Source organism: Schistocerca nitens, chromosome 2 (genome assembly GCF_023898315.1).
Source record: "Schistocerca nitens isolate TAMUIC-IGC-003100 chromosome 2, iqSchNite1.1, whole genome shotgun sequence".
Taxonomy (NCBI): domain Eukaryota; kingdom Metazoa; phylum Arthropoda; class Insecta; order Orthoptera; family Acrididae; genus Schistocerca; species Schistocerca nitens.
In genome coordinates this window covers 147,751,248-148,039,605 of record NC_064615.1, presented here as the reverse complement: position 1 = coordinate 148,039,605, position 288,358 = coordinate 147,751,248, and the positions used below count along the sequence as shown (strand labels likewise).

General features: G+C 42.8%; 1 protein-coding gene and 1 pseudogene across 1 annotated transcript; both read right to left on the bottom strand.

Moving 5' to 3' along the window:
- Positions 1–104,150: 104,150 nt before the first annotated feature.
- On the bottom strand, positions 104,151–271,097 carry LOC126234886 (monocarboxylate transporter 12-like). Its single transcript, XM_049943625.1, has 9 exons — positions 270,812–271,097; positions 225,837–226,232; positions 167,396–167,564; positions 154,475–154,639; positions 140,127–140,451; positions 122,480–122,654; positions 108,873–109,079; positions 104,399–104,509; positions 104,151–104,317 (listed from the first exon to the last, which is right to left on the bottom strand). The coding sequence occupies exons 1-9, from the start codon at positions 271,095–271,097 to the stop codon at positions 104,151–104,153; spliced, it is 2,001 nt and encodes a 666-aa protein (XP_049799582.1).
- Positions 168,059–168,176, bottom strand: LOC126238162 (5S ribosomal RNA; annotated as a pseudogene).
- Positions 271,098–288,358: the final 17,261 nt, after the last annotated feature.

Genomic DNA, 288,358 nt, shown 5'->3' with positions numbered 1-288,358 from the left:
GAAAAGAAATTTGTGGTACAGCTGGACCAAAAGCTCGGATCGGTAGGTAGGACACATTCTGAGGCGTCAAGAGATCACCAGTTTAGTACTGGTGGGAAGTGGGGGTAAAAATCGTAGAGGGAGACCAAGAGATGAATACAGTAAGCAGTTTCCGAGTAGTTATTGAGAGAAGAAACGGCTTGCACAGGAAAGAGTAGCATGGAGAGCTGCATAAAACCAGTCTTTTGACTGAAAACCGCAACAACAACAGTGCAGCAACTCGACGTGGTGTGGACTCAACAAGTCGTTCAGAAATTTTGAGCCATGCTGCCCGTATAGCCGTCTGTAGCTACGTAAAGTGGTGGCAGTGCAGGATTTTGTGCATGAAGTAACCTCTTGATGAGTCCCATGAGAGTTTGATTGGATTCATGTTGGGCAATCTGGGTGCCCAAATCATTCACTCTAAATGTACAGAATTTTCTTCAAACCAACAGCAGCCCAGTGATATGGCGCCCTGTCATTAAAAAAAAATTATATCGTTGTTTGGGAATATGAAGTACATGAATGACTGCCAATGGTCACCAGGTGGCCGAACATAATCATTTCAATGACCAATTTGGTTGGACAAGATGACCAAGTCCGTTCCATATAAACACAGCTGACATGACAAAGGGGCCATCATCAGCTTGTAGAGAACATTGTAGACAAGTTGGGTCCATGGCTTCGTGAGGTCTGTGGGTCAGCTCTTACCAACTGAAATCGGGACTGATCTGACCAGACCACAGTTTTCAAAATGTCTCAAGTCCAACAGATGTGGTGACGAGCCAAGGAGGGGCGCTGCGGGCGATGTGCTGTTAGCAAAGGCACTCGCGACGGTCATCTGCATCAGAAATTTGAGCAGCAAGTGGCACCATTAAGGCACAACAAACTGTTACAAATCATTTACCTCAACGAAAGCTCCAAGCGGGACGTCCTGTAGTGTGCATTCCACTGACCCCAAACCACAGCCGTTAGTGACTTCAATGGTGACAAGCGAGAATTCGTTGGAAGGCAGGATACATGTCTGTTTTGGTATCTGGTGAAAGGTGGTTCCTCCTCGGTGCTAGTGATGGCCCTGTGTTGGTTGGAAGGAGGGCAGTTTAGTGCCTACAGCCAACAACTGGAGCTATGGTCAGGGCTGCGATTTCGTATGACAGAAGGAACACTCTCGTTGTTATCCAACTCATCCAGACTGCAAATTCGTAGATTAATCTGTTGTGCTGCCATTCACAGATAGCATTTCAGGGGACGTTTCCCAACAAGATAACACACCCACACTCTGTTGTTGTAGCCCAGTATGCTCCACACAGTGTCGACATGTTGCTTTTGCCTGCTCGATCACCAGATCTGTCTTCAATCGAGAACATATGGTATATAATCGGAAGACAACTCCAGCGTCATCCACAAACAGCATTAACCAGACCTATACATAGCGACCAGCTGCAACACGCATCCCACAAACTGACATCTGGTATCTGTACAACAGAAAGCATGCTTGCATTCACATTTCTTCAGGTCACATCTGTTATTAATTGCATCTGTTATTAATATACCAGTATTTCACATTTGCAATGGCTTATCTCGCGCTTACATTAACCTGTGAACTGTCAATATTAATCACTTAAAGAGGTTACGTAGACAAATGTATTCGCGAAATATGATTACTCTGCATTAAATGTTTTTTGGTCTTAAGATTTTTTCCCTCAGTGTGTATTAATGCATCTGCATCACACAGGAAGGCATGGAGGGTGGCATCTGTGCGAACGCTGGTGACATACAAGGCCGCTGTGTGACAGCGGCTCGCGCGAGGCGTGCTTGCAGGGGGCGCTGCGCTTTGCAGTTGTTTTTTTGCCGGGGCGCTCCGCAGCGGCGCCAGTTACACTGACGGGCGGCTGCCAACCGCGGCGAAGACCGCTGTCCACGTGCTACCACTGCGGAAGACAGGCAAGGCTAGCGGTGACATCGTGTCAACGTACTGCTGGCGAGAAAAGCTCAAACGGGCACAGACGGGTGACCTCCCAGTTGATGTCTCAGACATGACTGGTAATTGGATTTGGAATTCCAAGAACTAATATCTGTGAGCCACTGAGTTATATAACGCTAAAAGCGTTTGTTAGTAAATTGCAGAGTTTTCGTCTTATAACAATTACCTTCCTCGCTGCAGCATGTAATGCGAGGCCTTTTTGAATGGAGATTAAACTATATAGCCTTTAATAAGAAACGTCATATACCGGATGATCAAAAGTCAGTATAAATTAGGAAACTTAATAATGCACGGAAGAATGTAGATAGAGAGGTAAAAATTGACACATATGCTTGGAATGACATGGGATTTTTATTAGAACAAAAAAACAAAAAAAAAAAACAAAGTTCACAAAATGTCCCACAGATGGCGCTGGACAACAAAACGTCAGTGACTGCTACCGTGACGGGTGAGAGGTACGCCCATATGTTACAGAATCGCATCATCCCCAGCCTAGCTGATAAACACCTGCTGGAACGTACGATGTTTATGCAGGATGGCGCTCCACCCCGTATTGCTAGACGCGTGAAAGATCTCTTGCGCGCGTCGTTTGGTGAGGATCGTGTGCTCAGCCGCCAGTTTCGTTATACTTGGCCTCCCAGATCCCTAGACCTCAGTCAGTGCGATTGTTGGTTTTGGGGTTACCTGAAGTCGCAAGTGTATCGTGATCAACCGACATCTCTAGGGATGCTGAAAGACAACATTCGAAGCCAATGCCTCACCATAACTCTTGACATGCTTTAGAGTGCTGTTCACAACATTATTCCTCGACTACAGCTATTGTTGAGGGATGATGGTGGACATATTGAGCATTTCCTGTAAAGAACATCATCTTTGCTTTGTCTTACTTTGTTATGCTAATTATTGCTATTCTGATCAGATAAAGCGCCATCTGTCGGACATTTATTGAACTTTTTAATTTTTTTGGTTCTAATAAAACCCTATGTCATGAAAAGCATGTCTGTCAATTTGAACCTCTCTATCTACATTATTCCGTGATTTATTCAGTTTTCAAATTTATACGAACTTTGTGATCACCCAGTATATGAGGGACATTCCAAATTTATTTGTACTTAATTTTTTCCCATCATTCATTTGACTCACCATACAGTTAAGAAGCATGCAGTACTGCGGTCTAACTATAGATGGCATGTCAGTCACTAGAAGTGTAGTTCCTGCACAGTACAGCACATTTCCCAACTACTGTCATTTAGTGGGCGGACAATATGGAGTGTGATCATCGGGGACAGCGCTAGTCGACGTTCTTTCTGTGGAAGAAGGATGTGAACATTACTAATATTTGTTGAATCGCAAATAAGAATATTATCTTAGTTTATTGGATTTTGTGCTTTTATCATTTTTCACACCCAAGAAAATGTTCATTTAGTCCTTTTTCCATTTCGAGTCGACAATACAAAGACCCCTGCAAAGGACTGTCCATAAATGTCAATTTCTTATTGATCAAACGTTTCCACATTGTTGACTGGAAAATTATAGTTTCATATACACTGAATCGCCAAAGAAACTGGTATAGGCAAGCGTATTCAAATACAGAGATATGTAAAGAGGCATAATACAGCGATGTGATCGTCAGTGCCTATAGGTGTATAAGAACAACAAGTGTCTGGCGCAGTTGTTAGTTCGGTTACTGCTGATTCTATGGCAGGTTATCATGATTTAAGTGATTTTGAACGAGGTGTTATAGTCGGCGCACGAGTGATAGGACACAACATCTCCGAGGTAGTGATGAAGTGAGGATTTCCCTGTACGGTCGTTTCACGAGTGTACCGTGAATATCAGGAATCCAGTAAAGTATCAAATCTCCGACATCGCTGCGGTCGAAAGAGATCCTGCATGAACGGGACCATTGAATAATGAAGAGAATCGTTCAGCTTGGAAGAAGTGCAGCCCTCCCGCAAATTGCTGCACATTGCAATGCTGGGCCATCGACAAGTGTCAGCATGTGAACCATTCAACGAAACACAATCGATGTGGGATCTGGAGCCGAAGGCTCACTCGTGTACCCTTGATGATTGCACGACACAAAGCCTTACGCCTGCCTGGTTCCGTCAACACTAATATTGGACTGTTGATGACTAGAAACATGTTGCGTGGTCGGACGAGTCTCGTTTCACTTGTATCGAGCGGATGGAGGAGTACGAGTATGGACACACCTGCATGAATCCATGGACCCTGCATGTGAGCAGCAGACTGTTCAAGCTGGTGGATACTCTGTAATGGCGTGGGGCGCGAGCAGTTGGAGTGATATGGGACCCCTGATACGTCTAGATACTACTCTGACAGGTGACACGCACGTAAGCATCTTGTCTGACCACCTGCATCCGTTCATGTCCATTGTGCATTTCGATTGACTTGGGCAATTCCAACAGGACAATACGACAAGCCACACATCCATAATTGCAACAGAGTGGCTCCTTGAACACTCTTCTGAGTTTAAGCACTTCCTCTGGCCACAAAACTCGCCAGACATGAGCATTATTGAGCATATCTGGGATGCCTCGCAACGTGCTGTTCAGAAGAGATCTCCACCCCCTCGTACTCTTACGGCTTTACGGACAGTCCTCCACGATTCATGGTATCAGTTCCCTCCAAGACCAATTCATAAATTAGTCTAGTCCATGTCAAGTCGTCTTGGGGCACTTCTTCATGTTCACGGGGCTCTACACGATATTAGGCAGATGTACCAGTTTCTTTGGCTCTTCAGTGTAGTTCCATACGAGGTTAATATAAGTTGGATAATACAACACCGTTAAGAGAATGATGTCCATTTCACGTAATAGTACGCGTAGTTAAAGTTTAAAGTCTCACGAGAATTACTATTTGGTTGAAGATGTGGCTAGCTTCATAACTGTGTGGTGACGATTATTTTCTTAAATAGCAGATTAAGTATCAGAATATAAGGTATCTTATTTTCATGGTAAATGTGCTTCCTACACGTACGCCTGCTGATGACCTAGAAAACATTTATATATTTACATAGCCCTTCTTCCATTTCCAGGCAATTGGCTGCAGTATACGGAGAGTGTGCACCGTCACAAAAAGTGCTCCTGCAACACGACAACGCTCATCCCCATAAGAGTCGGGAAGTCATGGAAACATTCGATGAAATGGAACTCCAGATACTGGCACACCTACCGTATTCTCATGAATTGGCCCCTTCTGATTACCATCTATTCGAGGCTATGAAGAAACCTCTGCGGACACATCATTTGGCACAAGGTAAGAACGAATAATTACAGGTTAGAGGCTCAATCTGCTTGGAAAGATCGAAATTGTTAAACATTCACACACTAAGAATGATACGTTACTCAACGATCGGTTATCAACGAAGAGTCAGGTTTTCTAAGACTGCATGTTGCGCATTTTTAAACAATTTATTAATTTTTACCTTTTTCTTACAAGGGACTCGGTCGTTTCTCATGTGTATGCAGCTGTATTTTATCTTCTCGGCATTGCGGGCTTTTTTTTCTTAAAAAAAACATGTGATGTGGCCCTCAACTACGTACCCTCAGACTCAGAGTTGAAATATTAAAAGTTTTGGCTGGATTCGCTGTCTAGGGGCTGGGATACGTAGTTGCCGCATTACAAGCCAAATACTGCTGAGTCTGCAGTATACAATATCAATATACATATGAACTGAATGGTCGAAGGTTTTTATCACTCGGCAGTTGCTAATTTTGAACGCAACATAGACATTTATAGAAGAAAGATTGCAATTAAATAAATTCTGCAGGTACTATTTTAACGACTTTAAATGATGAGTACGATAGCAGAAGTACCTTTAAAAATGCCCTTTTTTACTGTAAAACACTTAAGTGGTGTCGATGGCCCAGCAATTAAGTAAAATATAAGTTGAATAACAGGGAAACAATAGATTCCTACTTCACGTAATTAGTTATGAATAACAACATAACTCATGAGATATTCACTTCTAAACGCATACTACGTCTTCACTGCAGAAGGCATGGAAGTCTCACAAGTGCACAAGTCGGCACTACGAAATATTTTTATCTCCCACGACCACGCGCACACAGCTCCACTCTCCAAGTCTTTCCGGCGACTGTACGTCGCTGCTCCACGTCCAGCCTTTCCCGCGATCGTGCGTCCGTCGCGCCCTACTGTCCAGGACCCTCCCGTGTCCTGTCCTGTACTGTCCAGAACTCTCTCGTCCTCCTGAGAAACGATGCTCCTCCCCCATTTCCATACAGTCTCTCCATGTGTCCTTTTTGGAACGATCGCTGTGATTGGCTAGAGCCCTCCCGACCTGTCTCTAATCTGAAGCACATCCACAAACATAATTAAACACGTTCGAAATACTGAATTTACATTTAAATAACATGAAATTAAATAAATATTCCTACGGCTGGACCATAAACACGCTCTAACGCACATTATTAAATGCATAAACTGTTGTAGTTGGCGGAAGTGCCAACACCGTGTTACTAGAGGAGGCCGAAATGCACGCGTTTTAGCTCACGCAGGTTGGCGTGAGGAGGGAAGGACTATACTGACGTGAGGTCTGTAACATGACAAGGAAATTAGAATTTAGAAAGCGGACGTAATGGGATTCATACTTAACTTTAATCCATTAATGATGAACGTCGCTCTTGACGGTACATGAAGTCACAATATTATCTGTTCAGAAGACATAGTAACTGAATATGGCGCTTTGCTAGGTCGTAGCAAATGACGTAGCTGAAGGCTTTGCTAAACTGTCGTCTCTGCAAATGAGAGCGTAAGTAGTCAGTGAACCATCGCTAGCAAAGTCGGCTGCGCAACTGGGGCGAGTGCTCGGTCTGCAATCACTGATAGTGGCGACACACGGGTCCGACGTATACTAACGGACCGCGGCCGATTTAAAGGCTACCACCTAGCGAGTGTGGTGTCTGGCGGTGACACTACATAAACAAATTAAATAAACGTATATCAAAGGAATAGAACAGAAATAAGCCAGTAGCCTAATGTCTCTGTGCTTTCGAAAACGCAGTAAATAATTGATCAATTTATTCATGACTAGTATATATCGGATATAAACAAAGACAGATGAATAAATATATTTATAAGCATGCTGCTACCGTTTTTTCGTGTAACTGTGGAGTGCTTATGGCCTGACGCGATCGATAGTAATCGGCCACTTTGACCTTCAATACCTCATGTAGTATTCAAGTTACATGCCTGTAATTTATACCAATTTAGGTTAACACTAATAGATTTCTAAAGATGTGTCGATCGACAAAATCTGATGAACCGTTTAGGTTTTGGAAATTCGTTACTGGGTGTTACTTGTATAATTTATCATCAGATACTAAACTTTAAACTAATAAAGATACTGAAAATCTGATTACACCATCAGAATCGTCGTGTGAATTGCCTGCCATTAAGGTTTCACAAAGTCTGCCATCTTTGGCACTCCTGGCACGTCTCCTTCATCGACACAGAATCACCGTGGAATCCCCAGCCATGCGGTCAGCCTGGACCCCAGCTAACGTTTGGCACCCCGCGACCGCCAACGTGCTGTGGCCCGCCGAGAGGCCCCAGTGCGGCAACGCCAACTCCGAACTTAGTATATTTTCAGGGCGCCACAACTCGCCCGTTGCCTCACAGCATGGTTACCTTTTAGCCATACATTTTTAGTATAGCAGCTAGGAAACTGTCTGTGCCATGCAGGGGTTACACTTCTAGAGATTGTCCTGCAAACTACGATTAGTCCTCGGTACTGCATATTTTCAACTGTAATAATGAGTCAAATGGCGCACAACGAGTGATGGGAAAAAATAATCTGTAAATCAATATGAACAGTCTCTCGTATATGCAAATAATTGTCGACAGGTTCCAGCACTAACAGTATTTTCTAAATTTTTTGACATACTAATGTATCAGAATTACGTGTCATCTTCGTAAAAGTAATATTCTTATCAAATAACGATTTGATTTCAGGAGAATTGCTCAAACTGGTGTTTAATTTATGCATCTACCCACCATTTTTTTACAAGGAACGAAAAAACGAAACAGCACCACCGGTATTTTCTGTGGCCAGTCCAAAGCATCTGAGTGAAAGCTCAAAGACGTCATTAGCCGTTAAATAACAACTATAATAAAAATACGACCACGGTTTCCCGATTATTTGCGAAGCTGGTTACATCATATACTTAAGGAAGATAGTGAACATGAAGTGGCAAGCAACATAGTCGGTATAAATCAATTAAGCGGATGGCAGGAACATGTAGCGGAATCCGGGTTAGACTGTAGTTGATGAAGCAGTAGAACGCAATATACTTATATGATGTAATTTGCATTCTTGCAGGGGAACTAGCTAGGACAAAACAAGCAGGGATAAGCCAAGAAGGAGAGGGGTGGAATCACACTTTTTAAATTTTGGACCAAATGGTATACTGAAGCAAAGGTAAATAATGCTGACAATGGAGCATAAAGCACTGAGGGACACAGTCCATGGAGCACAACAGAGCAAACATTTACTGGCAAAATACATCTTCAAAAGCGGAATAATGAAAACTGGTTGTACTTTCAATTATTGGAATGGGACGAGAATCGCTGGATGTTTTGTTTATGAACAGACAAAAAAAATACAGTTTCAGAAAAATTGGTTGATTTATTCAAGGCAAAGAGAGTCACAAACTGAGCAAGTCAATAACGCGTTGGTCTGCCTCAGGCCCTTATGCAAGTAGTTATTCGTCCTGGCATTTATTAACAGAGTTATTGTATGTTCTCCTGAGGGATATCGTGCAAAATCATGTCCAACAGGCGCGTTACATCGTCAAAATCTCGAGCTTGTTGGAAGGTCCTGTCAATAATGCTCCAAAACGTGCGTTACGTCGTCGAAACCAGGAGCTTGTTAGAAGGTCCTGTCAATAATGCTCCAAACCTTCTCAGTTTAAGAGAGATCTGGCGACGTTACTGCCCAAGGTAGAGTTTGTCAAGTACGAAGACAAGCACTGAAAACTCTAGCGGTGTGTGGAAGGACGTTATATTACTGAAGTGTAGGCCCAGGATGGCGTGCCTTGGAGGGCAACAGTACGTTGTTGTTGTTGTGGTCTTCAGTCCTGAGACTGGTTTGATGCAGCTCTCCATGCTACTCTATCCTGTGCAAGCTTCTTCATCTCCCAGTACCGACTGCAACCTATATCCTTCTGAATCTGCTTAGTGTATTCATCTCTTGGTCTCCCCCTACGATTTTTACCCTCCACGCTGCCCTCCAATACTAAATTGGTGATCCCTTGATGCCTCAAAACATGTCCTACCAACCGATCCCTTCTTCTGGTCAAGTTGTGCCACAAACTCCTCTTCTCCCCAATCCTATTCAGTGCCTCCTCATTAGTTATGTGATCTACCCATCTAATCTTCAGCATTCTTCTGTAGCACCACATTTCGAAAGCTTCTATTCTCTTCTTGTCCAAACTATTTACCGTCCATGTTTCACTTCCATACATGGCTACACTCCATACAAATACATTCAGAAATGACTTCCTGACACTTAAATCTATACTCGATGTTAACAAATTTCTCTTCTTCAGAAACGCTTTCCTTGCCATTGCCAGTCTACATTTTATATCCTCTCTACTTCGACCATCATCAGTTATTTTGCTCCCCAAATAGCAAAACTCCTTTACTACTTTAAGTGTCTCATTTCCTAATCTAATACCCTCAACATCACCCGACTTAATTCGACTACATTCCATTATCCGCGTTTTGCTTTTGTTGATGTTCATCTTATATCCTCCCTTCAAGACACCATTCATTCCGTTCAACTGCTCTTCCAAGTCCTTTGCTATCTCTGACAGGATTACAATGTCATCGGCGAACCTCGATAGTTTTTATTTCTTCTCCATGGATTTTAATACCTACTCTGAATTTTTCTTTTGTTTCCTTTATTGCTTGCTCAATATACAGATTGAATAACATCGGGGAGAGGCTACAATCCTTACTCCCTTCCCAACCACTGCTTCCCTTTCATGTCCCTCGACTCTTATAACTGCCATCTGCTTTCTGTAGAAATTGTAAATAGCCTTTCGCTCCCTGTATTTTACCCCTGCCACCTTTAGAATTTGAGAGAGAGTATTCCAGTCAACATTGTCAAAAGCTTTCTCTAAGTCTACAAATGCTAGAAACGTAGGTTTGCCTTTCCTTAATCTTTCTTCTAAGATAAGTCGTAAGGTCAGTATTGCCTCACGTGTTCCAGTATTTCTACGGAATCCAAACTGATCTTCCCCGAGGTCGGCTTCTACTAGTTTTTCCATTCGTCTGTAAAGAATTCGTGTTAGTATTTTGCAGCTGTGGCTTATTAAACTGATTGTTCGGTAATTCTCACATCTGTCAACACCTGGTTTCTTTGGGATTGGAATTATTATATTCTTCTTGAAGTCTGAGGGTATTTCGCCTGTTTCATACATCTTGCTCACCAGATGGTAGAGTTTTGTCAGGACTGGCTCTCCCAAAGCCATCAGTAGTTCCAATGGAATGTTGTCTACTCCTGGGGCCTTGTTCCGACTCAGGTCTTTCAGTGATCTGTCAAACTCTTCACGCAGTATCGTATCTCCCATTTCATCTTCATCTACATCCTCTTCCATTTCCATAATATTGTCCTCAAGTACATCGCCCTTGTATAGACCCTCTATATACTCCTTCCACCTTTCTGCTTTCCCTTATTTGCTTAGAACTGGGTTTCCATCTGAGCTCTTAATGTTCATACAAGTGGTTCTCTTATCTCCAAAGGTCTCTTTAATTTTCCTGTAGGCAGTATCTATCTTACCCCTAGTGAGATAAGCCTCTACATCCTTACATTTGTCCTCTAGCTATCCCTGCTTAGCCATTTTGCACTTCCTGTCGATCTCATTTTTGAGACGTTTGTATTCCTTTTTGCCTGCTTCATTTACTGCATTTTTATATTTTCAGCCGTAGAATATCGTCGACGTACCGCTGTATTGTAAAATTGCCGCGGATGACAACCAAAGAGGTCCAGCTATGAAAAGAAATGGCACCCTAGGCCATCACTCCGCTTGTCGGGCCGTATCCCACCGCTGTCCAGGGTGTCTCCTGACATGTCTTCACTAGTAATCGGGGCTCAGTTCGAAGAGGTACTCATTGATTCCACTCCAGACAATATGATTTCGTGCCGAAGACGTGTCTGGAGATGCCTCAGACAGCAGTGGGATACCAACCTTGATGACGCCCGCCATAGCTGCCCGACAACCAGGAGTGATCGGCTGGAGTGCCATTCCTTTTCATAGCAAGATCCCTTTGATTGTCATCTGCAGCACCCTAACAGGACAGCCGTGCTTCGACAATATTCTACGCCCTGCTATGTTGCCCTTAGTGGGCATTTCAGCAAGATAATGCCCCCCTCCCCCCACCCTTGGATCATCATGGGCAGGGCTCTCCAGCCATTTCGGAATTTCGACTATATAACGCTCCAATTGGACAGAATTTCGCCCGATGTCTCTCAGCAAAACGTCTAGCTATAACACTATATCTCGGTGGAACAATAAGTCCTGTCACCGGAAAAGCCAAGTGTAATGCCATTGTATGGGGAATTCTACATGTACACTCATGCTCATAAATTAAGGATAATTCCAGAATGTGGTGCCACACAACTTGGCACTACACAAAACTGGCGCCAATAGCATAGGCACATAGGGAACACACACACGACACAGATCTGTAAGTCCACGGTATTGTTTGGTGATAAGTTGAAATAACCGTCCTGAAACACATGTGCTACAAATCGCCACGTTTTGCTGCGCATCTACCCCAATATCAATATGGGATATGATCACCATGCACACTACACAGGCCGCACAACGGATTGGCATACTCTGGACCAGGTGGTCGAGCAGCAGCTTGGGTATAGCCTCCCATTCTTGCAACAGTGCCTGTCGGAGCACCTGAGGTGTCCTAGGGTTGGAAGACGTGCAGAGATACGTCGACCGAGAGCGGGGTTGGAAGACGTGCAGCGATACGTCAACCGAGAGCATCCCAGACATGCTGGGTGGGGTTTAGGTCTGGAGAACAGGCAGGCCACTCCATTCGCCTGATATCTTCTGTTTCAAGGTACTTCTCCACGATGGCAGCTCTGTGGGGCCGTGCGTTATCACCTATCAGGATGAAGGTGGAACCCACTGCACCCCTGAAAAGGCGAACGTACTGGTGCAAAATGACGTCCCGATACACCTGAGCTGTTACAGTTCCTCTGTCAAAGACATGCAGGAGTGTACGTGCACCAATAATAATCCCACCCCACACCATCAAACCACGACCTCCATACAGGTCCCATTCAACCACATTAAGGGGTTGGTATCTGGTTCCTCGTTCACGCCAGATGAAAACCCGGGGAGAATCACTGTTCAGACTATACCTGGACTCGTCCGTGAACGTAACCTGGGACCAGTGTTCCAATGACCATGTTCTGTGTTCTTGACACCAGGCTTTACGGGCTCTTCTGTGACCAGGGGTCAGTGCAATGCACCTTGCAGGTCTCCGGGCGAATAAGCCATGCCAGTTCAGTCGTCTGTAGACTGTGTGTTTGGAGATAACTGTTCCAGTGGCTGCGGTAAGGTCCCGAGCAAGGCTACCTGCAGTACTCCGTGGCCGTTTGCGGCCACTGATGGTGAGATATCGGTCTTCTTGTGGTGCTGCACACTGTGGACGTGCCGTACTGTAGCGCCTGGACACTTTTCCTGTCTGCTGGAATCGTTGCCATAATCCTGAGGTCACACTTTGTGGCACACGGAGGGCCCGTGCTACGAAATATTGTGTTTGACCAGCCTCCAGTCTCCCTAGTATTCTACCCCTCATAACGTCATCAATATGTGTTCTTTGAACCATTTTCAACTCACAGTCACCTTTAGCACGTCTGAAAACTTCTGCACACTTACTCGCTGTACCGTACTCTGACATGCACCAACACACCTCTGCTTCCAGCGCCACCGTGCGACGACCGCAGGTCAAATGCACGGCATGGTCATACCCCGAGGTGATTTAAACCCGCAAACCGCCCACCAGAGTGTTGTTTCATCATTTATCAGCATTATCCTTAATTTATGAGCATGAGTGTAGTGTGCAGGTCAAAAACGTGCCTACTTTCCATAACTGTCGTATAACGTTATCGCTTTTACAGGGTTTGACCTTGATGTATGTCTAATCGCTACGGAAATCAGATTGTTATTAAATAATAAATCATTTCCTGATGCACACTGGATATTTCATTTCCAGAATTTCGCAAGTGATTAATGCTTTACAGGAGATACTTATATAGACACTCGTGTGTTTGTACTATCGCAAGCCTGGTCGCGGGTTAGCACACCGTGGTGTTACATGCAGTCGCGGTGCGTAACGCCAGTGAAGTATATTTAGAAGCTCTATGTATACGGTGCATGTGACAAAGGTCGGCGGTGAGCGATCTTATGCTCGGAAGAGTTCCGCAAATATAGCTCGTTGCTGAGAGAGCTTGCGTTAACAGGCGTCCTTCGATGTTGTCTTTATGAGGAGAGGTATTCATACTTCCATTTATAAGTAAAGCTTTTGTTCCACCTTCAGACGAAGCTTGTAAAACAGAGATCAGGTTTATTTATGGGAAATCGGTGTTACCCAGCGAAGCTGCATTCGAAGAGATCTTAGTATTCAATTTTCAGTACTATAACGTGTTTTCAAGAAGTTCGTGAGGCGTAATTTTGTTAAGAGAATTCCTTACATGGTGGCCACAAACGTATATGATACACGGAATGTGAGAAGGCTTCTGACTGGATATAACCTTCTATTAACATGATTTAGGTACAGAATCAGTTAAAAGCTTAGAAATGGAAAACCTGTTGTTGAAAGATGTAATAATTTTACTCTAAAAACAAAAGAAATATACTATGGATATATTGATAAGTTTTTCCAGATGAGATATTTTTATATACTTCCATATTAGTGACATCAGAAGAGGTTCGTTGAAACATTTATTTCAGAACTTGGAGCTGGGTATGAAACACGTTCAATTGTCTAGAAAACAATGTCAGTAGATAATTTTTATTTATTATTTAATTGTCTTGATCGCTCAGTTTCTTGAATAGAATTACCAATTTCGGCTATGCAGTAGTCATCTTCAGATTCTCTAATTCTGCTGTAGTCCATCAAATCTTAACACGTAAAAATAACAAATGTCATAACTAAATAAATCGTATTATTTTTACATTTTAAGACTTATTGCACTGCATCAGAATGAGAGGAACTGGATATAACTATTGCTTAACCGAATCGGGTAATTCTACTGAAAAAAACTGTGCGATCATGACAATTTAATAAAACTTATGTACGTCATGATCGATTTCCAGATTGTCATTTTATGCCTAATTTCGTTCAATGACAGTAGATATGAGTAACTTGCAGCCTCACTCTGTACACATCGTGGTTTGACGCTTTTCTTTATGGAGTGGTTTAGTACACACTCTAACGTTACGAAAATGCACTACAAACTCCAGTACCGGACGCTACAATATTATGCATTTTGCATTATAGAGTGGAGATGGGAATTTTTTAAAGAAATGAAAGATCATGGTGGTGGACAATTAGAAAATATCTAAGATGCTGGTGGCAGGAAATTAAAAGACTCAAAGGTGCCCAAAATAGCCAGACTTTTGTAATGCCCGTTCCTCCAATGTTACAATCCACGACGGCATCATGCTCAAATTTTTTTCACCAAATATTGTGCCTAACATCTCACATGTGTGTACACAACAGACATAAGTACCTGACTTGTGTAAAACGGTGCCATGTTCAAAAATAAGTATTGCCAATGCTGCAGTAGACATTCATCATATAAGAAGCGACACTTGATTTCTTGGGACAGTGGTGGCCATTAAAACGAAACAGCCAATCACATCCCAATAATTTATAGACCATTAAAACGAAACATCCAGTCATATTCCAGTCATTTACAGGCCATTAAAACGAAGCAATCAATTACAATGTAACCCCAGAGCATAACCTGTATCTCAATTTTGCAGAAATTGACGTCATGTTCCAAAGTACTCAATTATTTATGAAAACTATGTAAAGATAATGTCATTACTGGTGTAACATGGAAACGATGACCTAATTTATAGGTTAAACAGCACTAGTGGATGACCCTAGTTCGACCTTTATAGCACGCTTAGTGTGAGGCGCAATGGACCCTTAAATTAAATATTTCCACATTTAAATTGTGCTGCAAAACACATGATGCTTGTCAAGTGTCGCAATGTTAATTCAACGTCTAAAATGTCTGAAAAAAACGTAAACCTCATCAATAACCCAATGTTTATATCAACGTTATTCCCAGATCTAAAATATCCATCAAAACTGATGACTAAAATATGAGTGTGAACTTTCAAATTAAGGGTCTCAATGCTGTTTCCATGTCTATATTGTTACAAAATACTTGTGGCTGAAGCAGAAGACACTTTACACTTAAATGATATGATGTGCCAAAACGAACCTGAACATGTCTTTAACTGCACAAAACTGATATTAGTTACAATACTATACTAGGCAGGCAAACACACAAAAAATGGGGCAATCTGAATCACTGTTAGATGCTGAAACAATGCAGTGAAAATGTGATGCCTAAATAATGACTATGAAGTCTAAAATTAGTTAACACAATGCTAATTCCTCATCTGATTCGCTCTTTAACCGTACAAAACACATTAACCGTATCAATCAGGAAAGTGATGTTTCGTCCTAGTTCTAAATGATGGTATGAGCAAAGACAAGTACGAAGAAGCACGATTTTAGGGCAGAAGAAAATACTGCACTATTTTCAACACTAGTACAAATATATTTAATATTGCTGACCTGCTAATACAGCTGTTTTTAATTCCTATTTATCTGAGACCTACATGCATTTTCGTTACGCTCGTGTTATACATATCGACATAACATTTTCCAGCAACTTATCACGACAAACCAAAATAAAAATGACGCATTTTGATGAGGTGTCTAACAGTGGCGTTTAGATAGTAGGATTACTTGAGGCTATGTTACTCATGGTACAAAGAGAAAACTATGAACACGACGTTTCATCACCAAGCACCAATTTAGCGAGATTAACATAATGTATCATGTCCTCAGAGTGTTATTTTCGCAGCACATTCATTCTCAGAATTCGTATGCTGGTGTGTACCATGCTGTTAGCTGTCCTGTAGGTAAGTTTGTCAGGCGTAATTGGTGCGGTTGGACTTCAAAGACGCAGGACCAAGAAGTCAGGTCTAGTATGCATTAGATCCATGTACCGCTGTTACACTACAGCTTCCTAATATAGGCAGTTTACATGCGGTACGTTGTTTCCTAGAGTTTGAAGATCGCTATTTTCTTCCACGGCGTACTGATGTGTGTTATTTTGTTTGACATGAAAAGTTAAGAAGTAAAATTCACGTAAGTACGAAAGGGAATAGCGATTAGGTTGCACTATTACTGTAAGTACAGTATACAACCAGTTGCTACATATCGCAACATTGACACGTTACTACAAAATTGTAACAAATTACTCTCATGTTACAGCAAAATTGTAAAAACGTATCCCATAAATCGTCATGTCACAGCAGAATCGTAAGGAATTGTCCAGTACAACGACATGTTTCAGCAAAATTTTAACGAATTGCTCTGCATGTTGACTTGCTGCAGCAAAAATGTAATACATTACCTCACACAGCGATATGATGACGTAGCCGATACCTATCACAAAAAATGACGACTATTTACGTCATTGTGGCCATGTATATATTGCTACAGCATAGTTTTCGATCATGTGAGTCACAACAAATTTGTGATTCAGATGGGAAATAATCAGGCCACTAGCATTGCGTTGGATCTGCCACCTTGCTGAGTTCCTGACATTTGAGTTCCAGTCATTGGTCCGTGTTTGGCGAGGTGATAACTGCTCGTGCTCATAATGGCAGTTCCTGTTGCATAAGCAAGCAACCTCCGAAATAATGACGTCCGGTCAGTTCTGGTCTGACTCTCCTATGCTGTCTCTTGCACTAGCAGTGACAAGTGTCTTACGTTCACTCTGATACGCCCATTGAATCATTTGTGGTGCAACAAGTAGCTATCAGTTTTGAGATGTCTGAAGATAGCCACAGGAAGGGCATGGTGTGAAGCAAAGGGAGACAACAAAAGGGATACTGGACTGCCAGAGCAGCCAACGACAGCAGCGTACATCAGTGGATATGACCACAAACGTGTTATCTACTCAGGCCCTCTTCTCTGAGACTCCAAATCAGACTAGCAACGCCTAGAGCTACAGTCATTACGTGGGTGTTGGTGTCAAACTCAAAGATGGCTGCCAGTCACTATATTGCATAAAGGAATGGGTGTACCACCATCTTGGAAAATTGCTAATGATAAATCCAAGACATTCTGGAGGATATTTCTCACTGCTCTTCAAATTTTTAGCGATGGTTCAGAGGTCCATTTAAATTCTTTACAATGTGTATTAAGTAACAACCGCTCGAAATGTGTGCGACATTAATTTACTGCTATACGAGAGATTGCTGTCAAGTCTTTGGCTCTTCTAATTGAAACTGATAGTTCAGTACTAAAACTCATCTTTACATTATACGTGATGGTATTCGTGCAGGTTTGAAGTGAACAGGTAGCAATGAAATAGAATTTTTTAATTTTTTTTTATTTTTTTTAAGGAACACAGCCAAACAAATTTATGATGCTATATCTGGTATGCTGGTTCCTAACTGCTCTTCCTACTCCACTCTCTACAATTGGGATGCTCCGTCTTTTGGTATAAAGATGGAATCCTACATCACGAGGTTTTTTTTTTAAGTCTTTTGTCTGGTCTGATGTGGTTCGCCACCAATTACTCTCCCGTGCTAACCTTTTATCTTAGAGTAGCAACTGATACCTACATTTTCAGCTATTTCTTCGAAGTATTTCAATCTCTGCCTTCCTTTACGGTTTCTACCCGCTACAGCTACCTCTAACCCCATACAATGCAATTACAAATCTCTTAATAGCTACCCCGTCATCATGTACCTTCTTCTTGTCAGTGTTTTCTATGCGTTCTGTTCTTGTCGATCCTGCGGGAAACTTCCTCATTCCTTATCTCATCAGTCTGCCTAATGTTCAACACCTTAAAACTTTCGATTCTCTTCTGTTCTGGTTTTCTCACAGTCCATATCTCAATATCATACAATTCTTTCTCAGACAATTTTTGCTCATATTAAGATCTATGTTTCATAGTAGCAGACTTCTCTTGACCAGGAACGTCCTTTTTATGAATGTTAGTGTGCTCTTCATGTCCTCCTTCATGCCATGGGCTATTTTGCTGCCTAGAAGCAAAATTCCCTAACTTCATGTACTTCGTGAACCCCAATACCGATGTTAAATTCCTAGCTGTTGTCGTGTCTGCTATTTTTCATTACATTCGTCTTTCTTCGATTTACACTCCATCCATATACTGTACCTAGTTGACTTTTTGTTCCATTCAGCAGCTCCTGTAAATTTTCTTCACTTTCACTGGGGATAGCAATGTCATCAACGAACCTTATTATTGATATCTTTTCACACTGAATTTGAAAGCCGTTGTTGAAAGTTTGTTTCATTTCACTCATTGGTTCCTCGATGTGTAGAATGAGCAGTCGGGGCGTAAGAATACACCCATGCTTTACAACCTTTTCAATCCGAGAACTTCGTTCTCGGTCTTCCAGTCTTTTTTTGCGTTTTGGCTCTTGTACATATAGTATATTATCCGTATTTTCCTGCAGCTTAACCCTATTTTTATCAGAATTTAGGACATCGTGCAGAATTTGACATTGTAGAACGCTTTTACTAGTTCGACAGAACCTATGAAAGTGTTTTGATTTTCCTTCGACCTTGTTTTCATTATCAACCACAACGTCAGCTGCGTCTCAGGTGCCTTTACCTTTCCTAAAGCCAAACTTATCGTCATCTAAGACATCCTCAATTTTCTTCTCCATTCTCCTGTTTATTATCTTGTCATGAACTTGGGTGCATCCACTTTTCAGCTGATTGCGTGATAATTCTCGCTTTTGTTAGCCTTTGCAATCCTCGGAATTGTGTGGATGATGTGGTATCAACGTGCGATACCACACTTGTTAGGCGTTGCAGTTACTGACCGCGGTCCGTATTAGTAACGTTGGACCCGCGAGTCACGACCAACGCTGCTAGCACCGCTCCACGGCTTGTATCAAGTTTCTATGAGCTCTCGTCCACTCTCGCTCGGGACGTCAAGTAGTAAAGTAGCATAGCCTCCAGCTGATAGGAAGCAACCTCTAACAAGGCGCTTGGTAACGTATGACCTAAGTGAGGCCTCAATAGCTATCTGTTTATCATTATACGTATGCAGCCAAGAAGAATCAAGTACAACCAGTTAAGTACAATATATATTATTTTTCTCCAATTACTTCTAAATATTTTAGTCGTTTCAGATCCAGACCATGCAGCCAGCACCTTATCGACGTTACTGACAAACCTGCTGTGATTTATATGTTTCTATTTAGCATTGTCCACCAGTCAACATTGGCGACGACTCGTTCGTCGTCATCATAACAGATGATGTTTCTCCGAAAGTCTGATCGTATGTTGCCCGTCTCATACATTTTACACACCAATTTATATAGTCGTTTTGTCGCCACTTTCCCTAATGATTTTAGAAATTCAGATGCAATGTTATCTATCGAGTGTGCCTTATTTGATCTTAAGGCATACAAATTTCTGTTAAATTCTGATCCTAATACTGTTCCCCTACCTCTTCTCTGTCGACTCCTCTTCTTCTTCCGTCATGCCATCAGACAAGTTCTCCTTTGTATTTTTTCCACCTATTCACTCTCTCATCTGCGTTTAACAATGTTAGTCCCATTTCACTCATAATGTTACTGTCTTTGCTTTTAAGTTCACCGAGGCTATTTTCACTTTTGTCGATTTTTCCACAATTTTCACGCATCCATTCCGTATTTGTTTCCCTGCATTTTCTACTTATTTTGCTCCTAAATGACTTGTATCTCTGTGTTCCGTACTGTATGGCCGAGTGAATAATATCTCTGTCCTCTCGGACACTAGTCTCTTGGTGGCGTTTCTGTCTTGCCTGACGTTAAGTATGGCCGTCTTGAACTCATGGTTTTCATATTGGAATCATAATAGTTGATTCAAAACAGCGTTAATAACAATATCACCGTACAATAAACTGCAACCTACATTACTCCGCTGCCGAATTCCGACTCATTGTGGTAGACATTTCTTCTTCTTACACGACACATTACACAACCTTCACAGAAACAACCGATATTCGAATGTGATTTGTGATTAAGAAAAGCCTGCGTAATCTATCAGTAATTATAGAATGTACGTAGATGGCGCTATTGATACTTTGTGCATTAAAATGCTAATAATTTGCATATCCAAGCATGTAGTACACGTCATGCTAGTTTGATGTGCCTGCTTCATGGTGTTGCAATTTCAGTGGTCAGAGCTGTACAGCTATCTCTGATTGACCCAATAAATCTGCTCACAGTCGATTAAACGTGAAGGTGAAAAACCTGCATATTGTTTCTTCGTGTGCGTCCGAAGGCTTCATGGAATTTGCCGCCTTAAGTCAGGGTGCTGGATGCAGGTGAAGACAAGGGGATACCCTAATGGTGGCGGTAGTGTCTGGAGTGAAAACCGCGACTTGCGGAGCCGCAGGCCATGAATTTTAAGGCCGCTCCGCAGGCAGTTGGTGCGCCCTGTGCTGCAGCAGCCACCCCTCCCCCCTCAACTTCCTCCCTTGTGCGCCCTCCCTCCATCCGCAACCCGCAGCGCCCACCTGTCTGCTCGGACAGCGGACGAGCGATGTGCAGCACCCGACCCGCTTATTAAAGCCGCAGACACCATCCATCTTTCACACGCCTGATGGGCTGCCAAAGCTGCTACGGACAATGACCCGCTCACGAGGTTACCTGGTTCACTCTTACAATTTTTCTTAACTGCGTAATGCAATTATTCCGAAGACTGTTATATCGTTAAGGAGTAAACGGCACATTTAATTCTATGTTTTCAACATGTCACAAGCTTAGCCAAAACTGGTAGGGGAGAGGGAGAAGGAAGGGGCTGCTGAAGAGTTTTCATCTTTCAAGAACGTTCGTAGCACCAAGTATTTCAGTGCACAGCAAAAATGGCTTGTTTCTGCTAGCCATAAAAAACATAATCAGCAACAAAGATAAATTTCACCGCCCTTATACAGGGTGTTTATAAACTGGTGGCCATAAAACTAGGTGTGTGTTTCTGACACTAAAACATTGTCAGAAGTTCGGATGAACATAAATCCGAAAATCCTTCGTTAGAGAGTTAGATGGACATTGAGCTTTTGTGATACATTTAACAACTTCCATTCACAAAAATTGCTCAGACTTCCTCCTATTTCGGTGCATACCCTGTGCCTACATTTCATGCTTTTTCATATTTTGTTGAACCCCCTGGAGTGCGTTGTATTTGGTGGACTCTACTTTGGATTCGATTCCGCAGAACATCGATACCATTTACAGAAGTTGACTAAAGGATTTTAAATATGCCCAGTGGTAACAATCGACTCAGTTCAAATATGGTGACGGAACAGGCTATGCAATGGAACCCGTTTAAACAAACCTGTGATTACAACACACCGACGAACTATGGAAGTCAGACAGTGAATTGTCATGCAAAAGCCATATTCGTTAGAAGATGTCTAGAGGTACATTATAAAGTAATTAAGCACTCCGTTTCTCAGAAGCATTAGGTACGTTTGCCAAACAAGACGTTGTGGTAAGAAGTAGCGATCAACAAGACTATCGTGAATGATTCCTCCCCAAACACTGATACTGCACCATTGTTGTTTGTCACGTCGTACTTCATTAGCGTTTTCGTATGCCCAGTTATAGCTGTGCTGTACCTGTGGTAGTGAAACATTTATATTTTACTGTGCTGGAAAACCTCTACGTTACTTGATTTCCAAACAGCTGAGCAGAACTGAACGTACTCAGACATTTCGCTCTTTACTTATTCTGACCAACACTAAACTGACACACAATATTTTTAGCGCAACGCAATCTGACTTTCAAAAATCCCTACAAAAGAATGGCCCTGACTAACAATAACCTATACCTTTCGTGAATCACTTACCTCACAAAAATCTTGGTTTCTCGAACTACTGCAATACAGCGAGTGGCAATACTGCCAGCTAAAGAAAAGATTCTAACTACTGATGGCACTAACTACTCATAGGCATAGTTAGCAACTGAAAGATTCTGATAGAGAACAAACAATGTATTTACCTTAATAGTGTTCAATAGTCATAAAATATATAGCAGTTCATGACATCCAGTGTTACAAATTTATTCTTTGTGATGGACACACGTCCAGATCATCCGCTCTCAAAATTCTGCCATCTCTCCCCCCACATTCACCACGGCTGGCGGCTCACCTCCAACTGTGCAACGCTACGCGCTGTTAACAGCCAACTGCTCAACATTACAATAGCAAATTCCAACAATGAAAACCAGCCACAGACTGCTCACAGCACAGTCAGTGATTTTCATACCGAGCGCTACGTGGCATTACCAACATAAAAACATAAACAGCCTACTTTCAGTAGTAGAGATAAAAAGCGAACAGTATTCCTCAATCTGGTTTTATTGGGAAAAAGCAATGAGCAAGAACAATGCTAACGTCGACAAAGTAGTCTAAACGAAACACAATTTTAAGCAAGAAACAAGGTATTGACCCCACTTCGGATCTTATAACAGAAGAACAACAAAATGAAATGTTTTCCTCAGAAGTCTCTCGTTCGAGAAAGACCACCAAAGAAAAGACGGAAACAAAACTACTAGAGAGAGATCGACACAGCATCGCAGCATTACTACAAAGTTGTTCAGGTAGGCCAGACCACTGCTACAAGACGCTCTTAAATCACATTCCGAAGCTACCAATCCTGACGTTCCAGAACTGCAAATGAGTCAAATGGCTTGAGCACTATGGGATTTAACATGTGAGGTCATCAGTCCCATAGAACTTAGAACTACTTAAACTTAACTAACCTAAGGACATGACACACATCCATGCCCGAGGCAGGATTCGAACCTGCGACCGTAGCGGTTCAAGAACTAGCATTGTCCGGGATGACAGGCCCCTACAAATCCAGGTGACTTGTCGCAGTGCACCAGCTTATAAGGCCGTCTGGCGGATGGATCTTCTGGCACTATTTTCGATCACATGAGCGACGTAGGAAAATAGTCTGCTTGTTGATCGCGACCTCTGGCGCTGCTGCCGATCCGGGGTGCTCGGCTAGCAGACCCTGGCGACCGTTGGCAGAGTCACGAAACTGTTGTTTCGTCTCCGGCAGGAGCCTCGGACGTATCGTAAACATCTACCTTGGTTTCACTCGCTGTGATGAAAGCATCCCACATCTCTGTTCTGTCATGTGGGATGTCGATGTCGCAGGCGGACGGGACGGCGCTGCAGGTTGTTGTGATTATTGCAGGTACCATCACGTGCGAAGCCAGCTTTATTAGTGCGTAGATGAACACAGCACACATCGTTTACATACACTGGCAGAAAATGCCTGTCAGGACACCTTCCTGCATAAAGCTGAGGTGCTGCTACCGCGTTCCCATGTGCTAGACCAGTGGTAGTCACACTGCGGCCTCATGCGGCACGGATCAAGTAGTCGTGCTGCACACAATTCTCAGCCGTGTTTTACAATAATATGAATCAAGCTACGAAAAGCCGAATCCAAAAACGTCAACTAAGATATAGAGCTACTTAATACAGTAGTTTTCCCGCTGAGTAACAAACAAAAGTATTTCTAGATGCAGTAATATTTAAAGATGTGCTTAATGTTAATAGACATTGTTGAATTCGGCCGTGAGCTAAGTAAAATTGGTGGCTTAACCCAAGAGGCAGAGGAGTAAGCAGTGCGGTCACTGCGGGGTTAAATGTAGGATGGCGAACGTTTTATTGTGCGCACTATGGACCTTACGATAGAAAGAGGGAATATTTATCTTTGAATAACTTTTCTCATGAGAACTGCTATTCATAATTCCGCCGACAACATTACACATGAACAACCTGGAGAGAATAATGCAGAGCAAGCTGAAATATATGCAGATGTATATGGTTACCATGTTCACGAAGTATGAGCTGATGTTCCAGCCCGTATTAGATACACATACTAACCGTTATAAAAACAATTTAAAAGATCATTAATTTTATAAGGCCTTTAAATGAGCTATATTCTAGAGTAGGTCCATGACATTGCACAGTACTTTAGGATTATGAGACTCTGTATGATGAGAATTCAGTATGTTGTTAAGCTCCCACGCAGTGCTATCAGATCCTCTGAATGTCATGACTAAAGCTAAGACGGTCTACATCGGTACCTGGAGAACAATCTCTCCTCGCCGTCTATATGCCTGTCTGTTAAGTACCATTCTTTGTTGCTGGAGAAGTGACACTGAAAGCATTGACAGATTCGTAGCTTTCCCTTGTTTTGGTGGAGCGATTTGTGGGGTTAATTCCGGTAACTAATGAGTGCCTAACCAGCTATCTACTCGAGCGATACCCTTCGTGATTCAGCACTTACGTTTCTTCTTAGAGGGACTGGATGTTATAAAACCTCAGAAAAATAGGTATGAGCTAAAGGAACAATGAGAACGGAAGGGAAAAAGAGAAGTGCTCACATTAAAAGCAGTGTAACGCAGGGCTGTAGTGATTCTCCCTTACACCTCAGCTTCCTTTAGTAACTTTTATTGTTGCCCTAGCAGTTTTACATGGTTAACTCAACATTAAATAGTATAAAATGAATAATGAAAGAAATAACGTAAAATATACAGATTACTAATTAATAAATAAACCAAGTATTTCGACTTTAATCATCAAAATTTTTCGATTCCCGTATTGACGATTCTTGTCCATTGATGGTATTTGCAGCTGGAGGTTCGTTGCGGCTGTGTGTTCCTGGAAGCTGACTCCTCGCAAAGGGGTGCCTCGTTCGTGTGGTTTCTGCAGCTTTCTGTCCAGTGTTGACGTGTCGTGTCGCTGCGTTTTGATAGAGGTAGGAACCCATCAGTTTGTTGTTAGCTGGCCTGGTTGCTGACAGTCGTATTTGTTTTACGACGGTGGCTAATGCAATGATTAAGAGGTTCATAAGGGACTCTTTATCTTATTCAATTTTATTTAATTTGCGTATTTATTTATTTTTGCATTTTGGTCCCCCATAAATGATAGAAACTTTAACTTCTCGATGTATCCCAGTTGAGGGACAGTATGCGCGGTGTGGACGACTGTCCATGTCATATCATTTGTCTTCAATCGAAAGTAGTCCCACACTCAATGATTTAACGTGGAAGAGCATATGAGGTGGCGGGTAAATAATCAAAACAGTCCCTATTTCCTTTCGTCGCTATGAAGACACTTAAATTGTCTGTGCGTGCTTCACACCTACCTTCGCCTTTGATAAGCGAATAAAAATTGAAGTTAAAATCTTCTGAGTTATTAGGCCACGTCATGTTTCTTCTAAAATGTTCGACGTTTCGACCCCTCTGCTGTGATCTTCCTCAGGGTCTGACATCGATTTTAATAACGTACGTGTACTGGCTAAAGAAACAAACAAAGGCCCGAGAAGCGGTTGAAATTTCTAAGAAAGCGTCTAATTTCTATAGAGAGGACGGCTATAGGCTTCCGGCATCGTCGCTCTCCGCCGTCAAGGAAGTAAAGACGCGGTCGCGGTGTGTGAGCGGCATAAACAACGCGCTGCAAGTCACCTCGGCGGACAATAAGATTTTGGCTAACATTCCTCCTCTATTGCTCTCTCCGTTTCGAATCTAGCCACTGCTGGCGACCAACCAACAGCGGTAGCAGGCATTTCAACCAATAACCCTTCTTCAGCGTAAATGTGGAATAGTGCCTTTCTGTCCAATGACGATAACCGCCAATGGTATCCACAGGAGATGAGCTACCAACGTCCCTTTTTCTCCATTAGCCTATGACTATGGCCCACCAATGGTAGCCATATGAATTTTAACCAATACTATTACTACTCCAGCACGAACGCCAGAAAACTCCCCCTTTATAAGTGGACGCGACACTCGTCTCTGTCAGTGTTCTAGCAGTAGTGGACCCCAAAAGATCCTGAGGAAGATCCCAGCAGAGGGGTCGAAACGTCGAATATTTTAGAAGAAGCATGACGCGGCTTAATAACTCAGAAGATTTTAACTTCAGTGACAACGGCGACGAAAGCCTGCAGACTAAAAATTATTTTTGCGATGATCCAGAAAGTGATGCAGAACATACTGACCATAATTTCCAGTCTGCAAGTCCACATTATGCATTGTGCTCACTGAAAGAAAATGTTCCTACTTGTTGTTTACTCAGCGGGGTCAAGAACAATGATTATAAAGAAAAATTTGGATTTTTAACTGGTTCATGTATTCAGTAAAAGTTCACATACACAAAATACAGTAATATTCCAAATAATAGTAATAATGTCCCTATCGGAAACAGCCTATTAACAGTTCAGAGGCGACCTCTACTGGAAGTTCTAGGTAAAATTGTCTATCGCCCTGACTTCTAATCACCAAAAGTTAATTTCTGGCCTTAAAAGTGGAAAATAATCTCGTAATTTGCCACGCAGTTTTGTCAACATTATGGTGTCACACAAAGAGTTACTTCCGCGAAAGCTCAGAAATTCAGGACGGTGTACAGTCCTCGCGTGTTCACTTGCTGCTTTACTGAAAACGTTTTTGGTAGCTACTTGGCTCTGACGTCAGCCGAGGTACTGCGCACGCAGGCGTTTCACTGACGCGAGACAGATTGATATCTCGTTGCGAAGTGCTTCTTTTCGCCGCCTCTCTGGCAGTGTTTATATAGGGGCGCAGCGGACCACCAAACGTAAAATCGGCTATCAACGTCTAATGTGCAGATAGCAGTTTCTAAATGGACGCTTTCTTGGACCCATATTAATTGATATATCTGTCGTTTAACAATTCACAATTTTCTTAATTTTTATGTAAATAGAGTTAAGTTTGCTTGATTTACTGAAAAAGTTTTAGCTCGATTGCATTTAAACTTTGCCAGCCAGAATTCTTGGAACGGAAACAACAGTAAAATACGAGCTCTGAACTGACTCTTTAAGATCCCTTCTAACGACTGTTATTTACAATACATTTTTGAAACTTGGTACATATGTATAATGTCATGAAAGCAATCGAGTGCTGTAATTACACTCCTGGAAATTGAAATAAGAACACCGTGAATTCATTGTCCCAGGAAGGGGAAACTTTATTGACACATTCCTGGGGTCAGATACATCACATGATCACACTGACAGAACCACAGGCACATAGACACAGGCAACAGAGCATGCACAATGTCGGCACTAGTACAGTGTATATCCACCTTTCGCAGCAATGCAGGCTGCTATTCTCCCATGGAGACGATCGTAGAGATGCTGGATGTAGTCCTGTGGAACGGCTTGCCATGCCATTTCCACCTGGCGCCTCAGTTGGACCAGCGTTCGTGCTGGACGTGCAGACCGCGTGAGACGACGCTTCATCCAGTCCCAAACATGCTCAATGGGGGACAGATCCGGAGATCTTGCTGGCCAGGGTAGTTGACTTACACCTTCTAGAGCACGTTGGGTGGCACGGGATACATGCGGACGTGCATTGTCCTGTTGGAACAGCAAGTTCCCTTGCCGGTCTAGGAATGGTAGAACGATGGGTTCGATGACGGTTTGGATGTACCGTGCACTATTCAGTGTCCCCTCGACGATCACCAGTGGAGTACGGCCAGTGTAGGAGATCGCTCCCCACACCATGATGCCGGGTGTTGGCCCTGTGTGCCTCGGTCGTATGCAGTCCTGATTGTGGCGCTCACCTGCACGGCGCCAAACACGCATACGACCATCATTGGCACCAAGGCAGAAGCGACTCTCATCGCTGAAGACGACACGTCTCCATTCGTCCCTCCATTCACGCCTGTCGCGACACCACTGGAGGCGGGCTGCACGATGTTGGGGCGTGAGCGGAAGACGGCCTAACGGTGTGCGGGACCGTAGCCCAGCTTCATGGAGACGGTTGCGAATGGTCCTCGCCGATACCCCAGGAGCAACAGTGTCCCTAATTTGCTGGGAAGTGGCGGTGCGGTCCCCTACGGCACTGCGTAGGATCCTACGGTCTTGGCGTGCATCCGTGCGTCGCTGCGGTCCGGTTCCAGGTCGACGGGCACGTGCACCTTCCGCCGACCACTGGCGACAACATCGATGTACTGTGGAGACCTCACGCCCCACGTGTTGAGCAATTCGGCGGTACGTCCACCCGGCCTCCCGCATGCCCACTATACGCCCTCGCTCAAAGTCCGTCAACTGCACATACGGTTCACGTCCACGCTGTCGCGGCATGCTACCAGTGTTAAAGACTGCGATGGAGCTCCGTATGCCACGGCAAACTGGCTGACACTGACGGCGGCGGAGCACAAATGCTGCGCAGCTAGCGCCATTCGACGGCCAGCACCGCGGTTCCTGGTGTGTCCGCTGTGCCGTGCGTGTGATCATTGCTTGTACAGCCCTCTCGCAGTGTCCGGAGCAAGTATGGTGGGTCTGACACACCGGTGTCAATGTGTTCTTTTTTCCATTTCCAGGAGTGTAGAAATTTCTATTACAAATACAAGTGATATTTAATCAATTATGAGTAAGGACATTTAGTAAACAAAAACTAACAGACTTTGCTTATTGGTGTCATAGATATCAAGTTTTTAGGTCAAACTGAGGTTACATACGAATTTTTATCTTTGTCAGTCCATTATTTAGCGCCTTCAATGTTTCGTTAGAACGACGATTTTGCTCAAAATATTGCTCTCATCAAGTTGAGACTTTTACTTGTGACATAAACTTTCTCATTTTCAACAATTTTTGGGTTTCCAGCTTCATTATTTAGCGCCACTTATTTTTTCTTAAAATAATATACACTGAAGCGCCAAAGAAACTGATGTAGGGGATGCGCATTCAAATACAGAGTTATATAAACAGGCAGAATACGGCACTGCAGTCGGCAACGGCTATATAAGTGTGTGGTGCAGATGTTATTACGGTTACTGTGGTGTCACCGCCAGACACCACACTTGCTAGGTGGTAGCCTTTAAATCGGCCGCGGTTCGGTAGTATACGTCGGAACAGCGTGTCGCCACTATCAGTGATTACAGACCGAGCGCCACCACACGGCAGGTCTAGAGAGACTTCCTAGCACTCCCCCCAGTTGTACAACCGACTTTGCTAGCGATGGTTCACTGACAAAATACGCTCTCATTTGCCGAGACGATAGTTAGCATAGCCTTCAGCTACGTCATTTGCTACGACCTAGCAAGCCGCCATGTTCAGTTACTATTGATATTGTAAATAATGTACAGACAACACCTACGTTCAACATTAATCGATTAAAGTTAAGTATTCCACCAGCTACATCCTTTTTTCTCTAGTCTAAATTCCTTGTCCTGTTCCAGACCTCACGCCAGCCTGCGTGAACTAAAACGCGTGCCTTTCGGCTTCCTCTAGTATTCCGGGATTTGCTCTCCTGCCAACCCACAACAGTTACTGCTGCTACATTGTAGGTTACCAAGATTTAAGTGAGTTTGAAAGTGTTGTTACAGTCGGCGCAGTAGCGATGGGACACGGCGACTCCAAGGTAGCGATGAAGTGGAGATTTTCCCGTACGACCATTACAAGTGTGTTGCAAATATCAGGAATCCGGTAAAACATCAAAACTATGGCCTGAAAAAGATACTGCAAGAATGGGGTCAACGACGACTGAAGAGAATCGTTCATCGTGCCAGAAACGCAGCCCTTCCTCATATCACTGGATATTTCAGTGCTGGGCCATCAACAAGTGTTAGCTTGCTAACCATTCAACGAAACATCACCGTATGGTCTTTCGGAGCCGAAGGCCCACTCGTGTACCCTTGACGACTGCGCAACACGAAGCTTTACGCCTCACATGGGCCCGTCAACACCGACATCGGACTGTCCGTGACTGTTCGGACGAGTCTCGTTCAAATTGCATCGAGCGGATGAGCGTGCACAGCAAAACTGGTACTCCTGCTTAATATCGTGTAGGGTCCCGTGAGCGCTTAGAAGTGCCACATCACGACGTGGCATGAATCCATGGACCCTGCATGTCAGCAGGGAACTGTTCAAGCTGCTGGAGGCGCATTAGTAATATGGGGAGTATGCAGTTGGAGTGCTATGGGACCCCTCTTAGATACGACTCTGACAGGTGAATCGTTTGAAAGTATCCCGTCTGATCACTTGCATCCATTCATGTCCATTGTGCATTCCGACGGACTTGGGCAGTTACAGCAGGACAATGCGACACTCTGCACGTCCAGAATGGCTACAGAGTGGCTCCAGGAACACTCTTCTCAGTTTAAACTCTTTCGCTGGCCACCGAACTCCCCGGACATGAACATTATTGAGCATATCTGGGATGCCTTGCAACGTGCTGTTCGGAAGAGATCTCCTCCCTCGTACCGTAATGGATTTATGGACAGCCCGGCAGGATCCATAGCGTCATTTCCCTCCAGCACTACTTCAGGCATCAGTAAAATCCATGCCACGTCGTGTTGCGGCATTTCTGCATGCTCGCGTGGGCCCTACACGATATTGGGCAAGTGTACCAGTTTCTTTGGCTCTCCATTGTCTTTAGCGAAACATATTCATTTGACCATTCTGATATACTGAAGCATGTCCGCAGCTCGTGGTCTTGCGGTAGCGTTCTCGCTTACCGCACACGGTCTCCCGTGTTCGATTCCTGGCGAGGTCAGGGATTTTCCCTGCCTCGAGATGACTGGGTGTTGTTGTGTCGTCTTCATCATAATCATTCATCCCAAATACGGTCGGAGGAAGGCAATGGCAAACCACCTCCTCTATGACCTTGCCTAGTCGGCGGTGCGGGTCTACCTCATCTTCCCCTACGCTCCTCGGAGTATGGGACCTCATCATGTTCATACTGAAGCATTCACTAACACAGTTTGAAAAAGAAATTTTAATGTTTTGTTACACTCTTATATTACGGTGAAATCCTTTGTATGCTAAGTACGGGTGCCTTATAATGACGCGGCATTAGTAATAATGAACTGGGGCAAGAGCCGGCACACTCGCTCGCCTCTGTACTTCTTACAATGATACAGCTATTGTTTCGCCTCAAGCAGATGCGGGAATCCTGCATCGCCATTGTAGGACTTATCCTAGTGCAGATAGCTTCCTGTTGCCTTCTCCGGCCTGTTTTGAAGTATCAACTGTGTATCTGTGGTGTTGGTCCCGGCGGAGGTTCGAGTCCTCCCTCGGGCATGGGTGTGTTTGTTTGTCCTTAGGGTAATTTAGGTTAAGTAGTGTGTAAGCTTAGGGACTGATGACCTTAGCAGTTAAGTCCCATAATATTTCACACACATTTGAACATTTGATTCGTATCTGTGGCGTGTGGATGTCTCTGCTGAGTAGTCCCTTACTGTTGCGTCGGGTTTTAGTTGCTATGGATGAAGAGAAGGCATTGGATGAAACCCGATGCCGGCTCATAGCCTGCTCCTCTCGAATCACACCAAGGGCGCCTCCGATAGACGGATCGGCATCAACTGTATCACATGCCCTCACCTCACGAGACACTACAGCAAACTTACAGAATTTAATCCAGGGCTGTGATCAAGAAGTTTGGGTCGTCGCCTCTCCTCCACTTGCTAGCCAAATACTGGTAGTGTAAATTTTCCACTCATAGGATTCGATCCGGCGTACCTCCGAATCTAGGGCCACCGGAAAGACATGCGTTAAAGATCTTGCCTATGGAGGCTGGTCCTGATATCCTGCGTGCAGGGAATGTCTCAATGTCTGGTGCCGTGATTGTTGTTGCGCCAGAATGATGCGGCACGCTTCTCTTCATCAGGCTACTTATTTACTAGTATTTCAAACGACTGCAAACATTCGGCACAAAATTCTGTGCTCGAGGGTATATATGGTAGTACATTGATCGTGACCGGGCCAAATGTCTCACGAAATAAGCGACAAACCAAAAATATACAAAGAACGAAACTTGTCAAGCTTTAAGGGGGAAACCAGATGGCGCTATGAGTGTCCCGCTTGATGGCGCTGCATAGGTCAAACGGATTTCAACTGCGTTTTTTTGAATAGGAACCCCCATTTCTATTACATATTCGTGTAGTACGTAAAGAAATATGGATGTTTTAGTTGGACCACTTTTTTCGCTTTGTGATAGATGGCGCTGTAATAGTCGCAAACTTATGGCTCACAATTTTAGACGAACAGTTATCAACAGGTAGGTTTTTTAAATTAAAAGACAGAACGTAGGTACGTTTGAACATTTTGTTTCGGTTGTTCCAATGTGATACATGTACGTTTGTGAACTTATCATTTCTGAGAACGAATGCTGTTACAGCGTGATTACCTGTAAATACAACATTAATGCAATAAATGCTGAAAATGATGTCCGTCAATCTCATATCATTAGGCAATACGTGTAACGACATTACTGTCAACAGCGAGTAGTTCGCCTTCCGCAATGTTTGCAAATGCATTGACAATGCGCTGACGCATGTCGTCAGGCGTTGTCGGTGGATAACGATAGCAAATATCCTTCAACTTTCCCTACAGAAAGAAATCCGGGGACGACCATTCCACCTGTCACGAAATATCCTATTCAATACCGCTTCAACCGCACGCGAGCTATGTGCCGGACATCCATCATGTTGTAAGTACATCGCCATTCTTTCATGCAGTGAAACATCTTGTAGTAACATCACAATAACATCACGTAGGAAATCAGCATACATTGCACCGTTTAGATTGCCATCGATAAATGGGGCCAATTATCCTTCCTTCCATAATGCCGCACCATACATTAAACCGCCAAGGTCGCTGATGTTACACTTGTCGCAGCCGTCGTGGATTTTCCGTTACCCAATAGTGCATATTATGCCGGTTTACGTTACCGCTGTTGTTGAATGACGCATCGTCGCTAAATAGAACGCGCGCAAAAAACCTGTCATCGCCCCGTAATTTCTCTTGTGCCCATTGGCAGAACTGTACACGACGTTCAATGTCGTCGCCATGTAGTTCCTGGTGCATAGAAATACGGGTGTAATCGATGTTGATGTAGCAATCTCAACACCGACTTTTTTGAGATTCCCGTTTCTCGCGCAGTTTGTGTGCTACTGATGTGCGGATTAGCTGCGACAGCAGCTAAAACACCTACTTTGGGATCATTGTTTGTTGTAGGTCGTGGTTGACGTTTCACATGTGGCTGAACACTTCCTGTTTCCTTAAATAACGTAACTATCCGGCGAACGGTCCGGACACTTGGATGATGTCGTCCAGGATACCGAGCAGCATACATAGCACACGCCCGTTGGGTGTTTTGATCACAATAGCCATACATCAACACGATGTCGACCTTTTCCGCAATTGGTAAAAGGTCCTTTTTAACACGTTTAATGTATCAAAAAGCAAATACCGTCCGCACTGGCGGGATGTTACGTGATACCACGTACTTATACGTTTGTTACTATTACATCGCTATACATCACAAAGCGAAGAAAGTGGTCCAACTAAAACATTCTTATTTCTTTACGTACTACACGAATATGTAATAAAAATGGGGGTTCATATTTTAAAAAACGCAGTTGATATCCGTTTGATCTATGGCAGCGCCATCTAGCGGGCCAACCATAGCGCCATCTGGTTTCCCCCTTCCAACTAGACGAGTTTCGTTCTTTGTAGTTTTTTGTTTGATGGATATTTCGTGAGATATTTGGCCCGGTCACTATTAATGGACCACCCTGCACAATTCACTGCTCGTGTAGCAGGAGCCGCTATAGATCAGGTTTGTAACTGCCGGTTTTCATTGATCAGCATCCTCCTGTTTACAACCTTGTCCCTCATGCTGAGGTCTTCTGGTCGTAAGAAACGCGCCAATTTCCTATACGGTGTTCCACCGATACTGCGAAACTTCGACGCTGTGGGAGTCTAAAGTGAGTTGGCTCCGACAGCGTCGTATGTTTATTTTGCTGTCTGCTATTAATGATTGAGGGCCCTTTCTGTTACGTAGCTCTTCTGTGTGTTGTACTGCCATATGTTTCGAAATGTGGATGGTATCTTCGTGTAGTCCATGAGCGCTGTTGAAGATTCTGCTCTGTATCTATCGATGAAATAGAGCTGATCGAGTAGTTTTCTAGAATTTTGGATGTCCTGTATGTCAGTGGTACAGCGTACTTCGGTGTAAGGACGGTAAGGCACATCGAAAGTAGCTCGCTGTCCTGGCAGTTTTAACGCTTAGTGGAACGCTGGAATGTTGTGATTTACTTTAAAAAAAAGTTGTAATTCAAGTTGGTAGGTGACTCAGAGTCGCAGGAAATATCCCGTTATTCAGCGTCTTATGAAATAAGTACACTCCGTGGAACAGTGTAAACTGGCCTTCTCTGTATTGGAAGAATAATCTAAAAATTTTTATTAACTTTATTTTCTGTTGGGGAATCTTGAACAAATTTAGAACCAGCAAACCAAAATATCGGTAGCACTATTGCATGTATCCATGATGAGGGTGTTGCATTCCTTGATAGAGAACAGTAGCAATAGAGGCCTAAACGAGTGTTCAAATGTGTGTGAATTCTTAAGGGACCAAACTGCTGAGGTCATCGGTCTCAAGACTTACACACAAGTTAAATTACCTTAAACTAACTTATGCTAAGAACAACAGACACACCCATGTCCGAGGGAGGACTCGAACCTCCCGCTTGAGGGGCCGCGCAGTCCGTGACATGGTGCCTCGAACCGCGCGGCCATAACGCGCGGTCCTAAACGATTGTTCATCATCGAGGAAAGCGCCGCGGTCTATAACCCAGTGTTGCTATGTTGCTATGGTTGACATTCACCTCCATCTTCGAGCAGTCCGTGCTTGTGCTCTGTTTATGATTACCTAGAAAAAGTCGGGACTTTAAACTCTACCCTTCATTTCTTTCCGACACGACATAAATTCTTGTATAATTCTATGTTGAATCATTATAACTATAAAATGCTTACCTGTTCGCTCAATTAATTCATTTCTACGATTGTCCAGCTATGGCGTTAAGCCGTTAAGAAGCGAACACTTCGAGTGCTACTGCAGAAGTCATAACGTCTTACACTGTGTGGCAATGAATAACACATCCGAAACTAAAAGTCACGTTTATGTCACAGTCGAACTCTAATGGTCTACTTGATATCGACTGCAGAGGTCATAACGTCTCACAGTGTGGCAATGAATAACATCCGAAACTAAAAGTCACGTTTAAGTCACAGTCGAACTCTAATGGTCTACTTGATATCGACTTAACGCCGAAGTTGGCCAGTCGTGGAAATACGGATATGCCTTCGCGTTTGGCAAATACGTTATCAGTTTAAAAAAATCATTATGACTGCAACACAAGTAATAACCAAATTAAAGTATTATATCAACGCTATCTGTAGGAAACATTAGCAGAGAACGCCGACGGCTCGTAGTTTACGATGCCTGAATGAACATTGTTTCTTTTTGCACTTCAAACTGTCTGAAATACAACATCCTTGTCGAGTTACCATAGTACCTATTGACCGATCCCTTAATGGTTTAACCAGCGCTAAGAAAATTGCTTCCATTATTGGGCTATAGATTTTAAAACGTTATGTTACTTGAGATTTTAAGGTTTTTGCTGCCGTCAGGTGAGACTCAAGTACTACACAAATTTCTTGCAAAATATAATGAGTGGTTCAGTCGTCATTTTTGTGTCGCGATCCAGTACTTTTAATTCTGATGTAAGCGATGCTTTATATATCCGGAAGGCAGTAACTACATTATTATTTCGAAAAGAATTTCTTGGTCGCATTATTCCGTGCGTCCATGTAGCCAAAGAGCTCTATCATATTCTTCGGAGCATCAAGCACATAAGCGGTGGCGTATTCCATTTTCTTTCCACTTACACCCGGAGTCATCGTTAGTGCGCCTGTCCCAAACGGCGTTCATCTACCGCCAGTGCTACTGTTTAACAGTTTCACCATTTCACAGGCCTTCAATGTAAATCATTTCAGTCCTATTATGGTAATAAACTGGCAGAATTTTAATCCTAATTGTCTGATATATATAAATCATTAGTAGCACTTACGAAAATCACTATATGGTGAGTTCCACTTTCAAGGAGTGACTTTCTCAGAAAACAGTGAAAATATTATAAATTGCTTTATTTTATAAGTCTTTCGTGGTAATGCCGGTAGCTGAAGGGCAAGGGGGCGAGAGGGAGGTGGGAGTCATGACCCGTAGAGTACTTTTACCAGTTTGTGAGCTTGTACTGGTTCTTCGCTAGACATCTTGTAGATCATTCACTGAGTCTGAAAGAAACAATACTGTAAGTTAGGGTGGAAACTATTCATCTCTCTAAGATTCTCACTGGACATTACTTACGCCAGGAATTGTTTACATATGTACCTGAAGAATGTGAATGTGAAACACCTAAGTTATTATATAGAAGAATACTTTGTACGGTAGCCAGAGTTTATCACTGTTTCTATAAACGCTCGCAAGGTGGAAGTCATTTAGCTGAATTTTGCATGGACAAGGAAATCTGTTAGTTCTCCGAAATGATGAACTTGTGGTATGAAAACTGTTGCTTTGACTGCAAAAAATGACAACTTGCTTTATAACGATAACGGTGGAAGGGAAGTAAATTATCTGTACTGATTTATTTGTTTCCACCTATACAATGCAGTCAAGATAAATAGTAACTGCATAAGACATTTGTGATCTGTGATAGTTTTTTGTTGATTGTGCTCCACAGCTTCGATAAACGGCAGAATGATGTCATGTAACACCGTATGCTGCTGTTTACTTTAGTCCTTAATGTGCTGGATATTGCTCTTCGACAAAGCCGGCTGCACATTAACGAATAATTTAAGCAGCTTACGGTGTTACTGGACGTAATTTCTGTAATTTATAATAGTCGTCAAATGCAATGCCACGTGCAACATATTTTAGCTGGACTTTTAGAATAATCTTATTTGAGAACGGGGTGTAAAACGGTGATATATTGCCTCTGTACCTATACATATTACAACACGAAGGCGCGTAATAACAGCAACATTTCAATTGGCGTCCGTATTTTCCGACCGTCAAAATGAAAATTATTTTATTGTTAAAAACGCTTGATTTAAAGCAATCATTTAAACGCCGTAGCATCGGACCACCACCACGTTCTACAGTGACGCGCTATCTAATAATTTACAGCCGTCTTTCACCGTCACGCTTTGAGAGAGATTCATAAAAGCCGTGAGAAGAGTTAATGACGTATATAAAGATAAGAGCAATAATATTTCAGCTCTTAAGCCACAATTGCTCGTTGAGGGCAATAAATCCGCCGTTACGATGAATGCCGACTGCCGATACCACGCAATTTTTCAGTGCATCCGCCATTCCAACCGTTTTGTACCTTCAGGATCGTTCACTTCTCCACGGATTTTTTTGGCAGATCGTAGTATAGAGGACAATGGTACTCGTAATGATCTTTTAGTAACATATATATAACAAAGGATAATCGATGAATAGATTAGTTACGTATTATATTTACGACTTTTCTCCTAAATCCCTCTAAGTTGCATATGATGTGTTATTTACAGGAGCACGACCGGTTTCGGATACCAAATCACATCTTCAGGTGTGCATCTACGTAATAGGAACATACCACAAACATTACGATAAAAATGGATACCTATCATAATAATCTAAGTTCTATGACAACCATAATCAAATGCATACACATCAGTAAAGAAGAACGAAGGCAACAAGGAAGGTATCATACATCAATTTGAGCACCTGAACAACTAACATGATAAAAGCACGTTAACCTACAAAGAAAAAGTCCTAGCCGGTAACGCTGAAGGCCCGATGGTTAAGATAACCTGCTTCAAATGAGGAATAGCAGACAGTAGCCTTCCAACCACCTTTTCGTGCAGAGCCAAACTGCTCGTCTTCGTGTTCATGTGTGACACGGAAAGCACTAGCGCCACCACACACATTTTCGCGGGTATACTAATACGAGAATTACTGCGGTTGCGTTAAACAACGCAGTCATTTAAACTATGAAATAGTTAAGCTTGAAAAGAAAGAGATAAGATCGAATAAACCAGACGCAATAGCATGTAGCAACATGCCCAAAATCAATAAACAAGCAGTCGTAAACATATGTCCTTGAAAGTCAGGGTTAGTATATTGTACTGCCTTAACTCCACTTGATTATTAAAGGTGTGTTGGGCATATAGCTTTAAACTCCCCATAATTTCAGCATCTTACGGAATAACTAAGGTCTGACCCTTTACTTCCTTGTGTAAGTTTTTTAAATTACATGCTACACCTGTTATGCAATGGTCAGCATTACGTAAGCGGTTACTTAACATAGTTTTCAAGTTCTTCAGTCTTTAGTGTTCAAATGGTTCAAATGGCTCTGAGCACTATGGGACTCAACTGCTGAGGTCATTAGTCCCCTAGAACTTAGAACTAGTTAAACCTAACTAACCTAAGGACATCACAAACATCCATGCCCGAGGCAGGATTCGAACCTGCGACCGTAGCGGTCTTGCGGTTCCAGACTGCAGCGCCTTTAACCGCACGGCCACTTCGGCCGGCAGTCTTTAGTGTTCTCGTAACCTAATACCCTACACAAGTCTACCCAACATACCTGGCAGGACAACTGTCGCAACTGATGCTGTGTACACCAACAGCGTCGTAGAAGCCAGAAAATATTAAAAGGGAAATGATAAGGCCCAATCTGGACGCAGTGGGATCGTGTGAAGTGGAATGGAAAGAAGAAATGTTTTTTTGGTCGGATGAGTATACAGTGTGTAGCGAATTAATGGCTAAATGCATACAATTGAAAGTACACGATACTACAAGCAAAAAAGTCTGATTAAACATACGGTTGAAAATGCATACCTTAAGAGCCACGAGCAATTTTTCATCTTCGATACTGTGGTACAAATCTCTTCTGCTGCAAGTTCTTTGCTTCCCATATTTTGGTAACTGGTAGTATGGACCAAAACAAGAAAAAAATCCAGTAAAACGATGCTCTAAAATGCATTTCTTAAGAGCTGTGAGCGCTTGTTCGTCTTTGCTACTTTGAAACACTTCTCGTAACTTTTAAGGTATGCGTTTTAGAGCACATGTTTGCTGGACTTTTTTCTTATTTTGGTCCATATCACCACTTCCCAAAGTATGGAAAGTAAAGAAGTTGCAGTAGAGGAGACTTGTTTCACAGTATCAAAGATGAAAAATTGCTCGTAGCTCTTAAGGTATGCATTTTCGACCCTATGTTTACTGAGACTTTTTTGCTTCTAGTATCGTGTACATTCAACTGTATGCTTTTACGCCATTCATTATGATACACCCTGTATAGTAATACCAACAGCAGCAGAATATCTTCTAACGGAAGTAGGATTCGTTATGAATAGGAAGGTGGGACAGAGAGTGAGGTACGAACAGTTCAGTGTTGCGGTTGTTCTCATCAGAATCGACAGCAAACCGACGCCGACAACATTTGTTCAGGTATGAGAAGAAGAGATAGAGAAAGTATATGGGGAGGTTGAACGGGTAATTCAGTACGTAAAAGGAATGAAAATCTAAGACTCGTGGGGTATCGGAATGTGGTTGTAGGGAAAGGAATAGAATAACGGGTTATGGGAGAATATTCGAAGTATTAGGAATGACAATTGGGAAATACTAATTGAGTACTGTAATAAATTTCAGCCAGTAATAGCGAATTCTCTGTTCATTGATCAAAAGAGGGGGAGGAGTACTTGGAAAAGACCAGGAGATACTGGAAGATTTCGTTTAGATTACATCATGGTCGGGCAGAGATTGTGAAATCAGATACTAGATTGTACGGCGTACTCTGGAGCAGATGTTGATTCAGATCTCAATGTTGTGGTTATGAAAAGTAGGTTAAAGTTTAATAGAATAGTCAGAAACAGTCAGTATGCAAAGAAGTACGATACGGAAGTAAGGAATGAAGAAAGAAGCTTCAAGTTCTCTAAGCCTATAGATAATGCAGTAAGAAATAGCTCAGTATGCAGTGCAGTTGAAGAGGAGTGGACACCTCTAAAAATGGCAATCACAGAAGTTGGAAAGGAAAACATAGGCACAAAGATGGTATTGCGATGAAAGCATCGATAGCAGAAGAAATCTTTAGTATATTGATGAAAGAAGGAAGTACACAAATGTTCAAGAAAGTTCACGAGTACATAAATAAAAGTCGCTGAGGAATGAAATAAATAGTAAGTGCAGGGAAGGTAAGACGAAATGGCTGCATGAAAAATTTGAAGAAATGGAAACAGAAGTGATTTTCGGAACGACAGACTCAGCACATGGGAAAGTCAATACGTCCTTCGGCGAAATTAGAAGCAAGGGTGGTACAACGGAATTCCAATGTTAAATGCAGAGGACAGAGCTGATAGGTGGAAAGAGTACACTGAATGCCTCCATGAGAGGGAAGATTTGTCTTCTGTGATTGAAGAAAATGCAGAAGTTTAAAAGAAATGGTCGATCCAGTATTGGAATCAAAATTTAAACAGATCTGGAAGACTTAATATCGAATCAGACTGAAGATATACATAAAATTCTATCAGAATTTCGGAAATCATTGAGGGAAGTGAAAACAATACGACTGTTCACAATGGTGTGTTGAATGTATGAGTATGGCTATATAGCATTTGATTATCGGAAAAATGTCATCCACACAATTCACAGGATTTCAAGCGCTGACAAGTGCAAGAACTATCGCACAATCGGTTTAACACCTCATGCATCCACGTTGGAGAAAGAATAATATATAGAAGAATGGAAGAGAAAACTGAGTATGTGTTAGATGGCGATCAGTTTGGCTTTGGGAAAGATAAAGGCACAAGAGCAGTAATTCTGAAGTTTGATCGATAATGGAAGCAAGACTAAAGAAAACTCGAGTCGCTTTAAGCGTTCTATAATGCAAAATGGGGCAAAATATTTGAAATTCAGAAAATAGGGTAAACTATAGGGAGAGCCTGTTAAGGTACAATATGTACAAGAGCCAAGATGAAATAATAAGACTGGAGGACCAAGAACGACGTGCTCCGGTTAAAACAGTGTACAAGTAGCTAATATACTTAACAATCATATCTTAAGTGTAGGGGAAAAATGGTGAGAACATTTGAATAGAAAAAGCTGGGCCGTACATGGAAGCGTCTGTTTTGAAAAAAATTTGTTGATTAAGTTTCAGCTAACAACCTCTTGTGAAATAAGTAAAATTGTTAAATCTCGGAAAAATATATGTTCTGTTGGAGTAGATGACAGCTCTAATAAGATATTAAAATAATGTGGAGCAATTACAGTTGATGTTCTGAGTCACATATGTAATGCATTACTAACTCAAGGTATTTTCCCAGACAGGTTAAAATATGCCATTGTCAGGCATGCTTACAAAAAGGGGGACACCACAGTAGTCAATAATTATCGGCCAGTATCCTTGCTTACAGCATTCTCAAAAATCGTAGAGAAAATAACGTACTCAAGAGTGGTTAGCCATCTCAATAGTAATGGGATACTTAGTAAATCATAGTTCAAGTTTCAAAAATGCTGCTCCACTGAGACATCAATATACAATTTCACTATCCACATAATAGAGTCTTTAAACAGTAAAATGACACCAATAGTAATTTTCTGTGACTTCTCCTAAGCATTTGATTGTGTGAACCATGACATTATGTTACAGAAATTAAAATTCTATGGTATAAATGGAATAGCATATGAGTGTTTTAAGTCATACCTACAGAACAGGAAGCAAAAAGTTTCCTTATATGGGTCAAGTGATTTAAATAAGTTTGCCACTTCATCTAACTGGGGTGAAATTACATTAGGTGTTCCACAGGGTTGAATCATTGGTCCCCTTCTGTTCTTCATATACGTGAACGACCTCGCTTCATATCTGAAACAGGAAGCTGATGATAGAAGCATCATTATTAATCCAGTAAAAGAAAGTCCAATATAAAATGATAGAAATAAGGTCATTGGAAAAGTCATTAATTGGTTTTCTGCCAATGGGCTTGCTCCAAACTTTGAAAAACCACAGTACATCCAATTTTCTGCTGCAAAAAGTACAGTTTCTTCAATAAATATAACACATCAACAGAAGTCAGTGGACAGGGTAGAGCATACTAAGTTTTTGGATGTACACATAGATGAGAATCTTAATTGGAAAATTCATATTTTGGATCTCCTAAAGAGACTAGGTTCCACAACATTTGCTATCAGAATAATTGCTAATTTTGAGGATATAGAAATTAGTAAGCTTTGCATACTTTCACTCTCTGATGTCATACGGAATAATATTATGGGGTAACTCAACATTTAGACAAAAAGTATCCACTGCTCCAAAGAAAGTGGTTAGAATAATGTGTGGTGTTCATAGTTGTACATCTTGTAGGCATCTTTTTAAAAGATTGGGAATTCTTACAACAGCCTCACAATACATCTATTCACTAATGAAATTTGTTCTCAACAACATGGACCGTTTTAAAAACAACAGTGGTATTCATGATTATAGAACCAGAAAAAAGAATGACTTGCACTACCCTTTGCTCAAACTATCTTTTGCTTGGAAACGGGTAAAATATGCGGCTATAAAAATGTTCGAAATATTACCAGATGAAATAAGGTGTCTGACAGACAGCAGTAATAGCTTCAAAAATAAGTTGAAATCATATCTCCTTGACAACTCTTTCTATAACATAGATGAATTCTTGAATAGGAATAAATTAATCTATAAATATAGTATATGCATTTTGTGCCATTTAAGGGAATGGGGTAAATAATAGAAATATTAATCCTTAACTCTGTATTGTAATATATATGTATTAAAAAATTTTGTTTCATGTGCGCATTTCTTGTGCACTTGACACGTTCCACATCATAACGGCTACCGTTCCGTGCGATTGATCAATGGAACACGCAACTAACTAACTATCTAAAGAGTGTAAGACTGAGATCTAATCTGTTGTCCTTACGGTTCAATCTATGCATTGAAGAAACAATAACAGAAAAAAAGAAAGGTTCATGAGTGAAATTAATATTCAAGGTTTACCGATCTCAGTGATAAGACTTGCTGATGACATCGTTATCGTCAGTGAAAGTGAAGAAGAATTATAGGATCTGCTGAATGGAGTGAAGAGTCTAAAGATTACAGGATATCAGTTGAGAGTAAATCCAAGAAAGATGAAAGAATTGAGAAGTAGCAGAAATGATAACAGGGAGGAACTTAACATCAGGATTGGTGAAGTATATGAATTTAAGGAATTCTGCTACCTAGGCAGCAAAGTGACCCTTTATGGACGGAGCAATGAGGACTTAAAAATCATATTAGCACTGGAATAAAGGGAATTCCCGTCCAATAGAAGTCTACTATTAGCGGGAAAAGTCCTTAACTGAGGAAGAAATTTCTAAGAATGTACGTTTGGAGCACAGCTTTGTATGGTAGTGTGAAACACTGACTTTCGGAAAGCCAGAAGAGAAGAGAATCGAAGCACTTGAGATGTAATGCTACAGAAAACTGTTGAGAATTAGATGGGCTGATAAGGTGAGTAAGGACGAGGTTCTCCAGAGAATAGGAGAGGAAAGAAATGTACAGTATATGGAGAACACTGACAAGAAGAAGGAACAGTATGGTTGGACATCTGTTAAGACATCATGGAATAGCTTCTATGGTATTAGAGGGAGCTGCAGAGAATGAAAACTGTAGAGGAAGACAGAGATTGGAATACATCCAGCAAATAACTGAGGACATAGGTTGCAAGTACTACTATGAGATAAAGAGGTTAGCACAGGAGAGGAATTCGTGGCGGGCCACTTCTAGGACCTAAGAAAAGTCCTACTTTTCACATACTATATTCTCTCCGTGCACAAGCCTTTGACCAAGATTCTGTGGAGTAAAGAAAGCTGGCTTTATCTTCATTGTTCTTACGTTTTTGTAGTGTCAAACTATGATGACATATTGTAACCAATCAATGCACCTTGCTCCTTGTCCAACGTCAGTAGCGTGATTTCATTACCCTTTGCCTACTCCTAGCGAATTCCCTTTTACACAGTATGGAATACTCATTAATTAATTCTGGAAGCGACATAAATTCTAGAGCGTAAAGATAACCTCTCAACACACCTTTAATAATCAGGCGGAGTTAGGACGTTACTAAATACTATGTAACTTTGACTGCCTTTCAGAGACGTAATGTCAAATGTTTGCGACTGCTTGCTTATTGATCCTGGACTTGGGTTGTCATATGCTATTGCTTCTGGTCTACTCGGTTTTATGTCTTTTCTTAAGTTTAAGTATTTTATAGTTTATTTGATTTTGTTGTGTAACGAAGGCCTCAAACATTTCCATGATATTTGTATATTTGCGAAAATGTTTGTAACTCTCCCCGCAATTGGATGAGAAATTTCGCCTTATGCAAGACAGTCTTGAATGTGGAATTCCTCTTCCAATTTCCTTAAAAAGCAAGGAAATAATAACAAGTGCCACACTGCAAGTTGATTATTTCCTCGCTAAGTGTGTGCTGGCACTAATGCCTTCCGAGACACACATGAGCACGTTGGCTAGTAGTGTGGCCCTTCACGGTGAGGCTGTGGGAACGTTATTCTCCGCTATTCCTTAATTGAAGTGCGTTTTCTTAATCAGCGGGACTTCAACGTTACCAGCTGGGATTTGATCCCTTTTTTGTTAATTTGCTCTTCTCATTGTAGGTTTACGCACTTCCAGCATGTCAGTTTTTCAAATGGTCAATTTGATCTCTGACGCCCTGCTTATTGCGGGTAACACTACTTCATTTTGAGAAAGTTGAGTTCCCTTCCTTCCTGTTCATGGGATTAATGTTTAACTAACATCTGAGTATTTGATATTAGTTGTCACAGAGTTTAGATTATTAGGATAGGTATCCTTTCTTTTATGGTAATGTCGATTGTATGTTTCCTGTCGTGCAGATTCGCACCTGATATCACGAAACCGGTCGTGCACCTGTACATAAAAGATTGTGTACAGCTGAAAGCCGTTTATTTCTGAAACATGGACTACTTGAGCTATCGTTTCGCTCAACAATAACCTTTTTTCGTCCTAGATGCATACGTCCAATTTTTTGTAGTGCTCCCACTGCTTTATCGAATGGCCTGAATCTCCTCTTATCTTTTAATAGAATATAGCAAATGACAGTTTACGAATAGATGAGTTATGTATTTTAGTTAGCATTGTAATTAAATATTTCTTCTTTATGCAAACATCTAATCTTTTGTAGCGTTACTACTACTTTGTCGGGTGAACTGAAACTCTCCTCCTTTTCTTATCTGCACTAGCAGTCTGGTACTGTGACATCTGCTGCATTTTTTTACAACATAATTGCATTGACAACTACTTCGTTGGTTCAGAAAGTTCGAGACTGGAACAATAAAATACACTGGAAAGCTAACATGATTGTTTTAATGCTTCAGGTGTTCCACATGGTCTCTGCCCACTTGAGTACAACGCACAGAACGTTCTTACAACAATTTATATTCAATGCATATTTCAACTATGGATGTACGAAGATTCTTACAACAAAGTGAAACTCTCAGTCTTTCTTTGCGATATTATTCAACTCGTGCGTCACTTCGCACTGTCTTCGGTTTTGGCGAAGCATCATAGATTCTGCACTTTGTCGTTTCGTGGTAGGTTCATATTGATAACACAAAGTCTCTTCAACCTCTATGATTTTTTCAAAACAGAAGTTTCTTACATTTCATTCAAGTCACGACAGGCATCCACGCGTGGTTTTTGTTCAGGAGTCAGACATAAACTTTACGCAACACTTTTCTGTTCTTCGAAACATCTAGAGACTGTCTTGAATAGTTGTTTTATCGATGTTGAGTTCTCTGCTCCATTGCGATATGTGACGCAACAGCGTTGACACGGTAGGGCTGCCCGCCCATTACTTCACACTGTTAGCTCGTATCGGACCGATCGAATGCACATCTGTGTTTACTGTTGTTAGTTAAAGCTGCCGCCGTAATTACTGTGCATACGCCATTTATACATCAGAAATAAATCAGTCTCAAAACATTTTAACCAATGGTGAATTCCACAAACCACTGTATATTGTTCGACATTCTAGGCGAATACCCTAGCTGAATAAAACCACGTGCAAGAGGCCTAGAAGTTACCCTCTGGCAACAATGACATTACTGAAGTTTACAGGAAACAGTTAAGTTGTAACGTATCTCGTAGTAAGATACTTGTTTGATCTCGCCTGTTAAGTATCCAGGGAAGATATTATTCACATCCTCCTCATCTTCCACTTATTATTACTGCCATTATTTATCCCACACATCTAAGGCAGACTCTCTCACTCTTTGTAAGAAATCGGTAGCTGGTACCCTTCAACGTCAATGACTGCCTCATCCAAAATGTAATCAGCATTGTTAATTTAATTTTTTGGCATGGTGGCACTTTTACTCTCCGTTAGGTCGCAAGAAGCTGTTGAAACGACGTAGCGCTACTTTACTCACCAATTCTGTGAGGTCCTTCCTAAGATTCCATACCTTTATACTTTCATTTTTGAAACCTTCTTACCACAGATGTTTCTCGTCTAGCATTTTACCTGTTAATCTTTTTTTCGTATTCCATAATGAGTTCAATTATCTCAGTTACGTTACCTTACATAAATAAACTTATGACGCTGACCAGTAGACGGTTATGGAGATCGAAATCCTCGATTCCATTTTCAAGCACAGGTGTTTTTTAAGCGTTCCATTAGTATAGCACGCTAATGACAAATAAATAAAAGTTCAATGATACCTTGTGAATTAAGTCTTACTCTCATATAAAGTGTGGGTAACGTTTTGTTTTCACAGTTGACACGGATGAACATCTACAGTAATAGAAATAAAAACCCTCCTACAAACAAAGGGCCGAAAATGAGCCGCCTAAATGGTTACTGTGAATGTGTGGCTAGGTACCACAGACATCAACACTGAATATTATCCGATTTAATACAAACAGGTAAATAAACTTCTGAATTAAGTCCCTGTCTGAGTTGAAGTTATTTGCTAGTTTCAATGAAATAAGAAAAGACCAGAACGATGAACTAATGGAAGATGGGTTATTGCCATCATATAAGGTGCAGGAAGAACATGAATTTTCAGACCGTCTACAGCACGCGTTTATCCAGCAGTTTTTGCTCTATGGATGAGGATTATCTTCCTATTTAACTGATACATCATCATACGTCCCAAATTACTTTGAGGTAACGAAGTGATGTCAGCACTATGGAGAGAAGCTAGAGAACAAAATATGCAACACGGACAACCAATAAACTCAAATCCTTCAGTCACCGAAATAGTGATTTCTGGAACACCGACTGCTTGAGATGTCGTAAAAGTGTACTTATTCCAGACATGCATCCTGATAACCACACGAGAAGGTACAGATTATGCTATGGATTTGTAAAAGACGTGGAAGAGAACAATTTTTCTGAACGATTAATTTTTTTAGAATGAATCGAGTAGCTTGCCGTAGTGGCCGAGTGGTTCTAGGCGCTTCAGTCCGGAACCTCGCTGCTGCTGCGGTCGCAGGTTCGAATTCTGCCTCGGGCATGGATGTGTGTGATGTCCTTAGGTTAGTTAGGGTAAGTAGTTCTAAGTCTAGGGAACTGCTGACCTCGAAGTTAAGTCCCATACTACTTAGAGCCGTTTGAACCATTTGTATCGAATATTCATATTTCTGCTACACTTTATCGCCATAACGTGAGATCTTGTTGAAGTGAAAATTCTATGGCAGTTATTCAACACGAAAGTGTTCGCTGGCAGTTAACGCATTTTGCGCTGTTCGTATAAACAAGGTTTATGGATCTTTTTACTTCATTAACACTGTAAAAGGAATCTGGCATCCAAACATGCGAGAAATCTGGCTGTTTCCGCAACTGCAAAGTGATTCACATATCCCCTTTTCGTGCAGGATTGCTTCCCGCCTCACTTATCCAACCCCGTCCGACGTTGGCTGAATAACATCATTCCGAGATGTGGGATTTGAAGAAGAGGAGCAAAAACACAGTTCCATCGTCGGTGGCCTCCATAGTCACGCACTCCTTTCATTTCTTATCTGTAGCGATGTCTTTCACCCGTCTGTGGGTGCTATCCTTCAAGATCTGCGACGTGGAACTGGTGAAGGTATTAGTTCGAAATCTAGAGATTAGCTGATTCGTGTTTGGCAAAAACTTTTGCCGTGTAACACACAGCGCTCACACAGAGTGCAAAACCGTTTGAACCATGGACTCTCAACGTTTCTTTGTCCACGAATGTTGGAATAATCTTCTACTTTCTAGTTTCTGAGAAATAAATTCTTCAAATCAGCTCTCTGTTTTTGAATAGCTGTGTATTTTTTGAAGCAAGGTACATGAGTTTGATGGCAGCTTGGATTCAGGAACAACACACAGAAAGAAATAGTACGCCCTGGAAGACAAGAAAAGAAAAACTTCGAGTATGACAAAGATTATATGGAATTATTCACATGGTCCACTGCAGTCTTCGGACGATTTTAAGACGAAAGTAATGACGCTAGATGAGAATATGAGTTGAGAGCTGACGCTGTGTGCACGGCCTGGGATAAAACATGCAGTCACAGGAGGAGAGAAGAAATCTTCATTTCAATTGTTTGAGAAAAGAACAGTAAAGCTGTTACCAGACTGCAAGGACGTGGAAAGTGCGATTAAGTGCGGCGATTCCGGGTAGTTGCCTTGAGATGGAATTTTTCTGGCTTTTTTTTTTAAATTTAATTAATATTATTTGTGTTACACAAAATATGGACATTTTTGTTTATTTGTTATACATTTACATTTTCCGTTGCACGAATGCTTTGTCCACAGACTTTAATATCAGTGTGAAATCAGAGGAACAGACATTTGAAGGGAGGTGGAAAAAGTAATGGCTTGAGTTTTTCGAGACGTCATATGTTGTAAAATAAGGACTTGAAAGGCTCAGGGACTAACAGCCAGTGAAGAAGTTATATAAACGTGGAGAAAAGAACGTGTGATTGCAACTGATTAAATTTGTTGAGAATCTGAAATTGATTTGTGAGCATGGAGGAGGTGATCTGTAATGGCGTTATAATGCAAATTTTTAGTAAAGCTTGAGGAACGATTGGTTACTGAAACACATTTACGTACAGGAATAGCACTTGTAATGACCTTACGTGCCTTATACGTCTATGAAAGGCTTGCGTCCTACAGTTATATATCCAATGTTGCGATCAAATGCTACTGAAAATCGACGATTCTGAATAAATTGAAGATATTAGTCCCAGTTGGATATTCTTTCATGTACTTCCTTGAATTCGTATGTACCTTTGGAAAAGCTGATTGATTCGAGTCAACGTGTCTCCTAAGACTGCATGTTCACATAAAAATCAAGTAAGGCACCAGGCATTCTCAGCAAAAGCAGAGAAGGCAGAGATTGCAGTATCGCTCTCGTCTTCATACGTCACTGTGGCCGGTTCGATGACATTTTGCCAGACAAGCGATATGTAATTTCGTATCTCCCGCCCCCTCTCTCAGACATTAGTTCGTTTCCTTAGGCTCCTGATAAGACCATTAAAATTCTGTAGGTGGCCACCATTGGCTCTCTTCTCTGTCAGGCGCCCCATGTAGACGCTGGTATCGCTTGGTTCTTAAAATGGGGAATGTACGTCGATAGGCTGGAGAGACTTCTTTGCACGTATGTTTGGGAAACGAAAAACAATGAAAGCAAAACTGAACAAAGAAGCAGTGTCACCTATAATTAGTTAGCAGAAACTATCATATCTTGCTTAAGTGCAAGAATCCTGCGTGTGAACGAAATTTTGGCGTCGAGCTAAAGTAGTGGGAGAACATTAGTGAGGACGTAAAATAAACCTATCGTCACCCCCATTTTAAGATGTGTATGAAGTTCCAACCCGAGCGGTTCATAAATAGTAGAGCTGACCAGAGTTACGAAGATATGGTTACAATCCAAGCTAGCTTTGCATAAACCGAGTACTCAATAAATAAAGCTTGCAATGAGTACACAATTATGTTCAACATTTCAGCAAAATGCATTGAGACATGTAAATATCTCTGAGGTGACAATATATGTCCTAGAGCAATGTATTTTGCTGTATAGATTAGGTAACGATTCAATAAACAAACTTCTAACTATACAAGATTAGAAGAACTCTCTATGAGACAAAATGTATTTATTTCAAAACAATTTTATTTCACATTCTTTAATTTTAAATTCCAGTCACTTATATGACACTGATCTACTATTTTATGGTAAAGTTTTGTTTTATAGTTCTATCTGAATGTAACAGTGAAACATAAGACGGCTGTGAACAAATGCTGAGATGCGGAAGTGACACGAATGGATCACTTTTCAAGAAGATTTTGAGGAAGCAGTCGAAGATAACGCATCTGTGTTTTGATTTTCTACGCTTCACGCTTCACTGGACAGAGCTCTCTTTGCATCTTGATGCCATGGCACCGATCACATCATTCAAATTTCCAACCATAAAGCCGATTTGTGATGCAATGTACTCTTCAGAATCCTTTTTTTTTTTTTTTTTCAGGAAGGCCTCCCGTAGGTCCTGTAGGGACTCCGAATAGTGTTGGTGGACCGCTGTTCCCAGCTGGTCCCATACGGGTTCTATAGGATTCAAAACACGGCTTCGAGCAGGCCAAGCCATAGCATCAATCTCCTCTTCATCCAACAGTTCTTGCACAATTCTTGAAACTTGTGGGTGAGCACTGTCGTGCATTAGTGTAAAGTCATTACTAATAAATGGAGCGCAAGGTACAACATAGTCCAAAAGGATATCCCTCACATACCAAAAGTGCTGTAAGGTCCTCAAGGTCCAAGAAGACCCCATCTGTTCTTGCTGTCACACCACTAGAGAACCACCCTGAAAGATGTCCTGGAGGAGAATATGCGTGGGTAAGATCTTTTCCCAGGTTTTCTGCACATACCCTCTCTACCCGACAGGTGATGGCAGAGGGCGAATCACGACTCATAGGTGGACAACTTTTACTCCCATTGTTATACTCTCCAACCGCGATATTCTCTTGCATAACGAAATCGAGGTGTGCGTTGATCTCTGATGAGTTCTGGGCCTATAGCAGGTCTTCTGGACCGAAGATTGCCCTCTACCAGTTTTCTTCTGACGGTTCCCTCATTAACTTTGACCTTTTCGAATTTGGTGGAGTCCATTTCGTCCTTCATCGGAGGTGGGGTGACGACTGAGGAGAACACGGAAGAAATGTTTATCTGTCTCCGATGTTTCTCATCTCTGGCCTAATCCTAGTTTCCGTACATAGCCTCTAGTTTCTGTACCTACTAACCAGTTCAGGAAATTTTGGAAGATGTAGTCCTCACATATCTGCTATGTAATCATGTTGCGGCCATCTTCCACCAGAGGTATAGATTTTGCAGCATCTACAGGGTTTAACAGAATATTTACTTCATAAAACTGATTGTGACAAACACAGAAGAACCCTACAATCACGTGTGACTGAAATAGGATCAATACAAGGTAGAACAATAAGTGCTACAAGAGCGGGAATACATCATTGCCTCACGTTCAGCGCCATGTTTTCTGGTTGCGTAAGGAAAAACGATTAATGCTAATTTAATAAACAGTCAACGATTCATTGTTCGCTCGCGAAGCAGCCTCAATAACGCACTAATGACATATACGAAAAAGTGCTCCAGTTTGATATAACGGATAATTACACATCATTTCTTGCGCGTCGCGTTTTTCGTGACGGTCAGCGTATATTACTCGTAAAAATGACTGGTTGAGAAAGGAGGTGAATAATTGAGCCGAACTGCAGAACACATAAGAGACTAAACAACTCTGACATTTGACCGAATCCGGATGCTGGACCATTATGGAGGAGGTTTACCTGATGCACTGAGGGTAAACAGGCCCCAGCTGGGTACGGAACGAATATCTGATGGTAACCAGCATTACCAATGTTATTCATGCTGTGCTTAGTGCCACTGTGTCCTCCATCCTAACCCTGTGAAAAGATTGTTGACAGGTTGATGAGAAATACTATTATACCTGAAAGCTCAATCGGTAGGTCATCTGTGTGTTGCAAAATTATGATGAAGCATTGTGTATAACGCGACAAATGTAACTTCGCCTCTCCTCAATAGCTAACCCAATGGACGAACCGTTCATTTGGCCATTCGACACTCTTCCAATAAGCTCATTAATATGAAGTAAATTCCTTCATTTGACAACGAATTTTTGGTGTATATTGCTCAGCACTGGATGTACATTTGTGAGCACAGTTAGACAATTAAACAATTACGCCTTGATACTCATTTCTTTCTTTTGTGTGAAATCAGAGTCTATTCTGTGCCCTTTACTTTTTTAAAGTAGTATCGATATGCGACAGCCGTACATCGTATTTCCATCTTGCAATCAACAACCATTTAAGTTTGTTATGGGGTCTCAGCTGTAGTGCATTATCTCAGACATTAAACATATATTTAATTTTGTTACTGTAGCTGACATATTCACCCTGAGGGAATCTGCAACTGTATTGATATTTAAAACAATTCTCATTTATTCTCCAGTGTCAGTTGCACATATTTAATTATATGACATGTTTCGATCACTCTGAATCATCTTCAGATCGAAAGAAAAGTGCAACAAAACATGCACAATCTAATATTTTACAAAAAGTATAAAAGAACTGTTCATAAATGTTTAAGTTACCTAAGAAGCTGCATAAGCAAATCGTTTTGTCTGTTCAGAACCTGATATCAGAGTACTGCGTTTTGCTACTGCAGTCAATATTTTAATTAAGTGCCTGGTGATGGCAGGGGAGGGATGGAGATATTCATTTAAAACACTGGCCACACTTTCAAAACGCAGTTCTCTGTTGTAAGGTTGAGAAGATAGGAGACGGTTTGCTGATGAAACTACTTAGGTAATTTCTACATTTATGTACAGTTCTTTTCTACATTTTGTAAACTATTAGACGGAACATATTTAGTTTTACATTGTTTTAGATCTCAAGGTGATCCAGAGTTATCAAATCATATTGTTTTATTAAAAATATATAACTGACACTAAAGAATAAATGAGAATTGTTTTAAATTTAATTTTATATATGGACAGTAATTTGAAGTCAGATGCCGCAACTTAGCCACTTTAGTGTATACAGGGTGATTGTTATTAACATTTAAAAACTGCCAAAGTGACGCAGATGCCGCTGAGACAAGTAATTTAATATAAAACAGACGGGACCGCAAAAGTCAGGAGACACCCAAAAAGTGGATGAAAAAGTTGACGAATCTGATCATCCCACCTCAAATCAAGTAAGTTTCAAGACGGTGTGACTCGGGGCCTCCGTGGGCACTTCAGCGCGTGAGGCACAGTGTTCGCGTCTTCCGTCTGGCAGCAGTATTTGTTGCATTACGACAGAGAATTATTTTGCAGGAATGTAGTGGCCAATACTCAGTTACTGTTCCGTTGTGCAGTCAGTTAGTTCATTTATCTTGCTCTGCTCCCTACAATTTAGTGTGTCCCATGTGGCTGACTATTACATTTTATATTCTACTACCTGTTGCACACTTTCCTCGAACCAAAACCACAATCGCCTCCCATCAATTATGAACGGGCGCTGGTAACCTCACTGTTGAGCGCCCTATATGGTGGTAACCACAACCATCACCACAACTCAGTGAAGACATTTTCATGAGATATTTAAACATTTGTTTAATGTAAGTGTCTTTTTTTACTGTCGTAGATGCGTAGTAATAAGTGTGTAGCGGGTGGACTATGTGAGGAAGAACTTCCTTACGCAAACTGCACCCTCCATCGTATTATGTTGTGAGACAATGCTAGTATTTGATAAAGAAACATGTGGCAGGAATGTACAGGGTGTTTCAAAAATGACCGGTATATTTGAAACGGCAATAAAAACTAAACGAGCAGCGATAGAAATACACCGTTTGTTGCAATATGCTTGGGACAACAGTACATTTTCAGGCAGACAAATTTTCGAAATTACAGTAGTTACAATTTTCAACAACAGATGGCGCTGCGGTCTGGGAAACTATATAGTACGATATTTTCCACATATCCACCATGCGTAGCAATAATATGGCGTAGTCTCTGAATGAAATTACCCGAAACCTTTGACAACGTGTCTGGCGGAATGGCTTCACATGCAGATGAGATGTACTGCTTCAGCTGTTCAATTGTTTCTGGATTCTGGCGGTACACCTGGTCTTTCAAGTGTCCCCACAGAAAGAAGTCACAGGGGTTCATGTCTGGCGAATAGGGAGGCCAATCCACGCCGCCTCCTGTATGTTTCGGATAGCCCAAAGCAATCACACGATCATCGAAATATTCATTCAGGAAATTAAAGACGTCGGCCGTGCGATGTGGCCGGGCACCATCTTGCATAAACCACGAGGTGTTCGCAGTGTCGTCTAAGGCAGTTTGTACCGCCACAAATTCACGAAGAATGTCCAGATAGTGTGATGCAGTAATCGTTTCGGATCTGAAAAATGGGCCAATGATTCCTTTGGAAGAAATGGCGGCCCAGACCAGTACTTTCTGAGGATGCAGGGACGATGGGACTGCAACATGGGGCTTTTCGGTTCCCCATATGCGCCAGTTCTGTTTATTGACGAAGCCGTCCAGGTAAAAATAAGCTTCGTCAGTAAACCAAATGCTGCCCACATGCATATCGCCGTCATCAATCCTGTGCACTATATCGTTAGCGAATGTATCTCGTGCAGCAATGGTAGCGGCGCTGAGGGGTTGCCGCGTTTGAATTTTGTATGGATAGAGGTGTAAACTCTGGCGCATGAGACGATACGTGGACGTTGGCGTCATTTGGACCGCAGCTGCAACACGGCGAACGGAAACCCGAGGCCGCTGTTGGATCACCTGCTGCACTATCTGCACGTTGCCCTCTGTGGTTGCCGTACGCGGTCGCCCTACCTTTCCAGCACGTTCATCCGTCACGTTCCCAGTCCGTTGAAATTTTTCAAACAGATCCTTTATTGTATCGCTTTTCGGTCCTTTGGTTACATTAAACCTCCGTTGAAAACTTTTATTGCAACAACACTGTGTTCTAGGCGGTGGAATTCCAACACCAGAAAAATCCTCTGTTCTAAGGAATAAACCATGTTGTCTACAGCACACTTGCACGTTGTGAACAGCACACGCTTACAGCAGAAAGAAGACATACAGAATGGCGCACCCACAGACTGCGTTGTCTTCTATATCTTTCACATCACTTGCAGCGCCATCTGTTGTTGAAAATTGTAACTACTGTAATTTCGAAAGTTTGTCTGCCTGAAAATGTACTGTTGTCCCAAGCATATTGCAACAAACGGTGTATTTCTATCGCTGCTCGTTTAGTTTTTATTGCCGTTTCAAATATACCAGTCATTTTTGAAACACCCTGTAGTCGCAAGGAGACCGGGCTCCGAACTGCCACGTGGCACTACCGCGAATAAAGACCATCGTGTTCGGCGTTGGCTCTGGCGCATCGTACTGTGTTTGCAGCAGCAGTATGAAAGCAGTGGGCACCACAGTAACAAAAAGAACTGTAAATAATCGGTTACTTCATGAACATCTCCGAGCCAGACATCCTGTAGCGTGCATTCCACTCAACCCAAACTACCGCCGTTTGCGACTTCAGTGGTGTCAAGCGAGAGCTCATTGGAAGGTGGGATGGAAGTCTTTTGTGTTTTCTGACGCAGGCTGGTTCTGCCTTGGTGCCAGTGATGGCCGTGTGAGGAGTAGATGGCGGTCAGTGAAGTGCCTGCAACCAGCCTGTCTGCTTACTAGACACAAAGGACCTAATGTAAGGTGGCTATAATTTCGCAACTTACAAGCACTCATCTACATATTTTGCCGTGATTTACAACCGGATTTAGGTATCATTTGGTAGGTTGTACATCGTAAACATGAATATTTAAAATACTCACACTGTCACGTACTGCTTGTAAATAGTTGTTAACGCTTGTTGCGTGAAAGGTGATGGAGTGAAAAACAGCGTAATGAATGATTGCTTAGAGGTTGGAACGCCAGTGGAAATGAAATGGCAGGCATAACTGAAGCTGTGGGTGGAAAAGCCCACACAGGTGTGTTGGTCCTCCTTAACACAGGAAGTAGACAAGATGGAGGGCGGTTGGGCACCTGAGCGCTGAAGCACAATACAATGGTGACCGGCTGGTGTGGAGCGTGGCTGGAAAGATAATCTTGGACGCAGCAGAGAGGAGGAAGGAAGCGTTACCTCGGAAAATGCAGGCTGGGTTATTTCTGAGGATTTTTACTCTGAGAAGCGTACCATTGTGTGAGTATAGGTATTTCCTCGCAAACTTTCAGTGCTGGACGACAAAAGACTAAAATATGGTTGGTCGGTGTTCGGAAGAATCTGTAGAGAGGGAGGATATTCCATGGTTTCGAAAATATGATTGGCCGTTGAGTTACGAGGGAGGGGAGCCGAGCTTTGCTGGGAAGCCTGCGGTGGAGAGAGGTGGTCCTCCGTTTTGAGCGCCAGAGTTTAACGGTCGCTCAGTATCAGCTTTTGTTTGTACAGACCGACTTGGGTGCTTTTCTCTCAGGAGATTTTATAGTTAGAACGGTTAGGCACTGCAATGTTGCGAACTTATACAATTCTGGACTTCGCCTCCGGGTAAGGGATCGTCGTTGAGTACGCAGCGTTCAGTGAATGAGAGCACGCCATCTGCCTATACCCACTTTGAGACAACTGAACTCCATCCTTGTGGCTGAGAAGTCGCGTTTCTTGCCTGTCGAGCACAGTCAGAGGACCGACAACCTTCTGCCGTCCTGGTGGTTGAAAGAGTTTTTTTTTATATATATATTTTGTGGCTGGAGTTCTTCCGTTGTCGCAGACGTGTACGAGCACCATTACTTCGACGCACTGGACGCAATACATACGGTGATATTGCTAATTGCTTCGGATTATAAGGGCTATAAAGCAAAACAGCTGTGATCACGTAAGTTTTAGGCCGGCCGAAGTGGCCGTGCGGGTAAAGGCGCTGCAGTCTGGAACCGCGCGACCGCTACGGTCGCAGGTTCGAATCCTGCCTCGGGCATGGATGTTTGTGATGTCCTTAGGTTAGTTAGGTTTAACTAGTTCTAAGTTCTAGGGGACTAATGACCTCAGCAGTTGAGTCCCATAGTGCTCAGAGTCATTTGAACGTAAGTTTTATTTCCACTGAGGTTGAACACCACTGTAGATCATCTTTGAAAGTAGTGTCTTCTAGTGTTTGGTACGTAGATGTTGTCAGTCATCTCGCGTTATTTATATTAGACCGTGTAGCCATAAAAAGAGGCATTGTTTGTAAAACTGTTTACACCTTGAGAATTTAAATAATGACCAAAATTACAAAATCTCTTGGATTTAGTTACACGTCGTTCGTTCATAAAAGTAAGTACAAAACTACACTGAAGAGCCAAAGAAACTGGTACACCTGCCTGATATCGTGTAGGGCCAGCGCGAGCACGCAAAAGTGCCCCAACACGACGTGGCATGGATTCGACTAAAGAAATGCTGGAGCGAACTGACACGATGAATCCTACAGGACTGTCCTTAAATCCGTAAGAACACGAAGGAGTGGAGATCTCTCCTAAACAGCACGTTGGAAGGCATCCCAGATAAGCACAATAGTGTTCATGTCTGGGGAGTTTGGTGTGCAGCGGAAGTGTTCAAACTTAGAAGAGTGTTCCTGGAGCCACTCTGTACAATTATGGACGTGTGGAGTGTTGAATTGTCCTGCTGGAATTGCCCAAGTCCGTCGGAATACACAATGCACATTAATGGATGCTTACGTACGTGTCACCTGTCAGAGTCGTATCTATAGGTATCAGGGGCCCCACATCACTCCATACCACTACAGAGCCTCGACCAGCTTGAACAGTTCCCTGCTGACATGCAGTTTCCGCAGGTAGCATGGATTCATGAGGTTGTCTCCATACCCGTACACGTCCATCTGCTCAGTACAATTTGAAACGAGACTCGTCCGACCAGGAAACATGTTTCCAGTCGTCAACAGTCCAGTGTCGGTGTTGACGGGCCCAGGCGAGGCGTAAAGCTCTGTGTCGTGCAGTCATCGAGGGTACAAGAGTGGGCCCTTGGCTCCGAAAGCTCGTAACGATGACGTTTCGTTGGACGGTTCGCACGCTGACACTTGTTAATGGCCCTGCATTGAAATCAGCAGCAATTTTCGGAAAGGATTGCACTTCTGTCACGTTGAACGATTCTCTTCAGTTGTCGTTGGTCCCGTTCTTGCAGGATCTTTTTCCGGCCGCAGCAATTTGATGTTGTACAGGATACCTGATATTCACGGTACACTCGTGAAATGGTCGTACGGGAAAATCCACACTTCATCAATACCTAGGAGATGTCTACTACCGCTCGTGTGCCGATAACACCACGTTCAGACTCACTTATATCTTGATAACCTGCCATTGTAGCTGCAGTAATCGATCTAACAACTGGGCCAGACACTTGATATCTTATATAGGCGTTGCTGACCGCAGCGCCGTATTCTGCTTGTTTACATATCTCTGTATTTAAATAGGCAACCTTATACCAGTTTCTTTGGCGCTTCAGTGTACATTTCTTACAAGAACTGACTTTGTCGGACGCGGCGCTTGTTTGACTCACATCCTACAATCAAGGAAATGAATTGTTATCTTGTTCCAACAGCACGACCGTTATTTTAATAAAAATTGTTTCTCAACACATATGTTTTTGAAGAGCGAACGGTACTTGCAGTACTCTATTAAACTTACTTCAGATACCAGAGGGTAAGTTTACGTGAAGAAATTCAGATCAGCATTGATGATGCATACCCATGTAATGTTTTATAAAAATCTTGTATTCTCAACTTCGACATAAAAGGGTGTTTAAGGAAGAGCCTAGCGCTCTCTTTATAGGTATTTTCTCTATGAGAAATGCTTAGAGGATCACGAGTTGGCTTCTGTGAAACTGTATTTGTGCACTACTTAGCAATAAACAACATCCGACGCCCAGTTAACTGTTGCACAATGTAAGTTTGTCTCTGTTAGATTGTTCTTGTAGTCTGACTGAATTATAAAAGTATTTTAGAATTCGACGTACTCGGAGAAAAGAGGGCGTTTTCATCCGAGCAAATGTGTGTGGGGATTTCCACGTCCAACCAATACACTACAAAACAATAGACTGCTTGCAAATAAGTGTGTTGTGTGTGAGTCGTGACAACTCAAAATCAGTTCCATCCACAAAATCATTGGTCTCCCACTAATCTGTTAATGTGTTCCGTTCTTCAGCGTTCCCTGATCTATATGCATTTGGGTAGACGGCATGTATTGAGTAGATGACTTCACGTTAAACTGCGTTCGTCCTTTCAAAGAAGGGCGACTGCTTCAACTGCAAGCACACGAAGTTCGTCGAAGTGCAGAAGGGCGAAATAAATGCCTGCACCTGACGCAGACGGCTTTGTACTGCGTGAAACGACGGTAAGGCGAGCAGTTTTTTCTTTTACGTCGCCAGAAATCAGCTTCTAATCGTTCGAAACGTAGGCTGAGAAGCCGGCAAAGTGAGGAACAACCTCTCCCAGTCGTTGTCCGATTTGACAGAGATTATGGTTAACTGTACATATTACTGAAGCAGCACGTTTGAAGTCAGAACTTCTCCGTTAGGCCCACGGCGAATGATCTGATGACTTCGGTACTGTGACTGCAGCTGCCTTTGTACACTTTTTCCGTTCAGTGATGGGAAACTCTTGTACGCCGCATGTCGTGGTCTGCCGCACAAATTCAACCCGAAACTCGGAAGGCTGCACCTTGAGGACCTCGGATATGGGTGTGGCCTTCAGCCTGTTACAAGCCTCCCCCAAGGGACGTCACTAGTGCCCGTTCGCAGGTAACCTTAACTTACCTAACAGCCGCCGCGGAATCTCGCGCATTACGCCCATCGGAGCGATTCCCGTGAAGATGGGGAACTTACGCAATAATAGAGCAGACCAGCAACGCACCAACTATCAGGTTGTTCGCCACGTCGCGTGCCATCACTTAATGTCGCCGCGATGAGTCAGATGCGTTGACGAATGCGCCAGCCGTGCCTGTACGCGCAAAAAAGGTAATGCCATCCCTCAACGCAAGCTGCGACTAAGTACACGTCGCCAGCTGTCGTGGCTGTGTCCGCTTCAAACTTGCCGCGGCAAGAACACATTGTTTAGGTCGTGGTGCTGCAAAATCATCGACCGTTCGCCCAGGAGGGCTTTTTGCTCGGGCTGTCTCCACCCAGGCCACAGAAAACTGCACCGCTGCCGGAAATACAACCGCAGCCACAGAAGAGAAAGGGAAGCAATCTCACCGAAGGGCTGCGGCAGGCGCTCTTAGGCTCTCCATGCCGAGTACTCTGACGGAGGAAGTGGTCCACAGCCAGTGCAAAAATGGCTCTGAGCAGTATGGGACTTAACATCTGAGGTCATCAGTCCCCTAGAACTTAGAACTACTTAAACCTAACTAACCTAAGGACATCACACACATCCATGCCCGAGGCAGGATTCGAACCTGCTACCGTAGCGCCTAGAACCGCTCCGGCAGTCAGTGCACTGAGTTGACCTTACCGCCAAAGCGTTTCCACCTAACAGAAGAAGCCGTCGGGCCTGCGATGCTTAAAATGACAGGTAGCAGTAGAAATCATCTGCAGGCACAACTCCAGCAACATTTCAGTGAGAAAAATATCTATCTGAGACGAATAATCTCCTGGAAGAAAGGATACTGCGGAGACACTGCTTAGCCACAGCCTGGGGGATGTTTCAAGAATGAGATTTTCACTATGCAGCGGAGTGTGTGCCGATATGGAACTTCCTGGCAGATTAAAACTGTGTGTCTTACCGAGTCTCGAACTGGGGACCTTCGCCTTTGGCGGGCAAGTGCTCTACCAAATGAGCTACCCAAGTTCGATTCACGATCCCTCCTCTCACCTTTAATTCTGCCAGTACCATGTCTCTTACCTTCCAAACTTCGCAGAAGAATGTGGCAGACGAGGGTCTGGCAGAATTGAAGCTCTGAGGACGGATCGTGAATTGTGCTTGGGTAGCTCATTTGATAGAGCACTTGCCTGTGAAAGGCCAAGGTCCCGAGTTCGAGTCTCGGTCCGACACACAGTTTTAATATGCCAGGAAGTTTCATGTCGCCGCACACTCCGCTGCAGAGTGAAACTCTCATTCTGGAAACATCCCCCAGGCTGTGGCTAAGCAGTGTCTCCGCAGTACCCTTTCTTCCAGGAGTGCTAGTTCTGCAAGGTTCGCACAAGAGCTTCTGTGAAGTTTGGAAGATAGGAGACGAGATACTGGCAGAACTGAAGCTGTGAGGACGGGTCGTGAGTTGCGGTTGGGGAGGTCAGTTGGTAGAGCACTTGCCCTCGAAAGGCAAAATCCCGAGTTCGAGTCTCGGGCCAGCACACAGTTTTAGTCGGCCAGGAAGTTTCAAGCACCTTATCAATGATCAAGAAATCTACGTCTACGTGATACTACGCAAGCCACCTAATGGCGTGTGGTGGAGGGTACTTTCGGTACCACTATCTGATCCCACCGGCCACGTTCCACTCGCGAATAGTGCGTGGGAAGAAAGACTGTCGGTAAGCCTCTGTATTGGCTCTAATTTCTCGAATTTTCTCCTTGTGGTCAATACGCGAGATGTATGTGGGGGCAAGTAATACACTCCTGGAAATGGAAAAAAGAACACATTGACACCGGTGTGTCAGACTCACCATACTTGCTCCGGACACTGCGAGAGGGCTGTACAAGCAATGATCACACGCACGGCACAGCGGACACACCAGGAACCGCGGTGTTGGCCGTCGAATGGCACTAGCTGCGCAGCATTTGTGCACCGCCGCCGTCAGTGTCAGCCAGTTTGCCGTGGCATACCGAGCTCCATCGCAGTCTTTAACACTGGTAGCATGCAGCGACAGCGTGGACATGAACCGTATGTGCAGTTGACGGACTTTGAGCGACGGCGTATAGTGGGCATGCGGGAGGCCGGGTGGACGTACCGCCGAATTGCTCAACACGTGGGGCGTGAGGTCTCCACAGTACATCGATGTTGTCGCCAGTGGTCGGCGGAAGGTGCACGTGCCCGTCGACCTGGGACCGGACCGCAGCGACGCACGGATGCACGCCAAGACCGTAGGATCCTACGCAGTGCCGTAGGGGACCGCACCGCCACTTCCCAGCAAATTTGGGACACTGTTGCTCCTTGGGTATCGGCGAGGACCATTCGCAACCGTCTCCATGAAGCTGGGCTACGGTCCCGCACACCGTTAGGCCGTCCTCCGCTCACGCCCCAACATCGTGCAGCCCGCCTCCAGTGGTGTCGTGACAGGCGTGAATGGAGGGACGAATGGAGACGTGTCGTCTTCAGCGATGAGAGTCGCTTCTGCCTTGGTGCCAATGATGGTCGTATGCGTGTTTGGCGCCGTGCAGGTGAGCGCCACAATCAGGACTGCATACGACCGAGGCACACAGGGCCAACACCCGGCATCATGGTGTGGGGAGCGATCTCCTACACTGGCCGTACACCACTGGTGATCGTCGAGGGGACACTGAATAGTGCACGGTACATCCAAACCGTCATCGAACCCATCGTTCTACCATTCCTAGACCGGCAAGGGAACTTGCTGTTCCAACAGGACAATGCACGTCCGCATGTATCCCGTGCCACCCAACGTGCTCTAGAAGGTGTAAGTCAACTACCCTGGCCAGCAAGATCTCCGGATCTGTCCCCCATTGAGCATGTTTGGGACTGGATGAAGCGTCGTCTCACGCGGTCTGCACGTCCAGCACGAACGCTGGTCCAACTGAGGCGCCAGGTGGAAATGGCATGGCAAGCCGTTCCACAGGACTACATCCAGCATCTCTACGATCGTCTCCATGGGAGAATAGCAGCCTGCATTGCTGGGAAAGGTGGATATACACTGTACTAGTGCCGACATTGTGCATGCTCTGTTGCCTGTGTCTATGTGCCTGTGGTTCTGTCAGTGTGATCATGTGATGTATCTGACCCCAGGAATGTGTCAATAAAGTTTCCCCTTCCTGGGACAATGAATTCACGGTGTTCTTATTTCAATTTCCAGGAGAGTATATTGTCTGATTCCTCCCAAAAAGTGCTGTCCCGAAATTTCAGTAGTAAATCTCTCCGTGATGCACAACGTCTCTCTTGTAACGTCTTCCAGTCGAGATTAGCATCTCCGTTACACTCTATCACCAGCTGAATGGTCCCGTGACGAAACGCGTCGCTCTTCGTTGGATCTTCTCTGTCTCCTCTATCAGTTCTACCTGATAGGGATCCCAGATAGATGAAAAATATCAAGAATTGGGCGAACAAGTGCCTTACAATCCACTTCTTTCGTGGATAAGTTACATTTCCTTAAGAGTCTTCCGATGACTATTAGTCTTGTGCCTGCTTTCCCCACTATCTGTCATTCCACTTAAGGTTATTCAGGATAGTTACGCCTAGATATTTTACGGCAGACCATGTCCCCAGCAGTTTGTCATCAATAGTGTAGCTGTACAGTAGTGGTTTTCTTTTTCTATTTATGCGCAATAGGTTACATTTATTTACGTTCAGGGTCAACTGCCAGAGCCTGCACCATTCATCAGTTCTCTGCAGGTTGTTCTGTAAATTCTGACTATCTTCTGGCGTTGCTACTTTGGTATAGACAACTACATCATCTGCGAATAGCCTTAAAGACGATCCGACGCTTTCTGCTAGATCATTTATATGTATTGTGAACAGCAACAGTCCTATCACACTTCCCTGTGGCACTCAGGATAGTACCTTTACAACTTTAATTCCGTTAAGAGCGGCGTGTTGTGTTCTACCTGCAAAAAGTTTTGAATACAATCGCAGGTCTGCTCCGATACTCCGTAAGCTCGTATTTTCTTCATTAAACGACAATGCGGGACGGTGGCAAATGCCCTACTGATGTCAACGATCACGGCATCAGCCCGAGCGTCGTTGTCAATTGTACTGTGGATCTCATGGAGGAACACACCGAGTTGAGTTTCGCAGGACCTCTGTTTGAGGAATCCATGTTGATTTTTATAGAGAAGCTGTTCATTTTCCAATAATGTCATAATTCTCTAGTGTAAAACGTGTTCCATAATTCGACAACAGATTGACGTCAATGATATAGGTCTATAATTGTGTGGATCTGTGTTATGGCCTTTCTTAAAAACGGGAATGACCTGCGCTTTTTTCCAGTCGTTAGGTACCTTTCGTTGCTCAAGCGATCGACAGTAAATTACTGCTTGAAGGGGAGCATGTTCTTTCGCGTAATCTTTATAGAATATTATAGGTATCTCAGCTGGTCCTGAAGCCTTTACACTACTAAGCGATTGTAGCTGCTTTTCAGTTCCGCGATCGGTTATCGCAATATCTGCCATTTCGACGTTCGCACGACGATTGAAAAGAGGGACAATGTTACGATCCTCCGCAGTGCAACAACTTCGGAAGACCGAATTCAGTACTTCGGCCGTCTCTCTGTTATCTTCAGTTTCAGTGACGGTGTGGTCGCTGAGAGAGTGAATAGATGGTTCTGACCCACTTACTGATTTTACATACGACCAAAATCTCTTAAGGTTTTTACTCAGGTCGGGGGAGAACGTCTTACTTTCGAAATAATTGAACGCTTCTCTCATTGCTCTCCTTACGCTCATTTTCATTTCGTTCAGCTTTTGTTTGTCAGCCAGGTTTTTACTTCCTTGAATCTGAGATGAAGTGCTCTTTGTTTACGTAGCGCTTTTCTAACAAGGCTATTAAACCGTGGTGGATCTTTCCCAGACGTTAAAACCTTACTCGGAATAAACTGGTCTAGGGAATATTGAACGATGCATTTGAATTTTTTTCCATTTATTCTGCACATCTTCGTCCTCTTCACCGAATATTTGATGCTGACTGCTGAGATATTCTGAGATTTGTATCCTGTCATCCTTGCTGAGCAAATATATCTTTCTACCTGTCTTAACATTCCTTGTAGAACTCGTCGTCGTAGATGCTGTCACAGCCTTATGATTACTGATACCTTCCTCTACTTTAACTGATTCGATAAGTTCAGGTCTGTTTGTTGCCAGGAGGTCTAAGCATTACCCTCACTAGTTTGTTCTCTATCTGCTCAAGGCAATTTTCGGACAAGACATCCAGAACAATGGCACACGATTCCCTGTCTCTGGCACCAGTTTTGATGGCATAACACTCATAATATATACCTGGCAAGCTGAAGTCACCTCCTATTACAACGGCATGCTCAGGAAAATTACTAGTGATATTCTGCAAGTTCTGTCTGAAGCGCTCTACAACTACAGATCCTGACCCAGCTGGTCTGTATAAGCACCCGATCACCATTTTTGACTGTTCTTTGATACTTAGTTACACCCAGATTAATTCACATTCGGAATCCGTGATAACCTCGGTAGATTTTATCGAACTTTTTACTGCTATAAACACACCGCCATCATTGGCGACTAACCTGGCTCTACGATAAACATTCCGTCTGAACTCAGGATTTAGCTGTCATTGCCGTCTGGCTTCAACCAGGTTTCTGTTCCCAATACTATCTGTGCATTATAACTTTCAATAACCTATACTGATTCTGGGACATTTCCTTGGATGCTCCTGCAGTTTTCTAAAATCATATCAATCTTTTCTGTCTCTGATCTGGGAGGACCAAGATTCTCTGAGATCACTGTGGCTGATTTAACAGACAAATCGTGTTTGCTCCCAGGGGAGGGGTCCTCTAACCTAAAAAAGCCCCATCTGCAAGCCACAGGTATTCCGTTACCCTAGTAGCCGCTTCTTGCGTGTAGTGCACCCATGACCTATTAAGGTGAACCCCACAATTACTCACCCGATAGCGGTGGTTGAGAAATTAGCATCCGATACCGTCGCAGAGCCGTCTGAGCCTCTGGTTTAGATCTTCCACTCTGCTCCAAACCAGAGGACCGCGATCAACCCTGGGTACGATGCTACGAATAGACAGCACATCCTGCACCCCGCGTGCGTTGCTATTTGCCTTCACCAAATCAGCCAGCCGCCGAAAGAAGCCGAGGGTGGCCTCAGAAACCAAGCGGCAGGCATCATTCGTGCCCACATGTGCCTCTACATGCAGCCGGTTGCACCCAATGTTCTCGATAGCCGCCGGCAGAGCCTCCTGCACATCATGAATGAGACCTCCAGGCAAAAATAGCGAATGCACACTGGAATTCGTTCTCGCCTTCGTTGTTATCTCCCTGAGGGGCTCCATCACCAGCTTAACGTTGGAGCACCCAATGACTAGCATACCCACCATCCGTATTTTTCCGAACTAGGCAGGAAAATCGACCGGTGGACCAACAGGAGAGGCATCCCGTGCTGGCTCAGTCATCAACAATGGGAAGCCGTCGTACCTGTTGCTAGGACGTAGGGAGCCAGCCGCAGGGCCTGCTCCCTTTCTCGCCTTCCTACTAGTGACACGCGAAGCCACTACTGTCTGCCACCCACTCTGGAGTGAAGGCGGACCGGTTAGACGTTGCGTATCGGAAGCCGCAGTGACGTCCTTGCCACCAGGGGATTCCAGTGACACCAAAGGTGTCGCAGGTCCCGTCACTGGCGATCCGACGTCACCGCAACTTGGAGAATTAGCTAGAACCCTGTCGATGGTAGCCAGCGCAGCTTCCAGCTGTTTACAGACAGCAGTCAACTCTCCTTGTGACCGCTCACAACAAGCACAGTCCCTAGCCTTGTGGTACTGTGTTTAAAATAGATATGAGGCCTCAAATGGCGCTACTGAGTTTGAAAAGACGCTTGTCCCGTCTGTGGAACAACTACCATAGACATTGCTGCAGCAAATCTCAGCAACCTTCAATCACGGAGGTCATCGATGCTACCACCACTTCACATCACAACATCGCCATGGCCCATAGAGACTCCCTACTGTTGGGTGTGGCACCCCATTGGCCTCTATAGACAGAACGAGGAATGACGGAAATTCTTGCACGAAGATGTGAGCGAGACCCACCTGACGCCGTAAGAGGATGTTGGAACTCCAGTCTACATGACCACGTCTCTCACCCACCACCAGACGCTACTACGTCTGCTACTATGGTCGTCATTGACATCTCTCACGGGCTTCCCACGTTCTAAGCAACCTATCTTCCACCAAGAGGCCTAATGGACCCAGCTAATGTGGAATTCTTCTTCTCGCTCCCAGCAAAGTCTTCCTTTGGGGCCGAATTTAATGCTAAACATTAGGCATACAACTCTCATTTCGCTAATGGCAACAAAAAGGCCCCCACCAGCCAACGGCACGTCCAATAGCTGATCGCCAACCAGACAGTCAGACAGCGAAAGGGAAATCTCACCGCTGGATGGCAGCAGGTTCTCTCAGTCGTACACCTGAGATGACTCACCTCCTAAGAACTTTGACGAGGGAAGTGCTCTACAGGCAGTGCACCGAGCTAACATTCCTGCCATCTAAAGGAAGAGGCTTTCGGACCTGCGACGCATATCGGTGGGGCTGCAGAATCATTGCATATTCACCCAGGAGTGCGTTTTGCTCGCGCTGTCTCCGCCTAGGCCACGGAAAACAGCATCACTGCAGTTTTGCCACTGGGGTCACCATAGGTGTACTAAGCGTTATCATCATCAGCCACATGGTATATTATCTGAAGATTGCCTAATACTTGAGTCGGAAACGGTTAATAAAAAGCTATGCAATCGAGACAGTTTCTCAGTAATTTTACTACCAAAAGGATTGCAGCCACCAAACGCAAACTGGGGCAACCTCGTCACAGGGCCACAGCAGGCGATACCACGCGCAGACATGAGATGACTCAACCTCGGAAAAACTGTGGCTCTTATCAAAGGACTACCCAAAATTTTCTTGGCCAGCACGTACCCCTCATTTTCGAACTCGACATCGGTAGGAGACCATCAGAATGCCTGGTTGAACACATCTATTATGCGAATTGTAAGCAATACAGGGTGCAAAACGATGAGATGCTGGTTTCAGCCCATGTATCTGAAGTAGTAGATTCTGACACATCAGTATGCCACCTCACAGAGCAATGTCTAAATTACCACCACAATGACAGGAACTGCTAGACCGTTCTCCGCAATAAGCACCACACGTAACAGTGTCTATAACATAATTGTAGAGGCTCCTCGGACTCGCGGAAAATCCAAACGATCAACCGCTAGCTAGATTGGATCAGCTTCAGATTAAGACCCGCCATCTATCGGAAATGCTGTCTGTACTGGTCGGACTACATGGCGGTGCTACGTGTCAGCCATGAGTCAGCACCGGGGGCCACAAAGACGGGGCCACGTAGACCTTCCTTCACAGATGACTAAGTTCGTACCCCTAAAATTCGGCTACTTGGTTGTTCAGCGGCGCAGAAACGAAAGTGGAATCAGTCTACGCGCGCTAGGGACACATATGCAACGCCTGAACACCACGAGATGGCCCCAACTACTTTGGAGCTGAAGTTTCGATAAGAGTAGTAAGGAGGAAACACAAACAGAAGATTCAACTGAGAAATAACCGGTTGCCAATAATTTTTAATACACTCACTTCGGTTTCGACACTTCATCAATATGAAGTTTTAACAACCGTAAAGTTACGTTGCAAGCAGGCAGTAATCGAAATTACGAGAAGATATGCTCAAGTCAAAGAACAAAAATTGAAAATGTTCCAGCGCTCGGTTCGTACACCTTGTAATGAACAACATCAGACTGACGTGTTACCATTCTAGCTATGAAAGAAATGACATTAGATTGTTTCCTTCGTCCCCTTCTGCCAGTGGCACGATGCAGATGTAAATGCACTCATTGTAACATTTACCAATAGTAACTGGACAAGTATATTTCAAAAATCTGTTTTATTTCGTAGAAATATCAACCTATCAGCTCTCCTGTTTTAGGTGTATAATGCAAGTAATTTCTGGTCATTTAAATTAGGTTGCAAGCGACTCGCTTGGTGACACAGACGGCCGCTGTAGCCGAGCGGTTCTAGGCGCGTCAGTCCGGAATCCTACGATCGCAGGTTAGAATCCTGCCTCAGGCATGGATATGTGTGATGTCCTTAGGTTAATTAGGTTTAAGTAGTTCTAAGTCTAGAGGACTGATGACCTCAGATGTTAAGTCCCATAGTCCAGAATGAGATTTTCACTCTGCAGCGGAGTGTGCGCTGATATGAAACTTCCTGGCAGATTAAAACTGGGTGCCCGACCGAGACTCGAACTCGGGACCTTTGCCTTTCGCGGGCAAGTGCTCTACCAACTGAGCTACCCAAGCACGACTCACGCCCCCTCCTCACAGCTTTACTTCTGCCAGTACCTCGTCTCCTACCTTCCAAACTTTACAGAAGCTCTCCTACGAACCTTACAGAACTAGAACTCCTGAAAGAAAGGAGTGAAAATCTCATTCTGGAAACATCCCCCAGGCTGTGGCTAAGCCGTGTCACCGAAATATCCTTTCTTTCAGGAGTGCTAGTTCTGTAAGGTTCGCAGGAGAGCTTCTGTAAAGTTCGGGTGGTAGGAGACGGGTACTGGCGGAAGTAAGGCTGTGAGGACGGGGCGTGAGTCGTGCTTGGGTAGCTCAGTTGGTAGAGCACTTGCCCGCGAAAGGCAAAGGTTCCGATTTTGAGTCACGGTCCGGCACACAGTTTTAATCTGCCAGGAAGTTTCATATCAGTTCACACTCCGCTCCAGAGTGAAAATCTCATTCTACCACAGCCTTATCTGGACAGTCTGGTAAGGAGTCGCATTCAAAAGTGTCTCCAGTTACAAGGAGGGCCAGCTGATTAATAACAGTGTGTTATAAAAGATGAAAGCTAGCAGATAGTTTATTTTTACAGTGTAATGTTTAGTAAGACTTTTTTTATCAAGTCGGAAAGTGTTTAGCGTCTTTGTTTTTGTTTCCTTATGAACAAAATCAGTTTTGTTTCCTATTATGCCCAGCATTGACAATAAAGCAATAGCCGGCCGGAGTGGCCGTGCGGTTCTAGGCGCTTCAGTTTGGAACCGCGTGACCGCTACGGCCACAGGTTCGAATCCTGCCTCGGGCATGGATGTGTCTGATGTCCTTAGGTTAGTTAGGTTTAAGTAGTTCTAAGTTCTAGGGGACTGATGACCTCAGAAGTTAAGTCCCATAGTGCTCAGAGGCATTTGAACCATTTTTGAGCCAATAAAGCAATATATAATATTTATTTAGACCACTGTATTTTCATTTACGATAAAAAAAAACAGTATTGAAAAACAGGAAGTAAATACGTGTTTTAGTGTGTGACATAGGGTGTTGCAGCGGTTTAGCAGCAGCCGTAAAAAAAGAAAAATATATATATTCAACACGAGATTACGGCAGGCACGGAACGGCAGACTACCTGTTGGCAGGGGAGTGGATGGAGCCTCCGGCGTGTATTCTGCAGGTGATCGGCAATTCGTGAATTGTAAAGGCGGCCTCGGGGGCCGTGGGGTGGGAGCGGCAGCAACAGCCGGCGCGATGCGGCAGTAAATGCAAATCCGTTAGCCGAGACCGTCGCCCGCCCCCGCTCCGGTATCTGGACGAGCAGCGCGCCCACGCCGCCGCCGCTTCCGCCGGCTCTGCGCCGGAAGGCGGGCCCGCGGCGTTATAAATCAATATTGTTTTCAGGCCGGCCAGCTCGCCTGTGTCCGCCGCCGGCTGCCTGCAACCTGGGCACACGGCCAGCCGGTCCATTTCCCAGCCCCAGCCGCCACCCGAGCCGTTTCCACGCTTTACTTGCCTCTGGGCAACAACCCTAGGTAGTGCGATGGGTGGCTGCTTCACTGACGTTTGCACTACAGCACAGACGTTTGAGCGATATTGAATGTTCTGAAGTGTTGTCGTGTGTTCGAGAGGGTGAATTGTCCAAATAATGCGATATTTTGACAATCAGTCTTGTTTTCATCTTCAGACGATCCTGATGAATCGAGTTCGCCTTAACAAAATGCCTGAAGTATCTCGTTGCTATATTCAGACAAATGTGGTTATATATTTTTCACAATTTTACATTTATCACTTTCTTGGCTCTGAGCACTATGCGACTTAACTTCTGAGGTCATCAGTCGCCTAGAACTTAGAACTAATTAAACCTAACTAACCTAAGGACATCACACACATCCATGCCCGAGGCAGGATTCGAACCTGCGACCGTAGCGGTCGCTCGGCTCCAGACTTTAGCGCCTAGAACCGCACTATCACTTTCTTCTGTTAACTATTTTTACGTACATTCAATTCGTTATAGCCAATAATACACTGGTGTGCAAAGCTTAAGACCGAAAATAACTTACACCCGATGTATCATCGCCAAGTAATATAGCTCTATGGACCGTCAGAGCGAAAGAAACTGGTACACCTGCCTAATATCGTGTAGGGCCCTGTGAGCACACAGAAGCGCCACAACTCGACTTGGCATGGACTCGAAAATGTCTCAAGTGGTGCTGGGGAGAATTGACGCCATAAATCCTGCAGGGCTTTCCATAAATCCGTAAGAGTACGGGGGGTGAAAATCTCTTCTGAACAGCACGTAGAGAAGAGCTTGGGAGAGACTCCCTAGCTGGAACAATCACATAACGGTCAAGGAGTAAATAGCCGAACGTTCACACCTATCATACATGACTTGGAAGACTGAACAGACAGCGAGTTGGGGTGTCAAGGTGCAAAGCCAACCTCAGGAAGTGGGGCTTCAGTAATGAGGAAGAAATTAGTCAGTGTGGTGACGTACAGGACGAACAACACCTGCTGGTCTGCAGGAACCTACCGGCTGCATGCACTATCTGTGATCTTGCTGCAGCCAGCGAAACTGCTGTGATAACCGCCGAATACTGGGCCCGTCGCCGCGCGGGTTTAGCCGAGCGGTCAGGGCGCTGCAGTCATGGACTGTGCGGCTGCTCCCGGCGGAGATTCGAGTCTTCCCTGGGGCATCGGTGTGTGTGTTTGTCCTTAGGATAATTTAGGTTAAGTAGTGTGTAAGCTTAGGGACTGATGACCTTAGCAGTTAAGTCCCATAAGATTTGACACATATTTGAACATTTTGAACTGGGCCCGTCAAAAAATATAATCGTCTTGCTGCTTATTTATCTGCTGAATCTGTGTCATAAATACTACTGTACATATTTAATTTTGCAAATGTGTTATATGACTCAATACTTATTAATTTTTGTAAATATGTTATGTCCAGGACTCGAAAAATAGATAAATAAGCACGTTGCATGGAATCTCAGATGTGCTCAATAATGCTCATGTCTCGGGAGTTTGGTGGCCAGCGAAAGTGTTTAATCGTAGAAGTGTGGTCCTGGAGCCGTGCTGAACGTGTGGTGTGCCTTATTGTTCTGCTGGAATTGCCCAAGTCCGTCGGAATGCACAATGGACATTAATGGATGTATTTGATCACACAGGATGCTTATGTACGTGTCACCTGTCAGAGTCGAACCTAAAGGTATCAGGGATCCCATATCACTCCAACTGCACACCCCCACACCATTACAAAGCGTCCACCAGCTTGAACAGGCCTCAGTTGACATTCAGGGTCCGTGTGTTCATGAGGCTGTCTCCTTACCTGTACACGTCCATTTGCTTGATACAATTTGAAACGAGACTCGTCCGACCAGGCAACACGTTTCCAGTCATCAACAGTCTAATGTCGGTGTTGACGAGCGCAGTCGAGGCTAAAGCTTTGTGTCGTGCAATCATCAAGGGCACATGAGGGGGCCTTCGGCTCCGAAAGCCCATATCGATGATGTTCCGTTGAATGGTCAGCACGCTGTCACTTGCTCATGGCCCAGCAGTGATATCTGCAGCAATTTCGGAAGGGTTTCACTTTTATCACGTTGAACGATTCTCTTCAGTCATCGTTGGTCGCGTACTTGCAGCATCTTTTCCCAGCTGCAGCGATGTCGGAGATTCGATGTCTTGCCGGATTCCTGATATTCAGGGGACACTCGTGAAATGGTCGTCCAGAAAAATCTCCACTTCATCGCTACCTAGGAGATGCTGCGTCCCGTTGCTCTTACGCCGACTATAAAACTGCGTTCGATCGCACTTAAATCTTGATAACCTGGCATTGCAGCAGCAGTAACCGATCTAACAACTTCGCCAGACACTTGTCTTAAATAGGCGTTCCTGACAGCAGCGCCGTATTCTGCCTGTTTACATATCTCTGAATTTGAATACGCATGTCTATACCAGTTTCTTTGGCGCTTCTGCGTAGAAAGAACTGCTGACATAATTGTAAAAAATAACTGAAAGTTATAGGGAATGAAAAGAATACAGATTACACTTTTATTCAAAGACAGTACTTACACTGATGTCACCTCGATTTATGATGGCTCTCTTAATATTACAAAAGGCGACACATGGTTCGTAATAGAGTGTGTGATAACCACGGACGGCAGTGCATGTTCTCCAAAGTCCTCTCATGCTGGCCACAACATTGGTTGAAATTTCTTCAGCGTGGTTGACATCTGCTGAATGGTCAGTAGTGCATGCCAAATACTACAATACGTCCTCCGAAGGCATTCCACATATGCTCGCTGGGATCTGACTTTGAGGGAAGGACAGACCAGTCCACTCACCGAACATCCCCTCGTTCCAGGATCTCATCCACCTGTGCAGTTCGGTGCGGTTACGCATTGTCACCAGTGAAAATGAAGTCAGGGCCGAATACATCCCTGAAAAGACGCACATGATGAAGGAGTACAGTGCCACAGTAATGTTGACTGGTGACTGTACCGTGTTCAAAGATTAGACCTCAGTTCGCTCATGCAACACTATGCAACACTGTTTCCTCCTACACCGAGAGGTGCGAACACGTAATGCACTCAGGAACATTTTGGCAGACTACTGTCTACATCTACATCTACATTTATACTCCGCAAGCCACCCAACGGTGTGTGGCGGAGGGCACTTTACGTGCCACTGTCATTACCTCCCTTTCCTGTTCCAGTCGCGTATGGTTCGCGGGAAGAACGACTGTCTGAAAGCCTCCGTGCGTGCTCGAATCTCTCTAATTTTACATTCGTGATCTCCTCGGGAGGTATAAGTAGGGGGAAGCAATATATTCGATACTTCATGCAGAAACGCACCCTCTCGAAACCTGGCGAGCAAGCTACACCGCGATGCAGAGCGCCTCTCTTGCAGAGTCTGCCACTTGAGTTTATTAAACATCTCCGTAACGCTATCACGGTTACCAAATAACCCTGTGACGAAACGCGCCGCTCTTCTTTGGATCTTCTCTATCTCCTCCGTCAACCCGATCTGGTACGGATTCCACACTGATGAGCAATACTCAAGTATAGGTCGAACAAGTGTTTTGTAAGCTACCTCCTTTGTTGATGGACTACATTTTCTAAGCACTCTCCCAATGAATCTCAACCTGGTACCCGCCTTACCAACAATTAACTTTATATGATCATTCCACTTCAAATCGTTCCGCACGCATACTCCAAGATATTTTACAGAAGTAACTGCTACCAGTGTTTGTTCCGCTATCATATAATCATACAATAACGGATCCTTCTTTCTATGTATTCGCAATACATTACATTTGTCTATGTTAAGGGACAGTTGCCACTCCCTGCACCAAGTGCCTATCCGCTGCAGATCTTCCTGCATTTCGCTACAATTTTCTAATGCTGCAACTTCTCTGTATACTACAGCATCATCCGCGAAAAGCCGCATGGAACTTCCGACAGTATCTACTAGGTCATTTTTATATATTGTGAAAAGCAATGGTCCCATAACACTCCCCTGTGGCACGCCAGAGATTACTTTAACGTCTGTAGACGTCTCTCCATTGATAACAACATGCTGTGTTCTGTTTGCTAAAAGCTCTTCAATCCAGCCACACAGCTGGTCTGATATTCCGTAGGCTCTTACTTTGTTTATCAGGCGACAGTGCGGAACTGTATCGAACGCCTTCCGGAAGTCAAGAAAAATAGCATCTACCTGGGAGCCTGTATCTAATATTTTCTGGGTCTCATGAACAAATAAAGCGAGTTGGGTCTCACACGATCGCTGTTTCCGGAATCCATGTTGATTCCTACAGAGTAGACTCTGGGTTTCCACAAACGACATGATACTCGAGCAAAAAACATGTTCTAAAATTCTACAACAGATCGACGTCAGAGATATAGGTCTATAGTTTTGCGCATCTGCTCGACGACCCTTCTTGAAGACTGGGACTACCTGTGCTCTTTTCCAATCATTTGGAACCCTCCGTTCCTCTAGAGACTTGCGGTACACAGCTGTTAGAAGGGGGGCAAGTTCTTTCGCGTACTCTGTGTAGAATCGAATTGGTATCCCGTCAGGTCCAGTGGACTTTCCTCTGTTGAGTGATTCCAGTTGCTTTTCTATTCCTTGGACTACTGTCTTCTTGGTCAGATGTTATCTTGCGGGGAGGTGTAAGGCTGCCTGGGAGTACTGGCCTCTGAACTACGCGGTCAGCATCATTTTGACCCTGTACTTCTTCATCAGTGCGTTTTCTCGTGAGTGAAATCGGCCATGACTGCACAGGTGGGCCGGCCGCTGTGGCAGAGCGGTTCTAGGCTCTTCAGTCTGGACCGGCGCGGCCGCTACGGTCGCAGTTTCGAATACTGCCTCGCGCACAGATGTGTGTGATGTCCTTAGGTTAGTTAGGTTTAAGTAGTTCTAAGTTCTAGGGGACTGATGAAATCAGATGTTAAGTCCCATAGTGCTCAGAGCCATTTGAACCATTCTTTCTGCACAGGTCGAGGAGCTCGTGGGTCGAGAGAATATTCGGCGAATATACAGGTCTGTCCGCTGCCCCCACACAAATCCCATCGACAATGTTTGGGATGCGTTTGGCAGACATATTGCTGCACTTCCTCATGCACCAACGACCTCTGAGTGGTTGTCAACAGCGCTGGTGAAGGAATGCAATGTCCTACCACAAGAACTCTTTAGTGTGGGAATACACTGTACAGCATGCATTGCCGTCACTGGTGATCACACGCCCTGTCAAGAGCCACTCCCAGCTTATAATGTGGGCAGGGGACCATCATAAATCTCTGCGACATTAAATTCTTGCCTTGCAATAAAAGTGTCATATTTGTTTGTCTCATTGCGTATTTCTTTCAGTTAATTTCTCCACTATACTGTAGCAGTTCTTTCTACCTGTGGTCCAAATTTCTTCGCGCTATGTTACTTGCAGCTGATGTTACTTGCATGTTACACACCATGCGTAAGTTACTTTCGTCCTTAACTTTTGCACACCAGTGTATATTAACGGTGGCTGCTTTAGTGGCCGTTTTGTGTGAATTAATTTCTTCTGATTTATGCAGAGGCTGCTTGCTAAATTTTCGAAGCTAATTTCTGTTTCTGTTTAGCTGTAGCTGTGTCTCCTTTGCCTGAATTTTGCAGTTGCTGGTTGCTGCACTTTATACGTCTGTGTCACCCTGTAGTTCGTTCATTGTGTTAGATACTTATATTTATATTATGCTTAGTAAAGTCTTTCGTCCACGAGATGTGGTAGTTCCTTGTTCTGAGTGAGTGGTGCCATTATTAGGGCGAAATCTTAGAATATTATGGAAGTGTTTTCAGCCATGGGTCTGTTGGATAAGATGAACTTTTCTTTAGATTTTCTTGAGATCTTCAGTTTGGCCATTGCTCAGTACACTACGCCAGGTCTATTTTTCACGATATGTCGCTCACATCTCACTCTTAAGTTGTTTAAGCCGTGTCTGCAAGCTTGCTGCCTTTGCAGTTTTGAACACTTCCTCGCTTGAGGTCTTGTTCCGAAGGCTCATGAAGCCCCGTAGTAGTCTTGTTTTTGTGGCGTATAGTCTTTGATTTGTGTTCCGCTTTGAGCTGTCTCATATGCCACCTCGTCCCTCTGACGATCTCGTGCTCTGGTACACTCGACGAGCAAGGTGGAAGAGGGAGTGCGCTGCTGGGACACGAGTCACTGTCGCCTCCAACGGTCGGGTCGCCAATGGTGTGGAGAAGGCGTGTCCAGTTGGTGTGATGTAACCTACTCACACGACTTGACATAAATTTACATCATGCAAGGACTTTTGTTGAAAGGTGGGCCCCAGGTCTTGCTTAGCTGCAAGCCATTGGTTTCATTTATCAGCTCATCTTAATTCACTGAAGATGCCTTAAGACACATTTTTCCCCAGTCTTCTGACTAGATTGATGCAGCTCGCCGCGAATTCCTCTCTTGTGCCAACCTCTTCATCCCAGAGTTGCACTTGCAACCTACATCCTCAGTTATTTACTGGATGTATTCTAATCTCCGTCTTCCTCTTAATCTTGTACCCCCTACAGCCCCCTCTAGTATAATGGAAGTTACTCCCTTATGTGTTAACTGATGTCGTACCATCCAGTCCCTTTTCCTTGACGGTCTTTTCCATTTAATCCTTTCCTCACAGATTCTGCGGAGAATCTGCTCATTCCTTACCTTACCACATTTCAACATTCTTCTGTAGCTCTACATCTCATTTAGGTCGCTCCTTTTCTGTTCCAGTTTTCACACAGTCCTTGGTTCACTACCATAATATGCTGTACTACAAAAGTATTCTCAGAAATTTCTTCCTGAAGGTGTATGTTTGGTAAAGTACGGCGTTTGTTTTATACTAGTAGATTTCTCTTGGCCAAGAATATCCTTTTTTGCCTGTGGTGATCTGCTTTTTATGCCCTCCGTTCGTCTAATGCTTTCTCCAGGGGAACAAATCCTATGAATCGTCTTGACTTTTCTTTAATCTTGCTTAACCCCAACGTCAGAAGTGCCTCCCTGGTGCCTTTACTTTTCGTAAAGCCATACCCGTCGTCGTCTCACACGTCGTCAATTTTCTTTTCCATCCTTCTGTACATTATTCGTATCAGTGACTTGGATACATGACCTGTTAAACTGACTGCGATAATTCTCGCACTTGTTAGCATTTGTGGATGATGCTATTCCGAAAATGAGATGGTATATCACCAGACTCATACGTTCTACATACCAGCGTGAACAGTCGTTTTGTTGCCACTTCCCCCCAATGATTTTAGAAATTTCGATTGAATGTTATCTATCCCAGCTGCTTTATTTGATTTTAGGTCTTGAAAAAGGATTTCAAAATCTAGTTCTAATACTGGATCCAATATCTCTTCTTTATCGACTTTTTTTATCACTTCATCAGACAAGTATACAGCTTCATAGAGGCCTTAATGTACTTTTTACACCTATCTCCCCTCCCCGCTCCATTTGAATGTGTCATTCCCTTTGCACTCTTAATGTTAACCACCTTGGCTTTTAATTTCACAGAAGGTTGTCCTGTATGCTGAATCAGCCCATCAGACAACTATTTCTTCTTGGATCTCTTAACGTTTTTCATCCAGCCATTTCGCCTTAGGTTCCCTGCACTTCCTTTTTAATTCATTGCTAAGTGACTTGCCTTTCTGTATTACTGAATTACACTGAACAGTTTTATATTACCTTCTTTCATCTCCTGCCTACAGAGCTATTCATTATTACTTCTACCATATCTCTTCATTCCTTAGTACTTCCGCATTCAACTTCTTTGCACAGTGGTTCTTCTTGGCTAGTCACTTGATCTTCAGCCTACTCTTAATCACTACTAAATTGTGATCTTATATTGTACCTGCTTCTGGGTACACCTTACAATCCAATATCTGATTTCGTGATGTCTGCCTTACCATGATGGAATCTAACTGAAATATTCCTGTGCCTCCCGGTATTTTCCAAATATACCTCCTCCTCTTGTGAGTCTTGAACATGGTATTCGCTATTACGAACTGAAATTCATTGCAGAGCTCAATTAGTCCCTCACTTCTCCCATTCTTAGCACCAAGTCCCTATTCTCCATCAACTCTTTATTCTACTCTTTCTCATACAACTATATTCCAATAACCCGTGATATTTTTTCATCTGCCTTCATTAATAAATTACCTGTTCAATATCTTCATTGATTTTCTGTATCTCTTCAACTTCGGATTGCGATGTCGGCATTAATACCTGAACTATCGTTGTCATTGTTGGTTTGCTGTCGATCATAATCAGAATAACCCTATCACTGAACTATTCACAGTAAGACACTCTCTGCCATACCTTCCTACTCATACGTATCCTGTTCCTATTATACCACTTTCTGCTGCTGTTGATATTACACTTTGCTCATCTGAAGAGAAATCCTTCTTTTCTTCACTTCACTGACCCCCACTGCACCTAGACTGTACCTCAGCATTTCACTTGTGAGGGGTCCACTTGTACGTGGAGCCCGATTTTGTAATATATTACATGAAAAATGACATGAAATGGTTCTCACATGAAGAAGAGATTGTATCTTTGACACCACTGAACCAAAGATGTTGCCTGAGTGGCAGAATCGATTGTAAGCAGGAGCGCGCAGACCGCAGTAGCAACTGCCGTTGCACTCTGTTAAAGATAGGTTGTGAGACTTTAAGCTAGTGGCTTGCTGTGATAATTTAGCTGTTGGACTATGGATGCAGCGTAATACAGTTTTGTAAGGTAACGAAATGTTGTATATTTAGTTTTAAGTATGTAGCAACGCAATACGGATTTGCTAATTCTAACAGTACCGTTTCTTGAATGAAGGAACCAAGTATCTTCCATCAGATTTAATGTATACGTTGATTAGGCATGCCCGATTTGTAATTTTGTAAACCTGATACCAAGAAGTTAAGTTTTGGAACTTGTTTTGTCAAACAATGTCAGACCTTTTGTCATGTAACAATCTAAGTATTGTTAACTACGTCAGTAAGTGACGATTGTAGAACATCCCATGTAGGCTTTCACGGCCGGCGTCTCTATCAGTAAACACTTCCGGGGTAAGTTGCCGTGGTCGACCTGTAGAACTTCTTCTCCCTGACGTTTCATTCTCAACTACGGAGAACATCTTCCGAGGTGAGTCGACGACTGGCTGCTAGGAGCTGGGGCCGCCGCTTATATGGAGATCGTAGAGGGCGCCACCGCACGTCACGTGGCGTCGATGTGTAGCTATCTCTGGCTATCGTCTGTTCTCTCTATTGCAGGCAATCGATTGTCACGTGATTGTTGCAACGTCGATCGCCATATCTTGTCCAATTTTAATCCTTCTTCTTTACGATTAAAATTGTATTGATGTTTGTGGATTTCAATTAGCTCTCTATACATACATGTATAATAATGCGACGTCCTCGCTAGCACGCTTGTCTCACCAAATTTTATTTCGTGATCTCCATCCTTAAAAACATGTTCCGCTACTGCCGATTTGTCGATATGTCCCAAGCGACAGTTTCTTTTGTGCTCCGTCAACCGTGTATTGATGCTTCTTTTTGTAGTTCCTATGTAAACCCTGCTACAACTACACGGAATTTTATATACCCTTGGATGGCTAGGGGGTGACGAGCATCTTATGTTGATCTTAGGCATTCACTAATTTTCTTAGTAGGTCTGAAAATAGTCTCCAACTGAAACTTGGCTAGTACTTTCCCATTGCGATCCGTGATGTTATGGATGAACGGAAGAAATACTTTTCCAGCTGATGGTTGTTGCTGTCTCCTATTTTTAGGCATTTTTTTTTACTTGGCGAAGTTCTCGGTTAATCTCGTTTTTCGTATAACCATTATTCGCAAAAGCCATTCGTAAATGATTTAGTTCTTCTTGTAAGTAGCCTGGTTAACAAATATTATTGGCCCTATCCACTAGTGTTTTTATGACCCCCTCTTTTGCCTAGGGCGGTGGTTTGAGTTCTTATGGAGGTAGCGATCAGTATGTGTCCCTTTCCTGTAGACCTTATGGCCTAAGGTCCCATCCGCCCGTTTGACAACTGATACATCCAAAAAGTTAAGTTGTCCATTCTTCTCTTTCTCCATAGTACATTTGATCTTTGGGTTGATGCTATTTAAGTGTACCAGGAAATCATTCAAGTCTTCTTCCTCATGATTACATATTACAAAGGTATCATCCACATACCGATACCCCTTCGAGGGGCTCTCTTTGGCCGACTGCAGTGCTTGATGTTCAAAGTATTCCGTGAATAAATTCGCAATTGCGAGGCTTAGGGGCTTCACATGGCTACCCCATCAATCTGTTCATAACATTCACCATTGTACTGAAAATAGGTTGAGGATAGACAGTGTTGGAACAAGGCCACTATGTCAGTAGGGAACATATCGGCTATATGAGAGAGAGCTTCATCAACTGGAACGATAGTGAACAAAGACACTATATCAAAACTGACAAGGATGTCATTAGGACCGACAGTAATTTCCCTCAATTTCTCAATGAAGTGTAGAGAGTTTTTAATATGACTCTCAGTTTTGCCTATGTGAGGTTGTAACAAAGAGGCAAGGTGTCTGGCTAGTTCTTGGGTAGCAGCTCCAATTGCGCAACATCAAGCACTGCAGTCGGCCAAAGAAAGCCCCTCGAAGGGGTATCGGTATGTGGATGATACCTTTGTAATATGTAATCATGAGGAAGAAGACTTGAATGATTTCCTGGTACACTTAAATAGCATCAACCCAAAGATCAAATGTACTATATGCCAGTCATATAAGCAAATAAAAATGAAAGAATTTAAAATTATAAAATTATGAGCCAGTGTCAAAAATAAAACGATGTGAATTAGCAATATGCAGTCTAAAAGCATAAAAGCAAAATTCTAAAACAGATAGTCAATTATAAAATAATGTTTGCTTTAACGCTTTTAGACGCCATATTGCTAGTTCACATCGTTTTATTTTTGACACTGGCTCATAATTTTATAATTTTAAATTCTTTCATTTTTATTTGCTTATATGACTGGCATATAACTTGAGGAATAGCAATGCCTTAAAAAAAAGCACATGTAATCTACATATCAACTTCATAGATAATATTTCATATATACGGACAACTACTTCGTATCGTATTTGGGCAGCATGTAGTATACATGTCAGCTACAGATTATTGTAGCTTACTCTTTTCGTTTCAATAAAGACAAGTTGCTGCTCAATAATACATCGTCTGACGCCACAGTCTTTGCCATTCTACTTCGCAACAACTTCGTTGGAAAGAAGCCTGCTGCCACATCTTTGCACTGGCGTTTGTCCTCACCAGGGCAACCACTAGTTCGACTATCGACTTTACAACAACTTCAGTGAAAAAAGCCTGCTGCTTCATCTTTGCAACGGCATCTAACTTCACCATAGCAACCAATGGTTCCAAATGGTTCACTGACAGGCCTTGAGAGGGCAACTCAAGTACTGCCAAACCGAAATTCAGTTTCCTACATATTTAAATATTTTTAACGCTTCTTAATTGACAATAGCTGTTTAATAAGCTAAGTTTAGTGTGTATTTATTTCTAATTCTTGACAATGTTCTTTTAACTAAGAAATTTTAAATTGTAATTCGACTTATAACTCATTGGTTAATAATGACATCATGCAGTCAGAAGTGGGTGGAGCCTCCATTATATATAGTAAGACGTGCACTGGTTTCTCCAGTAGTGATTCTCCAACAGAAAGAGGTTCCTACTCAATGGTAATTCAACGTTTTATAGCTTTATAACTTTATGTATTTTGTTTAATGTATGTAGCCCTCTAATTAGAGCTTTGTATACAACTTATAGGTCTGAAGATGACCACAGTAGTGGTCGAAACCGGTCACCTTGTTCAATAAATCGTGATCAAGTCTGTTTTTAATTGTAATTATCACACTATTTGTAATGGTACTTTTCCAATCCGATGACTTTACTAACTGAATATGGTAGGCCCTATTTGCCTTTTACCTTTACACCCTGTTCATGGATACTGAAATTTTTATTTATGTGTATTCATACTACTAACAGAGCAACATGACTAGCGTATGGACAAGGGAGGAAATGTGCGTTTTATTTCAGCTATCGTAGGTATTTTACGTCCTTTCCTTTTATAAACAATGTGACTTCCGAACCAGTTGCAGCCGACAACTGCCACCCGGACGCGCTGCCATCGAGTATACAACGTGGAGACTCACGTACCGTGTACACAAGTCGCATCTTTCCGGAGCGTTCAGCAGCACGTCGAGTTCGGCACGCTCAAAGTTGAAGTTCGAAAGCACAGCCCGATCCTGCTCCATTTCTAACCCGAATGTGCTGGCAGACGATCCTCCTCCTCAAAAAGAACAAGCAAGTGTTCAAATGCGATTTCTAAAGGAGACACCCTCTGCTTCATATTTTTTGTATAAAGAATGTAATGGTGATTAATCTTACATACTTCCTGTAATTATGCTTAAGTGCTAATCATCTGCGTATCAAAACATTAAATTGGTGCATACGCATCCGTCTCAGGGTGTTGCAATGTTAAAGGGAAGCATTGCACGTTCTACTCTGAAACCTACTGTCTTTTCAACAGGATAGCCTTAATCATCTTGTGGTGCAGTTCTTCTTGTTGTCTCCGTGCTTGCTAAGAAAATGGGATGAGATGTTCGGCCTTATGCAAGACACCTTTTCTTCTTTTGTTTCACCCATACATGTGCTATCGTCAGTGGGTTCTATTTTTTATTGTTAACTGTAAATTTGTTGTTAACACATTAACATTTGTGTTGTTTACAACATTATGTGAAAGTTGCATTTATAACATACCTTACATGATGTTATTGTCCACTTATTTTGGTAGCTGTTCTGCTACACAATACACAACTTGTCATCTGCAAACAGCAATACGTAATTTATTTTCTGTTTGTTATGCATTTACGACCGGAAATAAGACTGTATCACGTTTTCTTTCTGTAACTTACAGTTTTGAAGTTGTGCTGCGTTCTCCTTTGTTGTTGGCGAAGTAAATAGGCTTGCTTCTTTGCCTGTGTTCGCGTGGCAATGCACTATTTCCGATTACTCAAAACATAGGCGGAGGTTTTAGCTGCCATTACATGTTGTTGTGGCTGTGTGGCGTTCATTTGCTTCGAGCGTGTTCTGCTGGGTGAGGCGCGCGAGTTTTTGGCGTTCGTGGCGTGCGGTTTGTGTGGGTTTGCGTGTGTGTGATGTGTGTGTTGAGTATTGGGGCAGAGAGAGAGAGAAAGAGAGGGACAGAAAGAAAGAAAGAAAGAAAGAAAGAAAGAAAGAAAGAGAGAGAGAGAGAGAGAGAGAGTTTTTTTATTTTTTATCTTTTTTTTGTATTTTTGGTGTGTGGAAGAGGGTTTTCTTGCACAGTGATGTGTATTCATTGAGTACTTTCTTTCCTTGGGCTATTGATTTTTGAATGTGGTAGTTTTCTTCTATAGTTAATTATTGGTATAGGCTACTGCTAGTTTTTAGAATGTGAAGGTCAGTTTCAATGTTTGTTGGGTGGTGGTTGTGTGCTACCAGGTGGTCTGCAAATGTTGAGTGTATGCTGTCGCTTTTCAGTGCTCTGAGGTGTTCATTATATCTGGTTCTGAAGCCTTAAACGTCCGTCTTGCATCCGATATGTACATCTACATACATACTCCGCAAGCCAACGTACGCTGCGTGGGGTGGGCGGGGGGTACGGCGTATCACTACTGGTCATTTCCTTTCCTGTTCCACTCGCATATAGAGCGAGGGGAAAACGACTACCTACATTCCTCCGTACGAGCGCAAATTTCTCTTATTTTCGTGGTTCTTACGAGAAATGCACGTTACCGTCAATAGAGCCGTCTCGTAATCAGCTTAAGGATCCGCCCCCGGCAGCTGAGTGGTCAGCGCGACTGAATGTCAATCCTAAGGGCCCGGGTTCGATTCCCGGCGGGGTCGGACATTTTCTCCGCTCAGGGACTGGGTGTTGTGTTGTCCTCATCATCATTTCATATCCATCGACGCGCAAGTCGCTGAAGTGGCGTCAAATCGAAAGACTTGCATCCGGTGAACAGTCTACCCGACGGGAGGCACTAGCCACACGACACCGACCGACATCAGATTCAAGTGCCGGTTTTCTTAATTTTGAGTTCCCCAAAGCATCTCCGTGATACTTGAATGTTGTTCGAACCTACCGGTAACAAATATAGCATCTCGCCTCTCGCTTGCTTTGATGTTTCCCTTCACCTGCACTGGTGCGGATCCCAAACATTCTAACACTAGTGCCCTATTTCCGATCTCTTTTACACATGAACCACACTTTCCTTAATTTCTCCTAATAAACCGACGTCAACAATTCGCCTTCTTTACTACAGTCCTTACAAGTGAGATAACTCCTTACGGTCATTTTGATATTCACGTACCAGCAACATATTCGTTTCCTTGGAATATTCCGTCCAGATGATTCGTGCTGCAATCTTGGCTAATTAATATGTTCGCTCGGACTAGGAGCTGCCTACAAAGTCATTTTTCTCTCTGAACGTTCGATTGCAGCCACTCCGTGCTCCAGTCGTTACTCATTAGTGGCTCCACGACGTCAGGATTTTATCCGCCGATGGTTAGTACTCGTTCTGAAAGTAATAATGAAACGGACCGAACTGGCAAGTGCCCAGTTGTTCTGCGCAAACAGTGTCATCTTTTTAACGCGGATGCCGGGACACGCTTACAGTAGTAATTGTGTTATGCGTTCTTCACAGCAGTCCTGTTGAAACCTCCCCTTAGAAAAATTAATGCATTACTGCGCTGATAAACATCTTACGTTATTTGATTTACTAACAGCTGAGCAAAACTGAATGTACACAGACATTTCTCTCTTTACTAAACTGACACACAATATTTTTAGCGACAATCTGTCTTTCAATTATCTCTAAAAAAGAATGACCCTGACTAACAATAACCTATACCTTTCATGAATCAGGTACCTCACAAAAATCTTCGTTACTCGAACTACTGCAATACAGCGAGCGCCAATACTGTTAGCTAAATAAAAGATTCTAACAACTGAAGGCACTAACTACTGACCGGCATAGTTAGCAAATGAAAGGTTTTAATAGAGAATAAACAATGTATTTACCTTAATAATGTTCAAAAATCATATATATATATATATATATATATATATATATATATATATATATATTCCTGGAAATATGGAAATTGAAATAAGAACACCGTGAATTCATTGTCCCAGGAACGGGAAACTTTATTGACACATTCCTGGGGTCAGATACATCACATGATCACACTGACAGAACCACAGGCACATAGACACAGGCAACAGAGCATGCACAATGTCGACACTAGTACAGTGTATATCCACCTTTCGCAGCAATGCAGGCTGCTATTCTCCCATGGAGACGATCGTAGAGATGCTGGATGTAGTCCTGTGGAACGGCTTGCCATGCCATTTCCACCTGGCGCCTCAGTTGGGCCAGCGTTCGTGCTGGACGTGCAGACCGCGTGAGACGACGCTTCATCCAGTCCCAAACATGCTCAATGGGGGACAGATCCGGAGATCTTGCTGGCCAGGGTAGTTGACTTACACCTTCTAGAGCACGTTGGGTGGCACGGGATACATGCGGACGTGCATTGTCCTGTTGGAACAGCAAGTTCCCTTGCCGGTCTAGGAATGGTAGAACGATGGGTTCGATGACGGTTTGGATGTACCGTGCACTATTCAGTGTCCCCTCGACGATCACCAGTGGTGTACGGCCAGTGTAGGAGATCGCTCCCCACACCATGATGCCGGGTGTTGGCCCTGTGTGCCTCGGTCGTATGCAGTCCTGATTGTGGCGCTCACCTGCACGGCGCCAAACACGCATACGACCATCATTGGCACCAAGGCAGAAGCGACTCTCATCGCTGAAGACGACACGTCTCCATTCGTCCCTCCATTCACGCCTGTCGCGACACCACTGGAGGCGGGCTGCACGAGTTCGGGCGTGAGCGGAAGACGGCCTAACGGTGTGCGGGACCGTAGCCCAGCTTCATGGAGACGGTTGCGTATGGTCCTCGCCGATACCCCAGGAGCAACAGTGTCCCTAATTTGCTGGGAAGTGGCGGTGCGGTCCCCTATGGCACTGCGTAGGATCCTACGGTCTTGGCGTGCATCCGTGCGTCGCTGCGGTCCGGTCCCAGGTCGACGGGCACGTGCACCTTCCGCCGACCACTGGCGACATCATCGATGTACTGTGGAGACCTCACGCCCCACGTGTTGAGCAATTCGGCGGTACGTCCACCTGGCCTCCCGCATGCCCACTATACGCCCTCGCTCAAAGTCCGTCAACTGCACATACGGTTCACGTCCACGCTGTCGCGGCATGCTACCAGTGTTAAAGACTGCGATGGAGCTCCGTATGCCACGGCAAACTGGCTGACACTGACGGCGGCGGTGCACAAATGCTGGGCAGCTAGCGCCATTCGACGGCCAACACCGCGGTTCCTGGTGTGTCCGCTGTGCCGTGCGTGTGATCATTGCTTGTACAGCCCTCTCGCAGTGTCCGGAGCAAGTATGGTGGGTCTGACACATCGGTGTCAATGTGTTCTTTTTTCCATTTCCAGGAGTATATATATATATATATATATATATATATATATATATATATATATATATATATATATATCACTTCATGACATCCGGTCTTACAGATTTCGTTTTTCTGACGGACACACGCCCAGAACGTCCGCTCTCAAAACTCCGCCATCTCTCTCCCCACATCCACCACTGCTGGCGGCTCACCTCCAACTGCGCAACGCTACGCGCTGTTAACATCCAACTGCCCAACACTACATTAGCGAATATTCCAACAATGCCAACTAGCCACAGACTGCACACAGCACTGCTAGTGATTTTCATACAGAGCGCTACGTGGCGTTACCAACATAAGAACCTAAAAAGCCTACTTACACTGTACTTGGGAGTTACGCAAATGGACATACCATTGGAAAGTGAAGCATAAACACTGATAACTCGAAACATTATGACCACTACGCACGGTGGCGTTGGATGTCGCCTGAAGGCGCTGTGCACACATAATGCGATAGCAGAAGTATGTAAGCGGAGCCGACACGAACGAAGAATCACCCTGGTGAAGATATGCCCTGCAAATGGGGAAATCCATTGAGTTAAGTGACCTAGACAAAGGACAGATCATCAGTCGAAGCTGGTCGAATATTCCCTGCAACTGTCGTGAGCGTCTGCGGAAAGAGTTTGGACAGTGAAACTACCGCTGGGCACTGAATGGATGGACGTCCACTATTCGTCACAGAACTTGGGGTTCGGAGGCTTGTGTGTTTTGTAAAGTAAGATAGATGGTGACCTCTGGCATCCTGCCGAAAGAGTACATTGCTGTTGCACGCACAGGTGTTTCGGTCCACACCATTCATCGTAGGTTGTTGAACAAGGAGAACCGCAGCAGACCATCCCTAAGCGTTCTCATGTTGACCCAACGACATTGTCAATTACGGCTGCAGTGGGCAGGGGCCTTCGGTATTCGACCGTCGCAACATATCGACTCTTGGGGTGACAGTTTCGCTGCACTAGGTCGCTGGTAGTCTCCACAAACGCCGTCATCGAGGTGCTCGAAACGTGCAGCGCGCCACAGACGCAGATTGGTGGGAGCAGTATTATGCTAAGGGGCTAAGTCTCCTGCGCTTGCAGGACTGAAGGCACGCTGACAGTTGCGAACCACCTGCATCTCTTCACACTTGATGACATCCCCAACGGCAATGTCATCATTCAGTAGTACGGGGTGTTCAAAAAGTCTCTCCGCAGTGCCGTATGATTGTTAGCCGCGCATGCCATATGCCGCAGTGAATATACCGAAATGAAACTCAGTGAAATACAGGTTATTAATTTATTAATTTTTACTTACAAATTTTCACATTAAATATTGAAAGGGTACCCCCTGTTGTTGCATGCACAATTCAATTCGTCTAATCATGTTTCAGAACACAAGCTGTAACATTTCTTCTGTAACAGAAGCATTGAAAGTGAATATTGCAGTTTTCAATTCATCGATGAACTTTGGACGGTTTTTATAGATAGTTGCTTTCGCTGTACTCTAGAAGAAAAAGTCAGGTGGTGTTTGGTCAGGCGATCGTGGAGCCCAAAGTCCCTGTGAAATTATGCCATCACCAAAAACATCAACCCGGCTGGGTCGGAGATTTTCTCCGCTCAGGGACTGGGTGTTGTGTTGCCCTAATCATCATCATTTCATCCCCATCGACGCGCAAGGCGCCGAAGCGGCGTCAAATCGAAAGACTTACACCAGGCGAGCGGTCTACCCGACGGGAGGCCCTCGTCACACGGCATTATTATTATTTCACTTAAGGGGCTCCGGAAAGGCTCAAAATCATGAAAAGTTCAATTTTTACTTTTTTGCGTTTTCTGAATCTGCAGACTATTACCTTTTAATAGATATATAATTTATTCAATTCCGAAGACTACAACTATATTAAATTTTTTTTAAAAATGTGTTCTACATGGGCGTGACCCACTGTGGCGCTGTTAAACTGCTGTCAAATGGTGTTATTATTAACGTCCGTGTTCATCAGGTACATTTTAGTGATATGAGATAAAGTATGTGTTGTGGCTAACCTGTAATGGTTCAATATATATCGCTGGTGTGATTGTCGATTGTTTCATGTTTATTTACTCTGTCGTTATCTCGAAAATATTCGTAATTAATTCTGTTTCTTGAGTCTCTGTTTTGTTGAAGTACAATAATGAGTAAAAGTAAAGTTATTAGAAATCCTCTGAAGGCTTTTAAGAAAAGGAGAAATGTTGGAAAGCCAAAGATATGTGTTATTACTGTAAACAATAAAGACGATGAAAATCCCCAACATAGCTTGTGTCCCAAAGAAGAAGACAGTTGGTGTAAATATAACAAAGGATTGCTAACTGGTGAAGTGTACACTCATAAGCATAGTCTGCCTCATGCAATAATGGAGGTGATAAAACCTATTTTCAGAGACTTAGCAGCACCTGAACTGTTGAAAAAGTGTATTCACGGAAAAACTCAAAACCCCAATGAAAGTGTAAATAGTGTTATATGGTCGAGAATCCACAAGACTGTATTTGTTGGAATAGAAACACTTCACTTTGGTGTGTATGATGCTGTTGCGACTTTCAATGATGGCAACATTGTAAGGTGCAAGGCATTTAGAAGTATGGGAATGAAGATAGGTTCTAACATGGTACGAGCGATGCTTGCTTTAGACAAGGAACGCCTTCGGGCTGCAGACAGGGCTGTAAAGAGTCTAGAAATACAAGCAAGAGTAAACAGGAGGAGGAACAAGAGGAAGCTGGAGGAGGAGTTTGCAGAGGATGAAGATAATCCATCCTATGGACCTGGAATGCACTAAAAAGTTAATCCAATCTTTGTCGCTCGATTCCCAATATTTTTATTTTCTCATACTAATTATATGTTTTCTAAGGATCTTCCAAACATATTTGTTTCAAACTTTCAGTAAATGTTACACAGTACCTTCTGCATAATTTAACACAGCCTTTTTCCAAAAAAATGTATATTTTTTAATATATAAATAAAAAATTGCAAAAAAATGTTGTGAATTTTCATTACAATTAAAAAAAACACCTTTAATAACTGAACTAAAACTTTGTAAAATCCTTGTGTTAAGTTGTAGCCCCTATTCCAATAAATAATCTGTAAAAATTTCAACTTCCTACCTCAAATACCTTGTGAGGAAAGATGTAATTTATAAGCGTTATTTTAACATTGCAAGTATAGGGCGTTCCGGAGCCCCTTAACACAAGTTCTCCTATGAATGGCTACAGAATATCACTGCAGTGTCGTTGTGCGTTTATTGTTTGGTTAAAAAATATGGGACCCCCAATCTGACGTCGAGAAATTGCAATCCAAACTCCTATTTCCACAGAATGAAGTGGTTCCTCATGAATTCACGATGGATATGCAGTACTCCACGTACGAGAATTTCGCGAGTTCACCTACCCGGATAAATGAAACTACGCCTCATCAGTGAAAAACGTGTCATTGAGAATATCCCTTCCATTTTGCTGAACGAAATTTTTGAACCATTGACAATAATGCAGTGTCTTGCCATGATCAGTATTTTTCGGTTCTTGCGCGACTGTCACTTTGTATGGGAAAAGTTCTAATTTTTTCTTTTCAGCTGTGTGGGCCTTTCCGACACTAACATCGATTTCCTGGGCGAGTTCGGACTCATGGACATTTTATCGGAAATATCGAGTAGTTTATCCTCAGACAAAACGCTAGGACGACCACTTCTCGGTGCATCTGTCACTGAACAAAATGGCTCTGAGCACTATGGGACTCAACTGCTGAGGTCATTAGTCCCCTAGAACTTAGAACTAGTTAAACCTAACTAACCTAAGGACATCACAAACATCCATGCCCGAGGCAGGATTCGAACCTGCGACCGTAGCGGTCTTGCGGTTCCAGACTGCAGCGCCTTTAACCGCACGGCTACTTCGGCCGGCGCCACTGAACACGTACTTCGAAATTTGTTAATCAAATCTCGCACAGTATCGCGATGTGGGAGTGTTGTCTCCGGGAAAACTGAATTAAATGTTTGATGAACTGAAACGGTGTATCTACCACCAGCTTTGAACACTTTCTCGACTTAAAACACACGTTCTTCAATGGTTAGCATTTTAAAAGTGACAAGAACGAAACAAACGAACGAAGGAACTAAACATAAACGTTCACGCCAACACGTAACGACACACACCAACGTTACTACTGACGCTGGCTGAGATAAACGAAACAGTGGAATGTTGGGAGAGTCCACTTGAAGGGAAGTAACCCAGGCAGGCGAACAATCATACGGCACGAGCGGCTAACAATCATACGCCACTGCGGAGAGGCTTTTTGAACACCCCGTATAGTTGTCTGTATCTCGGAGCCAGATCCGTGCTACAATGGTTTGAGGAGTATTATAGTAAACTCACGTTGATCTCTCGGCGCCCAAAATCACCTATGTAAATCCTACGGAACCCATCTGGGCCGCTATCAGGTGCCATCACCGCGTACGCAAATCAGCGGCCCGTCATTTAAGCGAATTACATGACCAGTGCGTAGATATCTAACACCACATACCTCCACAAACCTATGTGTATTTCGTTCCAAGGACGGACAAAAAAGCCATTATGAAGGTGGTCGTAATGTTTTGGCTCATCAGCGTGAAGTTACATTTGGTTACGTGTGTAGCTGTTTATGGTTGCCAACCACGAATAAAAATCCACTTATTTGTGGGAGTAGTTTTCTGTAAGAGACGGCAATAGCCAGATTACGAATTAGAATATCTGAAGTCAAATGTAGTGGACTGACAAGGCAGCCAGTCCACAGTGACGGGTAGCCGAGGGGGCACACGTACACACACGCCGACTGGCGCGAAGTCTGGAACAGGATTCGTAATGAATGTGATAAAGAAAAGAACGTAGCTACTAGAACACTTAACTTTTATATCGTCCTTTGGTATACAGCATTCTTGATGATACAAGTGAGACTATCTTGAGATACATGCAATGGTACAAATGGCGCCTTGCTAGGTCGTAGCCATTAACTTAGCTGAAGGCTATTCTAACTGTCTCTCGGCAAATGAGAGAAAGGCTTCGTCAGTGTAGTCGCTAGCAACGTCGTCGTACAACTGGGGCAATTGCTAGTACGTCTCTCGAGACCTGCCTTGTGGTGGCGCTCGGTCTGCGATCCTGACAGTGGCGACACGCGGGTCCGAGATGTACTAATGGACCGCGGCCGATTTAAGCTACCACCTAGCAAGTGTGGTGTCTGGCGGTGACACCACATCAAATATGTTTCAAAACGACTGTGACTAACCTGAGTCGGCCGCGGTGGTCTCGCGGTTCTAGGCGCGCAGTCCGGAACCGTGCGACTGCTACGGTCGCGGGTTCGAATCCTGCCTCGGGCATGGATGTTTGTGATGTCCTTAGGTTAGTTAGGTTTAAGTAGTTCTAGTTCTAGGGGACTAATGACCACAGCAGTTGAGTCCCATAGTGCTCAGAGCCATTTGAACCATTTTTTTGACTAACCTGAAAAACGTTTGGTGCGAGAGCACAACAAATCGCAAATGCGTAAAAAATGTTCTCTTTTGACATGTGGTTTGCTACGTGTTGAAGGAAACATGGGAATCATGGGTGCATTAACTAGATTCATAAATCGTAAGCAAATCAAACAAAAAATTATTTCTATAGTCACATAAAACATTTGTACAGTAAGAATACAAATTTTCTGGTTTGTGTACTTCATGGACTATGTGGAATTTATCAGTTAATTAGTAGTTTCTGTTACCAATTAACTTGCTGGAACTGGGAAATTGTAACCTATTTCTCGTCGGTAGTAGATTAGCAGAACCGTAGCAATCACTATGTTGCACAAACTACTATGCACAATTCACTTCGTCCAGTTAAGTCATCTCTGTTTACTACTGGTACCACAGCTATGTAACTTTTATTATTGTCACAGTGTTTAAATTCTGGACAGACCTTTAGCTTTCATTCATTTAGTTTTTGTTTCCATTCTGTAAGAAGGATAGTGTCAGTTGCTTGGGGGAACTCAACCGTTAAACAAACGACACTCTAGCTCCACACGAAGGTGTTCTATGATATTTTGTGTAGGATACTCCATACGGCAAGTTAATATTTAAAAACTGTCGTACTGATCAAATCAGCATACTAGTGAACAAATTCTATTGTGCACTTTGTAAAAACGGTACCTTACAATGTTGATAAGTTTGAGTACTGATTGGTTTGTCACATACGTAGAGAGCACTGTTCTTTCTCTGTACTACCTTGATACTATCTTTGTTGAATATGTTTCAGTGTCCTATTTACTATACATCTGAACGCCCATAAAGCATACCTAACGTTTTGCTCCCGGCCATCTAATCGATAACAACATGTACTGCTGAGCCAATTCCACTGTGTTTGCACTGCCTCACCATTCTACAGAGTAACACAAATATGTTTACACGTCCACATATTCAAGGTCACACGCGCTAACAAGGCAAACAGAACATAAGTAAATGTTACAGAACGTAAAGTAAGTAAGTTAGTAATGAATTGCAGCAATAATGATTGACTAAGTGATTGGTGGAGCGTATGTTAAATTAAACTAGTATTTAGGTTATCTGAGACTTGTGTGTTTCTGATCTTAGGTTCGATTTTATTCTGTGGTTAATTTTAAATGAATCTGTCGTACTTCTATCGTGATTGCGAGAGTAGCAAACTTTAATGACTGCTGTCTGAAAAATATACTAAGTGTAAGAATGTGACTCAAGGTTCATTGAATAATATTTATCAATTACATGTACTTGGACTTAACACTTTTATGCTGAAACGATGTAAATCTGTGATCTAAATTGCGCTTTGTCTATACTACAACACTCGAACACAGCTATAACTGCTAGAGTGTTCTATACCTAACAATTTAATTAATAATTTATTTTACATAGGTACTCGATGCGAATACTGCAGCGATTTGTAGCAAACAAACGATCTTATTGTCCTTCGATTGCCCTTGAACATGTAGGCCTATATTTAAGATTCGCCAACATCTGGCTGTAGACTGGTAGTTGTCTCCGTTTTCTGTGCGAAACTCGCTGTACCGCACTGCTGTCGCTGACCTGAGATGGTTACAACAATTGTGGTGTGTCTAGTTCCAATTTAATAAAATTATGTGAAATCTAAATACCGAAGATTCAACTCCAAACAACAGTTCGATGTACAATATACTCACACGTCTCGTAGAATGCTTGGCACGATCCAGGATTGGTTTCAATGAGGTTTTTCGTAAAATAACAATGTTAGTAGCAAAAATGAACATCCGGTATATTATCGTATTTGACTGGAGTGCACGTTTATTCAGATACATCGCTTTCCTTAAATCATACGCTCTCGCAAATAAACAGTTCAAAATATCCCGTTGCTTACGTAATTGAAGGCAACACTGACTGATCCAATTCTTTTGTTTACTGTAGTTCACAAATGTCTCTCTCTTCATCCACTTATAACTTCACTAGCCATTGCTATCTTTCACTCGTTCTGTCCATACTTCTTCAATTTGAAAACAGACTTAATAACCTCCTTCAATTAGACGTAGTTAACATTCGCCACTAAACAACTCTCGATATCTTCTGTTCTCTTATTTCTCGAAATCTTCTACATCAAATAAATTCAGCTTCTTCTCCGTCAGTCGATCCTCCTCTCACAGTTCTGGAGCTGTCTCCACAGTTTCTGAAAAATTCACATTCGTAATGTCCAACTAGAAGATAGTCAACACGTCCATCTGCAATCACATGACTCAGTCTGTGATAACCTTTCACGTTTCACGGACAAATTCTCCAAAATAGCAGAACTTTAACTCCTTCTTTTTGTAGTACTTCTTTCTACACTCATCTCCACACATCGCTCAAAACATTTCTTCCTTCCTCACTATATGAACCGTTCTTCAACTAACGTATTGCCATCATCTCACTCCATTTGTACACTAGCAACTGTCTTTCTCTTCATTTTCAGAAGACACACAGTAATTATGACCAAACGGCCATAGCACTGGCCTACATACATTCAGTACATTAATATTAAACAAAAGTAAAGTAAAAGGCGTACATTTAAAAAGTAAGCTTCATACTTTCGAATACATTAAATTACATTTTACGTTTTTACTAACAAAAACTCAGTAAATACATATACAATAAATTTATATTGGAACCAAAGACGATCCAGAAAACAGAGACTATTGTAAAATGAACACGTAGCAATTACATAAAACGAAAATCTCCGTCAGAGCGTGAATGAAATATTCATTCCGGATCCTACTTACAACCTGTTTTTGTTAATGCGGCGCCTCCGATGCCTGTCGACGTCTACAAAAATACTTCCTCGAATCTTACATGAATATAAACAATAAGAGGGAGATATAATGAAGGGAGAATCGAAAGAATTCAAGTAAGTAACGTTCATGTGCGACCACGTGGTACAAAATACACAAATATCTTGAAAGAGGGTAGTTTGTTAAACAACAGGTGAAATTACGCAACTGAATATTAATTAATACCTGAACCCTTCAGAGCCACAGCTTATCCCTAAAAACCTGCAGCACCTTAAGTATGAGGAATGACATTGTTAATAAAAATGAGTTGTGAAACGATCGTTAAAACCACCTGACATTTCTTATTTCTTGCTTTTTGGGTCATCATCTGACTGCTTTGATACAACCCCACATGACTTACTCTCCTATGCCGGTTTATTCGTCTCGGAGTGGCACATACAATCTACGTCCTCAATTATTTGTAGGATATACTGCCATTGCTGTCTTCTTCTAAAGTTCTTACCCTCTGCTGCTCTCTCCCTGATGTCTTACCAAGTGTCATCTCGTCCTGTCGGTTCTTTTTCTCAATGATTTCCATACGTTTGTACTCTCGCCGATCCTCCAGAGAAACTATTCATTTCTTATCTTACCAGGCCACCTAACATTCAACATCTTTTTATAGCCGTACGTCTTAAACCACTCGTTTCCCATACTCTCTGGTTGCCCCACAGTCCGGGATTCACCACCAGACAATTAAGTGCTCCAAACATATCATTCTCACAAAATGCTTCTCAAATTGAGGCCAATGTTTGATGCTAGCAGACTTCGTTTGGTGAGGAATTCTCTCTTCGCTTGTTCTAGTTTCCTTTTTTGTCCTCCTTGATACGTCCACCATGGGTTATTTTCTTCCCATCTAGCAGAATTTCTTCATTTGGTCTACTCTGTGATCACGAAATATGATCTTAAGTTTATCTTTTCGTTTGTCCTACACCCTATTACTTTCGCCTTTCTTCGGTTTAATCTTAATCCATATCCCGCGCTCAATAGATTGTTCATTGGATGCAGCACGTCCTGTAATTCTTCTTGACTCTGATTGAGGATTTTACTATTGATATTCTTTCACTCCGAATTTTAGTCCCAGTCTTGAACCTATCTGTCACATTCATCACTGTTTCTTCTATATACAAACTGAAAAGTGGGGAAGAAAGGCTTTTTAATCCGAGCACTTCCTTCTTGGTCTTCAATTTTTATTGATTCTTCTTGGTTCTTACACATATAGTATATTGCTCGTCTTTCCCAAAAGTATACACCTACTTTCCCTTAGAATTTGGAGCAGCTTCCACTGTTTTATACTGCCGAATGCTTTGTCTAGGTCGACAAATCCTATAAAAGTGTTTTTATTTTATTAAGTCTTTTTCCCATTATAGCGCAATGTCAGAGCTGCTTCTCTAATGCTCTTTCAATTCTCATGGCCAAACTAAAGATCATCTAACATACAGGTTTTTCCGTTCTTTTGTATATTATTCTTTTCAGTAACTTGGATGTATGAGTTGTGAAGCTGATTATGTGATAGTTTCGCAAGCATATGCTTATACTATCTTCGGAAAACTGTAGATGATATTTTCCCGAAAGTCTGATGATATGTTTCCAATCTCATAGCTTCTAAGCGCCAGCCTGAACGCTTCATTCTCTAATGATTTTAAAAATTCCGAAGGAATGTTATTTATGACTTCTAACTTATTTAACTGCTAATTTCCCAAAGTCTGTCAAATTCTGACTGTAATACTTACTCCAACACATCTTCCAAATGGAATTCCATTTCTTCTTGTATCATTTTAGTAGACTCCTATACCTTACACATAAAGCCAATAATAGCCTTTGGAGACATGACTAAATACTGTTATTGTTACCTGCATATAAATGTGTTTGCGTTCTTTAGGAGTGGCTGAAATTACTGCAAAATGTAACGACGATGCTCCACGTGTTGGTGGTACCACGTATAGCCCGACAATTGAACGCTGGAAGTGGAGGGTGGCCTTCAAATTGATCCAAAGGAACACAGATACATCAGTGCAGCCCTTGTATTCGATGTAATAGTAGCTTTGGAGGCAGAATAGGGCTTGAGATGTCGGCTACGAATACATCTGAATGAAGTCACAAAATATCTCAGCTTAGGCCTCTAAAAATATCGTTTGTCCATTAGTTTCATCAAACACCCCGTCATCATTTCAGTGAGAAAATAGGCACTGCACGAGTAATTATCCCAGCTAAAAGACTTGCAGATTACTGCAGTGAGTACTACACGTATAGCCTCACAATTTATAAGCTCATCACATCGAGGGATTAGCCTTATACTGGATATTAAGGTAGATCCCTAAAACTGACAACTAATGCCAGTATGGAATAAGCTTGTATTGGAAGTAAGAGGAAGAAAACAGACAATATTTTTCCTAGTGCGATGAATCGCACTGTTACATACTTGGGAATGACGATAAAATCCATGTACACCAGCAGTTTATCGTTGAGTGTCATTGAATCTGACTACAATAGGTACTGCATGTTTGAAACACTTATATGTGTCCACGCTGACAGGTTTCGAGGGGTTCCTTCTAACTGGTCGCTTAATTTGTGTTCGACGAGATTTCTGGATTGCAAACGGTCGTCATAAGCTTCGCTCCACAATATTTCGGCAGGGCACCTGTCAGTCATTGTGGAGCGTGACTCACCTGAAGGTGATTGGTAGGTGTCCAGTCGAAATACCGTAGAGTGAAGTTTACGACGACCGGCTGAAAAGTCGAAATCTCTTCGAACATTCAATTTACCAGGAAAATTTTTAATTTCACATCAGACTCTTAATTTGTATTCACTGATGCCCACGAATTCAGTATACTTCGAAGTGACTTTCTAATTGGAAGTTTTTTTTCTCTTAGAATCCCTAAGATCGTTCTATTACAATAGTTTATATAGGCCTTGCACTGGAATACAGTTGAACATCGAGAGCTGCAAACGATCTCGTGGGAATTTTTTTTAATTGTAAAATTTAACAATAACTATATATCACATGGAACTGCACTGAAATGTCGGTTTCTTTACGTCTAGTGTTATAAAAGTGTGCCCCAGGTGACATTCCACATTCGTCCTTTGCTGGCCTATAAAGCATCACAACGAATTATGAATTAATCAGGACACATTGACATAAAAAAATGTTTCGAAGTTTTAATGAGAGATGAAGGGTTAATACGAAATAAAACAAGGATAAACAGTTTTCAGATTTATTTTTTGTTTCAAAAAGATCGTAACAACTAGAGGAAAATATCAGGCACAGCAACTACACACACAAGGATAAAGTAACATTTAACTGAAGGCAATGTCTACCACATAATGCGTATCTGCACGCTTTAAAGGACTTCAGCTATAAGTTCCTGAATGCGGAACAGTTGCATCATGATATATATAATAAACTGGTTAAAAAAACAATACCAAACATAATAGTAGGGATATGTATTTCAAGATAGTTTACAACATTTCATACATTTGCTCGTGGAAGAAACGTAAATGACAAATGTGTGAACTTTCGTTAACAGATACAGTTAGTGAGAATATCTACTATGAGACACATACACACAGTGTTGTAACTAAGATCTACAGACATCGCACACGAATAAACAATACGACGGATAGAAATTTAAACATTATCGTTACAAACAAACATTGACTCAATTGTAAGGAAGGAAAACGATTATGAGAAAAGAAATGTTTTGAGCACATATTATATTGACATTTCATTGACAATAGGAACGCTTCGGCATTCGACCTTATTTCTTTCGAACTGTACGTCAATTACTATTGTTAGGCCATGAGAGCAGTTTAAAGAAACAACGTCGAGATTTTTTAAAACATTGTTAGGTACAGCTTTATGGTTAGTTTCTGGTGAGAAGGATGTCATTTACACTAAATGTTGGGGCATTGTTACAAACTGGATAAGCGACAGATTAGCTACAGAATAATAAATGCCCACGTGCAGGCAGCTTTAAGTCGTATTCGCTCCCAATTTTATGTCTCATCCAAGACTGTAAGTCGATTGGTTACTAGAAACTTTAAAATTATATTATCAGGATCCAATCTGAATGAATTCTGACGTTTCTGTATAAACTCCATATAAAATTTATACAATATTTAAATGTTATATAATCATTATTTTAACAACTTTAATTAAATATTATCATGTCAAATATTTAAAAATTATGTCTTAAGTTCCTTTTTAATTTAACTTCAAATTCCTTAACAGTTATGTCACTAAATCACCAAATGTTCTTTTATCCATTGTTTTTCATCCTTTTCAAAATATAAAATACAGGTGAGTTCATTTTTCTTGCAAAGGAGATAAAACATGATTATTATATTTATAGAATCACGCATAACGTTATTTTAATATAAGATCAATCCCTTTTGATTGTGCGATTTATTTCTTAATCACTTATTAGTGTCTCTAGATATGAGTTCGTACCCCACAGTTAATACAACATTTTTATAATGGGTACATATTTATGTCTGTGATTACGTTTTAATACTATATTCGTGAGAATGTCTAAAAGCTTTAGGTGGGAAGAGTCAATAGAATCCCAGATAATTCTTGGTGATATAGAGTACTGTATGCGAATCGTAACTGAAGCAGACCACAGTTGCTCGCAGCACTAATGAATTGAACCAAAAGTAAACTAACATCAGATGATGTATGTGAAGTAGGATTTGAAGCTACGTAGAATAACTTACTTACGAAACAAAGATAATGGATAATGTGTAACTACTCTGCTATTCACATAAGCGCCAAAAAAATTATTTGCTGTCGAGAATATGCCGCACCTCAGTCTCCACCTCGGTTGAGCAGATTCATCAGTCAACAGAATTATTCTGCACGTATCTTTCCTGCTAGTAATGTGCGCCATTTGTGTGGTCTTCTGAAGTGTCAATGTCTCTCTAGTGGCGATTCCATTTATTTGCTACCCTCAGTAAAGGCACGTAAATCTGAGTTTAGAATGAATCCGAAGAAAGGTGTTTGTTACTTGACTCAGCTGTGACAGTATGTAAGAGTGTGGAATTCAGACTCTATTACGAACACAAGTATGGTAATTAACGTCTTACAATATATAAGTTTATTACTGCTTGCTACTCAGATGTATACTTTTACGGTCACCAAAACTGTTTAAAAATACAGTTCTTTACGAGAGTTATCTGTGGCTGCAATATTATACAAGTGAAGGACATCATTCAAGTTTTCAACTCATTTTATTGATGCCACTGAATAGGGATAATACGTGGATTTATTTGAAGATTTTCTACAATTTCCGCAAGAACACGTAATAAAAACGTGCAAATTTGTAGTTTACCTGCTTTCAAATGAGAAGAACTGCTGTGGTATTCTATGTTTAATAGAAACGTTCAAAAAGAGAAATTGGTTTTGTAAATCGAGACAACCTGATTGTAAAGAATACTTGGCCCACAGAGGAATATGTTTCTAAAGTCACAGTCCAACAACAGATGCAACAAAATGACAAGATGATGACGCAGCAGATTTTAATTATATCTTCCCTCAATTTACTCAGCCTCTGGTGTTGCTTTCTTGTAGCTCATATTATTTCACTGAAATTTTCTCGACGATTAAAACTGTGAGATTAACCAGAACTTCCCAGCAACGTCTCGCAACCCGCCTCACAGCTTCAATTGTCAGTTGCCTATGTACGACATCTGCATTGTCTGACTGTGATGCATAACGAGTTTGCGAGACGCGGTAATCTAAAGAGTTCTTAACAACAATGTGTGGTACTATGTTTTTAGGATGTAGCCTGTAGCTCATTTTCCAACCTTTCACTCTTGTATTACTTTTAGGTTAAGTAGTTTTCGGGGAATAACTTATTCAATCCTTCCAAATGTTATTCTGATACTGATAAGTATGACAGCTGTGTGGAGAAAATGTAAGCATAGCGACACAGTTTTTTTATACTGAACCTTTGATGTGCATTTGCACACTTGCTGGGGAGTTTCAGAATGGTTTGATCTGGATGCATACACTGAAACAAGATCCGTTTGCAGAAAATAAATCACTGACAAGAGTCGTATTACTTGTAATACATTGATCCAAATAAGTAATTACAATTTTCTCGTTCTCTCCCGGGACGGAACACCCATGTACACTTCCGTCTACCCTGCACTTAACCGGGCCGTGCAGGAAGATGACGCACAGTGCGTCATTGATACTGTCTGTGCTCTGGGCACGAAATGTGCCTGTAGAATGCTGTACTAGACCTGGCACCATAGTGCAACCCCCATCCTTTGTTTTAGGAACAAAAGCATAGCGAACATTACGTTGCCTATTCGGTGGTGGTGAAGACTGAATATACAAGCAACTCTGATAGGGAAGGTGTGCTGACACGGAAGAGCTGTGAGCGGTACTGGTTCGTAACAACATAGTCTGAGTCGCTGATGCTTATGGGAAGTCTGCAGTTCGGAATTACTATGGCTCTTTTGACATTAGTAAGCAAATTTTGTAATAGGGAAAGTCACACATTTATGCAGAATCAGAATGAAAGCTGAAGTAATATTTTATGATTTACTAAGTGAAATGTTTCAATAAAAGTGAGTTAAAGTGCTTCAGGAGATATTGATTTGTTACCTTTCACCTTCCTGATACATACGTGTAGATGGAAGCGTATTTGTTTCTCTGATTGCATTTCTAGATACCATATTGCCCTTCGGAACATCATTGATGATACGATGAATCAATAAAATACAATTCTGACCAAACACTCACGACTGAAGTTCGACAACTACAATGAGAGGCCCTCGTTGTAATGATGTACGATCTGTGGCAGACGTAGTAAGAGATAAACTTTGTTTCCTCTGTGGCATTCACCCACAATAGTGGAAGAAACTTAAACATATTTTACGACATGGTGCAGTCGTATGCCTAACTTCCTTTTGTTGAAACTGACTGCCGTCACCGAATCATGCGTACGGAAATAAAATACTAAAATGATATGGGCATGGAGGATTGAGAGTAAAGCCATAAATTTAAGAATGAAATAGCTTTTTCGCGACGTAACAAACAGATTAACGTATTATTCCCACAACTGCGCTCGTGTTTCTGCTAAAAAGGTACTAAAAATTCATCAAGTCACCTTTTCAGCGAGATCAGCAACTGTTGGAAACATCGGACATTCTCAGAAAGCATATTTTACGCATTAGCCTTAATTCTTCCAAGCTGTTTTCTTTGTCATACATTCTCATTTTGCAGGTAAAGAGAACATAATAACGACACCTTTAAAGACCACCCCACTTCTGGAAGCCGCACTCAAACGAGGTAGTGGCGCCACCCCAAGATAAAGAGATACCTGTATAAAAAACCGTTTTAGCGTTGAACTTACTGGCACAGAACATGAGGACATTCTGAGGCTTTTATTGGTGCACGAAGGCTTTACACATTTTTGAGGTGGGCATTTTCTAGGAACTGCATTTCACTGTCCAGCACGATGTTGCAGGTGCCTAGCTAAGAAGCGAAGAACATTCGATTTTGGGACAGATTTCGAACAAGAAGGATATCAAAATGCTAATGTGAACAGTCTGTCCTGTCTGGAACAGATTCGCCTCGTACTCATACAAAACACGTGCCTAGTCCAGGAGTAGAAGAAACTTTTCCAGAAAATTAAAATATTATATTGTTCCATGTATTATAAGAAAACTGATGTCACTGTGCATGGGAGCACAGGAAGAAGCACAGGTTTTTTTTTTCCATTCCACGCCCAGCAGACGCACTGTACCATCGTAGCAAGAGCACAGCGTAATCGCTTCTTTACAGTTATGTATGCGCCCACTGCTCAGACCTGTGGTGCCTTTAACGAGAAGTCATTAGGAGCATGGTGCATACGATGGTGATCTTCTGGACAACTATTGTGGTCGTATAGATACACAGAATCTGAAGACTAACCGGTTGGTGTCCCATGTAGACAAGTGTAACTCCCTTAGAAATACAGCAGTCGGGCGTCAGTCACGTGTGGTACATCACACGGGCGTGGTGATACACTGCAATGGGTCTGTGGCCATCGAATGTTGAGGACCAACTTCTTTGGTACATATACCGTAACTCTATGGCCAAAAGAGAGAAACTTTTATCAGCCACGTGATGATCTGCTCGACACGTGTGATGGGCTGGTGACGACCCAGCAAGTTAGGGACCAGCTGTTTGGGATCTGCGCCCCTGAGAAAGACACTGGTATCAGCAGCGGGCGAAACGTCACACGGAGGTGGTGATCTGCTCGACGACTGTGATTGGCTGGTGGCGCCCCAACCCCTCGGGGACGCTCCGGCACGGCCGCACGGGCCGCCAGTACTCGTCGGTCATGGGCAGGTCGAGCGGCGTCGCGAAGGAGATGCTCTTGTGCAGACGAGGTCGACCGCAGACTGTGGCGGGGGCGGAGACGGGAGGCGGCAGGGGCAGCGGGGGCGGGCCGTCCTCCCAGTCGCTGCAGGCGCCCGCGCCGCCGTTGCCGCCTCCAGAGCCGCCGCCCACCAGGAAGAGCAGAACCGCCCCCAGCAACGTCGCCAGCAGCGAGAAGTAGTAGCCCGCCTTGGGGTGGCTCTGGTTGATGTAACCTGCGGCGTTGTCACATCTGTCAGTCTGTCACACAGTTAAAGGCATTCACGGCCGATTCACTTAATGAACCGAACAGAGGAAATCATGAGTAATGAGTACGATCAGATATGTGGCGCAACAAGTATAGCTGGCACCGTCTGCCTTCATCTTCTCATTTTTTGATGTATCCTTGTCAGTATCTAGCCTGATTATCGGTTTATTGAGATCAAATGAGTTCACAATGAAATAAAAGGTACACGCTACAGTAATTCTGTTTCGCTTGATAGCGTTCAAAACGTGGGATAACATACAGCCCAAAGTAGCATGCTTGCAACAATAAAACAAAGCAAAGTAAACAATGCAAAATGAGAAACAGGAAAGCAAAATATACACTTCATAATTTCATTGAGCTGGCTTACTTGTCATACAGATAGTGGCTCCATACGGCAGCCGAAAATCAGGAACAAGCTCCCCTGTACTCATGAAAGACACATCTTATGGAACTGTTGCTCAGCATAGTCGACTCCGAATATCCTTAAGTTTGCCTTCCATATATCACCTCCGGCTTCCCATCGTAAGCCCTGCAGTCATTTCCCTCCTACTGCTTCTTCTTCTTCTTCTTCCCCTGACTACTTTGCTCCCTCCTCCTCTTTTCTCTTTCTCATTCCTCATTTTTTGCGCTTATCGCAAAGCTGCGACTTGAAGGGAATGGTGCCTAGGGCACTCGCCCGGGCTGCCGTACTGCAGTCACGGCACCCGATCATATTAGTAGATCATTAACAATCCTAATAGTAAGTGCCGGAGCAGACATAGCCAACTTTGAGCTTGACAACATGTGAAGTGTCCTGCAATATATGTTAAAGGCTTAAAATCAAATTCTTGAAAATGGCATAAAAGACCGAAACCTGGGTTGTACTTAAAAAAAAACAATAAAACAGTCAAATGATGGTGTGTTCCTTTTTTTAAATAAAAATAAAAAGCCTGAATATTCTTTGGGTTATGACCATCTTCTGTGTATGGATCTCATATGGCAGATAATGTGTACTGGGTAAGTAGTCATGTATCAAGACTGACAGGCGTTCAGTGTGCGCTTGGTTAGCTGCTGTCGGTGATTAAGGATGATTAACTCTCTCTGTAAAACGTATACCGAAAAAAAGGAAAGTTGCTGTAAACAAAGCAGTCATTAGAGGGAACGAGTGGACAAGGCTGGAGAAGGAAGTCTGTCATGGCCTTCACAAAGTGATTCAGGAAAACAGCAAAGAACGTGTATGCGCTTGATCCCAGAAGTCCAGGTAAGTTGCTGCAATGGTTAAAGCACTGGTACTTTGGTATACATGGTGAAATTCATGTCTGACCATCTATTTTAGGTTTTTCCATTGTTTCCTAGGCAAATAAAGGCGGACGACGGCACAGTTTACTTTAAAAGGACACAATAGATTTTCTTCCATTTCTTCGTTCTATATCAAGATATAGATGTGATGTCAGACAAGGCGTGCTCTGGGAATCGTTTCCTTGAGGGTGCAATTTTGTGACAGATGGAAGAAAATGAGATATGGCGAAAGAAGTTGGGAAGAGGGGCAGCGAGGCACGAGGAGGGAAAAAAAGTTCTAGGAGAACAAGGAAAATAAAAAGGATTGAAGCGCATCATAATGGGAAGCTTGTGGAGGTGAAAGAAAATGCTGAGGAGACTTTATTTTAGTATTTGACTGTGTTGAGTATAGTGTCATAAGACGTATTACTCTACCAGGCGAACTGTAGAACCGATTGTAGCGGGAAATAAGTTGGAGAGTGGCTTGCGTTTCTGCATCGCAGTACAAGCTTAGAAAATGACCGCAGAAATTGCTTTCAGGGGCAGCAGCTTCCCTTTAATGTCATCACATTTACTGAGGCTGAGAAGCAGAACAAAATGACGATTCAGATGGATAAGGTGACGTAACGTGCAACAGAAACGTTTAAGTTGAGTAAATCTTTGCTGCTTTCGTTGAAGAGTCTATCTCAAAGAATAAGCACCAAAACGCACATGGATTAATGTGGCAGTAGGCAGTATTTTCTGCGATAATATTAACCGTAGAAGGAAATAACAGCGATTGCCGAACAAAACTATACTTCTGGGCTGGCCAGGAAACTCTGACAAAAGATGCTCCTTCCGTGAGATTTGCTTTTAAAAGATGCCAGAATAAACGAGCTACCATAAGCAAACGAGAAGTCATAGTTTCAAAAGAGACAACTACATTCGATATTGCGATAAAATTAAGCATCAAAATTAAGGTGGTCAGTGATACTCACTATCTGAACAAATGTGTCAGGATACATATATGTAATGCGGAATTGACCACCAGATGTCACCAGACGTGGACCAGCCAGTATAAAAGAAGGCCCGGAGTACTGTGTTGTCAGCAGACAAACAGTAACGGCAGAACACGGCGGTCGGGAGAGCTAAGTGGCCTAGTGACTGGATGTGACCTGATAAAGAAATCCATCAAAGACATTTGAACCCTTCTGAAGGTGCCCGAGACAACTGGTGGTCGCGAAGAAACAAACACATTTCAAGCGAGACCAGGCAGACTTCATATTTTTGTATTAAGTGCCAGGCGGAAACGTGTGGTTTGGAATGATGAATCACGGATATCCGTGGAAATCAGATACAAGGGTGTGGGTTTGTCGATTGCCTGGAAAATGGTACTTGCCATCAACTGTGAAGTACGGAAGTGGTCGTGTTATGGCATGAGGGTGTTTTTCTTTTTTAAAGTGTGCTCTCTTTATTGCCATTAAGAAAACAGTAAAGGGTATGAACGCAAGTTACTGCACTTTATACTGCATACAGGTGAGGAACAGCTGAGACGATGGTTATATCAGCATGGCAACACACCCTTTCATAAAGCAACAATTGTGAAGTAATGGTTTGCTGACAACAACAACCCGGAGATGGACTGGCCTGCTCAGAGTCTGGATGTGGAACACCTTTCGGATGAGCCAGAACGTCGACTTTGCTCCAGATCCCAGTTCCCAACGTAATTATCTTTTTTGCGTCCCCCTCTTGAGAAAGAATGGACTGCCATTCCTCTAGATCAGTGGTTCCCAACAGGTGGTCCGCGGACCCCCAGGGGTCCGCGAGGTTTGCCAGAGGGGTCCGCAAGATGCTATTAGAATTAAAAAATATATTAAATATATTTCGTATGATAACAGATTTTTTGTTTTGGCCGCTTCCTGCATGAGCAGAGCTTTAGCGAACTCTAACTTCTGCGTCTAGCGTCTTTCTAGAGCCAATTGACAGTATCACACCTTGTATGAAATTAGTGTTTTCTTATTTTTCACACATGTCTACTCAATGCAATCTCAAGTGTAGTACACTTGGAAGACCAATACACTCAGTTTTAATTTTCTCCTGTCATTTTCAGTTCATACTCAATTTTTATTTTTTTAAGGAGTTTGTTATACTAAACACCCAGATTTGAAGACAAAGATTTTGTGCAATAAAGAAAAATTTTAACAATAACAACGATGGCTAAATTGAAAAGGTTTTAAGCTTAATATTTTTTCCACTGAAAATGTATCCCAGTACAAAATTTAACTACATTACATTATATTAAAGAAAGTCATGTTCATTTTTTTCTGTAGGACTAACAGTTAGCATGTAGCGAACGAGCGAATACGAAAATCTCACCAGCAGTTTTTGGAAGGCATTCTGGGTTGCATAAAACCTGCTGGTAGGAGCAGCTGAAGACTCTTAATTTGGCTTTTTTAGGTACTTGATACTGTGATATGACATGGTACAAATCATGCTCGATGATGGGGTCCCCGAGAAAATTTTGTTGGGAAAAAAAATGGCTCTGAGCACTATGGGACTCAACTGCTGAGGTCATTAGTCCCCTAGAACTTAGAACTAGTTAAACCTAACTAACCTAAGGACATCACAAACATCCATGCCCGAGGCAGGATTCGAACCTGCGACCGTAGCGTTTTGTTGGGAACCCCCGCTCTATGACATCCGGACGTCTCTTTGAAAGTATTCCCAGCAGAGTCCAGTCCGTCAAAAAAACAAAGGGCAGACACACCAGGTATTACTGTCCGCTAATACATTTGACTAGATAATGTACACTTTCATACCAGCCTTCATGAACATGTATTTCAGGCATTGCTCCACAATGCTCGATGTGATATCCAAAAGCTGGTTGGTTGCATGATACAAGTAATACAGCAGTGTGTTTGTGTCAGTGGGGTTCACAACTCGTACTGATACTGTCTTATATCCTGAACGGAATGAAAGTTGAATCACTTAATATGCTTTACACGATGAAAACCTCCACAAAGTTTAATAATTATCGTAGTGCAGCTTCCTTGTGCGACAGTTTCCCTGGATCCCTATTGTACGTTAGGACCTACCTGTTATTGGCACACCGAGCAGCAGGGGCAGCGCCTCGGCGCCCTGCACGAAGCCCCAGGCCCGCGCAAAGTAGCGCGAGCGCACGCTCTGCATGGTGAACACCTTGAGCGAGTAGAAGAAGCCGCCGAGGCAGACACCGTACAGCCACACCACCAACACGTAGCCGTGGTAGCCCTGCACCGTGCTCAGCGCCAGCAGCGACAGGCCTGCGAACACATATATCACGCGGTTCCTCACACAAACGAGGAAGAAAGAAACAGATCGTAATCCCAAAATATTTCCTCAGTCAATTGGAAAAAGATTAAAGTACTGCAAACAAATGGATCAAGCCAAGAGAACTGCTGGAACGTAATAAACCATAACAATGAAGATATGTGGCACAGTGCAACTATTACTGTGACGGTAAAGCCTGTGTGTTTCCTTGTGGCATTGCCAGAAGTCAGCAGCTATCTGCTACGGGTTAGCACTGAAAGCTTAGGTGATACTGTTCCTGACGGTAGGGTTACATGTATTGGCCTCTGCTATGTGAGGAAATTTTGAAAAGAAACTCCTAAGAATTAGGTAGTGAAGTGAAAAGAAAGGAAATGATCGTCAGAAGGACAGATTCAATATACAGGCTGCCTCACCTGTCCCTACAGTTGTGATTTATGCAACCTGTTGTGTCTTCAAATACTACACACAAGGTTTTTATATTGTCTGAATCACTACACGCACAATGTTAGTCCTTCACAAAAAAATGAACAGCACATTTTTGTAGAAAATTGAATGTAGGTGAACTTTTTACAGGGTATGTTTTGGCTAGAGGCCATAGATTCCGAATTATTTGAGAAAAAAGTAAAAAATCGACGTCTAAATACGCTTTTCTTCAATACGAGTCACACGAAAACCGTGGCTTCCACTGAAAATGTATCCCAGTACAAAATTTAACTACATTACATTCTATTAAAGAAAGTCATGTTCATTTTTTTCTGTAGGACTAACAGTTAGCATGTAGCGAACGAGCGAATACGAAAATCTCACCAGTAGTTTTTGGAAGGCATTCTGGGTTGCATAAAACCCGCCGGTAGGAGCAGCTGAATCACCCTCTATAAAAAAGGCAGCTACTATCATACGCGTCCGCTATGAGTGGCAAAGGAGGTACTTCCGTCCCTCCCCTCCCATCTCCTGTTGAAATCTAGAGTACAGAGTTTTTATTCAGTACAGAATTATCATGCATATCTAAAAGTGAGTGAACTGCCATATATTCTCGGTAATGCAAGCTTTATATGTCTCTTATAAAATTTACTCCTTTACATGTAAGTAAGAAAAAACAATTTTAGAGTCTTCAGTGAACAAGACCTGTGATACGGTACCAGAAACTCTCCAGTAACGTGTCGTCAATATTATGAACGAATTGCTAAGGCCGAATGTGATCTCTGAGAAATATTGCACTGATTTCCAATATAACGAGAGCTACAGTTTAATGCTCCATCATTAGGACGAAGTGATGCAGCATTAAGATGTGGAAGAACATGACAATGAACTAGTGGTAACCTGATAATGGAACTATCATATTACCTCTATTCATTTAGGGGAATGCAAGAAGAAGTCCAAATTACGATCACAGGTAGAATTTTTAACCTTCATAACACGACTTCAGTCCCTTACTAATATTTCTCTGTCAGCGATGACAGATAGTTTCAATAGAAATTTGTAAATACAAGGTGGCTGCACAGGTTTCAAGACCACTGCTAAGAGGGAGAAGGGCGTTTTCTTTCAGGCCTCAGGATCTATTGATTAGTTTGATGCAGTTTTCGTTTCACGTATATCCGAGTGCACAGCAGAGCTCTACGAAGTTCACAAATGGGCAGCTCAAAGTCAGCCTTACGCACATACCTTGGCAAAACGGGACATACTGCCACAAACGTGGACTGCAATTTGTTATACACCATCAGGAGAAAGATCTGACCCTCAGTAACACTCCCATGACACACTTTAAATAACCAGATGGAAATGAGATGCTGCCGTTTTTCAAGTAATTCTCATTGTTTAAAAAGTGGAATGTAATACCTCGAATCCCGTGAGACTTTTTTATTCACTTTTGGTACCTTATTCCCTCACTATGTATCTTTTTAACATTCCGGCTTATACTGTGAGCTTGGGTTTACTGTGTTCCCAGTTATAGTGTTCTACTGTTAAGGCACTCCCCACCCTTCGGATTTGATAATCCCGCCGCGCCTATCAAGTGCTGTGGTCTTCCATCGTTCACTAGCGTCTCCGGTCGCATGGAGATCCACGCAAGTTTAGTAACCAGCGGACCACCTCCATTACTTTACTCTTGCATAACGCACTACAGAGGATTATTTGAATTTCGTGAATTGGTATATTTAGACCTTCAAGTTATGCTAGGTGGTTCATTAATCTGTTCTTCTGGTTCCTAAGCTTACCTTTACAAATGGGCTACTCTATTATCTGATATTTATTCTCGGTTCTTACTAGTTCTTGGTAAACATCTTAAATAAAATTTCTAACATGTGTGAGACTGGTTCTGATCTATCTTCCTACCACAGTTGCGAAAGGACAATCTGTGAGTGTTTTAGAAATTTGGTGTTGAACCTACTGCCTGCAAGGTAGGAAAATACCATCTCACGCACGCAGAGTTCATAAGAGTGCAGCAGTACGATCAGTGATGTACTCGTAATCAGGCAATGATATCAATGTCAAATCCACTGAAATCCTCGTACAGGAAACGTAATCGCTAACAGAAATTAGTGTATGGGTTCAGGCATAACTATGTATTAGCGAAAATGATGTTTTTACTCTAAGTATGACTTCATGACATATTATATTAGGTCTACAACTTTGCTTCCGCCGTTTTGCAATAGACGGCAGTAGCGGCAATGGGGTTCGGGCGGTTGGTCATAGGTGTAATACAATAAGCATCTGTAAGCATAATGCCATAAAAATATTAGTCGATTTGTGATTGCATCATAATGTTATTCCCGATTAAGTACGTCAACTTACGTACCCATTTCTCGCCATTTGCGGGAAGTTTTAATTTTCAGCTATAAAATGAATAAATCTGAGGCTGTGTCTCTTAAAATGCTGGGTAAGACCAATGGTGAGGGAACTATTAGTAGAAGAACGTGCAGAGAATGTTTTCAACGCCTTAAGAAGAATGATTCTGATGTCGAAGACCGGCATGGCGGTGGAAGAGAGAACGTTTTCGTACCTACTGAAACAGACGAAGACAGTCACAGGACATCATTATCGAAAGCAATTGATGCTTTCGAGCCCAGCACTGAAACGCAAACGGCCACAATACGGCGATAGACACGTAAAGGTAATTTTGCAGCAGGTCAGTGCTCGATCCCATGTCGCAAAACCCGTCAAAATATGCCTCCCGCCGTATTCTCCATACGTTGTTCTCTATGACTACCAACGTTTTGGATCAGTGACATACAGTCTGGCTGACCAGCACTTCCGATCATATGAACAACTGCAAAATTGAATCGATTCATGGATCCCCACAAAAGACGCCCAGGTCTTCAACCATGGGATTCGTATACTATCCGAAAGATGGAACAATGTAGTGGTCAGCGATGGTCAATACTATGTATCATATTTTTTTGTACGTTTTTCACAATAAAGCCCCGAACTTCGAGAAGAAACCGCAGTAGCAAAGTTGTAGACCTAGTAATAAGTACAGGATGGTAAAATATTGATGTGGGGTGTTCACAACTGTGAAACGAAATCCTAACTACTCTAAGGTTCTTTAATAATAAGATGGTTGAAGACCATGGTTGTGGATCGATAAAATACAAAAAAGTTAAACACAGTTGGGCCAGAGATATCAGTTAAGCTAAACCCACAGAATTAAAATGACCTTTGAATTGATTATTGTCGGTAAAGAGGAATCAGAAAGAAGCACACAGTTAAAACAGTTCAATAACTTTAGGTTCAAATGGCTCTGAGCACTATGGGACTCAACTGCTGAGGTCATTAGTCTCCTAGAACTTAGAACTACTTAAACCTAACTAACCTAAGGACATCACAAACATCCATGCCCGAGGCAGGATTCGAACCTGCGACCGTAGCGGTCTTGCGATTCCAGGCTGCAGCGCCTTTAACCGCACGGCCACTTCGGCCGGCAATAACTTTAGGGTATAAAGCACTGTATAGCGGCTGATCGATCATTTTCATTAAATCGGATATCTCGCGTTTCTGCTTCACTTAAGCCTGATATGTTTAACTACACATCATGGTTGAATCTACAATAAAAAAAAAAGGAGGAGAGACGGAGACGACCGCAACTCTGAGTGTCAACTGAATACCACTCTCTGGCATTGGGCGAGCGCACGTGTTTAGCTATCATCAGCGGCAGCAGTGGCGGCTGTTGGCGCGAGCTGTAAACCTAAGAATCTATTCTAAATCTCTCTTGGCTATTAAACTCTACTCACATTTTCTACACCTGCGGTGAAGCCAGACCCCTAATTGTTCCGCAACTAATTGGCTGGAATAGCGCATATGCCATTGCCCTTAAATCGCTCACAATCGTTAACTGTTTGTCCTCGGTGTGATTCTCTATACTAAGGACTTTGTAGTTTAACTCCTTACAAGTTAAGACGAGCCTGTCAAGAAGTCTTCACATAGTGACTCTCGTAATCGTCTCCACGTGGAGCGAGTCGCCTTGCTCAAACACTCGACGATTTGCTGCAAGAGAATGAGCGAATTTTTCTCTCAGTAATTTGCCTATATCAAAGCGGGTGGCCATCTGTTTTCTTTCTGGCCAATTACAGCTCCACCAAGTAGAGTTTTTGTAGCCTATGACAGACGTCATTTCTTTCGTAGGGCAGAGGCTAACTTCTGCTGTGTAATACTGAGATAAACAGCGTTTTGCCGGCCGATGTGTCCGAGCGGTTCTAGGCGCTTCAGTCTGGAACCGCGCGACCGCTGCGGTCGCAGGTTCGAATCCTGCCTCGGGCATGGATGTGTTTGATGTCCTTAGGTTAGTTAGCTTTAAGTAGTTCTAAGTTCTAGGGGACTGATGACCTCAGATGTTAAGTCCCATAGTGCTCAGGGCCGTTTCAACCATTTGATATACAGCGTTTTCCTTCATGCGAGTTTTAACACAGGTAGTTACAGTGAGTCATCAGTGTTTTGAGTTGGGTTTCTCCAGACATTTATCATCTCCAGCCATGTGCCTGTAGAAAGGCTTTCCAAAGGGTTGTCATTAAAAGCAGGGACAAGAGCGGTTTTTCCCGCCGGCAGTCTACGCAGTGGCTCTGGCGTCTCATTCTGTCCGCTAGATTTCCCGCTATGAAGTTTTTGGCCTACATGGGATGGGCGTTGCCATCGTAATATTCTATTTCCCTCAGAACTGCATCTTGTAGTGCTGGTCTGGGAAATTATTTGCATGAAATTACTAGTGTGAGTGTTAGTAGTTAATATTCACGATCTGCTGGATTGTTTATTAGATCTGCATATCAATAAAATTCGTACAATTTCACATAACTATGTCATGTGACACATCGACTTAACAGGAATTGTTTCAGGATTTCAGTGTAAGATGTGTTATTTGTTTGACACCCTAGAAATTCATAAACTTATAAAGTTTTAAATATGGCTAGTCCTTCATCTACATTCAATTTACACATGGATGCACATGCAGGTCCAAGAGCTTAATTAATGTCTTGCTTCTTGATTTTTAATTTTGCATAACTTTATCCCTTTGGGGATTTTTATTTTTATCTTTCTAGTAACCAAGGTGGTTAATGGGTTACGGTTCTCACAGGCAGACGCTCCAGTGATGTATCTTATCTATGCTTCTTGCATTACACTTTAATCATATTTGTTACATTAAATATGGTTCTTTCTGCCATAGTGCCTCATCGCCTTTACAATTCGCCTCAATGCTCTGCTGCTTATTATTTGTTGATGACTTCCCCTCTTCATGGGGTTGGATTACGTCATAACGGACGTTGTGGGTGTCTCCGTGTCCTTATGTAAGGTATACTACTGCAAGTAGTTTTGTTTAGGTTACTTTTATAACGCATCCGTAATTTTTAATATATCGATTACAAGATTGCTTTCTTTACTATGTAGAACAACCTGTAGATGCTATTTAATGCAGTAAAACATGTCATTAATGAATCATTACTTAACAGCTGTTTGCTATTTAGTGAAGTTCATTTTACTGTCTAATAAGTTTGCTTGCCTTTCTGGTGTCCCCACGAGGAGGGTCCTTTGCGTTTGCTGGTGGAAATATAAATGATCGGTTTTCCACCCGAACAGCGAATGGTGGGGGCAGGGATCACTGTTATTATTTATTCTTCGATGGATTGGTAACACTGACTTGTATGCTGCTGCCCAGCGTTCCCAAGATAAACTGACAGCTAGGCTTTGAATTAATATGAGTGAAAACTAACTCCTCTATGATCACAGCAGTGCTGATCCAACAATGTGGAACTTCGACATGACAAACGGAGGCCCTTCATGTAGGAAGGCAGTTGCTTTCTGCACCACCAATCAGGCTTCTAGGTGATCGATCTGCCGTGAGACCCTCAGCGAGACCGTCTATTTATTTTTGCCTATCCATATCAGCTAGTGCTTTTGGCTACGCCTTCCAGTTACTCCCATGTTAACACTGTGGAAACGGGATCAGTGTCAACTGGCGTGCCTTAAAACGATCACTCCACTAGCTCGCTGTTCTGACCGTTGTCTTAAACATCAGCTTCTTTTTATACTGCAGGCTTAAGTCTCCCTAGCCTCATGTTTGTCAAGCTTGATTAAAATCAAGGTCACGAGGGACTATCATGATTGTTCGTAAATAAGAGTCAACTAAGGACTCAAACAGCTGCATTGTTTGATAGAGACCCATAAATACACTTAGTAGGTTTACACGTTAAACAAAGCAAAAAGTACTGCACTGAGTGGGAAAGGTGCTATTACTACGGATAATTATCGGCTAAGCGACCGGCAGACAGCGCCAGGCCAATAAGGAAAAATTACACAAACGCAGTCATGGATCATATACGAACATTCAAACACAAAATGAAAAACATGAGGGCGAGCAATATATTCTGTCTATTGATGGTACACGGACGTAAAGCTTGAAAGATTATGTGGCCCGTCTCGGTAGTAGCTGCTAGTTATCATCGTAATTTCGATGTATCTTATTGTCACGATTGGTAAGCAACGAGACTGCAGATTCTTCTTATCGACAAATGTGTCAGCCCTCCCTGGTCTCCTGCTACTTTAGCCCCTCAGGTAAACTACAATAACATGGCACCCGGGCTCTAAGCCCATGTAGTGTGAAGGGTAACAATAGTAACTGCAGAACACACAAGTTTCCTGTAAAAGATTAAACCAGGAAAATTAGTCCGACTGCAAGCTTGTGTGTTGTCTGAAACCCCTTCACATAAACAAACCAGTCGACTGCCCAGTATGCGGCTACTTCATATAGCGAAATGTAACACAGTTTATTCTAACAGAGCCAGGAATGCAGCTTGTATTTGTTAGTTCGCCAGATACTGGCGTCTTCTCGCAGCTGAAGGCGTCTCTCTGATGTATCCTTCCGCGATGTTCCCATAGACTTGTACTTAATGAATAACGCTATCACGGCGAAAATTACTAACGCCCTAATTAAATGGAATCCGCAAAAATTGTGAAAAACAGCTCTATGCATATGCATCATTACTGTCTATTTGGTATCTTCCATATGCCTTCACCTTACAGATAAAAATAAATAACAAACACTATGTTTAGTATTTTATCCATCCTCAGCCATTTTAGTAGTATATACCGTAATAAAAACAACCATTGACATGAAAGAAATTTAATTTCTTTACCGACTTCGGGTACTGGTAAAGAAATTCAATTTCTTTTAATGCAACTGGTTGCATATTATTTCGTTACAATCAAGAATTATGCTTTCATTAATTAAGTCAAATTTCTGTGTTATTTCTGACCTCAAAGGCTTCTTAAGCTTTAATTACGCTAAATGTCTTTTATTGATTAAATTCTGCCCTCCCTGGAAGTGTAGCATGACAGGTTGTTGTAAGCGAAGACATTATTTCCTTCTGCGTTGGTGCAAACTAATGAGAGAATTTCGTGTGTATATGCAAATATTAAAATGGCTACAGTAATTCAGATTTCCGATTATAATAATTACTAGCCATGAAATGCATTTGGTCGATCTCAGTCAAATTTTATTTTGTGTCAGACTATCGAATCAACTCACCGCACGGTGTAAACAGACTGTGAAAAAACTGAAACAAGTGGAAAATCAGTTGTGGCTTGTAACAAATATTTAGTGCGTCTTCTGTCTTATAGGCATTAGGTAGAAGGATTTAGTGACCTGTAGACACATACGATAATGCGTGCCATTAGTACGTACAAATACATTAACTTTGTTGTGTATTCAGAGAACCCATTTTCCTTTCGAGAACGTAGTTTGAAACTAATATTTTTGCTTGAGATAACGGAAAGAAACTGTGTGGAAATTACATTTTAGATTTCGCATAAAATAGTTTTGCATCTGCCTGTGGAGATGCCGTAGTAGAGGAGAGGACAATGGTTGTGGTGGGGTTGCATCGGTAGCGTCAGCTGCCAGCGCACTATAAGAGAGGTGCAGTTCAACAGCTGAAGCTGACTCACAAGTAGAGAAATCAGCTACATCCGGCGAGTCGCATGAACAGATGGTGTCAGTACCAGCAATAATTCGACAAGTATGTGCTCTCTGACTAGAGTATGCACCGAATAATAGGTTAGCGCACAAATAACAAAGTCGGCAGTTTCTGACGGTCGATGGGCACAGCTCTGGAGGTGGCAGCAAACTAACATGCCCCCCTCCACCCTACCGACTGCTGAGATCGTGGATGTACTTTTTTGCAGGGGTCAGGTTATTTTGCGTGAGCTCCATCACTGCCTTTTTCTCTCATTTTGTTATTCTTTGTTTCGTGCTTGATTCTTTGATAGCGAGATTGAAGGATTTGGCAGTTAATCATTTTTCATGTTCCTTCAAAGTACACACTAAGTAAGGTAAAATGTATAACCCTGGGTTCAGTGTGCGGCGGCGGTGGGGTGAGTGGACTGCTGTAGCCTGTTTTGGGGTTGTGAACCACTGAGTACTACGGCGGGGACAGAGCCTCTCCGTCTTTTCTAGGTCCCCAGTTCCATACAATACAAGGTAAAATGTAAAATAATTGGATGTACCATCTTCGTCATCACAAGTGTAGCTTGTCCACAGTAATCTTAATTTGTACTTGTTGAATATTGTGAAGCCTACAAATTGACTACTGTCATTGATTTTTTAAACTAAGAGATGTTCAGTACGTTGTTTACTTCAAACTGTAGTCTTCCAGCTACTGATAAATCTCCAGGGTAATATAACTGTGCACTTTAACTGTTGGATTACATTTAGTAACTTTGATTTGTGCTTTACAAGTACGAAGTATTACATATATATGTTTAGTATGGTGGGGGGGGGCAGTACAGTTGTAGTGTCATGTTTCTTTTTTATTCTCATGACCAGAGAAGAGGGTGAGAAACAATACTAACATAATTTTCTCTCCAATAATACTGCTATGGATGCCAAGAGTAACATACCAATTTCGCAGATGGACCGGCATCAACAATGGTCCCTGTCCTTTCCTTCTGATCTACTGTCGAGTTACGTTTATCCTGGGACAATTGTACACCTCAGAATGATATCGATCACCGAGCGAGGTGGCGCAGTGGCTGCACACTGGACTCATATTTGGAGGTTGATGGTTCAATCCCGCGTCCGGCCATCCTAATTTAGATTTTCCCTGATATCCCTAAATCACTCCAGGAAAATGCCGGGATGGTTCCTTTGAAAGGGCTCGGCTGATTTCCTTCCCTGTCCTTCACTAATCCGATGAGACCGATGACCTCGTTGTTTGGTCTCCTCCCCCAAACAACCCAATGATATCGAACTGCACGCCATCACCTCAGCTCTACTCGCAGGGGAAATTCTTGTGATTGAAACATACATTTTAAGATGTTTTTCTCATCACGATTGGAAAAGTCGCTACCTACGGATCGAGTGCCAACGAGCTACTATGCATTAAAGATACACAGTAAATGAAAAACTGAAAGTCATTTGCTTCTATTTACGGGGATCTACTGAAGAATTTTGAAGTTAGGTGAACCATTAAGGTAAGGAATGAGTAGATTCTCCTCATAACGGATGAAAAAAGGAGCATATTAACACTGTCAATATGAATGGGCAGGATGCTAGGACATGTGTGAAGACATCAGAGAGTAACTTCCATAGTACTAGAGTGAGGTGTATAGGGCAAAAACTGTAGAGGAAGTAAGAGAGGACAAGTTCCTCTCTCACCTATTTTTTGCATATGGAAAATTATTAAAGATTTTATTGCAACCTGACACACCTTGAGCGAGACCCTAGAAAGTTAACAGCCTGAGCAGATGTTGATGGTGCCTTCTAAGGTGGTGAAAGCATGAGATATTTTTATGACCCTTAGCTCGTAGAAATGGCTTTTTGAGAGTTGAAAGCAATTGGCGGGAAGCCCATCCATTAGTAAATCTGGTTGGACAGGCCCACAGTTGTACAGGGCAGATAGGGCAGCCCCTCATCAAGATGGGACTCCAGCAGAACAATGCCACACTACCTGTCATGGCGCCAGTGGAAGCCTGGGCTGGGGCGACAGTCCAAAGGAACGAGTCTACACAGTGTAGTACCAAACTGGTCATTGAGTGCAGAGTCACATGTAATAAAAATTCAGAAGTTTTCGTGTTCGCTGATAGTGCAAATAGGCCAGTGGACCACTTCCCCCCACTGCCTCGGTTGTATTAAGAAAAATCTGGCGTCTGAGAAATTTTGGAGACAGAATTTTTATTACACCTCATAGCTAGGACCAACAAGCTCAAAGGCACAGGCGATTTAGATAAAGATCTTTGAGATTGTATCTGTTTGCTTGTTGCTGTGGGAAGAGACATGACTTCAGAAAAAAATCATCCCTTCCCCCTCTGTGAAAATTAAAAAAGGTAGTAATTGGCGGTTTCTTTTCTTTCAGAGACGCAGGTTTCATAACTCTCACCCTGGTGCGACCTGAGTTTGTGATGTCGTGTGGGAGAGGAGATTTAGCGCCTCTGAAGCCTTGTGATTGGCTCAAGACAGGGTGAAGGTGATGTTGTCGTTCCCGTTCTCTTTGCAGGAAAACGAAATTATTTCTGTGGAATGGTGTGAAGCACTTGGGTGTGGGAATTTGGTCTGGTAAGCACTTCATATCGACGCTCTGGCATGTGTGGTTGGTACTTGAGACTTGTCCTGACACTGACTTCACTTTCGAGTAGTTTAGACTGGGCAGCTTATGGTGACGTTCTTACTGTATGGACAGTGTGACTTTAAACGTCTCAAACTACTCGTTTGCCGAGGGCACACTTATTCGTTTTCGGTTTACCAGTCTTGACGTTTGGTGTCCTCGTGTGCTCTGTCGTATAAGTGAGCCAAATTGGTCCTTGGTATGACCAGCGAACGGGTGTGTCACACACTGAAATCTACGGTGATTTCGCGGCTCTGGAAGAGAGTAAATTGCGATCTGTCTGCCTGATCTCTAGACCATGAGATGTTGGCATTTCTTTCGTGGCCACGATCAATTCACAGGTGCAGCCTCCAGGTCTCATCTCCGCCGCACATCGCCGCACGAAGTAAACAAGGTAACATGCTGCTGCTCCGGCATTGACAGGGCGTCAGATCTCAATCTCCACTTGCTCTCAGCTGCACCTATGTAGAGAAACTTCGGTAGATTTCATCTATCATAGTCTGCTCAGCGTCAGATCAATTCAGAATGCGTTATCCACATTTTTAGGGCCAGATTTCTTGATCTCACTCCACTAGTTAAACTGTATCTGCTACTCAGGATCGTTGTGCAGCGTAGTCTTAAGTCACCTGTCAGATGTTTACGGTATTCAATCATTAACTTGTTTAGCATAATTTATGTCTGTTTTGGGAAAATATTGTTAGTACACTAAATTTTGCCTACATTCTCAATCATTTACACTACTGCCCATTAAAATTGCTACACCACGAAGATGACGTGCTACACACGCGAAATTTAATCGACAGGAGGAAGATGCTGTGATATGCAAATGATTAGCTTTTCAGAGCATTCACACAAGGTTGGCGCCGGTGGCGATACCTACAACGTGCTGACATGAGGAAAGTTTCCAACCGATTTCTCATACACAAACAGCAGCTGACCGGCGTTGCCTGGTGAAACGTTGTTGTGATGCGGAGAAATGCGTACCATCACGTTTCCGACTTTGATAAAGGTCGGATTGCGGTTTATCCTATCGCGACAATGCTGCTTGAGTTGGTCGAGATCCAATGACTGTTAGCAGAATATGGAATCGGTGGGTTCAGGAGGGTAATACGCAACGCCGTGCTGGATCCCAACGGCCTCGTGTCACTAGAAGTCGAGATGACAGGCATCTTACCCGCATGGCTATAATGGATCGTGCAGCCACGTCTCGATCCCTGAGTCAACAGATGGGGACGTTTGCAGGACAACAACCATCTGCACGAACAGTTCGACGACGTTTGCGGCAGCATGGACTATCAGCTCGGAGACCATGGCTGTGGTTACCCTTTACGCTGCATCACAGACAGGAGTGCCTGCGATGGTGTACTCAACAACGAGGTTCTGTTTACAGCATCATGATGGTCGCATCCGTGTTGGGCGACATTGCGGTGAACACACATTGGAAGCATGTATTCGTCATCGCCATACTACCGAATCACCCGGCGTGATGGTATGGGGTGGCATTGGTTACACGTCTCGGTCACCTCTCGTTCGCATTGACGGCACTTTGAACAGTGGACGTTACATTTCAGATGTGTTACGACCCGTGGCTCTACCCATCATTTGATCGCTGCGAAACCCTACTTTTGAGCAGGATAATGCACGACCGCATGTTGCAGTTCCTGTACAGGCCTTAATGGATACAGAAAATGTTCGACTGCTGCCCTGGCCAGCATATTCTCCAGATCTCTCACCAATTGAAAATGTGTGGTCAATGGTGGTCGAGCTACTAGCTCGTCGCCATAGGCCAGTCACTGCTCTTGATGAACTTGGTATCGTGTGGAAGCTGCATGGGCAGCTGTACCTGTACACGCCATCCAAGCTCTGTTGGACTCAATGCCCTGGCGTGTCAAGGCCGTTATTATGGCCAGAGGTGGTTGTTCTGGGTACTGACTTCTCAGGATCTATGCACCCAAACTGAGTGAGAATGTAATCACATGTCATTTCTAGTATAATATATTTGCCCAATGAATACCCGTTTATCATCTGCATTTCTTCTTGGTGTAGCACTTTTAATGGCCAGTAGTGCAGATTGTCCCATCAGGGTTACCCTTCAGAAGACAGAGATAGGAAAACATCCAACAAATATCGCATGTGCTACTGTGAGACGAAGAGTTAGGCACAGGAGAGGAATTCGTGGGGGGCCGCTTCATCCCAGTGAGAAGACGTACGACTAGAAAAGAAAGTGATACATTCCTGTCAATCTTTTACCCTTTTCACGTCTGTCGTCCTAACTCATAGAAGTGTTACCTGAAGCAGTACCGATGTTGACTTACCGATGCCCGCCATGGCGGCCTGGCAGAGGTACTGCCTGGAGACGAGGCACTGGTCGCTGGCGCGCACCACCATCAGCCCGAAGCCCACGCAGCCCAGAGCCGTGGCGAAGCCCAGGAACGTCTGCAGAAGCACCAGTGCGCTGTCGTCGAGGCCTTCTTGGTACCCTTGTAGTGCCTGAAAACATACACACGCATTGAAAGTGAAACTTGGAAGAGCAGTTGAGCCAAGTGTGTAATGTCTTGAGAAAATGATGTTACGTGAACATCGACAAATGATAAAGAAAAAAAGAAAAAAACGGGTAGTAGGACATAGTCGAATTAAATCAGATGATGCTAAGGGAATTAAATTATGAATTGAGGCACTGAAAGTAACAAATTAGGTTTGATACCTAACAGCAAATTGACAATGCGTGTGGAGCAGAGGATTTAGATGTAGACTGAAAATAACAAGAAAAACGTTCCCAAGAATGACAAATAGGTTAATACTGAATACAGATTAAAGTGTTAGGACATCTTTGTGAAGGTATTTGTATTAAGTATACCGTTGTATATAACTGAAGCCTGAGCGATAAACAGTTGAGATCTTTTGAAATGGGGTTTACAGAAGAATACTGATGATACATGAGTGGAGCGAATAACTAGTGAAAAATTTGTAATACAGGTTCGCTAAAAGAAAGGAGCGCGTGACAGAACAGACCGTGCAGCGTCAAGAAATCGTAAGTTAGTAATGGAAGGAAGTATGGGATAAAGACTGTAGAAGGAGGGCAAGGTAGAGTATAGTAAGGAAGTTCCAATGGGGGGTAAGTTGGAATAGTTGTAGGGATGTGCAGAGATTTGCAGAGTATAGTGTGGGGGGCTGCATCAGACAGGTCATCGGACTGAAGAGCACAAAAACACATGTCAAAACAACATTGCAAACAGTAAAGGTAATGCTTTGAAACAATAGTGAAGATTCATGACTGAATCGTATTATTCATTCTGGAGCAATTAGACTGTAAGAGAATCCACACAGCAATGGAAGCGAAATTGTAAATACATTTGTGTATGGAATGTGTATCGATCGGCACTACAGTTAGTAGATGATAATTCTGGTGTCGCAGACTGTGTGAAAACCTGTTACTTCTTGCCACGCCCGTAGACGCGTCTTCTTTACTACTGTGGACACCAGAACTGGTACAAGAGACCTTATCTAGCCTACAGATGATGGACTAGTCAGTATATGTGTTGTCGGGTGCTAGGATGATAACTTAAGTACGAGTGAGTTCCCCATCAAGGCACAAGGACTAATAAGTTTCCCATCAAGGGACGTATTTTCTGGTACCTGTTGTAAATAAACTTCTGAAAGAAGTGGAACGCAGCAACACATGATATAGGAGTGCTATTGGCGAAAGAAGATATGAAGAGGTGAGTCTGCATTCTCAGCTGTGTGACTTCGAAACGAACGCCCACTACCCCAGTCCCTGCCCCGACCGTGCCTAACGCATCGAATTCATCTTCTACTGCAATCTTGATTCGACCTCGACTGCAGTACACTAGGGGCGATGACAAATTAAGGATGTGGCAGGATAACACAAATATACTTGAATAAGAGTCCACTACAGACTCAGTTCAGTAGGTTTAGTCTGATGAATCAACAAAATTACATTAATAATGAAACTCAAATGCTTGAACGTTTTAAATAGGCACGAAAATTGGTGACAAAAAATCCTAGGATATTACTTGTCAGGGAGACTATGTTCGGTCAATCAAGTAAAACAACATAAATAATCGGAGGAGACAAACAAATTTCAGAAATAAAACTTGCAACTGAAGGTGAGCGAGAGATACTGTCCACTGAAGGGATGTGGTCGCATAATATGACAGATTGCTGATTATCTTACTGGGGGGAGGGGAGGGGGAGGAGCTCATGTAGGCGTCAGCGGTCTGAATGCGATCGTAATTACAATTTGTCATCACAATTGTGGATGAATTGATTTTTCGCAGCTAGCCATCAATAAGATCGGTGATTGCTTCTCCGACTAACGGCACTCTATTATCGACCGTTTGGTGCCTTAGCGCTTAGTTAAACCGTACCAACATGGTATCTAAATGGTAGGACCATGTGTCTGGACACTTACTATACCAGCCACCGCAACCACGTCTTGACTTTAAGAGAAGTACCAGTGAGGCAGAGCTCTTGCTGTGGCGTCTGTTTAAAAGCTCATGTAACGACAGGTAGCGCACAGGGCAAACGAGAGCAAACGAAAACTCATTCCCATGTTTGGTTGTAAAATTCGGCTTATTCATTTTCCACATCTAAAGGCGAGAGTCCAGAATTTTCATAGCCAACTGAAAAGTGCATATCTAGATAGCATTGGACACACTGCTTAGTTCAGTTGCAAGAAAGTCACATCTTCTCACAGCCAGAACCAATTCTCTAGAATTTGTCTGCTGTATTCATACGCAAAGTGTCGTTCAGACTTAGCACAAAGAGTTTCTCTACAACGGTAAATTCCATATTAGTGAAAATGAGCACTTTCTGAACTAATTGCAATTTTGGGGAGAATCATTACTGTCTATTTGGCATCTCGTACGTGTTCGCGGCCCATACAAAATCAATAACCAAATTAAAGTCAAAATTAATTATTTCATAAAGGACTGTCACTGATAGCCTGAAAGGCTTGTAATTTCTAATTAACCGCATTATGATATGGCGATAATAGTGTGCCATTAGTGAATATTGTGCCATCACACGGAAAATCGCCAATAAACGTGCCTGCATTTTGCTCATGCGGTTCACTGGCTGCAAGGCCTAAATATTAAAGCGTTGTCATCATGATGCTTGTAACTAGCGAAACAGAGCAGCCGGCGAGTAGTGGTTGTTCCCGACAGAGCGTACTGGCGCAATGGTCAGCACACTGGACTCGCATTCAGGAGGACGACTGTTCAAACCCGCGTCCAGCCAACCTGGTTTAGGTTTCCCGCGATTTCCCTAAGATAAATGCCGGAATGGTTCTTTAGAAAGGGCACGGCCGCTTTTCTTCTCACTCCTCCCGTAATCCGAGCTTGTGCTCCGTCTCTAATGATCTCGTTGTCGACGGGACGTTAAACACTAACCTGGTCCTCCTCTGGTTGTACGCGTATGTGGCAAATAAAATTACTTCTGGAATAGACGGTGATTAAAGCGTTTAATATTTCTGAAGATGAGAGTTAGTGATCCGTCGTGATCACCCGAGTTGTTTGTATTATACAGAACTACCGTAACAAAGGAAAGTGCGTGTTTGTATGTGGTTGTATAGTACTGTTTACTGACTTTCGAGTTTTATAGGCGAGTATGGCAAATAAGTGAGCCTATGGCTGTGCAGTTGGACGGAGCCTCATATCAGATTGTGTAAGCATTAGTTACTTAATGAAGTGATGTTAAGCATTACAGCTGTTAAACATCACATTTGCATCCACAGCTAATTGGAGTCCGGTTTTTATATATTTCCTGGTTCACAAGAAACTGTTATCCTCCTCATTCTTTGTGGAGGTCTTAGGTATATGTTGTTGGAAAACAACTGGAGGCAGTGTACCGAGTGTGGGCGGTGTACATTGCAGGTTACTGTGAACATGTACCGGAATCTTAATTTCAGCATTCTCGGTGACCAAGAGTTACCCTGAATAAAACGTTCTCGGGCTTCTAACCGCGTCAATTGCTTACAACTACACGAGCTTTCGGCCAAGCACTCCTTGGCCATTGTCAAGTGGTATGACTGCCAGTGTGCTGTTGGTGCGCCCTTATATTCGCTAGTTGCCGGCTGCGACGTCACTGGTGCCCTTGAAATTGCCATATATGGCTATGTTTTGAGTCGGCGTTCGGTGTGCCCTCCTCAACCGCGCGATCGCTGGATCTCACGCAACGCTGAGCTGCAAGCCAGCGTCTCTATTCAGGGTGTTTGCGGTACTTTTTATTTCAATAGCTTCCTTTATTAAACTGTCCCAGAAGCCGTTAGTGCGAGCCACGACAGAGATACCGTCAAATTTTATGTGGTGACCGTTTTCTAACGCATGCTCAGCTCATGCAGATTTCTCTGGATAGCGTAGGCGATAATACCTCTCATGTTCTTTCCTGCGTTGTTCCACAGTGCGCACTGTTTGTCCGATGTACTTCTGGCAACACTCACAAGGTATTTCGTAGACTCCAGGTGTTCTGAGACATTCTGCGTCTTTAACTGGTCTCAGTAATTGACGGATTTTCGTTGGAGGCCTGAAGATTGATTTGATCTTGTGTCTTTTCAACAGGCGGCTTATCTTGCCCGACACACAGTCACAGAATGGCACCAAAGAAAGTTCCTTTTCCTCCTTTTCGTCGGTGGTCTTATTCTGATATCTCCCAGAAATCACTTCTTTCACTTGATGGGCGCTGTAGCCGTTATTCATGAAAACCTTGCGTTCATGGAGCAGGTTATCGTCATCCGATATTAGTCTTGCACGATGCACCAATGTTTGTAATACTGTGCGCTTCTGTGCTGGATGATGATGGCTGGTGGCGTACGGGTACAGGTCTGTGTGGGTGGGTTTTCTGTAGGTGCTGTGGCCAAGGCACCCTTTTCGTTTACGGTGGACAAGGGCGTCGAGGAAGTTCAATGCATTATATTTTTCCACCTCCGTGGTGAACTGGATGTTACTGCTGATACCATTGAGGGTGTCCCAAAAACTCGTCTAATTTCTCGCGTCCGTATGGCCAAATGACGAACGTCTCGTCAACGTATCGAAAGAAACACATCGGCTTCAGTGGCGCTGTATCTATGGCAATATCCTCAAAAAATAATAAAGGAAGCTATTGAAATAAAAATTACCGCAAACATCCTGAATAGAGACGGTGGCTTGCAGCTCAGCGCTGCGTGGGATCCAGCGATCGCGCGGTTGAACAGGGCAGATCGAACGCCGACTCAAAACATGCCCATATATGGCACTGTCACGGACACCAGTGACGTCACAGCCGGCAGCTACCGTATATAAGGGCGCACCAACAGCCCACTGGCAGTCATACCACTTGACAATGGCCAAGGAGTGCTTGGCCGAAAGCGCGTGTAGTTTTAAGCAATTGACGCGGTTGGAAACCGGAGAACATTTTATTCAATGTTATCGCCGCGAGACTCTGCATTCATACAAGAGTTGCCCTTTCCCATACGTCTTCAAAATGAGTATGTTGTGGACTCTACCGTCTTCCAAGAGCATAACAGCCGTCTTCATAGCCACGTAAGTAAACGTTCCTGGTTCGACGACCATTCACGTAACCTGTCACACCTCGAAAGCCCCACTACAGCACACGAATCAGAGGGTGAAACGTAACAACCCACATCTCCGCAATTTGGCCGTTATACAGGATTTAATCCTCAGTGTGAGGCTTCACTTGGTGTGCCACACCTGAATAAACTTCAATTCGCCGAATAGAGGCAATTTCCAGGGATATATACTGTCTTACTCGATGTTAATGTGACGTCTCTATGGGGTGACTACTTTTCCGTCTGCTGCATTCGCAGTTGCTACTTGGCCAACACCTGGCTCATCAGTGTTTTTTATATCATCTGCTACAGAACCAGATGATTGAGTTTGGTGACTACAATATAAATTGGATCTGAATGAATTAACGGAAAGAGCAGTGCTGGTAACGCGAAATATATCTTGTGTATAAAGAGAAGTGAATTTCCTTTATTTAATCTTCAGTGATTCTTACTGATAATATATATTCAACCAGAGTAGTAACTAGCTGTTGTTGTTTCTGTGTGCTGTATGCAGATACCTTAAACCATACACCAGCCTATAGTGAGCACTAGTGTTTCAACTCTGCTATCGTGGCAACAACTGAAATGCTTCAAATTCCAAATGGTTCAGTTACGTTCCTTCCAATCTTCACTGAGGGTCGACTTCAATGGTGCGGGTCTTACATTTACGGAAGATGGAATGCATGACAGAGATTCACTTCAGTACACCTCCATAGGTATGACCAACTGAAGTTGAAGTTCGGCTATCCAGATTTTGCGTTTCAGTAATTTCTGTAAGTCGCTTAAGGCGAATGCCGTGATGACTTCCTTGAAAGGACACAGTCGAAGTTCTTCCTCAATCCGAGCTTGTGCTCCACCTCGGACTTCGTCGTCGAGAGGAGATTAAGCCCTGATCTTACACTTTAGTCGCAGTTCTGTTGATCGCATTGGGAGGAATCCAATACCAACGGTTTATCGGTTTCGACTCGTATGAGTCATCATCAGAACCTGTGTCTTGTTACAAAAGTAACATGCCGAAGAGTCATCTAACGTCCAATCTAGTCACTTTACATCAATTCGGGTGTTTTCGCACTTGGAGCAGCACATCGTGCCGTTGACATGAGAGATTCGGTCTCAGGACCTGGAAAAGTTTCAGTGTGTCACAGGCCTTAGAACTATGTTTTCGAAGGGATCGTTGAGTACTGCACTTCGAAACTTTCGTGTGTGTCGTATTTAGGGCATCGTGCGTGATTTCCATACGTTGCACTCTCTAATCCCGTGTGGGGTTTTGTTTTCTCAACCGGTGATTTGGAATTAGTCACATTATCAGCCACTAAAGATGAACTAAACTTTTGCTATATAATAAGGTCTTGTCAGTAACTAATAGAGTTTTATGAAATCAAGGCTAATTAGCTATTTTAGAATCACTTTGCGCTATCGTAAAATTATATAATCTGTACAAACTGTTACTGGAGGACTTTCAACTGCGTGTAATTATGTATAATAAATGAATAAATTACATTCAAAGTGTAACTTCCTGGCAGATTAAAACTGTGTGCCGGACCAAGGCCCCATCTCGGTCCCGAGTTCGAGTGTTGGTCCGGCACACAGTTTTAATCTGCCAGGAAGTTTCATATCAGCGTACACTCCACTGCAGAGTGAAGATCTCATTCTGGATGGATTCAAAGTATTTGTACTGTGTTGCCTGTGCTTACAAGTCTTACGATGTTGCTTTTACGGTACATCTCATGAAGATTTTCCAGCTACATGCATCTGCTAATGAAAAGAGGTATAAGTGTGTCTTTAGTCTAAGCCTAGCCCGCCCGGTTAGCAGTTCGATCTAACGCAGTCCTTTCCGTGCTGGAAGGCGTGCCGGCCCCGGCACGAATCCGCCCGGCGGATTAGTGTCGAGCTCCGGTGTGCCAGCCAGTGTGTGGATGGTTTTTAAGGCGGTTGTCCATCTGCCACGGCGAATGCAGGCTGGTTCCCCTTATTCCGCCTCAGTTACACTATGTCGGCGATTGCTGTGCAAACTGTTTCTCCACGTACGCGTACACCATAATTATTCTAAGTAATGGTTCAAATGTCTCTGAGCACTATGGGACTTAACATCTATGGTCATCAGTTCCCTAGAACTTAGAACTACTTAAACCTAACTAACCTAAGGACATCACACACATCCACGCCTGAGGCAGGATTCGAACCTGCGACCGTAGCAGTCGCGCGGCTCCGGACTGAGCGCCTAGAACCGCTAGACCACCGCGGCCGGCTAATTATTCTACCATCCAAACACTGGGGTTGCACTCGTCTGAGGGGTGAGGGGAAGGGCGGGGGGGCGGCACTGTGGGCCGAACCGCACAATAACCCTGGGTTAGGTGTGGGGCGGTGGTGGGGTGAGTGGACTGCTGTAGTCTGTTGTGGGGTTGTGAACCACTGAGGGCTACGGCGGGGACGAATCCTCTCCGTCGTTTATAGGCCCCCAGTTCCATACAATACAATACGACTAGCCCTACAATTTCTGTAACTATTCCTATAAAGTTAAGGATCACACATGTTAACCCAGCAAAATCCAGTATGAGAACAAGGTCCGTCAATAATATCTCCCTTTTTCAAAAATAATTGCATACAGACACACAGAAAAAATTAATTTAATTGGGCGCAACAAATACTATTCCATTTTACACTAGCTGGGTTTAAAATTTTTTTTTTTCGTCGTCGACACATTGACGAATCCTCTCCCGGACGTTGTCCATCGATGGTTGTACATCTGAGCCTTAAAGTGTCCTCAAAGACAAACATTACAAGGGGATAAATAGGATGACTCTCGTGGCAAGGTGATACCTCCTCACGAAGAGACGTCTACGAAAGATCTCTCTCAAAATTTCGAGGGGTGCACGTGAAGATAAGTGTGCGGGATTCTTCTTACACTCCTATGAGACAGTCCCAGGGCAGGTGCATCTCTTAAGTGCTGAAGCTTTGAAGATTGCTGAACGGACGCTCTCATACGTTCCACATTTTCCGGCATTGCTACTGTCTGAAGTGGGCCAGCAGATTTTTTTTTCTGTGCAGAACCTGATGCTCTAAAACCTGATACCCCATATCGAATGGATTTTTCGTCAGGAACAGAATCATGTCGCTCAAGTCCGAACCAAATGTGAAATGTTAGCTGACTAGTAATCACAGAACCACCATTACGAAGACTATGTTCGTTCACAAAAGAAGCACGATGCTCAGCTGGTCTGGGCACTGGACGTATCGAAAATCGCAGGTACACCACTACCGATTGTTACTCCCTCGACACCAGTATCCGTACTATAGCTCACTCACCAGTCTCTCCAAATATGCGAGGTCTTTTTGCCAGACCCAGTACAAGATGGGCTGATTTCAAGTGGCCCAAGATGAGCATTCAATGAGTTACGTTTGGACAAGACACTGATTATAAAGAAGTTATCACTGAAAATAGTAAGCTGTTAAAAGTGATGTCCTAGGAATGCAGTCATGACAGTTACGAATATAACAGTACATAGCGCTGAAGAATGAAAGTCCTCTGACCACATGCCCGGTGTTCTTTGCCTGCTGGAGGCTGTGTGATGGACGCAATGTACTGCAAGCAGCAGAGTGGTCGGTAATCATGTCGCGAACAACCCGAGATGGTTTTTATGTGCGACCAAGCAGACGGCAATTGTCGAGATGCAGCACAGCTATACTAAAACAAATACCCTCACAGATACTGACCACGTCATCCAACATTTCATGTCCTTTTTGGGATTGTGTGTGATCATGGTTCCTTTCAGACAGACGAATGTCGGCCGCGGTGGCCGAGCGGTTCCAGGCGCTTCAGACCGGAACCGCGCGACTGCTACGGTCGCAGGTTCGATTCCTGTCTAGGGCATTGACGTGTGTGATGTCCTTAGGTTAGTTAGGTTTAAGTAGTTCTAAGTTCTAGGGGACTCATGACCTCAGATGTTAAGTCCCATAGTGTTCAGAGCCATTTAAACCAGACAGACGATTGCGCAGGAGGGCGGTGGACTCTACGAACATAAGAGCTGGGGGACCGGGTTCTACACGATATTGTGACGAACCCTAGTACAAGGTAAAGTGACCAGCCAACATGCTGTAAGTCAAAGTACGATTATGTGTATCCTGCACGACAACCGTTACTATCCCTACCACCTGCAACGAGCTCAAGGACTATCAGCAACGGTTTCCCTCTACGAAACGCATTTTGTATATGATTTTTGCACTGTTACGTACGAAATAATACAGCATCCCATAATGCGACGAGTGAATGCGTGCACTACATTCCATGGATACCACTTTGAACATCTTTTGCGACGCCGATGCGATGCAGGTCTGTACTGCGCTCCAGAATTATTTGTTCTCGTTACACGCACACCGTCCATTCACGGACACATGGTCATACGACATTTTCTCTTTACAATTTTTAGTCAAGAATCCGATTCTGCAGTTTGTCGATTTTATGAAGGTTCACCCTGTAGATCGAGTGCTCAAGTTTAACACTGTCGAATTTTTCCAGAATGAGATTTTCACACTGCAGCTGAGTGTGCGCTGATATAAAACTTCCTGGCAGGAGAGCTTCTGTGAAGTTTCGAAGGTAGGAGACGAGGTACTGGCAAAACTGAAGCTGCGAGGACGAGTCGTGAGGACGAGTGCTTGGGTAGTTCAGTCGGCTGCCGGCACGGTAGCTCAGCACGTTCGGTCAGAGAGCTGGCTGGCCTCTGTAATAAAAAACTGAGTGAAACAAAGGATCAACAACGAAATTCAATGGGTCTCATGTGACGTCCGCTACGACCAAATACAATGAACAATAAAGAACAAAAATACAAAAAGAAAAAAAAAAGTCGGTAGAGCCATTGACTGCGAATGGCAAAGGTCCCGAGTTCGAGTCTCGGGCCAGCACACAGTTTTAATGTACCAGAAAGTTTCAGTGTCGAATTTCATCAAAATTGATGATAGTTCGCTGTTCTGGCGCAGGTGGCGCTCCGGTGGTGATTTGCTATTACGTCGCTGGCGTGTGTTTGCAGTGGCCGGCGGAACGCGAGAGGGTAGTCGGTTTCCGGGTATTGCACGGAACGTGGAGTTCGCTCTGCCTGACCTGCTGGTGACTAGCGCTAAGGTTGTTGTGCCTCGCAATATGAGCAGAGTGGTCTGGGGCGGAGGCGACTCGCCACTGTGCTGGCCATGCGGTGGTGATTAATTGGAGTCGGCGTACTTGTTCTGCCTGCCTGCCTGATGTGGAGGTCCGGTGGGGTCCTGTGATACTCTGTTCCAGAGACAACTAGTTGCTGAATATTGGAGTCGTCTGCCAGATTAGGGTGTAGGCTCGGTTGGCTCGTCAGATTTTCCGCTGGAAGGTCCAGCAGCGGTTTCTGAACTTCATTCTGATATGGGACAACTTTGTTGGAAGTTTTGCTGTGTGTGTGTGTGGCACGTTACGATGTTTGTTGGTACTAATTTATTTGCTCAACTGGAGTATCTTTTGGTCATCCCGCTGAGTGGGTCGTTGCCCACCTAGTCTGCTCAGCGTTACCTTTGGTGGTGCCTGTTCGTTCCTCTTTGAAGGAATTCACATAGGTGATTCCTGTTACCTGCCCGGAGTTGCGTTCACGTATGGTATATTCGGCATTTGATGTGTTAGGTAAAGTCTGCCGAAGAAAGGCGGTTTTGGACAGTATATGCATAGTGAATTACTCATGCTTGGTATATGTGGTCTTATGGCACCTGAACAACACGATCTCGTCAATTTGGTTTGTGTAACAGCATTTAGTGGTATGTTCTGTATTTTTATCTCACTGTGTTATTATTAACTTGGTGGAATAGTAGCGTTTGGTGTCGTTAAGGCACTCCTAAGACTGTGGTTTGACTATTCACGTGCGCTTGGCTTTTATTGTTTTGTTTTAAGAAGCGAGAATTGTGTATTAAGATTTGTCTGTGTTGGCTTCCGGCACTTGTTAAGAGCGCCCGAGTTAACGGCGCCGTGGTTATCATGTGCTGCCGTGATGTTATATTGTTATTTGATTTTTGAATTTTATCTTGAATTGATATTATCTGTCGTGTGTTACAGAACATAACCATGGTGCGTAAGTGATGGGCAGTTGTGGGAGGCATGTCGGGGAGCTCTCAGTGGTTTATTTCGGGGACCGTTTCTAGTGGGAAGAAGTGTTGAGAGTTCGCTCATCCGTGATTGCGTTGGGAGTTGTCCTTGACCTTCGGCTGTATCAAATTATTATTTTGTTATTATATTTATTGGTTGTGTGTTGCGCTTCTTTGATTTTATGGTGCCAAGTGCCATTATATTTCTCAAAATTTTTTTATACAAATGATTTTAAATTATAATGCCAAGTTAACTTAGTATTGGGTCTTGGTCTGTGGAGTAAAATCTTTGTAATTTGTTCTTGCAGAAGAAATTTCTCTTATTTTATGGTGCCAAGTTGCCATTATTGTTATTTTTTTAAGTTCATTACTGCTCTTAATGTTTTCCGATTTTTTGGTGCCAAGTGTCATTACCATTCTTAAAGGTTTTTGTAAATGATCTTAAGTTGTATTGCCAAGTTAACTTATTATTGGATTTTGTTTCTTGGGTAAACTATTAAAACACTATTGTAAAAGATTCTTTGATTTTATGGTGGCAAGCCGCCGTTATTGTTTTTAAAGCTCATTCATTTTACCATTTGTTAAGTTCTGTAAGTTATATGAATTTGTAGTTACTTAAAAGAGTTTAGTGTTGGCAATTTAATAAATTGTGTACAGAGTCTGCTGTTTGGATATTGTTGGGTGGAAATCCGTGGATAGTTGTCCTATAAGAACATACATTCCAAAAATCTTTCTAAATTATTGGCTGAGACTTTGAGTTTGTGTCAAAGGCGTACTTGGGTGACTTATTTCGAAAATTACTCCCTGCAAACGACAGCTGTTCCCTCTGATTGAAACTTTGAATTTGGTAAGGCAGGTAAATTATATGGATGCGTGGTGTCTGTTACGGACACAAGCACGTCCGACCTCCTGCGGGAATCTCAAAGTAGCGAACATGGAGGAAATGGACAGGGTCTGCGAATAGGTGCCGCTCTGTGGGAGAGTGTGGGTTGGCGGTGAGGCGTGCCGAGATTGTCCGTGCAGTTACGATATCACTGGGTCTCGGACGGCTCAGTGATTAAAGTACCTGCCTAGTAAGTAATAGATCCCGGGTTCGAATCCCAATCCGGTACTCATTTTCCCTCGTCGCTGCTGACTACACGTCATGTCCCGATGCAGCTGACATCAGTAATCCCTACCCTTTCCTTTCCTTTCTTCATTCCTCCACCAACTTCAATTTATATGTAATGAAGAAAAACTCCGAGTAACCAGGGTGTTCCAAATCCGCCCCACAACGCACGGGCGCTTACGGGTGCGGCCAGGCACAGATTATATAGGATATCGATCATAAGGTCCTATTACAAGAGCATGTGTGAGCCTGCCCTCGGTCGGTCGCTCGGTCAGTTTAGTACAATCGGTAGGTTACGGCCGAGCTGCAGGCGTGTCCACATGGCTGTTTGGCCACCCCGCACATCATATCCCGCGGGCAGCCGTCTGCGGGCCAGCGGGCGGTCACACGAACGGAAACTGCCTGGCGTACGCTGTAGACATTCGCCGTAGACTTACATCTACATCTGCATCTACATATATACTCCGCTAGCCACCAAGCGGTGTGTGGCAGAGGGCACAATTCGCGCCAGAGTCATATTTTCCCCCTTCTGTTCCACTCGCGGATCGCGCGAGGGTAAATCGACTGTCTGAACGCCTCAGTACGAGCTCTTATTTCCCTTATCTTTGGGGAGCGAAAGGCTGTTTACAATTTGTACAGAAACCAGATGGCAGTTATAAGAGCCGAGGGATATGAAAGGGAAGCAGTGGTTGGGAAGGGAGTGAGACAGGGTTGTAGCCTCTCCCTGATGTTATTCAATCTGGATATTGAGGAAGCAGCAAAGGAAACAAAAGAAAAATTCGGAGTAGGTATTAAGATCCGTGGAGAAGAAATAAAAACTTTTAGGTTCGCCGATGAAATTGTAATTCTGTCAGAGACAGCAAAGGACTTGCAAGAGCAGTTGAACGGAATGGACAGTGTCTTGAAAGGAGGATATAAGAAGAACATCAACAAAAGCAAGACGAGGATCATGGAATGTAGTCGAAATAAGTCGGGTGATGCTGAGGGAATTAGATTAGGAAATGAGACGCTTAAAGTAGTAAATGAGTTTTGCTATTTGGGGAGCAAAATAACTGATGATGGTCGAAGTAGAGAGGATATAAAATGTAGACTGCCAATGGCAAGGAAAGCGTATCTGAAGAAGAGGAATTTGTTAACATCGAGTATAGATTTAAGTTTCAGGAAGTCGTTTCTGAAAGCATTTGTATGGAGTGTAGCCATGTATGGAAGTGAAACATGGGCGATAAATAGTTTGGACAGGAAGAGAATAGAAGCTTTCGAACTGTGGTGCTACAGAAGAACGCTGAAGATTATATGGGTAGATCACGTAACTAATGAGGAGGTATTGAATAGAATTCAGAAGGATGTAGGTTGCAGTAAGTACTGGGAGATATAAAGCTTGCACAGGATAAAGTAGCATGGAGAGCTGCATCAAATCAGTCTCAGGACTGAAGACCACAACAACAACATTGAATGATGATCATTAGGCGATTTGAAAGTTGGTGGTAATAATATAAGCTCTACATCCTCGGCGCCCGCATCTCGTGGTCGTGCGGTAGCGTTCTCGCTTCCCACGCCCGGGTTCCCGGGTTCGATTCCCGGCGGGGTCAGGGATTTTCTCTGCCTCGTGATGGCTGGGTGTTGTGTGCTGTCCTTAGGTTAGTTAGGTTTAAGTAGTTCTAAGTTCTAGGGGACTGATGACCATAGATGTTACGTCCCATAGTGCTCAGAGCCATTTGAACCATCTACATCCTCGGCGAAGATTGGATTTCGGAATTCAGTGAGCAGCCCATTCTGTTTAGCGCGTCGTCTATCTGCAAGTGCGTCCCACTTCAAACTTTCTACGAGATGTGTAACGCGATGGCTAAATGTACCAGTCACGAAACTTGCCGCTCTTCTTTATACCATCTCAATCTCTTGAATCAGACCCAACTGCTAAGGGTCCCATACAGACGAACAGTAATCTAAGACTGGACGAACTAACGTGTTGTAAGCCATTTACTTCGTTGAAGGACTACATCGCTTCAGGATTCTGCCAATAAACCGCAATCTCGAGTTCGCCTTACCCGTTACTTGTGTAATCTAATCATTCCATTTGAGATCATTTCGAATAGTCACTCCCAGATACTTGACTGATGTTACCCTTCCAAAGACTGATCATTTATTTTGTACTCGTACATTAATGAGGAATTTCGCCTTGTTATACGCAGTAGGTTACACTTACTAATATTGAGAGATAACTGCTAGTCATTACACCACGCATTTATTTTCTGCAAATCCTCATTGATTTGTTCACAACTTTCGTGTGATACTAATTTCCTGTAGACTACAGCATCATCGGCAAACAGTCTAAGGTGGCTGTCAATACCATCAACCAGATCGTTTAAGTAAATCGTAAAAAGCAGAGGACCTATTACGCTGCCCTGGGGCACACCTGAAGTTACTCTTGTTTCTGTTGAAGTTACCCCGTCAGGACGACATACTGCTCTCTGTCTGTCAGAAAACATTCTACCCAAACGCATATGTCATCGGATAGACCGTAGCGCGCACTTTATGTAGCAAGCGACAGTGCGGAACTGAGTCGAACGCCTTTCGAAAGCCGAGAAATATGGCATCAGCCTGGGAGCCGGTATCTAGAGCCTGTTGTATATCATGCACAAAGAGGGGCAGCTGTGTTTTCCATGACCGCTGTTTCCTAAAACCGTGCTGGTTTCTGCACATGAGCTTCTCAGAATCTGTTGTTGTTGTGGTCTTCAGCCCTGAGACTGGTTTGATGCAGCTCTCCATGCTACTCTGTCCTGTGCAAGCTTCTTCATCTCCTAGTACCCACTGCAGCCTACATCCTTCTGAATCTGTTTGGTGTATTCATCTCTTGGTCTCCCTCTACGATTTTTACCCTTCACGCTGCCCTCCAGTACTAAATTGGTGATCCCTTGATGCCTCAGAACATGTCCTGCCAACCGGTCCCTTCTTCTTGTCAAGTTGTGCACACACTCCTCTTCTCCCCAATTCTATTCAATACCTCCTTGTTAGTTACGTGATATACCCATCTAATCTTCACCATTCTTCTGTAGCACCACATTTCGAAAGCTTCTATTCTCTTCTTGTCCAAAGTATTTATCATCCATGTTTAACTTCCATACATGGCTACACTCTATACAAACACTTTCAGAAACGACTTCCTGACACTTATATCTCTAATCGATGTTAACAAATTTCTCTTCTTCCGAGACGCTTTCCTTTCCATTGCCAGTCTACATTTTATATCCTCTCTACTTCGAGCATCATCAGTTATTTTGCTCCCCAAATAGCAAAACTCCTTTACTACTGTAAGTGTCTCATTTCCTAATCGAATTCCGTCAGCATCATCCGACGTAATTCGACTACATTCCGTTATCCTCGTTTTGCTTTTGTTGATGTTCATCTTGTACCCTCCTTTCAAGACACTGTCCATTCCGTTCAACTGCTCTTGCAAGTCCTTTTCTGTCTCTGATAGAATTACAATGTCATCGGCAAACCTCAAACTTTTCATTTCTTCTCTATGGATTTTAATGCCTACTCCGAACTTTCCTTTCTTTCCTTTAGTGCTTGCTCAATATACAGATTGAATAGCATCGGGGAGAGACTAAAACCCTCTCTCACTCCCTTCCCAACCACTGCTGGTTTCTGTACAAATTGTAAATATCCTTTCGCTCCCTGTATTTTACCCCTGCCACCTTCAGAATTTGAAAGAGAGTACTCCAGTCAACATTGTCAAAAGCTTTCTATAAGTCTACAAATGCTAGAAATGTAGGTTTCCCTTTCATCAATCTTTCTTACAAGATAGGTCGTAGGGTCAGTATTGCCTCACGTGTTCCAACATTTCTACGGAATCCAAACTGATCTTCCCCGAGGTTGGCTTCTACCAGTTTCTTTCCATTCGTCTGTAAAGAAATCGTGTTAGTATTTTGCAGCTCTGACTTATTAACCCGTTAGCGCCGGAATTGAATTTTTGTGATTTTTTTAAAAAAATTGCGTTTTTATGTCTGTAAAAGGCATAAATTACACAACAGAGTTGTTTCGACGAAAGTCATTACTCCCATTAGCGAGATATTTGATGTTGCCATATGGCTACGCTAGGCGCTTTTACTACCTAAATTTATATGGATTACAACTTCAACTAAAATAAGTAGGTTATTGAAATTTCTTATTACATAGACAAGTTTTGTGCAAGTTTATTATTCAGTCTTCATCATACAATTGATACTTTATAACACAGTACAATTAATAATCAATCTGAGAAATAGTTTGGTTTCTTGCTTTATTATACAAAATCCAACTGTTTTGTATGACGACATCTAACACCCATGTAAGGAGACACCAGTACCATTTCTTGCTTCTTATTGCAATGCGATAGCACGCTGGATTCTGATCCATCTGATCAGTACCTCCCATATATGTATTATATTTGGCTACCAGTTTTGGTCTGGGAATCATTATATTTCGCTTTTTTAGTAGCGAAAATCTCTTGACTTGGCCAACTTCTTGTGCACCAGATGAAGGAGAGATCATTGCGACAAGTGAGTTGTCCAGCCACCGTACGTACAATATTCCATTATTCTTCTCTATTCGGATCTGGGGGCTCAAGACACACATCACCTTCAATATCGTCATTATAAAGAATGTCCAGCGCCTCAGCAAGCGAGAAACCTCTTCTAAAACAAAAAAGAGAAAATTCGCCCTTTTACTGAGTACAAGCGCCTAGTGTTGCCACATGACAACACCGACGTTCACACGGCTTAAACGAACGTAATTTATCTCTCAGCAAGCAGTAACCTCCAAAGAATATATATTTGAGTATTTAAAGCACAACCATACTAAAAAACCAAATCCAAATTATATATCGTAAGTTACTGTGTAAAACATACTTACTCGAACTTATACTCCATTTTTCTTCGTCATTCAGAAAATGACACTGCTTATGCCGCAGAATTTAAATGAATTGTTAAAACTGTTGCATTGTAGTGATATTTACATTTACATTAGCGCCCACCAGGGCGCTAATGGGTTACTGATAGTTCGGTAATTTTCACATCTCTCAGAGTGTAGAAAGGTCATTATGTCTGAACACAAAATATGTTCCATGATTAAGTGAAATTGGCCGGTAATTATGTGCATCCGATTTTCTACCCTTTTTGTAGGTTGCTAAGACCTGGGCCTTCTTCCAGTCCCGACTTACCAGGTAGAAGACGGGCGTGTAGACTCCGAGCGCGCTGACGGCGGATGAGAGCATGAGCACCTGCACGGCGCGGATGCGCAGCGGCGTGACGTCGAAGAAGGGCGGCCGCGGCTGCTGCTGCTGCTGCTGGAGGCGGCGCTGCTGCGGCGACGGAGGCGGCGGGGGCGGCTTCTTGTGGCGCGCCTTCTTGCGCTGGCTCTTGAGCAGCAGGATGGCGCGCCGCTGCGGGTGGTACATGGACGCCGAGCGGTACAGCGCCCCGAGGAAGAAGGCGGCGCACAGCAGCACCGTGACGGCCTGCAGGCCGAGGCGCCAGCCCCACTGCCTGCCGCAAGCACGGCGCGCTCACCACCTGTGGCCGCGCTCCGCCGGAATACCTAACGCAAAGTGCCCGGCGCCCCCCGCCCAGCTAAGCAGCGGCCCGCGGCCGACATCAAAGGGACGGCTGCCTGCGGTACCCCGCACCGGCTGGCAGTTAACCGGCTTTGTGCGCACGACAGCGCATTACCTGCCCGTGTCAGCTATGGCGGCCGTACCTCAGTGACGGAGTATATCGAGTTCCGACCACACTTTGTCCGTCCACTCGACTGTCTTTAGAGAGTTCATTAAGTCTCTTCGGGTTTCAAAAGCGACACAGGTGCTTTCTCTTTGTGAATAATGAGCTTAGGTTCCCAAGGGGAATGAATCCGTAACGCTGGAGAGTGCAATTATCCTCTTTCAGAAGCTTTCCAGAATATCTTTCACATATCAGTTAGCTGTACACAAACGGGGTGACGTAAGGTACGAGGAGGAGGGAACGTCCGATAAATAACGCAACACTTTTTTTTATCGGCCAGTTTCGGCTGAAAAAATGCGGAATTTACTTTGAGCCATCGAGGAATTTTCCCGTTTCAGCCCTGTAGTTACATGAAGTTCCGATAGGTGGCGGCGCTATACGTGGCCTTCGACATGGCGTCTGTAACGGAGGTGCATTCAACAGGGAGCTGACATTGAATTTCTTTTGACAGAATACCAGAGCATCGCAGATATTCATAGGGAGTTTCAGAATGCCTACGGAGACCTGGTGGTGAACAGAAGCACGGTGAGTCGTTGAACGATAAGTCTGTCAGTGCATCAAGGCTACGCAAACCTGTCCAACCTACGGCATGCCGGCGGTAGGGAAGGGAAAATCCGACCAATTAAAACCGATACCGATATTTTTGTTCTGAATAACCTAATTTTTCAGTATTTGTTTGGTCTCGGTTATAAAACGTGTTTTCTTTATTCTTTTAATAACATCAGAATAGTAAGACCGAAACATCAATCAACCACAACAGCAGTACTAAAATATTTCGTTTTTAAATAAACCTTTTTTAAAGCAAGTGTGATTTTCATTCGTAAAATTTGCGTTGATTTGAAATACTGCGTAATTATGAAAAATGGAAAAAGTGATCAGTGCTGTTTTAATAACAATACCGACAGGAACGAGCAACAAATGCGTGGCATAGGAACAGCATTGATGGGGCAATAACGGCCCTTTTCCCGTATGAAGCGACTTGAGATACGCAATTACATGCACTAAGGGTAGTTTCTCGCTGTAGTCGCTGGACATCCTTTGTATTGCACAATGGCACCAACTCTGTTCTGGGAATATTTTTAACGACGTGTCGTAGCAACGAAATACAATGCTTCATTTGATTTGAGGGATTAAAGATTAGCCTTCCATTTGTATGAAATAATAAAAGAGGAAGAAAATTATGTTAACAATAATAAATTACAAACTTAACAACAGTTCATTCATAGTGTACAATAACAACAGAAGATAGCTGATCTGCCACCTGTGTGTACATAATATGCTTTTGAAAATGGAAAAATTAACACAAAAAAAAAGAGTTCTTCACTCTCAGTTTTCACACTTCAGTACTGACTGTTAGCAGTGGCCAATTTGTAGTATGGTCCACAATTACAACATGATTTTTGAGCCGAGTTTCAAAAAATTAGAATTATTAGGAGAATGCTACTCATTCTTTTGTAGTGTTCAACCACTTTTTTAGAAATGCACGGAACGTTTGACAGATTAAGATACCTTTTATTTGGCTATTAAATTTGAAATTATCTTGAAACCGAGAGCGTGAAAATTTTTTTCAGTCTTTGTCAGAATTCGACATTTATTACGGGGAACGATAGACATAAAAAACCGAAAATCGATTATTTCAGAAACCGGATATTTTGAGCGGTGTTAACACTCAGTTTAAACTGGCGCGAAAGAAAACGATATGACCGGAAACCAAATGATTCAGCGATAAGCGCCACCCCCAGCCGGCAGTCGCAGACAGCTGTGCTGGACTCAGGAAACAGGAGAAACGACTTCAGCAAGTCCGCCACCACAAAACTGTAAGCTAACTTCTCTTTCTCTATCACAATGCAAGGCCTCACAAAAGTCTGCACACCCGAGTGGAGCTCACAAAACGTCATTGGACTCTTATTCCTAACCCACCATACAGCCCTGATCTCACACCTTCCGATTTGCACCTACTTGGCCCAATGAAGAATGCATTCCAAGTGAAGCAGTACGTGTATGATGAGGAGGTTATTGATCCACCAAGATGTCGGCTCCGACGCCGGCTAGTAGAGTAGTACCATGCGGGAAAGCACACCCTCTGAACAAATTGGTGTTGAACGGGATTGTGTTGAAAAATTCTGTAGCCAAAATACTGGGGAATAATATGGTGTATTGGAATCCTGAATAAAAGAAATCTGCTTTCAAGAAAAAAAAAATAGATGTGTTGCATTACTTACTGAACGCCCCTCACAAATGTGTCGAGAAGAGTTTAGGTTTCTTTTGCGTGGACCCTTGTAAATCTGAAGAACAAAAGATGAAATATTTAGTATGGGATGCTATCAAGGAATTTTACAATTGTGATGGGCAGATAAAATACTCGTGCAAAATGAAGAGGTATAACACAGTAGGTGAGGGAAGAGGTCTTTGGAAGCCACTTCACCAAAGAAAAACAGGTGATCTGCCCGACTGTAACGACATCCCAAAACAGTTAACTTGCCACACCGTGTGGAGGAGTGGAAACGAAAACTGGGGACAGGCAAATACTAGAATAGACAAAAGAAGAACATAGAGGACGTCGTGGGCGGTACGTAGAAATAAAACAATATTAGCACAGCTTAACCAAAGACAGAGTACTGTATAGATGAAGACGAAATGCTGATGGTTTTAAAAATGGCCAAATTTTAATTACCGTGAATGGATAGAATCATCCTCAGATCCAGTGTACCACAACATTTTCTGAACACTGTAAGTTCAATGTGGGGAAATTATCGCTCTTGAAATGCAGAGAAACTGTTCTTGAAAGGGTCACAAGTTTGCAACAATCAGCTACTTTCCATAACTTTAGTTTAGCTTGTTTCGGTCTTTTCTTCATTCATCTGCCCTAATTGACTTACATGCTTATCGCTTTTTTGCGGACTGCATTTTGAAATGTGAAACTACATTCCGCGCTTCTTCCCCTATTGGAGACATATTACATTCAATGGGTTACATAGATGAGAGGTGAAATATAACAACAATTTTTAACCAGAGTTTGTATGACATTCACTGGACATAGTTTTTATAGTTTTAGTCAGTATTATCACATCTCAAATAATGGAATACTTTCATTGACACCTTGTGTAAGCAAAAGTTGTTCAATAAATAATTCGCAAATCCTTTTTTTACAGCCGTTAATGTATAATGGAAAACGCCCTGCTTCAAATTTGATCTTACGTGTGGTAAGTTCTGAACAATTCTGGCAGATGACTGAGATGTGGTGGACCATCAAAATGGCGTCTTTGCAGGACACTTGTTAAAAGAAACATATTGTAATCGATTGTTGCTTGCGCAAAATGGTTCAAATGGCTTGACGCACTATGGGACTTAACATCTGTCATCAGTTCCCCAGCCTTAGAACTACTTAAACGTAACTAACGTAAGGACATCACACACATCCATGCCCGAGGCAGGATTCGAACCTGTGACCATAGCAGCAGCGCGGTTCCGGAATGAAGAGCCTATAACTGCTCGGCCACAGCGGCCGGCTGCTTGCGGAAAAAGAAACCGTAGTAAACACTAATAAGAGTTAGTGCGCAGAGAGTGGTGATGATGCAGATGATAGCTGTTGTGCGATGGGTAAAGAGATTTAAAGCATTAGGAAATAAAGGAACATTTCAGCCACGTTAGAGGCATCCTGTCACAGCCATGGAACCGACATGGTGAATCGTGCGGATGCCATTATTCGTGTAGAACTGAACAGTTGGATCTACAGCTATCGGTGAGCATTGTAAGTTGGTGCACAATTAGTGTTCTTGCCATGGGGCATTCCACTGTTAAATGCGGAGACGGGAGCGGATAGGTGGAAACAATACACTGAAGACCTCTATGACGGGCAGGACTTGGATGACAGCGTGAGGGAAGAAGAGACTGGAGTCGATATACGGAAGATATGGGATCTCGTATCAGAATCGGAAGTTAAAGGGCATTCGAAGACTTAAAATCGAATAAGGTAGCAGATATAGATGGCATTCCATTAGCATTTCTAAAAGCATTGGGAGAAGTGGAAACACGACTATTCACGTTGTGCGTAGAATGTATGAGCTTGACGATCAACATCCACACAATGCCGAAGATTGCAAGAAAAAACAAGTGGAAAAATTATCACACAAACAGCTTAACTGCTAAAGCATCCAAGTTCCTGACAAGAACGTAAAAGAAAATTGAGAATGTGTTAGGTGACGATCAGTTTGGCTTTAGGAAGGTAAAGGCACTAGAGACGCAGTTCTGACGTTGCGATTGATAATGGGAGCAAAATTAAAGAAGAACAAGACACGTTCATAGGATCTGTCGAACTGGAGAAAGCGTTCGACAATGTCATATAGTGCAAGATGTTAGCAATACTGAGAAACATAGAGGTGAGCTACAGGGAAAGACGCATATTATACAATGTGTAAAAGAGCCAACATGGAACAATAGGAGTCGAAGACCAAGAACAAAGTGTTCGAATTAAAAAGGAAGTAAGACTACTTTTCAATCTATACATGGAAGAAGCAATGACGGAAATAAAAGAAATGTTCAAGAAAGGAATTAAAAACCAAGATGAAAGACAATCAGTGAGAACATTCCCTGACGACACTGTTATTCTCAGTGAAAGTGAACAAGAAAATGGAATGAACAGTTTAATGAGTACAGAATATGGACTGAGAGTAAATCGAAGAACCACGTAAGTAATGAGAAGTAGCAGAAATGAAAACAGCGAGAAAGTTAATATCGGTATTGGTGATCACGCAGTACATACTTAAGGAATTCTGCTATCTAGGCAGCAAAATAATCCATGACAGAAAGAGAAAGGAGGACATTAAAACCAAACCAGCACTGGCAGAAAGGGCATTCCTGGCTGACAGAACTTTATTAGTATCAAGAAGAAATTTCTGAGAATGTACACTTGGAACACAGCAATTGTATGGTACTGATACTTGGATTGTGGGAAAACTAGAAGAGATGAAAATCCTAGCATTTGAGATGTGGTGCTACAGAAGAAGTTTGAAAATTGGATGGACTGCTAAAGTCAGGAATGAAGAGATTGTCCAGAGAATTGGCGAGAAAGTATATATGGAAAACACTAACAAGAAGAAGGGACAGGATGGTAGGACATCTTTTAAAACTTCAGAGAATAATTTCTATGGTATTACAGGGAACTTAGTGGGTAAAAGCTCTAGAGGAAGATAGAGACTGGACTTTATCCAGCCAATAGTAGAGGACGTAGGTTGTAAGCGCTTCTGTGAGATGAAGAGTTTGACACAGGGAAGAAATTCGTGGCGGGCCGCATCAAATCAGTCAGAAGTTTGATGACTAAAAAACAAAAAAACACAAAACCATTGTTTCAACGAATGCTAACAGAGTACTGCAAGATCCAAAGAAAATCCATTTCATTTGCAATGTTGAAGCAATGGAGAGGCGATTCGGTCACGGATCGTTGCATTTAACGAAATCTGACCACATCAGTTTGAGCTGGAAACGAACCTGGAGTAGCGCCTCCCGCAATCATAAAAAAAGAACAAAATCAATCTAGTGTCCTCCGGTCGTGAAGTCATGTTGACACTCTTATGGGATAGTGAGGTTGTCATCCATGGATGTGTTAGCAAAGAGAGTCAACCATTAATTTAGAGGCATATGTGAAGACTGGGAACAAACTCATGAACCGTTTCCGAGTTGTTCGATCTCACAAAAATAAAAAAAAAAAGAAATCTTGCACCAGTAGCACAGCGCACCCCTCAAATAAGTCTGAGAACCCAAGAACACATCGTCATTATCTAATCCAGTCTATATCCCATATCTGGCACCCTCGGGCCGGCCGGTGTGGTCGAGCGGTTCTAGGCGCTTCAGTTCGGAACCGCGCTACCGCTACGGTCGCAGGTTCGAATCCTGCCTCGGGCATGGATGTGTGTGTTGTCCTTAGGTTAGTTAGGTTTAAGTAGTTCTAAGTTCTAGGGGGCTAATGACCTCAGATGTTAAGTCCCATACTGCTCAGAGCCATTTGAACCATTTGGCACCCTCGGACTTCTACAAGTTTGGGCTACATAAGGATTATACACATGAGACTTACTTTGAAAATCATGAGAGCGTAATTCATGCAGTCGAATCATGGCTTCGAACACAGGACAAGAACTTTTACCAACTCAGAATGCATGCTCTTACAGAACGCTAGCGTAACACCACAGAATGGGATGGGATGGCGGCTGTGTAGAATAATAGCACACAGAGAAGATATGTTGATTGATAGTGTCACCAAATAATAGCTCTTAATAATAAACATATTCTGAGAAAAAAATGTGTGGAATTACTTTTTAAACTACTCTCACATACACTGATAAGCCAAAACATTATGACCACTGCCCACGACGACATTATTTACCACCTGGTGGCGTTTTCGATTACATGACGCGGTAATGAAACAATGTAAGATGAGCAGACACGGACAGGGGACCACCCTAGCGAAGATATGGGCTGCAAATGGGGAAATCCATTGAGATAAGTGACATTAACAAAGTGAAGATTAATATTACACAGAGCCTGTAAACGAGTGTCTCGGAAACGGCGAACCTGGTCGAATGTTCACGTGCTACTGTCGTGAGCATCTACGGAAGGAGGAAGGACACTGAAACTACCACTAGGCGCTAAATGTCAATAAAGTAGGACTGATGATGATCTGTGTTACCTCTGCCGAAAAAGCACAATGCTGGTGCACGCAAAAGTGTTTCGGAGCACAGCGTTCATCGTACCTTGTTCAACATGGAGCTCCGCAGCGGACCACCCCTACGAGTTCACATGTTGACGCTACAACATCCTCAGTTACGACTGCAGTGGGCATGGGACCATCGGGTTTCATCCGTCGATCAATGGAAGCGTGTCGGCTCTTCGGTGAATGACATGTTTACTACACTAGGTCGATCGTCATCTCCACATACGCCATCATCGAGGTGAATGGCGGCTCGAAGAGTGCAGCGCACCATGGACTCAGGCTGGTGGGAGCAGAATTATGCTGTGGGAGACGTTCTCCGGCGCTTGCATGGGACTTGGGGTGGTAGTGGAAGAGAAGCTGAAAGCTGCAGACCGCCAGCAACCCTTCTTATCTGATGTCATCCCTGACCGCGACCTCATCTTTCAGCAGTGTAGCTGTCCGTATCTCGGAGCCAGATCCGTGCTACAGTGGCTTGAGGAGCATTGTGGTGAACTGAAGTTGCTGCTTCGGCGACCAAATTAGAGTTATGTAAATCTCGGCACATCAGCGGTCCGTTTTTACGCGAATTACATGACCTGTGCGTACATGTCTAACGCCACATACCTCCACAACCCCACCAACAAACTGTCGGATCCCTGCAGTCGGACAAACAAGCTATTAAGCAAGTGGTCAAAAGGTTTTGAGTCAGCAGTGTATGGTACGATCAAACGACTTGCCTGTCGTGCTGGAGGAGGTACCATTCCATTCGTAACGGAACACCAACCTGTTTCCTGCAAAACGTCCGTGGACACCCTAACACATATTTAATGGGCAACGGATTGGTCGGTGAGCTCCAGTAAGTTGGACAGCTCCTTCCTGCGATGTTAATCCTATGGATTTTTGATTGTGGGGCACTTGAAATGTTTGGTGCAAGCAAGCACTAGAGACTCGCATCATCGATGACTGTCACCGCGTCCGTGACTGACCTGGAGATTTTCAGAAAGTGCATGATTCCCTAAGGCGTCGGCCAGAAGCACACCTTACTATTGGCACCATACTGAACACCTTTCATCAATGTTCTACAGGTGCAAGTTGCATGTAACATGTAGCCAATTATATTAGAAGCTCTACCGTTTCACAGCAACAGACAAATATATTCCCGTTTATTTACTTATTTGTTTACTGCTTTCTGAAGGTCGTTCGTTATACGAAACAATTTGCAGTTGATGAGATATTTTTAAAGTAGCTAAGGTCAATAAGTGTTCATAGCTGTTAAGGTATGCATTTCAGTACCACATTTACCGGACATTTTTCCATGATTTAGCCCACACTACCACCTCTCAAAATATGGAGTACTTTTTTTCAACGTCCTGTGTACATACGGATGTCCCATTTACGACGGTGAGTCATATGAAAATCTTAAATAGTTTTCCAAATATTATTTATTGTGCAGAAGTGGTACAAAGCTGTATCACTTTCCAACAAAATCTCCCCCACGTTCAATGCAAGCCCTCCAGCGCTTACAAAGTGCACAAATTCCTTTAGAAAAAAATTATTTTGGTAGTCCGCGCAACCACTCATGCACCGCTTGGGGTACCTCTTCATCAGAACGGAACTTCTTTCCTCCCATTGCGTCTTTGAGTGGTCCAAATATACGGAAATCACTTGGGGCAAGGTCTGGTGAGCATGGTGGATGAGGAAGACACTCAAAATGCAGGTCTGTGATTGTCGCAACTGTTGCACGGGCAGTGTGGGGCCTTGCATTGTCATGTTGCAAAAGAACACCTGCTGACAGCAATCCACGTCGCTTTGATTTGATAGCAGGCCGCAGATGATTTTTTAGGAGATCTGTGTATGATGCACTGGTGACAGTGGTCCCTCTAGGCATGTAATGCTCCAAAATGACGCCTTTTTCGTCCCAAAAGAGAGTCAGTATAACCTTCCCTGCTGATTGTTCTGTTCGAAACTTCTTAGGTTTTGGTGATGAGGAATGGTGCCATTCCTTGCTCGCTCTCTTCGTTTCCGGTTGGTGGAGGTGAACCCAAGTTTCGTCCCCAGTAACGATTCTTGCAAGGAAGCCATCACCTTCTCGTTCAAAGCGCCGAAGAAGTTCTTCACAAGCATCAACACGTCGTTCTCTCATTTCAGGAGTCAGCTGCCGTGGCACCCATCTTGCAGACACTTTGTGAAACTGGAGCACATCATGCACAATGTGGTGTGCTGACCCATGACTAATCTGTAAACATGTTGCAATGTCATTCAGTGTCACTCGGCGGTTTTCGTTCACTATGGCTTCAGCTGCTGCAATGTTCTGTTGAGTCACAACTCGTTGTGCCTGACCTGGACGAGGAGCATCTTCCACTGAAGTCACACCATTTGCGAACTTCCTACTCCATTCGTAGACTTGCTGCTGTGACAAACATGCATCACCGTGTTGAACCTTTATTCGTCGATGAATTTCAATAGGTTTCACACCTTCACCACGCAAAAACCGAATAACAAAACGCTGTTCTTCCCTCGTGCAAGTCGCAAGTGGGTTCAAATGGTCAAATGGCTCTGAGCACTATGGGACTTAACTGCTGTGGTCATCAGTCCCCTAGAACTACTTAAACGTAACTAACCTAAGGACATCACACACATCCATGCCCGAAGCAGGATTCGAACCTGCGACCGTAGCGGTCGCGCGGTTCCAGACTGAGCACCTAGAACCGCTCGGCCACTTCGGCCGGCTCGCAAGTGAGGCAGCCGTCTTTATACTGATACTGCGACGGTGTGTGTGCATCTGCACTATGCTGCCACCTACAGGCCATTCTGCACGCTGTTTGCAGCACGATTACAAACTTACAGGATAACGGCGCGAAATTTCGATTTGTAATTATTAATTTAAGGTTTTCATTTGACTCACCCTCGTACGTTGACTAGCCCAAACAACTTTAGCAGAATCAATAGAAAGAATATGAAACCAAATGTCGTTTAGCTACAGGGGAAGCATTAACCAGAATGACTGCCTTTCTTTAGTCGTTAATCCTTACGAAGATGCGAATGCAAATACGTCTTTAGTTCTGCTCAAACACGTATCACGGAATACCATTAACCTAAATGTTAGTTTATTAAATAGGTAAAACAAAACTGACTTTCACCTCCCTGTACTAGCACGGAGTGCATGCATCTTAGATAACGTAAGTAGGTAGAGATATCACTTAACCACGGAGAAAGTAGTTTACAAGAACAGTAATTGCAAGTGTTTACAATACGGGCACATATAGTACAGTACTGAAGCTATTTTAAATGTATGCCTTCCCTTTGGTGTGAATTCTCCATGTTTTTCCGATTGTTTACCGTCGACTATGGCTCCTATTCTTTATTTACATGGTAGTGCTACTACTTTAATGAGTGGGAAAAAGCAAAGAGGCATCTGTGATCTGAAGCGAACGAGATTCAGAAGGGAGAAATACGGACATACAGCAGTATCGAGAAGAAGATCAAAGTAAACTGAAATAAGGAAAAGCAATAATTTTAAATTATCAACTACAATGAGGCGAAAAAAGTCACGGGATAGCGATCTGCCCATGTACAGACGGTGGTAGTATTGCGTACACATGGTACAAAAGGGCAGTGCATTGGTGGAGCAGCTATTTGTATTCAGGTGATTCACGTGGAAGGGTTTCCGACTTGATTATGGCCGCACGACGGTATTAACTGAACGCGGAATGTTAGTTGGAGCTAGAGGCATGGGGCAATCAGTTTCGGAAATCGTTAGGGAATTCAGTATTACGAGTTTCACAGTGCCAAGAGAATTTAGAGAATATCAAGTTCCAGGCATTACCTCTCATTAATGACAACGCGGTGACCGATGGCATTCGGTTAACGACCGAGAACAGCGGCGTTCGCGTAGAGTTGTCAGTACCATTAAACTAGCAAAACTACGTCAAATAACCGCAGAATTCAATTTAGGACGTACGACGAAGGTATCCAAGACAGGTTTGCGAAATCTGGAGCTAATGGGCTATGGCAGCCGACCACAGGCGCGAGAGTCTTTGTTAATTGTACGGCATGGCCTGTGACGTCTTTCCTACCTTCGTGACCATATCGGTCGGATCCTACACGGGATGAGTCCCGATTTCTACATCTACACCTACATCTACATCTACATGGATACTCTGCAAATCACATTTCAGTGACTGGCAGAGGGTTCATCGAACCACCTCCACAATTCTCTATTATTCTAATCTCGTATAGCGCGCGGAAAAAATGAACACCTATATCTTTCCGTACGAGTTCTGATTTCCCTATTTTATCGTGGTGATAGTTCCTCCATATCTAGGTCGGTGTCAACAAAATATTTTCGCATTCGGAGGAGAAAGCTGGTTACTGGAATTTCGTGAGAAGATTCCGTCGCAACGAAAAATGCCTTTCTTGTAATGATTTCCAGCCCAAATCCTGTATCATTTCTGTGACACTCTCTCCCATATTTCGCGATAATACGAAACGTGCTGCCTTTCTTTGAACTTTTTCGATGTACTCCGTCAGTCCTATCTGGTAAGGATCCCACACCGCATAGCAGTATTCTAAAAGAGGACTGAGAAGCGTAGTTTAGGCAGTCTCCTTAGTAGGTCTGTTACATTTTCTAAGTGTCCTGCCAATAAAACGCAGTCTTTGGTTAGCCTTACCCACAACATTTTCGATGTGTTCCTTCCAATTTCAGTTGTTCATAACTGTAATACCTACGAATTTACAGATTTTAGATTAGACTGATTTATCGTGTAACCGAAATTTAACGAGTTCTTTTAACACTCATGTGGATGACCTCATACTCTTAGTTATTTATGGTCAACTGCCACTTTTCGCACCACTCCGATATTTCTTCTAAATCGTTTTGCAGTTTGTTTTGATCTTCTGATGACTTTATTAGTCGATAAACGACAGCGCCATCTACAAACAACCGTAGACGGCTGCTCAGATTGTCTCCCAAATCGTTTATATAAATAAGGAACAGCAAACAGCCTATAGCACTACCTTGGGGAACGCCAGACATTACTTCTGTTTTACTCTATGACTTTGCGTCAATTACTACAAACTGTGACCTCTCTGACAGGAAATCACAGATCCAGTCACATAAATGAGACGATATTTCGTAAGCACGCAATTTCACTACGAGCCGCTTGTGTGGTACAGAGTCAAAAGCCTTTTTTCAGTTGGTAAGAGGTGATGGTAGGGTTCGAGTGCAGCGCAGACCCCACGAAGCCACGGACGTAAGTTGTCAACAAGGCATTGTGTAAGCTGGTGGTGGCTCGTTAATGTTGTGCGCTCTGTTTACATGGAATGGGCAGGGTGCTACGGTCCGACTGAACCGATCATTGGCTGAGTATGGTTATGTTCGGCTACTTGGAGACCATTTTCAGCAATTCATTGCCCTCTTGTTCCCAAACAACGATGGAATTTTTATGGATGACAATGTGCCATGCCACCGGGCGACAATTGTTCGCGGTTCGTTCGAAGAATATTCTAGATGGTTCGAGCGAATGGTTTGGCTGCCCAGATCGCTCCACACAGCCGGCCACTGTGGCCGAGCCGTTCTTGGCGCTTCAGTCCGGAACCGCGCTGCTGCTACAGTCGCAGGTTCGAATCCTGCCTCGGGCATTGAAGTGTGTGTAATGTCCGTAGGTTAGTTAGGGTTAAGTGGTTCTAAGTCTAGGGGACTGATGACCTCAGATGTCCCATAGTGCTTAGAGCCATTTGAACCATTCTTTTCTTTTTCGCTCCCCACGAATCCCATTGAACATTTATGGTACCTAATCGACATGTCCGTTCGTGGACAAAATACTGCACCGGCAACACTTTCGCAGTAGTGACGGCTATAGAGGCAACATGGCTCAATATTTATGTAGGGCACTTCCGACAACTTGTTGAGTCCATGCCAGGCGAGGTTCTACGGTGCGCCGGCAAAAAGGGTGTCCGACACGATATTAGGAGTTATCCAATGAGTTTTGCCACCTCAGTGTATAGATTTAGGAGGAAAAATAGTTACATTAATGGTAATAATTGAAAATCTATAACAAAATTGAGCAAGCAGTAAAGGAAACAAAAGAAAAATTCGGAGTAGGTATTAAAATCCACGGAGAAGAATAAAAATTTTGAGGTTCACCGATGACATTGTAATTCTGTCAGAGACAGCAAAGGACTTGGAACAGCAGTTGAACGGAACTGACAGTGTCTTGAAAGGAGGATATAAGATGAATATCAACAAAACCAAAACGAGGATAATGGAATGTAGTCGAATTAAATCGGGTGATGCTGAGGGAATTAGATTAGGAAATGAGACACTTAAAGTAGTAAAGGAGTTTTGCTATTTGGGGAGCAAAATAACTGATGATGGTCGAAGTAGAGAGGATATAAAATGTAGACTGGCAATGGAAAGGAAAGCGTCTCTGAAGAAGAGAAATTAGTTTACATCGATTAGATATTTAAGTGTCAGGAAATCGTTTCTGAAAGTGTTTGTGTAGAGTGTAGCCATGTATGGAAGTGAAACATGGATGAGAAATAGTTTGGACAAGAAGAGAATAGAAGCTTTAGAAATGTGGTGCTACAGAAGATTGGTGAAGATTAGATGGGTAGATCACATAACTAACGAGGAGGTATTGAATAGAATTGGGGAGAAGAGGAGTTTGTGGCACAACTTGACAAGAAGAAGGGACCGGTTGGTAGGACATGTTCTGAGGCATCAAGGGATCACCAATTTAGCACTGGAGGGCAGCGTGAAGGGTAAAAGTCGTAGAGGGAGACCAAGAGATGAATACACTAAGCAGATTCAGAAGGATGTAGGTTGCAGTAAGTACTGGGAGATGAAGAAGCGTGCACAGGATAGAGTAGCATGGACAGCTGCATCAAACCAGTCTCAGGACTGAAGACCACAACAACAACAACAACAACAACAACAACATAACAAAATAGTGAGATTCATACTGTGAAGTTTGTTGACCACTGATATGGTGTAGACGAGAGAAAAACAAACAAAATTAGTGCAGGTCACAAAACTTGTCCATGAAGTTACTACACGGGCAGTTAGGAGAGGCTTAGACGCGACACGTTGCGCACAGAGCGACTCACCCGACGGCCTCCCTGTAGAGCACGGAGAAGAGCGCGATGCCGACGCCGGCGCCCGCCTGCACCACCATTTCGACGAACTCGCGGCGCCGCCGGAAGTAATGGCCCAGCGTCAGCGACGCCGTCTCCCGCACCAGACCGCTAGACATGCCCAGCAGAACGCCGTAGCTGCAACACAACAACGTGACGACACCAGGTACTTCACTAGATATTCTGAAGAACAGTGTGCTCCATAATGTAAGACAAGTCCTCGACATCAGACTGGTCGACGAATACACTACTGGCCATTAAAATCGCTACACCACGAAGATGACGTGCTACAGACACGAAATTTAACGGACAGGAAGAAGGTGCTGTGGTATGCAAATGATTAGCTTTTCAGAGCATTCACACAACATTGGCGCCGGTGGAGACACCTACAACATGCTGACATGAGGAAAGTTTCCAACCGATTTCTCGTACACAAACAGCAGTTGACCAGCATTGCCTGGTGAAACGTTGTTGTGATGCCTCGTGTAAGGAGGAGAAATGCGTACCATCACGTTTCCGACTTTGATTAAGGTCGGATTGTAGCCTATCGCGATTGCGGTTTATCGTATCGCGACATTGCTGCTCGCGTTGGTCGAGATCCAATGACTGTTAGCAGAATATGGAATCGGTGGGTTCAGGAGGGTAATACGGAACGCCGTGCTGGATCCCAACGGCCTCGTATCACTAACAGTCGAGATGACAGGCATCTTAGCCGCATGGTTGTAACGGATCGTGCAACCACGCCTCGATCCCTGAGTCAACAGATGGGGACGTTTGCAAGAGAACAACCATCTGCACCAACAGTTCAATGACGTTTGCAGCAGCATGGAGTATCAGCTCGGAGACCGTGGCTGCGGCTACCCTTGACGCCGCTTCACAGACATGAGCGCTTGCGATGGCGTACTCAACGACAAACCTGGGTGCACGAATGGCAAAACGTCATTTTTTCGGATGAATACAGGTTCTGTTTACAGCATCATGATGGTCGCATCCGTGTTTGGCGACATCGCGGTGAACGCACATTGGAAGCGCGTATTCGTCATCGCCATACTGGCGTATCACACGGCGTGTTGGTGTACGGTGCCATTAGTTAACACGTCTCGGTCACCTCTTGTTCGCACTGACGGCACTTTGAACGGTGGACGTTACATTTCAGCTGTGTTACGACCCGTGGCTCTACCCTTCATTCGATCCCTTCGATCCCTTCGAAACCCTACATTTCAGCAGGATAATGCACAACCGCATGTTGCAGGTCCTGTACGGGCATTCCTGGATAAAGAAAATGTTCGACTGCTACCCTGGCCAGCACATTCTCCGGATCTCTCACCAATTGAAAACGTCTGGTCAATGGTGTCCGAGCAACTGGCTCGTCACAATACGCCAGTCACTACTCTTGATGAACTGGGGTATCGTGTTGAAGCTGCATGGGCAGCTGTACCTGTACACGTCATCCAAGCTCTGACTCAATGCCCAGGCGTATCAAGGCTGTTATTACGGCCAGAGGTGGTTGTTCTGGGTACTGATTTCTCAAGATCTATGCACCAAAATTGCGTGATAATGCAATCACAGGTCAGTTCTAGTATAATATATTTGTCCAATGAATATCCGTTTATCATCTTCATTTATGCTTGGTGTAGCAGTTTTAACGGCCAGTAGTGTATTAATACAATTACCTTGTATCATCCTTGCACCCAGGAAAAAAAATTAAAATTCGCAAGGAAAAAAAAAAAAAAAGAAAACGACTTAAACGGAACTGACAGTTGAATGCCCGGAAGTCCAGTGTCCATCACAAGATGCAATATGTGACACCAGATAAAAACATGTGACAGTTTTATTACCATTCCAGATAACATAGGCCACAGTACCATAGGTATAAAGACGAATCGTTTAACGGCGCACTTCCGCTTTCTTTTCTGGCGGAGTCGCAGCCTCTTTCGTATCTCTCCCTCTTCCTCCTTTCTATCACACCCTCAATTAATATGGCACAAACGCCAACGATTTTAATAATAACAACAATAAAAAAGGCGGAAGGAATCGATAACATTCCATTAGAATTTCTATAATCATTAGGGGAAGTGGTAACAAAAGACTATTCACGCTGGTGTGTAGAATGTATGGGTCTGGCATCCAAGCTGCCGACAAGAATAATGTACAGAAGAATGCAAAAGAAAATTGAGGATATGTTATATGACAATCAGTTCTTTAGGAAAGGTAAGGACACTATAGAAGCAATTCTGATCGTGCGTTTGGTAATGGAAGCAAGACTATAGAAAAATCAAGATACGTTCATAGGATTTGTGTACATAGAAAAAGCATTCGACAATGTAAAATGGTGCAAGATGTTCGAAATTCTGAGAAAAATAGCGGTAATCTACAGGGAGTGGTGGGTAATATGCAATATGTACAGGAGCCAAGAAGAAATAATAAGAGTGGACGACAAAGAACTAAATGCTCGGAACAGAAAGGGTGTAAGACAAGGATGCAGTGTTTCACCCCTACTGTTCAATCTATACATAGAAGAAGCAATGATGGAAATATAAGAAAGGTTCAGGAGTGGAATTAAAATTCAAGGTGAAAGCATATCAATGCTACGGTTCGCTGAAGACATTTCTATCGTGACTGAAAGTGAAGAAGATTTGCTGCATGGAATGAACAGTCTAATGAGTACAGAGTATGGATTAAGAGTAAATCGAAGAAAGACAGACGTAATGAGAAGTAGCAGATATGAAAACAGCGAGAAAAGTAACTTCAGGACTGATGGTCGCTAAGTAGATGAAGTTAAGGAATTGTACTACCTAGGCAGCAAAATAACCAATGACGGACGGAGCAAGGAGAACATCAAAAGCAGACTAGCACTGGCAAAAAGGGCATTCCTGGCCAAGAGAAATCTACTAGTGTCAAACATAGGCCTTAATTTGAGAAGAGGATAGGTCAGGACACAGCATTGAATCATAATGAAACATGGACTGCGAGAAAACCGGAACAGAAGAAAATCAAAGCATTTGATATGTGGTCCTACAGACATATATTGAAAATTAGGTGGACTGATAAGGCAAGAAATGAGGAGGTTCTGAGCAGAATCGGAGAGGAAAGGAGCATGTGGAAAACACTGATAAGGAGAAGGGACAGCATGATAGGACATATGTTAAAATATCAGGTTGGTTAGTTGTTGTGGAGGAGGAGACCGACTGGGAGGTCATCGGTCTCATCGGATTAGGGAATGATGGGGAAGGAAGTCGGCCGTGCCCTTTCAAAGGAACCATTCCGGCATTTGCCTGGAGCGATGTAGGGAAATCAGGGAAAACCTAAATCAGGATGGCCGGACGCGGGATTGAACCGTCGTCCTCCCGAATGCGAGTCCAGTAAAAGATCAGGGACTGACTTCCATGGTACTAGACGGAGCTGTAGATGGCAAAAACTGTGGAGGAAGACAAGGATAGTAGTACCATGAGGAGATAACTGAGGACATGGGTTGCAAGTGTTACTCTGAGATGAATAGGTTGGCACAGGAGAGGAATGTTTTAATATTGCATTCTGTAATAATAATACACTGGTGGAAAAAATCGCCACATCAAGAAATAGTTGTGCAACGTAAACGAAAGTTGTCAGGAGTGTTACTACATGTGGAAGATGATGTCTATTCAGATTTCGCATCAGTAGCGTTAGAGTGGCGGTAGCTGCACCAACGTGAGGACGCAAATCAGATTTACCTTAAACACATGCTGTATCGGTCGTGCGCGTTAGTTACGTTTGAGACTTGATGTGATGAGTCGATGTTTGTCAAGAACGCCTGTAAGGCACCTTATCTGCACGTCACTGAGTTTGAACGAGGTCGTACAATGGGACTACAAGAAACTGGATCTTCCTTCTGCGATATTGCAGAAAGAAGTGACAGCAATGTAGCTACTGTATATGACTGCTGGCGGTGGTCGCAAGAATACCGGGCTCCGGACCGCAACATGGAACTACTGGGAGGGAAACTATCATGGTCAGTGTATGGCTCTGGCGCATCATGCTGCTTTCACTTTCCCCAAAACACGCTATTTGCGACTTCAGTGGCGTCAAGCGAGAGCTCATTGCAGGCCAGGGTGGAGGTCTGCTGTGTTTTCTGACGAAAGCTGCTTCTGCCTCGGTCCTGGTGACGGCTGTGTGTTGGTTACTAGGAGACCAGTTGAGTGCCTGCAACCTACCTGTCTGCTTGTTGGACACAATGGACCAGCACCTGGAGCTATGGTCTGGGGTACGATTTTGTATGAGAGCAGGAGCACTCTCGTGGTTATCTGGAGCACCCTGCCTGCAAGTTTCTACGTCAGTCTGGTGATCCGACCCGTTGTGCTTCCATTCATAAAAAGGACATGGCTTCCCCACACACGCCGCTGTCACAACCTAACGTGCTCTACAGAGTGTCGAGGTGTTGCCTTGGCTTCTCGATCGCCTGACCACGTGCAACAAGCTTGGAACTCGATTTCACAAACTGACAACCAGCACCTTTACAACAAAATAAACCAACGTTGGCATGGTTGCATTCAACAATCCGGTGCTTACACCGGTTATTAATGCACCAGCATTTTACATTAATCTGTTAGCTTGCAATGTTAATGACTTAAATACTTTACCCAGACAAATGTATTCTTAAAATTTCATTACTCTACATTAATTACTTTTTGTGTTGCATTTTTTTCGTCACTGTAAAACTGTAAAACTGTCGTGTCTGTCTGATTGAACACTCTAATCTCCAAAATTACGGACCAGTTTTTATGGGGTTTTCACCGGTAATTTGAGCGAAGGCTTTTGCAACGTATAGGGATTATTTCATCAAAATCCAAACATAGATTAGATTACATTAGATTAGATTAGACTTACTTTCATTCCAATTGATCAGTAGTGAGGAGGTCCTCCAGGATGTGGAACATGTCAAAAAACAACTATACATGACAGATATTTACAACTAAAACAAATAAGCTAATGTACCATTCCACAGGTCCCAAGTGGAATGATCGTCATTTATTAATGAACACTATATGAAACTCATTTTGCAAATACTAATGCACTGAATTTAAAATAAAAAAGTTTTTTATTTATTTATAAGGTAATAAACATGTAATAGAACTACTATAATACTTATTTACAATGAACACATTACTGCACTGAAATGGTGCAGAAGTTATATATATATATATATATATATATATATATATATATATATATATATATATATATATATATATATATATATATATAAATCAGTTGGTTTTACTGAGAAATTCATCAATGGAGTAGAAGGAGTTGGCCACCAATAAATCCTTTAGGCTTCTCTTAAACTGAATTTCATTGGTTGTTAAGCTTTTTATGGGTGATGGCAAGTTATTGAAAATGTGTGTTCCTGAATAACGCACACCCTTTTGTACAGGACTAAGTGACTTTAAATCCTTGTGAAGATTATTCTTATTTCTAGTATTGATTCCGTGAATTGAGCTGTTGGTTTGAAAAAGTGATATATTTTTAATGACAAATTTCATTACAGAATAAATATATTGGGAAGCAGTAGTTAGTATCCCTAGTTCCCTAAGCAGGCTTCTGCAGGATGTTCTTGAGTTCACACCACATATAACTCTTACTGCACGTTTTTGTGCCCGGAAAACTTTAGCTTGGCTTGATGAATTACCCCAAAAATAATCCCATGTGACACTATGGAATGAAAGTATGCATAGTATGCCAGCTTTTTCATTTTTATATCCGCTATGTCTGACAAAATTCGCATTGCAAACAGAGATTTGTTAAGATGCTTCAGCAGTTCTGTGGTGTGCTCCTCCCAGTTGAATTTATTATCAAGCTGTAATCCCAAGAATTTAACACTGTCCACTTCTTCTATCTTCTTGTCATCGTATGTTAGACATATACTCGTGGGACACCCCTTACAAGTTCTGAACTGCATGTAGTGTGTTTTTTCAAAGTTTAGTGACAAAGAATTGGCTAGGAACCAGTGATTAATGTCCAGAAATGTTTTATTAGCTGATCTTTCTAAGACTACACTTGATTTGTTATTTATTGCAATGTTTGTATCATCGGCAAACAAAACGAACTTGGCATCTCATAATGTTACTGATGAAAGGTCATTGATATACACAGGAAAAAGTAAGGGCCCCAAAATGGAACCTTGTGGTACCCCACATGTAATTAGTTCCCGGTTGGATGATGCCTGATAGCTTGACACATGTCTCTTTCCTAATAACACCCTTTGTTTCCTGCCAGTGATATAAGATTTGAACCATATTTCAGCATTTTCTGTTACACTATAATACTCTGATTTACTTAAAAGGATATTGCGATTTACACAGTCAAATTCCTTCGACAGATCACAAAATATACCAGTTGCCCGCAATTTTTTGTCTAATGAATTAAGCACATTTTCACTGTAAGTGTAGATAGCCTTCTCAATATCAGAACCTTTTAGAAATCCAAACTGTGACTTTGATAGTATGTTATTTGAGATAAGATGGTTATAAAGTCGACTGTACGTTACTTTTTTGAAAATTTTTGAGAATGCTGGCAACAGTGAAATTGGACGGAAATTTGATGCAATTTCTTTATCTCCCTTCTTAAACAGTGGCTTAACTTCAGCATATTTCAGCCATTCAGGAAATATTCCACTGATAAATGACTGGTTACACAGATAGCTTAATATGTCACTTAGCTCAGAATCACATTCTTTAATTAACTTTGTTGATATTTCATCATACCCACTAGATGTTTTTGATTTTAAAGATTTTATGATGGACATTATTTCTGTTGGGGTAGTGAGGGTCAAATTCATATTATGGAAGTTGCTTGAAATTTCTGGTCTGAGGTATTCCATAGCAGCATCTACAGAACCTGACAACCCCATCTTTTTGGTAACAGTTATAAAATGTTTATTAAAAAATTTTGCAACACTATACACGTCTGTCACCAATGTATCATTTACTCTTAATGCTATTTGTTCCTCTTCATGTCTGGTTCTACCAGTCTCCTCCTTCACTATATCCCATATTGTCTTTATTTTGTTATATGATATGACTATCTTTTCCTTGTAATATATTTGCTTTGGCATCCGTATTACAGTCTTTAATATTTTGCAGTATTTCTTGTAATGTGCTATAGCATCAACATCGGAACTGTTTCGGATTGACAGATACAGTTTTCTTTTTGTTTTACAAGATATCCCTATTCCTCGAGTAATCCATGGCTTTTTTGTAGACTTTGCTCTAACCTTGGTACGATTTGGGGGAAAACAGTGTTCGAATAAGGTAAGCACTTTATTAGCATACAAAAACATATAGTGATTTAGAGTTTTATCTAAATGTTTCTGCTCAGCCTAGTAGTTGGGATGTTTAATCATCACAGCATAGTACGCCAAAGGACCAAAAAATAGCACAATTAGTTTCCTAGTAAACCAAACAACCAGAAAGAGTGTGCTGTTAGTTTCTTTAACTCAGTGATAAATGTCACAGAATGAAGCAACACAGTCTTATCTATACGAGTACAAAGTAACAGTGATTTTGCTCGGCTAGGATATGCAGATTTATTGATTTCGCTTTGTGTATTGCAAATTTAACGACATTGCTTTGTTTCTTTCGGTAGGTCTTATTTGTATTCTTCGCTATGGAAAACGAATTTATTAAGTTTGCTTTGCGATTTAAGTGCCTACTCATTACATACTGATTTCGTTTTGCTTTCCGAGTATACCAGATTGGCTCAAAGACTGAGGACTATGTGGTCTCAAGAATCCAAAGAAGATTGTAAAGCGAGACTTTCTATGGCTGAAGAACACCAGGCTTTAACTAGCCCTTTGGAAACTCCTTCCCAAAGCGGGTGCAACGTAACTCTGATGGAGAACACCATACATTATATTGTTCCTCAGAGTCCTTCTATCACAGAGCCTTAAAGAACTCTTCTGCAGCTAACTTCATAGAAGTGGAAATTTTGAAGGCAAGTGGCCTAGATGAGCGAGTCTTTATATCCCAATCCCACTTGTTCCTAACAATTTACCATTTCGATTTAAATGTGTACAGTTCCTAGGGTGAGCTTACCTTCAAGAAAGCCCATAAACAAAGCACAAGGTCAGACGCTATGTATTCCGCATACGGGCATTTTTGTTAGTTCCTTTGGCTCTCTTCCATTTTAGTGAAACAGAGAATTCGCTCATATCCCCAGTTACACTACTTCAAACACTGGATACGAAGAAGCTTTATAAGTAAAAAATAAATCCCTCATATTCAAAGCGTCAGGCGCAACTACAAATAATCACCCGAGCGAGGAATTACCAAACAGCGAGTGTTCACTACAAAACCCCTTATACTCTATATGCAGACATAATATAAAGTTGATTATAGTCGACAAATACGAGGGCGATTCAAATGAAATCCTTAAAAATTCCATAACGTTTCGGAAAGCTTTGTGATAGATTTGGTACGGGGCAATAATCGTCCTTGAGCTTCAGAAAGTGACCGACAGGTGACAAAATCATGCTTCAGCGCAGGAGAAGGCAGCAGCGTCCACAACAAGATGGCCACCCCGCTGTCAACATGCACCGCGATTTAGCAACGAACTGTGATGCGTTTGCAGTGTAGTGAAATTGTTAAACCAATCGAAATTCATCGCAGAATGACAGCGCAGTACCGCGATTAGTGCTTGTCGTTGCAGCAAGAGTAGCATAGGAAGTAAAATCAATGTAACGTCTGTGGAGGATGCCCCAAGTTTGAACATTAGTATTGGTTCAGCGCAGAATATTATTCATAGTGTACTATACTTCAGTAAAGCATCTGCAAGATGGGTGCCACATCAGGTGACTGCTGAATTGAAGCGTCGATGTCGGTGAAGAACTTTTGCATCATTTCCATGTCGAAGATGACACACTTTGGGAAAAATTGTTACAAGCCGTGAAACTTGTGCCCACCATCACCAACCAGAAACAAAAAAGGTCACGCAAGGAAGCAGCTCATGGTCGAAACCAAAACTATTCGGCCCTCAACTGTCTGCTGGAAAAATCGTACTCATTCTCTTATGGGATGCAAATGGAGTAATTTTGGAGCATTACATAGATGGGAGAGTTATGGTAACCGGCATTTCTTATTCAGACATGCCGAAAAGTCAGCTTCGCCCTGAAATGAGGAGTAAAGTACGAGGACTTCTGACTTCAGATGTATTGCTGCAGCGTGACAATGCGTGAGTGCATACAGTCCCGAAGATGCTTGAGAAGATTCAGAAAATTTCAAAGTCTGGTACATCCTCCTTACTCACCAAGCATCGATCCTAATAATTTCCATCTGTTCTGAGCACTGAAAGAAGCATTGGGAGGCAGGCATTTCAGAAGTGACGGAGACGTGAAAACCGCCGTGCAGAAGTGGTTACACAAAGAATGCTTTCATCATGGTATCTGTGCACTTCTGAAGCGGTGAAATACGTACATTCAGCTTCAGGGAGACTACGTCGAAAAATGATTAATAAGTATTTTGGGCATTGTTAAAGTCAAAAACATTATAGCACTTTTAAGGTTTTCATCGTCCTCGTATATTTAAAAGTACATTACAAACTTCAAAGTCCGATATTAGTGGCTAGAATCCAAAGGAACTGCCCTCTGTGTGCATTGGAATCAACTATCACATCGTGTCTCCTTGTAAGGCAAGTTCACATCTGTTGACTGACACCTTGTGACACATAAAGCAGCTCTGTGTACCTTCTTCATATGTCGCCAAGCCTATATAGATATTTTATCTTTTATGTTGCTGTATGTTAATTTGCTTGTTGATTTGCATATTATACTTGCAGCATTTTGTTAATGAGATTTAGTTGTCTGGAGATGATCCTATTTGACTGAAACCGTTAACGAAACTGTGTATTAGTTGTGAGCTACACTGTTTCTGTTATACTGCTTGGTAAGATCGCTGTCATTCCAGTATGACTTAAAAAATGGTTAAGAAAGCGTAATTTTTTTAAGGAGAGTGGAGGAGAGAGTAATGGCCCCAACGACGACTCCCTCCTCCTAATACTTGTATCTACACCTGAATTTTTCCGTTACTTGTAAAGCTGTTGAAAGTGCTGACATTTTGTAAGTCCCACGATAGCACAGCAGTGCGAGGCGAGTCCATCTGAGCGGTGTTATTCCATACCCAGAGCAGTGAGGGGGTGTGTGAAGACGGGGGCTTAGCGTAACTGGCGATGAAATGCTTGAGGTAGACGCCCAAAGTAAACTCTCTTCCACCTACTCAGCAACCAGTTGCATTGCTGTCTTTGTGGGTGTCCAGGTACGCAATTTGCGTGCAATTACAAACTGCGTATTATTTCTTACCTCTGGATAAGGATTTTTATCTCTCAACTAGCGTATGATATGCATAAATGTGCGTGAAAGGCTTTCCAGAAAGCGCACATGGGCTGTCGGGTGAGCCATGGCAAAATTTCGTCAGTTCTCTACATATTTTATCCGAGAAGCTAGATGAATACTATCGCGAAGAGTATTTCTTTGTGAGAAGTAGAGAAATGTGATCTATTCAGTCCTCTGGCGACAACTTGAAGTAATTAAAACAGAATGAACAACTGTCCGCCCCCATTAGCTCAGTGGTCAGCGCGACAGACTGTCAATCGTCAGCGCCCAGGTTCGATTCCCAGCTGGATCAGAGATTTTCTCTGCTCAGGGACTGGGTGTTGTGTTGTCCTAATCATCATCATTTCATCCCCATCGATGCGCAAGTCACCGAAGTGGCGTCAAACCGAAAGACTTGCACCCGGCGAACGGTCTACCCGACGGGAGGCGCTGGTCTTGAAAACTTATTAAACCACGGAATAATGTAGATAGAGAGGTAAAAATTGACAAACATGCTTGGAATGAAATGGAGTTTTATTAGAACCGAAAAAAAACATAAATTTCACAAAATGTCCGACAGATGGCGCTGGACACCAGAACGTCAGTGACTGCATATGCCAATCGTGTGTAAAAGGATCTGTAATGAGAGAGAGAATCAGATGCGCCAGCAGTCGCAGCATGTTGACGTTACCTGAAAAGGCGCTTTTAGTGAAGTTGTATTATCAGAATGGGGAATGTGCTAGTTCAGCGTTACGATCCTATCGCCATAGGAAGCGGATTCGAACGGGTAGAGATCCGTTGACAAATGCAGCTGTGGCTAGAATGATTTCGAAGTTCGAAGCCACAGGTTGTTTAGACGATAGACCCCGTAGTGGCCCACCGAACACAAGGCGTAATGCTGCTGAGACACTTCAGGAAGAAATGAAGATTGTAGCGGGTTCGTCTATGCACGGGGAAGTCAGGAGGAGGAGGATATTAGTGTTTAACGTCCCGTCGACAACGAGGTCATTAGAGACGGAGCGCAAGCTCGGGTGAGGGAAGGATGGGGAAGGAAATCGGCCGTGCCCTTTCAAAGGAACCATCCCGGCATTTGCCTGAAGCGATTTAGGGAAATCACGGAAAACCTAAATCAGGATGGCCGGAGACGGGATTGAACCGTCGTCCTTCCGAATGCGAGTCCAGTGTGCTAACCACTGCGCCACCTCGCTCGGTGGGGAAGTCAGCGCTCGTGCAGTCGCACGTCGCACCGGCATTCCATACACTACTGTTTGGTTGGCACCGAGGCGTACCCTCCGATGCTATTCGTACAAAATCCATCAGCATCATGAACTGTTACCCGGCCATTTAGTGAAGCGGAGGGCATTAGCCGTTGTGGGCTTTTCAAAATATGGCGGAAGAAGACGATTGGTTGAGTAACGTGTTGTGGACCTACGAAGCTCATTTCACGCTCCTAGGGTCCGTCAACGCCCACAAATGCAGAATTTGGGCTACCGAAAATCCTAGAACTGTCGTGGAAACTCCATTCCACGACGAGAAAGTCACGGTATGGGTTGGATTTACCACATCTACCGTTATCGGGCCTTTCTTCTTCGAAGAAATGCGTGATTCTGGTTTTGTAACTGCTACCGTGACGGGTGAGAGGTACGCCGATATGTTACAGAATCGCATCCTCCGCAGCCTGGCTGATAATCACCTGCTGGAACGTACGATGTTTATGCAGGATGGCGCTCCACCCCATATTCCTAGATGAGTGAAAGATCTCTTGCGCGCGTCATTTGGTGATGATCGTGTGCTCAGCCGCCACTTTCGTCATGCTTGACCTCCCAGGTCCCCAGACCTCAGTCCGTTCGATTATTGGCTTTGGGGTTACCTGAAGTCGCAAGTGTATCGTGATCGACCGACATCTCTAGGGATGCTGAAAGACAACATCCGACGCCAATGCCTCACCATAACTGCGGACATACTTTACTGTGCTGTTCACAACATTATTCCTCGACTACAGCTATTGTTGAGGAATGATGGTGGACATATTGAGCATTTCCTGTAAAGAACATCATCTTTGCTTTGTCTTACTTTGTTATGCTAATTATTGCTGTTCTGATCAGATGAAGCGCCATCTGTCGGACTATTTCGAACTTTTGTATTTTTTTTTTGTTCTAATAAAACCCCATGTCATTCCAAGCATGTGTGTCAATTTGTACCTCTCTATCTACATTACTCAGTGATTTATTCAGTTTTCAAATTTATACTGACTTTTTGATCACCCAGTATATAATGAACAAGTGTAATTTAAAAGTGAGACATTGGTGGCTAGAGGAGCTTTGTACTCTTGAAATGTCATGGCACCCCACACATAGGCTACCTGGTGGATAATTAGTCCTGGTGACCCATCGCTGCATTGCCATCCAATAACTCCCTAGGCGGAGGTGAAATCATGCCTGATTTGGTCAGAGTTAGAGATTACACAGAGTAACATTTAAGTATGCCTATGCCATGGGAGCAGAGAAATAGTCCTCTTTACAAATTGAATGAAGTGCTAGGAGGTGGGAACCTACCTGAGCAGCAGCTGGTGCAGCTGCGTGGCGAAGGACGCGAAGAGGCAGGCCAGCGCCATGACGAGCCCGGCCAACATGGCGGTCAGCCGCGTCCACTTGCGCCTGCACAGAGACACCGCCAGGGGCGCTGCCAGCAGCCACGAGGAAGTGCTCAGCGCTCCCAGCCACGCTGAAACAACGACCCACTCCACAGCTCAACAAGTGATTGGGCATAGGTGGGGAGGCTAGAGAACTCTAACGTTTAAGTCTGACCTTCTAGCGTCTGCCAGAAGCCAATATCTGTTCAAGTGAATATCAAATCCTGGACGTGGTTCATAAAAAAATAAAAAAAACCTTGTATTTTAATCGTAATGAACTAAAACCGGTGCGCTATATGCGATTTCTTTTTTGTGCGTGCCCACTAATGTGTCGGTCTGGTATGTACATACTGCTGAATGAAACCGTTTCAGTTTTTCTACCTTCACGGTAAAAAGCACTCCGTCGTCACGCCACAAGTGGCCTACAGGGACCATTCGACCGCCCTGTCATCCTCAGTGGAGGATATGGGTAGGAGGGGCGTGGGGTCAGCACACCATTCTCCCGGTCATTATGATGGTATTCTTGACCGACGCTGCTACTATTAAGTAGAGTAGCTCCTCAATTGTCTGAGTGCACCCCCAACAAAGGCAACAGCGCATGACGGCCTGGATGGTCACCCATCCAAGTACCGACCACGCCCGACAGCGCTTAACTTCAGTGATCTCACGGAAACCAGTGTATCCACTGCGGCAAGGCCGTTGCCTTTCATTGTAAAATACATTACAGATAAGGTGTCTTCCTCTGTAACTTAGGTGTAAAGAGTATTTAATTAGGCACGCAAATGTAAGAAAGTTACTGTTTCTTCAGAGTTTTGAACATAGTATATTTACATATTTTCCAGAGAGTTGTAGCGACTTCGCACAATTTTTTAAACACAACGTAATTTTTCTGTATCTTGTTGCCAGTGCTATATTAAAAAATAGTGGACAGACTCACATAAAGATCCTATAAGCTGAAATATCGCTCAGACTACTGCGCATGTAGATTTTCCTTCTTGCAATGGCTGTCCTACATCTACATCTACATCTACATTTACATTCCGCAAACGTTGAAAACTGACAGTCTGTAGCTGAAATATTGCTCTATTTAGCTCTGCTGTTGAGACTTATGTGTCTCCTGTGGTTTGTATGAACAGCAATAGGAGTTATTACTTTTGGAGCGACCCTCATGCTTCATATAACAGTACTTTTTTCTTCCGAGAACATTTCAAAGTTGAGTGTTAGTAAAACTATTTCACTATCATAAGAAGTACGTAGATTGCACATTCGTTATCATCTCTAATGTAGTTTAGGGGCCTCGTATTTGTTCTTAAAACACATGAATTACTATTACTATTCTATTCTACGTTGTCGAGAACGGTTTGAGCAGAGCAGCTATTGTAACAATGTTCTTAAAAATGGTTCAAATATCTCTGAGCACTGTGGGACTTAACATCTAAGGTCATCAGTCCCCTAGAACTTAGAACTACTTAAACCTAACTAACCTAAGGACATCACACACACCCATGCCCGAGGCAGGATTCGAACCTGCGACCGTAGCGGTCGCGCGGTTCCAGACTGATGCACCTAGAACCGCATGGCCACACCGGCCGGCTAACAATGTTCTTACATATGTTCTGAAATATAATTAACATATTAATTTCAGGGGTGTCATTACTTTGTTGCTTGTACCCTGTAGCCACTTGTGTCAGTAACACTACATACTTTCATTGGATTCGACACTACAATTTAGTTAGGAATCTGTTTGGTGGTTGCGTATAAATCATCACAGATAATTCGCCACAAAGGCACAAATTTAAAACTGTTAAAATAACCCACTTCCTCTTACTTAAGTGTATTCTGAAATATAAAACTCGATTACTATTCTGTGAGCTCGAGTTCTCATTTGTGACAATTTTGTGTTCCTTACATAACGCACATCAAGCTGGCTCAGCGAATGGCTATACTTCAAGGCGCCTATGGACAATATTTCGGAGGTAACCTCAACTTATTTTAGTTCAGACAGTACATAAAATTATCAGATTACTTTCTCCTTAATGTGCACTGCTTGGTGTGGTGCGAACTGAATTTTCCTTGCCTCTGTTCTTTTTTTCCGTGTCAGTAAAATAGTACCACAATTGACATAAACATTAAAGATGGAGGATGGCAAACACAAAGACAATCCCGCAATGTGGTCATAACTAAATTCATTGTGCTGAAATATTTTCCACAGTCCGACGTGATCACAGAGAGTCTACCAACGCAAACAAAAATTTGTTTCAGTTTTCCAGGAATGTTCTCTCCACTGCCTACCAAATAGTCTCCGAAATCTTCTCTTACATTTGGAAAAGGAAGTAGAAGACGATCTTAGTTTTCTCTTAGATTTTCTTCCCATTCTAGACGTATGCTCGCAATGTAATGGGGCCATTTTTACGGTACGAAATATCAGTTTCTTTCACGAAGGATTTGGATTCTTCATTGTAATTCGAAATTAGCCTTTGCTGCAAACTGTTTCTAATGCTCTGACAAAACTGTTTTTTATTGATTTGGGTAGTCATTCTGTTTGACTTTCTTCTGGGAGCCAGTGAAACGTCGTTTAAGGACCCTTCTGAATCGGATTTACCTGCTTCCTCCGTGCAAGCACCAGTCATTTCCTTTACTAGTTAAATGGGCACCTACTGATCTCGTAATTGTCTCATATGATGAGGGAATGTTAGCGCTGTCCTTTCGAAGGTATGTGACGGTATACTAATCTCTTCAGGAACAACAGAAAGCAGTGCAATGTAGGTCATGAATTCAGACATGACTGTGATTCTTACAATTCCTTAGACTCTGTTCTTACATTTGATTTTCTAGTCGTTTAATTCGAATGTCTATTAAAATGAGCATTCAAAGTCTGGAAGGACTGCCATATTGGTACGACTGCGCTGAAGTTTGAAGCCAGCAAACCCAGTGAGAATAGTTTAGATATCTTCTTAAATTCTGCACCTAACTCTCCTGCAATATCTGACACTGCATGTCGATTCTTTGACGATTGATGGTGCAATGCATACAGTTTGTTAAATGAAATGATAATATGATTAACACTAGAGACCTCTTCAACTGCATCAGCAACCCTTGATTCAATTCGGTGGCACAAACAGTGCTATTTGAATAGTTCGTTGTACTTGTTTTTAAGTCGTTTTACCTAACATTGCACAAGAACCATCGCCGCATGCTTCAATCAGACCGTCAGAAATAACTTGAACAAAAACCGCGTTTCGTCAGACATTTTAGAAGTTTATTTTCAAGTGTTTCTACTTCTTTTTTGAGTTCAATAATATCCAAGAACAAAATATTTACGTTAGCATCACTAATTTCAGAGCTTAAAAACACTATTAAATCTCGTTGTGTATCCACAGGTATAGACTCAACAATGAATACAAAACTCTTCGATATTATGGACGAATAGAGCTTTTTCCTTGTAGCCCGCAATGCAGTCTACGATGTTGCCTTAACTGAGTTACTGTGCACTGTTTTGCCCACATGGACACCATTTTCAATTTGTAAATTCACAATCTTGTGAAAGTCTAAATATGATTTGTTATTTTTTCCTATAAAATATGCTGTGCGAAACACGTTCCTTATGCATTCAAAAATATCTTTCTGCTGTTCAACAACAAGGTTTTCTAGAACATTATCTTTTTCTCTGATCTGCATGCAGTTAAATGGGCTTCGGAATTGCTATGTTAATCAATCTGTTTTCTCGTTGATCTTGACTGAGCTTGTTTACTTCCAAAAACTGTACCAACCGAAAAACTAATCCATTCTTTAGAAAAATACTCCCTATGATTTACTAACTCTTATATTGTGCACGTCTTTACACCCAGATCACCCGGACTTGCCTTCCCTATACACCAAACATTTGTATTTTGTCTTAAATTCTCTCCATGTATTGTCACTGCGACTAACAGGATAAATACTCCAAACAACAAGGAATTACTTCAAATGGTTTGCTTTTATCTTCAATGGTAACTGTTCCAGTGCTACAATTCGTATATATCGTAGACGGGCCTTTCATCGTTTCACGTTCCTTCGAACTGCTCGGACCACTTCTACAGTTGAAACCCTGGAATTAGATCAATGGAAGTTACCTACAATGCTGCATTTCGTATTGAAAAATGACAAATTCCAACTACTAGCACAATTTATACACTTAGGGCCTATCACCTAAAAATGTATTACGCCAGGCTTTAAAACAGCAAAGTAATGCGTAGAAACGTGGAAGTTAACGGAACTGTTGGCTACAATGCCTAGAACTTCAATGAGAAAAAACTGAACCGCAATATCCGAGGTGGCCGTTCTGCGACTAACGATGAAAGCTGTTAACAATCGGACTGTAAAAGGACAAACGAAAGGTCTGACAGTGACTGGAAACAATAAATACGTTTACTGTTGGCTGCACAGTAATAAAATCGTAGCCGAGGGGCAAATCAAGAGGCAATATTCGAATTATTGTTGCATCATCGATGAATGCAGTATCATCATAAGGAAGCCGGAAACGTTATTATTTTACTCATATCTTATCTTACAAAGTAGGTCTCAGACAGAAGCCAAGTATGGTTGCATCGCTGAAGATTACATTAGCTGCTTAAGAAGGAAGGGAGTTAAATGAAGCCAGACATTGCTTCTGCGAAGCGCGTTACACGATGTGAAAATCTAAAGTGAAAATGTACACTGCTATGTCCGTCCCCACACGCCTAATGTCCATTGTCCTTTTCTTATTACGATGTTTGTCTCAGCCATTTACCAATGCTCAGTTGATTTCACGGCTAATATGTTCTATGACTTGTAACTCAGCAGTGAGAATAATTTAATGAAGAGAGACGACGAAAGCGAATTACTGTAGTAAGAAAATTTAAACCAAAGCTGAAGAAAGAGTAATGTTTCTTACGTTTATCCTTAACTAAATGCTCCTTTTGCTTATTATTTTCCTTCCAAAATAAGTATTCCTTTCATTTATTATTTTGTAAGTTACACAGAAAAACAAGTTATCTGAAAGACTCTATATATCACTTATCGGTGACTGACATTGTTGAACTGCTGTCGATGGAGCGTGCAAATAGTATTGAACTGAAACTGATTCCTCCATTAAATCTAATGTATGAACATTTTAATAATGCATAGATGGCCCCTTTATTACAAAATAAAGTAAGAATTTATCTGGCCGCATGTTATCAATATAGCTTAAAAAAGTATCCGAAAGCTGGGTATTAAAGACGATCTCCATCCAACAAAACATTATTAAGACCTCTGTACAACTGTAAACCAAGACACATAGGCAGACAGTTGTGTACTTTGTACAATAATGGTCTCTTCTGTTGGTGTTCTCTTGTGTTTGTTCCAGTTATCTATGAACTCACAATGTGCCTCTGAAGCGAAGCTGCCAAACAGTAGAATTGTGAAGATTAGTGAGTGATTTGTTGTTGCATCCACATGTGGCTTTACTGTTTTCTTTGCTTTGGATACTTCTGTGATGACTTGTACTGATTTTGTGTATGGATACAAGCTATTTCACAACCTGGTAATCAGTTTCTAAATGTATAAGGATATGTTTGCTTTGTTTTCAGTACCATCTGAAAATGATCTAAGGTCGACATTGCAGTAACGGATATTGTAAATAAATAGTATAGTCAATGGAGAGTCTCAAATCATTTAAAAATTCCTGAAGGCAGTTGACCCCTAACAAATAAAATTGTATATAATTGTGCACATATAATTTTATTCTTATTTTATTGTGAAATACATAGTTGCTAAGTGTATATGACTCTGTAATGATATGTATTGTATCTTCATTGCTTTCTATAGTCAATCTGAGGATGGCTATCCGAGAGCCAAACTGAATTACACTTCTTCAGGATATTTGAGTTCTGTCGTTGCAACTACATAAAATGAGGGTTTTTATATTTTTTTCAAGTAATTTCATCATATATGAACAACTACATGAAAAAGGAAAGAGCCTTTTCCATTCTTCACCCTCTCCACTCTCCCAACCAACCCCCCACCCTCCAGTCCCAATTTCATTTCACTTCTTGCTCCTTATCTTATCCTCCAACGCACATTCAATTGCACTAGTATGCACGTATGTCCGCTCATCATCGCTTCACCCTCCAACGACAAAAAAAACCTACATCATTATTCGTCAATACTCTTACGTAGTATGTAAATACACAGCAATATAATTAAATAGAATTACACACATACAATAAACTAGAAGAAAGAGTATAGGTCAAAGGCAAACTAGTAATAAGATTATGTTGGCAACACTGCAAAATACAATACTTACTTGATGTATAAAAACGAACAGAAAATAGTGGCGTGTGAAAAAGTGTTCTGTGAAAAACATAAAAAATGCGTAGTGCTACAGAGCAACTAAACATTAGACCACAACTATCAGTGTCTACAGAGGAAATACATCAACGATGTGCCAGCAGACTGCATTTCCGGATGTAGGCGAGAAATCAAGTGGAAATCACCGTAAGCAAAAGTCAACATACTGTTAACAAACAATTTTTCGATATTACAACAAATGAAAATGCAAATAACTTGATTACAGACCAGTGATGATGCTTCACCTCAATAAAGCGAAACGCATCTGGTTGAAAACAAAAGAGAAACAAAAAACACGCACTATTTTGTAGTTGCAACGATAGAACGAAAATACCCTCAAGAATCGTAAAGCAAATACGGACAATATGGCCACACAAATGAAGAATTTAATGACTATTTACTTTGCATCGGAGTGTGCACTGATCTGAAATTTCCAAGCAGATCGTAACTGTGTGCTGGACCAAGACTCGAACTAAGGTGTTTTTACCTTTCAGAGACAAATGAGTCGCAGGACTAGCAGTCCTGGAAGAAAGGATAGACTTTCTTCCAGGAGTGCTAGCCCAGCAAGGTGCGCTGGAGAACTTTCGTGAGTTTTAGACGAACGGAGAAAGGTAATGCCGGAATTATAACTGTGAAGGCACGTCTAACAGTGCGGCAAAATCCCCAAAACGTGATCGAAACACCAAGAAGACGTTTAATTCCGACCAAACGCACCACACGTTGGTTTTTGTGATCGCTGGTAACGAATTTGAAGTTACGAAATGGTGGATCCAATACAGCAACGAGACTCATGAAAACCCGTCAAAATGTATTAATAATAGCCTATTTAGAGCCAGGCCGATGTGGCCGAGCGGTTCTAGGCGCCTCAGTCTGGAACCTCGCGACCGCTACGGTCTCAGGTTCGAATCCTGCCTCGGGCATGGATTTGTGTGATGTCCTTAGGCTACTTAGGTTTAAGTAGTTCTAAGTTCTGGGACTGATGACCTCAGATGTTAAGTCCCATAGTGCTCAGAGTCATTTGAACCATTTGAGCCTATATAGAGGATTTGGAGCTCAATAATTACAGCAGTTTAACAGTGACAGCGTGATTTGTTTATCAAACCAAAAGAACAGAATATTCGTCGTAAATATATTGGAAAATAACACAAAATTGCCATACATTACTATAATGGAATAAATTTTAAAGTCGGTTATTAAATGCAACTAATAAACGTAACAGTATAATCAACGACAGAAGTAATTGTTATGATGAAATAATACTTATAATAATAATAAGAGCAGCTACTGAAGAAAACTGGTCTTAAAATTAAAACAAAACCTGATTGATGTTGATGATGTTCTGCTGCATACAAAATGATGTGATTGGTTACACATCTATTAATTCGAATTACTATCGCTCTCGAATCCCTCAAAGTCAGAATATCCATCGGAATCTTCTATGGTCGGTCGTGGTGTGATTGTAATTGTAGGGGACAGAATTACCTCTTTCGACAAAAGTTTCATGTGTTTTTGTGACAGGTTACTAGTACTGGAAATATATGGATTTGGAAGTTAGCAGAAGCCTTTTGGAAATGTCTTCCATTGTTTTTTCTCCGAACACCTTTTGGAAAAGTCTTCACTTTAATATCCTCGTTCCTCTCTTCTTGTGCTTCTGCGGTTAACTGACTGATTGGTACCAAAGCGTGGGCTATTTTTTGTGAACTGCGAATCAACGGCTTATGAACTGTAGTGAACATAATACAATGGATACAGTTCAACGAATTTTCTCGCAGTTGCCAGCGTACATTTGTGGTACTTACTAGTGTTGATTTCATATCAACCTGAAACGAACTGTATGATAACGTAAAGCTATTTTAATACATCTATGTCCGATGATGTAACGCTAGATGTATTTCCATCATTAGTATTCCGTAGACAGGTTTCGGTCAATATATAGTAAGTCCGAATTTTGAGCTGAACCTCTTCTGAATGATCTTCTTTCAGCTATTTCTTTTTCTTCGGCACTGCGAGCTCGCCATTTTTAAACCTCAAACTAGCGTGACTAATGCAATCAGCAGCCGAAAAACCTGATCAAAGCGCGTAATGGGGATAGTACAAACCTTAGATTCTGTTCGTTGACTTCTTTTTGTAGAAGATCATCGATGTTACTGAAATCTTTACTAATACTTGTACATAAATAGCATCGACGCAAAGAGTTTGTGGATACGAGTGCGTTGTATACTTTGCCACCGCCATGTTGTACGAAACCGTGGTTTCTTTTCCACGCATTATATTTTCTAAGGGAACGAATGACTTTATCTACAAAAACGAAACTAAACTCCATCCGAACAGGCCATCAAGGCACAACGATACCGACCGGCCGCTGTTTATCCTCAGCCCACAGGAGCCTTTGGATGCGAATATGGAGGAGCATGTGGCCAGTACACCGCTGTCCTGGCAGTACGTCACTTTACGAGACCGAAATGACTTTGTCTGCTTTTCAATACATACCCACTGACCGTAGTTTCTGTACTTTCATGAAAAAATTGAAGTCTCGATGGTCTACAAAATCGAGGAGACAAAGGTCTATAATTCTTCTAAGCCACGACTGCTGCCTCTGATTGTGGATCCGCAGAAATAAGTGATAAGCGTACCATTGATGTAAAAAATACATTCGCATCTGATAAGCCCTCATCCTAAAATGTTTGTTTATATTCTCCTTGTCCAGAACTTCCGTCAAAACCCGGTTGCAAATGAATTGCATGTGGCTACCATTCGTTTGATCCACATTACGAATGATATCCTCTCGGCATAACAAAATACGGCCGATTGTATTATCAAGTAAAGCCTGACCTGGGCTTCAGCCATGTTTTCTGTGATGGTGATAGCAGCATTAGGTGTGTGGTATCGATAGCTACGATGCCACAGTGTATAGTACAAGTTCTTAGGTTGGCACTACGACACCGACAGTGCCCTCTAGCCGGCGCTGTGCAGCTCTACGAGCGCCGCTCCAGATTCTGCCAATTTGATTCCGAGCAGACGACCAACCTACATTGTTTCATCTTCATAGTGGGCGAGCCACTACAGATTTTGTCTGTGTTAGCTTTGATACGTCCGGCTTCGCACCTACGTGCTCCTCAGTACAAAGTTATATATTCTCATATTTTATCGTGTTGAGATATAGTAAAACCACTTTTACTTTAACAGCAGTACCGAGATATTTACCTCACCTGCTCCTACTCGCTTCCTAAATTCGGCCTACCTTTCAGTTTACAGGAGCAGACCAACGCTCCGCCTTCCACGCGAATACAAAAAGGTGCATTGCAACGTTTTTATGCTTCCGTCAGTTTCTTGTAGGAAGGATAAAGGTTACAGTTATTCTTCTTACTTGTCCTTCTGAATCCGTGATATTGACTCTTTGTAGATTTGTATTCAAGTACAGTGAAAGTGCGGCTTCGGCAGACAAAGTTTTCTCACTTTTCGTGGTCGACTCAAAGGCCTGTCGATACTTAAGTGTTCTCAATGCACTTGTCATTGTCTCATTGTCAGTTTTTGCAGCATCCAATTGATCTGCTGAGCGCAGGCTCATTTGAGTAGCGTAATAAGAGCGGGCGATCAAGAACGAAGTGCTCGTATTAAGATGGGTGTAAGACAAGGCTGTAGCCTTTCGCCCCTACTCTTAGATCTGTACATCGAGGAAGCAATGATGGAAATAAAAGAAAGGTTCAGGAGTGAAATTAAAATACAAGGTGAAAGGATATCAATAATACGATTCGCTGATGACATTGCTATCCTGAGTGAAACTGAAGAAGAATTAAATGATCTGCTGAACGGAATGAACAGTCTAATGAGTACACAGTATGGTTTGAGAGTCAATCGGAGAAAAACAAAGGGAATGAGAAGTAGTAGAAATGAGAACAGCGAGAAACTTAACATCAGGATTGATGGTCATGAAGTCAATGAAGTTAAGGAATTCTGCTACCTAGGCAGTAAAATAACCAATGACGGACGGAGCAAGGAGGACATCAAAAGCAGACTCGCTATGGCAAAAAAGGCATTTCTGGCCAAGAGAAGTCTACTAATATCAAATACCGGCCTTAATTTGAGGAAGAAATTTCTGAGGATGTACGTCTGGAGTACGGCATTGTATGGTAGTGAAACATGGACTGTGAGAAAACCGGAACAGAAGAGAATCGAAGCATTTGAGATGTGGTGCTATAGACGAATGTTGAAAATTAGGTGGACTGATAAGGTAAGGAATGAGGAGGTTCTACGCAGAATCGGAGAGGAAAATAATATATGGAAAACACTGATAAGGACAAGGGACAGGATGAAAGGACATCTGCTAAGACATGAGGGAATGACTTCCATGGTACTAGAGGGAGCTATAGAGGGCAAAAACTGTATAGGAAGACAGAGATTGGAATACGTCAAGCAAATAATTGAGGACGTAGGTTGCAAGCGCTACTCTGAGATGAAGAGGTTAGCACAGGAAAGGAATTCGTGGCGGGCCAAACCAGTCAGTAGACTGATGACAAAAAAAAAAAAAAGCTAACTCTTGTGGTGTCAAATTTTCACGAACTGACTGGGATCTTCTGCGTTTCGACCTCTTCCTCAATGACACAAACTCCCCAGAAATACGGGCACTGCGTTTACTTGTCAATGGCGGATGAAAATCATTCTGCTACTTGCCATTAACAATAGGCGCCTGTGTGTATTAACCCATTCATTGTTTTGTTGCAGGAAGGGGCCCTCTGTCCTGTTAGCCTTTTGTTCTTAATTTAGCAAACAATGGGAAGAGAGAGAGAGAGAGACTTTCATATCAGCCGGTACTTGCAACGGTCTACCAGTTTTCTCGGAAAGTTGTTCCTCCAGGTAAGGATTTAATGCAGGCAGTCCGTGATTCAACGGGTGTTTAACGATGCTGAATATTTGCTGCCGAGCGAATTTCACGTATGCTTCATAAACTTCATCCGAATCTGTGTGCAAAATATTACATTACCATTAACAATAAATTAAGTACAGACAAACAGTCAAACATCATAAGCATGTTGCACGGGAAACATAGTTCTGAAGCCTGCCGCACCGTGGCGCTATGTTGTGATGCGATGCGTGGGACGAAAGGGCTCGAGGAAACAATCATTATACAAGAGAACAGGCAGATTTAGGCAGCTGATTCTTGTCAGTTCCATCAGATAATTGATCAGTCTGTAGTCTGGGAGTTGTAAATCCTCGGTATATTCACCATATGCTACTTATGTACCCGTTAAAAATGCTAGTTTGGCAAATCATTGTCGTTTTGTACAAGCATGAAAAAAGATATAATATAAATAGAATAACCATGAGAGTTAGACTACATTAGTATATGAATATGTTCTACATACCTGTATCAATCGTTTTCCTTTTGTAGAATTGAATTTCTTCACATCAAAAATGGCTCTGAGCACTATGGGACTAAACATCTGTGGTCATCAGTCCCCTAGAACTTAGAACTACTTAAACCTAACTAACCTAAGGACATCACACACATCCATGCCCGAGGCAGGATTCGAACCTGCAACCGTAGCAGTCGCGCGGTTCCGGACTGAGCGCCTAGAACCGCTAGACCACCGCGGCCGGCTATCTTCACATCACTTAGTAAATATCCGTTCAATAACTGAGCTTGGCACTCGACATAGGTCGCCTGTGAACAGACGTAATTCGACAGGTATCGAAGATAAAGACCTGTCCTTTTGGGGGGATATGCACCAATCCTTCCCCTACCCAAACCACCACTCCAAATTCCCAAAATCGAAAAATCATTTTTCGGGATTGTGGCCATGTTTTGGGGATTCGGCTCCATTATGCGTCGTAAATTGTACCTGATCAGTTCAATCCATAGAGCATTTGTCCTGAAAGTTGAAGGTTCTGCTTTTGAACCCCTCGCAGACATATAGGTTTAATTTGTCAAGAAGTTTAGGCTTCTGAAATGCATTTGTGATAGCTGTCGCAAGGAAAAACGGTAGTTCTGTACGTTTTGCGTCGGTACACATCGTAGAACAGTGAAAATTACGACAAACAAGACATCTCATTCAGTAATTAGCGAAATGAATTTAATGTCGGTACAAGTAGCTACAAAGATGTTCGATTAAGATCCGATATTATTTTATCTAGTGAAATATACGACACATTTTTCCAACAACCTTAAGGAAACAGCAATCAAAGCGATGTGTTGAACATTGTCCACTCAGAAAAGCCGTTGGTCGCTGTAAATAGAGTAACGATGTCGTTTTGTTTGTTCAGTACTTCAACTTCTACATCCTCATTAACCATGTATGGCACAATTAAGAGAGTGGACTGTAATTTAGGGAATGGGGTGTAATTAACGCGATGGATCACAATTAAGGCAATAGACGGGAGCAAGGAAAGTAATCAGCCAACTGGCTGTCAAGTGATATATCGTCATTGTGTGGCTGAGCTACACAAGCAATTCGAGAAAATTTCAAGCTCAAGACAAAATATCACCGATTAGGAAACTGCAGCGTATAATAAGACCAGGCAAATTAAAGGACAATCAACATGCACTGAATGGATCATGATTATACATTAAATTAGGGAAAGTGTTCGGCTGGTTTCCCATCGTATCGTAAAAACAGCTTTCGAAATAGATACTCATGGGCTTGCAGTCAGAGAGCAGCTAGAAGAATAAACTGTACAGCAACTAGTTCCGATTTTTTGCCATTATTTGTAACCGCGTACGCAAATCAGCGGCCTGTTATTTACGCGACTTACACGACTTGTGCATAGACATCGTATGCCGCATACTTCCACAACACATACCAGGAAACTGTCGCTTCCCTGATACGCAGCATAACTGATGTATTTCGTTCCAAAGACGGACAAACAAGCTATTAATCTGGCGGTCATAATGTATTGGCTCAATGCAGGGTTAGTATAACTTAACCATCAGGTGAATTTAATTGTGAAATATAAAGAGAAAATGGAACAAAAAGAAGACGAACAGCGTCATCTAATGTACTAAATAGTGTGTCTGTGTGGCAGTCTCGCCACAAAAGATGTACCGGAAATTAAACTGTATCACACAGTTACACAGTCTTGCCTCCTTTTCGCGACATGATAGCACAACGAGGAAAAGAGTTCTGGGTGGCACAAACACACATAACAGAAATCCTCAAGACAAACGCTAATAAGAACGTTCGATCTGTTTCCCTTCATGGTGGAGGAAGATTATCACACTTCCAACAGGGACTACTTGAAGTTCTCTGCAACTCATGGACTAACGTGAAAGATTTAGCCTTCGTTGCTGCTCCATTCTTTTGTATCTGTCCCGTTTACCACTCTCTTAAAATAATGTCACACCTTTCATCAGCGGACGTAGAATCTAGAAACACCAGTTAATAGGTGTCATTCCTAGGAGCCCACACACGCGCTTTTTCTGTTGCTTCAGAAGGTATTGACAACTTCATTTTTTCATTGCGTAGCTGGAGTCTGCCCAAACAATTACAGTTCCCACATCTGACATGTGACGACCCGAGACGATAAAATGCCTCGGTTAGTTTTCCACTATAAACAAAACTATTTTTAAATCAGAATCTTCCGTGCCCATTAGACAGAGCGCTTAGAAACTAATCCATTCCGATGTTATTTTTATCGATGTGCATTAACATGGACGGCAAAACACGAAGGGTAACACCGATCTAGCAGTGATTCTGTAGCGCTGGATTCTGGCGGTACTATTTAGCGCGGCCCATGACAGTACTGTCACTGCTGGAGACGTGGCTATTCTTGGAATTTTACTGTCCCTGTTAATACGCATCGATTAAACGAATATCGGACTGGACTAATGTGGGCTCGCTCTGTCGAATAGCTACGAAAAATTCCGCTTTAAAACTCATTTTGTTAGTAGCGGAAAAGAAACAGACGCTTTCCGTCGACACTGCGTGTCATTTGAAAGACATGATGAGTACTGTCTGAGCCTACTCTAGTTACACAACACAAAAGGAAACAGTAGATATCTGATATCTGGTGAAACGCCACATAAAATGCGTCTGAAGCCCCTTAGGAGAGATACCCTCTATATAACGGATGGTTAATTAAAGTGGGGCTGTGTAACTTACACATGTTGCACATATTGTTGGGGCGATCTCTGTTTTTTGCACTATATATATAGTGAGAGACAGTCAAGAGCGCTTGATTTTTATTCCAATTACTAGTTTCGACAAAATCGTGTAGTTATCTTCAGATTGGCATTACACGTTGTTCAAATACATGTCATCGACATTTTGAGAACACAGCGTAATACATTAAAAAATCTCCACATGGTTTGTCATTAATAAAACAGAAAGCCCCAGATGGGTTATCAAATGAATAAAAGGTAAAAATTAACATCCAAATTCATTTGAAAACGCATCTGTGAACAATCCGTTTTATGAGTAACAAACCAGCGGTGATTTTTAATGTATTTACACTTTGTTCTCAAAATATCGACGACACATGTATTTGAACACATACGCAAAGTGCAATACCAATCTGAAGATGACAGCACGCTTCTGTCGAAACTAGTAACTGGAATAAAGGTCGTAAAATATCTTGGCTTTCACACACACACACACACATTATCGCACGGCAACGAAGCTAGCACGCTTGGTAGATGTTCTAATGCATTAATGCAAAACCGATTACGATGGAAGACGTTAAGTTTCAGTCTTGGCCATCAGGTGCCAATCTGGAGCTGTGAATGCAAGAAATACGCATATAAATGTTTCAGCATGTACTGAATTAGGCACGGGATGTGGGCAGAAAAGGTGCTACTAGTCAGAAAGGACCAATGTTGATTCTATTATTAACCACCTCTTACAAAATTTGTTCAATATGAGCACCATAAGCATTATGTGATCAAAAGTATCCGGACATCTCGCTGAAAATGATTTACAAGTTGGTGGCGCCCTCCATCGAAAAATGGTTCAAATGGCTCTGAGCACTATGGGACTCAACATCTTAGGTCATAAGTCCCCTAGAACTTAGAACTACTTAAACCTAACTAACCTAAGGACATCACACACACCCATGCCCGAGGCAGGATTCGAACCTGCGACCGTAGCAGTCCCGCGGTTCCGGAGTGCAGCGCCAGAACCGCACGGCCACCGCGGCCGGCGCCCTCCATCGGTAATGCTGGAATTTTGTATGGTGTTGGCCCACCCTTAGCCTTAATGACAGCTTGCACTCTCGCACACACGTTCAAGGAAGTCTTCTTGAGGAATGTCAGTCAATTCTTCACGGAGTGCTGCACTTGGAGAGGTGTCGATGTCGGTCGGTCAGGCCTGGCACGAAGCCGACGTTCCAAAACACCCCAAAGGTGTTCTATGGGATTCAAGTCAGGACTCTGAGCAGACCAATCCATTACAGGGATGTTATCGTCTTGTAACCACTCCTCCACAGGCCGTGCATTATGAATAGGTTCTCGATCTTGTTGAAAGATGCAATCGCCATCCCCAAATTGCTCTTCAACAGTGGGAAGCAAGAAGGTGTTTAAACATCAATGTAGGCCTGTGCTGTGATAGTGCCACGCAAACCAACAACTGGTGCAAACACGACCACACTATAACACCACCGCATCTGAATTTTACTGCTGGCATACACCCGCTGGCAGATGACGTTCTTTGGGCATTCGCCATACACACACCCAGCCATCGGATCGCGACATTGTGTACCGTAATTCGTCACTCCAAACTTTTTCCACTGTTCAATCGTCCAATATTTACGCTCATTACACCAAGCAAGGCGTCATTTGGCTTTTACCGGCGTGATGTGTGGCTTATGAGCAGCCGTTCGACCGTGATTCTAGGTTTTCTCACCTCCCGCCTAACTCTCATAGTACTTGCAGTGGATCCTGATACAGTTTGAGATTCCTGTGCGATGGTCTGGATAGATGTCTGCCTACTACACATTACTAACCTCTTCAACTGTAGGCGGTCTCTGTCAGTCAACAGACGAGGTCGGCCTGTAAGTTTTTGTGCTGTACGTGTCCCTTCACGTTTCCACTTCACTATCAAATCGGAAACAGTGGACCTAGGGATGTTTAGGAGTGTGGAAATCTCGCGTACAGACATATGACACAAGTGACACCCACATGACCACTTTCGAAGTCCGTGAGTTCCGCGGAGCGCCCTACTTTGCTCCCTCATGCTGCCTATTGACTACTGAGGTAGCTGATATGGAGTACATGGAAGTAGGTGGCAGGTGGCAGCACAATACACCTAATATGAAAAACGTATGTTTTTGGGGCTCTCCGGATACTTTTGATCCCATAGCGTATATCAACAAGATGTTCCGGTAGAATCTGAGCAACGCATATACTGACATTCAGATCAGGTAGAGACGGCACATGTCCCTGATAAACTCATTCTTTTACATGTCCCTAGAGAAAAAAGTAACATCGAATGACATCAGGCGATCTTGCAGGCGTCACATCTAGAAACTATCTGGAAATAACACGTTCGTGGAAGGTTGCATTAAACAGACCATTCACTAGACGAGTGATATGAGGTGTTGCCCCATCTTGCATGAAAACAGTGGTTTCCACAAAGTTGCGCTCTTCCAAAGCTGGAATCACACGTTGTACCAGGCGGTCTCGATAACGTGGCGACGTCACGGTACACCTCTCAAAGAAGAACGCATCGGGCACGAAGGTGCTCATTAATCTACGCCACACAGTCACATACGGTAAGTTCAATGCCACATGATATCGACTTTGATCCTTGCCAGGAACTGAAGAAAAAATTCAGGACGTTGCTACGGATCATGAGGTTTAGCTGCTGCAGCGTCTGGATCCTGCAATGGTACCAGTGACGACACTCGGATCGAATGGAATCGACAATTCTCGTGCCACTACAGTAGCACTAACGGTACACGCGGCACGTGCTGTATGGTCGCTTAAAGCATCGGCAATTTCATCAATACCTTCCACCTTTCTTTTTCTTCCAGGTGCCACGCCAGACAAAACGGTGTTTTCTAATTTCATTATTTACATCTACGTCTACATAGACACACCTCAAGCCACCGTACGGCGCGTGGTGGAGGGTACCTTTAACGTCTACTAGTCGTTTCCTTTTCCTTTCCTATTCCACTCAAAAAATACAGCCAAGGGAAAAACGACTATCCATGTGCCTCCGTATGAGCTCTAATTTTTTGTATCTTCTCTTCGTGGTCCTTATATGCACTGCATGTTGGCGGCAGAAGGTCGTTCGGCGGTCAGCTTCAGATGGCGGTTCTCCTAATTTTCTCAATATTGTTTCTCGAAAAGCACGTCATCTTCCCTCCAGGGATCCCCATTTGAGTTCCCGAAGCATCTCCATAACACTTATGTGTCGTCCGAACTTACAGCTAAGAAATCTAGCAGTCCGCCTCTGAATCGCTTCCCAAACTCTCCATCAGTACTCAAGAACAGGCTGCACCAACGTCTTACATGAGGTCTCCTTTACAGGTGAACAACACTTTCCTAAAATTCTCCCAACAAACAGAAGTTTAACATTCGCCTTCCCTACCGCAGTCTTCATATTCTTGTTCTATTTCATATCGCTTTGCAACTTTATGCCCAAACGTCGTGACCGTACCAAGCAGGACACTATTAATGCTCTATGCGAACATTACGCGTTTGTTTATCGTACTTATCCGCAGTAACGTAATTTTTTCTACGTATAGAGCTAATTACCATCCATCACACCAATCAGAAATTTCTTCTAAGTCATCTTGTCTCGTTTACCCTTTATCCTGTGTATTCTTTAAATCATTTAATAATATCAGACCTATCCTCAAACCATTCAGTCGGCAATATTCTCGCAATTCAGCAGTGTAATTACGGCCGCTCACGTAAAACAGTTTAACTAACAGCGCACGGCCTCTTCTCTTGTTAGCCATACTATTCACTCACGTTACGGCTTGTCAAATAGCAGCGTGGATGTCGTACCGTCATAAAATAGTGTACAGCAGCAGAGTTGCACCTGGTAGCCACAATTGGAACTTTTTTCCAGCTTAAATAGGTTCCGCATTAACGCATTAGCGTATCTACCAAATTTCGATGCCATACGTTTTAATTACAACCCACACTGGACCTCCATGAATAGCTGCACTTCAATATGTGGGTGTGTATGTAGTATTCTTGTGTGTGTGTGTGTGTGTGTGTGTGTGTGTGTGTGTGTGTGTGTGTGTATGTGTGTGTGTGAGTAAGTGTGTGTGTGCAAGTGTGCGTGAGTGCAGCGACGCCAGATACAGTGAATCTATAGTGTTAACCAGAATATATTCACACAATTGAGTGAAACACGTAAATTTCGACTTGAAGATGTTAATAACACGCGAAAGGACAGAAAGAGAGTAGTACAGTCGTCAACTGGCAAATATTAATGACTGATTCTTAATAAAGACGAAACGCATTTGGGTGATTAAACACACTCTACGAACAAAAATGTCGCACCACGAAGGAATTATCCGAATGGGATGGAAATATGTAGAAGTGTTGTACTTCTAAAAACAAAGAAATGATTACAATTTCAGAAAAATTTGGTGGTTTATTCAACAGAATTAGATTCACAGACTGAGAAAGTCAGCAACGCGTTGGTCCACCACTGGCAGTGGTGGAAGGAGTTATCCGCCTCGGCAAAGATTGACAGGATCCTGATGGATACTGTGCCAATTCTGCCCAACTCGCGCATTAGATCGTCAAAATCGCGAGCTGGTTTAAGGGCTCTGTCCATAATAGTATAAGCATTCTCAATTACATAGAGATCCGGCGACGTGGCCGGCCAAAGTAGGTTTTAGTGAACACGAAGACAAGCAGTAGACACTCTCGGCGAGTGTGCACTGGCATCTGAAAAGTAAACCCAAAATGGCTTCCCACGAAGGTCAACACAACGAGGCGTGCTCTGTTGTGAGGATACCGCGGTTAGCAACCAAAGGGGTCCTCCTATGAGAAGAAATCGCACTCCCGGCTTTCGGGCCTTATGGCGGCCGATAGGTTGGTACCCTACCGCTGTCCGGGGCGTCTCCAGCCACGCCTCCATCCTGGACGCTCGACTGGGGCAGAATTCTGTTCAGTGATGAGCTCGGCTTCAAAACTGAGCACCGATGCCCAGCGAAGACTTCTCTCGAGACGCTCTAGACTGCGGTAGGATGTTGTTGTTGTTTTGGTCTTCAGTCATTAGACTGGTTTGATGCAGCTCTCCATACTACTCTATCCTGTGCAAGATTCTTCATCTCCCAGTACCTATTGCAACCTACATCCTTCTGAATCTGCTTAGTGTATTCATCTCTTGGTCTCCCTCTACGATTTTTACCCTCCACGCTGCCATCCAATATTAAATTGGTGGTCCCTTGATGCCTCAGAACATGTCCTGCCAACCGATCCCTTCTTCTAGTCAAGTTGTGCCACAAATTTCTCTTCTCCCCAATCCTATTCAATAACTCCTACCCATCTAATCTTCAGCATTCTTCTGTAGCACCACATTTTGAAAGCTTCTATTTTCTTCTTGTCCAAACTAGTTACCGTCTATGTTTCACTTCCATACATGGCTACACTCCATACAAATACTTTCAGAAACGACTTCCTGACACTTACATCTATATTCGATGTTAACAAATTCCTCTTCTTCAGAAACGCTTTCCTTCCCATTGCCAGTCTACATTTTATATCCTCTCTACTTCGACCATCATCAGTTATTTTGCTCCACAAATAGCAAAACTCCTTTACTACTTTAAGTGCCTCATTTCCTAATTTAACTCCCACAGCATCACCCGACTTAATTCGACTACATTCCATTATCCTCCCTTCAAGACACTGTCCATTCCATTCAACTGCTCTTCCAAGTCCTTTCTGTCTCTGACAGAATTACAATATCATCGGCGAACCTCAACGTTTTTATTTCTTCTCCATGGATTTTAATACCTACTCCGAATTTTTCTTTTGTTTCCTTTACTGCTTGCTCAATATACCGATTGAATAACATCGGGGAGAGGCTACAACCCCGTCTCACTTGCTTCCCAACCACTGCTTCCCTTTCATGCCCCTCGACTCTTATAACTGCCATCTGGTTTCTGTACAAATTGTAAATAGCCTTTCGCTCCCTGTATTTTACCCCTGCCACCTTCAGAATTTGAAAGAGAGTATTCCAGTTAACATTGTGAAAAAGTTTCTCTAAGTCTACAAATGCTAGAAATGTGGGTTTGCGTTTCCTCAGTCTTCCTTCCAAGATAAGTTGTGAGGTCAGTATTGCCTCACGTGTTCCAACATTTCTACGGAATCCAAACTGATCTTCCCCGAGGTCGGCTTCTACCAGTTTTTCCATTCGTCTGTAAAGCATTCGCGTTAGTATTTTGCAGCCGTGGCTTATTAAATTGATAGTTCGGTTATTGTTGCATCTGTCAACACCTGCTTTCTTTGGGATTGGAATTATTATATTCTTCTTGAAGTCTGAGGGTATTTCGCCTGTCTCATACATCTTGCTCACCAGATGGTAAAGTTTTGTCAGGACTCGCTCTCCCAAGGCTGTCTGTAGTTCTAATGGAATGTTGTCTACTCCCGGGGCCTTGTTTCGACTCAGGTCTTTCAGTGCTCTGTCAAACTCTTCACGCAGTATCATACCTCCTATTTCAGCTTCATCTACATCCTCTTCCATTTACATAATATTGTTCTCAAGTACATCGCCCTTGTATAGATCCTCTGTATACTCCTTCCATCTTTCTGCTTTCCCTTCTTTGCTTAGAACTGCTTTTCCATTTGAGCTCTTGATATTCATACAAGTGGTTCTCTTTTCTCCAAAGGTCTCTTTAATTTTGCTGTAGCCAGTATCTATCTTACCCCTGGTGAGACAAGCCTCTACATCCTTACATTTGTCCTCTAGCCATTCCTGCTTAGCCATTTTGCACTTCCTGTCGATCTCATTTTTGAGACATTTGTATTCCTTTTTGCCTGCTTCATCTACTGCATTTTTATATTTTCTCCTTTCATCAATTAAGTTCAATATTTCTTCTGTTACCCAAGGATTTCTAGCAGCCCTCGTCTTTTTACCTACTTTATTTATCCTCTGATGCCTTTACTACTTCATCGCTCAAAGCTACCCATTCTTCTTCTACTGTATTCTTTTCCCCGATTCCTGTCAATTGTTTCCTTATGCTCCTTATGCTTTCCTTGAAACTCTGTACAACCCCTGGTTCTTTCAGTTTACCCAGGTCCCATGTCCTTTAATTCCCACCTTTTTGCAGTTTCTTTAGTTTTAATCTACAGTTCATAACCAATAGATTGTGGCCAGATTCCACATCTGCCCCTGGAAATGTCTTACAATTTAAAACCTGGTTCTTAAATCTCTGTCTTACCATTATATAATCTATCTGAAACCTGTCAGTATCTCCAGGCTTCTTCCATGAATACAACCTTCTTTAATGATTCTTGAACCAAGTGTTAGCTATGATTAAGTTGTGCTCTGTGCAAAATTCTATCAGGTGGCTTCCTATTTCATTTCTTCTCCCCAATCCATATTCACCTACTATGTTTCCTTCTCTCCCTTTTCCTACTACCGAATTACAGTCACTCATGCGGTAGGATACGAACATGAATATCGCTCGCCATACAGCCCTACAACCAGGAGTGATGCTCTGGAGTGCTATCTCTTCTCATAAGAGGACCTCTTTGGTTGTCAGCCGCGGCACTCTTATAGCATAGAGTTACGTCGACGATATTCTATATCCCGCTTTACTTACCTTCATGGCAAGCCATCCTGGGCGTACATTCCAGGAAGTTAATGGCTGTCCAAACAAAAACCGAGAGTTTCTCTTGCTTGTCTTCGTGCTTGCCAAACCCTACCTTGGCAAGCAATATCGATCTCTCTTGAGAATGTTCAGAGCATTATGAGCAGGTCCCTCCAACCAGCTTGGTATTTTGGCGATCCAACTCGCCAATTGGGCATAATTTGGCACGACACACCTAGGATGGCGTCTAAAAACTCTATCAATCAATGGCAGGTCTAATAAATGATTGCATCGAGGCTAGAGGTGGACAAATGAGTTATTGACTTGTTCAATTTGTGAAGCTATTTCTCTCGAATAAATCATCCAATGTTTCTGAAATTGTTGTCATTTGTTTGTTTTTACATGTACATTACATTTACCGAATTCCGCCTCGTATGGGTGCGCAATTTTCTTGTCTTAAAGTGTACTTTTATTTTCAGAGTGGAAATGGTATTTTAGTTATATTTACTTTGGTTATGTAGGTGCTGCAAAAAATGGCCAGTGCCAGAAACTATTAATATATGAATACTGAGCTGTGCTGCGGTTCGCGTTGGTGCTGTAGTAGGTTTCTGGCTGAGGGCAGACTGTATCGTTTAGTTGACATGGTTGCGGTTGTTTGTATTCGTTTTGTGTTGACTGGCGCCACTTGGTTTCGCAAGCGTTGCCTGTCCGCTAGTGGCAGCAGCGGCGTTATCGATAGGTAGTAACTTTGGGGTGACGTCGTGGTTCTTCCGGGCCATGTGAGTGAGCAGTTTGGTTCGAGACTCCAGAGGAGCCAAAGGGGCAGTCGAAAACACGCCGGGACCGCTGGCGGCACGCATGCATTGCCGGATGGAGGGGCTGTGCTCGCGAGGGTACACGACCTAGTCTTCAACCAGATCCAACAAACTTTAAGTTTAGTGGATTTTAATCCTAGCAGTGAAACCTCCACCATTGTGAGATCTTGCAATTCTCCAGTGACTTGGGTTCGTGTTGCTGCTCGCAGTGTAGCCGAGACGAAGAGCAGCGAGTAGAGTGCTTGGGAAAGGCGGATCTAATTACCTTTCCTCCACTGCTTATTACTAGTTGCTGCATTCTATGTGTTACTATTTGTTAAGTTCAACCAGCGGCATTTTTCCTACCTGGTGGCCGCTAACGCCCATGTGACCTGCCCTGGAGGTTAGTGTATGCAACGGCAGTGTACTTTTCCTCGTCTTACCGCTGGTGTCCGGTAAGGCGTGCAGTTTTGACAGATTCCATGATTTGTAGGTCGTTTGGTGTTTCTTCTACTCTGGTAGTAGTGGTTCGTTTCTCCTTTCGGAAGCCCTAAACACAGCATTCTGAGGACGTAGTGCTGACCGCTGGTTCTGGCTTTGGCGTGGTGTTCCATCGTTGCGTTGGTTATCCGACGTTAGGTAGGTTCAGCAGATTACCATTAGTCATTCGTTAGACTGCCACTAGTCTGAGTTACCACATTGTGAAGTGAATGCAACTCTTGGCTGCTTTTCGCATTGTTCGCGAAAGTGGTTTTGGCCTGACCTACTTAGAGGTCGATTCCTGAAGCACCGTCTGTGACTAGCCCTTGTGTTTTATTATTATGTTATTATTTTATTATTGTATTACCAAGTTACCATCATTTGTCTCACCTGTTTGGTGACCAGTTGCTTGTCCTTTTGAATTAACCTTGTTATTACATTTGCTGTTTTATTGTTTGTTTCTAAATTTTTTATATGCAATTGCCATTCTTGGCGTTACAGCAAGTTTAAACGGTTGTACTACCTGGTTTACGTCTTTTTATCTCACCTGTTTGGTGATCAGTTGCCTGTCTTTTAACTTTTGCTGTTGCCTTGCTGTCTGACAGTATGTTTGTTACTTTTTTTAAATAATTGCCATTCTTGGCATTAAAGGCCTACAGCCGTGACTGTCGCTACTTGTCTTAAACTTCTAATGCGACAATTGTATTTTAGCAGTTAACCTTTAAGGCCTTGGTGATTTGTTTTCAAAACTTTAATAACTGTAGTTTGTAAGTTGCGACAAGTCAAACAATTCTTATTTTATTGCAATTAAGGCCTTCAGCCGTGAAACAATTCTTAAATTATTGCCATTAAGGCCTTCAGCCGTGAGAGTTGTTACTTGTCTTGAAATTTTAATTTGGCAATTGTATTTTTGCAGCGAGTTTTAAGACCTTGGTCACTTGCCTTTAATATTTTAATAACTGTAATTATAAGTTGCAGCAAGTTGAATCAATTCTTAATTTATTGGCATCAAGGCCTTCAGCCGTGAAACAATTCTTAAATTATTGACATTATTTTAATTTTTTGATGATTTTAATTACATTGTGTATGATTAAAAGAAAAGCCAACCAATAGTGTTCCAAAAACTGGAAAGGTGGAGAAGAAAATACGCCCTGTTATAACAAGAGCAAGTGATGAGAGAGAAATGAAACTAATACTTTATCATCAGTAGCACACAATACAAATGTCACTAAGATACACCTCGGAAGTACGTGAAGGATCAATCAAACGAGTCTTCTGCGAACACTAAATTTCATTGCACTTCATTCTCTTCACATTTCGCTGCATCATGGCAGGGACTTCCAAAATTAATAACAGTTTTCCGAATGTTATCTACGAAAAGTGCAATGCGCTATGCCATATTTATGCAAAATTTTGATTCAGTAAGAAGCGTCGTTTACAGACCGTGGGCAAGTTATCTTTGCAATATGCACTAATTGGCACTTGAAAATCCACGCTGACTCAAAGAAGTAGATAAACCAACGCTTTCGACGTCTGGTGCGAGTTTTTCAGGACCCGCATCAGCGGTCTCTGTTTTATTGATGGGAATCTAAAAATTCTCAAGTATCTTGAGTTCTTAAGATATGTCACTGTTACAGTTATTTGAAGACATCCCGCAATACACAAGTCAATCAGTGTGGTAGCAACATGACGGATGTCTCTGCCACTCCGCACGTGTAATAACACACCCTCTTACTAAGAAAACTTTTGGTGAGCATTGGAACAGCCGTTTAGGAAGAGAAAAATGGCATGCACACCCACCACACGTAACACTGATGTAATTTTACCTGTGAGAAAAATTAAAACAAGATGTTATTAGGGGGCACCTTCTGCCATTAACTCCAGGTACGAGGGTCATTTCAAAAGTCCTGCACACTACGCATGCGCGACTGTTACAGTGGCGTGATCAAAGTGAAACTCATTTCAGTTGTGAGCGAGATTTTAGGCGTCACAGTCGTATATGTGTTTGCTGGTTAGCGTAACTGTGGAGTGAGGAATTCAGTTTTAAATGGAAACCGAAACGGACTCACGTCGGATTACACGTAGTGACCAGTGTTCTTAAACCAAAATCGAATCCCTACGTGGAAAGAACGGAAATTTACAAGGCTTTGAGAGAGATGTGTGGGGGTAGTGTAATGGTAACGCAATATCACTATTATCTGCTCGTTTCCGTGAAGGTAGGGTAAGTACTGACGAGAACCCAAGGAATGGAAGGGCAACAACTACAACACACTACAGCTCTCAGGTTATTGGTAATGACTTTTTGAGAGAAAACATGTGAGGAAATTGCATAAGAGGCCAGAATGTCTGTCATTTCAGTTTACAGTATCATGATTGAAAAGTTAAAGATGAGAGAGGTTAATGCCAGATGGGTTCCACATGATCTAAATGGAGAGCAGACAGCAGGTCGCAAAATAATCGTAGCAGAATTGTTTCAAAGTTATCCAACAGAAGGAGAACGATTTCTGAGAAGGACTGTTGCACTTTCTGAAACCTGGATGCGAGATTTTGACCCAGGATTGTAGTCTCAGTCGTTACGATGGAAAGGTTCCCACTGCACGCCAGAAAAAATTCCACCACCAAAAATAAAAGATGAAACTGATGATGATCTTTGAGTGTGACATGAATGAAGTCATAGCTACAATTAGAGTGCGCCAAAGTATGTAACTGGCACTTGTTATAAGCTGTCTATGCAAAATATTTTGAGCCATAAAATTCGTCAAAGGAGGTATGACATGCATGGAGCTGGTGCCCTCATTTTGTACTGTAATGCAAGAGCGCATATTACTGCATTAGTGAGAGAAACGCTCCCCAAATACGGATGGGAAATCCCTACCCACCCATCATACAGTCCTCATATGAGCCTACCAGACTTTGATTTGTTTTCCAAACTCCGTGGGAAACGTTTTGATGCAATTGATGAATCTTCCAGTGAGGTTACCAGAGTGATCAGACAGCTCAATAATGATAGTGCCCTATCTGGAATATAGAAGTTTCCAAAATGTTGAGAAGCATTCATGAGCATGCCTGTAAAGATGTTTTGTAAAATAAGTTATTTTCTTGAACTCTATCGTACAGTGTGCAGAACTTTTTAAATGGCCCCCGCTAAATTCAACGTGCAGAATCGCTTTATAGTGTGCAGCAAGGCTCTAGATCAACATTTGAGCACTTGGTATGGCAGCAACGAAAATAAACACAAGAGTCGTGACTGAGTTACGTGTTAGCCTACAGTTGCTGTAGCAGAGCGACGTTTGTGGAACCTGTTCTCCTGACGGTGAGACAGTATATTGCGGCGCTGTTCTCTTGACACCATCTGATCAATTCTCATACATCTACATCTACACCATACTCCACGCGTCATCTAATGGTGTATGGTGCAGGGTACTTACGGTACCACTATCTGATGGCTACACCCTGTTCCACTCGCGAATAGAGCGCGGGTGCAAAAATGGTGCAAATGGCTCTGAGCACTATGGGACTTAACATCTGAGGTCATCAGTCCCCTAGAACTTAGAACTACTTAAACCTAACTAACCTAAGGACATCACACACATCCATGCCCGAGCAGGATTCGAACCTGCGACCGTTGCGGTAGCGCAGTTCCAGACTGAAGCGCCTAGAACCGATCGGCCACACCGGCCGGCCTAGAGCGCGGGAAGAATGATTGTCGGTAAGCCTCTGTTTTGGCGCTAATTCCTCGTGGTCAGTACGCGAGGTGTATGTGCGGGGAAGTAATACATTGTCCGGCTCCTCCTGAAAAGTGCTGTCCAGAAATTTCAATAGTACATCTATCCGTGATGCACAACGCCTCTCTTGCAACGTCTGCCAGTGGAGTTTGTTTAGCATCTCCATAACGCTCTCTCGGCAGCTAAACGATCCCGTGACGAAACGCGCCGCTCATCGTTGGATATTCTCTATCTCCTCTATCACTCCTGCCTGATAAGGACCCCAGATAGATGAACAATACTCAAGAATCTGGCGAACAAGCGCCTTATAAGCCACCTATTTCGTGGATGAGTTACATTTCCTTAAGATTCTTCCAATGAATCTGAGCCTAGTATTTGCTTTTCCCACTATCTGTTTTATGTGGTCTTTACACTCATTCTGGATAGTTACGCCTAGATATTTTACGGCAGACGCTGTCTCCAACTGTCTGTCATCAACAGTGTAGCTGTACAGTGGTGTATTTCTTTTTCTATATACGCGCAATATTTGACATTTATGTACGTTCAGGGTCAACTGACGGAGCCTGCATCACTCATCAATTCTCTGCAGGTCTTTCTGAAAATTCTTACTATCTTCTGGCTTTGCTACTCTGGCATAGACAACTGCATCATCTCTCAATAGCCTTAAAGAGCATCCGACGCTTTCTGCTGGATCATTTATATATACTGTAAACAGCAGCGGTCCTATCACACTTCCCTATGGTAATCCGGATGTTACCTCTTCATCTGTCGATTTTGTTCCGTTAAGAGCGACATGTTGAGCTCTATTTGCAAGAAAGTCTTGAATCCAATACCAAGCTGTTTCGATACTCCGTAAGCTCGTATTTTTTTCATTAAACGGCAGTGCGGGACGGTGACAAATACCTTACTGAAATCAAGGAACACGGCCTCAACCAGAGCGCCGTTGTCCACTGTGCTGTGGATCTCATAGAGGAACAGACAGAGCTGAGTTTCGCAGGATCTCTGTTTGTGGAATCCATGTTGATTTTTATAGAGGAGATGTTCATTTTACAAAAACGTCATAATTCTTGAGCATAAAACTTGTTCCATAATTCTACAACAGATCGACGTCAACGATGTAGGTCTATAATTGTGTGGATCTGTGTTACGGCCTTTCTTCAAAACGGGAATGACCAGCCTTTTCTCCAGTCGATATGTACCTTTCGTTGCTCAAAAGATCTACAATAAATTACTACTGGAAGTTCTTTTGCATAATCTTTATAGAATCTTACAGGTATCTCGTCTGGTCCTGACGCCTTCCCATTACTAAGCGATTGCAGCTGCTTTTCAATTCTGCGATCGGTTATCTCAATATCTGCCATTTCGACGTTCGTACGACGATTGAAAGGAGGGACAGTGTTACGATCTTCCAAGGTGAAACAACTTTGGAAGACCGAATTCTGTATTTCGGCCTTCTCTCTTTTATCTTCCGTTTCGGCGACGTTGTGGTCGTTGAGAGAATGAATAGATAATTTTGACCCACTTACTAATTTTACATACGACCAAAATCTCTTAGCGTTTTTACTCAGGTCGTTGACAACGTCTTACTTTCAAAATCATTGAACGCTTCTCTCATTGCTCTCCTTACGCTCATTTTGCTTCGTACAGCTTTTGTTTGTCAGCTAGGATTTTACTTCTCTTGAATGTGAGATAAAGTGCTCTTTGTATACGTAGCGCTTTTCTAATACGGCTATTAAACCATGGTGGTTCTTTCCCATCCATTAAAACCTTAGTCGGAACATACTTGTCTATGGCATATTGAACGATGCCTTTGACTTTTTTCCATTTGTTCTCCATACCTTCGTCCTCGTCACCGAATATTTGATGCTGACTGTTGAGAGATTCTGAAATTTGTATTCTGTCACTCTTGCTGAGCAAATATATCTTTCTACCTTTCTTAACATTCCTTGTAGGACCCGTCGTCATAGATTCTGTCACAACCTTATGATCACTGATACCTTCCTCTACGTTAACTGATTCGGTAAGTTCAGTTCTGTTTGATGCCATGAGGTCTAAGACGTTCCCTCACAAGTTGGTTCTCTAACTATCTGCTCACGGTAATTTTCGGACAAGACATCTAGAACAATGCCATACGAATCCCTGTCTGTGATACCAGTTTTGAATGCATAACACTCCCAATCTATATATGTCAAGTTGAAGTCACCTCCATATTACAGCGGCATGATCAGGAAAATTATTAATGATATTCTGCAAGTTCTCTCTGAAGTGCTCTTCAACTACAGATCCTGACCCAGGTGGTCTATAAAAGCATCCGGTCACCATTTTTGACCGTTATTTGATACTCAATTTCACCCTGATTAATTCACATTCGGAACCCGTGATAACCTCGCTAGAGTTTTTTCGAATCTTTTACTGCAGTAAACACTCCGCCACCATTGGCGACTAACTTATCCTTACGAAAACCTTCCGATCTGAAATTAGGATTTCGTTGTCATTGACGTCTGGTTTCAACTAGCATTATGTCCCCAATACTATCTGTGCGTTATAACCTTCTGTAAGCGATACTAATTCTGGGACGTTTCCTTGGATGCTCCTGCTGTTTACTAAAACCATATTAAACTTTTCTCTCTCTGACCTGCGAGGACCAAGATTGTCTGAGGTCACTGAGGCTGATTTAACAGGCAAGTCGTTTTTGATCCCAAGGGAGGGGTTCTCTAACCTAAAAAAGCCCCATGTGCACGCCACACGTACTCCGCTTCCCTAGTAGCCGCTTCCTGCGTGTGGTGCACGCCTAACCTATTAAGAGGAACCCTACAATTCAGCACCGGATAGCGGAGGTCGAGAAATTCGCATCCGATACTTTCGCAGAGTCTTCTGAGCCTCTGGTTTAGACCTTCCACTCTGTTCCAAACCAGAAGACCGCGATCAACCCTGGGTACGATGCTACAAATAGACAGCTTAGCCTGCACCCTTCACAAAATCAACGATCCGCCGAAAGGAGCCGAGGATGGCCTCAGAACCCAAGCGTCAGGCGTCATTCGTACCGACACGTGCCACTACATACAGCCGGGTTGTACCCAGTGCGCTTATAGCCGCCGGCAGGGCCTCCTCTGCATCACGGGTGAGACCTCCCGCCAAACATACCGAATGCACACTTCCCGTCATGCTTGCTAAACTCCGTGAGGGGTTCCATCACCCGCCTAATATTGGAGCTCCCAATGACAAACATACCCACCCCCTGCGCTTGTCCGTACTGCGCAGGAAAATCGACCGCTGTCCCAACAGGAAAGGTAACCCGTGCTGACTTAATTATCAACACTGAGTAGCATCTCGTACCTGTTACTAACAAGGGAACCTCCCCATCGCACCCCCCTCAGATTTAGTTATATGTTGGCACAGTGGATAGGCCTTGAAAAACTAAACACAGATCAATCGAGAAAACAGGAAGAAGTTGTGTGGAACTATGAAAAAATAAGCAAAATATACAAACTGAGTAGTGCATGTACAAGATATGCAATATCAAGGAGAGTGTGAGCTCAGGAGCGCCGTGGTCTCGTGGTTAGCGTGAGCAGCTGCGGAATGAGAGGTCCTTGGTTCAAGTCTACCCTCGGGAGAAAAGTTTACTTCCTTTATTTTCGCAAAGTTATAATCTGTCCGTTCGTTCATTGAGGTCTCTTTTCACTGTAATAAGTTTAGTGTCTGTGTTTTGCGACCGCACCGCAAAACCGTGCGATTAGTAGACGAAAGGACGTGCCTCTCCAATGGGAACCGAAAACATTTGATCGCAAGGTCATAGGTCAACCGATTCCTCCACAGGAAAACACGTCTGATATATTCTATACGACACTGGTGACGGCATGTGCATCACATGACAGGAATATGTTGTCGACCCACCTAACTTGTACCCTTGGCGAACGGGTAAAAAGATTCTTCTACCTTGCCCGATTTAGGTTTTCTTGTGGATGTGACAATCACTCCCAAAAAGTGATGAAAACATAAGCGCTTGTCACATAACCTGAAAATAAAAAGTTAAACTTTTCACTCGAGGGAAGGATTGAACCAAGGACCTCTCCTTCCGCAGTTCCTCACGCTAACCACAGGACCACGGCACTCCTATGCTTGCTCTTTCCTTGTTCTTGCCTATCTTGCAAAAGGACTACTCAGTTTGTATATTTTGCTTATTTTTTCATAGTTCCACACAACTTCTTCCTGTTTTCTCGATTGATCTGTGTTCAGTTTTTCAAGGCCTATCCACTGTGCCAACTTATAACTAAATCTGAGGGGGGTGCGATGGGGAGGTTCCCTTGTAAGACCTAGGGAGCCAGCCGCACGGCCTGCACCCCGACATGTTATATCGTTCAAGTTATTCTAGAAGCTTCAGTTAGATGCTACAGAAAAAAATACATATAGTTCCATAGAAAAAAAAATTCGGTGTCGTAATTCGGCGACTATAAAAGAAAAAAATTAATGCGAAAGTCAGGAAATTCACCATATTGTCCGCTATAAATTAGCGAAAATCGCTTCTCGATATATTTATCCATTCTGGATATATTTAGGATGACCTGTCTTAGCTGCTGCACCACGTGTGTAAGGTGCAAGATGCCGCTCTATTGGGCATATCATGCCTGCTTACGGGAACAGTCGAGTCATTTGGCATGAGCTATGTATTTTTTTGTTGTTGCGTAAACGACTTCTCATACAGATCTGGAATGATCTACGTCAATAACATGAGCCCATAGCTCTTGAATATCTGGGTTGTAGAGTGATATTCAGTTAATTATATACATTATCTGAGCTTTCCACTTAATAGTTCGATTCTCCTCTGTCATCAGTGTTATATTTGAAAGACGAGCGTTCCGAAAAGGCTGCCGCATTATATATGGAAACTTCCTCTACCAAACGTAGCGCGTCTTCATTCCTCGGATTACCTGGTTCACACCCCGCTCTGTTGGCACGTTGACTGAAGCGTTTGGTCTCGGCTTCATTCAGCAGTACCAAGCGTACTGGTGTTTGGGAACTCACACTTAGGTATCCCTCTTTGCAAACACGAAGCACGCGTTTTAGTATTCATCACGAGCAGAACGCACACTAGATGATGTACACGTACTTTGCATTTGAGAACACCAGCATAGTTCATCTAGGCTAGGTATTCTAGAAAACAGTGTATTGTTACACTGTTTCACGCGAGAGTGATATGGGTGGTGTGCTTTAGCAAGGTGGGTATGTTAACGTTCGCTCGACATCAACCATCAAACAACGTTGGCGGTTGTGCTTTCTAGAAAATCCGCTGTTTCCAAAATTCCCTTTATTGAATATTTAATATATTGCCACACTGTGCTTCCTCTTTAACAATATAACATCACAAACATTTTGTGACAAAGTATTATTATTTTCCAGAATTGGCGCTGATTGTTCGTATAAGAATTTTTAATGCATTTTGTACAATCTAATTTAAAATTGATCGTATTGGCACCGCAATTTTGGCAAGTTCCGAATTCGCGGTTAAAATTCCTTCTAAAGAAATTGTCGGTAAATTTCGTAGCCCCATGATAGAAGACAGTGGAATTAATTAAACTGTTGAGATGATAAGTATCTCATGTTAATGGGTACCCATTAGGCTGTGTGAAGTTTTTCGAATGAAGAAGTTGTGTGCGGAGTGACTGCTGTGTATTTTTAGTCGTGACCAAACACGATAATGAATAAATATTTCTCAGTAGTGTTTAGATTGGTGAAATATAATATGAAAGATTTATAGTGTGTTTATTGACGTGCTTTTGCCCTGATAAAAACGAAATTTTCCACTACAATGGAAACAGTTGGATAATATTCCACTAGTAGATAGCCTAGCGGTTTTACCAGTATGCGAAGCAGCAGTGATATCACGGGTGCTGGCGGCAGGAAACACTAAATCTCGCGTCTGGTCGTTTACTCCTTTTTGCAGGTATCCATTTGTTTCGGAACTATATAAAAGACCGGACACGATGAAAGGATTAACTGATCAAATATTTACCATAGCTCTAACAGACAGAGATCTGCTATCTCGCTGCGGTGTGGTAACTAAACGTCAGCCATCTCTTTACCAACACGAATCTGAAAGTGCCCTCTGATAAGAAAATTAATTGGTACAGTGAGCTAAGAATATGGAGAATATGTATGTCAATGTAACAAATGTTACAACACAGAATTGAAAATAGCATTCAGTTAGTGATACAATAAAAAATTATTATTTTCCCGCTAACTTGAAATTACATGCTGAAAGGTCGCGGAGATACAAATGTAGTCGTCAAATACACCTTCTACTTAGGTGATCTGTGCAAAAATTATGACACGGCACCTTTATGCAATTTTCTTCACATCAGGATTCTAGCGCTAGTGAAAGAATGAAACATGAACGATGCATTTTTTCCAGTGTACAATGACGAGACTCGAGCTATCGTCACAATTTGCCCAGAATTTCATAACGTAACTAGTAATTTAAATTACAATAAATATCGTTGCAATACTGTTACTTTAAAATATATGTTACGTCATCAAACTCTGGATTTTCTTAACTCTAGCGACCTCAAGCGACCTTGTCCGGCAGTTAAGAACAAGTTGGCTCAATAATATAGGGTTTATTCGCTAAATGGATGGGATACACAGACAAGAATTACGTCCATTTCAATTTGCGCATTCGAGCGTTACTTAGATGTCTCACAGAGGTATTCGACCAGTGACTGAACTCTTAATACGATTCTATGAGACTAAAGTTCTACTCGTGCTCTGACGTTAAAAGTTCCGCCTGCCAAAGTGGTTAGAGTTTTCCCCAGTACTGCCTAAATAAATTAAGGCGATATGATGGTCCTCTAAACAAATTAATGCTGATTATTTTCCAATTGAATGATTCATATCTATTGTTTCCATCGTAATGGGACATTAAACTCTAGCAGTCACCCCTTTTTTACATCGCATTTGAATGCATTCTCTGCTCTTTTCAGGCTAACCTATTTTTTCCTACTAACTAAGACAGATTTGGAAAAAAACTTTTAGTATAACACTCTGTGTCTATCACAATGAAAATAGCTTAACAGAAACAAACAGTCGTTAAGACCAATATTGTTTCGTTGTGCTTTTTTAAGATATGAATACATTATGTTCTTAGATACCTTGGAATGATATTTGTAACGATAAAAGGTGGACTTTCATACGCAAATCACACGTAGCATTACTGTGTCTAAACGAGCAGATATTGTAGCAGACGATATTCTCAACATTCGATCCCATGTCTGCTGCGGCAGAGTTACAGGTGGCCGGATGCCCTGCCAGTCTCCACCCCATTACTCCCCCAGGACGGAATATGTTTACTCCAACAGCCTGCGTGTAGTGTTACTCACGTGAAAATGAGCGAAAAGTTTTTCTAAATGCATGCAATATCGCGTAAGTTATTCGGTACTTGGGTCCCAGCCCGATATTTACCTAGTGGTGTGCGGGAAACCGCCTAAAAACCACATCCAACCTGGCAGAAACACCGATTCTCATCGTTAAACCACCGGGTTGCCTTGGCGGGTAACCAATAACCACAGTATATTACAGATCTCACAATTATGCAAGTTTCTTGGTGAAGATAAGTACAAGGGAGTAGGAATCAATCTCAAATGGTCCAGGAGTATCATAATCACACAGACGTCACAATAAACTGGGGTAAAACAGAGCACTCACATAGGCGAAAATATTGGGTTTTTATCCTAATCAGTGTAAAAAGATAGACATATCTGGCAGTACTAGATTCGATATTTCAGAAGAAGAGTTTTAGAAATGGAGCCAGAATGTATGTGACAGGAACTACGGCATATTTTTTGCAGTATGACACAAACATTGTCTTCGAGATAAACAGGAATAAAATGAAAGTTTGTTATAACTGTAATTCTTTACAGTCACAGCAGCGAGGAGATTTGGTTTCTCGCAGCATTGACTCAATCAGTTAGTTTTAAATGTAATCAATTAATGTTAAAAATTATAATGGGGCCCCTGACACACTAATAGATGACTGTGACATAATTCACAGGTTTTTTTTTTATTTTTTTTATTTATTTATTTATTTATTTATTTATTTTTTTTTTTGCAGTCTGACAAAATAAACGAATGATTGACCATTGACACAGGAGACTCCCAATCGGAATGGTCATGTGTAGATGTGTATTTAGAGGTACTGAAAGTTAAGCACAGTAAGAAGAGGAACGCTATTGCTCTGTTTCAGAACGGAATGCTCTTTTACGCTCTTAGAATGCAGGATTATAGTCTAGCGAAACAAATAACGACGGTTATAGTTTACCAGCTTCGCGGATGCACAGTATGAAGAGCACATCGAATCCTCTTGAATGCACTGTTGTACCCATTCCTCAAACATTTTTCTTGCCTTCTTTGCGTAGGCACGCAGTATTCCGTGTTGCTCTGATGTCTCGTTTTTACAAGCATTGAAGGCGACGTTATTTTCCGCACAGCGTCCAAAGCATCAACCGTTCGACTCACTTAGTGATGAGGCGCTACTGCACTATGTGATTAAAAGTATTCGGAAACCCCCAAAAACATAGGTTTTTCATATTAGGTGCATTTTGCTGCCACCTACTGCCAGGTATTCCATATCAGCGACCTCAGTAGTCATTAGACATGATTCAAATGGCTCTGAGGACTATGGGACTCAACTTCTGAGGTCATTAGTCCCTTAGAACTTAGAACTAGTTAAACCTAACTAACCTAAGGACATCACACACATCCATGCCCGAGGCAGGATTCGAACCTGCGAGCATAGCAGTCGCGCGGTTCCGGACTGAGCGCCTAGAACCGCTAGACCACCGCGGCCGGCTTTAGACATCCTGAGAGAGCAAAATGGGGCACTCCGCAGACCCACGAACTTCACACGTGGGCAGGTAATTGGGTGTCACTTGTGTCATACGCCTGTACGCGAGATTTTGACACTTCTGAACATCTCTAGGTCCACAGTTTCCGATGTGATATTGAAGTGGGAATGTGAGGGGACAGGTACTGACGGAGACAGCCGACAGTTGAAGAGGGTCGTTATGTGTAATGGTCTGACATCTATCCAGACCATCACACAGGAATTCCAAACTGCATCAGGATCCACTGCAAGTACTATGACAGCTAGGCGGGAGGTGAGAAAACTTGGATTTCATGGTCGAGCGGCGGCTCATAAGCCACACATCACGCCGGTAAATGCTAAACGACGCATCGCCTGGTGTAAGGAGCGTAAACACGGGACGATTGGACAATGGATAGACGAATCACGGTACACAGTGTGACGATCCGATGCCAGGGTGTGGGTATGGCGAATGCCTGGTGAACGTCATCTGGCAGCTTGTGTAGGGCCAACAGTAAGACTCGGAGGTTCAAATGGCTCTGAGCACTATGGGACTCAACTGCTGAGGTCATTAGTCCCCTAGAACTTAGAACTAGTTAAACCTAAGTAACCTAAGGACATCACAAACATCCATGCCCGAGGCAGGATTCGAACCTGCGACCGAAGCGGTCTTGCGGTTCCAGACTGCAGCGCCTTTAACCGCACGGCCACTTCGGCCGGCAAGACTCGGAGGCAGCGGTGTTAAGATGTGGTCGTGTTTTTCATGGAGGGGGCTTGCACCTCTTATTGTTTTGCACGGCACTATCACAGCACTGGCCAACATCGATGTTTTAAGCACCTTCTTGCTTCCCACTGTTGAAGAACAATTCGGGGATGGCGATTGCATCTTATAACACGATCAAGCACTTGTTCATAATGCACGGCCTATGGGATAGTGGTTACACGAAATAACACCTCTGTAATGGACAGTCCTGCACAGAGTCCTGACCTGCATCCTATAGAAAAGCTTTGGGATGTTTTGGTACGCCAACTTCGTGCCGGGCCTCACCGACCGATATCGATACTTCTCCTCAGTGTAGCACTCCGTGAAGAATGGGCTGCCATTCGCCAAGAAACCTTTCAGCACCTGACTGAAAGTATGCCTGCGAGAGTGGAAGCTGTCATCAAGGCTAAGGGTGAGTCAACACCATATTCCAACATTAGCGATGGAGGGCGCCACGAACTTGTAAGTCATATTCAGCCAGGTGTCCGGATACTTTTGATCACATAGTGTATATTATTACCACAACTCCCAGGGCCGCTCCGACTATTTTTCTTCATAAATATTGTATTGTTGTGCAGGCAAAGGTCCAGTGGTATTCGTAGAGCTGTAGATCTCGCATTAAATTTTAATTGCAACCAAGCGCAATGTATATAGTTCCTCATAGGGAATTCTTGTTAGAGCGCAAGTTCACTGTGGGAAGATGGTCAACCTGTCTGGTCAACCTGTCAGCGAAACTCATCATTTTAAATTCTTAGACACGGGAGTAGGTCAAAAGCTTTTTTTGGAGAATAACATTTCGGATAATATTCAGCAATGTCTCTAACACAGAAACCAAATTGCCGGTGTTCCTTGATTACTTTCTCTCTATTATCTCATGTGACATCTCCTTCTTTGCAACTTCTGCTGTCGCCAGGGACATTGGTAGAAGGGCAAAGAGCGGTCAGACTTATCTGCGGTATCAGTTATGAAACTTCGTGCGCGAAATTGATCAGGTGTCTGAGAAATGTATCTCACCCATTCCTGAAGATATTTTCCATCATAGGATTTGTTGTTGACAGTACTTACTCATACAATTGAATATGGAGCATTAATTCAGTGAATTGTAGACAGTACAACGATTTTGTTTTGGATAATATTTCCATAATGCATGGACGCGTCATACAACGGGAAGGTCGTCACTCTTTCTTTTCATTTCGCCCATTCCTTTGACTCCTCTGCGATGGAGATCAGAAACGCGACGCCTAGCGTTGAGATCACGCGATTTCTTATGGGTGGCCGAGGAAAAAGTTTCAGATACACCGCCCCACAGAATAAACAAAAATGGTTCAAATGGCTCTGAGCACTATGGGACTTAACTTCTGAGGTCATCAGTCCCCTAGAACTTAAAACTTCTGAAACCTAACTAACCTAAGGACATCACACACATTCATGCCTGAGGCAGGATTCGAACTTGAAACCGTTGCGGTATCGTGGTTCCAGACTGAAGCGCCTAGAACCGCTTGGCCACACCGGCCGTCACAGAATCGACACAAAAAGGACTTAGGCGATGATCTAAATGACTTTAATGGAGCCACACATTCTTGGGGAGCTGATTCCCATAAATTTCGAGGTCGAAAACGACAGTTCGCATTGCGATAAGCACCAGGATGACGTCCTCGACAACCTTGGTCACTACTAATAGTCCTGGACGTTTCAACCCTTCTGTAAGGTCATTGGGAGGTTGCATTCCAACTGAATGTCGTTGTACACCTTTGGAGTGGAGAAGGATCGCAATATTTGCTCTCCTGTACTGGTTGGACCACTAGCGACCCTTCAAAACGATTCGACGAAATCTGATCGTAATACGCAGCAGCGAAGGGTGCTTATGAACTTTAAGCTATCCTGCTTCGCCCCGTCCGGTGGTGTGATCAAGGGGAAGTGCGACATTGACACACGCGTGAGTAAATCGGCAAACGGCAAGGAGAATTTTAACAGTGTTTCCTGTACAGAGACAACCTCCGAAGTAGTCGTAGACGCGTACATGTTGGCAACCACGTGACGCACCTCCGATTCGAGGTCTTTCTTGCAGGAGCCTAGGACTACTTCGTAGGTTGTCTCTGTATGGATATATTTTTAAACTCTCTTTACCGTTCCACGCGTGTGAATGTCGCATCTTCCTGTGATCACACCACATGACGGCGTGAAATAGGAGAGCTGAAAATCTATGAGCACCCTTCTGCTGCTGTGGTCCGCTTTCAAATTTCGTCCAGTGATTCTGAACGGTCCATAGTCGTTCCAAACTGTACACGAGAGCATAAATTGCGGTCGAGCTGCACTTCAATGGGAAGTGATTACATTCAGTGGAAATGTAGCTGCCGGCCATTGTGGCCGAGCGGTTCTACGCGCTTCAGTCTGGAACCGCTCGGCCGCTACCGTCTCAGGTTCGAATCCTGTCTCGGGCATGGATGTGTGTAATGACCTTAGGTTAGTAAGGTTTAAGTAGTTCTAAGTTCTAGGGGACTGATGACCTCAGATGTTAAGTCCCATGGTGTTCACAGCCATTTGAACCATTAGAAATGTAGCTCCACAATGTCCTTTGAGAAATTATATTAGAACAAATAAGCTCTCGGTCACAAATATTAAGTAAAAGTTGACCAGACTTGACGCTTCTATGAGCGTCGTATTCAGAATTAAACTAACTGTTCAAAAACATAATAGGTGTATAAGACATTAAAAAACTAAAGTGTGTACTGGCTGGAAAGAGATGCAGTACTTACAAGTCACATTCTAAAATCTCTGCTCGTACCTGAGTGAACACGGTTTGCAACAAAACTGAGGTGCCCACGTTAGAAAGTGTGGGAAAGTAAACATGGTGTTGCTACGAGCGCCATCTAGTAGCCGCAGAAACAAGTAGGCTACTGTACATTCAAAATTAGACACATGAAATTGTAATGAAGCTGGTTCGGGCATAACGTAAGCACTAATAATAATAAGGTGAAGTTACATATTTATCTACTTTAAACAGAGATACATTTTGTAACGTAGAAATACGTCAGTTATGACATAAAAGAAAACAGCAAAGACGTAACAGGAAAATAACATTTCGGCAAACTGCATGGGGAAATCTGAATCAAAGATTAAGCAACGGCTTTATACAGTCGAAAAAGGTTTTATTTCCCAGCTGCAGCTGTTCGTTGGGAATGAGGCCATCATGACGAGATAGATATTTGAAAAATCTCCAATTCCTCTAAAACATCTAACCTAGGCCACTTCTTTTCAGTATGCAGAATATTGCTATCGCCAATGGCTTTAGGCACGTGTCCCGTAATTAAGAGATGAATTTAGGAGACTGGGGCCATTTCTTTCTCAAAAGATATTCTTTACATCTGATGGTGAAAGCACGTCCAGTTTGCCCTATATAATAGGAGGATCTTTGAGAAAGTTTGAAACGTCCGGGGGTGTCAGTAGTGTCAAAGGCAGTCAAGAACGTCGTCCTCTTGCTCATCGCACTGAGAACTGTCGTCTTCGACGGTGAAATGTTGTGAATCGAAGCCCCAAGGAAAGGGGTGGCCTCATTGACGCCCTTTGTCCCACCCCCTAAGGTCTTTTCGTGTTGATTCTGGGCAGCGGTGTGTCTGGAAAGTTTTTCTCGTCCACCCGTGAAGAAACAGCGTGATTTTAAAACTGGGTGTCGCGGTTCAGCCCTCCATCGAACTGTCGTCGAAAAAAAGGGTGATATGTGGGTTAGAGTTAGGGGACGATCCCCCATCGCGTGACACGTCCGCAGTGGCATTGAGCACTGCCGTGGTCCCACCTTACACATCACAAGAACTTAAGAGATGTGACCTTTTTTTCGCATGTGTCGGCACCTTGCTGTTTGGAGCGTCATCGAGCCCAAGGGTGGTGTCGAAGGGCGCTACACATTTGCACCACTGTAGAGGAATGTTGTAGCCACATTTGCACCACTGTAGAGGAATGTTGTAGCCACATTCGGGCCAAATTTAAAACTTTTGCGTCGCAGTGGGAGACAAATACGAGGTTTCGTAACGCTGATCCTTTAATTGTGTTGCACAACGTACATAAATGACCTAGTGGATAACGTCGGAAACTCCATAAGGAGTTTTGCAGACTATGCTTGAAATTCCTGGGCTAGCAGGACAGAGCGGATTAGGTTGTGGAAAGTAGCCAAAATAAGTTGCTGTCAGTTGCACTCAACATACAAACTTAATTTATCAACACACAATATTACAACAAGGATGCAAAACACTCGAAACTTTAATCGACGTCCTTTCATTAACTTTAGATCGGCTGAAGGCCACACTCAAAATCCAAGACACAAAGTCTAAGCAAGAAATTGAAATGCAAGGTTGTTCTGCAGGTTTCACCCAAAAATATTTTCTAAATATTCAGTCTAATCACGCTGAAGGCCTCAGCAATTTAATTTTAATGGAACCTGGCTAGAGGCCGCATATTAAGCAATAAGAAGAGTTACAGTCAACAGGCAGAAGCCGTATGTTGCATTTCAAGCAAAATTCTTGCCTTAAGGGCAAGACAAGAGCATTAATTTAAGAACTTTGAATGAAGGCCGCACATCTGCAAATAATTTACAGCTTATGCCCTAGAAAGTAGAGTTTCAATTTTAAAAGGCAGAAGGCCGTATCTTAAAACATTTCATACACAATTCGGCTGAAGGCCCCTATAAAGAATAAAAATCTCATGCCTTAAGGTAAAGACAAGATCATTAATTTAAGAGATATTGATACTCGGCTGAAGGCCACACATCAACCAAATGACTGAAACCCAAACAGGGAAATTACTATGTAACAGACAAGGAACGGCGCTAAGAAGTTTCCAAGAGTCGGCCTGGGATTGTAACACTAACGTTAGGTGAGACAGGCAGCCTGTCCAACGACTTCTTAATCTGAAGGTAACCCTACCGACAGTCAGCCGACCGACCAATTAACAAAATCAGTTCCACTCTACGCAATCAGCATAACGACCACAAGATTTCAGTACAACGACACAAAGAATATTGGCGCCCACAACGACCAACAACACCTCAGCTGTCGTACTACAGGCCGCACTGGACATCAACAACACGACGAGGAAAATACACTGCGGAAATTTACGTCAACGACCAGGGCAGATAACCGGAACGTCAACGGCCACAAGGCAGAAGATACTGCTGGTCAACTTCAATAACAGGGAATAAATTAAGTTAATCTCCACAGGAAGACGGCTGGAATCTTAGCCGACTTGAATACACACACTTTGTTGCTCGTGGGGTTGTCCCAAAAGCGACAACCAGGATCAAACGAAGAAATGTAAACAGTTGAGGCGCGATAGTGGGTTAAGTGAGGACTGAACTTTCATGTCCAAGATCGGTGGGCGACGATCTTCGTAGCACTCGCAAGCAGCACCTCACACTCCAACCGCGTGTGCAGACCGGCAGCGGCCCCGGGGAGATGAAACGCGACGGAGACTTCCTTGCTGCTCCACGCCAACCGACCGACTCGTCACACACCGCCCAGCCGGAAACTATATCCGCCACACCAAAGATAGTACAGCAGTACTAGTATCGATACACGCTGCTGCTATCACTCACGGAGAGGACACCAACATTATCACAATAACTGCAGGAGAAAAAAAAACCACAGGACTGCAACTAAGGCTTAACCAAGACAAGCATGACTCGGCTCAATGCTGTTGTCTGTAGGCAGGACGTAACGTGAGTGGTCTGCAGCTAAATGCTGGAAGATATTCAGAGGACTGATGCAGGGACTGGTAGTTACCCTGAAACTAAATCAACACAACGTACTGCGTGTAAACAGGCAGCGAGAACCATTACACTTCGATCACGTTACTGATGCAAGGCAATTATTAGAAGCAGTAACAGACGTAAAATGTGACGAAGTACTCATCAGTAGCGCCATAAAGTGAAGTGACCACATGAAACAAAGCACATAAAAATTGGCTCTAAGGGATGAGATCCAGTGGAACAATTTTCAGAAAATGTGATTCATCCACGACAGAAGTGGCCTACCGACCGATTCTTGAGTACTGTTCATAAGCCTGGGCCCGTTACCAAGGCAATTTAACAGAAGAGATGTAGAATGTCCAGCGAATAGATGCGCGTCTCGGTGCGGGAGCGTGTAGTCGGCTTGAGAGCGATGCTTACAGTGCCAGTCGTTGCAAGAGAGACGTTGTATATTAAGGAGAGGGTAACAGTTGAAATTTCGAGGGCGTACGTTCGAAGAAGAATGGGACAACATATAATTTACACCCACGTTCGTCTCACGAAATAATCACGATCAAAACATCGTTGAAATTATAACTCACACAGAAACTTGTACTCAAGCGTTCTTTCCAGGCTTCCTTTTGCACAAATGAAACAAATGGGAGATTATAGGGTTTCTAGAGGTATCCTCCGACACACACCTCAAAGTGGCGTGCTGTGTGTAGGCGGATATGTAGGTTTCATTTCTTACAGGCTTCCAGCAAAATTGAAAAATAGCAATGGTTAACCACACATCTTCAACACAAAGTTGGAAGGTATTGCTGTGGCACATTCCCTCTATTCTGTACGAGAGTTCCTTACAGTAGTTGAGACATTGCTCAGTAATATGTTGTTCATTCTTAGAATCATTCAAAATATATTTTCCTATTTTTATTAATACTTCAGTTTTTTTCTTGTTTATAAATTTTGCAATAAATATGCATACGCAAGTAGCTTTGACTCCTAGGGTCCCACAGAACCCGATAAAAAAATAAGAAAAGGAAGTAGTGTGTTAAATCTGTTATATGACAAACAGTTTCACTTTAGAAAGGATAAAGGCACCTGAGAGACGGCCGTGACAACGGGTTTAATAATGGAAGCAAGACTTAAAATCAAGACATGTTCATAGCTTTTGTCGAACTAGGATACACGTTCGGCAGCTTGAAAAGGTGCGAGATGTTAGAAAATATGAGAAAAAAAATTAAGCTTGAGCTGTAGGTAAAGATGGGTAATATGCAATATACGTATGAATACCAAGACGGCCCTGCTCCCATAGCGTAAAGTGCAGAGGGACATAGATAGCATACTTATCGAATCCACAACGGATTAACAATTTCGTGTTGGTATACCTACCAGTTGACGAGGTTAGAAATATTTGCAAAACACTAGGAAGAAGGAGGTACAATACGACAGGACATGTATTAAGACGTCAGGGAATAACTTGGACGGTACTAGAGGGTACTGTAGAGGATAGAAACTGGAAGGGTGGAGATAGGTGGAATTTTTTCAGCAAATACTTGAGAACGTTGAGTGTATGTGCTACTCCAACATGAGTAGGTTAGTACTGACCATCTAAATTAGGACTGACGACAAATTAGTGGAAGCATTAGCTGGTATACTGAATTTTCTCTTCCTTTCCTTTAAACACATTTCCTGTCGTCATAAATGACGGCGAGGTGACATTTTATGCTACACGGAATGACAATTATGCAGCAACTGTACATAACTGTGAAAGATGGAACTCTTCTTTTTTTACGTGTTACGTTGGCTGCAGTGCTCAAAATTTCCTTCGAAAGTTATAGTGGGGTAATATTCTTTCTAGAAAAGAAACGGGAGACCTCTCGCAGTCGTAAGGGAAGACTCCTCGCTCGTAGCATCGAGATCCTACTGGGTCTCGATCGTCGGAAAGTTGGTCCCAACGCGCCATCGGCGGCCCTCGCTGGGGACCCTCGTGGAATCGTGAAGTAGGCCGACGGGAGTCCTCGGCCACCACCAGGAGGTGGGGAGGCTCTCGGGGCGGCCAGAAGTTCTTCGGCAAACGGCAGTCGCGACCACTTCTGACGCAGGCAGCTGCTGCACCGGGTCACGTACGCTCCAAGTCCGGACGGCTTTACCTAAGCTACTGCGGGGGACTTCCCTGGAGTATCTGGCAACAGTCTTTGGAAATCGAGTACCCGGTGGTGTGCATGTAAGTTTACAGAGGGCATGTATAATAAATAGAAGATGAACCTCAACTTATGTGTCACTGAACAAATGATTAGCGTCGGCGGGGAGTTTGAGGTGCGAGGCTGCAACTTGAGCGAAGAATACTGACGCTATCTGTTATCAATTGCGCGTAACTAATAGGCTCGTCTATCTGACACCAGATGGCACAGCCTGTCTTTCATTTAATGAAGCGAGCGTTAATGATTTCATAGGTTGTTGTGGTATCTTAGAACGTCTACTTTATACAGGTAGATACAATGGTGGCGCAGGGAAACGGAAAATTTCGAAATAACGTCATTTCCATGAATAAATTCATAAAACTAGTAATTTATTAAAGAAAGTGAATGTATTCAGTATGCCATTATTCAGTATGTCTTTACAATCAAAATGTCCAAAAGTGTCTGTTTACTTTTTAAAGATGACATCGGAAAGATGTGCTCCCATTCGGCGTTCCCACTCTAACAGCCTGTTATGAAAACTCTGGAATGCGCGGTGTAGCAAATCTTGGGGAATGGCAGTGATTTCGTTTTTAATGTTCTCCTTCAGTTCATGGATTGTTGCAAGACGTGTACGGTGCACCTTGCCTTTAAGATATCCCCACAGGAAGAAGTCGCACACACTAAGATCAGGGGATCTCGCAGGCCATGCAATGTCACCGTTACGTGAAATAATGCGTCTTTCAAACAATTGACGAACTGCTGCCATCGATTGTCGAGCAGTGTGTGACGTGGCTCAGTCCTGCTGAAACCACATGTTTTCGACGTTAAGATTAAGCTCGTACAGTTTCGGTGTAAAGAATGCTTGAAGCATTTCAATGTATCGAGCGGATGTTACTGTCACTGCACTACCATCCTCACGTTCAAAAAAATAAAAGCCGATACCACCATAACATGATACAGCACACCATATTGTGACCTTGGCGGTACGTAGTGGTCGCTGGTGAAACTCACAAGGATTGTCCTGTGCCCAATAAAGAAAATTCTGTTTGTTCACGAATCCGTTCAGGTGGAAATGGGCTTCGTCTGATATCCATAAGTTACCAAGGAAATTCGCATCCTCGTTGATTTTAGCCAATATCTGGCTACTAAACTCCATACGTGACGCTGGGTCTCGTTCATGTAAGCTGTCGAACGGAGCGGCAAGGACTTCTCTCGATTGCAGCTCTAGCAGCTGCAATGTTCTCTGGGGTACGTACCGTTGGAATGACACCTGGAGGTTTCCTTTTCAAGGCAGATCCTGTTTCTTCAAAATCACGCACCCTCGTTGTAATCGCATGCGCAGATGGGACACGTCCATGGCGTCCAAGCTGGTAATGCTGTCGAAATGTTCTCTGCGCGGCAGTCGCACTATCACTATTTTTGTAAAACGCTCTCACAGCTACCGCACGTTCCGCACCAGTCCAATTGTCCATGATTACTAAATGGCAATGCGTTCACATCAATTGTGCAAAGTTTCGAACATCTGCCGGCGCTACAGTGCTGCCAACTGTAACGTTCAAAATTTCCCGTTCCCCTGCGCCACCCTGTAGTTTACAGTTACGGATGTGACTTGAAAATAATATTGACAACTCTATTTCATATTTGAAAACTTTTTAGTTTCTATAGCATTGTCAAAGATTTGTTTTAAATAACACCAGAAGAAAATTTGTGGAGGCCTATACATGATGTTGGTATATAGCTACAGCACAACTAATACTTTTAAGTGCGAAGGAATATACACGCGGGAGTTCCAAACGAAAACTGCGACAACTTGATTTGTTAGGGGTATGAAGAAGAGAAGAAGGTGCCGTGAGCTCGAAAAGTTAGAAGTGGTCTGCTGTAATATGGAGTAGTTCCTGAAGAACACGTTGAACATAAACATGATCATTCTATTAGAGCAGGGGTCTCCAAGTATTTTATCTTAAGGGCTAGACCTCCACTAGGTTCCAAGGCCAAGACCTAGCTATACAGTCTTACTAGTTTTCTTGAGGTCTGATAGTCTAATAGTGCGTGGAGCTCCTCGGTACAATTCAGACGTTTTCCTGACACACACCACTGCTGCCAGTGTTTACGAATTGGCACTAAATGGCACTACAGTAGTCATTACGCTGTGAACAGTTTATTCTTTGACCTTAAACTGTGAGCTTAATTTCATTTCATATACATTGCTACAAATATATATCACTCGAGATGGTTGTTGTAACGCCTACGCGGTGCCAATTGCGGTAACCTCTTTGTTCCCTGTGGTCACCTCTGACATGGCCCAAAAAAAGTTGGACAGACTGCTGTTCGTCATACCAACATACTGTCCTGTTAAACTGTACGCAAATATTCGTTTCACAGGGAGACGGTGATTGAGATATTTGTAACATAGGGAGCAGGGATGGATTCCACACCGCAGTTTCTGTTGGCACTTACCCACAAGTCCCCAGGTTATTTTATTGCCGCGGTGATAGCCGATGCGTGTGCTGCGCTTTATATATTGTTACGACTACTTCGACAATGTTAAATATATGACAGCGACGTCTTCCGGAGGGTAAAGAAGTTAACTGCAATAGTACAGCACCATCTTGTGGGAAGTGAAAACATGTACAAACTGAAACGCTAAATGTAGTGTGGGTCTAGTGTGTTTTAGACTACAATTACTTAGTGGAGATACACAGTGTTTAATAGTGAGTGTTTAATTTGATTAAAATTGTCTTAAAGATAAATCCAGTGCATTTGTTTACTCAGAACCCTTGTGGTTAATACTATTAACTGGCATCACTTTGATTTTCAGTTACATACATCGTGTGTTGGATTGTGTAAATATGGAGAAGAAACCATAGATATTGAGCGCAGAAATTTTAAAGTGATTGACTCAGGTATTACGGTCATGGGTATAATTAACAATGAAACACTATTAACTCTTAAAGAATAAGATATAAAACGTCATTATAAGGCCGAACATTCTTAGAGATTTTCAGTATTTACTGGATGCCAAAGGGTAGAAATGTATATATCTTAGAAATGCGGTTTGAAATCTCAGCAAATGTTCTTTAAGATAGTAAATACTTAACAAGAAGCAGCAAATCGTCCTGGTTTCCACGCGGCTCGCTCAGTAGGAACACATGGAAAACCATTTACTGACGGCGAATTAATAAAGTATTGCACGATTGCAGCAGTTAAAGAAACGTGTACGGGAAAAGCTATTAAAAAACATCAGTCCGTCAGCATTGGCCGTGGCTTAAAAAGTAAATGATGTTACCAACAATATATGCCGATCTCCATTGGTCTCAATGAGTCAACAGGTGTTTCAGATACTGCAAAGGTGTTAATTTTTATTCGAGCGATAAACAAAAATTATGGTGTGGAAAGAGCTTCTTGACGTTAACAGCATCCACGGCACAGCCACGGGAGATGAAATTTTTAAAGAAGTAGCAAATGCGGTTCAGAAAACAATGTTCAGTGGGAAAAATGAGGTACATCACAATCGATGATAGCAACAGTGTGTGGAAAACGCGTCGTTACTTTCGTATCATAGGTGGTAGAAGATAAGGGTGGGTGAAATTCAATTAATCGTACATTGCATCACACATCAACAGTCTTTGTGCCGTAAATGATCGGATACTTCAGAAGTTTCAAACCCAGTCATATCTGCTTTTAATTATATATTACCTCATGCTCTCAATAATCTCAATTCCCGAGTGTATTAAATAGATTGAAGATAATGCCTTATCACATTATACTGCAGTACAGTGGCTTAGAAATGAAAAGCTCTGACGCGATTTTTTTGAGCTCCAAACAACATCTGGAAAGGAGAAAATCGTCTGCTGCCTGATTTGTACTCTCATATTAAATTGTTTCGAATAAAAAAATTGTTTTGTTTCAGTCTCCACTGAATAAACAGTGTTTCACGCATTTTAATAAACGCCACACATTCATTCAGCCACACATTCATTTAGCAATCAGAGACTCCATTCACACGAAAATGGTTGATTTGAAATTTAGCCATTAAAAGGTAAAGATGAATGAAAGATTAAAAATAAATATTTAAATTCATCATTGCTGAAATTTCGTAAGAGACTTGCACTCATTCAGTTTGATCAGTTACAAAAGTTTGCTCGTGAATTTTTTTCCGCTTTCGGCACTACTTATCGCTATGGAAACAAGTCTCCAAAACGTAATATACAAAAAAATATTTGCAGATCTAAACTAACTGATGAGCATTTGAAATCGCTGGTGATAATTTCCACTAGTAAGCTTGATCCATAACTGCAAACAGTTGTAAGTAGGATGTTACAGCTACATAAATCTCGATCAGAATTACAATGATTAATTTCAATGTGTGAATTATCTTTGTGTGTCACTTAGGTATGATAAATTTTTAGGAAATCTCACATAATTAGTGAAAGATAAAATGTTCAACTACATTATACACGCATGTCAATTAATCTGTATCTTATTTGGTCATAAAACAAAACCTGATTATTGTACGTATTTTGTATCATTTATTTGCGTTGTAAATTTTACACTGTACATTGTTACTTCTCTTAATGAGCATGATTCGTTCCTGACTATTATTCGTAATTAACACTCGTTAAGTGAAACACTGTTTTCCGTAGGAGTCCTTGTAGAGTAGGTCATTACTTTCCATTCCGTAAGAATAGGTACTCAAAGAGATTTATAATATAGTTTTGTAATTTTTTATTTACAGTATATTACATCATATTTCAGAATAAAGTTATCTAAATATATGTTTATGCTTATGCTTCAAAACTTGTCGAAAAAGATACATTGAATTATCGTCAACTAAAGTCGTAGTGTTTGTAACTCCTGCATTACGGGCATCTTCAATGAATTCATGTTAGTTAACTACGACCAATCGGAGCTCGAATTCATAAACACATACTGAAAGGGAAAGGGTTACCATGCGTCGGTGAAGAAAGGATCATGGTACATCATTGCAGAGAATTTGCATCATCGGTGGGAGGCGTATTGCGATCAGTACTACTCTTTAAGAGAAACATCGTTCGTTAGGAGAGTCAGTTTCTTACATTTCCTTCTACTCTTTGTGCGAATCACTCGTTATGAGAGGAGCTTGATAAGCAATGTTCGACTGTAATAACAGATGAAAAAATACTAAGGACCGGATTCCATGCATGTCTAACACTTCACAGCAGGCTGCATTGACGGTGTTTGCGGGCCGGTGTTGGCCCGCCGGCCTTTGTTTTGAGACCCCCGTATTAGAGTTATAGAAGGGCACTTTGAGCAGTCTATGGAGGCGAACGCAAAAATCGACGTGTTCACAGTAGTAGAGACAGAATAGGTAGTTGAAAGGTTTCTGTTTTCTCAGCACTTTGCCTTTCTGTGAATCGCGATACTTATACACTACTGGCCATTAAAATTGCTACACCACGAAGATGACGTGCTACAGATACGAAATTTAACCGACAGGAAGAAGATGCTGTGATATGGAAATGATTAGCTTTTGAGAGCTTTCAACAAGGTTGGCGCCGGTGGCGTCACCTACAACGAGCTGACATGAGAAAAGTTTCCAACCGATTTCTCATACACAAACAGCAATTGACCGAGGTAGCATGGTGAAACGTTGCTGTGATGCATCGCGTAAGGAGCAGAAATGCGTACCATCACGTTTCCGACTTTGATCAAGGTCGAATTGTAGCCTATCGCGATTGCGGTTTATCGTATCGCGACAATACTGCTCGCGTTGGTCGAGATCCAATGACTGTTAGCAGAATATGGAATCGGTGGGATCGGGAGGGTAATACGGAACGCCGTGCTCGTTTCCAACCAGCTCGTATCACTAGCAGTCGATATGACAGGCATCTTACCCGCATGGCTGTAACGGATCGTGCAGCCACGTCTCGATCCCTGAGTCAACAGATGGGGACGTTTGCAAGACAACAACCATCTGCACCAACAGTTCGACGACGTTTGCAGCAGCATGGACTATCAGCTCGGAGACCATGGCTGCGGTTACCCTTGACGCTGCATCACAGACAGGAGCGCCTGCGATGGTGTACTCAACGACGAACCTGGGTGCACGAATGGCAAAACGTCATTTTTTCGGATGAATCAAGGTTCTGTTTACAGCATCATGATGGTCGCATCCGTGTTTGGCGACATCGCGGTGAACGCACATTGGAAGCGTGTATTCGTCATCGCCATACTGGCGTAATACCCGGCGTGATGGTATGGGGTGCCATGTGTTACACATCTCGGTCACCTCTTGTTCGCATTGACGGCACTTTGAACAGTGGACGTTACATGTCAGACGTGTTACGACCTGTCGCACTACCCTTCATTCGATACCTGCGAAACCCTACATTTCAGCAGGATACTGCACTTCCACGTGTTGCAGGTCCTGTACGGGCCTTTCTGGATACAGAAAATGTTCGACGGCTGCCCTGGCCAGCACATTCTCCAGATCTCTCACCAATTGAAAACGTCTGGTCAATGGTGGCCGAGCAACTGGCTCGTCACAGGACGCCAGTCACTACTCTTGATGAACTGTGGTATCGTGTTGAAGCTGCATGGGCAGCGGTACCAGTACACGCCATCCAAGCTCTGACTCAATGCCCAGGCATATCAAGGCCGTTATTACGGACTGAGGTGTTTGTTCTGGTTAGTGATTCCTCAGGATCTAAGCACACAAACTGCATGAAAATGTAATGTCAGTTCTAGTATAATATATTTGACCAATGAATACCTGTTTACCATCTGCATTTCTTCTCTTGCTCTAATCAGTTTCAATACAGCTTTAAAAGCTGTTCAACAACGTCTTTTAATCATCACCGTCCCAGACATACGACTTCGGTGAGTCGCTTTGCTATCGACCAGTAGTATTCGTTTGCGGGTGTTAGGACATGTGGTCCTCCTCGTTTGAAAGTAGTTCGCAGCTACTGTCGGTCCGTTGTCCCAACTTGCTATGGGAATGTCGAAGGGGCACTTGGTGCTGTGTTACGATGTTGAACATAGCTGTCTCGGTATGGTGGAAATCCACGTAGGAAGCATTACGATGCAAATGGAATCGGTTGAGAACAGTTCAATTTATTTAGTGTGACGAAAGTTAGTTTTGCGTGGAGAGGTTAGCTTGGTAACGTTTATTTGTATTACCACGACGTAGTAAAGTTTTCCGTTGAGTTCATTGATAAATTATTTCTCGTTAACCTCACTTCTGACGACTTCTTTCAGTAGAGAGCCAGTTTACTCCATGCCTTTAATATACCTGAAAGTTCCACGTTCGCTGGTCGCCATCTTGTTGTCTTACGTACACTGATCCGAGTCAAAGACTTTTTGACAAATAAACATTCGGCAACTGAAAAGCAACTGAGAAATAATAGTGGTGAATATAAATTCTCTGTATGTTAATTAGGTTTCTAGTGCTGTTAAAAGGTAAGTCGTCGGGTGCTTGATTGCTGACTGCTACTAATTGTAGGAGAAGCTGTGGTGCGTCGCGTCACTTATTCAGTGGCATGTTACATACGAAGGGAATGATCTATCTACTAACTAATTGTGTTCTACATTCTGAATTTACGAGTTGGAAAGCGAGGCGACTGCCTTATTGCAAAGATGAACGCTAGAAGCGGAAGGCTAACACAGGTTTAAAGTGACCTGTTGCATTCACGAACCAGTACCCTTATTTTCGGCCTACAAATATTAATTATGCAGGCTCCGATATCGTTCCGTTGGACGGAATTTATGAAAATGTATGCTATGTGAATATTTTTCATTTTATTCACCGGTTAGTTCGTATTGCTAAGTTGCTTTCTCGGGCATTAGAAATATGACTTCTATATATCATCAAACTATCACTGCTCATTTCACTCTACCTATGAGAGTAGTCTGTGATTCTTCGGACTTATACATACGCACACGCACACCTACCTTTCATTTTGGTATGGAGATCTGTCATTACGTCATGAACTGAAATTCTATCTCAAGAAACTAATGTACTTTCTCCCTCTAAAGCAAGTTTAATATGACTGTAATATATATGTATCAGCTGTGGATGAGACTCTGGTCCGTTATTTAGCTGAAACTACTAAAGAGACATTTCATACTCATTTTGATTGGAACCTGTGATTGTGTGAAACTTCCAGAGGTGAGAATATATGTGGCGTATTCACGGAGTGTTCCGAAAGGAAATAGTGTGTCACGAACGATTTATATATTCGTTTTATCGGTTTGGCCAGAGATGTAAATGCAGAGGTAGTAAAATTCTGCGAAGTCAATAATGCTTTGGACTGAGGAACAGTTTATTTTAAAACTTTAAACGTCACCAAGTATTTTGAAAATCATCTGCACACGATGATATAAACAAAGTGTCGACGCTTAAAACGAGTTCTTGTGTCTGTAGATTCCACTCTGATTTTCTTTTTCTTCACTTTTTTGATTGCAGTTTATACATTCTATACCCGCTTTTCAATATTTATTTGGTACAATAGAGTCCTGGAATATTGAAACAATGGATTCAAGGGTTAAAAACAGAGATATACCTACGCACATCAGGTAAGTATGTGTTTCTAACTTCAGTATGCTTAAAAGGATCATCGAAGGGTAATCGTGCCAGGGAGTTGGTATTTACCTGGATCTTACTACCGTTGGTGGAAACGTGACAATTCGATCATGTAACGTGCCGCTGTTCCGTCAGATAGCGACATTCCTTGCAATAGTCACGACGTGACGTACAGTGTTAGTGGGTAAACGCGATAATGCAGCGAGTATACGATTTCAAACCACCAGGCTGATGAGCGGTAGAAGGGTGTTTCAGTTTTGATAATCATATAATGCTGTTAGTAGACTAATTAGTATTGATTCAAGCATTGTTCAGTACAAAAAAGGCAATAGGCTTTAAACTCTGCGTGAGCTAATTTCTCTTTTATAATGCATTCATAATTACTTAATTTTCAGCCATTTCTGAACGAGGCAGACGATAAATAGATTTTTTGTTATGAGTAGGTTTAGGACTGATTATCTCTGTTTGAGACATTTTGTAATTCATTTAGTACATGAAAAAACCATTAAAATGCAGTTGTTTGTTTTCAGCACTAATTTACATTCCTCGCACAGCTACGATTGAGGAATTCAGAGAGTGCTCAACATTTGTCAACTTCACGTTTTCAACTTTTCGTCACTTATTTCATTGCAATGGAACATTAGCTACTATATGTAATCAACGGAGGAACATATGCAATAGTTTTTAAATAAAATGCTCGATTAATAATTTGTTTTGCATAGGCACATGTGGGTTAGAGAGAATTTCGCTCTCATTTAAGTATATGACTGAAAGAGTCACCCTCGAGGAATTGTGAAAGGAACCCTGTCGTCCAGGACCATGTGACAAAAAGAGCGCAGAAGGAAATTGTATTGGTTTTATGTAAAAGAATTTAACGTTTATTATGTAATGGATATTATTGTTACTTTATTTAGAACGTGAAAGTGGTCAAGCTTTGATTATTTAAATATGTTAAAATGTAAAATAATGTAAAATAAGCTGTAGCCAATCAGATCGACGGCTTCAGGAAAGGGAACTGCACTAGTCAGTTGAGCGACGATGCTCGGCGCGCGTAGGACGCGGCTGGAGACGGGCAGAGAGAGTCTGGACACCAAAGAGGACAGTACAGTGCTGGTGGAGACGCAAAAACGGACAGTTCTGGTCTAGACAAAAAAGGGTACAGTTCGGATTGAGACGCGAAATCGGACAGTCAGTCTTTAAGTAGCTACGGAGCGAAACAACTTAGAAAATCTCGTGTTGTGTGGTACGGCGGGACTTAGTCACTTAGCGGTGAGCAACCGCGCGCCTTGTGTCAACTCTAACTTTTTGTGTAGATAACGAGGTGGATTATTTGACTTGTATTTCGCGATGAGATTGTGAGAACTGTGTCAAATGGAAATGCGCTCGAGTGTAACAGTAACTCTAAATACGACCACTTTCGCCGCTCCGATTTAGGCATCTGTCGTAGCGATGCATCAATTTTTCAGTACCCTCGTCATAGGAGGACGCCGCCTGTTCTTTCTGCCTATTCTCTGCGCTGGTCTACATCTCGTTTTCTGTGCCAGAACGTTGTCTTCACTGCTAGCGGCTCATGTGAGCAGAGATAAAACTCAGGGAGACTCAATTACGGGCTCTATTGTGGGTGATCAAACACTTCCCATCGAAAACGCTGCAGGGGCTTCATTGCCCCTTCAGAGTGCGGCCGAGAATTGTCGTGCAGAAGGAACGTATGACGTCAGCCGAAATCTCAGTCCAGGCCCTCATACTTGGCGGGAGGCACTATTGTTTCAAGCATCTTTACGTGCTCAGAACTGAAAAGAGCGACGTGACACGATCGATGGGCATACTAGAGACACTGCCCAAGACGACTGTGCAAAGCTTCCTCGTATTTCTGTGTGGTTTCCATTTAGCACCATATCGGACATTACTTTGCAAATGGCCCTTGTATTTCCTTCTTCATGACAATGCTCGGCCGCGCACTGCAGCTGGAACCAAGGCACTCCTGCAGCGTTTTGAATGGGAAGTGTTTGATCACCCACGCTTACAGGCTGTACTTGCCTCCCTCTGATTTTCACCTCTTCGCTCAACTGAGCCGCTGACTAGTTTTGTCACAGACAACGAATTGCAGACCAGCGTACAGAATTGGAGGAAATCATAGGCGGCTGCCTTCTATGAGGAATATATATAAGTTGGTAAAACACGATGACGTCTAAGTTGGAGCAGCCACTATGTAGGCAAGTAACTGAAAAGTGTGGCTATATGTTAGAAGGAAAACATATTTTATTTTCACTCTGGTTTCTATTTTCATTCTGGTATACATTTCACGACGAACAGACGTTGGAAAAAAAATTTCCTCGCTCTTAACAGATGTTGACAGTTGCTTTACTGAATTGTTTAATCCTCTTGTTAGTATCTAGGATGAGGAAACAAAACTCGTGGAATAAATGTGTCAGAGCTTCTTTTGCCCGGCATGGTGCAGCATCTCGACATGGCATGGACTCAGTAAGTTGTTGGAAGTCCTCTGCAGCAATCATTGAGTCATGCTGTCTCCATAGCCGTTCCTAATTTCGAAAGTGTTGACAGTGCAGGATTTTGTACATAAACTGCCCCGTGAATGTTCTGTGGGATTCATGCCGATTTGTGTGGCCAAATCATTCGCTCGAATTGCCCAGAATGTTCTTGAAACTAGTAGATAAGCCGGTGACATGGCGCATTATCATGCCTGAAAATTCCATCGTTGTTTGGGAACATGAAGACCATGAATGGCTGCAAATGGTATGTAATTATGAAACTTCCTGACAGATTAAAACTGTGTGCCGGACCGATACTCGAACTCGGGACCTTTGCCTTTCGCGGGCAAGTGCTCTACCATCTGTGCTACCCAAGCAAGACTCACGACCCGTCTTCACAGCTTCAATTCTGTCAGTACCTCGTCTCCTACCTTCCAAACTTCACAGAAGTTCTTCGTTCACAGCTTCAGTTCTGCCAGTACCTCGTCTCCTACTTTCCAAACTTCACAGAAGTGAAGACGGGTCATGCGTCTTGCTTCGGTAGCTCAGATAGTAGAGCGCTTTCTCGCGAAAGGCAAAGGTTTAGAGTGCGAGTCTCGGCCCGGCACACAGTCCTAATCTGTCAGGAAGTTTCATATCAGCGCACACTCCGCTGCAGAGTGAAAATCTCATTCTGGTCTGTAAGTAGCCGAACAGAACTATTTCTATTCAACGGTCGCTTCAGTTGGACGAAAGAACCCATGGAAACACAGTCCACACCATTACGGAGTCACCACTAGCTTCCACGATGCCTTCTTGACAACTTGGGTTCATAGCTTCGTGGGGTCGTGTCAGACTAACTCTACCACTACCTCTTATCAATAGAAACTGGGACTCACGTGACCAGGCCATAGTTTTCTAGTCATTATGGTCCAACCGATATGGCTACAGGTAATATAATGTTGGTTGTGTGCTGCCATAGCTCATTAACGCCAAATTTCGCCGCACTCTCATAATGGATACGTTCGTGGTGCGTCCCACATAGATTTCTGCGGTTACTTCACTCGTCTGTTAGCACTGACAACTCTACGGAAACGCCGCTGCTCTCAGTCATTAAGTGAAAGTCTTGTCCGTGGAGAGCGGTAATGCCTAGAATTTGGTGTTCCCGACACACGCACTCTTGACACTATGGATCTCGGAATATGGATTCTCAACGATTTCCGAAATTTAATGTCACTTGGTTCGAGCTCCAACTACCACTCCGCGTTAAAGGTCTGATAATTCTCGTCGTGCGGCCGTAATCTCGTTGGAAACCTTTTCAGGAGATTCACCTGAGTGTACATGACAGCTCCGTCAATTTGATGCCACTTCATACCTTGGGTAAGCGATAATGCTGCCATCAGCATGTGTTTATCGCTGTCTGACGACTTTTGTAACGTCAGTGTATGATTCAACTCGTATCGTTTACACCTGTTAATGCTATGCTTGTTGTTGATTCAAATGGCTCTGAGCACTATGGGACTCAACATCTGTGGTCATAAGTCCCCTAGAACGTAGAACTACTTAAACCTAACTAACCTAAGGACATCACACACATCCACGCCCGAGGCAGGATTCGAACCTGCGACCGTAGCAGTCGCGCGGTTCCTGACTGTATGCTTGTTCTTGTTGTGGTCTTCAGTCCTGAGACTAGTTTGATGCAGCTCTCTATGATACTCTATCCTGTGCAAGCTTCTTCATCTTCCAGTACTTACTGCAACCTACATCCGTCTGAATCTGCTTAGTGTATTCATCTCTTGGTCTCCCTCTACGATTTTTACCCTCCACGCTGCCCTCCAATACTAAATTAGTGATCCCTTGATGCCTCAGAACATGTCCTACCAACCGATCCCTTCTTCTTGTCAAGTTGTGCCACAAACTCCTCCCCAATTCAATTCAATACCTCCTCATTAGTTATCTGATGTACCCATCTAATCTTCAGCATTCTTCTGTAGCACCACATTTCGAAAGCTTCTAGTCTCTTCTTGTCCAAACTATTTATCGTCCATGTTTCACTTCCATACATGGCTACACTCTATACAAATACTTTCAGAAACGACATTCTGACGCTTAAATCTATCCTCGATTTAACAAATTTCTCTTCTTCAGAAACGGTTTCCTTGCCATTGCCAGTCTACATTTTATATCCTCCCTACTTCGAACATCATCAGTTATTTTGCTCCCCAAATAGCAAAATTCCTTTACTACTTTAAGTGTCTCATTTCCTAATCTAATTCCCTCAGCATCACCCGAGTTAACTCGACTACATTCAATTATCCTCGTTTTCCTTTTGTTGATGTTCATCTTATATCCTCCTTTCAAGGCACTGCCCATTCAGTTCAGCTGCTCTTCCAGGTCCTTTGCTGTCTTTGACAGAATTACAATGTCATTGGCAAACCTCAAAGTTTTTATTTCTTCTCAATGGATTTTAGTACCTACCCCGAACTTTTATTTTGTTTCCTTTATTGCTTGCTCAATATACAGACTGAATAACATCGGAGAGAGGCTACAACCCAGTCTCACTCCCTTCCCAACCACTGCTTCCCTTTCGTGCTCCTCGACTCTTATAACTGCCATCTGGTTTCTGTACTCCCTGTATTTTACCCCTGCCAACTTTAGAATTTGTAAGAGAGTATGTGTGAGAGTATGCTACGATACACCCACGAAAAGTAAGGACGCAGGCTGAAGAGACGACGACAGGTAGCGGCGGCGCGACTCACCAGAGTCGATGACGGCGTTGTCTCCGAGGTGCCTCACGGTGTAGAGCAGCAGCAGGCCGAAGGCGAGCTGCAGGCCGCAGGAGAGCAGGTGCGCCAGGAAGCCGGCGGCGCACACGATCCAGCCCCAGCCGCCCTCGGGGTAGTAGTGCTGCCGGGGCGGCACGCCCGCTGACCCGCACGCCTGGCCCGAGCTGCTGCGCCGCGCCAGCTGCTGCTGCTGCTGCTGCTGCTGCTGGGCCAGGTGGTGGTGGCTGCCGCCGCACGCGTCTCGCTCGCACGCCGCGACCCCTCCGAACCACGAGTCCTCGTCGTCGTACACAGCTACGCCGCCGCCGCCGCCGGCTCCGAGCACGCCCGTGCTGCCGCCCAGGAACCGCTGCTGGCTACCGCAGCTCTCTGTCGACAGCAAAACCACAGTGCCGAGGTGAGCCTCCAAACACTGACGCGATTCGTTCCGTCAGGTATGTCGTTAGCTTTCGAGATGTAGTAATAACATTTTCATCAATACTGCGAAAAAATAAATTTACGTAATTTGGTTCAAATGGTACAAACGGCTCTGAGCACTATGGGACTTAACATCTGAGGTCATCAGTCCCCTGGAACTTAGAACTACTTAAACCTAACTAACTTAAGGACGACACACACATCCATGCCCGAGGCAGGATTCGAACCTGCGAAGATTCGAACCTGCGAACGTAGCTGTCTCGCGGTTCCAGACTGCAGCGCCTAGAATCGCTCGGCCACTCCGGCTGGCCTTAATTTGAAAAATTTGGAAATTAGTGGTAAGGGCTTATGGGACCAAACTGCTGAGGTCATCGGTCCCCAACCTTACGCACAACGAATCTAACTTAAATTTACACACACACACACCCATGGCCGATGGAAGACTCGAACCTCCGATGGAGTGAGCCGCCCGGACCGTGACAAGACGCCCCAGACAGCGCGGCATTGCTTAGTTATCCTTATGTTTAAGAGAAAAGAAAATGCCTAAATAATGATACTACTGTATTCGCCACAGCCCCATCTTCCAAAAATATCTCGCTAGAACCCATAAACTGTTCGTAAGTGCGTCTGATGATGAAGGTAGAAGCTTCGAAATAGATCATGGCGTAACTAAATGAAAACCATATAGTTAAAGTCTAAGGCAATTTCTTTTCTCGCACCAGAGCTTGGGATTGTGACTGTGTACAGACTAAGCGCCTGCAACTCTCGCTTCCCGCGAAGCAGACCGGTACAGCGCGCCCCGGACAGTGTAGGGGTCAGCCTGGCCGGTCGTCCCGGAAAGACAGACGCTTCCCAGAGACCACCACGAGGCGTCCACGGCACCGCAGGAGGTCGCTACAGCCGCGGACCTCTTTCCTTCCGCTCGACACGTGACTGCAAATAGAGCCAGCCATATCCATGCGCCAAGCAGTATTTAGGCTGGCGCAGGAGCCTGGAGAGCTTCCGCCATTTTACACTTTAACTCACCGTTTTATCGCTTGTTTTTCTTGTTTCTTTTCTTCTTCCGTTTTTAAAAAAAGTCTGTAGGCTGTAGAGCAGCGTACTAAGCTGCTGCCAGCCCGCCCCCTTCGAGGGGAATTGAAAATCAATAAAGGAAAAAAAAAAACCTGGAGAGGCAGTTCCCGCCGAGTGAGCCGACTGGTGTCATTGTAGCCGCCGCGTCATCGTCCACCGCCTCCAGCTTACTGGGCCATCCTGGCAGGGTCTCTACTCGTCCTCGGACTCAGGTGACGGCAACGTGGACTCCGCGCCGCTCTTCACGAGGCGCCCGGGGCTTGGTATGGTGATCTTGTATGGTTACTACAGACAGTTAATGTCTGGAAGAATCTGTAATTCAGTTATTGTAGGCTTGGAGGATCAGTCCTACCTCACGAATATTGTTTTGTAAATTTTGAAGAAAGACTTTAGTTTAAATAAAAACGGTATAACTCACCCTCTGAGATTTTCCTATCCGCGGACGGCGGATATATTAATTGTACTTCCAGCACCCTCTTAACGAAAGAAAGCTTTAAAATAAGATTATGGTCCAATAAAGTCTTCTTGGTTTACAAGCACTTCATTTCAATAAAACACTCCCTATTTGCCACCAGGTGTAGAAACCACTGGCGTGGGCGCTAAAGCATTCCATTTATACATGGTATTCCGAAACTATCGTTCAAATTAACACAGGAGGTGGAGAGCATCAAAACAAATATATTTAGTTATTGAGTCCAGTGCCAAACCTATAGTCGCCAGGAGAATCGGGCGGAATGCGGTGGTGAAGACGAGTGCACCAAGAAAACACCATTGACATTTATTAGACAGTAATGTAGCTGAAGAGGAATGGACGTCTCACAGAAGTTGGAAGCAAAAACGTATGTACAAAGAAGGTAGCTGCGAAGCAACCATGGATAATATAAGAAATGCTTCATTTGATCGATGAAAGGAGGAAGTACAAAAATGAGGAATACAGAAATACAAGTCACTGAAGAATGAAGTAAATAGGAAATGCAGTGAAGCTAAGATGAAATGGTTGCATGAAAAATGTGAAGGAATCGGAAAAGAAATGATTGTCGGAAAGACAGACTCAGCATACAGGAAAGTCAAAACAACATTCTGTGACATTAAAAGCACGTATGGTAACATTGAAAGCGCAACGGGAATTCCACTGCTAAATACAGACGAGAGAGCGGATAGGTGGAAAGAATACGTTGAAAGCCGCTATGAGGGGGAAGATATGTATGATGTGATAGAAGAGGAAACAGTAGGTTTAGAAGAGATGGGGGCCCATTATTAGAATTTAAAAGAGCTTTGGAAGACTTAAGATCAAATAAGGCAGTAGGGATAGATAACATTCCATCAGAATTTCTAAAATCATTGGGGTAGTGGCAACAAAACGACTATTCACGTTATCTGTAAAATGTTTGAGTCTGGCGTCATATTTTCTGACTTTCGGAAAAATATCATCCACACAATTCTAAAGACTGCAACAGCTGACAAGTGCGAGAATTATCCCTCAATCAGCTTAACAGCTCAGTAGCTCGGTACGGGCTTTTGTTAAAGTTTAGAGAACATACCTTCACCGAAGAGTCGAGCAGTATATTGCTCCCTCCTACGTATATCTCGCGTAGAGAGATTAGAGCCCACACAGAAGCATACAGACAATCCTTCTTTCCACGAACAATACGAGACTGGAATGGAAGGGAGAACCGATAGAGGTACTTAGGGTACCCTCCGCCACACACCGTCAGGTGGCTTGCGGAGTATGGATGTAGATGTAGATGTAGATGTAGACTAAAGATTCTGCGTCTGCTACTAAAACACTGATCAGCCATAACAAAATGACCAGGGCCCACGGGAGCTTGAATGCTCCCTGGTGGTGCTGCGGACACGTGTCTCAAGGAAAATATACTGTGTAACAGAGAGGAGATCAGGGTCTGATTCCAGGGACGATACGTCCCCAAATGGGAAATACATTATCATAAGCGAAATAACCTCACACCAGTCATCTAGGAGTAGCATCTTTGTAGAAATCCAAACGTCCTCGGTCCTGGGTTCGAAACACGCCACCGTTTGAAATTTGATTAATAATCAACATTGACGGCCGAAGACTTCCTGTATAAGAAGTCAGCCTCATTCTGCCAACGACCTTGCCAAAGAGGGCGGGGCAGCGGGCAGAGGTTCAGGGCACTCTGTTGTCCTTGACGTGGGAAAATGCCCCTAAAGGCGGAAGAATCAGCAGTGGTCAACGGCATGAGGATGCAGAAGGCAGTAGAAACCACTGCATTGAAGACACATCGTGTAACTACACGACATGTGATCTGTAATTGAAAAACTGTCGTGATGATCTCTCCATTGAAAAAAAGATTCCGATATAGTCCCAAATTCAGATCTCCAAGCAGGGGGGTGCCAAGGTGGAGGTGACTGTAAGAAAAAAAAGAATAACCAACAAAAAGATAACATTCTACGGACTAGGGCGTAGAGTTTCAGAATCTCGAACGTAGTAGGGAGCTAGAGCATGTAAAAAGGGAAATACAAGCGTTAAATTTACGTACAGCAGGGGTCAGTGAAGTGAAATTAGAAGATGACAAGGATTGCAGGTCAGATGGGGACAGCAGCTTAAAATGGTAGAAAGGGAGTATGATTCGTTATGAACAGAGGGTAGGGCAGAAAGTGTGCGACTGTGAACAGTTCAGTGACAGGGTTGCTCTTATCGGAAGCGGCAGCAACCCAACATGAATACCACAGTGCAGATATACATGCCGACGTCGCAAGCCGGAGACGAAGAGATATAGTATATGAAGATACTGAAAGGGTAATACAGTGCGTAAAGGGAGATGAGAATCTAATTTCATGGGGGACTGGAGTGCAGTTGTAGGGAAAGGAGTAGAAGAAAAGGTTACAGGAGAATATGGGCTTGGGACAAGCGGTGGTAGCTGAGAAAGACTAATTGAGTTCTGTAACAAGTTTCAGCTAGTAACAGCGAATACTTTGTGGATGAATTAGAATAGGAAGAGGCCTCGTGATACGAGAAGATTTTAGTTAGATTTCGTTGTGGTCAGACAGAGATTCCGAAATCAGATATTACATTGTAAGGCTTACCCAGGAGCATACACAGACTCAGATCACAATGTAGTAGTGAGGAAGAGTAGGATGAAGCTTAAGACATTAGTCTGGAAGAATCAATACGCAAAGAAGTGGGATTCGGAAGTACTAAGGAATGGCAAAATACGCTTGAAGTTCTCTTAGACTATAGATACAGCAATAAATAATAGCTCAGTATACAATACAGTTAAAAGGAATGGACGTCTCTAAAAAGAGCAATCACAGAAGTGAATAAAGGTACAAAGAAGGTAAATGCGAAGAAACCATGAGTAACAGAAGAAATACCTCAGTTGATAGATAAAAGAAGGAAGTACAAAAATGTTCAGAGAAATTTAGGAATACAGAAATGCAACTCAATGAGGAATGGAATAAACAGGAAATGCAGGTAAGCTAAGACGAAATGACTGCATGAAGAATGTGAAGAAATCGAAAAAGAAATGATTGTCGTAAGAACTGACTCACAATATAAGAAAGTCAACACAACATTCCGTGTAATTAAAGGAAATGGTATTTACACTAAGAGTGCAAAGGGAATTCCGATGTTAAATGCAGAGGAGAGAGCGGATCGGTAGATCCCCCTCTACGAGGGGGAAGTTTTGTCTGATATGGTAACAGAGATAGGGAACCCAGTATTATAATCGGAAATTAAGATAGCTTTGGAAGACTTAAGATAAAATAAATTCAAAGGGATAGATAATATTCGATCAGAATTTGTAAACTGATTGGCGGAAGTGGCAGCAAAACGACTACTCACTTTGTCATGTAAAATGTAAGAGTCTGGCTGCATACCAACTGACTTCCGGAAAAATACCAGCCACACAGTTCCGAAGACTGCAACTGCTGACAAGAGAGAGAATTATCGGACAATCTGCTTAACAGCTCATGCGTCAAAGTTCCTTACAAGATTGATCTACACAAGAATGTAAAAGAAAATTGAGGATGTGTTATATGACGACCAGTTTGATTTTAGGAAAGGTAAAAGCACCAGAGAGGGAATTCTGAAGCAGCGATTGTTAATGGAAGCAAGACTAAAGAAAAGTGAGGCACAATCATAGGATTTGTCCACCTGAAAAAAGCGTTTGACGCTGTAAAATGGTGCAAGATGTCCGAATTCGGAGAAAAATAGAGGTAAGCTACAGGGAGAGAGAAGGGTAGTATACAACATGTACAAGACCCAAGACGGAATAATAAAGAATAAGAAAGAAGTCGTCGGATTGAAAAGGGTGTAAGTAGGGTATGAAGTCTTTCGCCCCTGTTCTTCAATCTGTACACCGAAGAAGCAACGATGGAAATAAAAGATGGGCTCATGAGTCGAATTGAAACTGAAGGTGAAATTATTCAGTGGTACGATTTGATGATGACATTGCTATCCTGAATGAAAGTGAAGAAGAATTTCATAATCTCCTGAATGGAATGAACAGTCTAATGAGTACAGCAAATGGATTGAGAGTAAATCGAAGAAGGCGGAAGTAATGAGAAGAAGCAGAAATGGGAACAGCGAGAAACCTAACACCAATATTAATTGTCACGAAGTACATGATGTTAAAGAGTTCTACTGCCTAGCCAGCCAAATAATAAATGACGGACGGAGCAAGGAGGACATCAAAGCAGAGTAGCAGTTGCAAGGGGCCTATTCCTGGCCAAGAGAAATCTACTAGTATCTAAGATAGGCCTTAATTTGAGGAAGAAATTTCTGAGAATGTACGTTCGGAGCACAGCATCATATGGCAGTGATACTTGTACTGTGGGAAAACCGGTATACAGAAGCGAATCGAAGCATTTGAGATGTGATGCTACAGATGAATGTTGAAAATTAGGTTGAATCATAAGTTAAGGAAAAAGGGTGTTGTGCGCAGAATCGGAGAGGAAAGGAATGTGTGGAAAATACTGACAAGGATATCGGACAGGATGATAGGACATCTGTTGAGACATCAAGGAATGACTTCCATGGTACTAGGGGGAGGTGTATGGGGAAAATAATGTAGAGGAAGATAGAGAATTGAAATACATCCAGCAAACAATTGAGGACCTAAGTTACAAGTGCTTCTGTGAGATGAAGAAGTTGTCACAGGAGAGGAATTCATGGCGGGCCGCGTCAAACTAGTCAGAAAACAGATGTCTGAGAAAGAGAATAGAGGCGTTGACAGAGGGGCGAATGTTGTGACAGGCGCCTGACAAGCTGCCGAAACGGTGGAGATATTCGACTGCTTGAGTTCTGTTGTCGTGAGTGTCTAAGGAAATTTCCTGAGGAATGATGACGTCACAGGTTGGCATGAAGGTTTTGGACATCGATGCTTCATCACAGAACATATAGGTTGGAACGGTACAAGTATCATTATTACGACTGTAAACAGTAAACTTCAATCTATATAAATCTTTTCCGTAATAACATTGCAGTGTAACAGTTGGCGCTCTTAACAACTTATCTGCTCTCATGAGTAAGGAAGTGCGGCTTAGAGTGCCTAACTATACACATATCCCTTCTAGCTGGTGTAACGAAATTAATATACTGAAATGATGTTAACATAGAAAGTCATCGTAACGTGCTGCCGCCTCATGGCCAAAGTTGCAACTAATGATGCTGTGGACGTTCATATTTGCGAAATATGCAAATGTATGTCGTTTTACTTATTTTATGAAAAGGATTATGCTATTAAGAATATTATAGAGTTCGGTATTTCTCATTGTAAGGAGACGTGGCTTTCGTCCTAACGAATATTCTGTAGGGAAATCGAGGCAAATATACCGCCGGCTATATAGAGTAAATGTCGTTCCATAACAGTACAGTATACAGAGTCCTAGATCACACCTACTGACATGAAGATGTACTGTGTCTGTGTCGTATTAACTGAGCTAATAATCAACGAGAGCCTTGAAAGACAATGGCAGAATTCTAGTTCTGTGCAAGAAGAGAAGGAGCTGAAATGTGTGGCTAACATGTTGCAGAGTCGTGTACTCTGCAGAACTTCAGGATTACATGGTACCGACTATTAGTACAGAGGAGGAAGCAGTATTATTCAGAGCCACAAAAGTATAAGCTGCGAAGCGAATTTTGTAGTAGCTTTATCGACGGAGGGTTGGACATAGCTCACGGCACAAGTGGAAGGTATTAAGTTTATTTATATATGTGCTTTTGTTTAATTCGGATTTCATACAAGGAGACCATATTTGAATTGTGAAAGTCGTGTTCTGTCCCGTTTTTCAAGTTACGTAATAATTAGTTGAGTTGTTCTAAAAGCAAGCGCTTTTACACTGTTATTATTTGTATGAACAGGGAATAATCCGTTTTTCTTTTGAGAGTGTGTTTTCAACTGATTACGTATTACAGTGATAAAAACTGGTAGGAATCTGATTATAAAGAATACATGTCAGTTACTTAGACGAAGCTAATACGTAAATTACGAACCAGCTAAATCATCTTATATATGTTACGGGTTGCTGATGCTGAACTTTAGAAGATTGCAACACAAGGCAGATAGTAACTTTTATTGTTCTTGTTAAAAGCTCCTTGGTGGATTATACATTACAAAAATTATCAATTAGTGCGAATGTGACGAAATAATAATCTGCATATTCACAGTTAGGCTCAAGCGATATCTCAAACGGGAATTGTAATTTCTTGTCAGAAGTTGGCAAGTGATCTAAATAATTTCAGCTTCGCATGAAACAAATGTTCATAACAGAACATTTAAAAAATCTGTGACCACGTTAAGCAAAGCACCTTCTATGCTTTGCGGGCCAGTTAATACAATATTTCTTTGATCAGTGTCTATAGAGTGTCTTACATTCAAAGTAGTTACTTGCTTATGAGTGTACGTAGAAATGCTCGTTAGACACCGATTTACATGAAATCATCATGTTAGTTAATCATTACTTTCCTCTACTTTCATTTTGCAAAATGGTTCAAATGGCTCTGAGCAATATGGGACTTAACTGCTGAGGTCATCAGTCCTCTAGAACTTAGAACTACTTAAACCTAACTAACCTAAGAACATCACACACATCCATGCCCGAAGCTTGATTTGAACCTGCGACCGCAGCGGTCGCGCGGTTCCAGACTGTAGCGCCTAGATCCGCTCGGCCACCCCGGCCGGCTTCATTTTGCAACAACTGTTTATGTATAATGATGTGGTAGTGTGCAAATTCTGTCTAATATACAGAGCTATCAGTAGTTTTAATGCTGAGCAGCTACTGCACGCGATCGTTTCCCGTTCTTTCGAGTCCGACTGCCAGACATGGCGATTAGAGGAATTAATATTCCTAATTAGGATGTAACTTAAACGAACGGGGATATCTCAAGGCAGGGGGCAAGCTTGCTGAATAAAGCAGGATCGGTTGTGATCGGCCGCACGTGTGATGACAGGCATCAGTGCTGGTGCAGGCACCAATCTTTCTCAGCTCAACATTCAACGCACACTGCTAAACAAATGGCTCCGCAGCAATCGCCCCCTATTTGTTCCTGTGCTCACCTAAAGACATCGTCAACTACGACTGCTGGGAGCAGAGGGTCACCGAGAGTCGATTCTTTGTACGAAGCAACCAATTATATAAAAACTCGTAACTCTGTAGATGAAATAGACATAAAAGAATTAAAAGCAACCCCACACATATCAAAAACTAGAAATGCTACTGGCTGAATCACAATTAATACTGAATGAATCAAATATTGAGGAATCTCTTTCTCATTTTGGTTTCTATATTTTTGAAATTTTTATTGGAAGAACTTCCACACTTGAAGAATGGAACACAGTTTATTCCTATATTTAAAAAAGACAATGGAAAAGAGGCAGGAAATTATAGAAAAATAAGTTCACTAAATGCAGGACATAAAGTTTACAGAAAATTCTTAGTCAAAGATTGCAAACGATTGTTGACGCAATAATTTAAGAACAACAATCAGGCTTCAGGAAGGAAAGTTCGTCATGATAATATATTTATAATAAGACAAATAATTTTAAACCTATGGAAATTTGGTTTACAAATGAATTTAGCATTTATTGATCACAAGAAAGTGTTTGATAATGGAAAAAATTGTTTTTTGCGGAAATAAAATAAAAAAAATTCCTTAAACACTTTATTACCACCGTAAAAAGTCTGCATGTGAACAGTAAAACAGTTAGAAGGTCAGGTTCGAAAATGTCGGATTAATCTCATAAGAGTTGAAAGGGTGACAGAGACCGAAAAAGCTGACTGTAACACCTTATCGTGGGAAGGAGATGATGATGATATGATGATGACATGATGATCGTACTAGCGCGTCTAGAGAATGCAAATAACAGAGCAGTGAATTTGAACTGAGAGTGGCAAATTGGAGCCCAAGTTGTTTAAATACACACATGTTAATAACCATAACTAAAAACGTTGATAATCTATTGTGAACCTATAGAACAGCAGATAATTGATCAAAAATTGGTTTTTAATGAAAATAACTAGCGAACCCGGCAGAAATTTGCAAAAAAACTAAGTATGTATTATTTTGTAGCCGGCCGTCGTGGCCGTGCGGTTCTAGGCGCTACAGTCTGGAACCGAGCGATCGCTACGGTCGCAGGTTCGAATCCTGCCTCGGGCATGGATGTGTGTTAGTTAGGTTTAATTAGTTCTAAGTTCTAGGCGACTGATGACCTCAGAAGTTCAGTCGCATAGTGCTCAGAGCCATTTTTTCTTATTTTGTATTTCGACGTAAACGTCATCAAGGAGTGTGACTCAATGAAATTTAAAATGTTTATTTGACACCACAAATGGTCGTGAAGCCACATCACTAAAACAATGAAATTTTTAAAAAGTTACTTAACTGGTTTGTGATTACAAGCCTAGAAAATAATAATAATTGCAACCACACTTCTTTCAAATATTACGAAAAATACACTAAAACCACTAAACTGAAAGAAAGGCAGCAGAAGCGGGTCACAAGACAATTGTTGGTTGTTCAGTCATTTCACACTTTAATGCAGAGCAGATGAAAACTGCGTCGGGATGAAATGTATATAGGTACATATAGGTACATAATATTTTTCATCCCGATGCAGTTTTCTTCATCTACATAAGCTACGCACATATTCGAATGCAAGACTGTGTCAAAATTTCAAAGCGACTGTTGAAGAAGTTTCGGAGACTTAAGATTTTGACCAAAAAAGACACATAAATTTTTATTTTCACATATTAATAACAATCATACGACATATTGAGACCTAATACTGGCATATACTATTATTATAAATGAATGGTCAGAGCACCTAATTTGTCTAGAAAGATAAGCTTGCTTAATATCTCTGACTATCTGACATATGATTGGTCAATAAACACGAACTCCGATGGCTTATGCTCAGCAGTTTTCACGATTTTGTTTTGAATTGTCATTATGTTGGTAACACTGTGTCTCCTTATATGCTAAGATGTGTAACAGACACTAAAGCAGTAACGTTCATCACAATGAAAAGGCGAGGGGGCTCGCGAATACTATGACCGTCTGCACGTGAAAAGATATAGATGTGCTATGTTGTTCCATACGCCGGCCAGTGGACAATAAGTAAATCAGTGCACCGATGGGCAGTATTTCAAGGAATGTTAGTAGCGTCTGTTCCGTCTTCCTACTAGAAATTAAAGATATTGCATCAAGTAGACAGGGACAGAACAGTTATAACAACGCCTTTGGCAGTGTTGTTTTCTGGCGAGATGGTTTCGGCTGCCTTGTACAGACACACTACTTGATGAATTTTAGATGAAAAAGTAAAATTACTTTTTCTGATAATTTGCAACACGAACGTGTTTATCTGTCTTTCTCAAGAATGCCTCGTGATATTGGACTTGATGTTCTGGCTTAGGGATGGAGCAAGATTTTTCTCGTTATTACCCCAAGAAACGGAAATACAATATACCAGAAACTCTTAAAAGAAGTTTCAGCTTCGAACGAACAATTCCACATGTAGGGGAACTGTTCCTACATATAGAATCTCAAATGAAGAAATATTCTACACTATACAATTACGTATTTTGACCTTTACACAAACCTCGCTAAAGCGCCCACATTTGAGTGCAACGCTCCATCCTGCACCGGAATTATTCAGTACAAAGGCTGCTGCAGAGCTTGAAATCTGTCCAGACCGGTAGCTGTCAGCCACCAGCAATTAACGCCTCATCACACTTTAATGATCCTATATTGGTCTGGACAGATTGCAGAATTTTCCCGTGCTCCTCCGTCAGAAATTCGCGAACGGACTATGGAGGCTGTACCAATAAAGTGAGGACTACTTCCCAAATTATTTTTACTTGTTAACAGCAATTTATTATGTGTAAATGTATTACCACGAGATAATGAACATAATTTCGTATCATTTAAATTCATCTTAGTGAGATAGAAAGATAAGAAATAATGTAGATCTGTTCGACTTTAAAAATTACGGTAGAACGCTAGCCCCTCAAAACCGTTACAACAAACCTAGCAGCGTTTCGTTTTTTACAATGTAAATATAGTTTTTACAAACTGTAGTAAATTCCAAAACTTCGTTTAGTACGTGTCTGCATTTGATGCATACAAATGTCATGGGAAGCCAAACACTGCAATCTCGAAAGCTTTCGTTTCACAAGTGCAAAGACAAGAACGTTCAAATCTACTCACTCACAATACTTATCTGAATTTGTTCATAAATTTTTACTTCTCCAGTCACTTCTTCCATTGCTGAAAGTGGCTGTTCGAACTCTGCTCTGGGAAGTCCATCTTCGTGGCTCAGCAAACAATTTCAACCAAATGTTTTTCGTGTAATTCAGTTGCAAACATTGTTAGTTTCCATTTTGCACATAGTACTAATTATGCTGAATCAGTTTTTGACTTGACTCACAGGGTTTGTATAATATTTTCAGACCTATTCAATTAGCAACAAAAACACATAATTAGTCACAGTTGCAGAGAGAACTTAGTATTATCGGTTTGTGTTTGTCTTTAAAGCTACTCAGCATTTTAACTTATCGCGCGCGAGATACTTCAGCGCTCTACCGCAGTAGTCCTAAAGTTTTATTTTCGTTACACTTCATTTTGGGCGAAGATGAACTAAATGCCAAAGATCCTACACTTGCGCCGGCCGCAGTGGCACTTCAGTTCGGAACCTCGCCACTGTTACGGTCGCAAGCTCGAATCCTGCCTCGGGCATGGATGTGTGTGATGTCCTTAGGTTAGTTAGGTTTAAGTATTTCTAAGTTCTAGGGGACTGATGACCTCAGATGTTAAGTCCCATAGTGCTCAAAGCCATCCTACACTTGCGTTTTTAAGTAAAATGTGATTTTGCTTTCAAAACAAATGTAGGATCGTTGTTGGGTAAACTGTCGTTAACTTGCTTTACAACAATACGCGTCCAGACCTTCGTTACTGACAACAGCTTAAACGCGGTTTACGGCAAATAAACATTGTGACCACCTCAAAAATGTTCAAATGTGTGTGAAATCTTATGGGAGTTAACTGTTAAGGTCATCAGTCCCTATGCTTACACACTACTTAACCTAAATCATCCTAAGGACAAACACACACACTCAAGCCCGAGAGAGGACTCGAATCTCCGCCGGGATCAGCTGTACAGATTTTGACCAGTCATTTACTGTAATGACACTTTTATTTCAATAACAAAAATATAGAAAACGGTGTCCACTTCATGGCGTGTTGGTGCATCAGCCAGTATGAAGAATGTGGTGAAAACAACAGCCTTCATTACAGAATTAATTTTGTTCCTTTATTTATCGTGACGCACGTTTCACCTAGTTCGAGCCGTCTACACATTGATCTATATTAATTATGACTGTACTAGAGAGGCTTGATCGTAGTTTGCAACTGGAAACTTTAATTTTTTTTTTAGTTATCAACATATTGTTGGTAGCTGGGTTTTTGGTGACGTGATTAGGGCATCTAAAGTAAAATTAATCGAAACCAGTATGTGCTCACGAAACGTGTTAAAAGCGTAACAGCCGATGACATACGGATGAATGAAATAAATTAAAATATGGAAGAAATTATAGGGCTTGGCTCTGCGAGGGCTGTGGTCCGTATGGGTAAGATAACGGAAGAAGATGTAACTTAATCACCTTTCACGTCTGTGTAGTATGGACCAGTGGGTACAAGGCTGGATCAGGCCTGTACGTCGTCTATCACGTGGTAAATACGGTGGAGGCAACGTTCTTCGTTCTCCGGTCGGATACACTATCCTGAATGCCGCGGCACATCGTGCCTACCGAAAGAGCCTTTTAAAAGATCAGCTAGTTAGTAAAAATCAAATAAATTATGATGCCGTGAACTTCTTGCTCAGAGCTGACATCGCACCGGCAGATAAGTGTTGCTCACCCAAATGTTATACAGTAATTTGGATACACTCTAAGCTTGTCTCACTTCATTGTTGGTTTCACAGAAATAATTACTTCATTTATCTGAATGGAGTTTTTATCTAAATTTCCTGATTCACAGCGAAATACACACTATTCTTATGAACAATTCTCTTTTCAACACAGCGCTTTTTCACACAGTAGTCATTCCTACGATTACCGTATGATGAGAGTCTGGCGTGTCTTGTACCGTCAAATCATCGTCCAGCTCCACATCTTTTAACTCTTTAAACTACTGTATCGTTTGTTTCCATAAGGTGAGGTTCAACAGCCGTAAAGTATCTTATAAAACGCATTTTAACCATCAGCTGTTTACTTGTCCCATTAGTCGTCTAACGGTTTCGGTAGATGACTGATGGATGTCTTGTTTTACCTGTTATGTCTGTCTGTTTGACATAAGATACGAATTTCTGCATTCTGGGACAAATTATGTCAGGTGTTCGTGACATTTCACAGGATAATTTCCACATTGTTCAGTTTCAAAGAACTATGGGATGCTTTTAATTAATCTGTTGTACTGTGAATCCTGGATGAAGGTTAATATCCGAAACCAGTAGATGACTAATGGAACAAATAAACAGCTGATCGTTAAAAAGCATTTTATAAAATACTGTACAGTATTTGGGTAAGCAATGTTGAAGTGCCGGTGCAACGCCAGCTCTTTTATGAAATTTGGTATACATTTCTGACCAAGGAACCCTCGATATCACAACATACTTTATTTTTACTTACTAGCTGATCGTTTAAAAGGCGACGAAATCAGACGTGCTAGCACATATGAAATTATATGGGCTGTGAAGCACACCATGGCTAGGAAAGCTTCGAGTCCTGATCGCATTCAGAAACGTGCCCTCCGGGAGTTAACGGACAAAGCAACAGAATGCCTGACATAAATCACGAATTCCATGTTAGACATCTTCACTTGGCTGTCTTTTGGGAGGTGGTCAAAATGCTGATGTTGGGGAAGCCAGGAAAAGATCACTCCATCCCACAAAATTACGGACCCATCAACTTACGGTGCTTGTACAGCAAGATTGACGAGAAGCTAATCCGGGCACTGCATCACCAACATCTTGAGACCGGAGCAGTTTGGCTTGAGGAATCACCAGTCCGGTCTCAACAGCAATAGCAACAAATCAATAGAAGCTGTATTCGTAAACACTGAAAAAGCTTTCGATCGTCTCTGGAACAACGGCCTTGCTCGCAAAATCAGCGACGGTGATTTCCCCAACTGACTCGTACGTCTCATACACTCACACCACACTGACGTTGAGAGCAAGCAGTTAAAAATACGACACGATATACAAGCTGGAGTATCCCAAGGGAGCAGCCAGCGGCCTTTCTTTAAATTCTACATTAATGGTATCATAACTATACAAAAAAAGTATGGCACCTACGCGGATGACATCGCCATCCTGGCGCAATATTATATGCGTTCGAACATCAACACGTGTTTACAGATAGTACTACAGAGTCATGGTTGGAACGATCACATTTTAAGGTAAACTTCGACAAGTGCAAAGCAGTTATTTTCACTCGCAGACCGAAACAACTCCACAAACGCCAATACTGCTGACAAATAACACTATACTCACGCCCAATACGTTTCCGCGAGAAAGTAAAATATGTCGGTGTCTGGCTGGACCGGAAAGTAATCGGGAGAACCACATCCAATTACGTTCCCAACCGAGTACACGCGAGCCTCAGCCAACTTTATCCAGTGCTTAACAGGTGACGTACACTGAAGGAGGAGGAGCAGGTTAGTGTTTAACGTCCCGCCGACAACGAGGTCATTAGAGACGGAGCACAAGCTCGGGTTAGCGAAGGATCGGGACGGAAATCGGCAGCGCCCTTCCAGAGGAATCATCCTTTCATTTGCCTGAAGTGGTTTAGGGAAATTACGGAAAACCTAAATCTGAATGGCCGGACGCGGGTTTGAATACGAGTCTACTATGCTAACCACGGCGCCACATTGCTCGGTACGTACACTGAATAGGAGGGGTCGAGGTCCATATACTCGACACTGATTAGATCTCTAATGAAGTGCGCAGCTCCAGTCTGGTGCTATCCAGCTCCAGCATGCCTGCGCCGCCTGCAGGTCACACAGAACAGGTGCTACGGGTCATAAGCAATGCTCCACGATTAGGACTGTTGATAAAATATTGATATATTGATATTTCTTTCAAAAAGTATTCTTTCCAAAAGATATCGATGGATGGCGATATCAAAAAATGGTTCAAATGGCTCTGAGCACTATGGGACTTAACATCTGAGGTCATCAGTCCCATAGAACTTAGAACTACTTAAACCTAACTAACCTAAGGACATCACTCACATCCATGCCCGAGGCAGGATTCGAACCTGCGACCGTAGCGGTCGCGCGGTTCCAGACTGAAGCGCCTAGAACCGCTCGGCCACTCTGGCCGGCGATGGCGATATCATTTCCATCGATATATCGAGATCAAAGTGGCAATATCGATTGACGATACTTTTATTTTATAGTATTTTTTTTTTAAATTTTCAGTAAATATTTGAAGTTGTTCTTTTAAAATTATAATAGAACATAATTTTACTTCCAGTCTGTGAAGGAGTCTTACTACTTTTTGAGTTTCCTTCACGCCTACATTTCTCTTTCACTGCGTGAAGTAAGTATGTGTGGTGCAAAAGAAGAAGTCTGATTTCAGTGGGAAGGGGGGAAGGGGGGGGGCGTAGAGGAATAATATGATTTTAAATGTGAGCCCGCATCTCGTGGTCGTGCGGTAGCGTTCTCGCTTACCACGCCCGGGTTCCCGGGTTCGATTCCGGGCGGGGTCAGGGATTTTCTCTGCCTCGTGATGGCTGGGTGTTGTGTGCTGTCCTTAGGTTAGTTAGATTTAAGTAGTTCTAAGTTCTAGGGGACTTATGACCACAGCAGTTGAGTCCCATAGTGCTCAGAGCCATTTGAACCATTTTTTTTTAAATGTGAACAAAGAGCAAACGAGCTGCGTTACAAAAAACACCGAAATTCTTCAACAACAGTTGCTGAAAATTGTGAACAAAAATCTAAATCAAATTACCTTCCATTAGGAATATGGGTGCACTCAACGTCTGTGATACGACTTTCTGATGACAGAGCATAGCAATCAGTCGTACTTTTCTTTCAGGTTTTATTAGGAAAATCTAGATTTCGGTTAGTGCCCAGCCAATATAAATGCACTATTTCATGATGTCAATGCATGTCCTAATACGTCAGTCCCCTGCTGTTGAGGCTTCTGTCACAGTTCGTTCAAGACTACTAGTAGCCGAAATCTAGATTTGTCTAATAAAACCTCAAAGAAAAGGACGACTGATTGCTGTCATTTTAAAAGCTCTAAATGACAAAACTGGTCTTTGCGGTGGGGAAATGCTGAAGTAAGCGGCTCTCGGCGCTACCAATACAAACTTCAACGTTTAGCTTCACCACTGCTATGTCATTGATGTTGGCAGAAGTGAAAAAACAGGGCAATCGATATGTGAGGAAAGCGAAAGACGGACCCCTCGGACACCTTTTTATTATATGACTTACATGCAGTTACTATTGTTAGCAAAGTGGTTACTGCCAAGCGTAAACATTCACCGTTTTCCTTTCAATTCCCGGAGCCGTCGGACACCTTTTATTATATCACTTACATGCAGTTACCATTTTTAGCAAAGTGGTTACCACCAAGCGTGAACGTGTACCCGGGATTAGCCGAGCGGTCTTAGGCGCTGTAGTCATGGACTGTGCGGCTGATCCCGGCGGAGGTTCGAGTCCTCCCTCGGGCGTGGTGTATGTATTTGTCCTTAGGATAATTTAGGTTAACCAGTGTGTAAGTTTAGGGACTGAAGACCTTAGCAATTAAGTCCCATAAGATTTCACACACATTTGAACATTTTTGAACGTGCACCGTTTTCCTTTCAATTACTGCTCTAAGGAGATAGGCATGCAGCTAGCTTGAGACAGACTATCTAATACCAAATCAATACTTAAATATATAGCTGTAAAGCCGGCAGTATACTTACCATATTCAGCTGATATTTCTATAGGTTGTTACGTCGATATCTTTTTTCGATATATCGAAAGTCAATAATAATATTTTTTTAAATATCGATATATCCGACTCCCGACAGTTTTAAAATTACCATCAGTCCTATCCACGAGACACATGAACAGCAGATGTTCACAATAAATAACGCCTGGACACTCTCTCGGAGACATTCAAAAACTCGCCGCACGACTGTATAGGAACACAAGACGCTAAATAACCCCTTCATCCTAAATCGAACTGCGTCACAACCATTGGTGCATACATAATCGCCCAAGAACACTATTTACTAGGGACGCTTAACCACATACGGTAAGTTGAACGTACGTGAACAACACAAATATCGGTGAAGCCCTGCGTTTCAGCAAAGCTGACTGGCACTACCCTTGCATTACCTGCCGCAACAACTAAGAAACCCCGCTGCTGCTCTTACTACCCGTCCACACTGTCGCAGAGGTTTCTGTCCCTTGGAGCTTGTCTCAGAACTTTTTCCCACTGCATTTAAATCTGCTACTCTTCAACCGCTTTCGTCCACTTTCTATCACCTCGATACGCCCATGTTAACGGCTAGTCCTATCCATACACATACGCAGCATAACATATTCACATCCTGTGAACTCCTCGATTAAAACCAACAAACGCAGAGGTGACAGGGGAACTTTTGTATGCTCACGATGACGGTGCGGGCATGGAGAGGTTCCATCCTTTATAAAATAATAAAGGAAAAATATCCAGCTGTCATTTCACGTGCCCCTGTGCCGGTCCCGCAGTTTAGCCTATGATTCAATATTGCAGTCTACATGCTCATCCAATTTGAGCAGGTGTCACCAAAAACTAATGATATAAAAATGCTTTTTTACTCGCACTGGCGCTGCCAATGTAATTGCAGGCTATTTCCACGCCGTACTGCCTTCCGAACATAATAGTAATTACATTGCCCATATTTTGTTAGTAGACAGCACAAAAGTAATGGAAAGGGATATATTATCTCTACTCTGTGTTGCGTACCTTAGCCAACTCATCACAACATTATTTACTTTTAGTACAATCCATATTATACCTTACGTTCCCTGTTTTCAGCACTACCAGCTAGCTTATGAACTAAGTATTTAGAAGTACGTAACTACACAGATTCCGTACATAAGTTGAAAAAAAAAATTCTCAGTGGATTATGGTTGAACATAGGTTCACTAAATATATTCTAATGCGCTTCAGTTTTAACGTAATTTACTCCGCGTCCGGCCGTCCTGATTTAGGTTTTCCGTGATTTCCCTAAATTGCTCCAGGCAAATGCCGAGATGGTTCCTTTGAAAGGGCGCTGTCGACTTCCTTCCCCGTCCTTCACTAATCCGATGAGACCCATGACCTCGCTGTCTGGTCTCCTCCCCCAGACAACCCAACCCAACCGTAATTTACTGAAGGCATTTTTACTCCAAAATAGCATAAGTTATCTGTACTAATGCCTACACACAAAATTTAACGTTATCCAAGCTTCAAAGAAACAATCATAAAAACAGGCAACTTAACTAGTGCACCTACCGTGGAAGACGGAATTGTTGTAGGTTCGATGTGCCGCAGCGCTCGGTATACTGTAGTGTATCAGACCGAAGAACGAAGAACGCTGCCTCCAGAGTATTTACCAAGTGGCGGACAATGTACAGGCCTGATTCTGCCTTGTATCCGCTGGTCTATGCTACACAGACTTCCAAGGCAATTAATTTACTTGTCTTCCGTTATCTTTTCCGTATGGACTACAACCATCATAAAGCCAACCACTTTAAACTTTTCCGTATTTTAATTCATTTTATTCATCAGTATGTTTTCGGCTTTTAGGCTTTTAACATATGACGTAAGAATGTACGGACGTCGATTTGGTTTACTATATACATCGAGGGCAGTCTATTTTTGGTGATTCCCCGATCATGGCATCCAAAACCTGCATTCGAACACTAGCTATACTCATCAGTTAAAAGAGAGAGAGAGAAAGAGAAAGACGTAGGATTCCAGTCGCAGGCTAGGATCAAGCATTTCTAATACAGTTGTAAATAATGTACACTACTGCCCATTAAAATTGCTACACCAAGACGAAATACAGATGATAAACGGGTAATCATTGGACAGATATACTAGAACTGACATGTGATTACATTTTCACGCAATTTGGGTGCATAGATCCTGAGAAATCAGTACCCAGAACAACCACCTCTGGCCGTAATAACAGCCTTGATAAGCCTGGGCATTGAATGAAACAGAGCTTGGATGGGATGTATAGGTACAGCTGCCCATGCAGCTTCAACACGATACCACAGTTCATCAAGAGTACTGACTGGCGTATTATGACGAGCCATTTGCTCGGCCACTATTGACCAGACGTTTTCAGTTGGTGATAGATCTGGAGAATGTGCTGGCCAGGGCAGACGTCAAACATTTTCTGTACCCAGAAAGGCCCGTACAGGACCTGCAACATGCGGTCGTGCATTATCCTGCTGAAATGTAGGGTTTCGCAGAGATCGAATGAAGGGTAGAGCCACGGGTCGTAACACATCTGAAATGTAGCGTCCGCTGTTCAGAGTGCCGTCAGTGCGAACACGAGGTGACTGATACGTGTAACCAATGGCACCCCATAACATCACGCCGGGTGATACGCCAGTATGGCGATGACGAATACACGCTTCCAATGTGCGTTCACCGCGATGTCGGCAAACACGGCTGCGACCATTATGATGTTGTAAACAGAACCTGAATTCATCCGAAAAAATGACGTTTTGCCATTCGTGCACCCAGGTTCGTCGTTGACTACAGCATCGCAGGCGCTCCTGTCTGTGATGCAGCGTCAGGGGAAACCGCAGCCATGGTCTCCGAGCTGATAGTCCATGCTGCTGCAAACGTCGTCTAAATGTTCGTGCAGATGGTTGTTGTCTTGCAAACGTCCCCATCTGTTGACTCAGGGATCGAGACGTGGCTGCACGATCTGTTACAGCCATGCGGATAAGATGCCTGTCATTTTAACTGCTAGTGATACGAGGCCGTTGGGATCCAGCACGGCGTTCCGTACTAACCTCCTGAACCCACCGATTCCATATTCTGCTAACAGTCAATGGATCTCGATCAACGCGAGCAGCAATGTCGCGATACGATAAACCGCAATCGCGATAGGCTACGATCCGACCTTTATCAAAGTTGTGATGGTACGCATTTCTCCTCCTTACACGAGGCATCACAACTACGTTTCATCAGGCAACGCCGGTCAACTGGTGTTTGTGTATGAGAAATCGGTTGGAAACTTTCCTCATGTCAGCAAGTTGTAGGTGTCACCACCGGCGCCAACCTTGTATGAATACTTTGAAAAGCTAATCATTTGCATATCACAGCATCTCCTTCCCGTCTGTTAAATTTCGCATCTGTCGCACGTCATCTTCGAGGTGTAGCAATATACTTTACAGTATCGTAATTGTTAATGTAGCCGACACTCTCCACGGATATTCCAGTGCGATGGGCGATAAACTTTTGAGTGACTCACCTGTCATATTGTTTACGAGTTTACAATGTTTATCACCTGTGGCGGTCATCGGACATCCGATGCGTGTTTCATCAACAATTCAATTTTCTACGCTGGCAACAACGAAATTTTACTAGCCATCGATTTACTGTAGACCTATGAACAGTATCGTCACCATAAATAACATTTAAACGACGACGAATCCCCGTACGAGTCACTTTTCCAGCAATCAAATAATTTGATAACAGCATGGTGTTCAATAAGCGTTGACATAGCATTAGAAAATGTCTCCATGCTTCCGCTACTGAAAATACATTGGATGAAGGTAACGCAAACAAACTGTGCAAGCACATAGAGGGAGGCGTAACCTTCCATATGCCATCTGTAGCGTTTCTCAAGGTCATTTACGTCACGTTCTACAAGCACGTATTCATTACTTTTAAGCTTACCCTCCCATTTTGGTTTTCTTGCATGTATCTCAATCACCCATTATGCTCGTTGTGCTTGAACGATAACTATCGATAATTTCTTCTACACTCCTGGAAATGGAAAAAAGAACACATTGACACCGGTGTGTCAGACTCACCATACTTGCTCCGGACACTGCGAGAGGGCTGTACAAGCAATGATCACACGCACGGCACAGCGGACACACCAGGAACCGCGGTGTTGGCCGTCGAATGGCGCTAGCTGCGCAGCATTTGTGCACCGCCGCCGTCAGTGTCAGCCAGTTTGCCGTGGCATACGGAGCTCCATCGCAGTCTTTAACACTGGTAGCATGCCGCGACAGCGTGGACGTGAACCGTATGTGCAGTTGACGGACTTTGAGCGAGGGCGTATAGTGGGCATGCGGGAGGACGGGTGGACGTACCGCCGAATTGCTCAACACGTGGGGCGTGAGGTCTCCACAGTACATCGTTGTTGTCGCCAGTGGTCGGCGGAAGGTGCACGTGCCCGTCGACATGGGACCGGACCGCAGCGACGCACGGATGCACGCCAAGACCGTAGGATCCTACGCAGTGCCGTAGGGGACCGCACCGCCACTTCCCAGCAAATTAGGGACACTGTTGCTCCTGGGGTATCGGCGAGGACCATTCGCAACCGTCTCCATGAAGCTGGGCTACGGTCCCGCACACCGTTAGGCCGTCTTCCGCTCACGCCCCAACATCGTGCAGCCCGCCTCCAGTGGTGTCGCGACAGGCGTGAATGGAGGGACGAATGGAGACGTGTCGTCTTCAACGATGAGAGTCGCTTCTGCCTTGGTGCCAATGATGGTCGTATGCGTGTTTGGCGCCGTGCAGGTGAGCGCCAGAATCAGGACTGCATACGACCGAGGCACACAGGGCCAACACCCGGCATCATGGTGTGGGGAGCGATCTCCTACACTGGCCGTACACCACTGGTGATCGTCGAGGGGACACTGAATAGTGCACGGTACATCCAAACCGTCATCGAACCCATCGTTCTACCATTCCTAGACCGGCAAGGGAACTTGCTGTTCCAACAGGACAATGCACGTCCGCATGTATCCCGTGCCACCCAACGTGCTCTAGAAGGTGTAAGTCAACTACCCTGGCCAGCAAGATCTCCGGATCTGTCCCCCATTGAGCATGTTTGGGACTGGATGAAGCGTCGTCTCACGCGGTCTGCACGTCCAGCACGAACGCTGGTCCAACTGAGGCGCCAGGTGGAAATGGCATGGCAAGCCGTTCCACAGGACTACATCCAGCATCTCTACGATCGTCTCCATGGGAGAATAGCAGCCTGCATTGCTGCGAAAGGTGGATATACACTGTACTAGTGCCGACATTGTGCATGCTCTGTTGCCTGTGTCTATGTGCCTGTGGTTCTGTCAGTGTGATCATGTGATGTATCTGACCCCAGGAAAGTGTCAATAAAGTTTCCCCTTCCTGGGACAATGAATTCACGGTGTTCTTATTTCAATTTCCAGGAGTGTATATTTCTCGCAACAGTTATAATGATGACTTCCAGTCTTTAATTCCTTTTCTTTTGATGAATGTAAAGACAAACTAAGCTAAATACCCTCCTTGTCACGTATGAATAAACTTTCTAACATTCATAAATGTCACTGTTATTTCGCTTTTGGTGTTGTATCTTCAGTGCTTTACAGATTTAATTTGTCTGTTGACATTTACAATGAGTGGTAAAGTCATGGGATAGCCATATATACAAGGCACAAAAGGGCAGTGCGTTGACGGAGCTGTCATTTGTACTCCCACAAGGCGGGAAGTAACAGACTTTGAACGCGGAGTCGTAGTTGAAGCAAGACGCATGGCACATTCCATTTCGGAAATCGTTAGTAAATTCAATACCCCGAGATTCACAGTGTGAAAAGGTTGCCGAGAATATCAAGTTAAAGGCACCACGTCTCACCGGGGACAACGCAGTGGCCCGAGTGTGTTCACTTAAAGACCGAGAACAGCGGCGTTTGCGTAGAGCGGTCAGTGCTAACAGACAAGCAACACTGCGTGACATATCCACAGAAATCAATGTGGCACATTCTCCAACATATCCGTTAGGAGAGTGCGCAGAAATTTTGCATTTAGGGGCTGTGGCAGCTGAAGACCGATGCGAGTGTTTTTCTAACAGACGAAATCGCCTGCAGCGCCTCTCCTTCGCTCGTGAACCCTAGGCAACTGCAAAACCGTGGCCTGTTCAGATGAGCCCGGATTTCAGATGGAAATAACTGATGGTAGGGTTGGGGTGTGGTTCAGACCGCACTAGTCTTTGCGCAAGCTGCTGGTGACTCAATAATGGTTCTGGCGCTGCAGTCCGGAACCGCGGGACTGCTACGGTCGCAGGTTCGAATCCTGCCTCGGGCATGGGCGTGTGTGATGTCCTTAGGTTAGTTAGGTTTAAGTAGTTCTAAGTTCTAGGGGACTTATGACCTAAGATGTTGAGTCCCATAGTGCTCAGAGCCAGAGCCACTCAATAATGGTGTGGACTGTGTTTACATGGAGTGGACTGGGACCTCTGGTCTTTTTGAACCGATGATTGAGTGTAAATGGTTATGTTCGGCTACTTGGAGATCATTTACAGTTATTCAGGGACTTCATGTTCCCAAACAATGGTGCCATGTCACCGGGCCACAGTGGCATTCTGGACAATTCGAGGGAATGGTTTGGCCATCCAGATCGCCCGACATGAATCTCATCCAACATTTGTGGGACGTAGTCGAGAGGTCAGTTGGCGCACAACACTGTGCACGGGCAACACGTTCGTAATTACGGACGGCTGTACAGGCAGCGTTGCTCAATATTTCCGCAGGGGACTTCTGGCGTCTTGTTGACTCGCTGCTACGTCACGTTGCTGCACTTCACCTGGCAAAAGGAGATCCGAAACGATATTATGAGGTATCCAGCAACTTGTCACCTCAGTTTACTACGAGGTACGCTACCTAGCAGACAGTGCTTGATCCGCATTTAAAAAAAAAATGAGAAACATAACTTCGTTTTCACGTTTGAGTTGTCTTTTAAAGATAAAAGGCTTCAAAGTAAGTAAAGAGAATGTGATTAATCTACAGTTAGCTATTTAAAATATTTTTTTACTTGTGAGTTTTTGATGGTTTTTATCATGATTTATTGCAGAAAAGGAAAAAAAGATAGCAAGGATATGATAAGTTTTCGTTGAAGGCGCCGTATTATGAAGAACACTGATCAGGCTACGAAACATTCAGCAGACTTGAAGAGGAATATACGAGGGAAGAAGATGTTTAACGGCAAATGTATCACGGGGAGTTAGTGGGGAAACGAAAGTGCTATGTAGCGGAACTATGAGACAAAAAGCGGCTTTGGATCCTCATCAAGCAGTTCATAAGCCAAGCTTTCTTTCTCCTTAATACATGCTACACAAATGCCAGGATATTCCATTAATAAGGACACGGTGTTTTTGTTGTACTGTCGTTGTTCATTCTGAGTCTGGTCTCTACCTCTAACTACACACTGTCTTTACGACAATTTTTAAAATCCATACCAGACCTTTCTTCCGATGTTACCTTGTAAAGTATATGAAAGGGGTTTCGTTTGCGGTGTCTTCTGTTAATCCTGCAATTGTTGTTTAGTACAACATCAATCTTTTCCTCACGGACTGAGCTAGCCCAGACGAGGCAAACATCCGTGAGGTACCAGTTTGTAAAGTAGGCTGTTTCTCGTCTGGAACTTACGCTTCAATTTCTGACATTGCTTCTTGAAAGCGCGTATCCTATAATAGGCTGGTGAATAGCTTTTCAGCAGTGTGGATCGGTTTAAGGCGATGCTTACTTCCAAGTTCTTTATTTTATAGATATTATGTATTCTTTCGTTTTTGATGGACTGAAGGGGTCAGTTGTTTCTCTTTTTAGTAGTCTTGGTGAAATCAGATAGTAGCCTCTAGACTCCTCTCCGAATACCATGGCGACAGAGATCAATAGCTTAGAGAAAGTGCTTGGCATTTCGAGGACGAAGAGAGAATACCCATCCCTGAGATAAAAATGTTCCCGTGATCACTCCTTTTCATGTACTTGTTCTGAAAGTCAACATACAGTTTCCTATTTCATAGTAATATCACATCAGGTTGAAAGACTAGCATTCTTCCTTAATTTGAGAAGTTTACAGAGTAGGATTCCATATAATACTGTACCATCTGCGTGTGTTACATCAATGAGTGTTGCATCTTCTACTTTCTTAATTTTTTACGTCAGGGTCTCTGAAACTGAAGGCTGCAACCCCTACGGGGTTCTCTCTGGAAGAAACTAGTTTTCGAAGTTTTTAATGTCTTCGGATTTTAAATCTGCTCATACAGCGTACGCGCAGCGTGTTAGCTTGAGATTCATGGAGGCAAGCCACGCCCGGATCGATTCCACATGGTGGACTAATGAGCGTAGGCTGGTAAACGGAATAGCCTGAGCGTGGTTCCTAAGCGACTTCCCACTTTCTTTTAGGCAAATGCTGGGCCAGTCCCCAAATTCCACCCCAGAGAATAAGATACATAACAACAGCACACAGAACGAACTATGCACGATTAACAGACGGAAGTCGCGCATGACTTCCTTCCATCACATTAGCTTGTTGACTCTGACGACAGGCGAACATTTTAAATACGAAACAAAATTTGCCAAATTCCGAAAAAGTCCATCCCGTACTAGACAGGATGAAAGCTATGGAAAACAAGAGGTAGTATTCCGTTTCGACAAAGACATTAATATTATTCCTTGTGCAATAAAAGATGAATAATTGGAACCGGTCGCTGCCTAGTGTTATTGGTTACGTTTCTTCTATTTTACTAAAAAATCACTACTACCAACAATGTAAACATTCACATTTGTTCTCAGCGACGTTCAGCCACTCTGTTGCCTCTAGTTTATCCGACGTCTATGTGTGTATGTGTGCATGTGTTGAGTGTGTGTGTGTGTGTGTGTGTGTACGGGGGGGATGGGGGATGCATAGGGGATAGGACACAGCGTCTTCTTGATACAGAGATCCGTGTGGGTGTATTTCCTGCTTACTCAATGTAGCAGGTGAATCCAGAAACGGAAGGACGCTGTTCTCTTCAGCGTCCATGGAGAGTATCACTAAGCAATTTACATTGGTTCGACAGTCGCAAAATTCGACCAGAGCTCCAGCCCTCTTACCCCACCACCAACATATCGTCAAGGTACGTATCAAAGACCTTCGGTGGGCATACCTGAGAAAAAGGGATTCCGATGGACCACCATTAACTTTGTAGAAACTTCAAAACAAGATATTCAGAACATCTCAGACCTTTAAAAAGCAACAGCTCCCATAGCACATTTGCTGACCACCTTGTAGCCAACAATCACCACCCAACCACAATAGAAACAGACTTAAGATTACTAAAACCCAGCCACAGCCTGTACAGCAAACTGACCATTGAGGAAAACTTACATATATAGAAGGCAGTAGCAGAAGGAAAACAGGCCTTAAAAGAATACACTACACTTTGCAAGGACGCACTATTTAACACATTAAGGGAACTTTAAAGTAAAAACAGCACAAATAGATAGTCTATACACACGCACACGCACACACACACACACACACACACACACACACACACACGAAAAATAGATACATTAAATCTGTAAACACGCACCATTTTCACACAAAAGGAATACCATATAAAAGACACACACAGCTAAGAAGCACACAGAAAACACACAGACCCACCCACCCATCCACACACATACACACACATACACACACACACACACACATACATACAAAGATAAAATGCGAACAAAATTCAAATTCGGCGCCGAACTCTCTGGTGAACAAATGAACACTGACTGGGCTAGAACACATAACAAACCACAATCACACTGTGTTCTGGTGTAGTGAAAAAGTGTTTTACTATGTTATTTGTGGAAAATACTTGTAATTGTATGCATCACAACATCTCAGCATGATGCGGAGAATGAAAGTGCTTGCCACACGAAAACGTAAGTAAATACGAAAAAAGGCGCGAAAACATCGCGAAAAACTACATTACATTCTAGAAGATGGGCTAACTCCCAGCAATAAACTTTCTCATCAACATCGTTTGGTTGCAGATGACAAGCTACCTATGGTAATTAACTCAAAAGTGATCCAGAAAATTCATGCACACCAAATGTAAAGGTATTTACAAAAAGAAATGATCTGTTGTTTGAACTAAAACTGCACATAACTTTATAATCATTTAACAAAAATGTTCACATTGCAGAATAAATATAAACGAAAACCCACTGATGACGGCACAGTGGTGCCGAAACATGTTTGGGTACTGAGGAAAATGGTGTTTTGCATAACTGACGGACCTCACATCCAAAATATTAACTTTTTTGTTACAGTCCCCCTCATCCCAATATTATGTCCTCCTGAAGAGAAGTAGTTTGTACAGAATGCAGCTGTGGCGCAAGCACTGTTATCTAGCTGGCCTCTTAACCTGCAGCCACGCAGGACCATTATACTGGTGACATGACATGATGCAGCCAACCAGCCTGGTGCAGTGGAGTACCGGGCTAAAACATGAAACTTGCCACCTGTGCTCATATATGACTGAAAGCGACTACTTGTCAAAATACGACCTGATAAATTAAGGCCGCTCCGGGTGTGCGGGATCAGTCGTCGTCCATTGCCTATACCGGGATAGAAGCCACGCGAGCTGTCGCCGCGGAATAAGTCATCCAGTCTAAACTACGTCTAGTCACTGCCTGCACTAGCCTGGTCCATAGGCCCGCCTGGTCTGTGGGCCGCACCTAGCCTTGCTACCGCCGGGAGTTGAAGTTGTGCCTTCCTGCGGCTGGTTGACATCAACCGACCTGGAGGTCCTCGGTTTGTAGCTGATACTCAGGTCCTCCCGCACGTGGCTTATCACGCTACTTGTCCTGACTGCACGCACTCTGCTACCACAGACTTGTCCCTCAGAAGGTTACTATACGAATGTTTCTTACCAAGTTATGGGATATAAGGGCGTTATATTGAGAGGTGGCATGCCTTTAGGTGCACACAGTGACTTGCCCCCTCTCATATTTATATCTTACTCTGAGTAATTCGATTTCGGGAAGTATGGCCGAGTATTGTCATTACAAGGCTAGTGTTGAGAACTCAGAGGATATGAATATTTCCTCTCTAATTGCATGTGGTGAAAAGTTGCTATTGCTTCACATGCGGACTTCTCAGGCAGCGTCTCTCGTCACCCAGGTGGTCTGGTGACAGGTGGGTACTGCTGATCTTGAAAGGGTTATGCCGACAGGTGTGAGGGAGTTGAGTGGATGCTTTCCAGACGCCGACATTGTCATAAGAGCGTGGGCAACAAGCCCACAGGGGCCTGAAGGAGCTTCTGGGGCTAGAGATTCTGTTACTTCGCAAAACTTAAAGAAAACAGTTTCTGACGGGCTTCCAGTGAGGCGTGGGAATGACTTGTGTTCCCAGGCAGTCTTGGTGGGCAAATTCATGCGTTTCCTGCAAAATCATAACTGTGATTTGCTTGCTCAGTAGATAGCTCCGTGACGTAGTAAAACCGACGCAGAAATTGGCGCCAAGTTATCTTCATTGGTGGAACAGTAGTGCTTCGGCAATAGAGTGGAATTTTCCGCCAGTTTTCGAGTTGATGATTGGCACGTATTAACCATGGCCACTGTCGTGGGGGGCGCGTTCTGTGTTCGGCTTGTATGGATGCTCTTGAGAGGGTCGGCTCTCGCCTTTCGGTCGGAGTAGGTTACAAGACAGCTCTCGCTGCTCTGGACAGCCTGCCTTCCGTTGGCTGTCTAATACACTTTCATTTTATTGTAACTGTTTGACGAAGTTGCTGAAGTTTCGACTTCAACACAACTTTCGGAGTACAGTTGGCAATTGAGCGTTCTGCGTACAAGCGGCCTATGTTGTCTGTCTTGAGCAGTTTTGGCTAAAGTTGGCTGTATCAGAGTTACTGTGTGACTACGCTTGTTAAAATCAATCACTGTACCGTCAGTGATTGTGTGGCGAGCCTTCTTCGCCCCCCCAGAGGCGCATTTGTGTTGCTAGGAAGTCTTTAGTCTGGAACAACCAGACCAGGATAATTTGTTTCGGGCTATACTCGCGACATTATCATCACCACGATGGGACGTCGAAGCAACCATCCATCGCCTCCGGTATGCCAGATCGTGTCCTTGCTGTTAAGAAGACAGCTTGGTAATGTAGGTCCGCAGCACCGGCAGTTAGGGAATTTTGCTATGTTACAATCAGAGCTCAGCAGAGCGCGCCTGTTCCCGTCTTTTCTATCGTGGTTCTGTCTTGGGTGTTCATGGTCTGAGATCTCACTACTGTAGCACCAATTAATGTTGGGTTGGCTGGGTGTTTCTCTTAAGATTTGAGTTGCATGGAATTGGCTCCACATACCACTTGGTCATAAATGTCACAATCTAGTTTATGGACAGCTTCACCTTCACAGCATTTATTTGAGTATCCAATTTGACGTATTGTAAATGTTTCACGTGTTTTGTTTATTATTTTGAGTTTAGTCATAATAAATCAAATTGTTATTTTGGACAGAACTTTCATTCTGTTGATCGGCAGAGCAACCCTTTCATTTCTCACTATGTTAGTGAAACTTTCCTTTATCAAATTAATTTCTATCAAATTAAATTATTGCAGGTGCCAAACTCTTTTCTACTCCACTTACAGGGTCGATTACAGTCAGTTCGCATTTCTTCTTAATCCATGTGCAACAGCAAAAGTCGGAGTTAGAAAAAGGGGTTGCTTAGAGCATAATTTCCATATGAAGATTCTAGAAGAATTTAGTGTTAAATACACTGCTAGCCCCGGCACATCGCAATATTAATAGTAAAGTTACATCTGGCTTTCACAATGTCATACATTTACTATATTATACAGAGTGATTCAAAAGTTACTGTATATACTTCGTGGATATAATTTATGCATCAAAATATGAGTAAAAAGTTAAATTTAGTATTGTATGAAATTGCTGTATTTCAAAGTCGTGCAGCAAATTAAGGATCACAAGTGCAACACAAACAACACGGAATTGAGGCAACAACATGATGGGACCCGAAATTTAACACAACTACGTTTTGTACATTTACCCCAGAACACATTCAAAATGATGTCTTACCGCTCCCAGAATGTTCCAACCTCCCTTCATCTCGTTCTGCATAGTTGCGTAACCGTTTTCTGTGGGCTGCTACAATCTCATTTGCAACACCATAAACGTGTTCCTTGAGGAGACCCGTAAAGTAGAAGTCCAGGAAGTTAAGATCTTGGGATCTGGTGGGCCAAGCAACTGCTCCTGCATGACCTATCCACTTATCGGGATAAGCAACACTGAGATGCTCCCTTGCCTCCCGACTAAAGGGCACTGTCGCGCATAAACCATAAGTTGGTTCGTGCAACGAGTGGCACATCGTGAAGCAAACCGTCCAATTGATGTTCCGAAAACTGTCGATACATTTTTACCGTTAGGCATTGTGGAATAACATACGGTCCGAGTAGCGGACAAGGCAGGGCACGTCAAGACACGACTCGACACGCTAAAGCCTGTTTGGCCCATGACGTAATGCCTACCACAAAGGACGTTATGCATCATAACTCGGAAATAAAGCAGCTTCAGACAAAATTTTACTCAACATTTTACTATTATTTAGCTGCGTACATTACACCCACGAAGTCTGTCCTATAAGATTTGAATCACGCTGCAAATGTGTATATGGTATTTTCAAGGGGTACAACGTTTTTAAAGTTTCATATCTTTATCTTTCATTCTTATATTATTTTTTATGTTTCATTCTTATGTTTATTCCTCAGGAATAAAGATTGGAAAATTGCTCAAGTCACACCAATACCCAAACATGTAAGTAGGAGTAATCCTTGAATTTCAGGCCCATATCACTAACTTCGATTTGCAGTAGTGTTTTGGAAAATATACTGTGTTCGAAAATAATGAATTACCTCGAAGAAAACTATTTATTGACACATATTCAGCACGGATTCAGAAAATATCGTTCTTGTGAAATACGACTAGCTCTTCATACTCATGAAGTAATGGGTGCTATAGATAGGGGATGGAAAATTGATTCCATATTTGTAGATTTCCAGAAGGCTTTGAGGACACCGTTCCTCAGAAGCGTCTTCTAACCAAACTGCGTGCCTATGGAATATCGCCTCAATTGTGCAACTGGATTGGTGATTTACTGTCAGAAAGATCACAGTTCGTAGTATTAGATGGAAAGTCATCGAGTGAAACAGAAGTAATATCCGGCGTACCCCAAGGAAGTGAATAGGCCCTCTATTGTTCGTGATCTATATTAACGACGTCAGAGACAATCTGAGTAGCCCTCTTAGATGATGCTGTCATTTACCGTCTTGTAAAGTCATCAGCTGGCCAAAACGAATTGCAAAATGATTTAGATAATATTTGTGTATGGTACAAAGAGTGGCAGTTGATCCTGAATAAAGAAAACTGTGAAGCTATTCACATCAGTAGTAAACGAAATCCGCTAAATTTCGATTACGCGATAAGTCCCACAAATCCGAGGGCTATCAACTCAACTAAATGCTTACGGATTACAGTTACAAATAACCTAAATTGGAACTATCACATAGATAATGTTGTGGGTAGAGCAAACCGAAGACATGTGAAAGGTGCAACAGGTCTAATAAAGAGACTGCTTACCCCACGCTTGTCCGCCCTGTCCTGGAATATTAATGTCCGGTGTGGGATCCGCATCAGGTTGGACTCGCGGATGACATCTAAAAAGTTCGAAGAAGGGCAGCTCGTTTTGTATTATCGCGAAATAGGGAAGATAGTGCCACAGATATGATACGTGAATTCGAGTGGCAATCATTAAAACAAAGGCGTTTCTCGTTGCGACGGGATTTCAATAACCAGTTCTCTCCTCCGACATTCTGTTGGCATCCACCTACATAGGCAGAGATGATCATCACGATGAAATAATAAAAATCAGAAGTGGCACAGAAAAATTTAAGTGCTCGTTTTTCCGGTGCGCCGTTCGAGAGTGGAACGGTAGAGAGACAGCTTGAAGGTGGTTCATTGAACCCTTTGCCAGGCACATTATTGTGAATGGCAAAGTAATCACGTAAATGTAGATGGAGGGAGAGTTGGTGCATAAGGTTGCAAACTTTTTAAATTCTCTATTATTATATTTCATTCTTATAGCAATTCTTATATTATTTCATATATTTTATTCTTTTATACATTCTTCAGGAAGATTTGGCGCATCCCCCTAGATTATACCGATCGCAGAAACATTCCAAACACAGGAATTCCGAATACCACGGCCACCTTGACCTTTCTTCGTATCAGCCGCACTCGCGAAATAAACGTCCTTAATATTCCTAAAGATTTCGAACGTTGGCAATAATTTCGCAGCAAACCATGCCTAACTGATCAGGTTTCGAAAATTGGCGCTTGCAGTGGATTATGAATCAAGATATACTACAGGGATTATGCTGAAAACAATTTGAAATGATTTATTACTTCCTTCAGATTCATTCGGCAGACACACAATTATTAGACGAATAAGGGCAGCGTTATTTCAGTATACGTTGGAAAACATTCTGTGGTGTCACCGCCAGACATCACACTTGCTAGGTGGTAGCTTTAAATCGGCCGCGGTCCATTAGTACATGTCGGACCCGCGTGTCGCCACTGTCAGTGATCGCAGACCGAGCGCCACCACACGGCAGGTCTCGAGAGACTTACTAGCACTCGCCCCAGTTGTACGGACGACGTAGCTAGCGATGCACACTGACGAAGCCTCGCTCATTTGCAGAGCCGATAGTTAAGAATAGCCTTCAGCTAAGTCAATGGCTACGACCTAGCAAGGCGCCATTAGCATTACATAGCTTGTATCTAAAGAGTCTCACTTGTATCGTCAAGAGCGATGTACCACAAGGATGGATTAAAGTTAAGTATTCCAGGAGCTACGTACTTTTCTTTATAGAATTCATTACGTATCCTGTTTCAGACCTATCTACTAGCCTGCGTGAGTTAACGCGTGCCTTTCGGCTACTTCCGAGTGGCGTGGCTGTCTTACTACGCCACAACACATTCTTGTAGTAATTTTCTGCTGACATGGATGTATAATTTTAAATCCAAAATTAAATTAATAATAGGGTTTCGAACACTGGGTGCAAAATTTGTGAAGCTAGCCACCGTGCCACCACTTCGGCTGAACTATTTTCTTGCCAAAAGGCGCATGCAGTACATCGAAAACTTTGAACATCGTTTTCTCAGAAAAGGTCGAGTCTTTATGTATAAGCTGTGACACGTATTAGGTTATTTTTTCTCCTCTTCCACTGAGGGAAGTTTCTGAGAAAACGGATTATCGCAGTTGCCATGTTGTCCTCGTGAGCGAAGCTACTACAGCCTCCGCCTCATGCCGCCTTGTTTAGCCAGGACCAATGTATGCCATGGGATGCCGTCTTCATTGACTGTATTGATTCTGCTAAATAAATCTGTTGTTTTTCCAGGATGTCTCCGATTCTCGAACCTGCTGCCGATTCAACGATCCTGCAGCGTTACATACACTCGTTACAAAGTCAATAACACTCGGGCCATACTGAAGCGTAAAAACTGGCGTTAGATGTTACCAGTGACATTGGTCAGCGTCTTGGGGCCGCAGTGGGGTGAGCGAGTTTAGTTCGTCCTTTCTCGCTGTGCTTCCTTCGACTGAATCACAATGCCTCCATTGAGACTATAACCATACAATTTACGTTTGTTAGACAGTCGAATAATTCGTGCAGAGTTCCTACCTTCTTTCTACATCACGAATGCACGATCTCAGTTTCTATAAAAGAACTTTTGGGCACATGGGTCTGTCCTTGGAGGAACGTCTTTTAACTCCTCCATGCAAACTTTTAGTACCAATGGAGCACCATTTACTTATTTATAAAATTATGTCGTCCTAAAAAGAAGTGGGTTGTACAGAATACTATTTTTTAATGTAGAATTTTTTAGTATTACATCGTAGTACATGTTCAGGGCTAAGAGTGACAAGATAAACGACCTGTTCCTTTCGTCAACGTCTACAAAAGACGAAATACTGTGCACACAGCACTTTCCTAAAGTTCTGGAGTAACAGCAGAAAGTTCTTCACTGGCGTATTTATTCAGCCATCAAGCACGCACAGAGAGTGTTCCTTGGTTTATATCTCAGACTGTGGATCTTGAAACTTCCTGGCAGATTTTCATTCTGGGAACTGTGGATCTTGCTAGAGAAAGTTTCCTAAGCCAGAGCTGTAATAGTAAATGGAAAGAATGATTAATGATTTCGAAATAATTTTTTTAAATGTCCACGCTTTGTTCTTACTGACTTTGCTTCCCACAGCACGCGGCGTGGAAAAAGAAAGATATACATTAATAAAGAGAAGTAGCTGTTAGATACCACTATTGAAAGCTATATATTTCTGCTGTTACTTCTGAACTGTTTTCTGTCCTCAATTCCTTCTTGTGAAATTTTCAATTTTTGCAGACCTTTTCGTGAGTCTTTCATCTAACTGAGTTTTATTTGCTTCCATTAACGATGTTAAAAATTTCTTTAATGAGGCTTTTTTTCATTCATCATACATAGGGGTCCGATCCAAATGGCTATAATAATAACTGTGATAACTGTGTATTCGTAGAGTTCCTTTGTAGGTCCTGTGAGACAGGTTCCTCCTCGCAGAACAACGCCGTAGATTTTTCTAAGCATTTTTCGTTGTTGTTTCTCTGTATCATTAATTTCTTCCATCTCTCTTATCACTGTGGTTTCTGCCGCACACAAGGCTTCTGGTAAAACAACCGTTCTGTAGTGTCGTTATTTTACATTGCTAGATATTGCTCTTGTGCTGTAGTGCTTCCATGTCAGTTTGAACATTTTTCACTTTTTGAATATTTTTTCTATGTTGGAGATTGTGTTGAGCCCTATGGATTGGATGATTTCACTTAAATACTAAAAATAAGTGATTGGCTAACATCCTTCCATGCCCATCTTAGAGATGACCACTCCTCTTCAGTGAGCTGCCTTCTGTGATATTTCTTTTCACAGTATCCCCACCCTGGGTGAACTTCAAACGCGACTCATCACTCCACAATAGTTCGGCACCCCACTTCCTACCACAATGATTTTTCCGTGCGGTTCCCTTAAACTTAGGACTACTCTTCGTCATTACCAAATTGCGATCTGAGTATATATATGCTCCTTGGTACTCCTTACAATTCAATATCAGATTTCGGAATCTCTGTCTGACAATGATGTAATGGAGCAGGAATCTTTCCGTGTCTCCGGGTCTTTTCTTAAGTATGTCTCCCCTCTTTTGCTTCTTGAACAGAGTATTGGCTACCATCTGAAATTTGTGGCACAACTCAGTCTTTTTCCTCTCACATTGCTGCTGCCTAGTATTCTCCTGTAACCATTTTTTCTATTCCTTCCACAACTGCCGTGTCACAGTCTCCCAAGATTATTATTCATCTCCTAGGTTATAATCCTCATGTAATTTACCTAACTCTTATCTTCTGTTTGCGTCGTCGGCATGTATCGGCCGTGGTTTGATGTCCATTCTGATGAGAACAACCCTAACACTGAATTGTTCACATAGCTCATCCTCTCGCCTACTCTCGTACTCTTAACGAATTCTGCTCCTCGGTGCTCTTGACATTATCTTGTGTTCGTCTAACCAGTAACACGTTCTTCACAGTAGTCTTCACTGTCCCCACTATAACCCGAGTGAGCATTTGAATTTCTGTTTTTAGATTTTCAAGCTTTCCTACTACTTTCAAAGATCTGACGTTCCTTATTCTGACCCGTAATGTATTATCTCCTCCTTATCTCTTTCTCATGGTCTCCTTGGCATCCCCTGCCGGAGATTGGCGGGGGTGGTGGTGAGGGGAGGGGGAGATGCTAAGAGGGGATCTTTTAACAATAGAGAGATTTTCAATTGCAGATCACATGTCCTGTGGATACACATTATGTGTCTTTAACGCAATGATTTCCACTGACTTCTGCATACTCATGCTGTTGACCAATGCTGATTCATCCGCTTTTTTGGGGCAGTTTCCCACCCCAAAGACAAAAGAATGCCCTGAATCCCTGTCCGCTCTTCCGCCCACTTTGACAAGACTGTTGGCAGGGCGAAGGTGACTTCTGATGCCGGCATCCTTTGGCAGTCGTTGCTAATGATTTTTATTCGATATTTAAGCAGTGGCTGGGTTCAAATTCCGGACCCAAACATTTTGAATGTTTGTTGAAAATGCTACCTCTAGACCACGGCTATGAGTCCCCTCTAGCATCGTTTGCTGTAGACTCGGAGCTCTCTCGATTTTTTGGTTCGTTCCATTGGAGTCCTCCCTCGACATAAGAAAAGAAGAGGCTCGACTCCAACTATCGTCCGTTGACTGTTCTTCTAGGACACTCTTGTTGCATTTGTTGGCTCTTTGGTATCTCTGTGCTTCAGAAAAAGGACTGTTGAAAGTTCAGACTCATTTCTGTAGTACAAAATGTGGACTGCGTTGAGGGTAGCGATGCGCTTATATTGGTTTATCAGTCATATTTTTGGACAGTTTCTTTATTCCAATGAAATCTGCAAATAATTCGCGATCCTGGTTGCGCTTCGTTTGTAGTCCAGATCAGGTCACGTGCTCTCGCTATGTCAGTTGTAATTATGTTCAATTTTTGCCCCCACTGCCCAACAACTACTTTACTGTGCGGGATGCGTCTCTTTCTTGTGTCTTCCAGGTTGAACTTCTCTGCTGTGTGGTACTCACCACCACATGTAATCGCGCAAGTGATTTTCTCTTGGGGAACATTCCTATACGACAGTGCTAAATTTCCTGAATACCTATGGTAGCATTCATATGGATCGTGGTTTTTATAAATTATTTGTTATGGGTTGCCTCTGAACTCGATTTCTATGTTCAGTAATTATCTCCCATAGTACTAACTATGCTGAAAGATTTGAAATATTATATGTACAGTGGTAATTGAGTACGTTGTGATTAGTCCTTTTGGACGGATGTAAGAGAATTTGATACCTGCCTTTGTAGCCCCTGAGATAAATGAGTTTTTTTTTGTATTCGTGCAGTGCGTACTATTTCCCTACAGTTTTCTGCTGTTTGACTGATCATTGGAGTTGCGGTACAGAATCATGGATTTCTCAACAATTCCAGGAACTTTTATCCTAATTCTATGATCATGCTTCTGTGCTGATGGATACTATAAAGAAATTCACGTGCTCTTATGTAAGGGATCGTGCAGAACCAGTATTTTATTCAATAATTTAGCGGCTATATTCTGTAATAGTTGTCCTTTTGATAGTCCATTATCTACAATTGCTCGTACTCCCTCTCACGCTCTGTTTTCCCTAATAATTGCTGGAAATCCAATGATCAGAACGACCAGTTTCCGAAGAAGATTTTCTTTTCTAGCCCCGTTGTGTGCTATGAACACTTAAAGAATCGATCGTTATGATGTAATCGTGCCGAAGCTTTACAGTTTGCCGTCGTGCACCTTAAATGCTAGAATGTCAGTTTTCCAGAGCCTAATAAGCAATTTCACCACAGCTTAGGGCGACACTACACGCACAGTAACCGAATATAAGACACAATGAAAGTCATTTAATGAATAACAACAGTCGTTATAAAGAAGGAACAGGATTGAGCCCCCACTTTATCGACCTCTTATCAAAATATATTCAGTAAAATAAAGGTAGGGTCGTCTTTCAACGTTTGTCGTTGCATCAGGTGAATGGTAGTGTGGGAATATATCGTCGCTAAGGGGAACGACTGTTCGAAACATGCACCGCACCATGGACACAGGTTGGTGAGGGCAGTACTACTCTACGGGTTACACTCCATGCGACCTTAAGTAATGTTCTAAAGCACCACGACAGGTTAGGGCTATCTGAACTTTATTGCAGACCAATTACATCCCTTCATGCCTAATGTCTCCTCTTGACGGCGACGACATCATCCAGAAGGTCAATTGTCCGTGTAACAAGATCATAATTTTGCAACTGTGGTTTAAGGAACGTGATAGTTAAGCCACGTTAATATTTTTGTCCACCAAACTAGTTAAATCTGAGGCCGATGGAACCTAGGGATACAATCGGGCACCGGCTTCGAGCCCAAAAACAACCGGCCTGTAATTTACGAGTACTGCATGATCTGTCTGTGGAAGCAGGTTGCCACATTACTGTAAAAGAACTGCTAAGGACTTCCCGACTCGATGCCACGCAATATCGCTGCTGCACTGCTTTCCTAAGGTGGACCAGCACGTTACTAAGTATATTAATGAAAATAGTAAGATCATTGTTACTCATTAAAAGTTCTGCTTGCTGACTATCCTCTATTTAAAAAAAGAAACCCGCATATCATACTTGGTTCATAAAACACCTGAATAAGGAAAAATGATATGTCATATTTTGCCTAGGAGTTTGGATCGGACAGCGACTTGGGATAAATTATAACATCAAATGTAGTTAGTTTTCTGATTATAAAAGTTCTTTATTAAAAAGTTCTCTCTTTCTTAGCTTCACAAAGCTTAGTACACAAAACATTACAGTTCTAGAGTGGATAAACGTAAGTAGTTTTTCACATCGAATGAGATCTTTTCGATAATGCAGCTCGTAAAAATTACATTAAACATTCAACAGCTATTTCGAACTTCAAATTCAAATTCAAAATTATACATGTTGGTTTCTCTCTCCCGATACTCAGGTCTCTGTATGTCTGAACCAATAATGCGTAACTACAAGCTGCCGCAATAAACTACAAAAACCTGAAAGCACTTACCTTGAATTAAATCCTCTTCTATCACTCATGAAAATAATCATACAAATTATTCTTCCCAAGATTCTTCAAAATCTGTCCTCACCTCAAATAATTAATCAGTAAATCAACATGTTCCACATCCTCAGAATGTAACTGCGACCGTACCACCCGGTCTTTACCGTACTACCACTCATGACACGCCACTGATGACTAGTCTCCTCATCTCAGGTTTAACAGTGCACATCATCTCCTGCACATCTTGCAAACCACAAATGGTCCAAGCAAGTCTCGCCTCCAGGCGACGCAGCATCTCTGATGACACTGGGCGCTTATAATTTCAAATAGAACAAAGGTGCAATAGTGCTTACGCGTTCATGAATCCAAATACTAGAGAAATGTTAATGAAATTGTGACCACCCCCTATGACTACTAACAATGTTTTGACTTAGCAATATATAATTCATAACCCTTCCGCAGGGCAAAAGCTGTGCAGACATATGCCCTATTTCTAGCTTTTTCCGTTTTCGGCCAAAACCAATCTAATACAGTGAAGAATGGGAATGATGCTACTTCTTGTCAACGTTACATTGCAACATGTTTACAGACACTTCTAAAAACGTCAGTACAAATCTACATCTACATCTACATCCATACTCCGCAAGCCACCTGACGTTGTCTGGCGGAGGGTGCCTTCAGTTCCTCTATCGGTTCTCCCTTCTATCCCAGTCTCGTATTGTTCGTGGAAAGAAATATTGTCGGTATGCCTCTGTGTGGGCTCTAATCTCTCTGATTTTATCCTCATGGTCTCTTCGCGAGATATACGTAGGAGGGAGCGATGTACTGCTCGACTCCTCGGTGAAGGTATGTTCTCGAAACTTCAATAAAAGTCCGTACCGAGCTACTGAACGTCTCTCCCGTCACCTCCGTAATGCTTTCGCGATTACTAAATGATCCTGTAACGAAGCGCGCTGCTCTCCGTTGGATCTTCTCTATCTCCTTCATCAAGCCCATCTGGAACGGATCCCACACTGCTGAGCAGTATTCAAGCAGTGGGTGAACAAGCGTGCTGTAACCTACTTCCTTTGTTATGGGATTGCATTTCCTTAGGATTCTTCCAGTGAATCTCAGTCTGGCATCTGCCTTACCGACGATCAACTTTATATGATCATTCGATTTTAAATCACTCCTAATGCCTACTCCCAGATAATTTATGGAATTAACTGCTTCCATTTGCTGACCCGCTATATTGTAGCTAAATGATAAGGGATCTTTCTTTCTATGTATTCGCAGCACATTACACTTGTCTACATTGAGATTCAATTGCCATTCCCTGCACCATGCTTCAATTCGCTGCAGATCCTCCTGCATTTCAGTACAATTTTCCATTGTTACAACCTCTCGATATACCACAGAATCATCCGCAAAAAGCCTCAGTGAACTTCCGAAGTCATCCACAAGGTCATTTATGTATATTATGAATAGCAACGTTCCTACGAAACTCCCCTGCGGCACACCTGAAATTACTCTTACTTCGGAGGACTTCTCTCCATTGAGAATGACATGCTGCGTTCTGTTATCTAGGAACTCTTCAATCCAACCACACAATTGGTCTGATAGTCCATATGCTCTTCCTCATTTTAAATTCTTGTGTATATGCTGAAGAAAAATCTTGACACGCTCCGCTTAGGAAGAAGCTGAAAAATGTTTTATATTTTTGAACATGGACAGCAAAAAGAAGTTGCCATTGAGATTCGATGGTCTGTCAGGCAATTATCGTCTATACTGCTCCAATGTGATCAAAAGCATTCGGAGATCCCAAAAAACATACTCTTTTCATATTAGGTGCATTGTGCTGCCATCTACAGGCAGGTACTTCATATTAGCGAGCTCAGTGGTCATTAGACATCGTGAGAGAGCATAATAGGGCGCTCCGCGGAACTCACGGACTTCGAGCGTGGTCAGGTGATTGTGCGTCACTTGTCATACGTCTGCACGCGAGATTTCCACTCTCCTAAACATCCCTATGTCCACGGCTTCCGATGGGATAGTGAAGAGGAAACGTGAAGGGACACGTAAAGCGTATATATAAGCTGAGAGCAGAGAGTGTATTAGATGTGTGTGCCGCAGTTCTACTTTTTGACTCTTAACATACGTCTATTTCCTCTTGTTGATAGTTCGCTTCCTGAAGACTGCTGACAGTTCACGTGACATACACGACGGTTGTGTGAGCTGCGTTAAACTCTCAAGCTATCACCTGTTTGCTTTACATCTAAAAAGTCTACTTTCTGAGTTAAGGATGAGGATTAATGCTTAAAATTTTTATACAGCATTTTCTAACACGCAGCTTCTTGACAATCTTGCAAGCGTACTCAAATCGATTGTTACAGAGTTCTAATGAAATGTGTAGTATGAACTGTTTAATGCCAGAAGATATGTAAGTACTGTATACCCGTGATGAGGCATCGTGTTTTGTGAATATTGGTCTCTACGCCAATTTTAGTTGTTTTATCGCTAGCGGGCTCCAGTTCAATTTCGAACATAAAATTTGAAGTACGCACTTTTGCTCCCAGTTCTCTCTAAAGTCAAGTAAATTGGAAACAAGAGCACCTGTTTCTTTGACCAAAGGAATCTCCTCATGGCCGATTAACGATTAATATATTGTATGTAACACCTTTACTATCACATGGAACAATTATGTAAACAGATCGGTTACTTATTTGCGTCCCAGGTTTGACTGCAAACGCCCTTTGATGTAGAATGTTGGAAACAATTCATCGTACTATTACAGTTCGACCTCAAGTAACACCACGCAGCCGGCTGTGGTGGCCGAGCGGTTCTAGGCGCTTCAGTTTGGAACCACGCGACCGCTACGGTCTCAGATTCGAATCCTGCCTCGGGCAAGGATGTATGTGATGTCCTTAGGTTAGTTAGGTTTAAGTAGTTCTAAGTTCTAGGGGACTGATGACCTCAGATGTTAAGTCCCATAGTGCTCAGAGCCATTTAATACCACGCTATGGAATTTCTTCACTGCGTGACAGTAGAGGTACACACACTTAAGTTGTTTCAGACAACGCTACCTGTGACGTTACCAAAGTCACCACGAGCGCTGGCACTTGAAATTATCGTGACGGCCGGAGCTGGGAGAAGCGTGTCGGTTCTTGCCTGCTCGCACAGCGAGGAAGGCCCCGGGGTGTACGGTCTCTGCTGCTTGGCCGCGGGCGACGTGGCTGGAGGGCTCTGGAATCATGGTCGCGGTGGTGTGAAGGCGGGTGCTCTGGACTGTCTTGGAGACTGTGGTGAAAGTTGAATCCGAGCATTCGGTGAGAGAAACTGCACGAACATTGTGGGCGATTCTGCACTATTATAACGCTGCTATTTAGCATTGGATCCTAGCATTTATGAATCGTAGTTTTGACTGAGACAACAAATGAAGTCAGTGGAGTGTGCAGCCAGTATACACTCGGATGGTGGTTTTATGAGACCAGTATGGTGATAACATTCACAATTTGCTAAGACTATTTGTTGTAATTAGATTTCATTAATCTGTTTCGAGCAACCTACATGCTGCCAACAGTTACTTACAGCTCGGGCGTCCGGTGTGTTTCAAGGGCCCTTGTATATTTTCAAATTATTGTACCTTGTTTTTTCATTGCTCCCATTTTAGTTCTATTGGTGGGATTTATCTGGAAGGTAATTTCTGTTGCTTGACAAATAAGTGGTAAATCCCTATGTTGTATTTGGGCCGACTACCGGCTGTTGATTGTTTTCCTTATTGTGAATGGTAACTTGGCCGATCTTTGGCCGTATTTTAACGAAGTTATATTGCAATCTTGACGATATCATCGAGCGTGGAAAAAGAATTGTGATAGTTATTCAGCGGACTTATTCATTACGAACTCAACAAAATTGGAAAGCGCCATTTCTGTTATGTGGTAAATACTTGGTACATACCTAAGCACGACAATGTTGGAAGCTGAAGAATTGAATTAAAATTTGTGCCACGGCTGGGACTCGAACCCGGGTTTTCTTGCATACTAGGCAGTAATGCTGACCATTACACCACTTTTCTTTGCATTTTTTGTTCGTTATTGTTCGTTGTATTTGGTTTTAGCGGACCTCACATGACATCCGTTTAAGTTCGTTGTTGATCCATTCACTCCTCAGTTTTTTATTACAGAGACTAACCAGCTGTCTTACCAAACACGCTGAGCTACCGTGCCAGCAAACCAGTGCAGCACTATGGTCAACATTGCTGCACGAACTACCCAAGTCGAATTCCCTCCTGAACACAAACCTCATATCTAAGTGATGATCTGGTCGAGTAACGCCTGTCAATTGGTTTCTTGATTGTATGTTGTTGCCCTTTCGATCTCTGGCCGTGTTGTAATCAGACAAAGAAATTATGTTGGTAGTTTGACGTTAGATGTACTCGAGCGTAATCGCTTGTGACGATCAAATTATTGTAATTATTGAGGGAACGTATTTATTTGCAAGTGTCCTTTCTGTTAAGGGGTAAATACGTGATAAATTCTCAGACTTGGCCGTTTTACGCTTGTTTATTAATTTTTCGATTGTTTACTGTCGTCTTGTCTTTCTGAGACTGCGCTGTAATCAGACAACTAAATTATACTGAAAACTAGACATGGAGTGTAATCAGGGAAAATCACCTGAAGGAAAGATATCGTTATGGTTATTTAATTGACTTGTTTAATAGGAATATGACAATGTGCGTTCGTATCTTCTAGAGATGGAACGATGTTCATTTTCAGTAAAGTAATAAATATTTCTATGAGCCTGTGTGTTAACCTGTCAACCCTGCACGACCTACACCCACTGGGAACCTGTTCTCACTTGACTACCTTCACCTCTCTGTCCTCCGTGTTTTTTTTTTTTATTTTCGTTATAATATTTTCTAAGAATGCAAATAGTTTTTTCTACCGCCGGTGGTAAGTTAACCGGCTGTTCATACGATAAGCAACTGTTTTAAACTGTAACTGCGCCACTGTATGCGAACAGACACGTCTCTCTTGATCGCGTTCCGAAAACCCACTACTTATTTATTTAGTATAATGTAACTGAACTATTATTTACTGCAGCCCGCTTAAACAGTAACATCCTATTCAGGTTAAATACATATTTGAATATGTCCAGGTTGAGAATGAAGTCGGTTAACAAAATAGTCACTTCCAGGTGCAACACCCATCCCTAGACTAAGTCCGTCCTCACCGTCGTTGCACAAACAGCTTGCCGAGGTTCTTATCCTCGTGGGCTGTTTGCCGTAGGCAGCTGATTCCAAACTGGCGGCTGCTCTCGTCAGACTGCTGCTAAGCGTCGAACTATTGGCTGCACTGGACGATGAACTCTGTTGCTGCTGATGAAAAACTGCCGCTAGCTCGCTGGGGGAGCGAGTTACAAAGTCGCGCTGATTGATGTTCCTGATACCCGTGACTGACTGGGGCCGCTGGCGATAACCCGCGTCCTGCTGGTTGGCCGCCAGGTGGAGTGACGTCATCGTAACCCCGAGTGGTGTACGTGACGAAGAGTGACAAAATAATGTGCCTGCCACAGGCGTCCTCAGTGGACAAACGCTGAATGGATCGCTGCTATTGTGTTCGTCTAAATGTAGGCTATGCTGATATGCCACCGTGATAGAATTGTTTACTACCCAGATATTTCAGAAGCAAGAACGATATAAACCACTTTGCAACGATATTCTTTACGAAACCAGTTTCACACCAAAAATGCTACTATCACAGTTTCCGTAAGTAATAGGTTTACTTCTACAAATTACACAATATTCGGCTGGTTAACACACATACAGACGCACATCACGGCTCCCATATCCTGACTTATTTGCTGAAATTTTCCCGGTTTCAGTTATGAATTGTCGTGTTCAGAAAAGGTTATAGACTGCACAAAAATGCTACAAAAAGTGAAGACAAATTTACGAAGGAGAAAACACTGTTATTACATACTTGCTCGCGTTTGTCACAAACGTCCCTTTGCCCCGTGAGGTGTCCGTTCTTTCGGGTACGTCCGAAACAACAGACACTATGCATGATCTAGCAGCCACACACAAATGACGAAAGAGAAATTCCGGCATCAGATACAATCCGGCACCGAAATAAATCCATGACCAAAAGTGAAAATTGTGCCGGGCCGGGACCCGAACCCTGATTTCCAGCTCATCAAGAGCAGTGTCCTTAACCAATTCGGCTATATGACCGTGTATTTAGGGGCCGATGACCTCAGCAGTTCGGTCCCTTAGAAATTTACACTCATTTGTTTTTGAACCCTGCATCCCGTCCAGTCTAAATTCACGTATGTCGCACAATACGTACATAGTGTGCCCTGTCCCTTATCCTCATTGCCCATAGCCTAACATGATACGTGCAAGAGACTGAATGAAGAGTGCAAGAGTGCAAGGGGCAGACGATCGTGATAAGTAGGAAATCCGGGTTCGAGAGGCGCTCCCGGCAAAAATTCTCATTTGTCGCATTGGATCTATATCACTGCCCGATGGCAGCTGATGTCGGAATTTCTTTCGTCATGTATATATTACTACAGGATCATGGATTGTGTCTGTTCTTTTAGATTTGTCTGACAGAACCGACACCACACTTACAAGCATATGTGCCTTGGCGGCAAATAATATCTTCAGTGAAGATGCAGTTTTGGGAATCAGATGGAGCTGTAAGAAATGAGAATAATCCAGAATGAGATTTTCACTCTGCAGCGGAGTGTGCGCTGATATGAAACTTCCTGGCAGATTAAAACTGTGTGCCGGACCGAGACTCGAACTCGGGACCTTTGCCTTTGGCGGGGAAGTGCTCTAGCAACTGAAAGGTGGCTACACTGAGCCACAGCGCCAGAGATCGCTAGAGAGCATTGTTCCGCCGCCTCCACGGGCAGTCATTATTGAGATGTGCTAGAGGTCACTGCTTGGGGAGAGCTGGTAGTAGTCAGTTGGTGTTCAGATGTGCTAGTAGGGAGTGCTTGCTGAGATGTGATACTGAAAGGTTCTTGTTCAGATGTGGTAATAGCGAGGCGGTGTGGAGATATATTGTAATTATGAGAGTGATTTTGGTCAATATATGAAGGTAACGAAACTTGATTTATTTTTCATTATTTCCATGTTTTAAATAATGTGTCATTACAGGTTCAGTCAACAAAGCATCTGGCTTGGGTTCTTGGATTAGAGTGTAATTGTGGTTCTCTTGAGTAATTATGGTATTTGTATTTTCTTTAATTAATTCAGTATAATGTTATTTAAAAGTTGTTGTGTTGTTGAAGACGAACCGTGCCAGATGCGTACGTTGAGTCACACTCCCACACACAGAACAGTTACTCTTGTGCTTGTTGTTGCGTTGGTTTTATAGTTGCTGGGGGCTTAATTAATTAACTGTGTTAATGAAAATTTCCATTTCATTCTTTGTTATTGTTCTAAGCAGTCAGATTGCGTAACAATAACAGTCAGGGCCAACCGTTACGAGACTTCGTAATCGGACAGACAGCTACTAAAGCAAAAAAAAAAAAAAAAAAAAAAAAAATTAAAATTATTTGCATTAATATTTTTTTTAAGCCCCCATGCACGTGGCGTCCACTGCTTCGGATCGTCCCTTGGAATTCTTCTGATTGTAGAAATAGTAGACAGTAGGATTGTTGTAGTAATTTGTAGTTAGTAATTGTAGTCTATATTGCATGTGTAGATTTGGTAATTAGCATTCTTCTAATGGTATTTTTCAAAATTTAATTTTTATTGCCTTGTATACGCGTTTGACAATTTAATGCAATTATTTCAATTGTTCGTTAATCGTGTTTGAGGGAAGCATTTCGTGTGAAGGGTATTGTTGGAGATAAAGAGTCATTGTGTGTAATTTTCATATAGTGACGAGTTTTGTATATTTTGTAAATGATTACGCGATCAATGAAAAAGGCAAAAATGATGAATAGTGAGAATGACGAAATTGTTGACATGGCGAACTCGCCAACACAGGAGAACAGTATGTTGAATAATGAAGTGGAAATCAATTTAATAAGTCGGGAAAGTAGTCCGGAACCATTTCAAAATTTTTCTCAATCAGAAAATTCACAGAATACGAGATTAACGATAGAAAATTCTGGAATAGCATCAAACACAGATAGCTTTACAGCTATGACGAATGAAACTGGTTTTGCGGGAAATGTTAGGGGCGAAAGGAATTGCGAACAAGCTAATATGGAGCAGTTGATGGGTGCAATATTAAATTTGGGATCACAAATAGGAACAATTAAAACACAGATGGGAACAATGGAAACACGGTTAGACTCACTGGGATCACAGTTACGATCTGAATTAAAAACAGATAGGGGAACAATGGAAACACGGTTAGACTCACTGGGATCACAGTTGGGATCACAAATAGGCACAATTAAAACAGAGATGGAAACAATGGAAACACGGTTAGATTCACGAATAGGGACATGTTTCAAAAATATGAAAGATGAATTAAAGAAAGAAATCAGAGAAGAAGTACAACCGATTTTGAATGCTCACAATAATAGATTAATTGCAGTAGAGATTAGACAAAGGGAACAGGATAGAGAACAGGAGGAGAGAGATCGCGTGAAAGTACAGAAATTTTCAGAGTTAAATTTACAACGTGCACACGATAAGGAAGAAATATTTGAAAGAATCGAGGAATCCGTACCAAATGACTTAACGCAACAGTGTGAACAGTCAACTACTAAATGTGACAATACCGAAACCCGAGTTGCGACACTCACGGAAGACGTAAACTTATCGGAAAGAGTTGAGATTTCAGATAAACTGACAAGTCTTAGTTTAAATGGGGACATAGATTCGGATGATACAGCTCCATTACCATTTGCAGAAACAGAAGAGTACCAGAGCATAAATAAACATGTTGAAAATCGGGGAAAATTTAATGAACGCGTTAAAAAGGAATTTGAGGCATTACAAATGCAAGTCAAACAAACTGAAAGCGAAATCGTAGGAAAAGATAGCAAAAGAAATTTTGAATCACAGATAGCAGAGGGGTTTGAAGAAAATAAATTGTTTCATTTACGGGATGCAACAAGAGAGCGCCAGGCGCGCGAACTTGACAATAATAGACATTCAAACTGGGACAGACGCGGTAGGTCTTTGTCGCCGCGAGACGGAAGCTATGACTGTAAACACTTCTTGACTATTCGGAAATTTAAGATCTTTTGCAATTCTAGGAATGACATACGTCCATGTTCATGGTTGGATCGATTTACGTGCGCACTTCCGCCAGATGTGCCACAGTGTCACAAACTGAAATTTATGTGCAGTTATTAAGGTCCTCAGGGGATTCACTACACTAAGTGAATATGTGCCGTAGCGATCACAGGGCCCCGAGCTGTAGTGGTGCCATTTCCATTTTAGTTTTCTGCACCGCTGCCTACTCTTTCACTATTCTTTGCATCTATAAAAACAATTCTTCTACTATCCATCTATCTAGACAGTAGGTAAAGATTAACCGGATTTGACTGTTTTACCCAAAAGTGACTTCGGAAATTACCGTTTGGACTTACTATATCTTCTGCAGCATTCATTCGTAGCTTAAATGAAATTTTACCTGTTTATCTTCGTGACAATATTACTTCATATGTTGACGATATTCGTATTGCTAAACGTTCTTGGAGTGAGCACAACAAAAATTTGGATTCATTATTACGTATTTTTGCAAGAGTTGGCATTACAATGAACTTGGAAAAATCTGAATTTGGTCTTTCTCAGGTGAAATTTCTCGGTCACATTATTTCTACAGACGGTATTCTTCCTAATCCAGAGAAATTAGACGCTATTCGTAATTATGCTGTTCCTTCCACAAAACGTGATGTTCGTAGTTTACTTGGTGTCTGTAATTTTGTTAGACGCTTTGTTAGATTGGATGATTTGGCCACACCTCGTTTACACATTTCAGTTATGCATACTTTGGTCCCAGAAAATGCTTTCATAAATTACGAGAAAATTGCTACTTCAGTAATATGGAAAAACGTATTCGATCTGTTCTTGCCAAATGCAAATTATGTCAAAAGGCTAAGCCGCCAACAGTTTCTCACAGAGCACCGTTGTTTCCTATCATTCCAGCGAAATTAAAGGAGATGGCTGCAGTCGATTTGTTCGGTCCAGTGGTTCGTTCTACTAATGGTTTTGCGTATATTTTCGTAGCAGTGGAATTAACATCAAAATATGTGTGTTTTACACCTTTACGCAAAGCAACAGCTCGTTCAGTATCTAATGCTTTCATCAAACATTTTCTTAAAGAAGTTGGTCATGTTGATAAGGTTATATCAGATAATGGATCACAGTTTCGCTCTAAAATTTGGCTTCGTACTCTACGGCGTCGTAAAATTAAACCAATTTTCATTTCACTTTTTCACCCTCAATCTAATCCTTCAGAGAGATGGATGAAGGAAATCAATAAATTGTGTCGTCTTTATTTTCATCAGAATCACAGAACGTGGGATCAGTATCTTCATCTTTTTCAAAACATTCTGAATGAACTTCCTAATGATTCAACTTCTTTACCGCCTACACTGATATTAAAGAATAAAGCACCGACAAATCGCATTTCTGAAATCGTTCCTTTTCCGCCTTCACGGGAACTGCGGCATTCTGAAGTTGTCAACCTGGCTCTACAAAATATTGCATCGGCGGCTGCTAGAAGAGAGAAATCAGCGAAACGTCCTGGTCGTTTAAAAATCTTGTCAGTTGGCCAGAAGGTGTTAATTAAGTCCCACCGTTTGTCTCATAAAGGAAAAGGCTTGTGTCGCAAATTTTTTCTGCTTTATAACGGTCCATATAGAGTTCGCAAAATTATACATGATAACACTGTTGAAGTAGAAACTCTTAAATCTCGACGCTCTAAGGGAATACATCACATATCTAACGTAAAAATTTTTGTGGAATGACATACTTGTGAGAAACCAACAGTTTACGTAAACATGGAGAGAGTACAAGGATACCGCGCTGTGTTTGGCGGCGGCACATACTCAAAGTAACAGTCAGTCTGCGCGCCGCACAAGGCAGTCGTTGACCGCAAACAATTACCTTCCTACGTCACGCGCCTACAGCTGATCGAGCGCTCAGTGCGAATGCACTGACAGACGAAAACAAATACACAGTCTAATTTCTCCGACTAAATTCTGTATAAAGCTATAAGGACTTCATAAATTATGTTATTAACGTTCAGTATTTTTCAGGATACGATTGTGTAAAATATTTAAGACCTTCAGGTAAATTCTGTGCGTGTCCGACGTTAAGACGACTTGCTTTGGAGAAAATTTCAGGAAGAATGTAATTTCGAAAAAAAAAGGTAATAAACTAAAAAGGGTAACTATTAATTGAGTTTATTTTTCAGGTAACATAATTTCACTTAGGTACGTACTTTAGACGTAATTTGCTGCTCGCGATTACGTGACTCATACTTTGTGCTAAATTTTATGTTCTATGAAATTACTTGTGAAGCGACGTGCTTGTGTACATTTACTGATTTTGACAATTATTGATTAATGAACAGTGTTATTACTTGCGTATATTATGCATCGCTTGGCTGCTATGCTTTTTCACTGACGTCATATTTTTTTTTATTATGTGCCTGCTGTGCTTAGTTATTTAAATTATAATTGTCACCTGATTAATTGTGCTGATGTGGTTAGATATGTAAGTTATACTTTGTGATTTATCTGCTTGCGCCTTCATGTTTACTTATTAAGATTACATATGAAGATTTATTTGCTTATGGCGATGTGATTCTAATGACCTGTTTATTGTGTAAGGCATGTTTGCTGCTGTGCGTATGGATTGCATATTTACACATTTCTGTTTTGTTGTCATAACTACTCTTCAATCTAGTATATAGAAATGCTGATATACTGTGTACAAATATAGAGTTTAGGTTACACTGTGGTATTAATTATAGATTGTTCACTTGGCAGAGCCTCGTTGTAGGGATTGTGCTGCATCCACTTGTTGACATTCTGTTCTCTACTGGTATATTTACTCGCTATTGCATGTTTTGCTTACGCTCAGTGCCTTATATTTTTAAGATAAGAAAATGAACTGCTATAATTCGACGAACGACATTAGTACAAGAAAGTCATAGAAGTCACATGAGCTGAGGTTTTATGGAAGCTGTATAAATTTATGCTAACAGGAAGGAAGCTAACGACATGACATACCAAAACTAGGTTTAGACCATTGACAGTATTACACTGCATTTTTCGTGAGCAATTGAAATAGGAAGTGACACTTGACACAAAAAATACTCCACATGTTTGCTTCTGCTATGATTCTTGAAGTGGTGTACACACTGTGAAATATTATGATCATTCACACTCCGTAATCGTACTTAATTACTGAGAGTTATTCGAACTAAAGTCTGTTGGAGGTCATGTATGCGTTTCTTTTATTTAATGATGGACAAGGAACCAAAATGTATCTTATAATTTATAATGAGTAGAAAATTTGGGTCAGATGGAATACACAGAGGTTGTGTGTGGACAATGTGTCTTCGGATTGTATGGGATGCTGAATTGAAGTTGCACTAGGATTTTATCTGTACTTGTTCGAGGAGACTGACTAGAGGAAAGAGTTGTTATGGAAGTGAAATGATATTGGTGCTGAGGTTTATATGTATCGACGTATTATTGAAGTATTAAGATTAAGTGATGATTATTGGAGTTTGGTGGATAAGAGGTAAAGTAAGTGAGGAGCATATTTTTTTTTTTTTTTTTTTTGTGGGTCCATATGGAACAAGGAGGATGAAGATGGCAGACTAGAACACTCAAGTAGAAAGAAGATTGCCTACACACACACTTTGTTAAATCAATAAGCAGTACACTTTTTTTTTTGAAGAGAGGAAGTATTTGCATATCTTGGCTCACTGACAGTTGTTCAGCAACAGTACAATTTGATCTGGCTTGGCAAACATTGGTCTTGACATGATGACTATGACGTTGAATAACTATTATTGACTGTTATACATTGCTGCCACTACTACTTCATACACATGATGAACATAAAATTTTGACAGAATTGCATTTACACAGTTAACACTATTCAATTACACAGTAGCACTAATGTGGATGAAAGATGAGTGAGTGTGTTTTGTGTGTTTTCCGTTTATAATCCCAGAGAAGTGATCCCAACCTATCTCCTAAATATTATTTCACTTGTTTGTTGTGGCTTGCACTGACACCCATAAATATTATAGGTTAACTGTTATTGTGTACTGTAATAGTTAATGTGACAATTACCTGATATCATTTGTGTGTTTATTATGATTTGTATGTTTAGTGTAAGAGCATTGATTATATTTTGTTAAAGAAATTGTATGTGCATTCAAACTATTGTTCATGACTGAACTGTCTCAGTAGTTATGGTGAATAGTATGGACTGTTACTTGCACTTTTTCTACATGATTGGTGCCACAAGGACATGTTTAATTTCTGCTGATGAACTGTGTGATCAGTGATTGTAAAAAAAATTATGGACTGTTACTTGTACCTTTTCTACAATATTGGTGCCACTAGGACATGTTTAATTTCTGCTTATAAACTCTGATGAACAGTGTGATCAGTGACAGTGTATTTTATTGAACTGCTTCTGCTGAGAAATGTGACTTGTTGCTGTGTGTACCTGCTCAACATTGCTGGGTACCACTGATGGACTGTTTCTACTGAAAAGATGTCACCTGTTGCTGTGTGCACCTGCTCAACATTGCGGGGTACCACTGATGGACTGCTTCTACTGAAATGAAGTAACCTGTTGCTGTGTGCACCTGATCAACATTGCTGGGTGCCACTAATGGACTGCTTCTACTGAAATGGTGTTACTTGTTGGTGTCTGCACCTGCTCAACATTGCTGGGTGCCACTGATGGACTGCTTTTACTGAAAAGATGTCACCTGTTGATGTCTGCACCTGCTCAACATTGCTGGGTGCCACTGATGGATTGCTTCTACTGAAATGAAGTCACCTGTCGCTGTGTGCACCTGATCAACATTGCTGGTGCCACTAATGGACTGCTTCTACTGAAATGGTGTTACTTGTTGGTGTCTGCACCTATTCAACAGTACTGGGTGCCACTGATGGACTGTTTCTATTGAAAAAATGTTACTTGTGGTATTTGCACCTGTTGACCATTGCTGGGTGCTACTGCTGGAACTGTCAACTGCTTATTCTTGGGCTATGGAAAGCGTTTATGTGAATATTTGTATAAACTGATTTATTGTGTATTACTGTTTGTGGAAAGTTATGAGACTCTTACCTGCACATATTCGTCATTGCTGACGCTATTGATTGAACTGTTTAACCACATAATACTTGTATAAACTGTTATGTAAAGTCACATGTATGAAAGAATTTGTATTGCTTACTGTATTCTATATAATAGGTTATTGAAAGGTCAGTGCAAAGCCAAAATTTTATCTAGTTATATGATATTTACGTATTAATATTATCTTTTATTTTTGTCTGTATTTTTTTGACGAATTTGGTGGTATTTTCACCACCAATGCTGGCAAAAATACCATCAAATTCTAGCCGTGGAGGAAGGGCATATGAAAGGTGGCTACACTGAGCCACAGCGCCAGAGATCGCTAGAGTGCATTGTTCCGCCGCCTCCACGGGCAGTCATTATTGAGATGTGCTAGAGGTCACTGCTTGGGGAGAGCTGGTAGTAGTCAGTTGGTGTTCAGATGTGCTAGTAGGGAGTGCTTGCTGAGATGTGATACTGAAAGGTTCTTGTTCAGATGTGGTAATAGCGAGGCGGTGTGGAGATATATTGTAATTATGAGAGTGATTTTGGTCAATATATGAAGGTAACGAAACTTGATTTATTTTTCATTATTTCCATGTTTTAAATAATGTGTCATTACAGGTTCAGTCAACAAAGCATCTGGCTTGGGTTCTTGGATTAGAGTGTAATTGTGGTTCTCTTGAGTAATTATGGTATTTGTATTTTCTTTAATTAATTCAGTATAATGTTATTTAAAAATTGTTGTGTTGTTGAAGAAGAACCGTGCCAGATGCGTACGTTGCGTCACACTCCCACACACAGAACAGTTACTCTTGTGCTTGTTGTTGCGTTGGTTTTATAGTTGCTGGGGGCTTAATTAATTAACTGTGTTAATGAAAATTTCCATTTCATTCTTTGTTATTGTTCTAAGCAGTCAGATTGCGTAACAATAACAGTCAGGGCCAACCGTTACGAGACTTCGTAATCGGACAGACAGCTACTAAAGCAAAAAAAAAAAAATTAAAATTATTTGCATTAATATTTTTTTTAAGCCCCCATGCACAACTGAGCTACCGGTGGCCGATGTAACCGTGCGGTTCTAGGCGGTTCAGTCCGGAACCGCGCTGCTGCTACGGTCGCAGGTTCGTATCCTGCCTTGGGCATGGATGTGTGTGATGTCCTTAGGTTAGTTAGGTTTAAGTAGCTCTAAGTCTAGGGGACTGATGACCTCAGATATTAAGTCTCATAGTGCTGAGAGCCAATAACATTAACAACTGAGCTACCCAAGCACGATTCACGCCCCATAGGAAGGTAGGAGACCTGGTACTTAGAGAACTGAAGCTGTGAGTACGGGGCGTGAGTCGTGCTTGGATATCTCAGTAGGTAGAGCAATTGCTCTCGAAAGGCAAAGGTCCCGAGTTCGAGTCTCGGTCCGGCACACAGTTTTAATCTGCCAGGAAGTTTCAACGAGAATAATGCACAGGGAACACTATGTATGTAGCGTGCGACGTATGGGAATTTGGGTAAGACAGGAAACATGCTCAGACAGCGGAAGTGGTTAAGGCAACCGCTCGGAATAAGCGGGAAATCTTGTTTGGAGTTTAATTCTGGCAGAAATTTTCACTTGTCGCCACAGCATTTATTTCAGTACCCGATTGCAACTGACGTCCGAATTTCTGTTCATCAATTTTTAAGTGCCAAATTAAAGGCAGTACCTGAACAAAGATATATGAGGGTTGTCCAGAAAGTAAGTTCCGATCGCTCGCGAAATGGACATCACGGTGAAAACCCGATGTTGCTTTACATAGATGTGTTGGGTAGTGTCTCTAGTATGATCGTCGATCGCATCAAGACGCTGTTTTCAGTTGTGAGAGCACTGTGAGCGAGTAAAGGTGCCTAGAACAACAATTTCTCCCGCCAAGGAGGAGGGCCCTCTGAGAGGCTTCGCATTAATGAAAGCAGTCCACTTAACACAACTGCCACGCACTTCTTTCCTGATGGCGACTCTCAGCCGCAGGCTTTTCGATGGGAAGTGTTCAATCACCCATAACACAGCCCCAACTGGCTTGTCCTGAGTAACAGCTCTGTTCACATGAAACGCTCGATACGAAGACAACACTTGGACGCAGGCTTCGCACTATAGACCAGCATAGAGAATTATCAGAAAGCACAGGCAGCTGCGTTCTATGACGATGGTGTTGGAAATTTGGTATAACGCTCTGACAAATATCTAAGTCGAAGCGGCGACTATGTAGAGAAGTATCTGGAAAGTGTAGCTAACTTTGAAAAAAAAATTTCTGGGTTTCACTGTGGTTTCCATTTAGCGACCGATCTGAATTTAGTTTTTTGACAACCCTCGTATGTTGCAGAAAAAAATTATAAACCGTTCGAAAGACATGGTAAAAGGCTATGTGACGTCGAAACAAGAATTCTCACACTCGTATTCATAAAATGTGTATACAGCTTGTTGATGAACTATCTACTCTGTAGTATCCAGGTACCCTATATAACACGAACTTCACCACTAGATGTCATGAGAGGAGGCCGGCCAGAATATAAAGGGGCTGTTAGTAGAGAGGGAGTAGCAGAAAAACGGCTGGTCAGTAGAGCTCAATTATTTCTAATGTAGGCTAGTCGCTGGATGTCACCTGAGTGACACATATAGGACATTTCAACCCTTCTAAAGCTGCCAAGTCGACTGATGGTGATGTGATTGTGAAGTATAAGCGCGAAGGAACAACTACAGATATACCAAGACCAGGTAAACCTTATGTACCAACGGATAGGGACCGGAGGAAGGTGGTTGTAGGAATCGTATTAAATCATCAGAAGGATTCATTCGCACGTTCTGAAGTGCTGCCAGCGGTCCAGGTAACACAGTGACTGCGCGGAGGGTGTAAATAAGAATGGAATACAGTGGCCGAGCTGCTCCTCATACTCAGCGCATATCTGTAGTCAACACTAAAGGACGCTCGAGATGGTGTAAAGAGCGACGGAACTGACGAGGGATGAATGCTAACAAATGAATTGAAGTGATGAATCACTCTATACCCTGGGGCAATTCAACTGAAGAGTTGGAGAAGATTACCTGCCATCATCTGCAGTCCCAACTGTGAGATACGGGAGAGTTTCTGTTTCGATGCGGAGTATAAGAAAATGTTAAATGCGGAAGGATCTGGCCATTCCCGACTGCTATTCGAGAATCCAGATCTGAACCCACTGTAACACCTTTGGGATGACGCAGAACGTCAGCTTAGCTCCACACAGCAGCATTTCGGATATTGAGGAAGAATGGGCTGCCATTCCTCCACAGACGTTGAGACTCATTATTGAAAGTGTCCACAGAGGAGTTCAAGACGTCACAAAGACTAACGGCACACACATCCCCTATAAATATTCACAAATATGTGTCCAGATATTTCTGATCAGACAGTCTATTTATACCAGAATGAGATTTTCACTCTGCAGCGGAGTGTGCGCTGATATGAAACTTCCTGGCAGATTAAAACTTTGTGCCCGACCGAGACTCGAACTCGGGACCTTTGCCTTTCGCGGGGAAGTGCTCTACCATGTGAGATACCGAAGCACGACTCATGGCCGATACTCACAGCTTTACTTCTACCAATATCTCGTCTCCTACCTTCCAAACTTTATATAAGCTCTCTGTGTTGCTTACACCGACACAGGGAAAACGGTGGTCAGAGCTTATGCAAGCTTATAGACCAAGGAAACAAACGTCTCCTTTGACGATAGTAACAGAATCACAATTACAGAATCTCACAGGTATAAAGACTTGACGGAATGGTCATTACAGTGTCTGACAAAGTAACACAGGTAGGATCTTCATAAAAAGAATACACTTACATGAAAAATATTCTAACTCCAACGAAGCTACCTAGCGCTCGATACAAGTTCCTTTGCCTCTTCAGTGTATGGACTCGACTAATGTCTGAAGTAGTGCTGGAGCGAATTGACACCATGAATCCTGCAGGGTTGTCCATAAATCGGTAAGAGTACGAGGGAGTGGAGAGCTCTCCTGAGCACGACATTCCAGATATGCTCAATAATGTTCACGTCTAGAGAGTTTGGCGGCCAGCGGAAGTATTTGAACCCAGAAGAGTGTTCCTGCAGCCACTCTGTGGCAATTCTGAACGCGTGGAGTGTAGCATTGTACTGTTGGAATCGACGAAGTCCGTCGGAATGCACAATGGACATGAATGGATGCCGTTGGTGAGACAGGATGCTAACGCACGTGTCGTCTGCCATAGCCGTATCTAGACGTATCAGGGGTCCCATATCACTCCAACTGCACACGCCCCAGCTTGAAAGTCCCCTGCTGACATCCAGGGTCCTTGGATTCCTGAGCTTGTACCCATATCCGCTCGATAAAATTTCCAACGAAACTAGTCCGACCACGCAACATGTCTCCAGTCATCAACAGCCCAACGTCGGTGTTGACTGGTCCAGCCGAGGCGTAAAGCTTTCTGTCGTGCAGTCGTTAAGTGTACGCGAATGGGCCTTCGGCTCCGAAAGCCCATATCGATGATGTTTCTTTGAATGGTTCGCACGCTTGTTGAAGGTCTAGCATTGAAATCTGCAGCAATTTGCAGAAAGGTTGCACTTCTGTCACGTTGAACGATTCTCTTCAGTCGTCGTTGGTCCCGTTCTTACAGGATTTTTGCCTGCTGCAGCGATGTCAGAGATTTGATGTTCTGATGGACTCCTGATATTCACGGTACACTCGTGAAATGGCCGTACGGAAAAATCCCCACTTCATACCTACCTCGGAGATGCTGTAGCCTATTGCTCGCGCGCAGACCATAACACCACGTTCAGACTCACTTAAATCTTGATAATCTACCAATGTAGCGGCATTTACCGATCTAACATCTGCGCCAGAAGCTTTTTGTCTTATATATGCGTTACAACTGCAGCGCAGTATTCTGCCTGTTTATGTATCTCTGTGTCTGAATACACATGCTTATACTAATTTCATTGGAACTTCAGTGTTTTTTTGTGGTAAGTTGTGGTACAGCGTCACCGATGGATAAGGGATAGCGGTCTCACTGTCTTGGTGTAGGGGTAGAATTTTTCTGTCTCCCAATGACATCTTTGGAGTGCACGTTGGAGACGTAGCAATGGGACTTGAAGCCCCGTATCACCCTCCGACGGTGGAAGCTCAAGGTTGCGGGGCAAGAGGTAACACAACAACGTAGTGATACTAGGGGTCGCACCATGGATGTCACACATGGAATCCCTGTAGTAGGACTGACATATTATTGGTTGCCATACCAGGGGCATCGTTAGCCATGTTCCGAATCTGATTCCTTGAGGGTGGCAAGAGGAATAGCGTGGCGGCGCCAGTGACGGATAGTTGTGGTGCCAATGAGTTGTAACGAGTGACCGTCTAGTTCAAGGCATCCAATTTGTCACAGAGGCGCCTTCCCTTCTCTAGAACGGATGCCCTTAGAGGTGCCATATTTGTCTCCTCGTGGTGTGTAAAAATCCTTGTGTGTGGACAGGCATGCAGGCTCCACCGAAGCACCTTGTTCTGCAGGCACTGGAGGGTCTGCATCCAGGAGGTACTAATCGTGGTCCACTTAAAGGACCCATGGACAAGCGGCCGGTACAATCGGAGCTTCGTGTCTAAACTCAGTTCACTGCTGGACAAGAGCGGGTACAGGGCTTTTATCAGCTTCTGTCCTTTTTTAGGTGAGGTATCCCGCATTCCGATGGAAGAGCAGTTTTTCATCCATCCGGAAAGCTAGATATTTGGTATCCCGGACGCTGGCAATAGTGATGTTATGGTGGAGGACTGGCGCCGTTTGGTGAAGTAGACCACCGTAGTTTTGGCGGCATTGAGGGAAATCTAGTTTGAACACCAGGTGACTGTTGTGTTCACCTGCCTCTGGAGACGAGCAATGAGATGGTCTGTGTTGCCGCCGGTCGTATAAAGCACCGTATAGTCGGAGTATTGCGCCGCGTGGCAGTTTGGGATGACTGGCATAGCTGTGCAGCTCTGGCGCCGATCTTTATAGCGGCCGGGTCCGGAATACTAGCGGCACTTTTTTCTGGTCACGTGTGTGGTGGACGCGGATAGGTGTCTTGGAAGTGGCAGCCTCCGCTAGCGCTTGTACCTCTGACTGGTGTCCGTCCGTTACTGCGACAGGGCGAGTTTGTGACGATGAGGCGTACAGGACTGTAAGCGTGCCCGATGTGCCCGTAGGGTTGTCGATCTGTTTTGCCAATATCTCTGGTACAGCAGTTTTGTATAAGAGAAACTAGAAGTAGTTTCTAAACACATATGAAGTAAATGAGACAGTAAAGCGACGCAGAAATAATTTCTCTTCTTCGTGTCTTTAGCGTCCTCTGGAACTCCGTGATGTATTCGTTGTAGGACATATATAGTGAGTGATTATAATTAAACATTCAAAACGCTGTAGAAATAACACCACAGGTCAGAATGACGTCAAATTGCAACGCAATATTATCGGAGAAGGGGGAAGACATATGACAGAAGCAAAAAAATAGTGTGAAAATTGAACAATAGTTTGCACTGCATGTGTCAGAATAAGTGAAAACACATATCATGCTCACGACCCATTGAAGTTGGTATAAACACGCCAGGTACACTGCTTTTCTTCCTTTCGCGTCTGCGACGCTCGGCATGACTGCCTCAATGCAAGATCACGCCCTGCTTGTAAAGATGTATTACAAGAATGATGAGTGTGCACATGTCGCTCTGAAGAAGTTCCGGCCACTGAAGAGTTTGAAAAAAGGCGTTGGTCAGATGACTGCCTTGGGTCTGGAGAAAATGTTTCGGATATTCGAAAAGACGGGCAATTTTGGTGTGGAACCTGGTGGAGGGAGGGAACGAATTGATTCGACGTCAGCAATATAGGAGGAGAGGAATGGTGGTGTGCAAACGATTAGGGAACGGAGAATTGCCTGATCATTGGACATACCCATGAGTACGGTGCTTAAAATCCAACGAAACATCCTTCATTGCTATCCATTCAAAGTTACCCATGTGCAAGAGTTGCTGCCCGTTGACCTGCCAGCAAGAGAGACCTTTGCTTTAGAATTTCTTGCTCGCGTGGAAGTGGACATTGACTGGCCGTGGAAGATTTTGTGGACAGACTAAGTCCACTTCCATCTGACAGGGTATGTCGATACGCAGAATTGTCGAATATGGGCAACGGAAAATCAACACGCCAATCAACCAGTACCACTTCATCTTGAAAAGGTCACTGTATAGCGCGGGTTTACGACTTCATTCATCAAAGCGCCATATTTTTTTCCAACAGACAGGTGCTTCCGGCCCTGTTACCTGTACCGTCACTGGTTCAAATGGCTCTGAGCACTATGGGACTTAACATCTGTGGTCATCTGTTCCCTAGAACTTAGAACTACTTAAACCTAACAAACCTAAGGACATCACACACATCCGTGCCAGAGACAGGATTCGAACCTGCGACCGTAGCAGTCGCGCGGTTGCGGACTGAGCGCCTAGAACCGCGAGACCACCGCGGCCGGCACCGTCACTGGTAAGCGCTATGAGCGTCTTTTCACAACCACGGCATTTCAGCTCTCCAACTGCGTGGATGTGTGGGGATCACTTTTACGCAAGGTGGCGCACCTCCTCACACTGCAAATCCAGTTAAGCAGCTGCTGAAGTGCCATTTCGGAAATGCTAGAATTATAAGCCACCATTTCCTTGGAGCCTGGTCGTCCCGATCAACTGATCTTAATCCGTGTGACTTCTGGCTTTGGGGCCATCTGAAAGATGTGTTCAGTGTTCCAATTGCAAACTTAGCTGCATTGAAGGCACGCATTGCACAACATATTCTGAACGTTATCCCGGAAACACTTCGATCAGTTGTGAAACATTCTGTTTCTCTATTTCAACTTGTTGCAGAAAACGGTCGGACAGCATATTGAACACGTTCCGCACCATTCGCAAGGAAATTAATAATCCGATTTGATTTTGATTGATGCTTTTTATGCGGTTTTTGGCCTCAGGACAATCAAAAACCGACGTGATTGATGTTTTTATACGGTTTTTAGCGTCAGGACAATTAAAAACAATTTTTTTTCCATCTGATGTGATATGGCCTTGCCATGGTGGATGGGCTTACGTAACTAACAGTACCACACCTTTACACCCATTCACATTGAGTAGTACAGTTTGTTTAACGTCATACGTGCGCCTTAGGCATTGTTGTACGATTCATTTATTATTTGTAGTCGACCCCTATTAAACTATGATGTTTACAGCGCCATCTATTGCTGCACTTTGTAACTATTTACTTTTCTTCTGCCATACGTTTTCCCTCTTCTCCGATAATATTCCGTTGCAATTTGACGTCATTCTGACCAGTGGTGTTACTTCTACAGCGGTTTGAAAGTTTAATATTAATTAATAATCATCCTGTATATTTAGTGTTGCAACAGGTTTTCTGCATTTAAAAATTAATGTGTTTGGATTTATGTTTTTAGTGAGG

Bases quoted from the DNA above. Each gene is read 5' to 3' on its own strand.
- LOC126234886 (XM_049943625.1), bottom strand. From the start codon at position 271,097: ATGACGTCACTCCACCTGGCGGCCAACCAGCAGGACGCGGGTTATCGC. The intron at 104,510-108,872 runs GTAGGTCCTAAC...ACAACGCCGCAG, and splicing joins GCTCGGTGTGCCAATAACAG to GTTACATCAACCAGAGCCAC. The intron at 104,318-104,398 runs GCGGCGCGGGCG...CCCCCGCCACAG, and splicing joins CGGCTCTGGAGGCGGCAACG to TCTGCGGTCGACCTCGTCTG.